The sequence below is a fragment of the Geotrypetes seraphini genome, chromosome 6 (genome assembly GCF_902459505.1).
Source record: "Geotrypetes seraphini chromosome 6, aGeoSer1.1, whole genome shotgun sequence".
NCBI classification, from domain to species: Eukaryota; Metazoa; Chordata; class Amphibia; order Gymnophiona; family Dermophiidae; genus Geotrypetes; species Geotrypetes seraphini.
The window spans coordinates 14,418,398-14,651,447 of NC_047089.1; the positions used below are offsets into that span (position 1 = coordinate 14,418,398).

Genomic DNA, 233,050 nt, shown 5'->3' on the forward strand with positions numbered 1-233,050 from the left:
GAAACTCGCTTTGATACGTTCCCCCCCCCCCCGAGGCGCTCCCCCCCCCCCCCCGCTCGCAAAGTCCCCCCCCCAGCGTGATCCGGCACCCCCCGTGAGAACAGGCACCCCCCGCTCAACTTTAACCAACTTTAACTCACCCCCCCCCCATCTGGCACCGGCACGAGAACCGCTCCCCCTGCTCGCAAAGGCCCCCCCCCCGCTCAAATCGGCACCCCCCCCCCCCGTGAGAACAGGAACCCCCCGCCCGACCAACTTTAACTCACCCCCCCTTTGGCACCGGCACGCAGCCCACAAGTGCCGGTGCCGCTTGAAGATCTTCTTCCCAGTCTCTGCCAGCTCTGAGCATGCATCTGTGCATGCTCAAGCCCTTCTAATTCTCCCTCTCGCCGAGATTCTCGGGGGTGCCGGATGCCGGTTATCCAGGGGGTGCCGGATGCCAGTTATCGGGGGGTGCTCGCAAATCGAGTCAACACTCGGTTTGCGAGACACGGTTTTGCGAGAATGTTTTGCTCGTCTTGCAAAACACTCGCAAACCGGGTTACTCGCAAACCGAGGTTTGACTGTAAATAAAAGTGTTTCATAAGGTGTTAGTCAATCTTCGTGGATTTCTTGAAAAACAGGGTTTTTTATTTCTTCTCTGAAAGTTTTGTAGTCTGGGGTCGCAATTAGTAGATTGGAGAGTTGGTGGTCTAGTTTTGCTGCCTGTGTGGCTAGAAGGCCATCGTACAGTTTTTTCCGTTTGACGTCTCTGATTGGAGGGTTTGTGAATGGTGTCTGGGTCCTGGTTGTGGTAGTTTGGGATTAGGCGGTTGTTCAAGTAGGCTGGGCTGTCGCCATTTATGGATTTAAATAGTAGACAGTAGAATTTAAATAGTATTCTTGCTTGAAGTCGGAGCCAGTGTGAGTCGAGGTGTGCCTCAGTGATGTGGCAAGATACTGCAAACACACGCACGACATATAAAAAAAACTTTTTATGGTGAAGAGAAAGGATGGTAACTCCTTTCTGAGTCTCTTACACTTGCATTCTGAATCTGGGCTTGAACTGTAAGGAATGCATGGAATTATGTCAGGTATTTATGGCTTGAGGCTAGATTTATTAAAGCATGCCAGTACTCGCTGAGAGCCATTAATACAGGACTTCAAAAATCTGGGTGTAAAAACTATCCCCCACCTCCTTTTTTAAATTTTATTTACAAAGGTGCGGTAGCCGCTCCAACACCCATTGAATCCCTATGGGCCGCTGTAATCGCCTTTGTAAAAAGGGGCCAAAGAGATGACAAAGCCTCCCTCATTAAGAGGGTGTCCCACTGTCACTCTTAAACCCTTTGACAACCCTTCTCTTGTTAGTCCTAGAGCACCGCTTCTAACCAATGCAAAAGGTAAGTGGTTCTACAATTAGAATAGTATTACCCTTGCAGCACTGCACATAAACACACGTGAGAGATGATGCCTGCTCAGACCTATAATCAGAGAATGACATGGGGACAAGCTTGGTCTCCATCCCTTTGAACTCGATCTCCATGAGCTCTCTGATCCCATCTGCACAAGCCTCCAATAGTTAAGTTTTTATGTTGAAATCATTTTATTAAAGTATAAAAATAAACAATATTCTGTACAATTGTCATATAAATCACAAATAACAGAGAACAAAGATCAACAAAACCCCTGTCTCCCCTCCCCTCCCCTCCCCTCCCCAATATCTCCTCGACAATGGAGAAAACTGAATAAGCCAAATTACTACAGAATGCTACATAGAAAAAATCACGCTAACAGAATACCTCAGTCACAAATGGCAGTAATAGTGTTAGTGGAGTGCAACCACAGCAACTGTCCCCTGGCTAGAGAAAGCTAAAGAAGCACGGCCTGGTAGTGGGCTTTGTGGTCCCCAATTATGTTTAACACCAGCTTTGTTAGGACACACGTTTCATATCTGATATATTCTAATCACAAAATAGAAAATAAAATTATTTTTCTACCTTTTGTTGTCTGGTCATTTTATTCATCAAATCACACTGGTCTCAGGCTCTGGTTTCTGTTTCCTGCTATCTTAATTCACTTGCCAGGGGTCTCCTGACCATTTGACTTTTCTTCTTTCCCCATGCTCACCATCCATCTTCCATCTCTGTGTATGCTTTTTTTCCCCCATATTCAGCATTTCCCTTCTCTGTCTTCTAAACTTCCCTTTCTAGTATTTCCTCTGTGCCCATCTCCCTGTCTTCATCATCATTTTATGTCCCTATTCCCTCACCCTGTGTCCACTCTCACTCCTCTGTGTCCCTATGTCCTCCCAAGTCCAGCATCTTCTTTCTGCATTCCTATTCTCCCCTATATATAGCCATCTTCCCTCTGTGTCTATATTCCCTCCCATGTCTGGCATTGCTCCACTGTCCATAGCCCCACTGTCCATATGCCACCCCATGCAGTGATCCCCTATGTGTCTTTGTCCCTATGATCCCATTGATGCCCACCATCTCCTGTCATTTTGTACATCTCCCTATGTCCAGCTTCTCCTCTCTCTTACTCCCTTACACCGTGTCCCTCTCCTTCCTTCCTCCGCCGTGTTCAATATTTCATCACCTCTCCCCTCAGTACCCCTCCCATGGATTGAACTCCTCTCTCCCATTCCCTTGGATTCAGTGAAGAAATATTTTCTCCGGTTTATTTTAAATCTACTACTTAGTAGTTTCATTGCATGCCCCCTAGTCCTAGTATTTTTGGGAAAGAGTAAATAAGTGATTCACATCTACCTTTTCTACTCCACTTAGTATTTTATAGAGCTCTAGCATATCTCCCCTGATCCGTCTCTTTGCCAGGCTGTACAGCCCTAGCTGCTTTAGACTTTCCTCATAGGGAAGTTGTCCCATCCCTATAGACCTCCTATAAAAAGAAATTTATATTGTATGTTCAAGATCTGTTATTTGGCCATCTGCATTCTGGGTGTCCCGATAGCCTCTGCTTTTGAAACTGGTTGCGCGAAAGATCTATAAATAGGGGCTGAGAAGGGGAAGAAATGCAGATTGTGTGGTATGTGTGGAGATGTTTGTATGGTAGGGAGGGACAAGGACTATTTCTTTTGAAAAAAACAAAACAAACAAAAGGTGCTACTGCCCTGGCAGGACTGAGAAATGGTACCAAATAAGACTTGAAAAAAACAAACAAAGTTTTTTCTGCCATTTATTGATTTTCATTCCGCTGCCATGGGGATACAGTGAAAAGAACATCATAGAATGAAGACTCCATATTTTTCAATGAAAGGGAAAGTTCATTTTTTTTTCCTTTTATGGGGTAGACTGGGTACAGTTTGGGGGGCAGGAAGGCTGGCCAGTTGGATTTACTTCTGAACTGCCAAGGGGAAGTGATATTTAAGAGGGAGATTTTCAGTGTAGCAGGCCTTCTATCTACCATCCCCCAGGACATTTGCCAAAGCATTCGATTATCCCTACAGGACGTCTTAAGTCTAAGCCTGCTCAGAGCCTGCCCAAACGCTGCCCATAACATTCCTCCCAATAGGCCCCTTTGAGCTTGGGACACACAGAGGCTTAGAGTCTTACTATAGGTCCAGAATGTTGGTTTCGAAAATTGACACTTGTACATCCTGTTGATTAGGACATCCAAGTGCCGACTTAGGCGGGTTTTTGGACGTCTTGATGTTTTGCTTATGAGCCTCATAGTTTTTACGTTTTGTGTCTCTTCTATTAGTGTAATAGGTATTTTTCCGCCCCTGGAGGGTTTACAATATATCAAATCTAGGGTTACCAGACGTCCGGATTTCCCCGAACATATCCTCCTTTTGAGGACACGTCCGGGAGTCCGGATGACTTTTCAAAACCTGGCACTTTGTCCGGGTTTTGAAAAGCTTCTCATGTTGGGACGGCATCTAAACTAAACCTTAAGTTTGTAAAGCGCATGATCTCCATAAAGATAGAGCTCGACACGGTTTACAGGTTATTCCAACAGGTTAAGGGGCTGGGGGCTGGATGACATGGGCAGGCCTGGGGGCGTGGCCATGGGTCCAGATTTTCCTTCAGGAAAATCGGGTAACCCTAAGATCTTGGCAGGTGAAATGAAAAGCAGCATCAGTTGGAGCCTGCTTTTATGCAACTGCTTCAGCTACTTCTCTCCCTTCTATTTCTATTATTGCCCCATTAGACTGTTGTCCTTTCCTTTTATCAGTCACTGCATATTTTTCCAAGCCCTTAAAAAAGATTTGTTTTTCCACCTACAAAATCAGTGGAATTTTGCACTCTGGGGTTTTTATGCAGCTGCAACCTGAACACTAACCGCGCGTGCAACATCTGACGCCAGAACGCCAATGGCATCGGGGGGGGGGGGGGGGGAGGAATGCGCTCTACGTAATCGGTCCTCCAGGGGTGCTACAGCAGACACAACGGACAGAAAAGCAACCGCACCGAGATTGTCCTCTCTCGGCTCCCATCCTGACGTCACCAGGGTCCCACCTGAGCCACAACAAAAACAACCCCCACCCCCACCCCTCTCCTGGTTCCGGAAATCGTCGCTTCCGCTTGATGTTACCACCTCGTCGCGTAGGCCCCTCGCGGCCTGCCTCGTTCTCACCCTCTCCTGTCCCCAGAAAGGAACTGGGGGGTAAGGGGGGAGGAGGAACTACAAGTCCCGGCAGCCCGGGCGCGCCTGCGCGCTGCGATTTGCGCCATCTTGAAACCGAGGCTGGACTCAAACGACTCGTCTCGGCTGGCTCGTCCGCCGCCGTGGATGGTGGGCTCTCGGCGGGGAGGTGGGTCGGGACGTCGGCGCGCTCTTGCCTTCCGGGTTCGTGTTGACAAGCCGGGGGGTGGCTTTGTTTCTCTTTGTTCCCCCGTTTCTGACTGGCTTCCTTGACCGCTACGGTCTTCAGTCTAACGGACTGCCCCCTCCCCCTTTATGTGTGTGTGTGGGGGGGAGGGAGGTGTGGTCGTTCTGTCCCGCTTGTCGTGAGCTGGGGGGAGGGACTGGAGCGCTTGAAGCTGCCGCCGCTTTCTTCCACCTTGGCTGACCGTGTCTTGGCTGCTCTTTTGCCTTGCAGGGAGGGCGAGCGCCGCGGGCGGACGGACAGGATGCCTGTTGTGTGGCCGACGCTCCTGGACCTCAGCAGGGATGAGTGCAAGAGGATTCTCCGCAAGCTGGGTACGGTGCTGAGCTTTGCCCCCCCCCCCCTCCTTCCCTCCACCCCCACACTGGTCTTCCCCAGGGCTGCCAAGACTGCGAGGGCCAGGCCCAGGGTAGCTCTTCCAGAACAAAGATGCCGCCTGGAAGCTGCACATTCGGGGGGGGGGGGGGTTTCACTAAATGGGGGGGGGATCTTCGCGCTTATTGGAGGAACCTCAGGGCTTATTTGATGATCTGGCAGCCTCACTGGTTGTGAGATCAAGAAAATGCTGTTGCCTGCATTGAGCTTTTCAGACCCCTCTCGGGCCTCTTCTGAGATGTGTGTGTGTGTCTGCTTTTCCGTTGTTTTTTGTTGTTTTTTTGGATGGAAGTGGGCTCCTGGGTTACGGATCTGGATTCCATTTGAGATTCTGCAGGAGCCAGAGGTCACGGTTATCTGGAAGGCTGGTGAAGGCCTGGCTGTTTTGCAGATTGCGGGAAATCGGTGCCTGCTGTTTGGGGAAACATTATGGGGTTTATGTTTGGCTTATGGTATGGGGCAGGTAGGTGGGGGTGGCTGGGATGGTGGGGTTTGAATTTGGTTTTCTAAACTGCTATGATGATGATGAATACTTATAGTCCGTTACTCTCCTTAAAAAGTAGGTTGAGCAGGTTTGCATCTAAGAAGAGGGTAGCGTCGGTCCTGAACTACATAAAACAATGTCTAAAAAAATAAATAAAATAACAAAACTTTGGAAAACAAATATGATTTCAGTAATTTACAAAAAAAATAAAAAAGTATATACAAAGGACAAGATCATAGTTCTACTAGTAACATTCCATAATTTAGCTCCTTGAAACCTAAAAGATATCTCCCATGATTTTTCAAAGTGACACCACACAAGATAGAAATTGTAACAAACAATAAATACGCATTCTTTGACTTTTTGAGCCATTCAGTAAAGGCAATCAACAAAGTTGTATTAGTTAAGCAACAACTTTCTAGAATTTTAAAAACAAAGCAGCAGACTTTAAAGTATACGTGGTTTCACAGGCAGCCAGTGCAAATTGATTAATAGCAGCACTACATGATCAAACTTAGACTTTTGAAATATAAGCCTAGCTGCTGTGTTTTGAACTGGCTTTATCCTGTGTAGCTTTTTTTTATTAATTCTCATATACATGATTATATGAGCTAACAAAATAGACACACAGGCAGCACAAGCTGTTTATTTTTTATTTTACTTTGATTTCTAATTTATTTTTATGCTTGCGTGTATTTTTTTGTACTCTGCCTAGGTATAGATGGAGTATAAATGTACCCCCTCCTTTACTAACGCGTAGCGTGGATTTTAGCGCTGGCAGCAGCGGTAACTTCTCCAACACTCATAGGAATCCTATGCGTTAGTAAAGGAGGGAGTTAATTAATAAATGTCACTATTTCAAACTCTGTAAATAAATCACAGTTTCACCAAGTGGGGTATTTTCATCAGTATCATTTGAATCTCTTGTCTTTCTAGACCAGTGTCCCGCAAACTTTTCCAGCCGGCGGAACACTAAATGCAGTGCCCCGGCTGGAAGTCATCCGGAAGTCGATGGGATGATGTCACGTGCCAACATCCGCACATGTACGGATGCCCGTCTTGCTGCGACCCCGCCGTTACGGGGATCCGGGAGGTGCAGTGAGAAGAGGAGAGACACTGACCAGGAGGAGAGTCATCTACGCTGGTTGATTTCCTACAGGACGTGCCTCTCGCCACGAGAAACACATCCTTTAGGCAGGCAGCTGGCATGGACGACTCTCCTCTTCACCTTCACCAGTGTGTTGCGGCACACCAGAAATCTCTGGAGGCACACAAATTGTGATACACTGTTCTAGATGGAGGTTTAGTAGTTCTACTGACTTGCCAATAAAGTCAGTACTAGAAATTCTAGGCTAATTATACTGCTTCTGTTCTCTTGGGATATTTCATTCGATAATCTTACCATCATAACCCCTGTGAAGTGAACATTCATCTGGACTGCTAGTCATGTTTCTGACACATGTATCCTCCAGAACTGGGTAGAATACTTCAGACTATTGCATATTGATAACTGATGAAGTATCATTATTGCTTCCCCCCTCCCCTTTTTGTTTATTTTTTGCTGGCTATTTCTTATGGGAGTGAGGCCACTAATGGGGAAAGGTAGCTAGGAAACAAATATAGTAAAGATTTAAAACGCAAACAGCTTTTTTTTTTTAAATTCCATAAGCTGTTTTCTACATTCTTCTGAATTTATTTATTCAATTTTCTATACCATTCTCCCAGGGGAGCTCAGAATGGTTTACATGAATTTCTTCAGGTATTCAAGCATTTTTCCCTGTCTGTCCCGGCAGGCTCACAATCTATCTAATGTACCTGGGGCAATGGGGGGATTAAATGACTTGCCCAGGGTCACAGGGAGCAGCAAGGGTTTGAACCCACAACCTCAGGGCTGAGGCTGTAGCTTTAACCTCTATGCCACACTTTGCAATAGTAATAATTACTTGTATTTAAAATGTATGGAACTATATTAAAAATATATATATATATTTTTTAATCTGGTGCAATGTGGCCTAGCATTGCTTTCCAAAATCATAATCTTCTAACTTCTATGCCCTGGGAGCAACCATTGTTTTGAGTAGGACCAGCAATGACCTCACCTGGGACAAATTCTGAAGTGACTAATGTTTTGCCATTTGCAAGGTTGTAGCTGATAATTTATCTGATTTTATGAATATTTATTTGTAAGTTTCATGGGGCAAAAATAGAATAAAATATAGAGTTTCTAATTTTAGATGTATATAAAGTTGTAAATTAAATGATTATTCTCTAGCTAGTTAGGGGGGGGGGTTCTTTGGTGAGTACAGGATATTAGTGTGTATAGGTGTATTATCTACGCAGGTACCTCTTTTCTAATCAAATCATAATTAGTGTAGCGAAGCTGCCATCAGTGTGGAATAAGCACAAAAACAGTGTGAAAGATCTAGGTCTAGGGTTGAGGGGGAAGTGGTGTTTATGCTGTATTTAACGTCATAAGGTTTGTTGTTGCATTATTGATGTGTAGGGCTTCTGATTTTAGGTTTTAACTGATAATTGTAGACGTCATTTAATAGGGATTCTTACATTTCTTTTGGTAAGTCCGCATCTAGTCTGTTTTCAGGATATTCACAATGTGCATTAAGCGTGCTGCTACATAGTCTTCATGTGTATAAACATCAAGCCTATTTACTATGGGTATTCTGAAACCCAGATGGCTATGAATTCACTATAGCAGTTCATGGAAGGCTCAGACAAGCTGCTCGTCACATAGTTTATTAGGTTGTTGGATAACTCAGAGACTTCTGCATCTGCCCATCTACTTGAACAACTGATGCCTCCTTGGCATACCCCTCCACCCCAGGGTTTACCTTTATAAGCCCTTGTGGTTCAGCGGTGAGTTCAAGGAACAAGTGATCCTATTCTTCAAAATGGCTGCTGTGAATTGTGAGGCTTATATAGTAGACCCTGTGTGTGTGTGTGTGTATGGGGGGTGGGGGTCAAAACTGGGGAGGTGGGTATAGCCCAGTTACTCAACCGTTGGTTAATCTGGGTGTCAGATAACCAAAGGTTGCTTAACTAGGTCTCTTACTTCCTACGTAGGCTTCCTAGAATTTCTGAACAGTTTCAAAAGATGGGTGGTAACGTATCTTGCATAAATACTAATTTTACACCAAACATGTGCTTTAAAATTGTTGCATAATGCACAGGCCCAGAATGGGAGAGAAAGAGAATAATATGCTGTGGATATTGAACATTTAGCATGTAAAATTTGACATTCTTAAGATAAGTTATAAATGACAATTATTTGGATTTAGCTCACACTTTTTCAGTAGTGGTTCAAGGTAAGTTAGTTATGTATTTGGAGGTATTTTGTCATTTATATACAGTGCAGGGGAAAATATCAATTATGGAATGTTTTTAAGGAATAGTGTTACATCTTGATAACATTCCATAAGCTGGATATTTCTCCCTACACTTAGAGATTAGAGAGATTTTCATACACTTGAAAATCTGTTTCTTGCATGTTTATTATGATAATCTTAAAAGCCCAATTGGCTAGGTTTGCCTCCAGGTGAGGGCTGAAAAGCACAGCATAAGGTGTCTACATTCTGATCTGCCTGTGATTTGCCCTATAACGGGACAGAAGGAAAACTGAGCAGTGTGACAAAAAAATTAAGCAGTATTTTAAGCTTTTGTTGGTTGTAGGAGGAAGGCCATATTCAAGAACTGTATTAACCTCCCCCCCCCCCCCAAGAATCACAAGACCAGAAACAAATTGAGCTGAATTAGGAAAGCTTAGAGTGGGTTCTAGAATACTCTAATATAGGCCATCTGAATGTATAGTTAGATCAGTTTGTACAGATTTAAAACATGAAAATATAGTTGGAAGTTGTAATATGGAAGGTAAAGTGTTTGAATAACTTTTGAAACCATAACATTACTAAAAATGTATTTGGATATGATATTTTAAAGATTGTCTAGCCAATTGGTTTGCAATGGAAAATATTAATAAAAGACTAGGTTTTTAAAAGCATTTGACACAGAGAAGGCCAGATTAAGCCAAATACTTTTTAAGAAGAATGATTTGCCCTACCCATGAAGCCACTCAGCAAACACAATCCCAGCTTCTTCTAGGGCAAATAAAGTCCTTGGTACATGAACAGAGTTCATGGCACTTCACTTATATTTGCACAGTTTTAAGTTCAATAAAAATACAATTGACATAGATCTTTGCAGTTTCATTTTCCTTAGAAACTGGGCATAGCATGGGAGTTGTATTGTAGTTACTGGATTATACAATATACATTACATTACATTAGGGATTTCTATTCCGCCATTACCTTGCGGTTCAAGGCGGCTTACAAAAGATTTATAAACAGGGTTACAATGGGATAACAATAGAATTGCTAGAGTGGTAGAGAGTAGATCTTTTGACATTTCTTTGGTAGTTAAGAACAGGGAGGCTTAACAGAAGATTTATAAACTACAATTGTCCTTGCTATGATAGTAAAGGGTAGATCCTTTGTCTATTATTAGTGTTGTTGAGAGAGTGTGAGGTTAGGGCTGTTTCAGGAATTTCTTGAAAAGTATGGTTTTTCGTTTTTTTCTGAATGTCCTGTAGTCTGGGGTGGACACCAGAAGGTTGGAGATCTGGCCATCCAGTCTTGCTGCTTGAGTGGCCAGGAGGCCGTCGTGTAGTTTTGATCGTGTTACTTCTTTGGTCGGGGGGGAGTTTTTCTATGTCTGGTTGTGGATGCTGGGATGAGGCGGTTGTTCAGGTAGGACGGGCTGTCTCCGTTAAGAGTTTTAAATAACATGCAGTAGAATTTGAATTGTATTCTTTCTTGAATTGGTAGCCAATGTGAGTTGATGTAGGCTTCTGTGATATGGTCATGTTTTCTCAATGAGTAGATGAGTCTTAAAGCTGTATTTTGGATTGTTTGTAGTTGTTTGGTCATAAAGGTTGGGCATGGGAGGTAGAGGATGTTGCAATAGTCTAGTACTAGGATTAGGGATTGTACTATAAGCTGGAATTGTGTTCTTTCAAAGAATTTCCGAATTTGTCTGAGGTTTCTCATGATAGCGAAGGATTTCTGTATTGTGTTGTTTATTTGCGGTTGCATGGTACAGCATCTGTCTATAGTTATTCCTAGTAGTTTTATGGTGGTGTGGATGGGGTAGTTGATTGAGTTGAGTTATACTTGAGTTGAGTTATATACTTATAAATGTCACTTATTCTTCCTTTTGGAGCCTAAGGAGATCTTAGTTTTTCTTCTGTAGAAATGCTATCCGCTATACTAACTGTTTAATCAGAGCTGGAAATTGGCTGGCCCAGTGTCTCAGGTGATAAGTGCTGTGCAGTGCTGGTTCACATTGCTGGGGATGCTGTGGAGATGACCAGTTGAACAGATTCAGGGCCCATGATTGTTGGGTTCGGAAAGAAGTCTTGACCTCTCTAGTTCAGGATTGTAATTGCCATAACTAATGTAGAAATGATTGGGGGAGGGGAAGGAATCCTGATAAAACTCATGGTGTAAATCCCATCTGTGATTCCAAAGGAGCTGGAGGAAAGTTCCAGGTCAAGTTCTCTTTCTTCCCCTTCCCCATGACAGCAGGTTGTATGGCTGGTTGTTAGGAGGACAGCTTGCTGTGGTCTTCCTTTCCTTAGTTTATCCCAGGTCTGAATTTATTGCCGCATTACCTTACTAGGGGCAAGACTGTCAGAACTGAATAAAGGGAATAGGGGGGACTTGCATATTGCCTTTTTATGGCTTTGGCATTCAAAGCGATGGGCACAGGATGATTAAGTGACTTGCCCGGGGTCGCAAGGAACAGCACTGGAATTAGTTGTGTTGAGGTAGATATATTAGTTGGTGGAGTGCATAGAGACATGCAGTATGATTTTTTAATTTAATTTTATTTTTTTTAAATCTTTATTCATTTTCAAATCTTACAACAAGTGTATAATAATCAATAAGAAAAATTTTTAACAAATCACTTGATAATCTTACTTATAATCCTTAAAATATATAAATATAAAAGAATCCCTTCACACCCACCCATTTATTAATAATAACACAATTAGCAATTATTATCTTTCCCAATCTCACCCCCCCTATATCTTATCTAATACCAAGGTGTTAATCTATGATTTTTTTTTTAATACAAATGCAGGCATGAATTTTGGATATTGCTGATTTAAAAAAAAAAAAGAAAAGAAAAAGCTAAGGCATGTTGACCAATGCACAAAATGCTCTCTAACAGTTAATTTCCCTGATTAGTAAATTTAAGTGATACCCCAAAACTGGTTTAAAGGAACTTTAATGTTGCCTAAGCCTAGTGAACATGTATAATGTTGAAAAAAAAATCTATGTAGCAGGATGCATAGATACCTAAAATTTGTTACCTGCTGCCATAAGAGGCACTAGGGTCACAAAGTGGAAGAGGATGCTCAGGGAGCAGAGATGTTTATTTTGGGTAGAGAGCGGAGCTTGTGGCAGCAGGAATTGGATACAGAAACAGCTGCCCAGGCTGGAAAGTGGAATGGTAGCAGTAAGGGCTGCAGTTGCTGAGCTGCAAAAAAGTGAGGAATAGAGGAAGGAAATTTTCTGTAGCTTTTAGAATTCTTTTTTCAATAAGGGATTTTTTTTTTTTTTTAAACGGCACCTAAATCGGCTGGCACCTAGAAAAATGGTGCTGGCCGCGTTTCAGTCACACTTAGGCACCATTTGCAGAATATTGTCTAGTGGTGCCTATATAAAAACTTAGGTGCCTGAAATGTAGACTAGGGTTTTAAGGGCCTACATATCGGATGCCTTAAGTTTTTGGAGAATTACGCTTAACGGCACCTAAATCACTCTCTGCCCATAGAAACGCCCATTTAGGCTTCAGGCATCGCTATCTTTTTTTATAGAATCATAGAGGCACCTATTGCCCAATTAATTTTTTTTTCCCTCCAATTATTGCCAAGTTAGGCACCCTTTATAGAATCGGCCCCTTATCACCTAAGCTGATTCAGCTAATCTTGTAATTTAAAGGTTAGTATTAAACTATTCTGATAGGCATCTTGTAGATTTCAAAAGCCAACGTTACCTGAAGATATGAAAATTCCCAGATGTCTCATTGCTTGCGTGATTACAATTTGATTTCTATTATTTGATAGCAGCCCACTAAGAGGAATCTCCCCTTCAGCGATTAGAATGTGAAATTAAATCTGGAGAGCAGAGTGTGTGTAGAGCAGCGGAAGCAAAGCTTATAAAAAGAAACAAACCACCACCTCCCAAAAAAATAATTCTTCCCTATCTCCTTTTTTCATGCACACACAAGAACAAAAAGCAAAAAAAGAGCAGGACATTGGAAAAAGGAAGCACATGAAAAGCGAGCAAAACAATAACAAGGTATATAGCTTTCTCTGGCTGCTGAAAGTTTTGGCTGGCATCCAAGATTTCAACATCTTTTTTTTTCCAGCCCTGTGTACAGTGATTAGGACTTGGGCAGCAGCCAGCAGAATTGCTTCCCACAGCAAGGTTTTTGTTCTCCATTCACAACTCTGCTTTCTCTATTAGGCAACCCCTGTACATTCAAAATATGCTATGGTATTAGATCTTTGGCAGTAAACCACATAATAGTAAATGTTGTGAATGTCAGGGAGGCCATGGAATTGTCAATATATTAGGGCAGATATTCTTAACCCAATCCTCAGGGTATACCCAGCCAGTCAGGTTGTCATGATATCCACAGTGAATTTGCACGCACTGTCTCTTTGGTATGCAAATCTTTCATGCATATTCATTATGGATTTCCTGAAAAATCGACCGACTAGGTTTGCCCTGAGGACTGGGTTGAGCAGTGCATTAATGTTGCCCATTAATAAAGAAGATATAAAGCTACTTAGCATTGCACGGCTTCTGGTGGATTTCAGATTTGGTTTTGCATACAGTTTAATGCCAAAACTTTGACTTGACATCTTGAAGTAGATGAAGATTGTGAAACCCATTTCATTTGTGGCATGTGTCCTTTAGACATCTGTATTACAAGTCAGCGTCCGACTGTGATTTTGTGCCTTTATCTTCTAATATGCAAAGCTGAATCTCCTGCAACTCTGATACTGCTTAGATTAACTTGGCACATTCTCAACAAGCTTGCTGGAGTTGTTCTTACATCAAGTTGGTGAGGAGATGGCACAATTACAGGAAACTGAAATTGTGCAGAGTCTACTATGTATGAAGTATCCAGCATATGCTATTACAGGTTTTGTTTGCATTTATCAGTGGTCCTGCAGTGCTGGAAGTTTCTCTGTTAAATAGGTTTTGCATATCTGGTTGTAGTGACCCCTCTGATTCCGTCTTCTTGATTTCTGCAGTAGTTGTGGTCACTGTTATTTTGCCCTGCAAGGCTTGCTGACCTCAGTAATTTTGCACTGTAACACACATACTAGAGAAATGTAGACTTCAGGGCTCTTGATGTTTTCTTTGGGAACCACTGTAGAGAAGTAGTGTAGTGGTTAGTGCAGCGTCCAGAGAGTATGTAAACCGCTTTGTTATAACCACAGAAAGGCTGTATATCAAGTTCTATTGGAGAAAATGATGGCAGATAAAGACCATGTGGCCCTTTTACCTTTTAAAGTTTCAGCCATAATTAAAATTCTGCCTTTATTTCACATTTAGCCGCTGATCAAAATTTTTGAAATCACTAAAAAATGTAATAAGTACTACAAATTTTGAAAGGGTGTGTTCCAGGAGCTGTTCAGACTGTGGTGCTGAATATTGATGAATAAAGCATACTCTTTTTTTTTTTTTTTTTTTTTTTTTTTTTTGATCATTTCATCATTTTTAAAATTTTATGACTTAGGAATACCTGATTAAGGGATGCACATTTTTTTTGCAGTGGACTCTGATATTTATTGAAAGCTTCTATACCGCTACTTGTGACTGGGGAGTCAATTCAGAGCGGTTTATATGAACTACAGTAATGGTGTTACAATACATATGATACATGGTAGCAGTGTGCTGTAGACACCTCCCCACCCCGTTTTCCTTCTTGGCTTGAGTCCTTTGTCTTTAGGACCCTGTGATATGTTGTGTACTGCACTGCATCACATTGCCCTCTTTTAGGCTGCCTAGTAGAAATCCTAGCGCTTAGCATGAGCATTTGGGTAGTTTCCAGCACTTTGGGGTACAGTAGTGCTGACCCAATCCTTCACCCACTTGTGAGACAGCTTTTTGTTAAGACTTCCTATTTGTAACATTTTCCTTTGTATATTTCTGGGCCCATTTAGTAAATGACTGGTGCTGTTTTTTAAACTTGTAGCACCTTTTGGAGAGTTGCTTTTTTATTATTATTATTTTTTTTTAATCTATCTTAATTATAGCTTGCTGAAAGATTGTACAGGTCAAATTTGTTCTTTTTGTTCATACATGAGGTAAATTTTGGTTTTGTCAGTGGAAGAACACAATGTGATCTTCACATGATAAGCTTTCAGGTTTTATTTTGGTTTTGATGAATTGCTTATTTAATTTACTAAGCGAAATACAACTTTAATACAAAATGTAGGCATATACCATTTAATTTTTAAATATAATAGGTTAGACTGACGGACTTACAGACTAATAGATACATAAGGTAAGAAAGGGCAGAACTACAATTCAATTTTTTAGAATATAGAAGAGAACATGAATGGAAAGAACATTAGGAAGGGGAGAGTGAAAACTGAGGAAAAGCTAAAATAAACTTTGAACATAATTAAAGATTAAAAGCATCTTTAAAGACTGCTTCTGACTCAGCAGAAATTAGAGATCAGTTAAGAGGTCAAGGAAGCACCTATTTTCCCAAAGGGAGTCCAGATTGAGAGTTGTGTGCTGGAGGCAGAAACCAAAATGATGTGAGCACTCTGAGAAAATGATGGCAGATAAAGATCATGTGGCCCATCCAATCTGCCCATTCATGTCACCCACTATCTGCTCCTCCCCTAAGAGATCCTACATACCTTTCCCATACTTTCTTAAACTCAGATACAGACCCTGTCTCCACTTAGTAAAATATGAAAAAAATTGCACTTCAATTATTCAGCTACAGTGATTTACAATGAAACCTATGACATCACAACTCTCAAAGAATGAACATCTAATATCCGTTTGCATCATATAAACAAGATCAAAACCAATTGACCTGCTGCCTTACCGCATCAGATTGACATCAAAGCCCAAATCACTTAAGAACCATCAGTTGTAATGTCTCTCCATCATATATCAGAATACACAGTATTTTTGTCCAAGCTTATACACACAAATGAAGTCAGTCGCCAAATTAGGTCCTACCCATCATTAAAAGATGATCAGGCCTGTAGACTATTCAGGGCCAAAACTATAAAATACCATTGTTGAAAGTGCATGTTTAGAAATACACTGAAAAAGATGTCCGTCGCTGAAATGCTAAAGAGGCATCTAAATAGAAAAGTTTTTACTTTCTTGCTTTGATCTTCTGGTTCATGCTGTATAAAAACCTGATTTTGTAGTTCCTTTCTCTTGCCAGAACTGGAGGCATATGCGGGTGTTATCACCGCCCTGCGTGCCCAAGGCGATCTCAACAAGGATAAGAAGGACCTTCTTGGAGAACTGTCAAAAGTCCTCAGGTACATTTTCATTTGTTTGTAGTAGCAGTAGGGGGTAGACATGTTTGACTAGCAATCTGCACTTCCTGGTTTTAAGATTCTGCTGTTTGTAGACTAGGCGGAGCACTGTGCTGCCTGACTGATTGCAGTGGCAGGTGTTGATGCACACTGGAAATATCTGTAATGACCTTTGTTTTTAGTATGCCCTTGTGAATGAGGCACCATAGAACATTTAGTTTTCAGTTGAAAAAAGTGGCTCATATTGCAAAGCTTAAACTCTGTGTGATGTCTGCTTAAGAGACTGACCTGATGAGAAGGAGGATATCACTTGCTGATAAAGAAGCTTTCCTTCAATCTTGCTCGTTGAGTAATATTGCATAAGATACCTATCGGGTGAGCACTCTTCTGTAAACTCAAATTGGTGGAGCTCATGACCATCTCATTGGACTCCTATTTGCTAAATACAACAGTCTTTCTAGGCTTTTAAATTCAGCAACAGAACAGTCTCGTGCCTGCTGCCAATTGTAGTTTTCATCTTAATTCAAGAAGACAGTCATATGAGCACTCATTTGTTTTGTTCTCTTAAGATTAATAAAAGAAGTTAGAGAGCAAACTATTTCTAGTGCAAGAGGCACACCAGTCTTGAACAAGTGGGTAGTCACCCTCAAACCATGAGTTTATCTTGCAGAAAGTGTCAATCTTTTTTTGGGCTCCATCTCTTACCTCAGTGGGCTGTACTATAGTCCCTCAGTTTTCCTTTCTGCAAATGAGTTGAGAAGGTAGTTTTCCTTTCTGCAAATGAGTTGAGAAGGTAGTTTTCCTTTCTGCAAATGAGTTGAGAAGGTAGTTTTCTGTTCTGCTCTGATTTCAAGTATTTTAGTACCAGATCTCAAGTTTTGTTTTTTTTTCCAGTGCTGCAGAGGTTCTCGGTGGGTACCAGGCAACTCTGACTGCAAGAGAAAGAAAGAAAAGTGCTGCAGGGGTCTATAGCTGACAGGCGTCTCTGTGGAGTACCTGCTTAATCAACCTGCACTAATAGTGGACACTCAGAGGCCATTCTCTTGAGAGTGAAACTCGCTCCTGATTTAGGCAGGAGCTTCAGCACAGGCAGTGGGGTCCTGAGGCAGTCCAGTGGGCCAGAGAAGGGTTGGCTGCATTTTTACTTCCCTGTTCATCATCGCGCAAAGAGCTGTAAGGTGGTTGAGATGGCAGGGAGAGATGATGCATGAGGAGAGAAAGAAATGTTGCACAAAATGGAGGGGAGGAAGGGAGAGATGCTGCATAGAGGGGAATAGAGAGGTTTGACCCAGAGCACAAGGCAGGGAAAGAGAGAGAGAGAGATGGTAGACAGTGGGAAAGAAACAGAAATATTAGATTTGGCAGTGGAAGAGAAAGCACAGAGATGGAAGATCGATGGTGAGCACAGAGAAAGAAGAAAACGCCAAATGGGCAGGAGACCCTGTTGAGCAACGGAAGATGAGCAGAAACCATGATTTGAATAATAAAATGACCAGAAGGTAGAAAGAATAATGTTATTTTATGTTTTCTGATTAAGGAATGTCAGATTTGAAATGTTTATCCTGCCTGGTGTTAGCGAGCTTGAGCTAGGACCTAACAGATAGAGGAAAAGTCTCTTTTTTGTCTTGTTTACACCACAGCACTGGCGTGGGGTTAGAGAGGGCAAAGGGGTGGGTGAAGAGGTTACAAAAATAAACCCACCAGGCTGTTTGAAAAAAAAACAAAAACACATGATTGGGTGGGAAAAGTTAATCAAATTGAAAAATCAATTCAATAGGCTAAATCGAATAAAAATAATTTTCCCTGAATCGGGCAGCACTAGACAGCGGAGTTGAGACAGCATACGCTAGTGTCTCCAGCTGGTGTCTTTCCTCTTCGTATCTCCTCCTGGGTGATACAACAGATGCCAGAGTCTATGGCTGGTGGGGGGTCATTGCGAGGGGTGTTCTATTCCAAACAGTAGTCATTCTCTCAGAGGATGCGGTCGATCAGCCAACTGGAACTAAGAGCAATCTGTCTGAAGCTCAAAAATCTGGGAACCTCCCTGGAAGGCAAAGTGGTCCATATCTTTTCAGACAGTGCCATGCCAGTGGTCTATGTCAACAGGCAGGGAGGTACTAAGAGCACTCACTTGAAATTGGAAACCCACTTGTTTCGGTGGGCCGAGGTCTGTCTTCAAACTCTCTCAGGTAGACAATGTTCAGGCTGACTACTTGAGTCAGCACACCCTGGATCCCAGAGAATGGGCTCTGTTGCAAAGAGCATTTGACACCATAATGTATTGATGGGGACATCCGACATTTGATCTGATGGTGATGGTGGCCAACAAGAAGCCTCTCAGGTTTTTCAGCCAAAAGATAGGAGACCGGAAGCGCTGGCATGGACGCATTAGTACAGAGGTGGTTGGACACAGGTCTGCTGTATGTGTTTCTACTTTGGCTGATGACAGAGCCAGGTCATCTGAAGGATAGCGTCTTGTCCAGGTCTGGTAATCCTGGCCACTCCAGATTGGCCATGGCAGCCGTGGTACACGGATCTAGTGCAGCTGAAAAGGGACAGGTTCCTCAAGCTTCCCTTTCATCCAAATCTTTTTTCATAGGGCCTGATTGCCCTGGAGAATCTGGAACAGTTTGGACTTGTGACCTGGCTCTTGAACGTGCAGCATTAGAGTGCAGGGGCTATTCTGAGGTGTGGTTATTGCGAGTCTTCTAAGGTCTAAGAAACGAGCAATGTTATCTCCTATGCAAAGGCATGGAAATTGTTTCACAATTGGTTTACCAATAGAAGTGTGGTGCTCTTCTGAGCACTGGTGGCAACAGTCTTGGACTTCCTTCAGGACGGCCTAGAAAAGGGACTAGCAGTCTCCTCTCTTAAAGGTTTAGCTTGTGGGTCTTGTATGCTTTTGAACACAAGTAGATAAGTCCTCTTTGCCATCTCATCTGGATATTTTCAGATTACTGAAAGGGCATTGTGGCTTCATCCACCGGTGGGATAGCCTTTCTCGACATGGAATCTTAATACGGTTTTCAAAGCCCTAAGTTTTTACATGGGATGTCGCTTATGGACCTCACAGTGAAGATGGTGTTTTTGGTGGCCATAGCTTCGGTAAGAAGGGTCTTGTAACTACAGGCCTTGTCCTATAGGGAGTTGTTCCTCCGATTTTCTGAAGCAGGAGTGTCATTGCAGACCGTGCCTTCCTTTTTGCTGAAAGTAGTTTCGGCCTTCCATGTTAATCAGGAGGTCCATTTGCCCACATTCAGGCCAATTGGTCTAAGAAAGAGGACAAGAGATTGAAGTTGCTGGATGTTCAGAGTTCTTTTTCGATATCTTGAAGTGATGAACAAATTTTGTCTGTCTGATCATCTTTTTGTCTTGACAAATCCTAGCTGGTGAGGGAGGCCAGCTTTGAAAGCTACCATTTCCAGATGGATTCACAAGTAAGTTTCTTCAGCTTATATCAGTTGTGGGAAACAATCCCTTGTATCCTTGAGGGCATTCTCCACCAGGGGTGTGACTGCTTCATGAGCAGAATCTAGGGCAGTACTGCACAGAGAAATTTGTAGGATGATAACATGGACCACCCTTCATACTTTTATGAAGTTCTACATGGTTGATGTAGCGGCTCGCCTGGACACAGCTTTTTCCTTGATGTTGGCAACAGGTGCATCTGTCTGACCCTGTATTTTGGGACTGCTTAGGTATGTCATAAGAACATAAGAATTGCCGCTGCTGGGTCAGACCAGTGGTCCATCATGCCCAGCAGTTCGCTTCCACGGCGGGCCCTAGATCAAAGACCAGTGCCCCAACTGAGACCAGCCCTACCTGCGTACGTTCCGGTTCAGCTGGAACTTGTCTTACTTTGTCTTGAATCCCTGGAGGGTGTTTACCCTATAACAGCCTCCGGAAGAGCGTTCCAGTTTTCCACCACTCTGGGTGAAGAAGAACTTCCTTACGTTTATACGGAATCTATCCCCTTTTAACTTCAGAGAGTGCCCTCTCGTTCTCCCTACCTTGGAGAGGGTGAATAACCTGTCTTTATCTACTAAGTCTATCCCCTTCAGTATCTTGAATGTTTCGATCATGCCCCTATCAGTCTTCCCTTTTCAAGGGAGAAGAGGTCCAGTTTCTCCAATCTCTCGCTGTATGGCAACTCCTCCAGCCACTTAACCATTTTAGTTGCTCTTCTCTGGACCCTTTCAAGTAGTACCGTGTCCTTCTTGATGTTCTCTGCATCCCTGTCCTCCTCCTCCACTGCTCAAAGTGCTTCCAGTTCCAGGAGTCTGACTTGTTTCTTCATGCTGTCCAGTTCCCTGCATCGAGTGCATACATAAGACCGCCTCCCAGAGGGGAGGTAGTCGTACATATGGCAAACGGTGCAGAAAACTGGGTAGCTCACCTTCCTGCTTCTGTCTGCTGCTTCATTCCTGCCTGCTTGCCGGTCTTCTTTGGCTGTCCTCTGCGTCTTCTGTGGTTGTTCTTTGTGTCTGCTGCGTTTGCCCTCCTTGCTTGTTTGTGAGTTCTCTATGTCTGCTGCGTTTGCCCTCTGCTCTCCTTGCTTGTTTTTGTGTCCTCTGTGTCTGCTGCAGTTGCCCTTTGTTCTTCTTTGCAGTGACTCGTCCCTTCTCAAGGCCCTCTTGCATTAGAAATAAAGATTAGGTTTTTATCTTGGTAATCTTTCTTGTAAAGAGGCACATCAGTCTTGAAGCCTGCCCTGTCAGTAGTCACTGTCACCTGCTGGATGTGGTCAAGAGTGTTTTGAGAAAAAGTGGACTAACTGCCTTAAACAGGTATGTCTTAACAGATGTTTGTATTCCGATATTGAGCAAGGTTGCAGAGTTAATCGGTTTCGGCCTTATCTGGGGGTTGTCTAAAGTCCTTACGGTAACCATAACTGTTGGTGCTGTTTGCACTTAGGTAGGTGGCTGCTTATTCAACCTAGGTTTTGTGGTTCAATTTTCAAATTTAGTAGTTGCAATTTTATACTGTGTTTTTCATGTTACTTAACAGTGCAGAAACAAAAAAATTGTGAGACTGATGATCTTGATCTGCTCTGCTGCCTTTTTGTGGAATCCCACTGGTGGACTTTTTCCTGTTACTTAACAGTGCAGAACAGAATATACTTTATTGATTGGGGAGTTCCCCCATGTTCTCCTCCCTTTCTGTGTATCCTTTATTATAGTTCTATTTGATTGCTTTGGTACAAACTGAGGGACTACAGGACAGCCCACTGAGGAGGTGGAGCTGAAGAAATTAATTGACACTTTCTGCAAGACAAGCTTACAGTTTGAGGGTGACTATGCACTAGTTCAAGACTGATGTGCCTCTTTACAGGAAAGGAGATTACCAAGCTAAGAAACTAATCTTTTTTTCTGTTTTTGCTATTGCTTTATTGGCATGAGTGCATCAAAACCAGACATGAATAAGAGAGAGTGTGTGTGCAAGCTCCTGTGCTTTCATTTTGTTCCAAAAACTGTATTTTTCAGACTTTACTAGTTAAAAAGGGAATTGAAATTCACTTGATGTGCTAAAAGATCAACTAACAGAAAACAAGAGCTCTGCTGTAGGTGGATTAAATAGCATTGGAGCAGGTGGCTAAGAAACCCTGCTGGACTGAATTAATCATAATTAAGCTTTGCTGGAATGTTGGAACAGCTACCTATCTGGATACTACTACTGGCTGTTAAGGTCTCCAGCTGCAGCAGTAACTCTCTTCCCCCCCCCCCCCCCACACACACACACACTTCTTCCTCCTGTAACTTATGGGATGAACACAGAACAATTAAAGTTTAAATTGTTTCCATATCTATGTAAATCAGTTAATATGCTCACAATAACCCTGTGTTTCCAGTTACCAGTACCATATTTAATCTCAAACCTGCCTCACCCCCTCCCTGTGTGTGTGACCAATGCAATCAAAAGAAAATAAGGTTAGCAGACAAGTCTCCATGACTATTAACTATCCATTTTTATGAATACATGCAATCTGTCTTAAATAATCTGAACACAGACTAATTAGAGAAGACTCGTAAACATGGTGGGTAAGACTTGGGAGTTTCTGTAACTTGCGATCATACTGTATATGAGCTTTTGAAAGATTGCACAACATCCTGACACCTGAGTTAAAAACTCAACAGATATTAAGGGGTCTCTTTTTTTTTTTTTTTTTTTTTTTTTAAATAAATAGGGGTTCTCAACCTCAGGATACACCTAGCACTCAGGTTTTGAGGATACCCATCATAAATATGGCCGAAGGAAAATTTGCATGCAGTACCTTCATTGTCTATATATGTTATGTTATATGTGATCTAATATGCCGCCAGATCCTCCAGAGTGGAGTTTGAGGTGGGTTACATCAACATTTTGTTAGATAAGATTAAATACAATGTAAAGTTAAAAATCAGATTAAACTTCTAACATTGTCTTCCAACATAGTGGTTTACACATAGCATTTTCATATCACAGAGGTAGTTATGCAGTGCAAAATCAGGGTTGTACTAAACTCCTAACTAGGATTTCCGAAATAGCCATGTTTTGGGGGGGGGGGGGTGTTTTTTTTTTAAAACTGAGCCAACATATAGTGTTAGTATAAATCTCTGTAGTTAAGTGCTCCTTTTACAAAGCCATGTTAGGATTTTTTATTGCCGGCTGTGGCGGTATCCGCTCCGATGCTCATAGAATTCACATGAGCATCGAAGCTAATACCGCCATGGCCAGTGATTTAAAAAAAAAAAAAAAAAGCGTCTAATGCGGCTTTGTGAAAAGGGGGGGATGAATTACAGTGAATTGTCTTATATTTTATCCATGGTGGGTAATCTGAAAACCTGATTGGCTAAGTGTGTTCCAAGGATTGGGTTGAGAACCACAAATCTAGGTGCTTGATTCTCATGGCTGCTGCTCCTTCCAACTCGCCAAAAGTTTTCATTCAGTTTGCAAGTTCTAGCTATGTGGACGGAATGTATCTTGGTTAAAAAATACCTACATGGTCGGAGCCAGTTTTGGCAGGTTGTACTTCTAATGTTGTAGCACACCACTCACAAGCTCTTTAACTCTTCTGTGTTCTGTTGTCAGCATTTCAACAGAGCGTCATCGTGCAGAAGTTCGAAGAGCAGTTAATGATGAACTGTTAACAACTATTGCACATAAGTGAGTCAACAAAACTGTGTTGGTTTGGGTGGACCTAGTGGTTTAGTAGTAGTTTTGAGCGCTGGGTTGAGTTAATTAGGCCTAGATAGCTGTCATTTGTGAATAGTGACACCTAGTGGCTGCTTTTAGGGTCCATGGTCATATGATTCCAGAATGAGCCCTGGCGCATGGCCTGTAGAAGTGGACAGAGTTAATGTCAGTTGAAAGAAAATAGGAAAAATCTAAGAATAATTGTAAATGATGTCCATAGCTCAGTGAAGTTGGTTCCAATTGATCTGAAAGTTCAGAAAAGTAGAGAAAAACTATTGATTTTCAATTAATTGTAGAAGCTGACTTGCAGAATGAAACTACAGTATACTCCTGCAACAGGTGGCTGAAACCACTAGAGAAAGGGAAATGGTTTATAAGAGTGACACGTAGTGGCTAGTTTGGATTCTTTAGAGTTAGAGTTCTTTAGAGAACTCTTTAGAGTTCTTTAGAGACACATTGTGTGTCTTCTGCACAGCTCCCTTTCCCTCTAGGTACCATGCTATTATATCAAGCTGCAAATTAATTGACAATCTTTGCTTTAGTAGAAGTCTGGTTTTCAGCGCCACACTTTGGGTCTCAGGAGATGCTTGTAAGTCACTAATCAATTCAAACTCCACTCTGTGAGCTTGGTACAATACAAAACAGTCTTGTATACCACAGTTCTCTGCAAGGAATCTGTGCGGTTTACAATAAGAATTATATCAGGTTTTGGAAGGTGTGTTATTAGAGTGGGAGTGATTGATCAGTTCTAGCTCAGTTTCTACTGAGCTGAAGAGGAATGGTAGCAGGTATATGATTTGAGTTTTATTTTATTTTTCCCTGTAAAACTGGCCATGCACAACAGACCCTAGAGTTGGTGGAGAGAGTTTCTAGCCAAGAGCTGACTGTGCTTCAAGAGTATTTATAAAACACTACAGGAAGAGAAACCGCATTAATTTTAAATGATCATGTACACAACTACCGTGTTTCCCCGAAAATATGACACTGTCTTATTTTGGGGGAGCAGTGAAATTGCTTGATTGAAAAAAAAATGCAAAATATAAAATACTGCTAGATTAGCCACATGAGATGCTGAATGTATTTCTAGTGGATAAAAAAAGTTTGGCTCGAAAAGGGAATAACATATTTTTTTGTTTAATAGTTCACTTGGAGTGAGGGGTTTCTTACTGTTTTATGAAGGAGCAACCACAGAATGATCTGGATTTTTCCCCCCTTTCTTCTCCCTCTACTCAACTCTCATCCAGTATGTCTGGTCCCAATAACTCCTCACGATGGTCCATAGAAGGTCGTCGGTTAGTGCCTTTAATGCCCCGACTGGTACCACAGACAGCTTTCACAGTAACAGCCAATGCCGTTGCAAATGCGGCTGTCCAGCACAATGCCACTCTGCCACTTCCTGCAGAAACAGCAAATAAAGAAGGTGAGCCCATGTACAATCTCCTGCACACACACCCACACACGGAATTGTAGAAGGGACAGCCATAGACTGGGCTTGGAAAAAGGTTTACCAAAGCTGCACAAAGTTTAATTTCCTTCTTTTTTTAAAAAAAAAAGGCAGGAGTAAGACCCAAAGAGGGTGCAGTAATGCCAAGAAATGAATGAAGTTTTTAAGGAAAATTTATTCTAACTTGTTGATAACGAGCATGCATTCTTAAATAAAATGTAGTGAAACATTGATTTATAGCAGTGGTCTCAAACTCGCGGCCCAAGGGCCTTATGCGGCCCGCCAGGTACTATTTTGAGGCCCTCGGTATGTTTATCATAGTCACAAAAGTAAAATAAAACAGTTTCTTGATCATATGTCTCTTTAGCTATAATTTACAATATTATTATTAAGACTTAGCCAAAAGGAAAGAGTTTTACCTCATGCAAAATTGTCATTTCTTTAATAAGACATTAACTATTTTTTCTGAGGCCCTCCAAGTACCTACAAATCCCAAATGTGGCCCTGCAAAGGGTTTGAGTTGGAGACCACTGATTTATAGTGATGCCGCATACAGCTTTTACTAAGTCAGCTAGTGCAGGCTGGTTGAGATTCAGCACCTTCCTCTCTTATGGTGGGTTTTCTCCATCTGAGAGTTCTCTACAGTCGTGGCTTCTTTTGCAATATTTTTGGCCTAATATTTCCTTTCAATTCAGTTTGAACTGGGGACCATTAACAACTTATTGTAATGAGTAGGCTTCATTTTTCCCTAAATAGTACAAATGAAAATATGGGAAGGGGGGTAGTTTTTTATTTTTTCACTATTTGTTTTGGAGAAATGAAAGAACTTGTTATTTATTGGATATGTGTTATGTGATATTTGAAAGGGGGATGGAGGTGAGGGGAATTCTGATTTTTTTTTTAGTAATACAATTCAGAATGTAATGTAATGTAATAGTTAGATTAATTGAGAAGGATATAATGTGATTTGATATGGTAGGGGGGAGAGGGAGGGGGTTACATTTGATTACTTTATATGCATTAAGATAGAAAATCAAGTGATGTTTTCAAGTTCAAAAAAGATTTAAAAAAAAAAAAAAGATGAACTGGTCTTAGTGGGGGCTGTGCTTCTATAAACTGGAATTCCCAATCTAGCCTTCATGGCCACAGGTTATGCCCTGCTACAGTATACAGTAACTATGGCTTCCCCCCCCCCCCCCCCCCCACCAGCTACTAGATGTAGCTAGAGTGCAATTACTGGGTCTCCCTCTTAAATCTGTGTTTTGGTTTTTTTCTGTTGCCAACTAAGAGAGGAAGCCTGCAAAAGCTGTGTGAAGAGTATTGCAGATGTACATTGATAATTTGACCCCCCCCCCCCAACAATTATACCTACTTGAGTTTGTGAGAAGCAGGATCTCGTTTTATAGAGATCATAGGGAGATGGAGAACTAACTATCCATTTAATCATGTGTGGTTAGCAACATTACAATAGCTTACTTACATTGTGTCTAACAGGGCAACATAAGATAGATAGATTAAGGCTAGTTTAATTAAAATTTAGTCAAAATATTTGTGTTTATTCTTAAATTTAAAAAATACAGCTAAAATTGGGCCTGAGCTTCTTGTTAATTCACATAGTATAGGTTAAATAGAGCAAATGATTGCTTGTTGATTTATGTAATCCCCTCTCTTCTCTCTCTCCCTCCGATATTAGTAGTGGTGTGTTATTCATATACCACCACCACATCCACCCCAACATCCACGCCAGTTCCAAGTGGCAGTGTGGCAGCAGTGAAATCCCCCAGGCCGGCCAGCCCTGCTTCCAATGTGGTGGTCCTGCCAGGTGGAAGCACAGTGTATGTGAAAAGTAAGTACTCGTGCCGACCTGAAAGTGTTCTCAATGATGGAGAATGTTTCATTGTCAACTTTTGAAAATAACAGCATTAAAATTTTAAAAGCAAAACATTTCTGTTGCTGACAAGTACTTAAGATGACCTGTGCTCAGTTATTTGACTTTGTTTTAAAAATAGATTCTGCTACTCCTCAAGAAGTAGCTCTTTCTGGCTGCCTCTGTTTGTAGTCTCAGTTGTCCACTTCTTCTACTACTGACAGAGGTGACAAATAGCATATGATGAGTTGTTCAGGAATTTCTAGCAAAGTAAAATTAAGAAACCATGTGACTTCAATTTGTAAATGGATTGTGATTGGAAGATGTACCACCTACGTATGTTTAATAATGAATTAATGATGTCAATAAAATGGTCAGTCACCTGTATTTGGGAAGCCGTTTTGACGTCCCATTATTTTGGTGGATGCAGAAAGGCTTCTCAAAGCTTTGACTATCTAGCTACACTTGAGTGTGGAATTTTCTCTGATCTCCCCAGAAATAGAATTAAGAACTGAGAAATATATGGAAGTATTAGGAGGCAGGTAGATAGGCTGTTCAACCAAACAGCTCCATAGCTAGAACTTGCAACTCACAATAACAGACATTTATATACTTCTATACTGCACAGTCCAAAGCGGTTCACAAGAGAACATACATAATAAATAAAGCCCGAAGTTATAATGCCGTTGTACAGATCCATGATGAGGCCTCATCTGGAATATTGTGTACAATTCTGAAGGCCACATTAACAAAAAGATGTGCTGAGAGTTGAGTCGGTTCAACGAATGGCCACCAGGATGATCTCGGGACTCAAAGATCTCCCATATGAGGAAAGGCTGAATAAATTGCAGCTATACTCACTCGAGGAACTTAGAGAGAGAGGAGACATGATAGAGACGTTTAAATATATCATGGGCCATATTGAGGTGGAGGATGATATTTTCTTTCTTAAAGGTCCCTCGGTCAGAAGAGGGCATCCGCTGAAAATCAGGGGTGGGAAATTTCATGGCGACATCAGGAAGTATTTCTTCACCGAACGGGTAGTTGATCATTGGAATGATCTTCCACGTCAGGTGATTGAGGCCAGCAATGTGCCGGATTTTAAGAGGAAATGGGATACATATGTGGGATCTCTAGGGGGTTAAAATCAAGGGAGGGTAGGTCATTGGAATGGGCAGACTTGATGGGCTATGGCCCTTTTCTGCCGTCATCTTCTATGTTTCTATGTTTGTTTGTTTTTTTTTAATTTCTTAAGTTTTGCATATCACAACAAGTGCATCAGAAAAAGTCATATGATATTATAAATACAAACTTGATTTTCCTTCATGTAACACTTTAAGTACAACATATCATTCTTATATTCATATTCTATAATATCTGAAATATTATGTAATACATTTAATATGTATAACAATTATAATTAAAATAGAAAACCCCCCAATCCCTCCCTACCCGTTTCAGAAAATCCAACCTAATACATCAAAAATATTAAATATTTAATGTTTCTATGTTTCTAACAAATCAACTGGAGACAAAACATAAACATGGGGGAAGCCACTGCTTACCCTGGATCGGTAGCATGGAATATTACTCCTTGGGTTTTAGCCAGGTACTAGTGACCTGGATTGGCCACTGGGCTTGATGGACTATTGGTCTGACCCAGTAAGGCTATTCTTATGTTCTAATACTTGTAGTAATCTGCTTGAAGTTTCTTCCTGTAGGTGTCTGATACCCCAAACTGGATAAGTTAATCTTTTTGGCTGTTCAAATCATGCTATCCTACCTTTAATGTGTGCTAAGTGCCATGTAGCCTATAGATATAAAATGCACAACTTCTATCCAGGAGATGCTGTACCCAATACAGGAGGCTCAATCTAGAGCCTTTGCATTTAGCTGCATGGAATGAGAAAAACTAAACTTATCAAACAGACTCAAATCTTTCTGCAGTAGATATTCCTGAATGCTGTGCTTTCCCAATTTATAGTTTTATATAAGACAATCCCAACCCCCCGCCACCACCACAAACCTTATGTTTTTCTTCACCAGGAAGATAATTATAAAACCCTTGGCCTTGGTCTCTTTAAAGCTGGAATTGAGTGTGTACTTGGTGAAGGGGGTGAGGTGGAAGAAACCTATGTACAATATAGGATCCTCCTGTAGATTAATACCTGTCATGGCCCATGCAAGATCAAGCCTTAGATAATAAAGATCACTAGCTTCTCTCTACCACAAACCTTCTCACTGAAGCATTTGGGCAGTGTGTGGCACAGTGGTTAGAGCTACAGCCTCACCACCCTGAGGTTGTGGGTTCAAATCCCATGCTGCTCCTTGTGACCCTGGACAAGTCACTTAATCCCCCCCTCCCCATTGCCCCATGTACATTAGGTAGCGTGTGAACCCACCAGGATAGATAGGGAAAAATGTTTGAGTACCTGAATAAATTCATGTAAACCGTTCTTAGCTCCCCTGGGAGAACGGTATAGAAAATTGAGTAAATAAATAGTGTGAAAAGTTTCAGCCTCTGATAACCAGAGCTGGTATTGTGATGTCATAATGCCTCATTCTTTAGCACTCTCCAGACCAGTAGAGGTTAACTTTACGATTGGGTATATATCTAATCATGACCAGCAGGTGGAGACTGAAAACAAAACTTTGGGACAGTATATCCTAGCCCCTCCTCTCTATTTCCCTCAGTCTTCTTTCAGTCTCCAGCAGGTGTTGAGTGATCTGTACCCATCTCCCTTGGTAGGGCTGTTGGAATTTGTTTAGAGGTTTATTGTCCCTGTTTTTAGCCGGACGGAGCTTGGACGGACTCTGTTTGGGGGTTCGTCCGACCTCGGGGGTGTCAAACCCGGCGGGTCACGAGCGGGGTCCCTCCCCCCACTTCCTCCACCTCCCCATATTTTTTTAGAGGAGCCTCAGCAGTAAGCCTTGCCCCCTAAATCAAGCAAGGCATATTGCTTCGAGAGCCTGTGGAGTCTGTTCTGTAAAAAAAAAAAAAAAAAAAAAAAAAAAAATCCTGAGGTAGTGCTGGTCTGGAGGGTTGTATCCCTTTAAGAAAACTGTATTTTACTGTATTTTTTCAACTAACCGGCACTTTTTTACAGCTAGGTCGCGTATGGAGCAATGAGCACTTCTAAAGGGAAAAAGTGCTCATTGTGCTCCAGACGCGAGGCACTCGCGGCCGGCCTGTGCAAGCGGTGTTCAGGCCGGTGCGGTGGAGGAGCTCCGTCGGCAGCGGCTGCAGGCGCCCAGAGCTCCCCGCCGATGGTGCTTCGCGAGTCGGCAGGGAACGGTGGAGAAGCCCGGTCTTCTCCGTCCGCCCACGGAGGGATTCCCCGAGCCGCCGACGGTCGGGTTTTAGAGGATTCCCTCTCAGCTGATATTTTGACAGCTGATGCCGGCTTGCCTGTTTTAGCGGCTGAGACTATTCAGGTCTCTCAGCCGCTTCAGGCTGTGGAGGGAGCTGTTTTGGCGGGAAAGACGCCATCTTCTCTGTCTGGCCCCTCCATTTTGTCTTCCACCTCAGGTGACCTTCCCCCTGTTTTGTCTAAGCAGGGGCAGGTTTCTGCTGGGTCCCCTGCTGTGGCAGGGAGTCCCTTGGGACCCTCGGGGGGTTTTTCCCCTGATTTTTTCTTTTCATTATGCAAAGCCTATTTTCAGGCGGCTGGGGGTCCCGGTTGCGCCCAGGGGGTCTCGGGGGGTGGGGTTTCCTCCGCGCTCCCTGCGGCTTTGCCTCTCTCGTCTGACGTGACGTCCCCTCCGCCGCCTCTCTTGTCCAAGCGTCCGCGGGTGTCGTGGGACGAGGATTTGTGGTCGGAGGAACGTGTCGGTATGGAGGAGGACCTGGACCCTTCTGAGGAATTCCAGGACCCTCTGGAGGGGACGGAAGCTGGCGGCGGGTTGTCGGGTTTCCCGTTCTCCAGTGACGAGGCGTCCGTGGTGCGCCTTTTTCAGAGAGATGAGCTGCCTGACCTTATTCAACAGGTTTCTTCGGCTTTGCGTTTTGAGGACGCGCCGCCGGAGACTCCGCGTGTGGGGGACCCTCTGTTACGAGGGATCCGTTCCGTTTCCCGCTCTTTTCCTATGCATCAGGATATTCGGGATATTATTCTTGAGCAGTGGAAAACGCCGGAGACGCCGTTTCGGCTGGCGCGCAGCATGGCTCGCCTGTATCCCATTCCTGAAGGGGATCGGGCTACGTTAGCTTCGCCAGTCGTGGATGCGGTGGTCTCGGCTATTTCCAAGCGGCATACCGTGCCTGTTGAGGGCGGTTCTGCCTTGCGGGACTCTGAGGAGCGCAAATTGGAGAACATCCTTAAGCAAAATTTTCAAGTCTCTGCTTTTGGGGTCCAGGCGGCTATTTGTGGGGGACTGGTCGCTCGCGCCGTGTTTCGGTGGGCGGAGCGGGTCTTGGATCGAGAGTCTGACGACTGGTCTCTGGTGGATCAGGAGGTAGCAAAGATTGAGATGGCTGCCTCATTCCTCTCGGATGCTCTGTATGACTTGGTGCGGATCTCGGCTAAGTCCATGGCTTTTGGCGTGGCCGCAAGGCGTGTGTTGTGGCTGCGCGCTTGGGCGGCGGATGCTGCGTCCAAAGCTAAGCTTACTAAATTTCCCTTTCGGGGGTCGTTTTTATTTGGAGAGGACTTGGATAAGTTAATTCAGACTCTGTCGGACTCGAAAGTTCCCCGTTTGCCGGAGGACCGTGCCCGCCCGGCGTCTCGGGGGGGGTGCGGCCCGGGGGCGTTTGCGGGAATTTCGCAAGTATCGCCCTGGGCGTGGGGCTGCTTCTTTCCAGTCTCCGGGGTTTTCCCGGGGTCGGTTCTTCCAGCGCATGCAGCCCTTTCGGGGGGCCCGTCGGGGGGCAGGGAACCCCTCCGCCGGTTCCCCCGCTTCCCGTCCTGCACAATGACGCCTTGCCGGCGCCCCCCTTGGTTCCGGTGGGGGCCCGGCTGCGCGACTTTTTTCCCAAATGGGCCGAGATCACGTCCGATCAGTGGGTCCTGGAGGTGGTGCGGGACGGTTATGCCCTGGAGTTCGCCCGCTCTCTGCCGGATTTTTTCCTCGCTTCTCCGTGTCAGACTCCGGGGAAGAAGCAGGCTTTTCGCCAGACCCTTCAGCGCTTGCTAGATCTCAGGGCAGTAGTTCCGGTGCCCCCCCCGGAGTGGGGCACGGGCAGGTACTCCATTTACTTTGTGGTGCCCAAGAAGGAGGGGACTTTTCGGCCCATCCTCGATTTGAAAGGGGTCAACAGGGCTCTCAAGGTTCCCTCTTTCCGTATGGAAACGCTGCGGTCGGTCATTCTGGCGGTTCAGCCGGGGGAGTTTCTCACTTCTCTCGATCTGACGGAGGCCTACTTGCATGTTCCTATTCGGACCTCTCATCAGCGTTTCCTGCGCTTTGCGATCTTGGGTCGGCACTATCAGTTCTGTGCGCTTCCCTTTGGGCTGGCCACGGCTCCCCGGACGTTCACCAAGGTGATGGTGGTCGTCGCGGCAGCCTTGCGGTCGGAGGGCATTCTGGTACACCCCTACCTGGACGACTGGTTAATTCGGGCCAAGTCGTTGCAGGAAAGCTACCGGGTTACGGCTCGGGTGGTGGAGTTTCTCCGGTCGCTGGGCTGGGTGGTCAACCTTTCCAAGAGTCGGTTGGTTCCGGCTCAGCGTCTGGAGTACCTCGGGGTGCTGTTCGACACCTCCTTGGGGAAGGTCTTCCTCCCAGAGGCCCGGGTGAGCAAATTGCAGTCTCAGATTCGCCTGCTTTTGGCGTCCCGGTGTCCTCGGGCGCGAGATTTCCTCCAGGTCCTGGGGTCGATGGCGGCGTCCCTGGACGTGGTGAGGTGGGCGCGGGCCCACATGCGTCCTCTTCAGTATGCTCTGCTCCGGAGGTGGTCTCCCCAGAGGCACGGGATGGATGTTCCGGTTCCCCTGCGAGGCTTGGCGCGCTGCAGTCTGCGTTGGTGGCTCCGGACCCCTCACCTAGTTCAGGGGGTGGGTCTGGATCTTCCGCAGTGGACGGTGCTCCTTACGGATGCGAGTCTCCTGGGTTGGGGGGCCCAGTGTCTGGGTCACTCTGCTCAGGGAACCTGGTCCACGGAGGAGGCCTCCTGGTCGATCAACGTGTTGGAGACCAGGGCGGTCCGGCTGGCGCTGTTGGCTTTCCACTCCCTTTTGTTGGGCAAGTCGGTCAGAGTCCTGTCGGACAATGCCACGGCAGTGGCTTATGTCAATCGTCAGGGGGGCACCAAGAGCACTCTGGTGGCGCAGGAGGCGGCTCGGCTCATGGTTTGGGCGGAGTCGCATCTTCTGGACCTCTCGGCCTCTCACATTGCCGGGGTAGAAAACGTTCAGGCGGACTTCCTCAGTCGTCACTTCTTGGATCCGGGAGAGTGGTGTCTCGGCGCCGAGGCGTTTCAGTTGCTAGTGCGTGCTTGGGGGCAGCCCCTGATGGATCTGATGGCTACAAGTGGCAACGCCAAAGTACCCCGCTTCTTCAGTCGTCGCAGGGACGGTCTGGCCGAGGGTCTGGATGCTCTGGTCCAACCGTGGCCAACGGAGGGGCTGTTGTATGTGTTCCCTCCTTGGCCATTAGTAGGCAGAGTACTGCTTCGCATTGTTCGCCATCCGGGGCTGGTGGTCTTGGTGGCTCCGGATTGGCCTCGTCGTCCGTGGTATGCGGATCTGGTGAGGCATCTGGTGGCGGATCCTCTTCCTCTGCCTCTCGAGTGCGATCTTCTGACGCAGGGTCCCATTCCCATGTTCGACCCGTCTCCCTTTTGTCTTACGGCTTGGCTCTTGAAAGGGGCCGCCTGAGTAAGAAGGGATATTCCGACAAGGTGATCTCTACACTTTTGGGGTCCCGGAGGCTTTCTACCTCTCGGGCTTATGTACGGGTTTGGCGTCTGTTTGAGGAATGGTGCCGAGCGCGGGGAGTGGTCTCCTTTCGCGCTTCTCTGCCTAACATTCTGGAGTTTTTGCAGGATGGCCTGGATAGGGGCCTGGCCTGGTCTTCTCTTCGGGTTCATCTGGCGGCCCTGTCGGCTTTTCGGGGGCTGGTGACAGGTCAGCGTTTGTCAGCCATTCCTGATGTGATTCGCTTTCTTAGGGCGGCCAAGTTGCTCAGGCCTCCCATAAGGCCCTCGATTCCCTCTTGGGATCTCAATCTGGTTCTCTCTGTTCTAGTGCGCCCTCCTTTCGAGCCGTTGGATGGCTGTTCGTTGAAGGACCTTACGCTGAAGTCGGTCTTTTTGGTGGCCATTACTTCCGCTAGACGGGTGTCGGAGCTACAGGCTTTCTCTTGTAGGGCTCCCTTCCTGGAGTTTTCAAAGGAGCGGGTTGTTTTGCGGCCTGTTCCTTCCTTTCTGCCGAAGGTAGTTTCTCCTTTTCATGTCAATCAATCGGTGGTCCTCCCGGTCTTGGGTAGTCGGGAGGGTTCTTCTGAGCAACGACAGCTGCGCAAGTTGGATGTCGGTCGGGTCCTCCATGCTTATGTGCAGCGGACCCGGGATTTTCGGAGCTCCGATCATCTCTTTGTGCTTCTGGCGGGTCCTCGTCGGGGGGCTGGCGCTTCTAAGGCTACTATTGCGCGCTGGATCAAGGAGACGATCGCTTCCGCTTATCTTCTGAGTCAGAAGCCGGTTCCGGAGTTTCTCAAGGCTCATTCCACTAGGGGTCAGGCGGCTTCTTGGGCTGAGTCGTCGCTCGTGCCTCCGGTGGATATTTGTAAGGCTGCGGTTTGGTCCTCCTTGCATTCATTTGTTCGGCATTATCGGGTAGATGTTCAGGCGCGTCGGGACGCGGTGTTCGGTGAGCGTGTTCTGGTATCGGCCCTTCGGGGGTCCCGCCCGTGAGAGGGACTGCTTTGGTACGTCCCAATCGTAAAGTTAACCTCTACTGGTCTGGAGAGTGCTAAAGAAGGAGAAATTAGGTTCTTACCTGCTAATTTACTTTCTTTTAGCTTCTCCAGACCAGTAGAGGTCCCCACCCTGTCTGTTGTTGTTGTTGTTGGGGCTGTTGCGCGGGCAGTTTTTGGTTTTTGCTGCGGGTTCTAGTATTTTTCTAGGGCCGGGGAGAATTGAAGAACAGCGGCTGTGGCTCGGCTGGCTTAGCTGGCGAGCTGTGGGGACCTTCTTCCTTCGGGAATTTCTCCTCTGCATTTTCCAACAGCATTTTTTGGGTATGTTATTGGTTACTCCTTTCGGAGTATTGTTTTTTCTCTCTGTTGTTTCCAGTTCTTGGTTCTGCTTGGCTATTCGGCAGACTGAGGGAAATAGAGAGGAGGGGCTAGGATATACTGTCCCAAAGTTTTGTTTTCAGTCTCCACCTGCTGGTCATGATTAGATATATACCCAATCGTAAAGTTAACCTCTACTGGTCTGGAGAAGCTAAAAGAAAGTAAATTAGCAGGTAAGAACCTAATTTCTCCTTCCACCAGTGCCTAAGAGCCAACCTCATCAGTAATATCACAATGGCTTCATTGTCCTTTACTTGACTCACTTTTACTACACTTTGATTTCTAGAGTGGCGCAGTGGTTAAAGCTACAGCCTCAGCACCCTGAGGTTGTGGGTTCAAACCCATGCTACTCCTTGTGCAAGTCACTTAATCCCCCCATATAGCTCACCAGGATTTTTTTGTTTAAGTATTCTCAGGTTGCTGAAATTTTTCATGTTTCTAATCTGGCCTCAAATGCACTCCATGAAGATTCACTTGTGAAGAGGGGTAGAGAGCTAGTATCTACCCACTATTGCTTCCCTAACCAGGAGGAAGTGGGGAGAAGAGAGGAATACTGACATGCATGCGACACCATCTGTTGACATATTAGCTCTTTAGAAAACTGGAACTGTGCAGGCTCTGCCATGACTGAGGGAAATATGTAGCCTTCATGGTCTTTCCCATTCTCTAACCCAGTAGGTTTTCAGGATAGCTGTAATGAATATGAATGAGAGAGATTCGCATAGAATGAAAGTGACAGGCCTGCAAATCTGCTCCATGCATATTCGTTAGGGCTATCCTGAAAACCCGATTGGCCTGGTGGTCCTCCAGGACAGGCTTGGAGACCACTGTTCTAACAGACAGAAAGAAAGGACCCAGCATGCTTGATGGACCATTGGTCTGACCCAGTGAGGCTATTAATGAGTTTAATGCTTCCAAGTCTTACTCCATGTGCATTGCACAGACCTCAGCTCAATCTGGGGAACCAATCCAGCTTTGTTTTTGGTTGGGTACTAAACCTCCACAGTTTGCATCTGCCCAGTTGGTTCCTGCTTGCCTGAAGAAAAAAAAAATAATCAGCTGGGAGGGGGTGTGTGGCATACAGACTCCTCAGAGTGTTCAGAATTACACACTGAAAATTACCTTAAGTATGTGGGCTTAGCTGGAAGGAACTTAGGATGGTGCTTTGTCCTAGTCTCTCGGCCACTATCACACAAGCTCCCTTGGGATTATCTGAAAAATAGGAAAATATCCCTCCGTGCAGTCTGGAAACTTCCACCTGTTTTTCCCTGACTGGTATTACAACCTGAATCGAACACTGCAGAGTTTGAGGCTCTCAGAGATGAGGAGACAGCATTCCATTCCATTATTCTGGGGAAAAGAAAATGGTGGGGAAGAAAAATCCAGGTGCTTTTGAATATCATCCCCGTTCCAGATCTTATATTTAATGGAGCTTAAAACCTCAGTTGATGTACCCCTCCATTCAGCTGATACCTAGTTCTCAAAAACATCCTGGTCCATCCATCCCATCTACTGGAGACAAAGAAATATAGGGCTCCTTTTATCAAGCCACGCTAGTGGTTTAACATGCGTAATACCGTGCGCTAAACCGCCAGCCACGCTAGCCGCTAACGCCTCCCTTGAGCAGGCGTTAGTTTTTAGGCCAGCGCGGGGGGGGTAACGCGTGATGAAAAGTAGCGTGCGTTAAACCCACTAGCACGGCTTAATAAAAGGAGCCCATAGTGTATTCTAAGGCTGCACGGTGCAGTTAAGGAGTGGATTGCACAGAGTTACTTTTGTTTTCCTGTTCCATCCGCTAGTTACAGACAAAACCCACAGTTTCTGGATTCATCTGGTATGGATGCTAAGGATGTGCCATTTGTCAATCATTGTGTGTGTATACATGTGCATACATGCTTTCTCTTTTGAACAATTTAAACTTGCATTTTACTGTATAGATATTTTTTATTTTTGCACTTTTTTCCATATGTAAGGCATGTTATTACACATGAAAAATGATAGTTGTGTTCTGGTAGATGCATTGGAAGATAGGTCATACTTTTATGCAGTTTTTGTGTAGGCATTCCAAGGGAAGTGGTTTGGATAGAGGTGGGATAGAATTTCTATGTACACATGTGAATGCGTTCTTTATAAAATACATAGTACATTCACACACTTGTCTCAGACCAGGTGTAAATGTGTGAGCGTTTGTGCATTATTGTGGATGTAGCAAAAAATGTTTGAGAGCTGTCTTTTGAGGGTCCAGCTCTTCTGCCAATTTTTTCATTCAGATCTTCCCAAGGAGAGCAGCCTCCCCATTCCCCAAAGGGAAAAGAAAAAGCAGTGCTGTGCCTGATTTTTGTATGCTTGGCAATGAACCTTCATGTCACTCAAATGTACACTTCTTAATCTTTTTTCCTTGCCTGGTTCTTACATATTAATTGTCTTCTTTGGCAGTGTTTCTCAACTCAGTCCCGGAGTACCCCCTTGCCAGTCAGGTTTTCAGGACATCCCCAATGAACATGCATAAACTTGATTTGCATACACTGCCTCCATTATATGCTAATTTCTTTCATTCATATTCATTTTGGATATCCTGAAATCCTGACTGGCAAAGGGGTACTCCAGGACCGAGTTGAGAAACACTGCTTAGGGTGATATGGAGGTGACCGTTCAAGTTTTCTGTTCTCATATTTTCTTCCTGCCAGGAAGAACCTGTCCAGCCAGCTATGGGCTCTTGAGCCCTTCAATATTGAGAAAACTCTTTTTTTTTTTTTTTTTAAATTTTATTTATTCATTTTTGCATTCTTACAACAAATGAATTATACATATTATAATCAATTATCACATGACATTTGTAATTACAAACAAATCATCTTATCATATATAATAAATTCCCCCTTTTTTCAAATTCCTATTTTCAAATAATATACATTCCCCATCCCACCCCTATATATCTACTGCCAATGTGCTATGAAATCTGATCATTAGAATATCTAGTCAATGGTTCCCAAATTTTTTTGAAATTAAGAAGATTCCCATGTTGTAACGCTAACACCTTTTCCATTTTATATATATGACAAACTGAGTTCCACCAAAATGTATAATTTAATTTCGTATAATCCTTCCAATTTTGAGTAATTTGTTGCATGGCGACCCCTGTCAATAGGGTAATTTTAATTGGGTTTAGCATCCCCAGTCACTTTGAAAAGTTGGCTCCTATGATGAGTAGCACCTTGTTTGTGAGCCCTAAAAACTAATTGACAAGCAAATGAGTTGGGAACTTTTTTTTTTTTTTTTAAGCAATTTGAGCCAGTTTCTGACTGAAGAATAGTGGAACTTCTTGGGTTTGGTTTACATTGAAATCCGGTGCTAGGCTTGAGATTTTTATGTTTTTTTAAGGTGTCAGCTGTTCTGATGAAGATGAGAAGCCCCGTAAGAGGCGGCGGACCAACTCCAACAGTTCTTCACCAGTGGTTTTGAAGGAGGTGCCCAAGGCCACCACGCCCGTCTCCAAGACCATCACTGTCCCCGTGAGCGGCAGCCCTAAGATGAGTAACATCATGCAAAGCATTGCCAACTCATTACCACCCCATATGTCTCCTGTGAAGATCACATTCACAAAGCCTTCCACCCAAACCACAAACACAACCACACAGAAGGTAGGTAGCCAAGCACTTTAGCACTAGTCATCTCTGTTTTAATTTTTGGTTTGTGTTACTTTATTTTGGCCTGGTATGGTTTTTTTTTCTTTTGCTCCTGTTTCCAGCTTAGACAGAATTTTGTTTTTATACCCTCTCTCAGCTTGCTAAGTCTGATCAATATTATGACGGCCCTTGTCTAAGAGTCACGCAGTGGCTCTCTCTCTGTCCAACCTTTTTCTATCGAGGGCCACATTTTACTTTAAAAAAAAAATACATATATTCAAAGGTCAAACAACGCACCTTCGTATTTTGGCATGTTTCAAGTCTTGTGAGAATTGAAACCATGACATCATTCCATTATCTTGCTTACAGAGAGATTATGAGTAATGGTGGGGAAGCAGGAATCTTGCTGTAAGCACCACAAGAATTGCCAAGCTTCCATGGGCCAGAAAAAAATCACTTGGTGGGCTGAGTTCTGACCTGTGGGCCATATGTTGGACAAGCCTGCTCTAGAGTATGCAACACTGAATCTTGAGTCTGGCCACTGTGGTTGCGATGTAATTAGTTATTCTCTAACCCCCTCCTCCACTGTAACAGCCAGCCTAGGCAACAGGATACTGCTAAACCAGTTCATAATTTGCTTCTAGACTGATTAGAATGCTGATCTGCCACATTGGTAGACTGGCTGGGTTTAGAACTTGATATGGCAGTAACTGAACATTTATTGTCCTTGTCTGCTTAGAATGTAATTGATTAGCCTAATAACCAGTATAGTATCCTGACATCATCAGGTGGTGATTATGGATTGATGGGAATACTTTGTTTTTCCTTGGCTTCTTTTAAGACTGCACTATCACTACATATTTGGCCCTTTTCAAGCTTTATATATGAATGTTAAAGGAAAAGGGCTTGCAAATTCTTAACCCATCTCTGCCTTGTGATTGACGATTGGCTACTGCAGTCCTTGAGCTGTGGGAATTATAGGTCCAGTGGTTTACGGTGTCTTGTATTCAAAATGTGGCATAAGGGGGGACAGTGTCTTGTTTTGCTCTTTCTGGCATGTTCTTTTACTGTCCTCCTTGGATGGGGTGGGAGGACTAAGGTGCTGGGTATTGTTTAATATAAAACATTTCCTGTACCTTATATTACATTACCTGTTTCTTTCTCTGTTCAATAAAAATTGTACCATAAAAAAGGTACGGGGAGGATTAAAAGAGGTATGGGAGGGGGGATGGGGGCAGGTTACAGGGCAGTGGGACAGGGTACAGAGCCTGGTAGGGAAAGGGGGCTGGGTGCAGAGCCTGGTATTTAGTAGAACACAATTTGGTTCAGAATGTTTGTTTTTCTTGTTTTCCTCCTCTAAATCTAGGATGTGCCTTATGGTCAGGTGCGTCTTATGGAGCAAAAAATACAGTAATTTACTGTCTATGAAAAAGGGAATTCTGCCATGTTTTTTCTTATTACAGGTGATAATAGTCACCACTTCTCCGAGCTCTACCTTTGTTCCCAACATCCTGTCCAAATCCCATAACTATGCTGCTGTCACCAAACTGGTGCCCACTTCCGTCATTACGTCCACTACCCAGAAGCAGCCAATGGTGATTACTGCCTCTCAGTCATCTCTGGTCAGCAGTAGCAGTTCCTCCCCTTCGCCGTCTCCCAATACAGTTGCCGTGACCACTGTGGTTTCCTCCACACCCTCAGTTGTGATGTCAACAGTAGCACAAGGTAAGAAAAGCACACTTGTATTTTAACACAGCTCATCACAGAGGAGGTGCCAGAATATACACCTTTGATAGATTCAGTCTTTTGTAATAATCAGGCCAGACTATCTTGCAAGTCTTACCGTACACAGCAAGCATTGACAGAGACAAGGTATTGATATGCATGTAGTACAGACCCTGTAGAGTGCCTCCTGGTGCCTGCTTGATGGCACTGCAGACCTGACGGAGACTACATCAGAAACTCAGCTATTTATCAGTTTCCTGTTTCTGGAAGGCTTAACAATCTGTTTGGACCTGAGGCAATGAAAAGTTAAAGGACTTGTTCAAGGTTACAGGATTTGTGTTCTGGCTCGCTGGTTCTCAGCCCAATTCTTTAACCATTAGGATCTGAGGGTAGGGTAGGCCTGACAGTTCCCTTTTAAGGAGGAGTGTGTGGCGCAGTGGTTGGATCTACAGCCTCAGCACCCTGGGGTTGTGGGTTCAAACCCCGCGCTGCTCCTTGTGACCCTGGGCAAGTCACTCAGTCCTCCATAGCCCCAGGTACGTTAGATAGATTGTGAGCCCACCGGGACAGATAGGGAAAATGCTTGAGTACCTGATTGTAAAAACCGCTTAGATAACCTTGATAGGCGGTATATAAAATCCTAATAAACTTGAGAGATGAGCAGTCAAAAGAGAAGAAAAAATAATGTTGATCTGTACGTGCAAGCTCATGGTAAAGCCTCTGACTCTTCAAGGAACTTGTGATCTGTTCACTGTCTTCTCAATACCATGCATATAATTTTCCTATTTTTATTTGTATTTGATAATGCAACCATTCAAGTAGTGGTTTACAGATCCCATAAAATCTTTTTTTTTTTTAAATAATCTTTATTCATTTTTATAACACTTTCAATAAGTGAAAACAGAATAAATTAAACATTTTACACTTTAGACATCACTTAAAATTTTACAAAATTCATACCGATCAATACCCTCCCCCCACCCAACCTAATCCTTATTAAAGTAACTATAAATTTTATCATAGTTTCAGAAATACACTATACTTATATTAAGCATAAATTACACATATATAACCATTCAGACTTATTTATCAAACCTCAAAAATACCACCCTTCCCCCTTATTACCATCCTTAAAAATAATCAATTAAAAACCTTATATTCTTCCCACCCCCCCCTCCCTGGATGTGCATTTTATCTAACAACAAAAATCATAATTATAATATTTCTACAAAAGACGTCAATGGGCCCAAATTAATTTAAAGTTTTTAATATTCCTTAACAAATCAGCACTCATTTTCTCATATTTATAGATTAGACATAAACTTGCCCACCAGAATGTAAAGTTGAGACGATCCCAATTTTTCCAGTTCCGTGTAATCAGTTGTATAGCTGTACTTGTCATAATTAAAAAGAGACGTCTTTTATATTTGTCTAGGGGATCTTTGATATGCAAAATAGTACCACAAATTACTACTTCATAAGTTAAAGGAATCTCAGATTCTAAAATATTATTAATATGTCCCCAAACTGATTTCCAATAAATCAGTATCTTAGGGCAATAAAACAGTAAATGATCTAGTGTTCCTGTGTCTAGATGACAGTGCCAGCATCTATTAGACCTAGATTTATCCAACTTATTCAATCTAACAGGGGTCCAAAAAGAACAATGCAACAAAAAAAAACAAGTTTGTTTCATAGATGCTGACGCTGTACATTTCATCCTCCAAGACCAAATACGTGGCCATCGAGATGCAGAAATATACTGTTTAATCTCAATGCTCCAAATATCTCCAAGAGCGTTTTGGGGTTTTTTTTATTCACAAGTTCAGATATTAATTTATACCACTTGGCGGCTTGATGTCCTAGCATGTCTGTCTGAAAACAGGAACTGCAAGCTATAGTAATTTTTCAAATTACGCCAATGAGGGAAAAAAAATCTTAACTAGCAACACAAGGCTGCAAGTAATGTCTGAAACAAGTGGGAAGATTCCCATGGAACTGGTTTAATAGGACATCAGAATTTAACACAATGGTAATATCTAGAACACTATAGCAGAGGGGGTTAGCGCAGTACTCTAACTGCCCAATTAATTAGGAAAAGAGGTGGAAAAGCCAGGTTTTAACATTTGAACTCCATGGCATGTGTGCTGTACCTTGCAATGGTTATTATATGGTATATGTCTTATTTCACTTATTTTTACTTTATTTTATGTTTTAACAGAGCTACCCTTCGAGTTTTGTGAGAGACCTATAACCCTCTTAGGTATCCAGATCATGCTGTATCCTTAATCATGTTTGGTTTTATTTTTTATACTAGCTGTGCACACAATGCTTTCTGATACACAGAGAGAAAATTGGGTATTCAGAATATATGAATTACATGTATTCTTGGCCCAGCAACAAAGGTCCAGCCCATTCTCATTGTAAGGATAACAGTAGGTTTCCTCAGTCTAAAGTAACAATGTTATAATCCAGTACAAGCCCACTTAAATATAAAATCCACCAACTGAGCCTCCCACAAATGCATATAAAAACATTCACTTTTGATTTTTATTATGTTGAGACATTATGTATAATAATATATTTTCCTTATTGTCTCACCGCACCAGTGCAGATACTTGTGTTGTGCTCCTGTCAGCAAGTAGAAACTAAGAAGTAACCATGTCACACCTTAAGGTCCCTGTACAGCCCTTTTACAATCTCTATTTCTCAGGCTCCAGCAGATAATAGATGTACAGCCTGGATTGGCCACAGTTGGAAACAGGGAACTGGACTAGATGGACTATCTGTCTGACCCAATATGGCTATTCTTGTTCTTATTTAAAAATATATATATATATACACAGTCGCGTTACATTATTAAGATCACCTGGTAATATCCAGAATAACTGAAGGTGGTACAGCATTAACAGATTCTCTTGATTTGTCATATGGAAGCTTTTTTGAAGCAGGCATTTCAGATGTCTTCCTTGGCTCTGCAGGAAGCAGTCTGTAGAGGATGTTTGGCTCATGCTTGTCTCATGTATTTGGTTGTCCTTCCTGGTGGTTTGGTTTCATCCGATTATTTCTCTGCTGTTGCAGCCTGGTGGAAATAAGAGCAGCCTATTTGGTGGACTCGTGTGATCTTCTGCTAAGATTATGGTTTTGCTTGTCACTGTTCAACGTTGTCTCTGGCTTAGGAATTGGTTGGCCAATGTTACTTTTAAAAACTCTGAGTAAGTTACCGTTTTGGAGACCTTGCTTAAATCCTTAGCAGAATTTAAGACCCCTCGTCCTGAAGGTTGCTCGAGGTCCTGTCTTAGGAGAGCTTTGAAAGGAGGACTTTTCAATAACGCCAGAAGGTATAAATTAAATGGATTGTATGCCTCAGAAAAAAGATTTTTCCTTTCATAGCTGGTTGTGTTTTTTTAATAGATGCACAAAGGGCAGGATATATTTTTAGATGTACAAAGGGCAGGATATGAGTTTTCAACAGCCTTTACTTCATCAGCAAAGGGACCTTATTGAGACTTTGTGGGTTCATTCTCTGATGATGCATGTGGGCTGAAAACTAAGGTTCTTTAGCACTCTCCAGACCAGTAGAGGTTAATCTTTACGAATGGTATATATCCAATCATGACCAGCAGGTGGAGACTGAAAACAAAACTGTGGGACAGTATATAATATACTCCCTTCTCTATTTACATCAGTCTTCTTTCAGTCTCCAGCAGGTGTTGAGTGATCTGTACCCATCTCCCTTGGTAGGGCTGTTGGAATTTGTTTAGGGGGTTTCTAGTCCCTGTTTTTGGCCGGACAGAGCTTGGGCGGGCCCTGTTTGGGGGTCCGTCCGACCTCGGGGGTGTCAAACCCGACGGGTCTCGAGCGGGATCCCTCCCCCCACTTCCTCCACCTCCCCACATTTTTTTAGAGGAGCCTCAGCAGTAAGCCTTGCCCCCTAAATCAAGCAAGGCATATTGCTTCGAGAGCCTGTGGAGTCTGTTCTGTTAAAAAAAAAAAAAATCCTGAGGTAGTGCTGGTCTGGAGGGTTGTTTCCCTTTAAGAAAACTGTATTTTACTGTATTTTTTCATCTAACCGGCACTTTTTTTTATAGCTAGGTCGCGTATGGAGCAATTGTGCCCTTCTCCGGGGGAGTGGGACACAATTAGGTCCAGCCGCGAGGCACTCGCGGCCGGACTGAAATCGGTAGTTTGGCCCGGTGAGGTGGTGGAGCTCCGTCGGCAGCGGCTGCAGGCACCCAGAGCTCCCCGCCGATGGTGCCTCGCGAGTCGGCTGGGAGCAGTGGGGAAGCCCGGTCTTCCCCAACCGCCCACGGAGGGATTCCACGAAGGATTCCCTCTCAACTGATTTTTTGACAGCTGATGCCGACTTGCCTGTTTTAGCGGCTGGGACTGTTCAGCCTTCTCAGCCGCTACAGGCCATGGAGGGAGCATTTTTGGCGGGAACTTCGCCATTTTCTCTGTCTGGCCCCTCCATTTTGTCTGCAACCTCAGGTGACCTTCCCCCTGTATTGCAAACACAGGGGCAGGTTTCAGCAGGGACCCCTGCTGGGGCAGGGAGTCCCTGGGGACCCCCAGGGGTTTTTTTGTCCCCAATTTAATTTCTTTCTTTGTGCAGGCAATTGGGGGTCCCACGTGCACCTGGGGGGTTTCGGGGGTGGTTTCCCTCCGCGCCCCCTATGGCTTTGCCTCCCTCTTTTCGTTTGGCGTCCCCTCTTCCTCCTCCCTCATCCAAGCGCCCGCGTGGGGGCTTGGATTGCGAATTGGTGGTCGGAGGAGCGTGTTGGCATGGTTGAGGACCTGGCTGCTTTGGCGGGCTTCCAGGATCCTCTAGAGGGGACGCCCGCTGGCAGCGGGGCGGCGGGTTTCCCGTCTTCCAGAGCAGATGCGTCCGTGGTGCGCTTTTTATTCAGAGGGATGAGCTTTTAGACCTGATGTAGCAGGTCTCCTTGGTGCTGCATTTTTGAAGTTGCGCCACCGGAGACCCCGCGTATGGGGGCCCCTCTGCTTCAGGGGGTCTGTCCTGTTTCCCGCTCTTTTCCTGTGCGTCAGGATTTTCGGGATTTTGTGTTGGCGCAGTGGCCTACGGGTGCCGTTTCGTTTGGTGTGCGCCTTGGCTCATGGGTATCCCATCCCGGAGGGGGATAGGGCTACCTTAATTTCGCCAATGGGGGACGCGGTGGTCTCGGCACTTCCTAAGTGGCATACCATGCCTGTTATGGACGGTTCTGCTCTTAGGGTCTCTGAGGAGCGTACGTTAGAGACACTTCTTAAGTATAATTTTGATGTCTCTGCCTTGGGGGTCCAGGCGGCTATTTGTGTGGGGCTGGTGGCTCGCACCGTGTTTCGGTGGTCTGAGCATGTCCTGGATCGCGAGTCTGATGACTGGTCCTTAGTGGATCAGGAGGTGGTGAAGTTTGAGATGACTGCCTCGTTCCTCTCGGTTGTTCTTTGTGACTTGGTGCTGCTAAGTCTGGGACTTTTGGTGACCGCACGCTGTACCTTGTGGCTTCGCGCTTGGTCGGCGGTTGCCGCGTCCAAAACTGAACTTCCCAAAATTTCCCTTTCGGGGGTTGTTTTTTGTTTAGAGAGGACTTAGATCCGGTGGTTCAGACTCTGACGGACTCTGAGGTGCCCCGTCTGCCTGAGGACCGTGCCCGCCCGGCATCTCGGGTTGGCATTGCCCGGGGGCGTCTGCGGGAATTTCGCAAGTTTCGCCTGGGGCATGGGACTGCTTCTTTCCAGGCTTCCGGTTTTTCCCCGGGGTTGGTTGGCTTAGCGCATGCAGTCTTTTCAGGGGGCCCGTCGGGGGGCTGGGAGTTTCCCCCCGGTTCCCCTGCTGCCCGTCCTGCGCGATGTCTCTTTGCCGGCGCCCCCTTTGGTTCCCGTGGGTGCCCGGCTTTGCAACTTGTTTCCCAAGTGGGCCAAGATCACGTCCGATCAGTGGGTCCTGGTGGTGGTGCGGGACGGTTATGTACTTGAATTTTGCCCGCTCTCTGCCGGATCATATCTAGCCTCTCCATGTCAAGTGGCATTGGAGACGCTAGCCTTTCGCCAGACCCTTCAGCGCTTGCTAGATCTCAAAGCAGTTGTCCAGTGTCCCCTCAGGAGTGCGGTATCGGCTGGTACGCCATTTCCTTTATGGGGCCCTAAAGGGAGGGGACCTTTCGGCCCATCCTTGGTTTAAACTGAGGTCAACAGGACTCTCAGAATTCCCTTTTATTCGCATGGACACACTGCAGTCTGTCCTTCTGGCGGTTCAGCCGGGGGAGTTCCTGACTTCTCTCGCTCTGGCGGAGGCCTACTTGCCTGTTTCCATTCGGGCCTCTCCTCAGCTCTTTCTTTGCGATATTGGGTCTGCACTATCGGTTCTGTGTGCTTCCCTTGGGCCTGGCCACGACTCCCCGGACGTTCGCCAAGTTGATGGTGGTCGTCACGGCGGCATTGCAGTCAGAGGGCATTCTGGTGCACCCCTTCTGGGATGACTGGTTGTTTCGGGCAAAGTCGTTGCAGGAGAGCGCCCGAGTTACGGCTCGGGTGGTTGAGTTTCTCCGGTCACTGGGCTGGGTGGTCAACCTTTCCAAGAGTCGGTTGGTCCCCGCTCAGCATCTGGAGTACCTTGGGGTTCTGTTCGACACCTCCTTGGGGAAGGTCTTCCTTCCAGAGGCCCGGGTAAGCAAATTGCAATCTCAGATTCGCCTTCTTTTGGCGTCCCGGTGTCCTCGGGCGCAGGATTTCCTCCAAGTCTTGGGGTCGATGACAGCGTTCCTGGATGTTGTGAGGTGGGCGCGGGCCCACATGTGTCTCTTCAGTATGCTCTGCTCCGTAGATGGTCACTCCAGAGGCTCAGTTTGGAGGTCCCTGTCCCTCTGCGAGGCTTGGCGCGCTGCAGTCTTCTTTGGTGGCTCCAGACCTCTCATCTGGTCCAGAGGATGAGTCTGGATCTATCACAGTGGACGGTGCTTCTCACGGATGCCAGTCTCCTCGGTTGGGGGGGCTCAGTGTCTAGGTCACTCAGCTCAGGGCACCTGGTCCATGGAGGAGGCGTCCTGGTCGATCAACATGTTGGAGACCAGAGCCGTCCCTCTGGCGCTGTTAGCCTTCTGCTCCCTCTTGATGGGCAAGTCGGTCAGAGTCCGGTCTGACAATGCCACAGCGGTGGCTTATGTCAATTGTTGAGGCACCAAGAGCGCTCAGGTGGCAGAGGAGGCGGCTCGGCTCATGCTTTGGGGCGGAGTAACGCCTTCTGGACCTCTCGGCCTCTCACATGGTCGGGGTGGAGAATGTTCAGGCGAACTTCCTCAGTCACATCTTAGATCACAGAGAGTGGTGTCTCAGCCCTGTGGCTTTTCAGTTGATAATGCAGGCTTGGGGTCAGTCCCTGATGGACCTGACGGCCACGAGTGGCAATGCCGAGGTGTTCCGCTTCTTCAGTCGTCGCAGGGATGGACTGGCTGAGGGTCTGGATGCTCTGGTTCAACCATGGCCAACAGAGGGGCTGTTGTGCATGTTCCCTCCGTGGCCATTAGTGGGCAGAGTTCTTCTCCGCATTGTTCGCCATCCGGTTCTGGTGGCTCCAGATTGGCCTCGGCATCCGTGATACGCAGATCTGGTGACACTCTGGTGGCGGATCCTCTTCCTCTGCCTCCCTTGGACGACCTTCTGATGCAGGGTCCCATTCCTATGTTCGACCCGTCTCCCTTCTGTCTTACGGCTTGGCTTTTGAAAGGGGTCGCCTTGGTAAGAAGGAGTATTCAGATAGGGTGATTTCTACACTCTTGGGGTCCTGGAGGCTTTCTACCTCTCAGGCTTCTGTGTGGATTTGGCACTTCTTTGAGGGGTGGTGCCAGGGCGGGGAGTGGTCTCTCTTCGCGTTTCTGTGCCTAACATCCTAGAGTTCTTGCAAGATGGCCTAGGGAGCAGGTTGTCTTGAGTCCTGTTCCTTCCTTTTCTGCCGAAAGTAGTTTTTCCTTTTCATGTCAATCAATCTGTGGTCCTCCCGGTCTTGGGTAGTTGGGAGGGCTCTTCTGAGCAGAGACAGCTGAGCAAGTTGGATGTTGGTCGGGTCCTTCACTCTTATGTGCAACGGACCCAGGAGATCAGGAAATAAAATCATCTCTTTGTCCTTCTGACTGGTCCTCTTAGGGGGGCTGGCGCTTCTAGGGCTACTATTGCATGCTAGATCAAGGAGACTATTGCTTCCGCTTCTCTTCTGGGGCAGCAGCCCGTTCCGGAGTTTCTCAAAGCTCATTCTACTCGGGGTCAGGCGGCTTCTTGGGCTGAGTCGTCGCTTGTGCCTCCAGTGGACATTTGTAAGGCTGCGGTTTGGTCTTCCTTGTATTCCTTTGTCAGACTCTTTCGGGTAGATGTTCTGGCGCGTCAGGACGCGGTGTTCGGTGTGTGTGTTCTGGTGTCAGCCCTTCGGGGGTCCCGCCCGTGTGAGGGACTGCTTTGGTACATCCCATTCGTAAAGATTAACCTCTACTGGTCTGGAGAGTGCTAAAGAAGGAGAAATTAGGTTCTTACCTGCTAATTTACTTCTTTTAGCTTCTCCAGACCAGTAGAGGTCCCCACCCTGTCTGTTGTTGTTGTTGTTGTTGGGGCTGTTTCGCGGGCAGTTTTTGTTTTTTGCTGCGGGTTCTAGTATTTTTCTATGGCCGGGGAGAATTAAAAAACAGCGGCTGTGGCTCGGCTGGCTTAGCTGGCGAGCTGTGGGGACATTTTTCCTTCTGGTATTTCTCCTCTGCATTTTCCAAACAGCATTTGGGTATGTTATTTGTTACTCCTGTTTGGAGTATTGTTTTCTTTCTGTTTTCCAGTTCTTAGTTCTGCTTGGCTATTTGGCAGACTGATGTAAATAGAGAAGGGAGTATATTATATACTGTCCCACAGTTTTGTTTTCAGTCTCCACCTGCTGGTCATGATTGGATATATACCATTCGTAAAGATTAACCTCTACTGGTCTGGAGAAGCTAAAAGAAAGTAAATTAGCAGGTAAGAACCTAATTTCTCCTTCTTTCACCAGAGCTGAGCCTACATCATAGAGGACTTTTGAACTGTAGATGATATTCAAGAGGGATATACCATAGAGTTTTGCTTGTCCTCTTCCCGACTCCTTTGTCGAATCTACATGTCACTCTCAGTTCAAGGCGGGAGCAGTCAGGCAAACTCTGGACAGCTTAGTTGAGTAGCATGCTGTAGTTCTGGTTTCTCCTGGAGAAAAGGGAACTTTACTTTATTTTGAGGATCCAAAGGAGGAGAACTCCTGGCATTCCATAGGGACATTCTATATGGAGAGGTTAAGGGCTCATTCAATGACAAACAGTTTCCTTGGTGGAACATATTATTCCGTTTGGTAACGCTTATGTTCTTTGCATGGTATTATACAGTATAGGCCAAACGTATGCATTTGGAATGTGGAGTTCAGACAATGGGACTTGCTTGGTCCTGCCCTATTTATACGCTGCTTTGGAGCATCCCAAACATCTGAACTGGTCTAGTGACATAAGAACATAAGGAAGGTGTTAAATTAGGCTTACCTGCTAATTTTTCTCTCTTGAGTTTTTTGCCAGATCAGTCCAGAACCCCCGCCCCTTCCCCCTTTCTCAATTTGTATATTCCATGGTAGTGTTGGTGGCTTTCTGCAGAAACAGTGTTAGATTATGAGTCACCTTAAAAAATAAAAAATGACAAGCAAAATCTGGAATTAAGTTTTTCTACTGGCACACTCCAGTCCATCGTATGAATTTGTTCTGTTTGTTGCTAAAGATTGTCTAGAGTTGTGGTTAGTTTAGATCTTACGGAGTTAAAGTTTATCTGGTTGAATAGAATAAATATTGAGCATTTGGTCAAACAAAGTACCATGGAAACCTATGGTACTTTTTGTGTTTAAGTGCTTTGAAAATAAACCCCTGAGTGTCCAGGGGCTGCACAGGGACCTAATAGTACGACATCAGTTCTCTTTTTCCACCTGCAAACCCAATCATCTTGACTGGTCAGGAGGGACTTGAGGAAATACAATTAACAGATGAGCCTCATAACTCTTATCGTGCACAGTCTCAGGCATTGTAATGGTTTATTTTATAATAAAATCATTATCCAGACTCAAAGCCCATTTCTTTGAAGATGCTTTCAGTTCCAAACTACAACCCACCTTCTAAGCACCAATATCTGTCTTATCATTCCCTCTGTAATTCTCCCACCTGAGCACAATGTATTGATGGCCATTCTTGTCCAGTTTGTCTTGACTAGATTGTATGCTCTTTTGAGCAGGGACTGTCTCTTCTGTGTCTTGATGTACAGCACTGCATATGTCTAATAGAGCTATAGGAATGATTAGTAGTAGTAAGGTATTTAAAAGCTATCTACATAATTGCAACACTATATATATTTGTAAGTATTTCTTATGGGCTGAGGTTACTTACCCAGAAAGCAAGTTTAGGTTTAATTGCTTTTTCTTATTCGAGCTTAAAGAAAATTACATTCATGTAAATTAGGTGACTGTGCTCAAGAGGGCTTCTTGCAAAGACAAGATTAATGTCTTAATGCAGTTTAATAGCCAATACTCTCAATCGTGCCTATTTACTAACTAAGTACAAAACGCATAAATGCAAGCTAATGTGGATTAGTAAAGTCTGTACTCAAGGCAGTAGAGAGTTGAGAACATAAGAAGAACCTTACTGGGTCAGACCACTGGTCCATCTAGCCCAGTACCCTGTTTCCACAGTAGCCAATCCAGGTCACAAATACCTGGCAAAACCCCAAATAGTAAATTTAATACATTTAGTGACTATAATAATCATAGAGTATCAAATCAAATTAAATAGATTAATTAATTTGTTGGTAGAGGGTGGTGGACATAAATGATTATAACAATATACAAGACAGGAACTTGGAATGGTATACATCATAAGAGGTTCCAAAGATTGAAGTCTGTATCATTTATGATATGTCCACCACAGTTTTCTTTAAATACTCAATAAGAATTATGACTCAATTTCAATTATAATTTGAACATTTATGAAGATATCTTTAGAATGTTTTGATTTAGATTTGATATATTAGATGCTATTATGGCCTTGAGCTCAGTTATGAATGTTGTTAGAATCGATGGTTTAATCATTCCATACATCTATTGAATTATCTTCCCTCTATCTATTGTTTGCATTTATAGGGTTGATGTTTAAGGCTTTTCTATATAATAAAACCCCAAATAGTAGCAACATTCCATGCTACCAATTTCAGGACAAGCATTGGCTTTCCCCATGTCCATCTCAATAGCAGACTATGGACTTTTCCTCCAGGAACTTGTCCAAACCTTTTTTTTTTTTTTTTTTAAACTATCCATGTCAACTGCTGACACCATATCCTTTAGCAACGTGTTCCAGAGCTTAACTATTCTATTGAAAAAAATACTTCCTCCCTGTAACTTCGTGTCCCCTAGTCTTTGTAATTTTTGATGGAGTAAAAAACGGATTCACTTGTACTTATTCTATGCCACTCAGGATTTTGTAGACTTCCATGATATCTCTCCTCATCCGTTTCTTTTCCAACCTGAAGAGCGCTAACCTCTTTAGTCTTTGCTCATACAAGAGGAATTCCATCCCCTTTATCATTTTGGTCACTCTTCTTTGAACCTTTTCTAATTATGCTATATCTTTATTTTTTATTTTTTAATATGTTGACCAGATTTGAACCTGCTCAGTTGACAAAAACTGTCAGTAGGAAAAGTGAACTTTCAGGTCTTTCGTTCCCTGGTTCACAATCGGGGAATAGCAGTAAATGTTCCGTTTGAATCTGGCTTTCTCTACCTTTAGTTCTCTGCAATCCTAGGTTACAGTAAGGATTTTTGTCTGTGTTACAGGAGTGTCCTCATCTGCCATCAAAGTTGCATCAAGACTTCCATCCCCTAAGAGTCTGGTGGGTTCCCCAACTCAGATTCTGGCCCAGTTTCCAAAGCAGCATCAGCAGCTACTTAAGCAGCAACTGCACCAAGTGCCTCAGCAAACGCAGCAGCTGACAGTGTCTTCTCCGGTGTCACAGCAGCAGCAAGTAGTACCCAGCATCAAGCCCACCATACAGATCAAGCAGGAATCCGGTAAGTAGAATTTAGAGAATGACACAGGGAAAAAATCTGTCCTCGTCCCCGCTGTCCCCTTCACAGCCCCGTCCCCGCAGTATCCACCCTTCCCTCTCGCCACCTCACCGCCCTTCAGCGGCTTGAGAATCTCCCTCCCTCCCCCTTACCTTCGCGGCGCTTTAGTAAAGAAATGTACTGAAGCCGGCGGAGACTGCCTGCCTGTGCCTGCAGTCGCGTGTGTGTGAGTTGAAGCTTCTCCTCTGACGCATCCGGAAGCTGCGTCAGAGGAGAAGCTTCCACCCACACACATGACTGCAGGCAGGCAGGCTTCGCCGGCTTCAGTAAGTTTCTTTACTAAAGCGCCGTGAAGGTAAAGGGGAGGGAGGGAGATAGATTAGGCCGGAGGGAGGGGGCAGCGCGTGATCGGTGGCCACGCGCCTTCCCTCCCTTAACTGCGGGGACAAGGCCATTCACCGCTCCACGGGGCGATGGATGGACTTGTCCCCGTGCCCGCAGTGAACACTTCCCTCCCACCCCCTCACCGTTTCGGCAGGTTACCGCGGCTAGCCACGGGTAACTGCCACTGTGTCATTCTCTAGTAGAATTAATTTGGTTTTATAGAAAATGTACTTTTGTTCACCACACTAATTGCATTGCATTAATTTCTTTTATTCCGCCAATACCTTGCGATTCTAGGTGGATTACAATCCGCGGATTTTTGGTAACTATTGTCTCCCCGCTAGAGTATAGATATTGTGGTAAGGAGCACTCGAATGCCTGCGCTCACCAATAAGAAAATTGATTCAGTTTCTTTCATCGAGCTTCGTTTAACCACCTACTCTAGTAAATCTTTTTTTTATAAACCATTAATTTAAAGCTTACATAAGAACATAAGAATTGCCGCTGTTGGGTCAGACCAATGGTCCATTGTGCCCAGCAGTCTGCTCACGCAGCGGCCCTTGGTGAAAGACCAGCGCCCTAACTGAGACTAGCCCTACCTGTGTACGTTCTGGTTCAGCAGGAATTTGTCTAACTTTGTCATGAATCCCTGGAGGGTGTTTTCCCCTACGACAGGCTCCAGAAGAGCATTCCAGTTTTCTACCACTCTGAGTGAAGAAGAACTTCCTTACGTTCGTATGGAATCTATCCCCTTTCAATTTTAGAGAGTGCCCTCTCGTTCTCTCTACCTTGGAGAGGGTGAACAACCTGTCCTTATCTACCAAGTCTATTCCCTTCAGTACCTTGAATGTCTCAATCTCCTCTGTTCGAGGGAGAAAAGGCTCAGTTTCTCTAATCTTTCACTGTACGGCAACTCCTCCAGCCCCTTAACCATCTTAGTTGCTCTTCTCTGGACCCTTTCGAGTAGTACTGTGTCCTCCTTCATGTACGGCGACCAGTGTTGGACGCAGTACTCCAGGTGAGGGCACACCATGGCCCAGTACAGCGGCATGATAACCTTCTCCAATCTGTTCGTGATCCCCTTCTTTATCATTCCTAGCATTCTGTTTGCCCTTTTCTTTTTTTAAAAAATTTTTATTTATTAATTTTCATCTTTACAATAATTGATTCACAAGTAATATAATTAATTACTATATATCATTGTATCTGTCATTAATAAAACTTAATTTATAAACAGTATATATTATAAATTATATATAATCAGAAGTTATAAATCCCTCCCCATTTTTATAAATATTATTTCCAAAAATTATACAATAACCCACCCCATTCTTATATAATTACTGTAATTGTGCTAAGAAGTCTAATCATTAGAATAATTAGTCAATGGTTGCCAAATTTTCTTGAAATTATGAAGATTTCCATTTTGTAATGCTAGTATTTTTTCCATTTTATATATATAACAGACAGAGTTCCACCAGAACGTATAATTTAATTTGGTATAGTCTTTCCAATTTTGAGTGATTTGTTGTATGGCGACTCCTGTCAATATTAATAGTAATTTGTTATTATTTGCTGAGATCGGACTCTGAGTTCTCATTGCAGTTCCAAATAATATGGTGTCATATGAGAGTCCTACATGATTCTCTAGTAATTTATTAATTTGGGGCCAAATTAGTTTCCAAAAGGCATTTATACAGGGACAAAAAAAAATTAAGTGGTCTAACGTCCCTATTTCTATTTTACAATGCCAGCATCTATTGGATCTAGTATTATCTATCTTTTGCAGGCGCGTAGGGGTCCATAACACTCTATGTAATAAAAACATCCATGTTTGACTCATAGATGCTGACTTTGTAGATTTTAATCTCCAGGACCAGAATCGTGGCCATTGAGACGCAGAAATTGTCTGTCCAATCTCAATACTCCAAATATCCCTAAGACCAGTTTTCTTTTTTTTATTTAAAAATCCATATATCAATTTGTACCATTTTGCGGCTTGGTGACCCAAGAAATCCGCTTGGAAACATAAAACCTGCAGACTATATTGAGTATTAAGATTTTTCCATTCAGGGAACCCTACCTGAATGGCCTGCTTCAATTGCATCCATTTAAAATATTGTGATTTATTTAAGCCAAATTTATTTTGCAATTGTGAAAAACTAAGCAGTGAACCTTCTGAAATAACATCATTTAATGTTCGTATACCTGCACTTATCCATTGTTTCCAGACGATCTTAAATCCACCAATTCTGATCCTGGAGTTTATCCAAATAGATTGATTTAGTGATTTACTAATTGGATCTGGTGATAGGTTACTTATATATCTTAATGTTTTCCAAGTGTCTAATAATATTCTGTTATCTTTGTATCTTCTAGGCATTGTTATACTAATTAATTGATCTAAATGTAATGGGAACAGGAGCCGCCATTCTAAATATAGCCAATCTGGTACATTCTCCATGAGATCTGGGAGGATCCAATACATACCCTGTCTTAGAATATAGGCTTGATGGTACCTATAAAAATTTGGAAAATTTACCCCTCCCTCCGTAATTGGTCTTTGTAAAGATACTAAAGCAATTCTGGGTCTTTTCCCAAACCAAACAAATTTTGTAATAATATTGTTTAATTTTTTATAAAAGGACCCCTGAAAAAATATTGGTATCATACTCATTTGATAACAAACCACAGGCAATATCATCATTTTAATTGTTTGAACTCTTCCCCACCATGAAAGATGTAAAGGATTCCATTGTTCACACATTTCTGTAATTTTTTTCAATAAAAGTTTTTCATTTTCTTTGACTGTATCTTCAATTGTATTTTTGATCATAATTCCTAAATATTTTAATCCTTCTTCTTTCCAGATAAATGAATATGAATCAAATAATCCTTTGGTGCAGTGAACATTAATTGGAAGAATTTCTGATTTACTCCAATTAATTTTATATCCAGAAAATTTTCCAAATTCCTCTAGAAGATTAAGTAAACTTGGAATAGTATTCCCCGGTTCTCTTAAATATAATAAGATATCGTCTGCATATGCAGAAAGTTTATATTCCCAGTAAGAAAATGGGATTCCCTTTATCTCCTTAGTTTGATTAATTGCAATTAACAAGGGTTCTAAAACAATATCAAAAAGTAAGGGGGACAAAGGACATCCTTGTCTAACTCCCCTTTGCAAGTTAAATCTATCTGATAAATTGTTATTTATATATAATCTTGCACCAGGAGAGCTATACAAAGTCTGAATCATTTTAATAAAATCGGGTCCTATTCCAAACCATTCTAGAGCTTGATACATAAATTTCCATTCTACTCTATCAAATGCTTTTTCTGCATCTAAAGATAGCATAAAAGTTGGATCATTCATATCTTTTGCTAAATTTAAAGAGTGAAATGCTAGTCTAGTGTTGTGTGATGAATGTCTTTTAGCAATGAATCCTGTTTGATGTACATCAATAATGAAAGGAAGAGCTTTTGCCAATCTTATTGCTAGTACTTTAGAAATTAATTTACCATCTACATTTAATAAGGAAATAGGCCTGTAATTTGAAACCAAGGTAGGATCTTTGTTTGGTTTTGGTAAGACAATGATTAGTGAATCAGCCATAGTACCTGATATATTTCCATTATTCATTTGATATTGATACAATTTTAATAGATATGGTAAAATAATGTTTTGAAATGATTTATAAAATTCAACCGTATAACCATCACCACCCGGAGCGGATCCAACTCTAAGAGACTTCAATGCTGATTCTATTTCTTTTAAAGATATAGGTTCTTCTAAACTTCTTTTTATATGATCTGGAACATTTGGTCCAATAAATGAATTTAAAAATTTTTGTCCATCTTGTTCTTTATTTTCATAAGATTCGGAAGAATATAAATCTTTATAAAAATCAAGAAACTGTCTTAAAATATCTTTATTGTTAGTGTGTGTATTACCTTGTATATCTTTTATTGCAATAATCTTGGATTTTCTTTTTTTTGCTTTAAGAAAGTTTGCTAATAATTTCCCAGCTTTATTTGAATTTCCATAAAATTGAATTTGTCTATTGAATAAATCTTTTCTCACAAATTGAGAAGAAATCTCATTATATTTAACTTTTAGTTTTAATAAATCTTGTAATGTATTATTTTCCCATTTTTCAATTAATTTATTTTCTAATATCTTAATTTGTTTTTCTAATTCAAGAAACTTTTTTATGTTGTTTATTAATATATGCTGCGTATGAAATAATATTTCCTCTCATTGTTGCTTTAAAAGCATCCCATAAAATTTCAACATTAATATTATCCGAATCATTAATTTGAAAAAATTCTTGTATTTTTAATTTAAATTCTTCGAGGAAATTTGAATCCGCTAAAAAAGTATTATTAAATCTCCAAATTGAGTTGAAATGTTCAATATCATAATTTTGAAGATTAATCCACACACCAGCATGATCCGAAATTATAATAGGATCTATAACTGCTTTTAACACACGCTGCGCTAAGTTATTAGAAACAAATATATAATCAATTCGTGAAAAGGATTTGTGGACCTGAGAACAAAAAGAAAATTCCTGATCATTAAAATGAAGGATACGCCATATATCTACTAAGTCGCAAGATTGAATCAAATTATCTAAACCTAATGATTTCATAATTCTACTTGGTTTTTTATCCAAAATTGGATCCATTACAGCATTGAAATCTCCTGCTACTATTAAATTAGATGTAGCCAGTGGTAAAAGTAATTGTTGAATTTGTTTGAAAAACTCCATTTGATTCGTATTAGGAGCATATAAATTGAATAAATCCATGGTAGTATTTCCCAGATCCATTTTGACATGCATCCATCTACCTAAGGGGTCATAATTTATTAATTTGAAATTCGCATTACATTTTTTGTTTATCAGAATAGCCACTCCAGCTTTTTTCTTTAAAGCCGGTGCAAATAAACATTTAGAAATCCAACCCCCAGATAGCTTTTTAGATTCAATTTCAGAAAGATGCGTCTCTTGAATGAAGTAGATGTCCGCATTTTGATTTTTTAGGAACGATAATATTTTCTTCTTCTTAATAGGATGATTTAAACCATTGACATTCATAGAATAAATTTTAATATCCATCTTATTTATAATTAAATTTTAACCAATATTCTATAATAATATACATGATTAGATCCTAGCACAATTAATATATATTGATCCCCATTCCCACCCTTTATTTTCCCACCCCACCCTCCCATTATCAATGTTTGACCTGGAACACACATTGGTCATGCAAAACCTAATTCCCTTCCCCCAGGCAACTAATCATTCATATATTATTTTAAATATAATCTTTGATTGGATATATTCGATATTTCTTACCCACCTTATTATTCATTTTCCCTTTTCTAATAATTCCATTGTATATTATAATTCATATCTTAGATATAATTAATATGTTACCCCTATAATAATTCAATATATATATATATATCTCTATTTCGCATAAATCAAATATTCGTTTATATAAATTAAATATATCAGTTCTTATTAAGATAGTGTTAAAAATTTCAATAAATTCATTCTTAACATTTTAAAATTTCATCATTCATTATAATATGAATAGATTATTAAATAAAATATATATTTATATCTATAAAATTCTATAATTAATGTTTAAATTATAATGATTTCCCACTCATTAAAACAATTCCCAAAAAAAAATTTTTTTTTTCCCCCAATTAATATTAGTAATAATAAATATGAAAGCAATAATTCTATAAATAATTTGATATATATTATAAAAATAATATATATCATAATAACGAATATATCAATAATAATTTAATTAAAAATTATAAAATTTTTTTTTTTTTTTTTAAATTTGGATTGAATAAAATCAAAGATTTTGAAACATTTAAAAATAATTCATTCTGTTAGTAATCATTGTCTTCTTCTTTCTTTTTAATCATGTTCTATTTTCTTGTTTTATCTTGCATTTTCTATCTTCTTTCTTCAGATGTGTATTCACATCCGCATTACTGGAAAGCTGCATTTTAGCATTCAACTGTATGTGCTTGTAGAAAGTGCAAAGTCTTGTATGTGTTTCTATCTTCAGATGATATTTTCCTTTTATTCTGATTTTAAATATACATTGGTTCCTCTTCTTTTCTTCTTTTTGTTTCCATCTACTTTTATTAGATAAAATTTCCTTTATATTGTATTATCAAGTAGACATTGGTTCTTCTTGTGTCAAAAATTATTTCAGTTTTGCAGGATCTTGAAAGTAGATAGATTTATTCCCAGTAGAAATTCTCATTGTGGACGGATAGTATAGACCATACATGTAGCCCTTTTCTTTTAATTGCTGTCTGAATGTAAGGAATTGTTTCCTTATGTTTGCAGTATATTTAGCAAAGTCAGGGACCATAATCAATTTAGATCCTTTATAGTTTAGGTTTTTATTTGCTTTTGCCAGTTTTAAGATCTCAAATGCTTGTTGGTATCTTAATACTTTGAAGATCAGAGGTCTAGGAGCTGTCTGGTTTGATGGTTTTCTTGTGGGGATTCTGTGGGCACGTTCTATCTCTAACGGCCATTTAGAATTTAGCTGCAGCAGTTTAGGCAAAAGATTTTCCAGAAACTGAATGGGGTCCCCACCTTCAAGATTTTCAGCTAAACCAAGGATTCTAATGTTCTTTCTTTTTCCTCTATTCTCCATATCAATTAGTTGATTTTTTAAGGTAGTAACATCTTTCTTTTCCTCTTCATATTTTTGTGTGGTAGTTTCCAACTGCCAGATTCTCTCCTCTATCACAGACATTCTCTGTCTCTCAGTTTGGATCTCCTGTTTTAGATTGATCAGCTCTTCCTTTACTTCTGATAGTTTGTTAGCATTATCAGTTAGCATTAGTTTAATATTAAATAATTCCGCCATGATATCAGATTTTTCACTAAATTCTTCAGCTTCAAGCGGAATTGGTACATTCGACGGTGACACGGGAGTGACCTTTGACCTTTTCGCCGAAACTCCCGATGTAGAAGGTTTTTCATTCTTTCCTTGCCGTATTGCTGCCATCTCCGACGTTGATTTTTGTTATTTTCAGGTCGGGTGAGCAAATTAAACAGTTTATTTTTTTCAGTTTGTTGCCTGGGACTAAGGAGCGCCGCGGTTAAGCTGCCATATCGTGCGCGCTCCAAGCCACGCCCCCTGTTTGCCCTTTTCGTTGCCACCACACATTGTATGGATGGCTTCATCGACTTGTTGATCATAACTCCCAAGTCTCTTTCCTGTGAGGTCTCTCCAAGTACCGCCCCGGACATCCTGTATTCGTGCATAAAATTTTTGTTACCTAATATTTCATGCGGCACTTATCTTATAACCGGTACATGAACAGCTGGCCCGACGGGACCCATTTCGCCAATTAATGGCTTCTTCCGGGGTCTAAGTGTTCAAGCTGCAATAAATACAGATAATGCTCATTATAACACTGTGTCATAAACTACTAGAAAACAATTATATCAAATTTTTTTTTATTTATTTTATAATTCTTTATTCATTTTTGTATGTTACAACAAGTGTATCAATTAAACTCATATAAAACTTAAAGATACACACTTGATTAACTCACATATTAGCATCAAATTTAACATTTCATTAGGAAATTAGTATTCTATAATGTTAAAATATTATGTAAGAAATCTAAATTTATATCATTCTTATTGAATATAATAATCCCCCATCCCTCCCTCCCTCCCAATTCAATAATACATAAAATCATCTTTATTGTGAATAAATTTCAGAAAGTCTGGGGACCGTTAACAGATTTTTGTAATGAATGATTAACTTTTCCCATGATAAGATATTTGATTAGAGGGGAAAAGGGGTGGGATTTTATTTCTGATTATTACATAATATATCAATATTTGAATGAATTCACAATAAAGATGATTTTATATATCAAATTTTTTTAAGAAGGTACTGTGCTGTATCAGTTATCTTATTGGTCAGTGCAGGCATCTGAGAGCTCCTTACCACAATATCTATACTCTAGTGGGGAGACAATTATTACTAAAAGTCCGCCAATTGGTTGGTTTACCTTTGGGACTTTTTCCATTGCTTGAAGAGTAGCATATCCAGAAGATTACAGGGAGGCTATTGGTTGGAACATTTGCTGCCTCTTTTCTAAAGCCCTTTTCTAAAGCACGGCAACAGCCCCGAAGCCCTTTAAATCTCTATGGGCTTCGGGGCCGTTAGCACAGGGCAGCTGCTAGCACGGCTTTGTAAAAGAGGCCGTTCAGAGTCTAATCCAGGATAAATTTATTTCTTGGGTTATATTAACCTCCTTTATGAAGAGATTCATCCATGGCAGTACACAGCAGGAACCGCTTAACACAAAACTTATGCCTTGGTTGACCTCGGAGTAGAACAGGTAAGTGCGAATTGCTTGTTTACTCTTTCCAAAAATTACTAGGACTTGGGGGCATGCGATGAACTACTGAATAGTAGATTTAAACCAGAGAAAATATTTTACTCAACGTGTTGTTTGTTGCCAGCGAATGTGGTAAAAGCAGTTGGCTTAACAAGGTTTTAAAAAAAAGTTTGGATTATTTCCTAAAAGATAAGTTTTAAGATGGACTTGGGGAAAATTCTATGCTGAATAAGCAGAATAAAAGAAAATCTGTTTTATTCTTTTGCCAGGGACTTGTGACCTGGATTGACCACATCTAGAAATGGGATACTGAGTTGATGGTCCCTTGAATTGGAGATTCTATCCCATCCACCTTTTCAAAAAGTTAACCCATGGAGGGGGATAATATTAATTGAAGAAAAGTAATAATGTTGAGAACTTGTGCTCTAATTGAAGCTATAATATTGTTCACTTTATAACAGAATGGTTTAGTTTGCTGATTGCTAGTAAAAATTATTACAAATAAAAAAAAAAGCCACCCATACATTTTTTAATCACAAACATCAACAAATTCAGGAGCTTAATAGGGCAACAGTTGGCTGGATTAACTTGTGTTGAACTTTTGCCTCTGACTTTTCCCCTTCCCAGGTGTTAAGATCATCACGCAGCAAGTACAGCCTAGTAAAATTCTCCCTAAGCCAATGACTGCCACCTTACCCAGCAGCAGCAACTCGCCCATCATGGTGGTCAGCAGTAATGGAGCTATCATGACAACGAAGCTGGTGACTACACCCAGTGGTAAGTAGGCCGAAGAACTAATTTAGATAAATAGGATTATTAGGAATTCAGCCTTTAAGAAGGAAAATAATCTGGTCTTTGGTCATTTCTATTCTCTATACATGTTTATGGGCTTGTTAAAGCACAGCATTTACTTAATAATAATAATAATAATAGCTTTATTTATATCCCGTCATACCTATTCAGTTCAAGACGGTATACAGTAAAGTCGAAATACAGTATGGATACTGTAGGTTTCGTGGCAAATGAAGATTACAGTATTGGTTTAGAGGGGGAAATAGGAGGGGAGGGGGTGCAGGTAGGAGGGTGTGTGTGTTGGGAATGTAAGTGGGATGGATGGGTTTCGAAGGATCAGATAAACTTATTGAATAAGTGGGATTTTAGAGATTTTCTGAAGGATTGGTATGAAGGAGAATTTAAGAGGAGGGCGCTTAATGTTTTGTTCCAGGTGCCTGCCTGGAAGGATAGTGTCCAATCAAGGAATTCTTTTGTATTTCAGTGATTAATATAAAGCCAAATGTAATTTGTTTTAGATATCCACAATATGAAGATAATTGAGATTTGCATATGTTTCAGGACTGGGGTTATTGAGTAGTTTTCTGGGCCATATCCTTGTGTAGTTAAGCAGATGTTTGAATCTAGAATGCGACTTCCCATTCTTTTGCTGTGTGCTTCACTTTGCCTAACCAGGAACCCAGACAACCTACACCCGACCCACAGTGAGCTCCACCCTTGGGGCTCGCATGGCCACTACCCCAGGAGGTGCAACGTATGTGAAAACAACCAGCGGAAGCATCATTACAGTGGTACCTAAATCCCTGGCCACATTGGGAGGGAAGATTATCAGCAGCAATATTGTATCTGGTAGGTTTTTACATTTATTTAATTGATGAGTTGTAGCATGAAGGTGCCATTGCCTTTGTTGAGCGTGTCGTTTTCGTGGGGATGTAACAGAAGAGGCAAAATGTGCACAGGAAAGATACGACAGCAAGAAATTAAGGAATTTGAGTTAATAATTTAATAATAATTTTATTGTTATATACTGCCAAAGCCATAATAGTTCGAGGTGGTTTACAACAAGAAGTGCTGGACATTCGGGGAATAAAACACAATATAAAATCATCAGTACGTACATACAATGTGAAAGTAAAAAGAACAGTAAAATCTTAACTTACAAATTGATTAAATAATTTTGTTTTTATTAATTTTCTAAAACTGAAGTAGGATGAGGAGTGCGTAATGATATTACCCAACCATTCATTCAGTTTACCCACCTGGAAAGCAAGAGTTCTATCTAAGAATCTTTTATATCGACAGGCCTTTATTGTAGGATAAGTGAACATGTGAATTCCACGAGTAGGCCTGTTACTGCAGTTCAGTCTAAAATGAGAGACCAGATACGTAGGGGCCAACCCAAGTATTGATTTAAAACAAGGGCAAGAGAATTAGTACTTATCATGTCTGTTCTATTTAATTTGTTTAGCCTATCTATCTAATCAGAGAAGAGCCTGGTCTTTTTGCTCTGTGGCATACTCTGACATTGCTGCTGACGTGAACCAGTATAATACTGGTGAATGTGACTTTTGATGGAATGGCAAATAGGGAGGTGAAGGGGTTCAGTTAAACAAATTCAGAATAGGTCCAGTGGTTCAGTAGGCATGCTTTGTGCTGCTTGGTAGGAGTCCTTAATTTGACTCCTGGGCCTGGTTCTGCTCTCCGAACCAGCTCTGGGAGTGAGGTGGAAAAGTCCCTGTGTGGAGAGTGTCCAGCTGTTGTGAAAGAGTGATAACTTTTTCCTCCACCATTCCAGTCCAGAATAACTTGTGCCTCTCGACCAGCAGATAGAAACAGAAAAAGCTGTAAACCGGGCCCTGTGGTGCTCCATTAAAGACCATTTTGAAAAAAACTGTTTTGATTGGCAGCAGTAATTGTGTGCCATAGAAAAATTTGGGTATAGCTCAGAACGCCATCTAATTTGTAGACTTCAAGAAAGAGGGCACCTGTTGTTCTCCCTAAAGGTGAAGCGGTAAATCTGGTGCTTCATATTCTATATTTCTGAATAGAAATATAACTGTTTTGGTGTGTCGAGGAGAAATTTTGAGCACCTTAGACCTCGGGGAAACATATCTTCATATTCTGCTTTGTACGGTCCATCAAAGATTTTTGGGGATTTGCTGTTCAGGGCACTGTTATCAATTCCAATTACCATTTGGTCTCTCTACAACCCACTGTACTTTTTCAAAGATAATAGTTATAATAGTGTTGAAATTGTGCAAGAGAGTAGTCAATCTTTTCTGGATGTTGGCTTATTAGGGCCAAGTCAGAGGCAGAAAGTTGGTAAGCCACTTCCTACATGATCAGTTGCAGCAGTGTCTTTCTTGGGTTGTCAAGTTGGAACCCTTCTCAGTGCCTTAAGAAAATATCATAAGAATAGCCTTTCTGAGTCAGACCAATAGTCCTTCTAGCCCAGTAGCCAATCCAGGTCCCTAGTACCTGGCAAAACCCAAGAAGTAGCAACATTCCATGTTACCGATCCAGGGCAAGCAGTGGCATCCCCCATTTCTTTCTCAATAGCAGACTGTTTGTTTATTTTAACTGGAATAGCAATACAACAAATAACATACAATTGGAAAAAATATGACAGGTTAAATTACAATTTCTGGTGGAATTCTGTATGTCATATGTACAAAATGGAACTCACCATTGCAACGCAAAAAGGTTATGTGAGTAAATTTCAGAAAGTCTGGGGACCGTTAACAGATTTTTGTAATGAATGATTAACTTTTCCCATGATAAGATATTTGATTAGAGGGGAAAAGGGGTGGGATTTTATTTCTGATTATTACATAATATATCAATATTTGAATGAATTCACAATAAAGATGATTTTATGTATTATTGAATTGGGAGGGAGGGAGGGATGGGGGATTATTATATTCAATAAGAATTATATAAATTTAGATTTCTTACATAATATTTTAACATTATAGAATACTAATTTCCTGATGAAATGTTAAATTTGATGCTAATATGTGAGTTAATCAAGTGTGTATCTTTAAGTTTTATATGAGTTTAATTGATACACTTGTTGTAACTTACAAAAATGAATAAAGAATTATAAAAAAAAAATAAAAATAGCAGACTATGGACTTTTCCTCCAGGAAATTGTGTAAACCTTTCTTTAAAACCAGCTATGTTACCCGCTCTTACCAAAACCTCTGGCAATTCATTCCAGAGCTTAACTATTCTCTGAGTGAAAAAATATTTATTTCCTTCTGTTGTTTTTAAAAGTATTTCCCTGTAACTCCATCAAGTGTCCCCCTAGTCTTTGTGAATTTTGATGGAGTAAAAAAAATCATCCACTTGTATCCATTCTACACCACTCAGAATTTTATAGACTTCAATCATATCTCCCCTCAACCGTCTCTCTTCCAAGCTGAAGAGCCCTAACCTCTTTAGTTTTTTGTCAGAGCATTATAAGCAAAGATTATTTTAAAGTAACCGTGCACTGTCATGTGCAATCCTAATTATTTAAAAATAAAACTTTTCCATGTACACTCCCCCCTCCGTATTTGCGGGGGTTAGGGGCAGAGCTGGCCCACGAATATTAAAAAAACGCAAATAATATTCGGGCCGGTTCTGCCCCTAACCCCCGCTTACCCCAGCTATTTTAAGTCCTGAAAGCCCCCCCTTAAGCCTTACCTGGTGGTCTAGCGAGTTTTCAGGCAGGAGCGATCTTCTCACGCTCCTGCCCTGTGCAGATTGCTCACAGGAAATGGCTGCCTTGAGCTCCTGTAGTCTCTCGAGCCATTTCCTGTGAGCAATCTGCACAGGGCAGGAGCGTGAGAAGATCGCTCCTGCCTGAAAACCCGCTAGACTACCAGGTAAGGTTTAAGGGGGGGGAGGCTTACAGGGCTTAATATAGCCTGAAAAATGAAAATGCATTTTTTTTAAAATTTAAAACCGCAAATAAGTGAATCCGTAAATACGGAGGGGAAAGTGTATTCCCTACAGTTATTTTTTTTATCACATAATGTTGATTTCCTCAAAATGTGTGAAGTTTGTCTGTATGTGCGCTTGCACTTAGTCTACAAATTTTTGTGAGGAAGCTAAATTTGCTCAACATAGTTCCAGCCTCTTCTTTTTTTTTTTTTTTAAAGTGTCTCTAGTAACCAGCTTTTTATCTTCTTTAAGGAACTACAACAAAGATAACTACCATCCCAATAACCTCCAAACCCAATGTCATTGTTGTGCAGAAGACAACAGGGAAAGGAACAACTATTCAGGGCCTCCCAGGCAAAAATGTTGTTACCACGTTGCTGAATGCTGGAGTAAGTAGTTTACCAAGGCAGTTTTTGCTTATGCCCATGATCCTATAGCAGTGTATTGTCAGTGAACGTAAAGTATGGGGACAGACTTAAAGATCTCAATCTGTATACTTTGGAGGAAAGGTGGGAGAGGGGAGATATGATAATCATTTAAATACCTACGTCATGTAAATGTGCATGAGTCGAGTCTTTCTTTTGAAAGGAAACTCTGCAATGAGAGGGCATAGAATGAAGTTAAGAGGTGATAGGCTCTTTTTTACAGAAAGGGAGGTAGATGCATGGAATAGTCTCCCAGAAGAGGTGGAGGAGACAGAGACTGAATTCCAGAGGGCCTGGGATAGGCACGTGGGATCTCTCAGAGAGAGCAAGAGATACTGTGGATGGGCAGATAAGATGGGTCATTTGGCCTTTTTCTGCCGTCATGTTTCTATGTAACAAACTACATTTGATTTCTTCCACATTCAGCCCATGGTCTCTAAAATGCTCTAAGCTTTCTTTTCAGAGCATTAATCCTATAAATGAATTCACTTTTTCTGTCTCTACCTGCATCCTGTCATATAAATTTTTCCATTAAGAAAATCATCTGTACCTTTTTCCTTCATAGACTCCTTGCTTTCCACCTTGTTGTGCCTTGCACATGAGCCATCATATGGCACCCAAGAAGGCAAATAAAATGCTTGGAATTATTAGAAAGGGAAGGAATGCCATAATGCCTCTGTATCACTTCATGATGGCACCCAAGAAGGCAAATAAAATGCTTGGAATTATTAGGAAATGGAAGGAATACCATAATGCCTCTGTATCACTACATGATGCAATCTCATCTTGAGTAGTATGTGCAATTCTGGTCTCTTTATCAAAAAAGTAGCATCAGAATTAGATAAGGTACAGAGAAGGGGGCAATAGTGAACAGAACAAGATGGAAACTTGGACTTTCTGGAGCTGTAACAAATATTCTTGCCCTCCCATCTGCACTATTAATTCACACTCAGTCAGATTGACAAATTTATCTATATAATAAAACCGTAGGCGGCGCATGCGCAGTCTTATCAGCGTGCTTCCATGATCCGTATGTCCGTGGCCGCCAAGACTGCAGCATGCCCCGCGCTTACTACGGCCCCACGCGCAGCTCAGTTCGGCACGGCGGTTTCCCCAGATAGGGGAAGCCGAAAAACTCAATCCCGCCTCATGGTCCTGCCGCCGCTCACGAATTCCCCCCCCCAATCCTCCTGCAACAGCCGCTACCGCTCCTGTTCAAAGCGGCCTGCTGAGGTTCGCGGCCGCTGTAACGAACCTCGAAGGCCGCTCTCCACATGGTAGCACGTTCCCTCTGACGCAATCGCGTCAGAGGGAACATGCTACCGAGTTGGAGAGCGGCCTGCGAGGTTCGTTACAGCGGCCGCGAACCTCAGCAGGCCGCTTTGAACAGGAGCGGTTGCGGGAGGGGGGGGGAGTTTTAACAGGAGGAGTCGCCGAAAAAAACCTTCAGCCGCAGCAGGCCAGCACACGGGAAGGGAAGGGGGAGGGGCCGAACGGAGCAGGGCAGCTCAAGGTAAGAAGGGAATGGGGGGTGGAGGAAAATGTTTCTAATACTCAGCAGGGACCTGGAGGGGAAGGGAAAACCGCTGCTGCTTCTGCAAAGGAAAGTGATGGTAGGGGAGAGAAGGGAATGGGGGGTGGGTGGGGGAAAATGCTGCTACTACTTCACAGGGATCTGGAGGGGAAGGGAAATATCACAGCTGCTTCTGCAAAATAAAGTGGGGGGGAGAGAAGGGAGTGGGGGAAAATGCTGCTACTACTTCACAGGGATCTGGAGGGGAAGGGAAATAGCACTGCTGCTTCTGCAAAGGAAAGTGGGGGGGAGAGAAGGGAATGGGGGGTGGGTGGGGGGAAATGCTGCTACTACTTCTCAGAGATCTGGAGGGGAAGGGAAATATCACAGCTGCTTCTGCAAAATAAAGTGGGGGGGAGAGAAGGGAATGGGGGGTGGGGGAAAATGCTGCTACTGCTTCAGCAAGGACCTGGAGGGAAAGAGAAATACCGCTGCTGCTTCTGCAAAGGAAAGTGGGGGGGGGGAGAGAAGGGAATGGGGGGTGGGTGGGGGGAAATGCTGCTACTACTTCACAGGGATCTGGAGGGGAAGGGAAATATCACAGCTGCTTCTGCAAAATAAAGTGGGGGGGGGAGAGAAGGGAGTGGGGGAAAATGCTGCTACTACTTCACAGGGATCTGGAGGGGAAGGGAAATAGCACTGCTGCTTCTGCAAAGGAAAGTGGGGGGGGAGAGAAGGGAATGGGGGGTGGGTGGGGGGAAATGCTGCTACTACTTCTCAGAGATCTGGAGGGGAAGGGAAATATCACAGCTGCTTCTGCAAAATAAAGTGGGGGGGAGAGAAGGGAATGGGGGGTGGGGGAAAATGCTGCTACTGCTTCAGCAAGGACCTGGAGGGAAAGAGAAATACCGCTGCTGCTTCTGCAAAGGAAAGTGGGGGGGGAGAGAAGGGAATGGGGGGTGGGTGGGGGGAAATGCTGCTACTACTTCACAGGGATCTGGAGGGGAAGGGAAATAGCACTGCTGCTTCTGCAAAGGAAAGTGGGGGGGGGGAGACACAGAAAGAAATACAGACAGACAAAGGAGGCTAGGGAGAGAGACAGACAGAAATAAAGACAGGCAGGGGACCAGAGAGACACAGAAATAAAGACAGACAGGCAAAGGGTGCCAGGGAGAGAGAGAAAAAAATTGCAGGAGGGAGAAAGACAGAAAGAAAGGAAGAAAGAAACAGGAGCAGGGCGAGAGACATAAAGAAAGAAAGACAGACAGCCATATATTCTAGCACCCGTTAATGTAACGGGCTTAAACACTAGTTATATATAATATGTCTGGAACTAAACCTACTAAATTGGATTTTGGAGTTCCTCCTGCAGGGGATTAAAAAACAAAGATAAGATCCAGTCTTCTTGAATAAAACTGCATCGGTTAAGGGAGGAGATGTCACACTGCAGACTCTTTGCAGAATTAATCCAACTCCAAAGATTTGACATGACAGTATAAAAAACACTCAAGGAGATGCATGAAGAAACTGCAGCAATGAAAGAGCATTTCTGCCCAGGTTAAGGGCAAATGGTGCATCTGGAATAGCGAGTAACAGCTCGTGCACACCAACTCCAATTGCTCTAATAAGAACAAAGGTGATTTGGGCCTTAGAGCACAGCTTTGAAGTTTTCCATTCACTTGCGCTGCAGGTAACCTCTGCATTCTCGGAGTTTGAAGGGAGTAGAGGGGATGGTCTTGTGATTTACATGAAAACTCTTTTGTCTCAACTCAAATGACTTAACTTTCTTACTTCCAATTGAGTTTGGAGCAGGCTTCTGATAAATATCAAAAGTCCATCATTGTAAAAGTGCTTCAATATGCCACAATGCTTCCTTCAATAAGGGCTGAAGATTCAATATAACTTATTGCAAGAAGCTAGATTTCAAGCAGCTGTAGAAATAACTATTACCGAATATTGCCAACACAATGACCTAGCAGATACCGCCATTGCAAATGGTGGGATGCTCTTATTGTCGCCTTCTCTGAAGGTCTCTAGAGTCAAGAATTCAAGATCTCTGGACTTTGGATGAAGTGTTAAAGCAACTGAAAGAATAACACATTTTCTATGGTATTTTACAAGTTTTATACCACTGAGTTGATTCCTTCTGCAGAAGATTTTGAAGCCGCCTTGGTTGGCCTTCCAAAACCTCAATTGACTCCAGTCCATATAGGAAGTTCTTGGATGCTGAGCTCACCCGAAGAAATTCAACAGGCTATAAGGTACTTCCTCTAACAAGACTGCAGAACCAGATGAATTTGGACTGGAGTCTTAAGCTTTTTGAAAGATTTTAGTGCCAAAGCTGAGAGCATTTTTTATATTTACTTATTTCAGAGACCAAAACTGGCTTCGTCCAAGGCAGAAAAGCATTTGCTCTTGCCATTTGACATTCAGCAGCAATACAAAGTGTCACAATCTGGACTTTGGAGTTTTAGCTCTTGAGTTATGCAAATGACATTGTTATTTTTGCATAGAGCCTCCATGCCAACTTGCTGATCTGATAAAAATATATATGTTCAGAATGTAAGGAAGGAGAAAATCTTACCTGCTAATTTTCTTTTCTTGAATTTTACCCAAACCATTCCAGATTCCCACCTTATTCTGATGACATGATTTTGTTAATAGTTTTCTATTCTTGTACTGTTTCAGTTTTTGCAACTATTAATGGTTTGGTTGTTTTTTTTTTTTTTGTAAATCTTTATTCATTTTACAACTTACAAGTGTAGCACATAGTAACATTTGCACTTGAAAACATCACTTGATTTTCTATCAAAATATACACAAAGTAATCAGATTTAACCCCCTCCCTCCCGCCAATCACCATATATCATATAAAAATTCTTCTCTATTAATCTAATCATTACTAAAAAATCAGAAATCCCCCCCCCTTTCAAATCTCACATAACCCATACATCAAATTACAATGTCCATCATTCTTTTCAAATCAAATAGTGAAAAATCAAAAACTAGCCCCCCTCCCCCTATTTTCATTTGTACTATTTTGGGAAAAATGATTCCTACTCATTACAATAAGTTGTCAATGGCCCCCACACATCTTGAAATTTATTAAAATTTCCTTTCTGAATCGATATTATTCTTTCCATCTTATAAATATGACACACTATTAATGCTTAATTTCTTAATTAACAAAAATGAAGAGATAATTTATGGCTCCAACTCATTGTAAGCTTTGCTTGCTTAGCAAAATACTGAAGGCTTTTACAAAGCCGCTTTAGCGCACGCACCTTTTTAGCGCGTGCTAACCCAAAAACTACTGCCCTCTCAAGAGAAGGCGGTAGCGGCTAGTGCGGCAGCAAATTAGTGTGCGTTAAACCGCTAACACGGCATCGTAAAAGGAGCCCTAAGGACTCCTTTTACTAAGGTGCGCTAGTGTTTTTAGCGTGTGCTACGCGCCAAGAACTAACGCCGGCTCACTGCTGCCGTTAGCATCTAGCGCGCTCGGCAATGCATCGTGCGCTAAGTGCACGCAAAAACCGTTAGCGCAGCTTAGTAAAAGGAGCCCTAAGGCTTCACAGTATTTTTATTTCTCTGTCTCCGTTTGCTGGTAGAAGAGTATACTCGCAGGCAGAACATTATTTCTCCATTCATTCTCTGATTTACTGAAACCAATAAGCAGTTATTAAAAAAAAAAAAATCTGGTCTTCAATAAGTGTTGTCTGTTTTTCCTGTATAACCTTTTATTCTGCCATGATAGTTCATGTTCAATACGCTTTTTTTTTTTTGCACCCCAGCCCCCTTGCAATGTACCAGGGGTAGGGAACTCCGGTCCTCGAGAGCCATATTCCAGTCGGGTTTTCAGGATTTTCTCAATGAATATGCATTGAAAGCAGTGCATGCAAATAGATCTCATGCATATTCATTGGGGGGAAATCCTGAAAATTCAACTGGAATACGGCTCTCGAAGACCGGAGTTCCCTACCCCTGCTATTTACAAAGAACTCCATTACGTTGACTCGTTTTGGACACTTTAGCTGCAGGCATGCTCAATCTAAACAAATGAAGGCCTTTATTTAAAGGGTTTTTGTCTTCACCATAGGGTGAGAAGACGCTTCAGGCCGTATCAGCAGGTGCCAAGCCAGCCATCATCACAGCAACAAGACCCATCACCAAGATGATTGTGACGCAACCAAAGGGGTTTGGATCTGCTGTTCAGCCAACCACCAAAATCATCCCTACAAAGATTGTGTATGGTCAGCAGGGCAAGACGCAGGTATGTGTGAGAAATTAGTTATCGTTCGCTTGGGGCATATGTTTAAGATTAGGCACTGGTGCACACCGCTTGTAATTTTTTTGGAAGCCGATTGCACCAGAGAAGAAGACGTAACAAAATGCTATATTTCTTTGTATTGGTTAAAATTAGAACATCGAATCCTTATAGTTGTGGTGCATCTTTGTATACATAATGAGGCTGCGAAAGATTTGATGGATAGCATTCTGCCATATGAACCACAGCGTATGTTGCGCTTGGTGACTTACGATGACCTACGTATTCCGACAGTGAAACGGCTATGGCTAGCCGTATCTAGAGCTAGCGTATTTTCATGTGTGGGTCCTCATGAGTGGAATAAACTTCCAGGATATTTAAGACAGCAATCTACAAGTTTGAGTAGTTTTAAGGAAATGTTGAAGAAACATCTCTTCTGTAAGTTGAAACATGAGACTTGATTTATAGTTTTTTTGATGGGAGGCACTGGTAGCCTCTTTGTAATTTTAGGAGGCTTTACATTATTATTATTATTATTATGTTATATTGATGTTTGATTTCTTGAATTGTATGTGATTCTGTTTGTGTATGTATTTTACTGTGACCCGTCTTTGGAAAGGCGGGGTATAAATAAAGAAATACAAATACATTGCTAAATAGATCACTCTTAAGATATTTCTTAGTTTACTGTGCATTTAATAGACTGTTAAGAAACAAAACAAAAAAAGTTGTATATTTTAACACTGAATGCTGATTTTAATTTTTAGAATTATATATAAATGTGTCTTGGTGCCAAAGAAGATATTCCTTTCCCTGACAGAATGCCAAGGCCATGCAGTTTTTCATATGTGTCCTATACTGGGGCCTTTTGTGCAAATCCTAACCAATCCTGCCCAGTTTTATTGTTTAGATATGCCATGACTTTATCATGTTTTTAGAACATTTTATGACTATATTCTGTGTAAGCATCCTACCACCAATATGGAAGCAGACGAAACAGTGCTTTGAAGTGAGTTTTTTTTTTTTTTTTTTAGCTGTAAACCTTTCTCACTCTTGCAACATTGTCTGCTTAAAACAGCAGCATCTCTTCTGCTTCTATCATAATGAGACTTCTGGGGTGGGAATATGGATGAAGACAGGAGGAAGAAGTGAATGTATCTCTGTAGGCTTCCAGTTAATGAACTGATGTGACTTGGAGAGGTCTGGGCAAATTATTGTAGCAGTGTCGCTCATTCCTTTCTAGATTCTCATCTGAGCCAATGTCACCAGTGAGGTGCTTTTCAGATGAGGCAGACAGTAGGGATGTTCAGGAAAACCATGCGAATTGGAAGCTTTTCCCATGAATATAATTGTGCTTGAGTATAAAATATATATATTTTTTAAAATTTAAAACCCATCCTAGGGTCCCTCAAAGTCACTTATTACACAAAGTCCTTTTTTTTCTTAGTTTGCTATTGTTGGTTTGTTTTTTTTTCCAAATCTTTATTCATTTTTACATCTCACAACAAGTGTACAATAATACATCAATTGATTCATATAGATCACTTGAAAATCTTTTCTATTATCATCATAAATACATAAATTTAAATCCCTCCCCACCTCCCTTTCCACCAATAATATGATTCACGCATATTATACATATATTATATTCAAAGATACTGAAAAAAGGTGCCTAATCATTACAATATGCTGTCAGTGGCCCCCAAACCTGCTATTGTTTTTGATTAATGGAGCAAATTTCTTGATGATATAGCTATAACTTTTATGCTTTCACACTTGGCAATTATACATTAATAAAGACATTTTATGTCAAGTCTGCTTTATTGAAAAAGAACAATAAATCAGTACAGAAATACTATGTTTCCCCGAAAATAAGACCTACCCCGAAAATAAGCCCTAGCATGATTTTCAGGGTAGGTCTTAATATAAGCCCTACCCCCAAAATAAGCTCTAGTTGAAGCACTTATTTTTGGGATGGGGAAAGCAAAATAAAAGTCCACTGCTGGTACCGGGATCTTCCTAAATGCCGCAGCAGACCCTTCCATCTCTCCCTCCCCATGCTGACCGCAAGACCGAAATACCTACTTCCAAAAGGCAGCATTGTGGCAGCAATCTAAACTGGCTACTTTGGCCTTCTCACGCGTTCCTCTGTCGCATCACTGATGATATCATCAGCAACTTGGCAGTGGAGCTCCCCGACGTGAGATAGCCCAAAGCAGCCTGTTTAGATTGCTGCTGCGACACTGCCTGGAAGTAGGTAATGGTATGTTGGTCTCATGGTTGGCATGGGGAGGGAGAGTTGGAAGGGTTGACGGGGGTTCGGCTAGTTGGCAGGGGGGAATAGAAAGATTCTGTGGATTTGTGATTGAGCAGTTTCCCCGAAAATAAGACCTAGTGCATTTTTGGGGTCCAATAATAATGTGACAGTGTCTTATTTTCGGGGAAACATGGTAATACTAGAGTCTCCAGTGTGCTTATTATAACAAGTGGGGTCAGATTCCTTAGAACCCCTCTAATAGTGCTTCTACCACAAAAGAATCGGAAAATATTCTCCAGTCATCAAATACAGTAATGATAAAAAGACATTTTATGTAAAAACTCTAGCAGTATTTTATTAAATGAACCTTCAATATCTGCTCTTTATTATGGAAAATAACACTTTGATGTACCGTATTTTCACACATATAACGCATGCGTTATACACGATTTTTACAAACCGTGCATAACCGTGCGCGTTATACGTGTGAGCGCGTTTTACAACTTTTTTTTTCAATCCGATCCGGGATCCCCCCTGCGAACCGGCATCCTCCCCCCCGCTCGCGTCACCCCCCCTCCCCCGCGATCCTACATCCCCCCCAGCACCGCAAAACATCTCTTACCCGATTGGGCACCAGCACCAATGCACAGGATGTGCCAGTGCCCGAAGATCCTCCCTCGTTGGGTTGGGCTGGGCTGGGCTGGGCGGTGCGGTGCGAGAGAGATCCTCCTTCCTGCGCCGGGCTGGACTAGGCTTTGAGCATTTGCGCATGCTCAAAGCCTAGTCCAGCCCGGCGCAGGAAGAAGGAGGATCTCTCTCGCACCGCACCACACCGCCCAGCTCAGCCCAACCCAACGAGGGAGGATCTTCGGGCACTGGCACATCCTGTGCATTGGTGCTGGTGCCGGTGCCCAATCGGGTAAGAGATGTTTTGCGGTGCTGGGGGGGATGTAGAATCGCGGGGGAGTGACGCGAGCGGGGGGGAGGATGCCGGTTCGCAGGGGGAATGCCGGATTCGAATGAAAAAAAAAATGCTCTCTCGGGTAAGCGAGCGGGGGGGGGGGGAGGATGCCAGTTCGGAGTAGGCGGGAGGAGGTTTTAGCATGCGCAGTATACGCGTGTGCGCGCTATATTAAATTTTTTAAAATATAAATTTGTGTTCCCCGCGCGCTATACCCGTGTGCGCGGTATATGGGTGAAAATACGGTAGTCCTCTACCAATGGCATTCCAAACACTCAAGCATTCAATGTCTTCTTGAGATTGTAAGGATAAAGTTCCTTTAAATTAAAATAAATTTGTCATCTGTCTTAGGTCCTGATAAAGCCAAAGCCAGTAACCTTTCAGGCAACGGTGGTGAGTGAGCAGACCAGGCAACTGGTGACAGAGACCCTGCAGCAAGCTTCCAGGGCAGTTGAGGCAACTAATGCCTCCATCCAAGAGGTGAAAGATGATCCACAGAGCTACACAGACAGCAGCTCTTCCTCCACCGAATCCTCGCAGAACTCGCAAGGTATTGCAGTAGGCATGGATGGTAGGTCCAAGTCTTAGTGCTGATAATGTCAGAGAAGTGAATATTGTTTTATAACTGCTATTTTGATCAATTGTTTTAATTGCAATTAATTGCCCAATTTTAAAATGTTGATCACAGTTAATGACATTTAGCATTCATCTACTTCCTGAAGACCCCCGCCATGTAGGGATCCTTGGGTCTATCCTAAGGATGCCCTACAGCAGGGGTGTCAAAGTCCCTCCTCGAGGGCCGCAATCAAGTTGGGTTTTCAGGATTTCCCCAGTGAATATGCATGAGATCTGTTAGCATACAATGAAAGCAGTGAATGCAAATAGATCTCATGCATATTCATTGGGGAAATCCTGAAAACCTGACTAGATTGTGGCCCTCGAGGAGGGACTTTGACTTCCCTGCCCTACAGGAACAGTCTCCAGTCGTTACCCTAAGGATGCTGGCTCCAGGTTTAAAATGGTACTACTGCTAGGGGTCATGTCCCTAGTGGTAGTATGGTGATATTACCAGTAGAAGATGTAACTGCCATTCTGAACCTGGAAATTGCTCATGCCCACCCTACCCTAGAGTGTGCCGCGAGATGTTGCCTGGTGTGCCGCAGGACCGCCATCAGGGCAGTACTACCAGTCCTGCATTCAGGGGCCCGGAGCTGACAGGGGGCCCGAGGCAGGGGCGCCAGTAGCTCGCCAAGGCAAAGTGAGTCGATCACCCAGGACTCACTTTGTCTTGGCGATCTAATCTATCGAGCCGATGAGTCTTTTTCTCCCCGACGTCAATTCTGCAGTCGGAGAGGAAGTTCGGGCCAGCCAATCGCTGCCTGGCTGGGCGGAACTTCCTCTCCGATTGCAGAATTGACGTCAGGGAGAGCATGTGTCGGCGTCGGCTTTGGGGCCTGTTATCCATTGGTGGGTCCTGTTCCCTGATGGCAGTGGCAGTGGCTTGGGGAACGGCAGGGAGAAAGAAAGAAAGGGGGCAGGCAGGGAAACAGAAGGAAAGAAGAGAAACAGAAAAAAAGAAAGAAAGGTCAGGGAGAGAGGAAGAAAAAGTTGGGGGAGGGAATGAGGTGTGGAGGAGAGAAAGCATACAGGCTGATAGAAGGGAAGAAAGATTGGATGCACAGTCAGAAGAAGAAAGTGCAACCAGAAATCACCAGACAAGGTAGGAAAAATGATTTTATTTTAAATTTAGCAAAGTGGAAGCAGTATTACCACAGTTTTCAAAGGAATTTGCCCAAATAACTTAATAGTTAACTGGGTAAATTCCCAGAGATGAAAACTTCCCTTCACTTACTATGCACAGTTCTGAATTTATATCTGCTGTCTATATTTTACAATATGGTCACCTTTTACTTAACCGCAATAGTGGTTTTTAGCGCAGGGAGCCTATGAGCGTCAAGAGCAGCGCTGGGCATTCAGCGCAGCTCCCTGCGCTAAAAACTGCTATTGTGGTTTAATAAAAAGGATGGAGGGTATATTTGTCTATTTTTGCTATAAAAACCAAATACAGAGAGAGACCGAGAGCTGTTGACGAAGAGCTACGTGTGTGTCTTTCTTCGATTCCAGCCAGAATATCAGCTTTGTGTTCAGCCAAACAGGCCCAGGTTTCGCACTGAATAAAGTATTTTATAATTTTTCACTATTCTGTTTACTTAATATTTCATAATAAAGTAATTATAAAATACTTTCTTTGTGTTTATTTGATTCCTATTCAAGAGAATTACTTTATATATAGTCAATATAGGCACAGAGTTAAATTTTTTAACATTTTCTAATGGTGGTGTGCCTCGTGATTTTTTTCATGAAACAAGTGTGCCTTTGCCCAAAAAAGGTTGAAAAACACTGCCCTAGACAATCAGGGCTTCTGTAAAGTAGGTTTGGGGAGGTCTACATGGAAATTGAAAAAGATGTTCTTGAAGAGGGAGGTCTTTGGGAAGAAATGTAGCAGTCGGGGGTTAGTGGTGGTTAATTTTAATAGCAATTGGGATTTGTGCTTTTAGTTATTTATTCATTCATTCAATTTTCTATACTGTTCTCCCAGTGAAGCTCAGAACGGTTTAAATGAATTTATTCAGGTACTCAAGCATTTTTCCCTGTCTGTCCCGGTGGGCTCACAATCTATCTAATGTACCTGGGCTAGTGGGTGGATTAAGACTTGCCCAGGATCACAAAGAGCAGCATGGGATTTGAACCCACAACCTCAGGATGCTGAGGCTGTAGCTTTAACCACTGTGCCACACTCCCCTCCTTTAATGATGCTCGATTAACAGTACTAATATATTTTGGATATTTTTTTGTTTTTGTTTTTTAATAGACGCTCAAAAAATGTTGCATTCAGGTACAGTAGGTAGTTTTCCTGTCCCCAGAGGACTTGAGTCTGTTCGTAGCTGAGACAGTGGAAAGTAAAGTGGTTTGCCCTAAATTACAAGGAACTTTAGAGGGACTGAACCATGGGTTCTCTGGTTCTTGGTCTTAAACCATCAGATAAGGAGATGTGAAAATCATTTTCTTCGCTCTGTAATACTCATTGCCAGGATTCAAAATATTCAAGTGGAATTTTGGTTTTGGCACGTATTATCTTGATCTGGGGGAATGGCACTTTCATCCTCCTGACTTCTTGTGGTTATATCATTTGGCATCAGGAGCCAACTTTAAAATACCACACTTGTTCACGTACTGGAAATAGACTAGTTCTGCTGCCCTGGCTCTCTTTCTCTCACACAGCAGTCTTATAGCTCCAGACTAGCTATGGAGGTTTTGATTAGTTAGCTTAATCTATCTAAGACATTTCCACATCTTCGGTTTTCCATTGGAACAGTTTGTCTCCATTTACTCTTGACCAGTCTCATTTTGAAGTACTGTAGTTTCAATAAGCATGTTTTGGCCTTGGACTTAACTCGAGTTCTCTTGGAGTTCTCTGTTCTTGCGCTAATCGAAGCTGCTGTATGATATACTTGACATTTTTACAAGTGTTTTGCAGAGGAGGCAGTTTCCCCGGGTCTTTCTCCTACATCTATCCTTCAGGGTATAGAAATAGCTTAGATGTCCATAAAACGTGAATCTTTCAAGGGCATACTTTCAAGGACATTTCATCCACATAACAGCAAGACTTCAATCAAAACGGGTAGTTCAGCCACCAAGAGTACCCAGGGGATGGCTATGGTCCGAGTACAGATGGAAGGGGAACCAGGACGGAGGGCAGAGGCCTCTGTACAGACCGAGGCCATCCCCTCAAAGATGGCTACAGTCTCAACGCAGACAGAAGTAATTGATCAGCCGGAGAAAAGCCTTTTGATGGAGCTGAGGAGCCTGAGAGAGGAGGTTCAGCGCTTAAGGAGCATCCGAGACGACGAGACCTTTATCGATGGAGTCATCCAGGAGCTGTCACAGATCACGGAACAGGAACCCGACAAGATCACCCTGGGAACACCCAAAGCATCCAAACCTGCTAACTTGAGACAAACCGTCGGAATGCAGGAAGTTACTGGAGACGCTGACTCCTGGCAGCTGGTGACTTCCTCCACAGGAAAACGCAGAGGACCTAACTCTGTCTCTTTTTCTCACATACAGGGCAGCTCTACATCGACACCTCAACTCGTCCTGAGGAACAGATATCAGCTGCTAAAGGAAGGTCCTGAGAACGAAGTACAAGAAGTTGTTCAAGAAGTTGTTCGGCAGACGGTTCCAGCTCCGGAATCAACAGTAAGGCCCACCCCAAAGAAGCGCAGAGTAGTGGTCATCGGAGATTCGCTGCTGAGGGGCACCGAGGGACCAATTTGCAGATCAGACCTACAATCAAGAGAGGTCTGCTGTTTGCCAGGGGCCAGGATCCGGGATGAAACCGCTTGCCTTGACAGACTCATCAAGCCCCGAGACCACTTCCCCATGATTCTAATCCACGTTGGAACCAACGACACCGCCAGGAGCACCCCGGACAGCATATCTGAAGACTTCAAAGCCCTGGGGGAGAAGCTGAGGAGGATGGATGCACAGGTAGTCTTCTCCTCGATTCTCCCAGTGAGGGGCAAGGGCAGAGCCAGAGAGGATCGAATACAGAAGGCGAACGACTGGCTGCGAGGATGGTGCAAGGAGATGAACTTCGGGTTTCTACACCATGGAGAAGCTTTGCAAGGACTACAGGGACACGACGGGCTACACCTGACCGGAAGAGGAAAGAATGTCCTTGGACACCGTCTAGCCCGCCTACTTCACAGGGCTTTAAACTAGGTAAGTCGGGGGAGGGTACAGGCACATACAACATACCTGGCGAACTAAACTGCCAATACTTTTTTGGGGCTGAGGAAAGTAGTCACCATAATTCTGAGTCAGGGGCGAGTACGAAAACTTTCGAATCGGGGGTATGTTCATATGACAATTATGGGTCACATTGTAATTTTGGGTCTAGAGGGAGCACACATTGGAATTCTGGGTCCAAGGGGAGTACACATTGTAGTTATGAGTCTAGGGAGAATACAAACAATGCTAAAGGTGTTCAAGTAGCTCAAGCAGGAACACCCCCACTGAGACGTAACAAAAATACAACATGGAGGGCTATGTACGTCAACGCACACAGTTTGGGAAACAAGATCCTGGAATTAGAAACGGAAATAAGGAATGCCGACCTGGATGTGGTGGCAATATCTGAGACCTGGCTCACAGACTCCCACGGGTGGGACATGGTCTTACCAGGTTACAACTTGCTTCGCCGGGACAGGGAGGGCAGAATAGGGGGAGGTGTAGCATTATATACTAAAGATGACATTATGGTCACAAGAATCTCAGATGTCCAGTACACTGGGGAATCCCTTTGGGTTAATTTGGCCAGAGGGAAGGACAAATGCTTGTATCTTGGCGTAATTTACAGACCCCCAAGACAACATGATGACCTGGATATGGAAATAATCAGTGATATAGAAAATATCACCTTGCGTGGGGACACAGTAGTGTTAGGTGACTTCAACATGCCTGATGTGGATTGGGATAAACTTACCTCTGCTTCCGGCAGCAGCAGGAGGCTATTAAATGCTATGAAGGGAGCTGGTCTCAAGCAACTGGTGTTGGACCCAACAAAGGATCAGGCAATACTGGACCTATTACTTACCAATGGAGAGAGTGTCACAGAGGTCTCGGTGGGCGACACATTGGCCTCCAGTGACCACAACATGGTATGGTTCAATCTTAGGAAAGGTTTCACTAAATCTACCACACTGACCAAGATCCTCAAATTCAAGGACACAAACTTCAAAGAAATGGGAGACTTCGTTCACCAGGCGCTACAAGAACAAGCAGAAACCGATAGCGTGGAAGAAATGTGGTCGACTTTGAAAACCACCATACAGGAAGCAACAAACTGCTATGTTAAATTAGTAAGTAAACAACGAAGGAACAATAAGCCGAAGTGGTTCACTACAGAGATCTCGGCCCTTATCAAGGAGAAGAAAAAAGCATTCATCTCTTACAAACAATCAGGGAAACAGGTCTCTAGAGCAGACTACTTGACCAAATCAAAAGCCGTCAAAACGGCAGTCAGGGAGGCTAAGTTTCACATGGAGGAGTCTCTGGCAAAAAACATCAAGAAGGGAGATAAATCCTTCTTTAGGTATATCAGTGACAGAAGTAAAAACTCAGGCGGGATTGTACGTCTTAGGAAACCAGACGGAGACTATGTGGAAAAGGATTCGGAAAAAGCCCAACTATTAAATGAATACTTCAGCTCAGTCTTCACCCGAGAAGCGCCGGGGCTTGGCCCTCATCTACAGACAAGGGTTGACTCAGTTGATCCGTTCAGTAACTTCGAGTTTACGCCCAGCAGTGTCTACAGTGAGCTATCAAGGCTCAAGGTTAACAAGGCAATGGGGCCTGACAACCTACACCCCAGGGTGCTAAGAGAGCTGTGTGATGTCCTGGCGGAGCCACTGTCCAAGCTCTTCAACCTCTCCCTTAGCAAAGGCAGCGTTCCGTCGGACTGGAGGACGGCTAACGTCATTCCACTCCACAAGAAAGGCTCCAAGATGGAGACAGCAAACTACAGACCAGTGAGTCTAACATCGATAGTAAGCAAACTAATGGAAACTCTAATAAAACACCAATTGGATAAGATCCTGGATGAGGAGAATCTACGGGATCCCCGTCAACATGGATTTACAAAAGGGAGATCGTGCCAATCCAACTTGATCAGCTTCTTTGACTGGGTGACGGGGAAGCTAGATATTGGGGAGTCCCTGGACATCGTGTACCTGGACTTTAGCAAAGCATTTGATAGCGTACCACACCGCAGGTTGCTGAGCAAGATGAGTTCTATAGGATTAGGTGACACATTGACGAAATGGGTTGGGAACTGGCTTGGAGGTAGGCTTCAGAGGGTGGTGGTGAACGGCACACCCTCTGAAATGACGGAGGTGATCAGTGGAGTGCCACAGGGCTCGGTCTTGGGCCCAATCCTATTCAATATCTTTATAAGGGACTTGGCAGAAGGGCTTAGGGGTAAAATAACATTATTCGCTGATGACGCCAAACTAAGTAATGTAGTGGGCAAATGCACAATAGATGATGTTTCAATGCCCGACAACATGATGCACGACCTACTCCTACTAGAGCGCTGGTCTAGGTCCTGGCAACTCAACTTCAATGCCAAAAAATGCAAAGTTATGCACCTGGGCAGCCAAAATCCATGCAAGACTTACACCCTAAATGGCGAGATCCTAACAAGAACTGAAGCAGAACGTGACCTAGGGGTGATCGTCAGTGAGGACATGAAGGCTGCCAATCAAGTGGAGCAAGCTTCATCCAAAGCAAGACAAGTCATAGGTTGCATACGCAGAGGCTTCGTCAGCCGAAAGCCGGAAGTCATTATGCCATTGTATAGATCCATGGTGAGGCCCCACCTGGAATACTGTGTGCAATTCTGGAGACCGCATTATCGCAAGGATATGCTGAGACTGGAGTCGGTTCAGAGAATGGCCACTCGGATGGTCTCAGGACTCAAGGATCTCCCATACGAGGAACGGTTAAACAAATTGCAGCTATACTCACTCGAGGAGCGCAGAGAGAGGGGGGACATGATTGAGACGTTCAAGTATCTCTCGGGCCGCATAGAGACGGAGGAAGATATCTTCCTCTTCAAGGGTCCCACGACAACAAGAGGGCATCTGTGGAAAATTAGGGGAGGGAAACTACGAGCTGACACCAGGAAATTCTTTTTCACAGAAAGGGTGGTTGATCGCTGGAATAGTCTTCCACTACATGTGATCGAGGCCAGCAGCGTGCCTGATTTTAAGGCCAGATGGGATCGTCACGTGGGATCTATTCACAGGGCAAAGGAAGAGGAGGGATCTATTCACAGGGCAATGGTAGGGGAGGGACATTAGGGTGGGCAGACTGGATGGGCCTTGGCCCTTATCTGCCGTCTATTTCTATGTTTCTATAACCTCCATTTATCAGCTGCAGATGGGTGATTTAGTTCCTCCTTTTTTGCAGTTTGCAAAGTGTTATCCAGTCCAGGTATATACTGTGTTTGGGGCCAATTTCTCAAAAAATGTAAGTCTCCCTCCAACTTAGGAATCAAAGAAACTCTTATATCTTGGCATCCCAAGTCCTCTAAATTTTCTTCACACCTCTACCTCTAACCCTCTGTTGTAGTTCTTTCCTATTTCTCCTACTGTAAACCACGTCGAGCTCTACGAACGTGGAGATGATGCGGTATACAAACCTAAGGATTAGATTAGATTTTGGAGTTCCACTCTTCTTGGGGAACTACATTAATACATCCCACAGGTCTTAGACTGGTCTGGTGTAGAAAGCTACATGGAAATTGAGATTCCCACAGAGGTGGAAGGTGTTGCAACAGAGTTCCCATGGGGATGGAAGAATTTGCTGCAAGATTCTCATGGGAGTCTAGTCCAAATCTGTGGCCATTTGACAGAATGAGGCTTGGAATATACTGAGCAAGGCAACTGGAGCACATTTTGAACCGCAAGGCAATGGTGGAATAGAAATCTCTAATGTGTAATGTAATAATGAGGCAGCTAGAGCAACAGACCTGAGGCTCATTGGTTGAATAGTGAATACCACCTAAAAAGCCACAGTGGGAGGCTGTTGGGAGCAAATGGAGGGCTGTGACCAAGTAAGTAATAGCATGAAATCCTGTGGGTATAAGGGGGGGGGGGGAGATAGAGAAGATAAATTGTGGGAAAGGAATGAATCTTAGCAGGTATGGGTAGGAATGGGTTACAATTCTCTAGTCTGGTAAGGATGCTAAGGAAGAAGAAATTAGATCTTCTCATTTTATATCCCTTTTAGTCCCACCAGATCAGTCCAGAGGCCCCCTCTTATATTTGTTAAACTACTTTTAATATCAGTAAAATTCTCTTTTTTTATTTTTTATAATTTCTTTATTCATTTTTAAACTTACATCAAGTGTACAGTAAATATCTACCAAATATAATACATCACTTGAAAAATTTTCAGTATCATACACCAAGAAGATTTAACCCCCACCCCCTCCCAAATTCATATACAACTAATATATACCACATAAAAATAATATCTTACAACAATCATCTATATATTCTTAATGGAAAAACAAGAAATCCCCCCCCCCCCCCCCCAAATCCACATGTGTATTTTTTTTTTTTTTTTTTCCATTATTTTTTATTTTCAAAATTTACATAAAGTGTACAAAATAGTAAAATACAATTGATAAATACATATTATCACTTTTATATCTAATACATTATATATCTAAATTTGATTTTCCCCCTCACCCTCCCCCCACCCTTTTATTACTTTAATATAATATTTTTAATTTTCAAATTTTACAGAAAGTGTATAACATGTTAGAATACAATTGATGAATATTCAATAACATTTTTATATCTAATACATTATGTTCTAAATAAATTTTATCCCCTCTCCCTCCCCCCACCCTTCTATTACTTTTCATTCATATATTACATATTGTATAATATATTATAACATATTATGTAGAAATTATTTTCCTTACCCCCCCTCTATGTGTGTCATAAAAAAGATCCTTAAAAAGAAGAAAAGAAGAAGAAAAATCCTACTTTTTATTCATTACAGTATTTTGTCAATGGCCCCCATATTTTTATAAATTTAGTATATGTCCCCCTTTGTATTGCTATTGTTCTTTCCATTTTAAATATATGACATATTGTATTCCACCAAAATGTATAATTTAGGTTGTTATAATTCTTCCAGTTGTTAGTTATATGCTGAATGGCAACCCCTGTCATAATTAATAAAAGCTTGTTATTTTCTGGTGAAATTTGACTTTTTTTTCTCATCATCATTCCAAATAATATTGTATCATATGATATTGCAATATGATTTTCCATCAATTTATTAATTTGTGGCCAAATTGAATTCCAAAAAGTTTTAATATAGGGACAATGATACAATAAATGATCTAATGTCCCTGGTTCTAGATTACAGTGCCAGCATTTATTGGACTTAGAACTGTCTAATTTTTGCAAACGTGTAGGGGTCCAAAAAGCTCTATGTAATAAAAAGAACCAAGTTTGTCTCATAGATGCTGACACTGTACATCCCATTCTCCAAGACCAAATTAGTGGCCATTGAGATGCATTAATCTGATGTCCAATCTCAATGCTCCAAATATCTCTTAGACCATTTTTTGGTTTTTTATTCAAATATCCAGATATTAATTTATACCACAATGCGGCTTGATGTCCTAGGAAGTCTGCTTGAAAACATAAGAACTTTAAACTATATTGATTATTTAATGTTTTCCATTCAGGGAACCAAACCTGAATGGCCTGCTTCAATTGCAACCATTTAAAACTTTGTGTTTTATTAAGACCAAATCTATGTTGCAATTGTGAAAAATCCAGCAGTTTACCTTCTGAAATAACATCGTCTAGAGATCTAATGCCTGCAATAATCCAGTTCTTCCAAAGGATTTGAGTTCCGCCAATTTTGATCTTGGAGTTTATCCATATAGATTGATTAGTTGATTTGTTTATTGGGATAGGTGTTAATTTATCAATAAATCTCAACGTTTTCCAAGTATCCATTAATATTTTATTTTCTCTGTATCTTCTAGGTATGTTAATACTTGGTAGATGAACTAAATTTAGGGGAAACATAAGGCGCCATTCCAAATATAACCAATCCGGTGCATTATCTATAAGTTCTGGGAGGATCCAATACATACCCTGACGTAGAATATAGGCTTGATGGTACCTATAGAAATTTGGAAAATTTACCCCTCCCTCCTTAATTGATTTTTGCAAAGTTACTAAAGCTATTCTAGGTGTTTTACCAAGCCAAAGAAATTTTGTTAAAATGCTATTGAGTTTTTTATAAAAGGACCCCTGAAAATAAATAGGTATCATACTCATTTGGTAGCAAACTACAGGCAAAATCATCATTTTAATAGTTTGAACTCTCCCCCACCAAGAAAGATGTAAAGGATTCCATTGCTCACACAACTCCGTAACTCTTTTTAATACAAATTTTTCATTTTCTTTTACTGTATCTTCAATTGTATTTTTAACTTGAATGCCAAGATATTTAAATCCTTCTTCTTTCCATATGAATGGAAAAGTGTCAAATAATCCTTTTACACAATGAACATTCAAGGGTATAATTTCAGATTTATTCCAATTAATTTTATAACCTGAAAATTTACCAAACTTATCAATTAATTCCAATAAAGAAGATAAGGTTGACTCTGGATTTCTCAAATAAAGCAAAATATCATCAGCATAAGCCGAAATTTTATATTCCATATCTGAATATGGAATACCTTGTATCTCCCTCTTTTGCTGTATTGCTAACAATAAGGGTTCTAATACAACATCAAATAACAAAGGAGATAAAGGACAGCCTTGTCTAACTCCCCTCTGCAATTGAAAACCATCAGATATCTTATTATTAATATTTAGTCTTGCAATCGGGAAGCTATACAATGTTTTTACCATTTGTATAAATCCGGAACCTATACCAAACCATTCTAAAGCCTGATACATAAAATTCCATTCTACCCTATCAAATGCTTTTTCAGCATCTAATGAAACTGTAAAAGCCGGTTCATCCATTTTTTTTGATAAGTTTAGCATGTGAAATAATAGTCTAGAGTTATTAGAAGAATGTCTTTTAGCAACGAAACCCGTTTGATGCATGTCTATAATATGTGGGAGAGCTTTGGCTAATCTCAAAGCCAAAATTTTCGCCAAAAGTTTATTATCAACATTTATCAAAGATATAGGCCTGTAGTCTGAAACCAAAGTAGGATCTTTATTTGGCTTAGGCAAAACAATTATTATTGATTCAGCCATAGTACCTTTAATATTACCTTTTATAAGTTGTGTCTGATATAAATTTAGTAAATGTGGGGAAAGGATATTTTGAAATGTTTTATAAAATTCTACTGTATAACCATCACCACCTGGAGCGGATCCAACTCTAAGAGATCTCAATGCTGTTTCTAATTCTTTTAAAGATATAGGTTCATCTAAACTCCGTTTTATATGATCAGGAATCTTAGGTCCATTAATTAAATCTAAAAAATTTTTTCCATCTTTTTGTCTCTCCAAATAAGGCTCGGAAGAATACAGGTCCTTATAAAATTTTAAAAATTGTTTTAATATTATATTTGTTTGATTTGTTATTATACCATTATCATCTTTTTTTCCATTAATAATTGTTCTTCTTTTTTTTGCTTTAAGATAATTTGCCAATAATCTCCCCGCCTTATTAGAATTTCCATAATACATTGTTTGCTTGGAAAACAAATCTCTTCTTATCATTTTTGAAGTTAATTCATTATATTTACCTTTTGCTTTCAAAAGAGCTTGCAAAACTTCATATTCCCATTTACTTACCAATTTAGCTTCTAATATTTTTATTTCTTTTTCTAATTCTATATATTGTATTTTAATCTGTTTCCTAATAAAAGCTGAATATGATATAATATTACCCCTCATAGTTGCTTTAAATGCATCCCATACATTCTCTATAGATGTATCCTCCATTAAATTTATTTGAAAGAAATCGTTAATTTGTGTTTTAAAATTTTCCAAAAATTTATCATCCACAAGCAATGCATTATCAAATCTCCAAAGAGGTCTACCATTCTCTAGTTTATCTAATTGTAATTCTATCCATACTCCCGCATGATCCGAAATAATAATAGGATCTATGGAAGCTTTAATCACCTGTTGCACTTTATTTGTTGAAACAAAAATATAATCTATTCTTGAAAATGATTTATGAACCTGTGAACAAAATGAAAATTCCTGATCATTAAAATGAAGAATACGCCATATATCTTTCAAATCACATGATTGAACCAAATTATCTAAACCTAAAGATTTAATACTTTTACCTGGTTTTTTATCCAATAATGGATCCATTACAGCATTAAAATCTCCAGCCACCACTAAATTAGAAGCAGCCAGTGGTAATAACATATTCTGTAACTTTTTAAAAAATTCTGATTGATTCGAATTAGGGGCATATATATTAAACAACGTCAGGGCATCATTTCCCATACCTATATCAATATGTATCCATCTTCCATGTGGATCTGAATTTTTTACCTTAATCTTGGCCATACATTTTTTGTTTATAAGAATTGCTACCCCTGCTTTTTTACCCTCTGCTGGAGCAAAAAAACATTCCTTTACCCACCCACCCGATAATTTCTGTGATTCCTTTATACTAAGATGGGTCTCCTGCAGACAATAAATATCCGCATTTTGCTTTTTTAAAAATGCTAATACTTTTTTCCTTTTGATTACGTGATTCAGGCCATTGACATTAATAGAATATATCTTAAAAGACATTATATATTTTAATACTTCTCATTATAATCTTCCTCTCCTCTTCTTTTATATTTAGAATACAAATTATGTTTTTCACGACACACATATTTACCCCTAAAATATCTAATCCCTTGTTTATTTTTCCCTTAATCATTTTAGTAAATACTCTCATTTTCCCTCCCTTTCCCACCCAATATAATGGCTGCTTAAGGATACACATTGGAACTGTAACCCGAACATTCTCCTCCCTCCTAGGCAATCAATATTCAATTTATTTCCCCTTCAAAGTCATCAAAACCCATCTAAATGTTTTATGTTAAAATATCATAGGTTCTGGTTTAGCAAGAAAAGCTCTTAATTTTTCTGGATCTTCGAAATACAAGGATTTATCTCCAGATGATACTCTCATTTTTGCCGGATAATATAGACCATATTTAAAACCTTTTTCTTTTAGTTGAGGTCTCATGTCTAATAGTCTCTTTCTTTTATTTGCTGTGTTTTTAGCAAAGTCCGGCAAAAACCATATTCTGGAACCTTTATAATTTAGATTTTTGTCTTTCTTTGCTGCATTTAATATTTCTAATGCTTGTTGGTATCTAAGCATTTTGAAAATTAGCGGTCTTGGCCTGCCTTTGTTTTCCACATTTTTAACTGGGATTCTATGCGCCCTTTCTATTTCAAGTGGTTGTTTCAAGTCCAGTTGTAATATTTTTGGAATTAAATTTTCTAGAAAAAGGATAGCATTTTTTCCTTCTAAGTTCTCTTGTATTCCAAAAAGTTTAATATTTTTCCTTCTTCCTCGATTCTCATAATCTTCTAGTTGATCTTTCAATTTATTCAATTCCAGGCTGTCATTTTTGCATCTATTTGCTTCACTTTCTATAACCTCCATTTTTGATTCTAATTCAGTTGTTCTTTTGTTATTAACTTCCATTTGTCTGTGGATGTTTAATATTTCTTCCTTCATTTCTGACATATTGGTTACAGTTTCCTTAAGCATTTGTTTGATTTGTCTTAGTTCTTCCATAACTTCTGCTTTACTCAATATGTCAGGTTCTTCAGCAGGAAGTGGGATCTTGCTTGGTGTTATTTGATCTTGTTTCTGTCTTTTTGCAGACGTACCAGCCTCATTTTTGTTTTGTCTGGTACTTGCCATGTTGTTGTTTTCTTTTTCTTTGGTTTTACTTTCTTTATATTTATTAAGAGACACAATAGTCTTTTTCAGTCAAATTCACTGTAATCTGTCTTGTTTCAGTTTTTACACAGTTATAGCTTTTAGAGCAATAGTTTTAGAATAGCATTGAAACTTTCTTTTTTCCTCCTTTGGTCAATTCAATTTTTTTTTTTTCAGCCTGCCCTCACTGTCTCTCTGTATCAGTCCAAAGAAAAGCCAATAAGAAAAAAACAATTATCTTCTCCTCAGACTTTTTTTTTTTTGTCAGCAGTTTTTTCATCCGTTTCCTCTGGTTTGTTCACATATTTCAAAATCTCTCCGTTTGTCTCTTTTCTTTCAAGTCTTCAATTGATATCAATATCGCTATCAAATTGTCTCCGTTGATGAATAAATCCTTTTTTCTGTTATCTGACTCAATGCCGATCCAACGCTGAGAGAAAGCAAACAAGAAGACTGACCTCAGGCAAAAATATCAGTTAATCACTCAGGGCTCCGTTTCAGCTCTAATCTGGAAATGGCTTCTTAAAACCGCCACACTTAGGAATTCAACTGACAGCATCCACGGTCTCTCTTTTACTTTTTTAACATTCGTTAGTATTTTCCCCTTTAAACAATTCTCCTCACAGTTGCAGCTTTGATAGCATTAATATTTAAACTGCCTTTAAACTTCTTTTTCTTCCGTTAGCCAATTCAATTCTTTATCAGCCTTTCCTCACTGTTTCCCCACATCAGCAGAGAGACAAGCCGTTAGAATCAGCAATTTATCTTTCTTTAGCCCCGCTCTCTTCCGTGTCAGATCCTCTCAATTCTTTTCCTCTGGTTTGTTCAAACTTCAATAATTTGCCGTTCTGAGAAAGCTGCAAGTCAAATCTTCAACAGCCTTCTCTCATTTTCTCATCATCTCTCAAATCGGCAAACAATATATTCTCACTGTCTTTTAACTTTTATGACCTCCTGTACCATCCGATTGTATTCGGTGACATTTCTTTTCCCTTTTTTATATGTTTTCTGCCTCAATGCTACGCCGATTCAGCGCCGAGGGAAAACAATCAAAGTATCAATCATTAATCTCTCAGGGCTCCGACTCAGCGCTTCAAACCGCCGCAGCCCAGGAATCCAACTGACAACGGTCTCACACTTTTTCAACGTTAGTCAGTTAATTTAATTTTTAACAGCTCTCCTCACTGTCTTGTCATATCACCACACAGAAAGACCGGTAAAAATTAATAGCCTTACTTATCTCCTTCGTTTCAGATCTTTTCTGCAATTTTTTTCAAATTATCTTCTTTTATATATTTTTAAGTTGTTATCTTCAGCAGTTGATTTCTTGAAAAATCACGTTGAAAGGGGAATTTTTATTAATTTGCTGCCTATTTGAGAGGAGCTCCGTGATCACACATCCATCTGTGTGTGCGGTAAGCCACGCCCCTCCTCCACATGTGTATTAAGATTGGGAAAAGTATAACTTATTCATTATTATAATTTAATAAAGGTCCCCACACATCCTTAAATTTATTATAATATCCTTTTTGAACTGCCAACGCTCTTTCCATTTTATACACATGACAAACTGAAGACCACCAAAAACAATAATTCAGTCTTTCCAATTATGTGTTATTTGTTGGATGGCAACTCCTGTTAATATCAATAAAAGCTTGTTATTATTAGCAGATATTTGACATTTAGCTCTCATAGACATGCCAAATAAAATTGTGTCATATGACAATGCTACATGGTTCTCTAACAAACAATTTATTTGATCCCAAATAGACTCCCAAAAAGCCTTAATGAATGGACAATAAATGATCTAAAGTTCCAGCTTCAAGATGACAATGCCAACATCTATTAGACTTAGAGCAATCCAATTTTTGTAAACGAACTTTCAATTTTCTGTAAATAGTTTCACTTTTTGAAGTGTTTTACATGCAAAATGTTATTTATATGGCAGTTCAAATGACATGGAAAGTGCATAGTAGAGTCAAAATACTGATGCACACAGAACTTTATTTTTCTGTCTCCATCTGCTGGTTATTGGGCACACCCCACAGGTTCTAGAGTGATCTGGTGTGACTAAAGGACAGAAAACGAGCAGATAAGACCTAATTTATCTTTTGTTTTATCCATATTACCAGACACAGCAGTATGAGATGCATTAAATAGCAGCACAAAATGGAGAAACCCCTTGGTGATGATTTGAGGTTTATCAAGAGAATAAATAATAAAAATGTTACTATTACTTAGTGTTTTTGCTTGACTGTATCTCATCAAGGCCCCCTATTATGGTTTTCTCCTTGGAATCTTTATTTTCCAGATTCCCCAAAATTCAGGCCAGTATTTATCCTGATTCTTCTTTTTATCCCAGGACAAGCAGGCAGCCCATTCTCACATATGGGTGACGTCATCGACGGAGCCTCGATGCGGAAACCTCGCAAGCAGACTTGCTTGTAGAAACAAGAAGTTTCAAGTCAGCCGCACCGCGCATGCGCAAGTGCCTTCCCGCCCAGCACAGGGCACGTCTCCTCAGTTCTCAGTTTTCCATGGAGCCGAGAAGTCCTTGTTTGACTCTCTGCGTTTAACTTACTTACGTCGTGCCTTCTCTCACTGCAATTTGTGTTCTTTTTCTTCACGAATTGCTGTATTTCTTTTATTTTTAGCTTTTTTTTTTATTTTTTTTATTATTTCTTCCGTTTGACTGCCGGAGCAGGCCACTCGGCCGCAGCCCAGGGGCTTCAACTTTGCGGCAGATGTTTTTCCTCCTATGTCCCGGCCAACAACAGGCTTCAAGAAGTGTAGCCAGTGTCAACGTGCGATTTCTCTCACGGACCCACACAGTAGGTGCCTCAAGTGCCTTGGGCCAAACCATCATCCGAAGTCATGCGAGTACTGTGCTATTCTTCAACCTCGAGCCCTTAAACGTCGTCTATTTTCAGTGGAGAAGCTCTTCGGGATGGATTCGACCACTTCCTCGACTCCAAAGCTGACCTCGGTCTCGCCTTCGACCGAGGTTTCTCCTGCCTTCACTGCTTTGACCTCGAGCCTCATCAGACCTTCTTAGTTTGCAGCGGCTCTTTCCTCGACAATGTCTGCTGTATCTTCCCCTGTATCCTCAGGTCAGATAGCTCAGCAGAAAGTTCCAGCGGTGGTGCTTAAGGTGCCTAAGACTTCCAAGTTGAAGCACATTTCCACTGCCTCTGTGGAACCTCCAGCCAAAACAGGTGGTCCGATTTCAGACGCGGATTCATCCTTGCCGGCTTCTTTCCAGACCATATTAGAGAAACAATTCATTCAGTTCCTCATTAATATGGGACCAAAGCTTGTTACTCTTATCCAGCCTGGGCATTCTGCAGACTCCCACGAGGTCGAGCCTCTTCCTATGCCTCAGTCTGAGCCTACACACTCTATGCAGGGAGCAGAGTCTCTGCGAGTGTCTGGTCTGGCATCTATTCACCTTAAGCAAGGAGCAGATTCTTTGCAATTGCCTCGACAGGAATCTTCACACTCCATACAAGGAGCAGAGTCTTTGGGAGTGCATTTAGATTCCTCCATCAAGCCTCTGGAGCTTCGATCCACAGCTTCCAGCCCTATCCATTCCTCAGTGGCATCGACTGCTTCCATCTCTGGGGGTGAAGTCTCCTCTATCTTCGAGACCTGCTTCCAAGCACCATTCTCACCGATGATCGAGGCCTTCCTTGAGGCATACATCCAGGCATGGCTCTTCTTTCAAAGAGCGTCCTTCTTCAACTAAGCCTCGATCTACACCTTCTAGTTCTACTAGACCATCGACTCCTCGATCGAAGTCTCCACTTCCACACCGTGAGGACTCAGCAGTTTCAATTGCTTCGTCCAAGTCTCTCTCTTCTTTTGATGCCTTTTTTCCTGCCAAAGCTTCATCTTCGACCCAGGCTGCCTCGACGACCTCGAGTCCTTGTTGAGGCAAGGCATTGGCGGATCAGCTATCTTTCTCTTCATTTCTTCTTCAGATGGCTATTGACTTGGACCTTCAATTGGATGCTGGTTCCAAATACTCTAAGGAGTATCTCGAAGTCATGCATTTTCCTCAACCTCCGTCAGAATCACTTAAGCTTCCTCTTCACAAGCTTTTGTCTCAGACTTTTACCAGATGCCTGAAGAATCCTTATGCACGAAGAGTCAGTGAGCTGCAAGCTTTAGTTGCTGATCCACCTTTCACTGTGTTCCATCATGACAAGGTGGTTCTCCATGCTAATCCTAAATTCCTGCCTAAGGTGGTTTTGGAATTTCATCTCAACCAATCTGTTATTCTTCCAGTGTTCTTTCCAAAACCTCATTCTCATCTTGGAGAATCAGTTCTTCATACTCTGGTCTGTAAACGTGCTTTGGCCTTCTATTTGGAACGTACCAAACCACACAGAACTGCTCCTCAACTTTTTGTCTCCTTCGATCCAAATAATTTGAGACATCCTATCTCTAAGCATACCATCTCCAACTGGATGGCTGCTTGTATCTCCTGCTATGCCCAGGCTGGATTACCCATTACAGAGCAATGGCAGCTTCAGTAGCTTTTCTCATATCTACACCTATTGAGGAAATTTGCAAGGCTGCTACTTGGTCCTCGGTTCATACTTTCACTTCTCACTATTGTCTGGATGTTTTCTCCAGATGGGATGGCCATTTTGGCCAGACTGTATTACAAAATTTATTCTCCTGAATTGCCAACACTCCCACCATCCCATTCTGGTTAGCTTGGAGGTCACCCAAATGTGAGAATGGGCTGCCTGCCTGCTTGTCCTGGGAAAAAACGCACAGTTACTTACTATAACAGGTGTTGTCCAGGGACAGCAGGCAACTATTCTCACAACCCACCCACCTCCCCTGGTTGGCGTCTCTGCTAGCTATCTGAACTGAGAAGACGCGCCCTGTGCTGGACAGGAAGGCATTTGCGCATGCGCGGTGCGGCTGACTCGAAACTTCTAGTTTCTACAAGCAAGTCTGCTTGCGAGGCTTCCACATCGGGGCTCCATCGATGACATCGCCCATATGTGAGAATAGCTGCCTGTGCTGTCTCTGGACAACACCTGTTACGGTAAGTAACTGTGCTTTTTTTTTCCTATAGACTTTACTGAATTCAGTAGCAGGGTAAAGATTGACATGAAACCAGCTAAATCAGATCCCTTTCATTAATATCATGTGCCTTCTAACATCACAGATTCCCATCCTGTTGTCCACGTGATCACCTCTAGGGGTCAGGATTGGTCAGAACACGAGATTGCCATGGAGACCAGCCCGGCAATCATTTACCAAGACATAACCAGTGAATCCCAGTCAGCAACATCTACAATCAAAGCCCTACTGGAACTCCAGCAGACAACAGGTGTGTATAGGGAAGATGTCCATAGATGCAGAATTACTGCTACCATGTGGGCAAAATTGAAATCTTTAACAAAATGATATCATGCTTTTTGTGCCTGTTTTGAAATTAGAGAATGACATGGTGACAAAATTCATCACCATTCCTGTCCCCACGGATAACTGCGGGAAATAATCCGATGTCATTTTTTAGTGTCTATTTCAGCCTCAGTCCTCCACCAGCATTCTTCAATGCAAGGCCTGAGGGTCAGTGGCTAGGCCCATTAATATACTGATTCTTATGTGAGCCAAGTATAGAATAATGAAGCCATTGTGACATCACTGCTGAGGTTGGCTCTTAGGCATTGGTGGAATGAGGCATTATGACATCACAATCCCTGCTCTGGAATGTTGCTACTCTTTGGGTTTCTATATTATATAGAAAGGCCTTAACCATATATCAACCCTATAAATGTAAACAAAATAGATAACGGAAGATAAATCTATTGAATATATGAAATAATCAAATCATCAAAACTAACACCATTGAATACTAAAATGAAAGCCACTATAGCATCTAATGTAAGGAGTCTGAATCAAAATATTATCATGAATATTCAAATTACGATTGAAATTAAGTCATAGTCCTAATTGAATATTTAAATATTTAAAGAAAATTGTGGTGGACATATCATAAATTATACAGACTTCAGTCTTTGGAACCTCTTATGATGTATACCATTTCAAGTTCCTGTCTTGTATATTGTTATAATCATTTATGTCCACCACCTCCTACCAATGAAAAATATTTGAATATATTAATTATATTTATTACATTTAATAATTATAATTACTTTTTTAGCACTCTCCAGACCAGTAGAGGTTAATCTTTACAAATGGGTATATATCCAATCATGACCAGCAGGTGGAGACTGAAAACAAAACTGTGGGACAGTATATAATATACTCCCTTCTCTATTTACCTCAGTCTTCTTTCAGTCTCCAGCAGGTGTTGATGTGATCTGTACCCATCTCCCTTGGTAGGGCTGTTGGAATTTGTTTAGGGGGATTATTGTCCCTGTTTTTGGCCGGACGGAGCTTGGGAGGGCCCTGTTTGGGGGTTCGTCCGACCTCGGGGGTGTCAAACCCGGCGGGTCTCGAGCGGGGTCCCTCCCCCCACTTCCTCCACCTCCCCACATTTTTCTAGAGGAGCCTCAGCGGTAAGCCTTGCCCCCTAAATCAAGCAAGGCATAGTGCTTCGAGAGCCTGTGGAGTCTGTTCTGTAAAAAAAAAAAAAATCCTGAGGTAGTGCTGGTCTGGAGGGTTGTTTCCCTTTAAGAAAACTGTATTTTACTGTATTTTTTCATCTAACCGGCACTTTTTTATAGCTAGGTCGCGTATGGAGCAATGAGCACTTCTAAAGGGAAAAAGTGCTCCAGGCGTGAGGCACTCGCGGCCGGCCTGTGCAAGCGGTGTTCAGGCCGGTGCGGTGGAGGAGCTCCGTCGGCAGCGGCTGCAGGCGCCCAGAGCTCCCCGCCGATGGTGCCTCGCGAGTCGGCTGGGAGCAGTGGGGAAGCCCGGTCTTCCCCAACTGCCCACGGAGGGATTCCCCGAGCCGCCGACGGTCGGGTTATTGGGGATTCCCTCTCAGCTGATGTTTTGACAGCTGATGCCGGCTTGCCTGTTTTAGCGGCTGGGACTGTTCAGGTTTCTCAGCCGCTACAGGCTATGGAGGGAGCATTTTTGGCGGGAAAGTCGCCATCTTCTCAGTCTGGCCCCTCCATTTTGTCTTCCACCTCAGGTGACCTTCCCCCTGTATTGGAAAAACAGGGGCAGGTTTCTGCTGGGTCCCCTGCTGTGGCAGGGAGTCCCTTGGGACCCTCAGGGGGTTTTTCTCCTGATTTCTTTTTTTCTTTGTGCAGAGCCTATTTTCAGGCGGCTGGGGGTCCCGGATGCGCTCAGGGGGTTTCGGGGAGTGGGGTTTCCTCCGCGCTCCCTGCGGCTTTGCCTCTCTTGTCTGTTGTGGCGTCCCCTCCTCCTCCTCCCTTGTCCAAGCGCCCGCGGGTGTCGTGGGACGAGGATTTATGGTCGGAGGAGCGTGTCGGTGTGGATGAGGACCTGGACCCTTCTGAGGATTTCCAGGACCCTCTCGAGGGGACGGCCGCTGGCGGCGGGTTGTCGGGTTTCCCATCCTCCGGCGAAGAGGCGTCCGTAGTGCGCCTTTTTCAGAGAGATGAGCTGCCGGACCTGATTCAACAGGTTTCTTCGGTGTTGCGTTTTGAGGATGCGCCGCCGGAGACTCCGCGTGTGGGGGACCCTCTGCTACGGGGATCCGTTCCGTTTCCCGCTCTTTTCCTATGCATCAGGATATTCGGGATATTATACTGGAACAGTGGAAAACGCCGGAGGCGCCGTTTCGTTTGGCGCGCAGCATGGCTCGTTTGTATCCCATCCCAGAGGGGGATCGGGCTACTTTAGCATCGCCAGTCGTAAACGCGGTGGTCTCGGCGATTTCTAAGCGGCATACCGTGACTGTTGAGGGCGGTTCTGCCTTGCGGGACTCTGAGGAGCGCAAGTTGGAGAACATCCTTAAGCAAGATTTTCAGGTCTCTGCCTTTGGGGTCCAGGCGGCTATTTGTGGGGGGCTGGTCGCTCGCGCCGTGTTTCGGTGGGCTGAGCGTGTCCTGGATCGGGAGTCTGATGACTGGTCTTTGGTGGATCAGGAGGTGGCGAAGATTGAGATGGCTGCCTCGTTCCTCTCAGATGATCTTTATGACTTGGTGCGGATCTCGGCTAAGTCTATGGCCTTTGGCGTGGCTGCGCGGCGTATTTTGTGGCTGCGCGCTTGGTCGGCGGATGCTGCATCCAAAGCTAAGCTTACTAAATTTCCCTTCCGGGGGTCTTTTTTGTTTGGGGAGGAATTGGATAAGTTGATTCAGACTCTGACGGACTCAAAGGTGCCCCGTCTGCCTGAGGACCGTGCCCGCCCTGCGTCTCGGGGTGGCGCTGCCCGGGGGCGTTTGCGGGAGTTTCGCAAGTATCGCCCTGGGCGTGGGACTGCTTCTTTCCCGGCTCCAGGGTTTTCCCGGGGTCGGTTCTTCCAACGCATGCAGCCCTTTCGGGGGGCCCGTCGGGGGGCAGGGAATCCCTCCGCCGGTTCCCCCGCTTCCCGTCCTGCACAATGACTCCTTGCCGGCGCCCCCTTTGGTTCCGGTGGGGGCCCGGCTGCGCGAATTTTTCCCCAAATGGGCCGAGATCACGTCCGACCAGTGGGTCCTGGAGGTGGTGCAGGACGGTTATGCCCTGGAGTTCGCCCGCTCTCTGCCGGACCTTTTCCTCGCCTCTCCATGTCAGACTCCTTGGAAGACGCAGGCTTTTCGCCAGACCCTTCAGCGCTTGATAGATCTCAAGGCAGTTGTTCCGGTGCCCCCTTCGGAATGGGGCACCGGCAGGTACTCCATTTACTTTGTGGTGCCCAAGAAGGAGGGGACCTTTCGGCCCATCCTGGATTTGAAAGGGGTCAACAGGGCTCTCAAGATTCCCTCTTTCCGCATGGAAACTCTGCTGTCGGTCATTCTGGCAGTTCAGCCGGGGGAGTTTCTCACTTCTCTCGATCTGACGGAGGCCTACTTGCATGTTCCCATTCGGGCCTCTCATCAGCGCTTCCTTCGCTTTGCGATCTTGGGTCGGCACTATCAGTTCTGTGCGATTCCCTTTGGTCTGGCCACGGCTCCCTGGACGTTCACCAAGGTGATGGTGGTCGTCGCGACAGCCTTGCGGTCGGAGGGCATTCTGGTACACCCCTACCTGGACAACTGGTTGATTCGGGCAAAGTCGTTGCAGGAGAGCTCCCGGGTTACGGCTCGGGTGGTGGAATTTCTCCGGTCGCTGGGCTGGGTGGTCAACCTTTCCAAGAGTCGGTTGGTCCCGGCTCAGCGTCTGGAGTACCTTGGGGTTCTGTTCGACACCTCCTTGGGGAAGGTCTTCCTTCCAGAGGCCCGGGTGAGCAAATTGCAATCTCAGATTCACCTGCTTTTGGCGTCCCGGTGTCATCGGGTGCGAGATTTCCTCCAAGTCTTGGGGTCGATGGCGGCGTCCCTGGACGTGGTGAGTTGGGCGCGTGCCCACATGCGTCCTCTCCTGTATGCTCTGCTCCGGAGGTGGTCTCCCCAGAGGCACGGGTTGGATGTTCCTGTTCCCCTGCGAGGCATGGTGCGCTGCAGTCTGCGTTGGTGGCTCCGGACCCCTCACCTGGTTCAGGGGGTGGGTCTGGATCTCCCGCAGTGGACGGTGCTCCTTACGGATGCGAGTCTACTCGGTTGGGGGGCTCAGTGTTTGGGTCACTCAGCTCAGGGCACCTGGTCCATGGAGGAGGCCTCCTGGTCGATCAACGTGTTGGAGACCAGAGCGGTCCGTCTGGCGCTGTTAGCTTTCCACTCCCTTTTGTTGGGCAAGTCGGTCAGAGTCCTGTCGGAGAATGCCACGGCGCTGGCTTATGTCAATCGTCAGGGGGGCACCAAGAGCACTCAGGTGGCGCAGGAGGCGGCTCGGCTCATGGTTTGGGCGGAGTCCCATCTTCTGGACCTCTCGGCCTCTCACATAGCCGGGGTAGAAAATGTTCAGGCGGACTTCCTCAGTCGTCACTTCCTGGATCCAGGAGAGTGGTGTCTCAGCGCCGTGGCGTTTCAGTTGATAGTGCAGGCTTGGGGGCAGCCCCTGATGGACCTGATGGCCACGAGTGGCAACGCCAAAGTGCCCCGCTTCTTCAGTCGTCGCAGGGACGGTCTGGCCGAGAGTCTGGATGCTCTGGTCCAACCGTGGCCAACGGAGGGGCTGTTGTATGTGTTCCCTCCTTAGCCATTAGTGGGCAGAGTACTACTTCGCAATGTTCACCATCCGGGTCTGGTGGTTCTGGTGGCTCCGGATTGGCCTCGACGTCCGTGGTATGCGGATTTGGTGAGGCATCTGGTGGCAGATCCTCTTCCTCTCCCTCTCTTGGACGATCTTCTGACACAGGGTCCCATTCCCATGTTCGACCCATCTCCCTTCTGTCTTACGGCTTGGCTCTTGAAAGGGGTCGCCTTAGTAAGAAGGGATATTCAGATAAGGTGATCTCTACACTCTTGGGGTCCCGGAGGCTTTCTACCTCTCGGGCTTATGTGCAGGTTTGGCGTCTTTTTGAGGGATGGTGCCGGGCGCGGGGAGTGGTCTCTTTTCGCGCTTCCCTGCCTAACATTCTAGAGTTCTTGCAGGATGGCCTGGATAGAGGCCTGGCTTGGTCTTCTCTCCGGGTTCAACTTGCGGCCCTGTCGGCTTTTCGTGGGTTGGTGACAGGTCAGCGTTTGTCGGCCATTCCTGATGTGATTCGCTTTTTGCGGGTGGCCAAGTTGCTCAGGCCTCCCCTACGGCCCTCTGTTCCCTCTTGGGATCTCAATCTGGTTCTCTCTGTGTTGGTGCGCCCGCCTTTCGAGCCGTTGGATGGCTGTTCTTTGAAGGACCTTACTCTGAAGACGGTCTTTTTGGTGGCCATTACTTCCGCTAGGCGAGTTTCTGAGCTACAGGCTTTCTCTTGTAGGGCTCCCTTCTTGGAATTTTTGAGGGAGCGGGTTGTCTTGCGGCCTGTTCCTTCCTTTCTGCCGAAAGTAGTTTCTCCTTTTCATGTCAATCAATCGGTGGTCCTCCCGGTCTTGGGTAGTCGGGAGGGCTCTTCTGAGCAACGGCAGCTGCGCAAGTTGGATGTCGGTCGGGTCCTCCACTCTTATGTGCAGCGGACCCGGGACTTCCGGAAATCCGATCATCTCTTTGTCGTTCTGGCGGGTCCTCGTCGGGGGGCTGGCGCTTCTAAGGCTACTATTGCGCGCTGGATCAAGGAGACGATTGCTTCCGCTTATCTTCTGAGACAGAAGCCTGTTCCGGAGTTTCTCAAGGCTCATTCCACTCGGGGTCAGGCAGCTTCTTGGGCTGAGTCGTCGCTCATGCCTCCAGTGGATATTTGTAAGGCTGCGGTTTGGTCCTCCTTGCATTCCTTTGTTAGACATTATCGGGTAGATGTTCAGGCGCGTCGGGACGCGGTGTTCGGTGAGCGTGTTCTGGTAGCGGCCCTTCGGGGGTCCCGCCCGTGAGAGGGACTGCTTTGGTACGTCCCATTTGTAAAGATTAACCTCTACTGGTCTGGAGAGTGCTAACGAAGGAGAAATTAGGTTCTTACCTGCTAATTTACTTTCTTTTAGCTTCTCCAGACCAGTAGAGGTCCCCACCCTGTCTGTTGTTGTTGTTGTTGTTGTTGGGGCTGTTTCGCGGGCAGTTTTTGTTTTTTGCTTCGGGTTCTAGTATTTTTCTAGGGCCGGGGAGAATTGAAGAACAGCGGCTGTGGCTCGGCTGGCTTAGCTGGCGAGTTGTGGGGACATTTTTCCTTCTGGTATTTTTCCTCTGCATTTTCCAACAGCATTTGGGTATGTTATTTGTTACTCCTGTTCGGAGTATTGTTTTCTTTCTGTTTTCCAGTTCTTGGTTCTGCTTGGCTATTCGGCAGACTGAGGTAAATAGAGAAGGGAGTATAGTATATACTGTCCCACAGTTTTGTTTTCAGTCTCCACCTGCTGGTCATGATTGGATATATACCATTCGTAAAGATTAACCTCTACTGGTCTGGAGAAGCTAAAAGAAAGTAAATTAGCAGGTAAGAACCTAATTTCTCCTTAGTTTATTGAATTTACTATTGTAATAAATACTAATTTTAAATACTTTTAAAATGTTAAATAATAACCGCATGTATGTGAAAAGACTAGATTATAATTTCATTTAAAATTTCTATTAAATTACACTACAATAAATATATGAACTTGAGTCTAAAGTGCATGAAGCGTATGTGCATAAAGCCTAATTAATTAATTGAATGATTGTGACATGGTCACTGTGTATAAATAAAATTAAAAATATATTCCTAAAACATGCATGTACTTAAATCCTTTTAGAAAATGTGATTGAATAAATTATGTGCAATATAACTAATCCTTATTGGAAAGGCAACACTTAGCTTGTTGTGTGGTCGAACCTGCCACCATCAACGTTGATATGATGAAAAAACTCCTGACGCCTTTATCTTATATGGGCGTTTCAACCCAACGCTGCCTTACTATATCAACCATACAAACAAAAACACAATTAGACAAGTTGATTCATGCAAAAATATGTTAAAAACAACTAAGAATAAATGAATAAACCGAAACATTGAACAGAACCAAAAGCTCCAACAAAAGTGATGTAATAAGATAGCTAAGTGAGTCACATGTGTAAAAGTAAAAATAGGAATAAGACTGAAGAACTCCCATAAAAAACTAAATATGCATTAGTGCCATAGTACATGTTAAAAAGGCCAAAAGAAACGCAAGAAGCAAGCACCACAGAAACCACACATACTTACCAAAAGAAAAAACTTGAGCTTAAACAAGCATACCTTACATTGGCCTAAATAGGCATTCTTAACGTGAAAATACTTGAACAGAAATAATGAGCTAGACAAATAAAATTGAATTAAATTAGAGCCCACAAATGCTAGAAACAATGCTGAACATTTAAATAAAACCGAAGGCACCTACCAAACTAAACTGGCTTGACGCCCAAATCATTTTGAAACAGTCTTCCGCGTACTCTTGTGCTGTGAACAGCTTTTAAATGTTCTTCATGACGCATAGGGGCGGTGACACCGGAAGTCAACATAACTCGTGTATCAGCGCCAGATTCGCAACTCACTCAAGATGAAACATGGGCCAAAAAGGCCACCGTAAGAGGCATTTGTTTGGTAATATAAAGAAACATAAAAGATATAAACTACGAATGAACTCTATATTGTGTAAACATTAGCAAAATTCAGTGTTTCAGACTGTCCAAATTTGCTAAAATACCACACCATACAAAACCGATGTAAACGCATTAACAACCATTATAAATGATAAAAAATAATAATATCAAAAATATCAAAAACTAAGTAACAAACCTGACAACACAAATCAAAACTGTGAAAAGAAGAAAACTAAAAAAGAAAAGAGAAGAAATAAAAATAAATGTAGGAGAAAAAACAAATCCTTATGTGAATATAATTAATTATGAATACAAATGAAAAAATAAAGAATGATAAAATAAAAAAGGGGAGGAACATAGATCATGACCAGAAAAGGTTACATTAGAAACAAAATGAATTAAGGACCAGGGTAAAAGTAAATTTTATAACTTATTATAAATCGAATTCTCTATAGGCCAACTGGCTAAACACAGTCTAAATAAAATATCCACCGTCGTTCTTTACGGAGCAAAATAGCAGTAATATCTCCACCTCTATGAGAAGGTACCACCACTTCAACAGTTGCAAATTTAAAATCTGTAAACGAGTGATGAGCTGCGATACAATGAGCTACCAGTGGGGCATCCATGTTTTGTTGACGTAAACGGGATCGATGTTCAATCAATCTCAACTTTAGAACTCTAGAGGTTTCACCTATGTAGACCAAACCACATGGGCACCATATAGCATGTACCACACAAGCAGTTAGACAGGTAGAATGATGTCTCAGCTTAATTTGCTTGTTATTTAAGTGTAAAATTTGGCCTGAAAATGAACAAATGCACAAACTGCATTGTCCACAAGGAAAATGGCCCATTGTTCGCACATCATTTTCTACTGGCTGTCTTAAAGGGAGAAAAGATGGAGAAAGATATTCCTTCAAATTTCTACCTCTGGTGAAGGCAAAGCGTGGGGGCTCCTGAAATCCTTCATGTAATTGCAATATGTGCCAATACTGCAATATATGTTGTTGGACTATGTGAACATCAGGTGTAAAAGGTAGAACACAAGTCACCCGGCTCGTGGTTTCCTTGGTTTGGGGGTATAGTAAGTATGTACGTTCAGCCCAACGAGCTCTTTTATAGGCTCTCTTGATAACAAAAGCAGGATAACCACGTTCAAGAAATCTTTTTTTCATTGTATCTGCTTGTGATTCAAAATCATTTAAAGATGAACAAATTCTACGGAGTCTCAAAAACTGGCCGACAGGTATGTTTTTCTTCAAATGTGAAGGATGACAACTTATAATGCAATAGAGTATTTCTATCAGTTGGCTTGCGAAAAATGGTATATGAGAAACCATCCTTGGTAAAATTCACTTGTAAGTCCAAAAAACATACTTGAGTTTTATGAAAGGTGTATGTAAACTTAAGATTATGATCGCAACCATTAAGCCATGCAAAAAAACTTGTTAGATCTTCAATGCTACCTTGCCATATCAAAAAAAAATCATCTATATATCGTTTCCAATATATAATATGAGACCTCCATGGTGAACTATCAAGAAATTGTTTTTCAAAATTAGTAACATAAAGGTTCACTACATCAGGAGCGACAGAGGCCCCCATCGCCGTGCCTTTTATCTGAAAATAATATTGATTTTGGAACAAAAAAAAGTTCTTTTGAAGAACATACCATAAAAGAGTGGACAAAAAGCTGGTAGGTGGTTTTGTAGCATCTGATCAGGCATCAAGGAGGGAACTAATAAGTACAATAGCTATTTTTTGTGGTATGTTAGTATAGAGTGCCTCTATATCAGCCGTGACTAGAAGGATATCATTGCTGTAGTTTACTTGACATGCATCGAACTGTATCATAAAATCCGTCGAGTCTCTGATATATGAAGGGGCCAACGGGACTAAAGGATGCAAAAATGTATCAATATAGATGGACAAAGATTCAAGTAATGACCCCTTTGATGAAATAATTGGTCGGCCAGGGGGATTATATAAATTCTTATGGATCTTAGGCAATAAATATAATACCGGCATAATAGGATGCTGAACTGTTAAAAAAGAGTATTCTTTAGTTGTTATAAATCCCTTAGTGTGGCCATCTAACAAAACTTCTATCTATCTCCATCTTAAGAGAACTAGTTGGATCTTGTTCAATTGGAGCATAAAAGGTAGAATCTGCCAGCTGTCGATGGGCCTCCGTTACATATGTGTCGTGATCCATAACCACTTTAGAACTCCCTTTATCAGCTGCTTTAATAATTAAAGAGTTATCCTGTTGGAGTGAGCATAAAACTTCTTTTTCAATCTTAGAAAGATTATGGTATTTCAGTGGTAATGGTGTGCATTGTGTGAGGTCTTTAAATGCTAATTGCTGAAATATATCTATAACGGAAACTACTGGTCCCGGAGGTACCCATCGGGAAACATTTTTGACACAGGAAGTATCTTCAAGAGGAGATTGATCTTTGAAATAAACTTTTAACTGTAAAGTACAGATGAATCTCTTAATATATTCCATAACTGAAAAAGTATCCATTGTTTTGGAAGGAACAAAAGACAAACCAAGTTGTAAAACTTGGGCATCGGAAAGTGATTTAGAAGAGATATTGAACACTACTCGTTCCATCTCTGTCGCGATCGTGTTACTGGACGTTGTTGAGGTGGCATTTGATATATGTCTCGGCGTGAGAATTGTTGTGGTCTGTTTTGCCCTCGTACATATTGGCCCTGTCCTTGTGTGAACTGAAAAAGTATCCATTGTTTTGGAAGGAACAAAAGACAAACCATTTAAATATTCAATTAGGACTATGACTTAATTTCAATCGTAATTTGAATATTCATGATAATATTTTGATTCAGACTCCTTACATTAGATGCTATAGTGGCTTTCATTTTAGTATTGAATAGTGTTACTTTTTGGGTTTCTGCCAGGTACAGAACTTGTGACCTGAATTGGCCACTGTTGGAAACAGGATACTGGGCTTGATGGACCTTTGGTCTGTCCCAGTATAGCAACGCTTATGTTCTAACCTTCCCATGTCATTCTTTAGTATCTGTCTCAATCTCAGTCCTTCGACACCAGCATTCTTCAAAGCAAAGCTTGCGGGTCAGTGGTTGTGGCCAATTATACTCTGATTCTTCCCTCTCTCCTTAAAGAATGTCGTGAAGATGGTTTTCCGTGGGGACGGGAACGGTGATGAATTTTGTCACCGTGTCATTCTCTAATTGAAATTTAGAATTTATGGAGGGAAATTGATACTTAAATCAATTGTTGGGAAAAATAGGGGAGCTAGGGTTTCAGGATAAGGGTCTTAAGTTATTTATTCAGAAAGTTACACTAGTGGGGAAAAATGTAAACCCCAACAATAGTTGCAAATGAGTAGTATACTCTGGCAGTGGAGGAATTGACTGCACATTCTTTATGATGTGGGAAGTGAGCGGCATTGAAAGCGGTATGGGATACCTATTAATTATTTTGAATAAGTTGCAAATGTAATAATTTTATAATTATAATTCATTCTGTTGAACTTTTTCAGTTTTGGTTAAGCATACATCTGAATTACGATGGATTAAGGGACACAGAAGCAATGGGGGAGAGGGGGCATGGAAAAGGGTTAAGAGTTGATTCTGTGGGAATTTGGGAAGTTTGTTTAGGAGGCTATAAGAAACAAGGCCTCCCATCTTCATTTTCATTCCAGGAGTTTTCTAAAGAAAATGGGAAATTGTTTTTATTTCTGAACATCATAATGAGTTGATTTGCACACTTGTTTTGCATGTGCTGTTTATGTTAAAACAGATTTCAGACTAAACAAAAATATTCAGTTAGCTGCTGGGGTACATTTTCATATTGCTGCTTTAAAAATTGTAAATAGTCAATTGCCTTCTGGTTGCGTCAGAGAAGAAGCTTCCGCCCACACACACACGATTGCAGGGCGGCAGAGGCAGGCTTTGCCGGCTTCAGTTTCTTTTCTAAAGCGCCGCAAAGGTAAGGGGGAGGGAGATAGATTTGGCTGGAGGGAGGGAAGGGGCCACGCACGCGATTGGTGACTGTGTGCCTTCCCTCCCTTGAGTTTCTTTACGCCACGAAGGTAAGGGGGAGGGAGGGAGATTCTCGGGCCGCTGAAAGGTGGTGAGGTGGCGAGAATGAAGGGTGGATGATACGGGGACGGGGGGACAGGGCAGTGAAGGGGACGGTGGTCCGGTGACAGGGCAGTGACGGGGACAGATTTTTTTCCCCATGTCATTCTCTAATGTGAAATATACCTCAGAAGGTGTAGGATTAGATACTGAGGCATGGTGGGATCTTTGTGCAGAGAGTTTGTCAGGGAGATGAACAGAGCAGGAAGACTGAAATGAGAGAAGGACAGGTATGGATGGTGGAGACTTCAAAGAACCAGTAGAGATGTTTTTATCGCATAAAGGTATTGAATGAATCCATTAAAGATATCATTTTATTTTATTTGTTTTTTATTATATTTAAAAATAGACTAATAAGGCTACCACACCATTTTATTCAAATATTAGCTATTCAAATGCAGTAAATGTCCCAGTAACCAGCATTCATGAGTTATAATCTGTGCTGGTTAATCAAATATGGTGGTTATTGGAGAGTTTTTTGTTTTTACTCTGGCCTCCCAAGTACTGGCTCTGATCCACTGCGCTGTACTTCAGATAAGCTTTTCTGCAGTGTTCAGTCTCATCCTTGTCACCCTCTCTTCCTCCCAAGACACCCCTCATGATCCTGGGTCGTATATGTTGCTTTTAGTCCTGCAATCTAGCCAACAGAAACTGATGGAAGAAGCTCTCAGTCTTGAATATGGATGTTGGGATGCTGACTCACCTTTTTTCATAAGAACATAAGAATTTCCACTGCTGGGTCAGACCAGTGGTCCATCTTGCCCAGCAGTCCGCTCACGCGGCGGTCCTTAGGTCAAAGACCAGTGCTCTAAATGAGTCCAGCCTCACCTGCGTACGTTCTAGTTCAGAAGGAACTTGTCTAACTTTATCTTGAATCCCTGGAGGGTGTTTCCCCTATAACAGCCTCCGGAAGAGCGTTCCAGTTTTCTACCACTATCTGAGTGAAGAAGAACTTCCTTACGTTTGTTTGAAATCTATCCCCTTTTAACAAAAGGCTCCCATGGGAGAGAGACACTAAAAAATGTGGCTTCCACTGGTCCAAATTTGGCCTGCCTTCAGTGTCTGGCATCCTGTTAATGTGTGCGTGTGTTTGTTTTTTTAAGTCATGCAGTGAAATGCCAGTTCATTACTCAGTTAATCGGACCACATAATGGGGCTTTTACTGAAAAGTATATAGTTGAAGTAAATTAACAATTTAAAAAGCACTAATAACCCTTTCTCAGTTTTAACACTCTCAAAATGGTTGTACCCTGGCAGCCATTTTTACAAATAGCCAGTATCCTCTGGAAGGAGGAATAATAAAATCCAAGCTGCTTTGTTAGTCGTCATGCCAGGGATCTCCCGAGCAACTCTTGCCTTTTTTTTCTGATTCTGTTTATTCACCTTCAGAAGTCTCTTTGACTTAGGTATGCTTTTTTGTTCCTTCTTTTTTTCTTTCTAATTAGTTAAAGAAAAATTGGAATCAAAACCTAGACAGCCCACTATAGACCTGAGCCAAATGGCAGTTCCCATCCAGATGGCCCAGGACAAGCGTCAGTCCCCTGAAAGCCCTTCCATTGCAGTGGTTGAATCAGAACTTGTTGCAGAGTATATTACAACAGGTAGGTTTTGGGCGAGTAGGCGCAAGGAGTGGGTTCTAGTAGCTGGAAGACATCTAGGATTTGGGTAACCTTGGCTGAGTAATTTAGTCTATCTAATCTAATAATCCACAACTTAATAATCGCACTATACCAAAAAGGTTCAAGGCAATTTACATTCAAAGAGGCCATAAAATCTACAGGAAAATACAAAAACAATCAATAATTAAATTATCATCATAACATGAATATTACAAGTCGTATAATAAAGTTTTCAAATTTTTACGAAACCTTAAGTAATTGCTATCTGTCCTAATGTAAACAGGTAGATTATTCCCAAATTGTAATGGCAGCGTAAGCAAAAGAGGAATTGAGATGTCATTTATACCATAATCCTCTAATCTGTGGAAAATGTAGTAATAAAGTACCACATAATCTGTTGGAAGAATAATGCAAATGAGAAAAAAGCCAAATCACATTATCTGAAGTCAGTCTGTAATATATGATGAACTATGCAAACTGATTTAAACTTAATTCGTCTCTCAACTGATAACCAGTGAAGATCTTTATACACTAATGCAACACTTTCATATCTTAAGACCAAAAATTAATCTAACTGCAGTATTCTGGAGCAACTAAACTGCAATTTTTTTTATCAGTTTTGATAAGTTCAAATATGAAGAATTACAGTAATCAAGTTGAGGTAACACTAACATCTGAACCAACAGTGCAAAATAATGTTCAGAAAAGCACGATGTCGCAAGCCTAAGTTTCCTCATAATATATGAAATCTTCCTCCATAATTTAGAAATCTGATCTTCAAATGCAAGAGAAGAGTCTAAAAGAATACCCAAAATTTTAGACGTTTTACCTGATTGTAGAGAAAGAAATGAAGGAACAGAAGATAGTGAATAGTGAACCCAAAGAACCTTCGTCTTACTTGCATTCAGTTTCAATTTATTAGTAGAATCTCAATCTCCAATTCTATTGTTTGAACTTAATGGAATTAATAAAAAAAAAATATCAGCATAGGATAACATACAAACTTTGGATGACAAACATACTTTTTGCAAAGTACTCATCTGAGAAACATGAACTAACTAGCTGGCTTACAATTGGGGTTCTGCTAACTTATTTTGGGGGGAAGGGAGAAATATGCTGTGGCAATCAAATTTGCCTCAGAGTTCATGGAAGTTTCAGTTTTGTATATGGAGGGGTTAAAATTGTAAATGCCAGAAAATTTGACAAAAAAGAAAAACAGGCCTGCTTCATTTCAGAACATGAATGGAAATTAAAGAACTCATAACCCCAAACTGGAAATTAAGGATCTCGTAACCCAAAACTAACACTTCAAACTCAATGTTGCAACAATACTGAACATAGGGGTTGCCATTCAACAGATTACAGGGAATTGGAAAGATTATACTAAATTGAATTATACTTTTTGGTGGAATTCAGTGTGTCATATTTATAAAATGGAAAGGGTATTTGCTCTGCAACAAGGCAATTATAATAAGTTTAAAAAGATTTGGGGGCCATTGACGATTTATTCTGATGATCAGACATCTTAAACACCTAAATATTGGACAAGATAAGAGAGGGTGGGACTATGAAGGATAATAATTGATAATTGTTATTTATTAGTATATGGGAGGGAGGGGTGGGTTTCTTATATAATTATTTATTTGGAATATTACAAATAAGAATGTCAAGTGATTAATTAAGTTATTTATGAATGATTGTTGTACACTTGTAATTTTTGAAAATGAATAAAGATTTAAAAAACAAACAAACAAGCAATGCTGAACAGAATATCAGTAAAGAAAGCTTACTTTAAGTTTTGGACAGAATGGCCTGTTTATTTTTATTAAAGGCCTTTTGCTTTAGCTGAGAAAAAGGGCTTTGGTATTTTGTTTTCTTTGTAATATAAATAAAGATCAGAAGGTATAAACTCCAGTGGCGGAGTCCCCCTGTAACGCTGTGTGTTTCTACTCCATTCTTTGCTTCCCTTTACAGGTAAAACAACAAGACAGATGGCTTCGACAACTACGGTCAGTTCTGGGGAAATGCCGTTGACATCTCTGCTGTCCGTGAGTCACCCAACACAAGCACAGACACATCAGCAGCATCAGCTGCAGTTGCAGACCACCCAGCCTCAACGCACTCTGCTGCAGCACGTGGCTCAGGCAGCGGCCCAGACATCTGTGGCAGTAAAGTCCATTCCTGTGACCACAGGCGCGATCACACACATCATGCAACAGGTTCTATTTTCAATTCTCATGCTTATGTAATTCCCTTTTTCCCCCAAACTGGAGCTCCAAACTGGTTTACATAAAAAAAGAGTAAACACTGTTTACAGGTTTGATAAAACACAGTATATCATAAATAGAACAATATAACAGTTCCTTATTTTGCTAGACCAGTCCAGTCATATGGGCTATTTACAGTGACGTCATTACTGCTGTAAGGAGTGATGCCGCCCTGGAACTTGGTAACTATTATCTGTCTCAAGAAGATGGTGGCATAGCTGGTACAGCAGGATGTTTGGATTAGCCTCTGAGGAGCAGTCTGTGGTCTCTGTTCTTAGATTGAGTTGGGCCTTTCTCCTTGTTCTCAGGACAGCAGTCTACAGACCTTGTTGTTCAGTTGGGAAAAGCTTTTGGAGAAGTAATCGGTGCTGCCAAGTTGTGGGTATACCCAGGGTTTTCCCGTTCCTTGAACTGATAGTTCCTTTGATAATCCGTCACCTCATCACTTCAGTAAGGAAGAATGGTCTTCCGTAATTCATAGAAAATACTTTGTACATTGGAAGTTGCAACTGATAAGGCAGCAGAGGGTTACCCATAATCACAAAATGAGAGGCTCCAGGGGAGAGTAATGGCCATCGGGATGACTAGCAGGACAAGTAAGGGCCTGTGGTGGCCATTCCTCTCCCTATGCCTGGGCGCACTGGAAGAGGACTGGCAAGCAGGAAAAAGTGGTGATGTACAGGTCTTTGGGGAGACCCCGTTTTAGAGGACAGTGTACAGTTTTGGAGTCTGCTCTTTCAAAAGGATATAAACAGGAGGCTGTTGGTCCAAAGAGCATCCATTAAAATGGTTAGTAGTTTTCATCATGAAGCGTTTTGAGGACATACGTATGCATTGGAAGAAAGGCAGGAGAGGAGAGTTATGATAGATATTTGTAATACCTTCATGGCTTAAATGCACAAGAGGCAAGTCTTTAAAATAAAAGGAAGTTCAGGAATGAGGGTATGTAAGATAAATGTGATTGGGGATAGACTCAAAAGTAGTCTAAGGAAATGCTCCTTTATGCAAAGGGTGGTGGATATGAGGAAGAGCCTTCAGTGGAAGTAGGGAGGAGACCAAGAATATACATATCTGAATTCAAGAAAACATGGCAAACATGTTGGATCAATAAGGGAGAGGAAGATATAGTGAATGGGATAGACAGACTATATGGTCTTTATCGGTTTTCATTTTCTCTGACATAGGAGTTCTCTACTCCATTCCCCAGGAAGAGTTGGAAAGTCTACACAGATAAAAAATTAGCTTTTCCAGGGTGGATGTTTTGGTGACCACAGTTATCTGGAAAACAACCATCTCAGTGGAGAGCGGCATAGCCCTCAGGGGGTAGAAGGGTTGAGGTCCTTCTCAAGCAAGCATTCAGTTTTATGCAGTGGGCATTGAAGCTTTCATTTTTGTAGATGCAGCAGCTGTCAGAGCCCTGAAGTTACTCCAGTTCTTGCTTTAAAGACTTGAGGAATTACAAGCCAGCAAAAAGTCCTGTAGTCCAATAGGTACTGAGGAAAGAATTGACCATTTCGTGGAACTAAGGAAATGAATGAGAGTGGGGTGGCCACCTTTGTCCCTATTAGCAGTGAGAACCTGAGAGTTCGCTTGGGGGTTGTTCCATTGGGAGAATGTTTTTGTTAGATGAAGTGGACCTAAATAACTTCACAGATAACATCAGGACCCCGATGGACTGAAGTTTTTCCCTAAAAATGCATCACTTTCATGTAACACCCATGTGTTTCCCTGCAGTTTCCAAGAAATTGATGTTTCCAGTTTTGCTTCAGTAACTGCTTCACCTGTCCCACCTGAAAGAGCAAGACCCATTCAATCTATTTCATTATTTCCATGAAGGATGACATCTTTTAACCCATTCTTGGTTTCAGAGGATCATCGTTAGTCTTTGGGTTTTCCACTCCTGCATGATGTCTGTGATCATGGCAGTCAGAAGAGGATTTTCTCACCATATTTTTTGATCACATCTTGTATATAATTTATTTTCTAATTAGAGATCTTAAAGGCCATACCTGGGAATAGCAGAGTCAACAATCGGCTTGCAAAGTTTTTGATCGCATCCAGCACTTGGAGTTTAGGACTACAACTTGTGGGGGTCTATGGTAGCAATGTAGATTTGGTACCCTGGCTGGTAGGGTCCCTCTTGTCCTGCTGGTCATCTCGGTCACAAAACCTCAAAGTTGGTTGCCTTTACCATGTGTTGTCAGGGAAAATCTGACTTGGTGGTGCTGTTCAGGAATCTTCAGAAGGTGATGGATTTGGAGCTTCTTAAATTATATTGTAATCACTTCAGATGAGTCTTAAGGGTTGGAGAGGCCCATTGTTGGGGTAAGATAGTGCAAGACTTCTATATGCAACGGGAAGCTTCTTTTTTTTTTTTATTTCTTTATTCATTTTAAATCTTACAACAAGTGTACAATAAATCTATTCAGTAATATACAATTTCACTTGAAATTCTGCAATTTTCACACAATAAGAATTTACCCTCCACCCACCCCTCTAAAACATATTTATAAATAATTATCACATAATATAATAACTATATCAATCATTTTTAATCATCTTGATACATCAGCAGGTTGGTAATCAGGACTATTATGTATGTATTTTTATTCCGCTTAAAAACCATTAGACTTGCTGTGGTTTATTTTTTACCTCTGTTGAAAGGGGCTATACCTATACTTGAGGGACATGATTTCTAAAAGAGTTGGCCTTTTTTAAAAATTGTATGACCCTTGGGCAGAGAGTTCTAGGGTCTTGGCAGGTATGGCTACACTAGGATGGCATGTGGAGGAGTCTGGGTTCCTCCCCATCTCAGGCAAGCTATTAGGGGGTTGTTCCCACCCCCCACACAAACACTTCCTGTATTCCCCCTGCCCCAAAACAGTCTTGCACCCTTTCACAGAGCTGGCTTAGGAAGGTATTTATTCTTTCGTGCTCTGGTTTAGAACATGCTAAAACTGTGTGTTCTCTTAGCATAAAAATAGCCAAGTTTACTGTTTTCATCTCTTTCTAGGCTTTGAGCAGCCACACAGCTTTTGCCAAACACAATGAAGATACAGGGACAGAGGAGGGAGAAGTGGAAGAAATGGACACTTTGGACCCTCAGACGGGCCTTTTTTACAGGTCTGTCCTGACGCAGGCACAGAAGCAGCAAAAGCACATCCATTTGCATCAGGAAGCCACGCATCTGCAGGTGAAGACTCTGCAAGCTCTACAGCACAGGATCCAGCAGACTGCCCAGTTTTCCATCCACCAGCACAAGCTCGGCCCATTCCAGCAGGAGCACCGCCTGCTGGTGAAGGAGAGGACGTCGCCGCTCTCTGGGACCACCCAGCCTCAGCAAACTTTGGTGCAGGTCCTGGCTGTGAGACCTCCCCAGCCACCACCACTAAAACTACACCAAGCTCAGAGCCAGCCCAGGATCTGTGTGCCACCACCTCAACCCCTACAGACTCCAGCACATCTCTCGTCTTCCTCGGAGAGAATACCAGTGAGCCAGGTAATATTTGATGGTGGAACACAACATGTTTTAATTCAGATTATTTTACAGTTGTGTTGCCAAAATAATAAGGGGGAGAGATTGGGACTTGTATACCACCTTTTTGTAGTTTTACAAACACATTTATAGCTGTCTACATACAGGTTCTTCAAGCATTTTCCCTCTCTATCCCACTGGGCTCACAATCTGTCTGATATACCCGGGGCAGTGGAGGATTACCGTATTTCTCGCATATAACGCGCGCGTTATACGTGGTTTTTACAAACCGCGCATACCCTTGCGCGTTATATGTGTGAGCGCGTTGTACAAATTTTTTTTTACATAGTTCCCCCCCCCCCGACGCCTGATTCATCACCCGGAAGGAGCGCTCGCACTCCCACCCCGAAGGACCGCTCGTACCCCCACCCGAAGGACCGCTCGCACCCCCACAGCCTCCCCCCCCTCCCCCATGGAGAAGCTGTCTACCTTGTTTCCGGATGCCAGCCCAGCTGCTTCCTCTGCCGGCGGTCCTGCCCCTTCTCAGAGCCCTGTGCTGCGCTGCTTCCTCTTCAGGCGGTCCCACCCTTTCTCTGATGTCAGAGGAAGGGCGGGACCGCCGGAAGAAAAAGCAGCACAGCAGGACTCAGAGAAGGGGCGGGACCGCCGGCAGAGGAAACAGCTGGGCTCGCTGGCATCCGGAAACAAGGTAGACAGCTTCTCCATGGGGGAGGGGGGTGAGGCTGTGGGGGTGCGAGCGGTCCTTCGGGTGGGGGTGCGAGCGGTCCTTCGGGGTGGGAGTGCGAGCGGTCCTGCAGGGGGGTGAATCGGACGTCGGGGGGGGGGCATCAGGCTTTCAGGGTAGGGACAGGACTTCAAGGAGGAAAGGAGAGTCGGGGCGGGCGAAAGGAGAGTCGGGCAGCATGCACGGTATACGGGTGTGCGCGGTATATAAAAATGTATGTACATAAATATGTGTTTTTTGCGCGCTATACACGGGTGCGCGTTATCTATGTGAAAATACGGTAAGTGACTTGCCCAAGGTCACAGGGAGCAGCATGGGGTTTGAACCCGTAACCTCGGGGTGCTGAGACTGTAGCTCTAACCACTATGCCACACTCTCCTAAGGTAATAACTAAAGGGTTAATTTTATAAGTGCATGGATACATAAGTATGTATTCTTTTCCCTATATAGACTTTGGCAGTTTTTCAAAGCAATTGTATGCTTGTATTATCCCAGGACAAGCAGGCAGCATATTCTTAACGCATGGGTGACGTCACCGACGGAGCCCCGGTACGGACCTTTTTAACTAGAAAGTTCTAGTTGGCCGCACCGCGCATGCACGAGTGCCTTCCCGCCCGACGGAGGAGAGCGTGGTCCCCAGTTTCTTCGTTTTCGCGGAGCAAAGAAGACGCATGTGCTTTCAACGGCCGTTGAAAAGCTAGTTTCTGCCTTCCCGCTCGCGTAATTTTTCGTTTTTCTTCTAATTTTTCCTTTCGGATTCCCTATTTTTACTTACAAAAAAAAAAAACTCGTCCAGTTTTCTTTATTTTTTCAGGCCGGCCCCGGCGGGGCCTGTTGCCACCATACAGGCCTCCGGATTCGATTTTGCGGAGGCCGTGTTTCCCTTCATGCCCCCTCAACCGGGCTTTAAGAAGTGCCAGCGGTGTGCACGCCCGATCTCTCTCACCGACCCGCACAATTGGTGCCTGCAGTGCCTGGGTCCAGAGCACCGGGCTGACTCTTGCACCCGCTGTGCTACGCTTAAAAAGCGCACATTAAAAAACAGGCAGATCCAGCAAAATCTTTTATTCGGTACCGGATCTGCCATGGAACCTGCTGCTATGTCGACGGCACCACAAAAGTCGGCACCCACGACGTCGACACCACCTGACCCTTCTTCGGGGTCGTTGGGCCCAGGTAAGCCGGCTAAGAAGCCTTCCACTTCCCTTGAGCGCCCTCCTGCCACGGTTGCGACACCGGCCCTCCCGGCACCGCACCGACCCCGCAAACGCTCCGCTCCGATATCGGTGAGTTCCTCATCATCGGCCTCCTCATCGCCGGAGCGTAGAGCGGCACCTATGGTACCGAAGAAGAAAAAAGCGGTACCGGTGCCCCCCCTGGATGACCGCATCGCGGCCATACTCCAAAACCAATTACTGGAGCAGCTCCAGCAACAACTCCAACAACTGTTGCCGGCGTTGCTGGCACCGCACCTTCCGGTACGGGACCGGTCCGAGCCTCGCACTGTCCCATCGGTGTCGACCCCCTCGGTACCGATTAATACCTCCATGCCGGTGCTCTTGGCTGAAACACCTACAGTGCATACCCGTACTGCTGCCGACCCTTCCCGGTCCCAGGAACGACATCGGTCTTCCTCTCCCGGTACCGCCTCGGTGCGCTCAGGCAAATCTCTCTCAAAGACCTGCCATGCCGAGCCTTCCACACCGATGTCCAAACGTGCACACCCTGACGTTAGAGACCCAGACTTGTGGGAAGACTCCCCGCACGGTACCGAAGAGGACGCTTCGTCAACCGACGAAGAACCCTCCATGACCGATACCGCCTCAAAACCAGAACAATCCTCTTTTTCTAAATTCCTTAGGGAGATGGCAGCAGCTCTTTCCATCCCCTTAGAGTCCGACTCTAAAAAGTCTCAGGCTTTCCTCGATGCCCTAGACTTTGAGCAACCTCCCAAGGAATTTCTAAAGTTGCCCGTCCACGACATCTTACGGGAAACTTTCTATAAAAACTGGGAGACTCCCCTCACTGTTCCCGGGGCCCCTCGCAAATTGGATAGCTTGTACCGGGTTATTCCAATCCCAGGGTTTGACAAACCTCAATTGCCCCACGAATACCTCCTGGTGGAATCTACTTTGAAAAAGTCTCAGGGTTCCAGTGTATATGCCTCCACCCCTCCTGGCAGAGAGGGAAAAACCATGGATAAATTTGGTAAGCGCCTTTTCCAAAATGCCATGCTAGCCAATAGAGCCAACAACTACACCTTCCACTTCTCCTTCTATATGAAGCATCTGGTGCAACAGCTCTCCTCCTTACAGAAATACCTTCCTGAACGTAAGGTCCCTCTTTTCCAGCAACATATTTCCAGCCTCCTCCAACTCAGGAAATTCATGGTTCGCTCCATCTACGACTCATTTGAGCTGACCTCTCGCGCATCTGCCATGGCGGTGGCCATGCGACGTTTGGCATGGCTGAGAGTCTCTGACCTGGACATTAACCACCAGGACCGCCTGGCTAACGCACCTTGTCTGGGTGATGAACTCTTCGGAGAGTCCCTGGACTCAACAACCCAGAAACTCTCAGCACATGAGACCAGTTGGGACACTCTGATTAAACCTAAAAAGAAGACTCCACCTGCTCGCACCTAAAGACAGCAGTCTTCATACCAGCGCAGGTTCTCGGCCAGACTTCTCAACCCGCCTCAACAGCAGCCTCGCCGACCTCGTCAACAGCATCAATCTCGGGCTCGCTCACAGTCTCACCAACCTGCCAAGCCTCTCCCTCCGTCAAAACCATCTCAGCCCTTTTGACTTTTTCCTCCAGGGCATAGCCAGTCTCCCACCATCATTGCCTCTTCCTCAGCCTATCGGAGGTCGCCTCCAAATCTTCCTCAGCCGTTGGGAGGTCATCACATCAGACCAATGGGTCCTCAACATCATTCGACACGGCTACTCTCTCAACTTCCAGACTCTTCCACCAGACAATCCTCCCGTAGAGTCTGCTTCTCACTCCTCCCAAACCCCCCTCCTCCTGAGGGAGGTCCACTCCCTCCTTCTTCTCAATGCCATCGAAGAGGTGCCTCCGGACCAAAGGGTTCAGGGATTCTACTCCCGCTACTTCCTGGTTCCCAAGAAGACAGGAGACCTTCATCCCATCCTCGATCTCAGGGACCTCAACAAGTGTCTGGTCAAGGAGAAGTTCAGAATGCTCTCCCTTGCCACGCTTTACCCTCTTCTCTCTCAACACGACTGGCTATATTCCCTGGACCTCAAAGAGGCCTACACTCACGTCCCAATCAATCCAACTTCACGTCGCTACCTACGGTTTCAGATACAGCACCGTCACTATCAGTACAAAGTGCTATCTTTTGGCCTCGCTTCATCGCCCAGGGTGTTCACCAAGTGCCTTATTGTGGTGGCGGCCTTCCTCATGTCTCACAACCTCCAGGTGTTCCCCTACTTGGACGATTGGTTGGTGAAAGCACCTACGTCTCCACTTGTGCTACAAGCCACTCATCACACCATCTCTTTCCTCCATCTCCTGGGGTTCGAGATCAACTACCCCAAGTCGCATCTGCTTCCCACACAGCGACTTCAGTTCATTGGAGCAGTTCTCGACACCACACTAATGAGGGCATTTCTCCCCTCCGACCATCAACGGACCCTGCTCCACCTCTGTCGTCAGGTGCTCCTTCATCACTCCATTCCTGCCCGACAGATGATGGTCCTCCTGGGCCACATGGCCTCGACGGTCCATGTGCTTCCTCTGGCGCGACTCCACCTCAGGACACCTCAATGGACTCTTGCCAACCAATGGTCACAGACCACGGATCTTCTTTCTAATCCCATCTCTGTGACATCGTCTCTTCAGCAATCTCTTCAATGGTGGTTGAACTCATCCAATCTTTCCAGGGGTCTACTCTTTCATCTACCCCCTCACTCCATGATCATAACCACGGATGCCTCCCCCTATGCGTGGGGAGCTCACCTGGGAGATCTACGCACCCAGGGACTCTGGACCCCTCAGGAGCGTCAACATCACATCAATTTCCTGGAACTCAGAGCCATGTTCTATGCTCTCAAGGCCTTCCAGCACCTTCTCTGCCCTCAGGTCCTTCTCCTGTGCACAGACAATCAAGTCGCCATGTACTACATAAACAAGCAAGGTGGCACCGGATCTCGCCTCCTTTGTCAGGAGGCTCTCAGCATCTGGACCTGGGCCACGGCCCGCAATCTCTTCCTCAAGGCTGTCTATATCCAGGGCGAACAGAACTCCCTGGCCGACAATCTCAGCCGCATCCTTCAACCTCACGAGTGGACTCTGGACCCTTCAACACTCCACTCCATCTTTGCTCGCTGGGGCACTCCGCAGGTGGACCTCTTTGCAGCGCCTCACAACCATCAGCTACCCCAGTTCTGTTCCAGACTCTTCTCTCCTCATCATCTGACCCCAGATGCATTCCTGCTCGACTGGACGGATCGGTTCCTCTATGCCTTTCCTCCACTACCTCTGATGTTGCGGACGTTATCCAAACTCCGCAGGGACAGGGCCACCATGATTCTCATCGCTCCTCGGTGGCCTCGCCAACACTGGTTCTCCCTCCTGCTTCAGCTCAGCTCCAGGGAGCCCATTCCTCTTCCTGTGTTTCCTACTCTACTTACGCAGCAACGTCAGTCTCTACTGCATCCCAATCTGTCTTCGCTCCACCTGACAGCTTGGTTTCTCTCGGGCTGACCTCTCCAGAGAATCTGTCTCAGCCTGTCCGTCGCATTTTGGATGCCTCCAGGAAACCGGCCACCCTCCAATGTTACCATCAGAAGTGGACCAGGTTCTCCTCTTGGTGTCTACTGCATCATCACGATCCCACCTCATTAGCGGTGGAGACTGTACTGGACTATTTGCTCTCTCTGTCCGACGCTGGCCTCAAGTCTACCTCAATCAGAGTCCACCTCAGTGCCATCACTGCGTTTCATGAGCCTATCCTCGGAAAACCTCTCACGGCTCATCCACTGGTTTCCCGGTTCATGAGAGGCCTCTTCAATGTCAAACCACCTCTGAAGCCTCCTCCTGTCGTCTGGGACCTGAATGTGGTTTTATCATCCCTCATGAAACCCCCTTTTGAGCCTCTTGCCACAACTTCGCTCAAACTTCTCACATGGAAGGTGCTTTTCCTCATTGCCATCACCTCTGCCAGGAGGGTTAGTGAGATGCATGCACTGGTCGCCGATCCACCGTTCACTGTTTTTCACCATGACAAGGTGGTTCTGCGTACCCATCCTAAATTCCTTCCCAAGGTGGTCTCGGCTTTTCACCTCAACCAGTCCATTGTGTTGCCTGTCTTTTTCCTTAAACCCCATTCTCATCCTGGGGAACAGGCATTGCACACGCTGGATTGTAAGCGTGCCCTTGCATACTACCTTGACCGTACCAGGGCTCACCACTCGTCCCCTCAGCTCTTTCTGACCTTCGATCCTAACCGTCTAGGTCGTCCTGTCTCTAAACGGACGCTTTCCAACTGGCTTGCTGCCTGTATTGCGTTCTGTTATGCTCGGGCCGGTCTCTCACTGGAAGGTGCTGTCACGGCCCACAGGGTCAGCGCTATGGCTGCTTCTGTGGCTTTCCTCCGTTCCACGCCCATCGAGGAAATCTGCAAGGCTGCCACTTGGTCCTCAGTTCACACGTTCACTACTCACTACTGTCTGGATGCCTTCTCCAGACGGGATGGACACTTCGGCATATCTGTGTTACAAAATTTATTTTCCTAATGGCCAACCATCCCTCCTCCCTCTCTGTTAGCTTGGAGGTCACCCATGCGTTAAGAATATGCTGCCTGCTTGTCCTGGGATAAAGCACAGTTACTTACCGTAACAGGTGTTATCCAGGGACAGCAGGCAGATATTCTTACGTCCCACCCTCCTCCCCGGGTTGGCTTCTTAGCTGGCTTATCTTAACTGGGGACCACGCTCTCCTCCGTCGGGCGGGAAGGCATTCGCGCATGCGCGGTGCGGCCAACTAGAACTTTCTAGTGAAAAATGTCTGTACCGGGGCTCCGTCGGTGACGTCACCCATGCGTTAAGAATATCTGCCTGCTGTCCCTGGATAACACCTGTTACGGTAAGTAACTGTGCTTTTCTGCTTTGAAAATTTCACTTTAGCACATACATTTGGGGGTTAATTCTCACACAGTGCAAATCCCTTTCCTACCCTGTCTCTTGGGATTTGCACTAAATCCCGATTTCAGGTAAATATATGAATATACCTATTGTATCTCATTAACTTTATCCCATATTGGGCATTGAATTTTATAAATTCCCATTTCTGCAAGTTAAGTAGGTTCTGAATATTGTTGGAAATAAAAAAAAAATATTGCAGTTATTTATAAACCTGAACCATTTGTCCCCTTAGATTAGATGGTGAAAGCAATACAAAGCTCCCTCACTATTATTTTTAATTCTTTGTATTGATGTGTTTTCTCATCTCCCCCCCCCGAAAAAAAAAAAAATCTTATTTGGGGATGCCAATGCTGTTTATCAGGTTGCTTTCTATACAAGCATATTTAAGACTGACCAATCAATTACTTGTTCACGAAAGCTTTGAAAGCGTTGCTATTTCTAGACTATTTGTCTTGAATCAGTTCCAGGCATATGTGTTGGTGCTGGTACCTATCTGGCAAATATAGGAAAACCATGACAGAATGGCACCAACCAACCCGAAGGATTCTGGTCTGTTGAGAAGAATTTGATGGCTAAGAGTGCAAAACATGAATTCATATCAAAATGTCTTCCAGTACATTTGAACTGGTTTTTGGCGCCTATATGTAAAAACAAAGAAATTTAGGAAAAAAAAGTTTGTTTGTTTTTTTTTCAAATTCTTTATTCATTTTTTCATCTTACAACAAGTACACAATATTACATCATTTAAAACTTTTACACATCACTTGAATTTCTTTCTAGTGTCATCGTAAATACATAAATTTATTCCCTCCCCACCCACCCTTCCTTCAAATATTTCAATCAAAAATATCATATAAATATTGTGTTCTTATCTATTGATTAACCTTTAAATAGAACTTTATACCATCCCCCCTCCCCCTATATATAAATATACTGTCAGTGGAAAATGATGTCTAATCATTACAATAATTTGCCAATGGCCCCCAGATCTTTTTAAAATTATTATAATTCCCTTTCGCAAAGCAATTATTCTTTCCATTTTGTAAATGTTGCACAACGAATTCCACCAGAATGTATAGCTAAGATTATTGTAATTTTTCCAATTACTGGTGATATGTTGCATGGCGACTCCTGCCATAATCAAAAGAAGCTTGTTATTGCTTGATGAAATTTGATTTTTGTTCTCATTGACATACCGAACAGAATTGTATCATATGATAATGCTACATGGTTTTCTAATAAACAATTTATTTGAGACCAAATTGATTTCCAAAAGGCCATGATACAGGGACAAGCTAAAATGAACTGCTGATTGAAACAGATAAGTAGAGCTCCTTTTCTCAGACTAGTTCAACTGAAACTGAGCCAACTGAGGGAGGAAGCAATAGAGGGGAAAATAGCAGGTTCCCCCTCCCACTAGGTGTATGATAGCAGGACAGGACATGATATGTATGCAAATAGTAGATTTTTCCAGAAATGTTTAAGATATGATGAAAACAGTGCTCCCCCGGTCATTCACAGTTGGAGATTCATGGTCCCAGTCATTTGCGGTATTTTCCAACTGCAAATGACCAGGCAGGAGAGAGCAGCCGGAGCGTCGGCGAGTGAAGGAAATCACTCGCTGTTGCTCCGACTGCCTCTTCCTGTACGAAAGTCGGGCCTTACCAATCAGGAGCTGCGTGTCAAAACAGCTCCTGATTGGTGAGGCCCGACTTTAGTATATATTGCTAGAGCTATTTAGGGTGCATGTAAATATAGATTAACGAATATACTCGAATATAAATGGAGAATTTTGGGCCCCAAAATATGGCTCAGAAATGGGGGGTCTCCGTTTATATTTGAGTCTACTACCGTAGTTTAAAAAAAAATATCCAAATTTAAGCCTACCGGGCTGTGGGGAGTGGAGTCATGGGACAGGCCCAACATGCGAGGCAAGCAACTGATTTCTCCCGGAAGCTGTGGCGGCAGACTTCCACGCTGTTTGGGAGGAAGAGGAGGAAGTGAGGAGTCAGTGACGCATCCAGATTGTGAGCAGCCCTGCCTTCAGTCCTATCCTGGTCCCGCTAAATCAGCTGGCAATATTGAAGTCAGATGCTGCAGGGGTCTTACCTCTTGTCAAATCGCTAGAGGTTTTGCCGGTCTCAATCTCGCCCCCCTCTAAAATTACTTCCTGTTTTTGAGGGGCGGGATCGAGACTGGCAGAGCCTATAGCGATTTAGCAAGAGGGAAGGCCCACTGCGATTTCTGGCTTTGTTATTGCCAGCTGGTTTAGTGGGACCAGGACAGGACTGAAGGCAGGGGTGCTCACAACCTGGATACGCCGCTGACCCTTCACTCTTCCCAGTGGTTGGCAAACAACATGGAGGGCTGCCACTGTGAGGAATCAGTTGCGGGCTTCACATATATATAAGAGCTGTTTATCCCAGGACAAGCAGGCAGCATATTCTTAACGCATGGGTGACGTCACCGACGGAGCCCCGGTACGGACATTTTTCACGAGAAAGTTCTAGTTGGCCGCACCGTGCATGCGCGAGTGCCTTCCCGCCCGACGGAGGAGTGCGTGGTCCCCAGTTTCTTCGTGTCCGCGGAGCGAAGAAGACGCATGTGGTTTCAACGGCCGTTGAAAACTTCCTTTTTGCCTTCCCGCTCACGTTATTTTCTTGTTTTTTCTCTTTTTCCCTTCGGGTTTCTTTTTCCGTTCTAAATAGTAAAAAAAAAAAACAACTTTGTTTTTTCTTTATTTTTCAGGCCGGCCCCGGCGGGGCCTGTTGCCATCATACAAGCCTCCGGCTTTGATTTTGCGAAGGCCGTGTTTCCCTTCATGTCCCCTCAACCGGGCTTTAAGAAGTGCCAGCGGTGTGCACGCCCGATCTCTCTCACCGACCCACATAATTGGTGCCTACAGTGTTTGGGTCCAGAGCATCGGGCTGACACCTGCACCCGCTGTGCCACTCTTAAGAAACGCACCTTAAAAAATCGGCAGATCCAGCAGAACATCCTTTTTGGTACCGGATCTGCTATGGAAACTGCCGCGACGTCGACGGTACCACAAAAGACGGCACTGACAACTTCGACGACGCCCGATCCTTCCTCGGGGTCGCTGGCACCAGGTAAGCCGGCTAAGAAGCCTTCCACCTCCCTTGAGCGCCCACCTGCCACAGTGGCGACGCCGGTCCTCCCGGCCTCACGCCGACCCCGCAAACGCTCCGCCCCGATCTCGGTGAGTGCCTCGTCATCGGCCTCCTCATCGCCGGGGCGTGGAGCAGCACCTATGGAACCGAAAAAGAAAAAAGCGGTACCGGTGCCACCCCTGGATGACCGCATCGCGGCCATACTCCAAGACAAATTGCAGGAACAGCTGCAGCAACAACTCCAGCACCTGCTACCGACCCTATTGGCACCACTTCTTTCGGTACCAGACCGGCCCGAGCCTTGCACCATCCCACTGGTGTCCACCCCCTCGGTGCCACTCAACACTTCCATGCCAATCCTCTCGGCTGAACCACTCCGTTCTCGTCCTGTGGTACAGACCCGCTCTGAGGTCGATCCTCCTCGGGACCAGGAAGGGCACCGGTCTCCCCGGGACCCAGAATGGCACCGCTCTTCCCGGGACCGGGGTCAACACCGGTCTTCTTCTCCCGGTACCGTCTCCATGCGCTCTGGCAAGTCTCTTTCTAAGACCCGCCACACCGAGCCTTCCACCCCGACATCTTGGCGTGGGCACACTGATATCAGGGACCCGGACTTATGGGAAGAATCCCCACCCGGTACCGAGGAGGACGCATCATCCACAGACGAGGAACCCTCAGTGCCCGATACCACTTCCAAGCTTGAGCAATCCTCTTTCACCAAATTCCTCAGGGAGATGTCTGCGGCTCTTTCTATTCCTTTAGAGTCCGACTCCAAAAAGTCCCAGGCCTTTCTGAATGCCTTAGACTTTGAACAACCACAACTTCGAGTGGAAGAAACTCTAGCAAACAACATTAAGAAAGGGGACAAATCCTTTTTCCGGTATATCAGTGACAGGAAAAAAAACACAAACGGGATAGTACGCCTGAAAAAAACGGACGGGAATTACGCAGAATCGGATCCCGAAAAGGCCGAACTACTAAACGAATACTTCTGCTCGGTCTTCACCTGCGAGGCGCCAGGGTCCGGCCCTCAATTGAAGCCACAGTCAAACACAAAAGATCCGTTTCGGAATTTTAAATTCACACCCAGCGGGGTTTACCTTGAGCTAACAAAACTCAAGGTGGACAAAGCCATGGGACCGGACAATCTGCACCCCAGAGTGCTCAGGGAGTTAGGTGATGTCCTGGCAGAACCGTTAGCCGTGCTCTTCAATCTCTCACTGAGTACAGGGACAGTCCCCTTGGACTGGAAAACAGCTAACGTCGTTCCTCTACACAAAAAGGGTTGCAGGACAGAGGCTGCAAATTACAGACCGGTGAGTCTGACATCGATAGTATGCAAACTCATGGAAACACTGATCAAACGCCAATTGGACACGGTCTTGGACGAAGGGAATCTACGGGACCCCAATCAACATGGATTCACCAAGGGTAGGTCCTGCCAATCAAACCTCATCAACTTCTTTGACTGGGTAACAAAAAGACTGGACGAAGGAGATTCACTAGACATAGTGTACCTGGACTTCAGTAAAGCTTTTGACAGCGTCCCACACCGCAGACTGTTAAACAAGATGAAATCGATGGGGTTAGGAGAGACTCTGACGGCATGGGTCAATGATTGGCTGAGTGGCAGACTTCAGAGGGTGATGGTTAACGGTACTTTCTCTGAGACATCGGAGGTGACCAGCGGGGTGCCGCAGGGCTCGGTCTTGGGTCCACTCCTCTTCAACATATTCATAGGAGATCTGACTCAAGGGCTTCAAGGTAAAGTAACATTATTCGCCGACGACGCCAAACTATGTAATATGGTAAGCGAGGACAATCTACAAGATATTATGGCGCAGGACCTGCGTACATTGGAATGCTGGTCCTCAACCTGGCAGCTGGGCTTCAATGCTGGAAAGTGTAAGGTCATGCACCTGGGTAGCAGAAACCCTTGCAGAACTTATACCTTGAACGGGGAGACCTTGACCAGCACTACAGCAGAACGAGATTTAGGAGTAATCATTAGTGCAGACATGAAATCTGCCAATCAGGTGGAGAAGGCTTCCTCAAGGGCAAGACAGATGCTGGGTTGCATCCGTAGAAGTTTCGTCGGCATGAAAGCCTGCAGTCATAATGCCATTATACAGGACCATGGTGAGACCTCATCTGGAATACTGCGTGCAATTCTGGAGGCCACATTATCGCAAAGACATGCAGAGGGTCGAGTCGGTCCAAAGGATGGCCACCAGAATGGTCTCAGGGCTTAAAGGTCTCTCGTACGAGGCAAGACTAAACAATTTGCAGCTCTACACTCTCGAGGAACGCAGGGAGAGGGGAGACATGATTGAGACGTTTAAATACGTCACCGGACGTATAGAAGTGGAAGATAACATTTTCCTTCTCAGAGGCCCCTCAACCACAAGGGGGCACCCGCTCAAACTCAAGGGCGGAAAATTTCACGGCGACACCAGAAAGTATTTCTTCACGGAGCGAGTGATTGATCAATGGAACAAGCTTCCAGTACAGGTGATCGAGGCCAGCAGCGTGCCAGATTTTAAGAATAAATGGGACGCCCATGTGGGATCCCTAAGTGGGTCAGGGTAAAACATTGTATAGTATTAAGGGGAGGGTCTATAGAGTGGGCAGACTTGATGGGCCTTGGCCCTTTTCTGCCGTCATCTTTCTATGTTTCTATGTTTCTAACCTCTCAAAGAGTTCCTCAAGTTACCCGTCCATGACATACTGCGGGAAACTTTTTATAAAAATTGGGAAAATCCACTCACTGTCCCCGGAGCTCCTCGTAAGCTTGACAGCCTATACAGGGTCATCCCAATTCCGGGTTTTGACAAACCTCAATTGCCCCATGAGTCTCTCCTAGTTGAGTCTATATTAAAGAAAACTCAGGGCTCCAGTGTTTATGCCTCCACCCCTCCTGGCAGAGAAGGCAAAACGATGGATAAGTTTGGCAAACGCCTTTATCAAAATGCCATGCTAGTCAACAGGGCGAATAATTACACATTTCACTTCTCATTTTATATGAAGTATCTCGTACAACAACTATCCGCCCTACAAAAATACATCCCTGAACGCAAAGTTCCACTCTTCCAACAACAAATTTCCAGCCTCCTTCAACTGCGGAAATTCATGGTGCGCTCTATTTATGATTTTTTTGAGCTGACCTCCCGAGCGTCTGCCATAGCTGTTGCCATGCGACGTCTGGCCTGGTTGAGGGTATCTGATCTTGACATCAACCACCAAGACAGCCTAGCTAACGCACCCTGTCTTGGGGACGAACTTTTTGGGGAGTCCCTGGATTCGACCACCCAGAAGCTCTCAGCACATGAGACCAGATGGGACACTCTGGTAAAACCTAAAAAGAAGGCTCCACCTGCTCGTCCTTATAGACCACAGTCCTCTTACCAGCGCAGGTTCTCGGCCAGGCCTCTCAACCCGCCCCAACAGCAGCCTCGCAGACCTCAACAACAACACACTCAGGCTCGCTCTCAATCTCACCAACCTGCCAAGCCTCTTCCTCCGTCAAAACCATCTCAGCCCTTTTGACTCCTTTCTCTAGGGCATAGCCAGTCTTCTACCATCATTACCTCTTCCTCAGCCAATCGGAGGACGTCTCCAACTCTTCCTCAACCGTTGGGAGGTCATCACATCAGACCTGTGGGTCCTCAACATCATCCGCCACGGCTACTCTCTCAACTTCCAGACTCTTCCACCAGACAACCCTCCTATAGAGTCTGCGTCCCACTCCTCCCAGTCCCTTCTCCTCCTAAGGGAGGTCCAATCCCTCCTTCTCCTCAATGCCATCGAAGAGATTCCCACAGACCAAAGGGGTCAGGGATTCTACTCCCGCTACTTCCTGGTTCCCAAGAAGACAGGAGACCTTCGTCCCATCCTCGATCTCCGAGACCTCAACAAGTGTCTGGTCAAGGAAAAGTTCAGAATGCTCTCCCTGGCCACGCTTTATCCTCTTCTCTCTCAACACGACTGGCTATGTTCCCTGGACCTCAAAGAGGCCTACACTCACATTCCAATCCATCTGAATTCACGTCGCTACCTCCGATTTCAGATACAGCACCGCCACTATCAGTACAAGGTGCTACCCTTTGGCCTCGCATCATCGCCCAGGGTGTTCACCAAGTGCCTTATTGTGGTGGCGGCCTTTCTCAGGTCTCACAACCTTCAGGTGTTCCCCTACTTGGACGATTGGTTGGTAAAAGCACCTACGTCTCCACTTGTGCTACAAGCCACTCAGTACACCATCTCCTTCCTCCATCTCCTGGGGTTCGAGATCAACTACCCCAAGTCGCATCTGCTTCCCACACAGCGACTTCAGTTCATTGGAGCCGTTCTCGACACCACTCTCATGAGGGCGTTTCTCCCCTCCAAACGCCAACGGACCCTGCTCCACCTCTGCCACCAGGTGCTCCTTCATCACTCCATTCCAGCTCGGCAGATGATGGTCCTCCTGGGCCGCATGGCCTCGACGGTCCATGTGCTTCCTCTGGCGCGACTCCACCTCAGGACACCTCAATGGACTCTAGCCAACCAATGGTCACAGACCACCGATCCTCTTTCTCATCCCATCTCTGTGACATCGTCTCTTCAGCAATCTCTTCAATGGTGGTTGAACTCATCCAATCTTTCCAGGGGTCTACTCTTTCATCTACCCCCTCACTCCATGATCATAATCACAGATGCCTCCCCCTATGCATGGGGAGCTCACCTGGGAGAACTTCGCACTCAGGGACTCTGGACCCCTCAGGAGCGTCAACATCACATCAATTTCCTGGAACTCAGGGCCATGTTCTATGCCCTCAAGGCCTTCCAGCACCTTCTCTACCCTCAGGTTCTTCTCCTGTGCACAGACAACCAAGTCGCCATGTACTACATAAACAAGCAAGGCGGCACCGGATCTCCCCTCCTCTGTCAGGAGGCCATCCGCATGTGGACCTGGGCCACGGCCCGCAGTCTCTACCTCAAGGCTGTCTATATCCAGGGCGAACAGAACTCCCTGGCCGAAAATCTCAGCCGCATCCTTCAACCTCACGAGTGGACTCTGGATCCCCCCACACTCCGCTCCATCTTTGCTCTGTGGGGCACCCCTCAGGTGGACCTCTTTGCAGCTCCTCACAACCATCAGCTGCCCCAGTTCTGTTCCAGACTCTTCTCTCCTCAACGTCTGGCCCCGGATGCATTCCTGCTCGACTGGACGGATCGGTTCCTCTATGCTTTTCCTCCACTGCCTCTGATGTTGCGGACGTTATTCAAACTCCGCAGGGACAAAGCCATCATGATTCTCATCGCCCCTCGGTGGCCTCGCCAACACTGGTTCTCCCTCCTACTCCAGCTCAGCTCCAGGGAGCCCATTCCTCTTCCTGTGTTTCCTACTCTACTTACACAGCAGCATCAGTCTCTACTGCATCCCAATCTGTCCTCGCTCCACCTGACAGCTTGGTTTCTCTCGGGCTGACCTCTCCAGAGAATCTATCTCAGCCTGTCTGTCGTATTCTGGATGCCTCAAGGAAACCGGCCACCCTCCAATGTTACCATCAGAAGTGGACCCGGTTCTCCTCTTGGTGTCTGCTTCATCATCACGATCCCACCTCATTGGCGGTGGAAACCGTACTGGACTATTTGCTTTCTCTCTCCGACGCTGGCCTCAAGTCGACCTCAGAGTCCACCTCAGTGCCATCACTGCGTTTCATGAGCCTATCCTCGGAAAACTTCTTACGGCTCATCCCCTGGTTTCCCGGTTCATGAGAGGCCTCTTCAATGTCAAACCACCTCTGAAGCCTCCTCCAGTTGTCTGGGACCTGAATGTGGTTTTATCAGCACTCATGAAACCTCCGTTTGAGCCTCTTGCCACAACTTCACTCAAATTTCTTACATGGAAGGTGCTTTTCCTCATTGCCATCACCTCTGCCAGGAGGGTTAGTGAGCTGCATGTACTGGTTGCCGACCCACCTTTCACTGTTTTTCACCATGACAAGGTGGTTCTGCGTACCCATCCTAAATTCCTTCCCAAGGTGGTCTCTGACTTTTATCTCAACCAGTCCATTGTGTTGCTTGTCTTTTTCCCTAAGCCCCATTCTCATCCTGGGGAACAGGCGTTGCACACGCTGGACTGTAAGCGTGCCCTTGCTTACTACCTTGACCGTACCAGGGCTCACCGCTCATCTCCTCAGCTCCTTTTGTCCTTCAACCCTAACCGTCTAGGTCGTCCTGTCTCCAAACGGACGCTTTCCAACTGGCTTGCTGCCTGCATTGCGTTCTGTTATGCTCGGGCCGGTCTCTCACTGTCACGGCCCACAGAGTCAGAGCTATGGCTGCTTCTGTGGCTTTCCTCCGTTCCACGCCCATCGAGGAAATCTGCAAGGCTGCCACTTGGTCCTCAGTTCACACATTCACTACTCACTACTGTTTGGATACCTTCTCCAGACGGGATGGGCACTTCGGCCAATCTGTATTACACAATTTATTTTCCTAATGGCCAACCATCCCTCCTCCCTCTCTGTTAGCTTGGAGGTCACCCATGCGTTAAGAATATGCTGCCTGCTTGTCCTGGGATAAAGCACAGTTACTTACCGTAACAGGTGTTATCCAGGGACAGCAGGCAGATATTCTTACGACCCACCCACCTCCCCGGGTTTGCTTCTTAGCTGGCTTATCTTAACTGGGAACCACGCACTCCTCCGTCGGGCGGGAAGGCACTCGTGCATGCGCGGTGCGGCCAACTAGAACTTTCTAGTAAAAAATGTCCGTACCGGGGCTCCGTCGGTGACGTCACCCATGCGTTAAGAATATCTGCCTGCTGTCCCTGGATAACACCTGTTACGGTAAGTAACTGTGCTTTTCTGAAAGGTATATGAGCTTTGTCTTTAAACTTTGGGTTTTCTATTCTGAGAAAAGGTGGATAAATCTTTGGGAAATATGCATCACAGATATTTGTATTATGTTTAGTGACTTACCAGATAGCTGTTTTTATAGATTGGCTCACCGTGATAACCCAAATTTCTAACCTCGGTTTATATTCATCAACCTTTTTCCCCCTTTATGGTGGGATAAAAGGATACCTTGGTTTATATTTGGATCGGTTCATATTCGAGTATATATGGTATGTAGTTGTAACAGTTAACCAAGAAGTGCCCAATACGTTGATTGCGATCGACCAGTAGATCGGGAAGGCAACATGAGTCGATCGCAGAGCCCATCCCGGGCTCCGTGATAGACTCGTGTTGCCATCCCGATCAGCCTTCCTCTCCCCGACATCCCCCATCGCCGCCCCAAGCTCTCCCTGCAGAAGCGTCAGACCTACCATCATTCCTCTCCCCAATGTCAATTCTGGGCCAGCCAATTGCTGCCTGGTTGGCCCGGAACTTCCTTTCTGACGTCAGAATTAATGTAGGGGAGTGGAATGATGGTCAGCGTGACGCTTCTGCAGGGAGAATATGGGGCAGCGGTGGCTTGGGGGCATGTTCCCCGTTGGTAGTGGCAGCAAACCTAGTGGCTTGAGGGAGGGCAGGGAGAAAGAAAGAAAGAGGGAACAGGGAGACAGAAAGAAAGAGGGCATGGAGAGAGAGAGAGAGAAAGAAAGGGAGGCAAGGAGACAGAAAGAAAGAAGGGGAAGTGAAAAAGAAAGAAAAAGGGCGAGAGAATGAGGTCTGGAGGAGAGGAAGCATACAGGAGGCTGAAAGAAGGGAAGAAATATTGGATGCACAGTCAGAAGAAAGTACAACCAGAGATTCATGAAATCACCGGACAACAAAGGTAGGAAAAATAATTTTATTTCCAATTTAGTGATCAAAATGTGTCCGTTTTGAGAATTTATATATGCTGTCTATATTTTGCACTGTGGCTCCCTTTTACTAAACTGCAATAGCAGTTTTTAGCGCAGGGAGCCTATGAGCATCGAGAGCAGCACAGGGCATTCAGCGCAGCTCCCTGTGCTAAAAACTGCTATCGCGGTTTAGTAAAAAGGGAGGGGGTATATTTGTCTATTTTTGCATGGTTGTTACTGAGGTGACATTGCATAGAGTCATCTGCCTTGACCTCGTTGAGAAAACCCCGGAATATGAATGATAATTAACATTTTCTCTGCCTTTCAGTGTGCTTTGTGTTTTTTTTTTTAAATTTTATTGTTGGTAGAGCATTTTGACTTGGTCATTTTAAAAGTAGCTCGCAAGCCCAAAAAGTATGGGCACCCCCGGGTTGACCTATTTAGGAAGGTGTAAATATAGCATACTTAGAATGGTTAACTGTAATCTTGTGTAAACATAGCATACTTATATAATAGTGTAATAATGCAAATGCAAACATGATACCCTGGCCAAGGAATTGGGAGGCCGACAACAATCAGAGTGGAATCCATCTGAATCTGTATTTAAAATCAATTACTGATGTCTTTAAAAACCGCTCTGAGGTATAGAAGCTTCCAATAAAGATTAGCATTGAAATTAGAAATTGTTGGTATCTAAGAGTACTATTGGAATGGAAGAATTTCGTGACCTGATAAGTCTTGGTTATTTTTCACAAAAAGCCATAACTGTTTGAAAAGTACCTCTGAAGGTCCATAGAGAAAATGTATTTATCCGGATAAATAAGTATACACTTCTCCCTCTGTATCCACAGGGATTAGGGGCAGAGCCGGCCCGCGAATATGAAAAAACTGCAAATAATATTTGGGCCGGCTCTGACCCACCCCCCGCTTCCCACAGCATCCCTTAAGCCTTACCTGGTGGTCTAGCGGGTTTTTGGGGCAGGAGCGATCTTCCTACACTCCTGCCCGTGCAGATCACTCATAGGAAATGGCTGCCGTGAGCTCCTGTCGTATGAGTGATCTGCACGGGGCAGGAGCCTAGGAAGATCGCTCCTGCCCAGAAAACCTGCTAGACCACCAGCTAAGGCTTAAGGGGGATCTAAGAAGGCTTAAAAATAGCCCAAAAAATGAAAATGGACCCCCCCCCAAAAAAAAATCACGAATAACTGAATCCGCGGATGCTGAAACCAGAGGGAGAAGTGTACAATTGTCCACAACAGAGCAGATATGTTCCTCGCATAACTTCTACCTTCTCCTGTACTTTATGCATGTTGGTACATATATCATAACTCTACCCTTGCTCTAGCGAAACTGCTCCCGTCCCCCAGAAATGCCAAAAAATTTGTTTATGGCTGTTAGTGTGAACGCATGGTCCAGGTTTATAATCTAATCTAATCCTTAGGTTTGTATACTGCATCATCTCGACGCGGTTTACAGTAGGAGAAATAGGAAGGAACTACAACAGAGGGTTAGAGGTAGAAGTGTGAAGAAAATTTAGAGGACTTGGGATGCCAAGATATAAGAGTTTCCTTGATTCCTAAGTTGGAGGGAGACTTACATTTTTTGAGAAAAGCCAGGTTTTCAGATGTTTGCGGAAAACTTGGAGAGAGCTCAAGTTCCGAAGAGGGGAGGTAAGGTTGTTCCAGAGCTCAGTGATTTTGAAATGGAGGGAGGTCCCTAGCTTTCCTGTGTGGGAAATGCCTTTTAGCGAGGGGAAGGATAGTTTTAATTTGTGGGAGGATCTGGTGGTATTAGGGTTTGAGGAATAGGATTTTGAAAGTTAAATAGGCGCATTTATAGTGGACCCTGGCGATTATTGGTGTGCCCTACTTATATCATTGCGTCTTTTAAATATCTGATTTTCTATGGGCCATTTTTTTTTTTTTTTTTGTAGTATTGCCAGGTTTATAAGAGACATGTTTCACATATATAATGTAATTTTCATGTAGAAAATGTGTGAAAAGCATTTGTAATTCAGGCCCTTAAAGTAGTCTTTCTTGGTAGTCCACTTGCCATTACACACTGTTGTGCTTAACCCAGGAGGTGTGACTGTTCTTTAACAAGCAGGGGCTGTATTGTCTGTGGAAAGGAAGTTGTACAGCGTGGAAAATAGATTCCAAAGAAACGACACTGTGGAAACTCAATGTTTTCAGACCCTGGTTGTGATTTATTCAAAATTTTCTTGATGACAGCAATAACAATGGTAGAAACGTAATCCACATATATCTCAAGAGGAATCCAAGGGAAAAAAAGCCTGAGGGATCTGTGTCTGCAAGAAAGTGAGGGCTCTAATAAGGTTTGCAGTATTAAAACAAGAAGAAAGATGGGTAGGCTGGAGGGGCTTCTTTCTGGGTTTATGCATGTATTAAAATTCTGTATTCCATCAGTCAGTTCTAGGTGGATTCCAATAAAACATAGACGTTAAGATAAACAATATTTGCTCATTCTTTTAAACACTCAACAAAAATGTTTTTTTTAGGTGCAGCAGCCAATTATAACACAAGGATCAGCTGTTACAAAGATCACATTTGAAGGGCACCAGCCACCCACCGTTTCCAAGGCAGCCACTGGCGTGTGCATACCAAAGCTCATAGTGCCGCTCACAAGTGGATTTCCAGCACAGGCACCTGAGAAGACTGCAGTAGCAGACATACTGAAAATGTCCATGATGGAAGCCCAAATTGATACAAATGTGGAACCAGTGACAGCAGATCCCCTGAATAAGGGCATTCCTACTGTTAAGCTCCGCCGGGAGCCTGAGCCCTCTATACCTTTGGTCCAGGTACCGAGAGTAACCGCAGTGGGGGTGACGACAACTCCTCCACTCCCGCAGCTGCAGAAATGTAAAGAGCCAGTTTCAAACCCCCCTCCACCTCTTGCTGCTCCTCCTCCTCCTCCACCACCTCTTACCAGGAAAGTCGATCCTCCTGCAGCACCTGCAAGTAGCCAGTTTATACATATTCAGAACATATCCCAGAAGAAAACAGATGAAATGCCTACTGAAATTATCATCCAGGTAAGACAGCGTGCGAAAAAGCCAAGACAAAATTCTCTGTGCAGAGATATTGATACTTAGTTACTAACAGTGCATGTTAATTGCAGCTAACATGTGATTAACCATTTTGGTCATGATTTTATAAAAATGAATCGTGGTTAATAAGTCTGTCCCCAGCATCCATCCCTCTTCTCCTCCCAGTCAAGGTATGCTGCTGGGTCAGACCAGTGGTCCATCGTGCCCAGCAGTCTGCTCATGCGGCGGCCCTTGGTCAAAGACCAGAGCCCTATTTGAGTATAGCCCTACCTGCGTACGTTCTGGTTCAGCTGGAACTTATCTAACCCTTTCTTGAATCCCTTGAAGTTGCTTTCCCATATAACAGCCTCTGGAAGAGCGTTCCAGATTTCTACCACTCTCTGGGTGAAGAAGAACTTCCTTACGTTTTACGGAATCTATCCTCTTTTAACTTTAGAGAGTGCCCTTTCATTCTCTTCACCTCGGAGAGGGTGAACAATCTGTCTGTCTCTACTAAGTCAATTCCCTTCAATATCTTGAATGTTTCAATCATGTCCCCTCTGTCTCCTCTTTTCAAGGGAGAAGAGGCCCAGTTTCTCTAGCCTCTCATTGTACGGCAACTCCTCCAGTCCCTTAACCATTTTTGTCACTCTTCTCTGGACCCTTTCGAGTAGTACTATGTCCTTTTTCATGTACGGCGACCAGTGTTGGGCGCAGTATCCCAGGTGGGGGCGCACCATGGCCCGTTACAGCGGCATGATAACCTTCTCAGATCCTCCTCTTAATCATTCCTAGCATTCTGTTCGCCCTTTTCACCGGCACCGCACATTGCACAGACGGCTTCATTGACTTGTCTATAAGCACGCCCAAGTCTCTTTCCTGGGGGCTCTTTCTGAGTACAGCACTGGATGCCTTACCTTTGGTTCAATAGCTCCCCCCTCTCTTGAGTCCCTCTCCCTTCTTCTTGGGTGTACCTTAAATCAGGTTGGCTCAATTATGGCAGTGCCAGCAGTACACGCTGCCGGCAGCCTGTTCAGAGATTTCCCTCTGACCTGTCCCACTCTTGTGGAAACAAGAAGTTGTGCCAGCAGGGGGCGAGGTGGATCAAAGGAAAAGCTCTGAAGCATGCTGCAGTAGGGTTGTCCAGAAAAACCTAAAGTTGGAAAACCTGAATTGAAGTTTTTCCCATGAATTTGATTGTGCTTGATCAGAAAATAATCTTTTAAAAAAAATGTTAAAGTCCATTCTGGGGTCACTCAAAGCCACTGATTACAGAAAGTTCTGTTTTCTTAAAGTTTGCTTTTAGTTTTGCTTAATGGAGCAAATTTCTTGGTATTATAGCTATAAATTTTGTCTTCACACTTGGCTGTGATACATTGATAAAAAGTCATTTTATGCAAAAAAAAAAAAATCTAGTAGTATTTTATTAAATGAACCTTCAATATCTACACTTTATTGTGGAAAACAGAAATTTAACATACTTCGCTAATAGCTAAACACGTACACTTTAAGCAAAAAAATAGCAAATTTTAAGAAAAATGGGGCTTTATGTAATCAGTGGCTTTGAGGGACCCCAGAATGGGCTTTAAAAAATAATTTAAAAAAAATATATTTTCAAATCAAATTCATGGGAAAAATTTCAATTCATACAGTTTTTCTAACTTTAGGTTTTTCTGGAGAACCCTAATGTTGTGGGCAGAGTGAATATTGTTGCTAGGACCAAGAAGAACTTGATTTAAGTTACATCCGGATGGGAGGAGGGTTTCAATTGAAAAGAGGGGGAGCTGTTGAACTGTGGGCAAGGTAAGGAGGAAGAGATGCTGGACTGGGAATTAGGATGGGGGGAGGGAAGGAAAAATGGGGAAATGCTGGCCAATGGGAAGGAGAAAATGTTCCTTTGGAGTAGAGGGGGGAGAGAGATTTTGGCCTCGGATGGAGGAAGGGACAGATAATTGACTTGAGGGTGGAAGGGAGAGAAGAAAGAGATTGGATCCTGGTTGGTGGAGGGGGAGAGGATGGAAAGAAAGGAAGATTTTGGTAGGTGGGGGAGAGGATGGAAAGAAAGGAAGATCTTGGTAGGTGGGGGAGAGGATGGAAAGAAAGGCAGATCCTGGTAGGGGGGGAAGAGGATGGAAAGAAAGGAAGATCCTGGTAGGGGGGAAGAGGATGAAAAGAAAGGAAGATCCTGGTAGGGAGGGAGAGGATGGAAAGAAAGGCAGATCCTGGTAGGGGGAAGAAAGGAAGCCAGAGATAAAGGACCTGGGGAGGGGGACATTCTGGACAATGGGAGGAAGGAAAGAAGGGAAGGGAAGAGATATTAGATCTGAGTGTAGGAGAGAGGGAGGTGTTGGTCATGTGATTAAAAATTGTAATCAAAATTGAGCCCTATTGGTTACACAAGATTAAACAAAGATACAGTAGGAAGATTGAGGGATACGGTAATTTCAGGTTTTCATAATAGAGTGAGCGGAGCGCCGGACTTGATGGACCTCGGTCTGATCCGGTGAAGGCATTTCTTATGTTCTTATTGTAACTTGGCCAAGATCATATAGAGTCTGTGTAAGTGTGATTTGAACTTTGTCTCAAGAACTTGCCCAACTTGTGTTGCATCTGCTCAAATGTATAGTCTATTGCTTTCCATTAATGATTTCTGATTTTTTTTTTTTTTTGTTCAATACAGGCTAAATACAGGTTTTCAAGAAATAACTGAATTGCCCCCCCCCCCCTCTTTGTCATTTGGCTTGCATTGAGTGCTGTTGCATATTGGGAAATGAGAGAGGAGAATTAACTTCCTACCTCTCAGCTCCACTGGGGGACACAAAGCAGCAACTGTTGGCAAAAACAGAAAGATCAAACAATCTGAAAAAAATTGTAATGGCCTTTCCCATTAATAATCCTGTCTGTAGTCTGCTATTGAGACCGACATGGGGGAAGCCACTGCATGAAATGTTGCTACTGTTTGGGCTTCTGCCAGGCTCTTGTGACCTGGATTGGCCATTGTTGGAAACAGGACACTGGGCTAGATGGACCATTGGTCTGATGCAGTATGGCGGCTCTTATGTCCTTCCCCAGCAGCGATCCCAGTATTTGACTGCAGGCCATCTCCTGACCCCGCAGAGTCCTTCCTTAGTTTTGGGAGTTTTCGTTTCGTTCCTCTCCTCAAAAATCAGTCTTTTATTGAGAAAGGCATGGAGGAAGCTACTCTTTGGGTTTTGGCCAGGTACTAGGGACCTGGATTGGCCACCATGAGAATGGGTACTGGGCTTGATGGACCATTGGTCTGACCCAGTATGGCAGTTCTCATGTTCTTATGTGAGCCAAGTATAGGATAATCAAGCTATTGTGACATCATTGCTGAGGTTGGCTCTGAGGCACTGTGGAATGAGGCATTATGACATCACAATCTCAGCTCTGGAATGTTGCTCTCATTGAGGTTCCGGAATCTTGCTAGTCTTTGAGATGCTGGAATGTTGCTACTCTTTGGGTTTTGGCCAGGTACTAGGAACCTGGATTGGCCACCTTGAGAACGGACTACTGGGCTTCATGGACCATTGGTCTGACCCAGTAAGACTATTATGTTCTTAATTCTACAGCTGAGAGCATATTCACAGATCACAACACACAAATAGAAATCAGCTGAGTTTGTTGAGCAGTGGTTCTCAACTAGTAACATAGTAGATGACAGCAGATAAAGACCCGAATGGTCCATCCAGTCTGCCCAACCTGATTTAATTTTAATTTTTTAATTTTTTCTTCTTTGCTATTTCTGGGCAAAAATCCAATTTACCCTGTACTGTGCTTGGGTTCCTACTGCCGAAATCTCCGTTAAAACTTACTCCATCCCATCTACACCCTCCCAGCCATTGAAGCCCTCCCCAGTCCATCCTCCACCAAATGGCCATATACAGACTCGTGGCCATATACGTGTCTGCCCAGTACTGGCCTTAGTTCAATTTTTAATATTATTTTCTGATTCTAGATCCTCTGTGTTCATCCCACGCTTCTTTGAACTCAGTCACAGTTTTACTCTCCACCACCTCTCTCAGGAGCGCATTCCAGGCATCCACCACCCTCTCCGTAAAGTAGAATTTCCTAACATTGCCTTTGAATCTACCACCCCTCAACCTCAAATTATGTCCTCTGGTTTTACCATTTTCCTTTCTCTGGAAAAGATTATGTTCTACGTTAATACCCTTCAAGTATTTGAACTTCTGAATGTCAGGACGCAGTGGTGTGTCACAAAAAAACATTTGTTGTAGATCACAAGTCTATGTTTCCTTTACAGCCATCAGTGCCTGCAAGTTGGAAAGACCAGCAATCTTGAAATCCCCTTAACTGGTCCCTATTTCTGCTTCCCCACTACCCCTAATAATTACTGCCTCTAGCCCCAACTGAAAATATTGCAGATCTGCTGTCCATAGATTCTGTGTATGTTCTATATAGTTTCTGAGTAGCATATTTGCAGGTTTTTGTGTTGCTTCAAAGTATTTGTCAGTGGAAGGATTATTTTTGCTTAATAGAGAAAATCTCTTGGTACTATAGCTGTAAATTTTATGTTTTCACACTCAATGTTACATTGATAAAAAGGGCTTCAAAAAACCAAAATATCCACCGAAAATGAAAAACTATACCAAAAACAAATTGGTGAGAGCTTTAAACTCCCTTTGAAATTACCCCAGCGTCTGAGTAATACTAATAATGTTATTAAAGTTATTAAATGGACTTTCAGTACGGGCTCGGGCAACCCTGTGATTCAAGTTTAGCCCCGGGTGGATGTTCATTGGTGACTAGCACCAGATCGAGCTTGATGGGACTCAGCTAAGTTGAAAATTTCTTAGCATTTTTTGTTCAAGTTTATGTTTTGATTTTTTTTTTTTTTTTTCATTATTGATTATTTTGGAAGTTTGTTGTTCTGGAGGGTTTGATGCACTTCTCAGTCTTTTTTTTCTCCTCGCTTGGAATTATTCTCAGTGTTTCTGGGTTTATTGGTATGAGTATTTCCCCAAAATGATTTTGTAAAGATGTTATGATGTACACGGGGTAGACTTTATTTAGATTTCGATCTGGTGTTAGTCACCAATGAACATTCACCTGGGGCTAAATTTGAACCGCATCTGGAAGTTGGGACGTTGGATCATTTACTATACTATTGTCCCTTGATACTAAAATGCTGGAGATCAATTTGAGATCAAGTTAATAATTTATTAGAAAATCCAGTGGTATTATCATATGATACCATTTTATTTGGAACATCTATGAGGGCAAAAAGTCAAATTTCGTCAAAAAATAACAAACTTTTGTTTATAATGACGGGGTTGCCATGCAGCTTATCTTAAACAATTGGAAAAATTGGGATAGATTAAATTATTCATTCTGGTGGGAATCCCTATGTTCTATCTTTAAAAATGGAAAAGTTTATGGCCATTCAGAAGGAATATTATAAAACATTTATGGAAGTTTGGGAACCATTAACTATTTGTTTTTAAGTTTTTTATTCATTTTTCATATAACAACAAATGTATCACATAAATTTATACAATTTCATTTGAGTACACACTTGATATTCCTTCATGCATCACTGTAAATACAACGTATCATTATATAATCCTTTACTATAATATTGAAAAAGTATATAGTATTTAATAAGTATACCAACTATTACTCAAATTATAAACCCATCCCCTCCCCTTCCTTTGAAAATTGCATACAATACAACAAGATAGAATGATAAATTATTTATATTATGAGATGAATAAAATAAACCCACCCACATCCCCTCTTATCAAATATCTTATTATGGGAAAATTGTATCATTCATTGCAAAAGTCTGTTAATGGTCCCCAAATCTTCTTAAACTTATCAATATAACCTCTCTGTGTTGCTAATGCACTCTCCATTTTATATATATATGGCATACTGAATTCCACCAGAAGTTATAATTTAACCTGTCATAATTTTTCCAATTGTATGTTATTTGTTGAACTGCTACTCCAGTTAATATAAATAAAAGTTTGTTATTATTTGAAGAAATTTGACTCTGTGCTCTCATTGCTGTGCCAAATAAAATCGTATCATATGTCAAAGCTACCGGATTCTCCAACATCCTATTTATTTGAGAACAAATTGATTTCCAAAATAATAATAATATGAATGGACAATAGAATAAAAGATGATCTAATGTCCCCGTCTCAAGATGACAGTGCCAACATCTATTAGACTTAGAGCTGTCAAGTTTTTGTAAATGGACAGGGGTCCAAAAAGCTCTATGTAAAAGAAAAAACCATGTTTGTCTCATAGATGCTGAAACTGTACATCTTATCCTCCAAGACCAAAGTTGGGAACCATTAACTAAATATTGTAAAGAATGATTTATTTGTATAATTTGGGCAAAACATGGACATCAAGGGAGGGGGGGGGATATGTTTTGTCACTGTTTAAGAGGTATAGATAGGTTGTTTATAGGTATTTTTATGAGGTGTTGGTCAATTGGAAAATGGGTGGGGGAAAATAAGTCTTGTCATTATTTCTATGATTGTGCTATAATGTTAATATTTTATGTAAATGCATCATTTCTTGTACACAATTGTAGTTTTAAAAATGAATAAAGAATTAATAAATAAATAAATTTGAACCACAGGGTTGCCTGAGCCCGAACTGAATGTCCTTTTAATAACTTTAATAACTATTACTATTACTCAGACGCTGGGGTAATTTCAAAGGGAGTTTAAAGCTTTCACCAATTTGTTTTTGGTAATGACATTGATAAAAAAGGCATGTTGCTGTTAACTGAAGTGACACTAGAATTTGAATATATATTTGTTTTATATGGGACTGATGTGTTGCCTACTGCTTTTGATATTTGATAGGCAAATTCATACTCAATTTACAGTTCAACAGTGAGATTTAGGTGTGATTTGTTCAGCTGTTCACTGTGTCACATGCATGAATGTTGTCAGGTTTGTCATATCGGAAGAAAGGCTAAGAAACCACTGTTGCAGATTATAGATCATCCAGAACACTGCTATAAAAATCATTTTTAACGCTAAAAGCTCACTGGCTACCCATTTCACATAGGATTACTTTCAAAATACTACTTCTTACTTTTAAAGTTCAATCTAATCACATTCCATCCTTTATAGACAGGATGTTAATCCCATATGATCCACATAGGACTCTGCGTTCTTGCCAACAATAGCTTTTAGCGGTCCCTTCAGTCCGCCAACTGTTTTGGGATACAATGTGGAAAACAATCTTTTCTGTAACTCCTCCCACACTGTGGAATACTTTCCCTTTGACCTTGAGACAAGAAAAGAATCTCAATAATTTTAAATCTAATCTTAAAAAATTTCTTTTCAGAGATGCTTTTGAGATTTATACTTAATTTTTTTATCCAAAATCTCAGACATTAATGATTCCCTTTGTACCTTTTGTTTTTTTACCTCCCCTTTCTTTTATTTTATGCATTATATCCTCCCCATTTGCCCATTGTGTATCATGTTATGTCTGTATGGTAATTGTGAAATTGTTCCCTTTATTTTATTTTTAAACTTTTTAAAACTTTGTATTAATTGGAAACCACTTTGACTATAAAAGCAGTATATCAAGACTTAAATAAACTTGAAATTTGCTTCAAAATCAAAATGCCAGTCTAAAGCAGCCTCTCAAGCTTTTATTCATCCTGAATCTATTTTAACGCTTAAAAATTCTCATAACTCCTAAATAACAATAAAAACAAAATGGCAGACCTCCACTCCCCTTTCCTTTATCACTTAGTTGCCCACCCCGTGTATATGCTTAGCAGTAGGAGCAGCAGTCAGTGTGTGTGCGCGGAGACCCCAGAACTATGCATGGGTCCCCAACCTAATAGGAAGCCCGCGCTGGAGGAAGGGGCGGGGCACAGGAACATTCATTGACTCACAGTGACGTGTCAAAATTGCGTGCAGACAAAGCCGGGCCAACAATCGTGTGCAGGACATCAGTGTGCCAGATTTAAACTGAATTTTAAAGATCAACGAGGGAAGGGTATGTGGGGAGGGGGGGGAACCACCACACTTAACTTAGTAGTGTTGGGGTGGGAAACCCCCCCCCCCCCCACACACACACACACACACACATTACAGAGGAAACTGAACTTTTTCCCTAAAAAATAGGGAAAAGTCCATTTTTTCTATAATAGGGAGTCCCCCTCCCAACGGCAGCACCAACACACCCCTCGGCCCGGCTTTGTCTGCGTGCGATTCTCGCGTGGTTTAGTCTGTGAACTCCAAATCACAGATACTAATCTAATTACAGCCACTGCTGGGCATATGTCACTTTAGAGGCCCAAAGCGAGGGACAGGAGATTTGTTTGTTTCTGTGAAGCCTCCCAATTTGTGAGATCACCATCCGCAGCTTCAAAACCAGTGATCTGAAGAGATGTGAATGAAGCTATAAAAATTGTCTTTGTTCTTGTTTCCATTGCCACCGTCTGAGATGCCCTGAAACTTTCCTGTGTTTTTTTTTCAGACAATCCCTCAGTATTCCATTCCCTGCCACTCCAGTACAAATGTTGTGGTAGAGCCTAGTGGACTCCTGGAGCTCAATAACTTCACCAGTCAGCGGCTGGCAGATGAAGAAACAGCCATGGAGCAGGATGTGGACAGCAGTGCTGAGGAGGGCACGGAGCCCAGCCCCTCACAGAGTTCTCTGGAACAGTCCTAGCAGAGCAGATATTGGAGAAGCTCCATAATAAACCCTTGCACAACTCTGTAATTATGACAGGGCTGTGCTTTGCACTTTGGATAGCAGGGTGGTTCTGTGAGCCCTAAGCACCTGCATCGAGCTGGGCTGGCTGTAATTGGACTATTCTGCTGAAGCAGAGACTTTTTGGCCTGCTGTGAAGTACTGAGCACAAACATGAGACCAGCTTGCATGATGGTCCAAACCGTAGACCGAAGATGGAGTGTTCATAATTTTTCCGACATGTCGGGATGGTGTTCAACACTGCCAGAAACGCAGCCTTGGAACAGGGTGCTGAAACTTTCCCCAAATTGAAAGGGAAGGACTTTTTAAACTTCGTCCTGTGGTTGATGCCCTAAGAAAGGCATTGTCAACAGGTATAGATTGCCCAAGTCCCTAATAGGGCTTTACCATGTTCTCTTGACCCGACAGTCAGATTTTCAGAATATCTACAGTGAATGTACATGTACTGAAAGCCTAGTGTATGCAATTTTATCTCGTGCATATGAATTGTAGGTATCCTGATAATTTGTCTACAGGATCAGTAGGACGGGTTTTGGTACCGCTGTCATAGAGAATCATCAGTTTGTTCCATCTAAGTCTCTTAGGAACTATGATTACAGCAAATCCACTAAGTTTGTGGATCAATTATCCATGCAATCCTGTATTTTATTTTTGTATGGACCTTCTGACTGCAACTGGGCACCACACCACCTCAGTTGTTAAACTCTTCGTCAGTCCAGTCTTTATTAATCTTTATTTATTCTTTTTAACTTTTCATTCAATATATAAAATCATCATTTCTTTTTAATACTAATTCAATTAGAAAGAGGAACCTCACTTATCTTAATAGTGATCAGTTCATCCTAATACCTCTCCCGACATGCATGTTTCAATGTTAGAAACTTTTCTTCAGGGTCGAGGTCACTAGAAAAACACATAAACGTTAAGCTGTGATTTTAACTTACTAATCCTTATAGACTCCTACCAACAGTGCCTCAATTAAATTTCATTTCAAATGAGCATAGAAAAATAAGCCAATCCGGCATAGCTTACCGTATGAGGGAGCAATTCAGACAAAATCTTAAGCCACGAATGGAACAAGAGTCCTTTAAAGCCGCTGGCCCTCATCATTCGCGTCATGCGGGGCTCAATTTCAAAAGAAAAGCGGGCACACTGTTTATTTCAAAGTAAAAGCCCGAGGAATGGTAAAGGAGGTGATAACCTCACAATATAGATAACCATTCTATTTCTTCATTTAACCCCCCAGGCACCAAAGATTTACGTCTAAAAATCCTTTGTTATTCTTTAATGGCTAAAGCTTTCTGTGTATTACCTCCCTCCCACCCTACAGTGACTGCATCCATAATCCTCTATTTAATATCAGACCATTTGTTTTACCAAAGGGGCCGTGTCCCTTTCTGTGCGGATACGTGATTTATGTTCATTTAAATGGGTTTTTATTGATCTTATAGTACGTCCAATATATATCTTATCACATGGACATTGGATCAGGTAGATCACCCCCGTAGATTCACAAGTAGTGGTTGCCTGAGTATGATAGATAGTTCCTGTATCTGGATGGACCCAAGATTCCCCTGTCAGGGCTAAAACACACCACTGACATCTGCCACATCCGGTGTGCATGCCCCTAACAGTATTATCTCTGTGGGATTTGTGTTTCACCATTTCACCTATGTTTTTAGTACGCTTGTAAGAAAATACCGGTCTATCTGGAGCTTCAGGTACTGCTAACCTAGCCACATGCCAATGTTTCAAAATTAGTTTATTAGTACTCCCAGTCAGAGGGGTGAATTTTTGAACGAAGATAAGACCTATCTCTTCTTTCGTCTCCTGAGAGGTTAACAATAGTTCTCTCTGTGCATATATGCTTGTTGAATAATCTTCACTGGATATCCTCGCTGTCGGAATCTTTCTTTCATTGATTTAGCTTGAATTTTGAAATCCACTAGGGTTGAGCATATACGTCTTAGCCGAAGAAACTGGCTGATGGGAAGACTATTCCTCAGACGAACCGGATGAAAACTATGGTATCTTAATAAGCTATTTCTATCCGTGTGTTTTCTATATAGGGTAGTCCTGAATCTATTCACATCTTTTTGTATGATAATGTCTAAAAAAGCGATCTCAATGGTATTTATGGTGGCAGTAAATTTAATATTCGGCCAAATATTATTCAGCCATTCCAGAAATTGTTCAAGTTCCTGCATAGAAGCTGTCTAAATGAAAAATATATCGTCCAAAAACCTTTTCCAGATGTAAACATTTTTAAACCCCTCCGATTTATATATATGATTCTCCTCCATATCTGCCATGTACAGATTGGCAAACGATGGGGCTAATGACGCCCCCCATGGCGATTCCATGAATTTGTTGGAAAAACTCCCCATTGAACCAGAAGTAACTTCTGGTTAACACAAGTTCAGCTAACTCCATAAGGAATTTAGGGGTAATTCTGGGAATCATATTCCTCTGAATCCAAATCTCCCTCACCATCTTCAAGGCCTCCTCTGCCGGGATCATGGTATATAGTGAAGTAACATCCAGGGTGACTAGAATCCAATTGTCCCCAATGGTATTTATATCGGCTAAGGTAGAAAGCATATGAGTGGTGTCTTTTTAAATAGGAGCGGATCTTTTTCACTTCTTCTTGTAAGAATATATCAATGAATTTAGACAGAGGCTCCAAGACAGAGTTCTTCATAGAAACTATTGGACGTCCCGGGGGGTGGGGGGGTGTCAAGGTTCTTATGGATTTTGGGCAAGAAATAAATCCTGGGAATTATGGGATGATTTTCTTTCAAAAAGTCAAATTCCTTCCTCGTCAGCATGTTTTTCTTATAAGCTGGGGTTAGGATGTGGTCACAGAAAGGTTTAGTCATTAAAGAACAACAAAGGATTTTTAGACTTAAATCTTTGGTGCCTGGGGGGTTAAATGAAGAAATAGAATGGTTATCTATATTGTGAGGTTATTCCCTCCTTTACCATTCCTCAGGCTTTTTCTTTGAAATAAACAGTGTGCCCGCTTTTCTTTTGAAATTGAGCCCCGCACGGCACGATTGATGATGTCATACACGCGGCTACGTGCTTCGGGCCAGCGGCTTTAAAGGACTCTTGTTCCATTCGCGGCTTAAGATTTTGTCTGAATTGCTCCCTCATACGGTAAGCTATGCCGGATTGGCTTATTTTTCTATGCTCATTTGAAATGAAATTTAATTGAGGCACTGTTGGTAGGAGTCTATAAGGATTAGTAAGTTAAAATCACAGCTTAACGTTTATGTGTTTTTCTAGTGACCTCGACCCTGAAGAAAAGTTTCTAACATTGAAACATGCATGTCGGGAGAGGTATTAGGATGAACTGATTACTATTAAGATAAGTGAGGTTCCTCTTTCTAATTGAATTAGTATTAAAAAGAAATGATGATTTTATATATTGAATGAAAAGTTAAAAAGAATAAATAAAGATTAATAAAGACTGGACTGACGAAGAGTTTAGCAACTGAGGTGGTGTGGTGCCCAGTTGCAGTCAGAAGGGCCATACAAAAATAAAATACAGGATTGCATGGATAATTGATCCACAAACTTAGTGGATTTGCTGTAATCATAGTTCCTAAGAGACTTAGATGGAACAAACTATTTTAATTTACAACAGGTGACACTCTTTAGTGGAATAGAGAATCATTAGTCACTGTACAGAAAACGGTTAATGGTGCACTTTCAAACTGCATTACTGAGAACTTATTTTTTAACCTGTGATCTTTGCATCATTTTCAAAGTAAAAGTATACATGTTTGCTTTTACTTTGAGAGAGTTTGTACCTGCGGATTTTGGTGCTTGTTTGTTATTTTTTTCTGTGGGTACATTAGCAACAGAAAATGAGCATTGGATTGTGTTTTTCCAATCTGTTGCTTGTTTCCCTCCTAATGTGGCTGAAAGTTCATCCGTGGAACCTGATTTGATCATTTTAGCTGCCAGAGGTTGAGCAATTTTCAGAGGCCATTTACTCGGACAAATCTCTACTTGGGGTAACTGGCATTTGAAAATGACCTTCTGAGTGGGACATCATCCATGCCTTTGAGGTGCCTTTGCAGACTAGCCTGCTGCACGTGTATTTAAAATATCTCGTGTGAGAAAAGTGTTCTGGACTGTTGATTGTTTTTAATTTTATTTTTGTGAGGTCCTATGGATTTCATGAACCATCCAGATTTCTTAGCACTTGTTGTGGGGGAAGGGAGGGAGGGCGGGCAGTGTCAAAGATTTTTCATTCTCCAGTTGATGTACAGATAATAAATTGAGGGTGTAGTGTTTGTGCTTCACGAGCCGTGACATTTGCCAAATGTATTAAAAAAAAAAAAAAAAAAAAAGCAAAAGGTGGTGCAAGCAGATGTAAACATGTAACCCGACATCTTTTTCTAGCTCTGTATGTTTTTGCCGTGCAGTCTGAAGCAGGGCTGAGTGGTAACTTACTGCAGGATCACTCGCATATGAAGTAACAGTAAGCCTCATCCAGGAATACTGACTACTTCTCCTGATGTGATGTATGATTCTCTCATTTCAGGGGCAATTGACAGTATCTGTACTTACATTTTAGCTATCAACAGCCTCATTTATTGAGATTTATTTATTTTTTACTTGTATATTTCCAGGAAATGAACTTATTTAAAGATAAAAAAAAAATTATCTTCTTTTTGAGTCAGGTTATTCTTTTTGTGGCTATCATTCCTGAATCTGATCTTGCTGATTTCGTTTTAAAGAAGGTACTTTTTTTTTCCTGAATCAGGTTGCCTAGATCTTTCAGAGGGGGCACAGTTTGGCAGATAATTTTAAAGCAATGAAGAGTTGCATATTAAGAAAGAAGAAGTTGCCTCCGCTGGGGCAGACCAGAGGTCCATCCTGCCCTGCGATCCGCACCCGCGGCGGCCCATCAGGCCTAATTGCATGAAATAAGAACTCAAGAATTCTGAAACGGTCCTAGAAGTTGGACCCTGGGGTGTTTCATATGGTTCCATACACTTCAAAACTCATTGAAATAATAAATGATAAGGGAAGAGCCTCAGATCCCCGTGCGTAACTGTTAGTCACTGCCGCACTGGAAAGGGAAAAAAGTCTTCACCGGCTCTTAATCCCCCTTCCTACCCACAGTAAGACACTTCGGATTTTTCAAAAAATGTGTCAAAATCTATCAAACCTACTTAGCTGTGGGTGGAGTAATTAATATGATGTTTAAATGTCATTATATCCCTGCCAGTCCTCACCGACGGACATTAGGCTAGCTGCCGTTTCGCTAACAAGCTGCGTCAGGGCTCCGGACAGCATTGCAGCGTTCTGATTCACTCTTGCTAAGACAGAGTTTTGAAGTGTATGAAACTTTCAATGAAATTGTGGTGTAATTTAATTCACTTTTGAGCATAGCAGTGAGAAATTTATAGGACGTAGATTTTGATTTTCTTTCTCATTCCTTTATATAGGATTTTTTTGGTGTTCCATATGGTCCCTTCTTAAAACAAAGCTCGAATGTATCCTCACCTGACCTTTTTTAATATTAGAAGGCTTTTAATTGAACTAACAGCATCTGCACAGCTTAGCAAAGCAGCTTGCAATTGACAAATTTCAACACACTTGGACATGAAAAACAAAACTTGCTTACTGTTATCCCCAACAGGTGATCCACTATGGAACTAGGAAACCTCCCTAATTGTACCACTCCAACCAAAAAGAAAAGGGAGGAGGAAACAGCTAACAAGGGATAGTAAAAGCTAAAATTAGACTACCAGCCAACATCAGTGGAGCATAAATTTGTCAAAAAGCTCCAAATTTTCCACTATTTACAGATAATTTTTATTATGTTTTGTTCAATTGATGTTGAGCCCTTCTAATTCTATCGTGTTCACTTTTAAATCCAGAAACTGCACATTAGGTAAACTAGTAAGGCTTGCTGAAATCTAAGTAAATTACATCTAACACATAATCTCGATACAGTTCTCTGGGTGCCCATTCAAAAAATTCAATCAGGTTTGTTTGACTTGATTTATCTTTAGTAAAGCCATGTTTGTTGCCTTGGATCTTGTAACCCATTGGATTGTAGGAAATTCACTATCCTCTCCTTTAGCAACCCTTCCATTATTTTTCCAACAACTGAAGTGAGGCTTACTGGCCTGTAGTTTCCCTCTTCATCTTTGTGACCACTTTTGTGAAGAGGGACCACATCCGCTCTGTTCCGATCAGAACATAAGAATTGCCGCTGCTGGGTCAGACTAGTGGTCCATCGTGCCCAGCAGTCCACTCACGCGGCGACCCCCCCCCCCCCCCCCCCTCTCCCATCTCTCTAAGGAGTTATTGAACAAATTTTTTAGAGGACCCACTAGAACCTCTCTGACCTCCCTCAGTATCCTGGGATGGATGACGTCCAGTCCCATGGCTTTGTCCACCTTCAATTTTTCAAGTTGTTCATAAACATTTTCTTGCTTAAATGTTGCAGTATCTCCTCCATTCTCATGTGTAACTTTGCCAGCCAATTGTCCTTCTCCAGGATTTTCTTTTGTGAACAAAGAGCAGAAGTATTTGTTTAGCATGTTAAGTTTTTTCCTCAGCAAAGTGTCTCTTCTTTAAGCAGGTAGTTGTTTTTCATCACTGACCATTGATTTTTTTTCTTCCTCTATAATCCTTTATTTGGCATTGTTACTCAGAAGCAACATGTGTTTTCTAAGGCTCTTATGGGAGATCTGCATCTCCAAACGCCTGTTACTTGGCACTGTTGCTCTCGTTCAACATCAATCTGCGTAGAGCAGCCATTTCACCATCTGCCAATTAAAGGGTTAATAATTACCCAGCAAGGAGCTTGATCTGCAAAGGTAGTAATAACAGTCTAGGACACATACCTTTTACTGTGAAACCTTCCATCCAAAAACCACTATATTCAGGGATAAATCCCATGTAGGGCTGAAGAAAAGGTATGATCACAGCCCCTGGAATTACACTCCATGGGCTATACAAGCCCAGATGTCTTACAGGATCCCACAGTACCCTACAGCTGCTAAAGTCTGGAATGGAGCCCAGTGCAAGCTACTAGGTGCATTTGCGCATTAAAATCCCCACCTAAAATCATGGAATTTACAGTAAAAGGTGCTTGAGCTCTATCTAGCCAGTTGAAGACTGCTTGACTGTTAGGTACAAATATACTTGCAAGATATGATCACAATAGTCCAAGTAAATACCTACTTTCTCTTAATCTAGACACACTGATGTATTCTTATTAAAAGGGAAATCTGCCTCTTGGAACTGGAGATGTTGGAATAAAGCCACTGGAAATCCCTTAATCTGGAGTAATCTCTCATGTTCTTGCTTAAAATGTCTTCTACAGTATAACAATATGCATTTCAAATTACTACTACTACTTCTATTTATTGTTTCTATAGCGCTACCAGACACGCACAGTGTTGTACATTAAACGCACAAGATGGTTCAGCAAAGAGGAGGTTTGGACAAGTTCCTGGAGGAAAAGTCCATAGTCTGTTATTGAGAAAGACATGGGGGAAGCCACTGCTTGCCCTGGAATGGTAGCGAAACCTCCCCAACCCCAAGAAAAAACAACCGACAAGGGGGAGAGACAAGAGAACTCTAACCTTGACCTGAATTAACCTACAAATGGTATAATGTGAAACAGGAGAACCCTCAGTAACACAGCCGCCCGCTTGGGGAAAGGCTGTCACCGGCTGACACTCAGAAAGAGTGTAAACTGTGAAACATCCCCGGGTTTTTCCTGTTAATGAGAATCAATCAAGTGCACCCCCAAAAAGTGCTACGTGTGAAAAAAGATTAATAAATCAAAAAAACACACAATATTAATGGTCAAGGAAACTCTTGTCTCTACTCCTTGTCAGGGGGGCCAAACAAGGAAGGAAAGTGTCCAAATCTGTCCAAATCTGAACCAAGCCAGTCAATGAATGGAAGTACTTAGCTTCTCTAAACAATAGAACAGCCAGCCGATGTGAGACATCATCCGTCCAACGGGACTCCGTTTCGGGGGTGTACACCCCCTTCTTCAGGAACAACTGGACTGTATTAAGACTGGTGATTCCTCCGACGTAGCTTGGAAAGTGAGGCAGAAAATGGCCATTTTCTGCCTCACTTTCCAAGCTACGTCGGAGGAATCACCAGTCTTAATACAGTCCAGTTGTTCCTGAAGAAGGGGGTGTACACCCCCGAAACGGAGTCCCGTTGGACGGATGATGTCTCACATCGGCTGGCTGTTCTATTGTTTAGAGAAGCTAAGTACTTCCATTCATTGACTGGCTTGGTTCAGATTTGGACAGATTTGGACACTTTCCTTCCTTGTTTGGCCCCCCTGACAAGGAGTAGAGACAAGAGTTTCCTTGACCATTAATATTGTGTGTTTTTTTGATTTATTAATCTTTTTTCACACGTAGCACTTTTTGGGGGTGCACTTGATTGATTCTCATTAACAGGAAAAACCCGGGGATGTTTCACAGTTTACACTCTTTCTGAGTGTCAGCCGGTGACAGCCTTTCCCCAAGCGGGCGGCTGTGTTACTGAGGGTTCTCCTGTTTCACATTATACCATTTGTAGGTTAATTCAGGTCAAGGTTAGAGTTCTCTTGTCTCTCCCCCTTGTCGGTTGTTTTTTCTTGGGGTTGGGGAGGTTTCGCTATAGTTATATATTTTTTCCTCCCTTTACATTTTTTGGGTTTGTGTTTTGTATGCCCTGGAATGGTAGCATGGAATGATGCTACTCCTTGGGTTTTGGCCAGGTACTAGTGACCTGGATTGGACATTGTGAGAACGGGCTACTGGGCTTGATGGACCATTGGTCTGACCCAGTAGGGCTATTCTTACGTTCTTATGATCAAATTTTTTTCTCTTTATATCTACTGTAGCTGCACAACTTTCATTCTGTAAGCTTTTAACAAGCTGCCCCTTCCCCTCCTTTCTTGTCAGATTATTCTTGAAGACTAGATCTTTCTAAATCTGGTGAAAACCATGCTCAATAACCCTCTTGCCCTCTCCAGGTTATGGTGTGACTTTAGAGCAATTTGTGAAAAGGCTATTTGAAAATCTGCCTCTGCCTGTGGCATTGTAATGTGATATCCAATAGGTGGCGCTGTTGGATATAGATAAAACCAATGATACTTTATTGGTCACTATATCCTTTAATTTTTTTTGACTTGGTAAAATATGGATTTTAGGACTACAGAATAAAATAGTAGTTTTCACTGCAAGATTTGGGGGGGCCAGTGATAGCCCCCATTGATCCTGTCTGGCTCCCTAGCTCTCTTCTCTCACTAAGTCAGACCAATGGTCCATCTAGCCCAGTATCCTGCTTCTAACCATGACCAATCCAGGTCACAAGTACCTAGTAGAAACCTAGGTACGTATTCCCCCTACCTTGTCCAGAAGCTTTCTGCTAGCACTCTTTCCAGAACTGCTCTGTTTTTCCTTAGTACTTCAGCTTTCAGTGTGTTTATTCTACAGCACACAAACTTCCATGCTGTTCTCGCATCACTGTGAAGTTTGAGTTTAAAGACCATAGGATCAAGCTCACAGTCGGGGGCCATTAACAAACCAGGGGAAGATGCATCAATGCTCCGAATATGCCTGAGCATCTGGATTGGCTACATTACTGAAGAGGGATTAGTCGTTCGTCCGTCCGTTACCCCCACCCCTCCCCCCAAACCTAGAGCACTGATCTCAGCTCTCACATTGAAGTCTTTTTGCCAGCAATAGCCCCTATTGACAAGTAATGGTTGTCACAATAAAGAGTTGTTTGGGGTTTTTTTTTCTTCTTTCACATAGGTCTCTCAAAAAAGACATTTGTTGTATCTTGGGGTAATAAGGCTTTATTGATAAGGCCCTAAATATATAGGTAGTATATAGTGAAGGACAATGATGATGATTTTTTTGGTTGTGGCCTTTTTACACTGCCCTGCAATTTCTTGCGAGTATGGAATATGCCACCTGCACTTAGAGCCAGATGCACTAAAGTCCGCGATCGTCTAACGATGGTCGCTAAACCAGTTTTGACTGATTTAGTGACTATCGCATTTACCGACCCAGTGCAGAAAACGGCTCACCATGTGCTTTTCTGCAAGATCGCTCGTTCTTCGATCCTGACTATGCAAATAAGCTCATTAATATTGAAATGCCAAGAAAGCTAGCAGAGCGATTGATGCTCTAACATGGCTTCCCGATGCACCAAGAAAAAGTGATCACTTTTAGCGATCCGAAAAACAGCGACTGGTCAGACCAGTCACTTGTCTTACCGATAGTTCAGCCTGAAATTAATATATTTATAACATTTATACCATAAGCACAGTTTTTACAATAGCAAGGACGTAAGCATGTGTGTTGAAGGCACATCTTATGCATGCCTGTTAACAGCATACAATATATGGGAGGGCAGTGAAAAGATGGGGCAATTTCTGATGATTAAAAATATGTACAGGCTGGGCCAGAACTTATGCCCCGCATTTGTGCCCCGCATTTGCGTAGTCTGCTGCTACCTCTCCTTCCCAAAAACTGCTTCCAACAGCACCAAAAGAAGAAAAATCTCTAACAGCCATGTTATAAAGCGCTTTGTGACAACAGTGCTTTATGGCCGATGCCTTCAATGCATGCCAATGCTATACGCATATGACGTGCTACAATAATCCACACCTATGATTGACATAACAAACCTGGTGCTTGCGTACATGGTCACTATATCAACTGGGCTATTCTGTGCATGTATGAGTGTCACTCTCACAGAGATCAATCAGATGGGAGAGACGGGGATTACGATGAACCACCACACAAATCATTTGTGTGCAAACTTGTTAGTGCATCAATAGCTCTTTTGGTAGTGGCCCAAGAGCGGATCGCTGCGCACTCACACGGTATTACTGACTCAGTTTAGTGCATCTGGCCCTTAGTCCTCAAATTTTGGTGTGTAGATTTTGCAAAAAAAAGCCCTGAATTGGCCAAGTGGATTGATGTTCGGGTAGCGTGGCGTTGGGTTTTAGCAGAAGGAAAGGAGCGATTCCATTTTTTTTTTTAGCTCTCTAGTTCTTCATAGAAGTACTGCTGTATTGCACCATCCCAACTCTCTGACTGCATTTAATTAAAAGCCCTTCGTAAAAGAAATTGTTTGAAGTGGTAGGAGGAGGAGCGGAATTTAAGCGAGTTCTTCACTATTAAGTTTGAATAGTACTAAAGCAGGGAGGAGGGGAGCATAGAGGGTATGTTTTTGATCATCGTGTTTCATTTTAACCCAAAATCCAGGCTTTGTCTCTCGGTGAAACAAAAGTCCTTTTCTCACGCAACTTTCTTCTTAAAAGGTTGCCCATTTTCAGAACAGGTCGAGATTGCTGAAGGAGCCAATGTGCCCTTGATTGTAGAGTTAATTCCTGATGTGAGAATGTGTTTTGAATCTAATCCTCGGTTACTGTCGTTTAAGCCTGCAGTAGTGAGCCAGTTTTATGAAAACACGAGCAGATTACCCGGCGTTGCCTGGATATTTATTTATCCCAAAATGCCCCACCCCCACACGTCCCACAGGAATGTCCCTCTCGATGGGGATGAACTTGGACTTAAACAGCATCGGGAGTGTCAGTATTCATCTCAGTGAGCCCAAAAACCATGGGTTAGACACTAATATCTGTCGTTTTTGATAATTTTTACATGTCACCCCCTTTCCTCCCCCCCCCCCCCCCGTCTTTCTGCCCAGTTAGTAAGTCTTATGTATATCAAGTTTGGTTGAAATCTGTCCATGAGTTTATGGATTAGACAATAATATCTGTTGTTTTTTTTTTATGTCACCCCCTTCCCACCCCCTGCCCCCCACCCACATGTCACCCCCTTCCTCCCCCCCACATTATTTGTCCCCCAGATAGTAAGTGATATGTATACCAAGTTTGGTTGAAATCTGTCCATGCATTTCAGAGTTATGCTGGAACATACATACAAAAACAAGTCTCCCCCTATATATCTAGATTTGCTTGTTTCATGCCTGTACTGCCTCTTTTAAAAAAAACAACAAAAAAAACGCTTTTGTTTCACTTTTTTTTTTTTTTTGGTCACTTATTTATAGCTGTACCAATGGGGTGATAGTGTCCGAAGATCTAAAGGCGAAAAAACAGTGTGACAAGGCAGTGGCTGCTGCCAGAAGGATTCTGGGTTGTATAAAGAGAGGCGTAGTCAGTAGAAGAAAGAAGGTGTTGATGCCCCTGTACAGGTCATTGGTGAGGCCCCACTTGGAGTATTGTGTTCAGTTTTGGAGACCGTATCTGGCGAAAGACGTAAGAAGACTTGAGGCGGTCCAGAGGAGGGCGACGAAAATGATAGGAGGCTTGCACCAGAAGACATATGAGGAGAGACTGGAAGCCCTGAATATGTATACCCTAGAGGAAAGGAGAGACAGGGGAGATATGATTCAGACGTTCAAATACTTAAAGGGTATTAACGTAGAACAAAATCTTTTCCAGAGAAAGGAAAATGGTAAAACCAGAGGACATAATTTGAGGTTGAGGGGTGGTAGATTCAGGGGCAATGTTAGGAAATTCTACTTTACGGAGAGGGTGGTGGATGCCTGGAATGCGCTCCCGAGAGAGGTGGTGGAGAGTAAAACTGTGACTGAGTTCAAAGAAGCGTGGGATGAACACAGAAGATTTAGAATCAGAAAATAATATTAAAGATTGAACTAGGCCAGTTACTGGGCAGACTTGTACGGTCTGTGTCTGTGTATGGCCGTTTGGAGGAGGATGGGCAGGGGAGGGCTTCAATGGCTGGGAGGGTGTAGATGGGCTGGATTAAGTCTTAACAGAGATTTCGGCAGTTGGAACCCAAGCACAGTACCGGGTAAAGCTTTGGATTCTCGCCCAGAAATAGCTAAGAAGGAAAAAAAAAAAAAAATTTTAAATTGAATCAGGTTGGGCAGACTGGATGGACCATTCGGGTCTTTATCTGCCGTCATTTACTATGTTACTATGTTACTATATATCCATATCATGTTTAGGGTAAAATTACAATGGGGATTCCTTCTTCTGCCAGGACTTCTTAAACCGGTCCTTGGACACACAACGCAGTCAGGTGTTCAGGATCCTCACAATGACTATGAACCAACGTGATTTACGTAGAATGGAGGCAGTTATTTCAAATTTATCTCATACATCCTCATTGTGGATATCTTTCAAAACCTGACAAGCTTAATGGGACCCAGGAGTGCGTTGAGAACTCCGTTTCTCAGGACCGGCATTTGGAGGGGGGATGGCAAGCAGGACAACTGTGTTGCATTTTAAAAGGTGGGGGGGGCTTTGGTATAGGGTGGGGTGAAGGGAAAGACATCCCATCTCACGGTGGCCCTTAGGAGCTGTAGGGCCCAGAACATGCAGCGCAAGCCAGCTGCAGTAGCGGCTTAAGGCCTGCCTGGACAGAACCTCACGGGCATTAAAAAAAAAAAAAAAAAACCCTCCTTTTTGTCACATTAAAAATGACACTGTGCAATGCAGTGAAAAGAGGACAAAAATTCCAGGTAATTCCACCGTGTGATGCAGGGAGAAGCGCTTGTTTAGTGCTCCCTGAGTAGGATCGACGAGTGGTTACACCCCGAGGCAGCATGAATTTGTGAAACACTGGCCACCCTTGTGCCGATCCTTCAATTTGAGATAAGTAGGTTCTTTTTATTATTACACTTCGCCCTCTGTATTTGTGGTTTCAGCACTCGCAGTTTCGCTTATTTGCGATTTCTCGTATGCTGACTCCTCCCCCCAAAATTACATCATGAGTACCGATAAAGTTTAACGCCTACCAACATTCACTCAGAAAATCGCTCCTTCTTTGCTTTCACCCACAAAATCGCAGCTTCCCAGCCTGAAAATCGCTGCTTGACTGCTATCAGCGCCCAGAAGAGCAGCAGGAGGGAAGCATGGGCCACTCAGGGTAAGTGACAACGGGATCAGGTCTCACAAGAGGAGCGCCAGCACCAAGAGCAGCGGGAGGGAAGCGCGGGCCACTCGGGGGTAAGTGACAGCAGCTTCAGGCTTGGTTCGGATCTCCAATCCTTGTGCGGGAAAGGGCGGGCTGAGGTCCCGGCTCCCTGCGTTGAGTGACTGAAGCTCAGGTGGAGGCACGCTTGTAGGAGATGATGGATCCGGGGAGCAGCTGAACCTCGCTTCTTCATTCATTAGCAGGGACTGGGGCGCCCTCAGCCAAACTTTGCATTGGGGAGTGGGTGGACTGGAGAGGGAGAGATGGGGAAAAGTTATTTGCAGTTTCAATATTAAAAATGCTGGCTGTTACCAAAAACCGCGAATAACATGCAAAAAGTTATTTGCAGCTTTTCCATATTCACAGCTATGTTCTGCCCGTAACCACAGCGAATACGGAGGAAGAAGAGTATCTGGAATTTTTGTCCTCTTTTCATTGCATTGCAGAGTCATTTTTAATGTGACAAAAAGGAGGTTTTTTAATGCCTGTCAGGTTCTGCCCAGGCAGGCATTAAGCCGCTACTGCGGCTGGCTTACGCTGCATTTTCTGAGGCTGTTTCCTCCTTTTCACATTTGAATTAACTCGTGCATTTCTTTCCCTAAACATATTTTAGGTTCTTGTGTGGTTTCTCTCACTGCATTCAGCCCACCTTTTTGCTGATAGTATGAGTCTGTAACTAATTACAGTAGTTCAAACAATCCTTTTCTGAAACCAAAAAAGAGGGTTTAGAAATGGCAGTGCAAAGTGATTAAAATACTCCAGTTATCTGTAATTATCACAGTAGAATACTGGAGGGAGAGTCTGTGAGGGTATGTTGTACAAGAAATTCTCAGATATAAAAAGGATCTAGGTGTCATTGTTGAGCAATAAGAACATAAGAATAGCTTAACTGGGTCAGACCAATAGTCCATCAAGCCCAGTAGCCTGTTCTCACGGTGGCCAATCCAGGTCACTAGTACCTGGCCAAAACCCAAGGAGTAGCAACATTCCAGCATCTCAAAGAATAGCAAGATTCTGGAACCCCAATGAGAGCAACATTCCAGAGCTGAGATTGTGATGTCATAATGCCTCATTCCACCAGTGCCTCAGAGCCAACCTCAGCAGTGATGTCACAATGGCTTCATTGTCTTATACTTGGCTCATGTAAGAACATAAGATTAGCCTTACCGGGTCAGATCAATGATCCATCAAGTCCAGTAGCCCATTCTCACGGTGGCCAATCCAGGTCCCTAGTACCTGGCCAAAACCCAAGGAGTAGCAACATTCCAGCATCTCAAAGAATAGCAAGATTCCGGAACTCCAATGAGAGCCACATTCCAGAGCTGAGATTGTGATGTCATAATGCCTCATTCCACAGTGCCTCAGAGCCAACCTCAGCAGTGATGTTACAATGGCTTGATTGTCCTATACTTGGCTCACGTAAGAACATAATAGCCATACTGGGTAAGACCAATGGTCCCTCAAGCCCAGTAGCCCGTTCTCACGGTGGCCAATCCAGGTCACTAGTACCTGGCCAAAACCCAAGGTGTAGCAACATTCCATGCTACCAATACAGGGCAAGCAGTGGCTTCCCCCATGTCTTTCTCAATAACAGACTATGGACTTTTCCTCCAGGAAATTGTCCAAACCTTTCTTAAAACCAGCTACGCTATCCGCTCTCACCACAACCTCTGGCATTGCATTGCAGAGCTTAACTATTCTCTGAGTGAAAAAAAAAATTTCCTCCTATTGGTTTTAAGAGTATTTCCCTGTAACTTCGAGTGTCCCCTAGTCTTTGTAATTTTTGACGGAGTGAAAAATCGATACACTTGTACCTGTTCTACTCTACTCAGGATTTTGTAGACTTCAATCGTATCGCCTCTCAGCCGTCCCTTTTCCAAGCTGAACCTCTTTAGTCTTTTCTCATACGAGAGGAGTTCCATCCCCTTCACCATCATGGTTGCCCTTCTTTGAACCTTTTCTAGCGCCACTATATCTTTCTTGAGATAAGGAGACCAGAATTGAACGCAATACTCCAAATGAGGTTGCACCATGGAGCGATACAGGGGCATTATGGCATTCTTAGTCTTGTTAACCATCCCTTTTTTAAAATATTTCCCAGTATCCTGTTTGCTTTTTTGGCCGCCACCACACATTGGGCGGAAGGTTTTATTGTATTGTCTACAATGATACTCAGATCCTTTTCTTGGGCGCTAACCCCCAAGGTGGACCCTAGCATCTGGTAACTGTGATTCAGGTTATTCTTCCCAATGTGCATCACCTTGCATTTGTCCACATTAAATTTCATCTGCCACTTGGACGCCCAGTCTTCCAATTTACTAAGGTCCGCTAAGAAAGTGAATGTTAGGAATTATCAGGAAAGGAATGGAAAATAAAGATGAAAATGTTATAATGTCCTTGTATCGCTCTATGGTACGGCTGCAACTTGAAAACTGTGTGTAGTTCTGGTCACCGTATCTCAAAAAAGATATAGCAGAATTAGAAAAGGTACAGAGAAGGGCAATGAAAATGATAAAAGGGATGGGACGACTTCCCTATGAGTTATGGCTAAAGAAGCTATAAACTAATGAGTGGAGTGGAAAGGGTCGATGTGAATCACTTGTTCACTTTTTCCCAAAATGCTAGGACTAGGGGACATGTGATGAAGCTACAAATTAGTAGATTTAAAACAAACCAGAGAAAATATTTCTTCACACAACGTGTAATTAAACTCTGGAATTCATTGCTGGAGAATGTGATGAAAATCAGTTAGCTTAGCGGGGTTTAAAAATGGTTCGGATACTTTTCTAAAAGAGAAGTCCACAAGTCATTATTGAGATGGTCTAGGGCAGGGGTGACCAATGTCGGTCCTCGAGGGCCGCAATCCAGTCGGGTTTTCAGGATTTCCCCAATGAATATGCATGAGATCTATTTGCATGCACTGCTTTCAATGCATATTCATTGGGGAAATCCTGAAAACCCGACTGGACTGCGGCCCTCGAGGACCGACATTGGACATCCCTGGTCTAGGGAAATCCACTGCTTATTCCTAGGATAAGCAGCATAAAATCTGTTTTACTACTTGGAATCTAGCGAGGCACTTGGGACTTGGGTTGGCCACTGTTGGAAACGGGATACTGGGCTTGATGGACCTTCGCTCTGTCCCAGTATGTCAAGTCTTATGTTCTTATATGAGCCAAGTATAGGACAATCAAGCCATTATGACATCACTAATGAGGTTGGAATGAGGCATTATGACATCACAATCTCAGCTCTGGAATGTTGCCACTCTTTGGGTTTCTGCCAGGTACTTGGGACCTGGGATGGAAACAATACTGGGCTTGATGGACCTTTTGGTCTGTCCCAGTATGGCAATTTTTATGTTCTAATGTTGTGGGGGTGGGGACCCCTCACTCAGTTGCGTTTTTAAGGAATTCACATGAGAGCCTCCATTGCATGAAACCTATGCCATGAATATTCATTATGAGCATTGGCAGGAGATCCCTAGGTTTGGAAATCTCTAGACTAAGGGGCTCTGGATACCTATAAAAATCAAACTACGAGACTTGTCGTCTCGCAAACCTTTAAACTAGCTGATACCTGCTGAAATTCTGTATCTCTGCGCTTATAAAGGGATTAGGACTTGTATTCCACCTTCTTGAAGATACACATTCAAAGTGGCTTTTATAGGAGGTACATACAGGAGCAGCCCTGGGATTTGAACCCACAATCTCTACCACTTGGCCACTTATCACCCACACCCCTGTCCTCACTCGCATGCTTCCTCCCCAGCCCTGCCTGACCGGTGCTTGTCTTTTTGGTGACCTGACGACATTGATGCTTAATAATATGATCACGGGGTGGTGTACATATGGGCCACACCGAGGTTTGCTGACAGATGTCATCTTTCCCAAAGATATAGATATATATATATATAGATGCACAATGCGTTGCTTCCCATTCTATAAAAATCCTCTTCTAATCTTCTTCCTTTGATCTCAAAGATTAGACTTGATAAGTGCAATAGTATATTTATTGTATTGAGCTATTCGTGTATGGGTGGCTCAGCCGTGGATTTTGTGCAGCTGTGATGGGCTTATGTCCTTGGCAGTCGATTCTAACAACTACATTTCTCAGCCAACATGAGTTTTGTGTTGCAGGTCAAGTTTCATAGGGCAAACCAAGAACGGAAGAAGAGAGTCTCACAATGAACCAGAACAACAGAAGAGGCAAGTAAGAGGTCTAATTCCAATCTACAGTTACGTGTATTGAAATCTAACAATTGTCCAACAAATAGATCAAGCAAAGTCCCAAAGGACTTGTGTGTATGAATCCAAGGAAAGTCCTGACTAGGATCCAGGTTTTGGTGATACAGTCGCCTTCTTCAGGGGGACAACAAGCGACTTTAGGTGTGGATTTCCCCGGACCTGTCCGGGTGTCTGGACGGCTTTTCAAAACCTGGCACTTTGGATGGGTTTTGAAAAGCTTCCATGCAAAATCGCATCAGGAAGGGGCATGCGTGGATGCAATGCGGTGACATGCGCACCTGTGACATCATTGCGTTGCATCCAGGCATGTGTGGCAGCCATCTGGGGGCGGAGCTGGGGGGTGTGTGGCAGAGGCGGGCCTGGGGGCGTGGCCATGGGTCCTGATTTTCCTTTGGCAAAATCTGGTAACCCTAGGTATGGGACATACTGCATAGGATCGTGTTGGCGTTTCCGTCAATACGAGCGTACTGAAAAGGTTGTTAGATTTCAATAAATGTCACTGTCGGTTGGAATTAGGCGTCTCGCTTGCTTCTTCTGTTCAAGTTTCATAGTGAATAGATGTGAATGATCTACCTAAAACACCTTATAAGGATGTAAAGTTTAAATGCCAGTCAAATTTTAAAAAACTTCATATATTCACCATATATAAAAAAAAGTACTCGAATAAGGTCACAGGTCGTGTCGAGGTGGAAAATGACATATTCTTTCCCAAGGGACCCTCGGTCACAAGGGGGCACCCGCTCAAACTCAGAGGAGGGAAATTTAGTGGCGACACCAGGAAGTATTTCTTCACAGAAAGGGTGGTGGATCATTGGAACAAACTTCCAGTGCAGGTGATCAAGGCCACCAGCGTGCTCGACTTTAAGAATAAATGGGACATCCACGTGGGATCCCTACGAGGGTCGAGTTAAGGAACTAGGTCATTAGCACTCAGACTTAATGAGGTGGGTCAGTAGAGTGGGCAGACTTGATGGGCTGTAGCCCTTTTCTGCCGTCATCTTTCTATGTTTCTAAGGCGGGGGGGGGGGGGGGGGGGGGGGGGAAAAGCTTCAAAGCGCTAAAGTATATATTCTCTTCACCTCTTCTATATGATATAGGGGCTAATTTCTGAAACAGAAAGATGTCAGAAAAGCAGCATAAAGTGGAGGATGGGCTTTCCCCTCCCCAAAAAAACCCCCCAAAAACCCATCCAAATCTCTATTTTTGAGACTAATTTTTAAGACGTTTTGCTCCAAGGTTCATCCACAGCTCGTCTAAATCTCAAGGGGGGGTGTTGGGGGCATGTTTTGGGCAGGCTTAAGGGTGGGCTTAAGATGTGGACATTTTTTGTGCACTAATGGAACATTGTAATGTCCAGGGCCAAAAATGTTGTAGGCTAGACCTGTTTTAGGAACGACTAAGTGCCAGAAAGGTGCCCAAACTGGCCAGATGTTCGAGTCTTAGCGACTTGATGATATCAACAAGTTTTCGTGGCAGACTACGCTGCGCCTTTAAAACCTTGGTCCTAGCCTTCAAGGTCTTCCACAAGCTGACACTGAACTTGGTTTGCGAGCATAATTCGTTCCGGAAGCACGCTTGTAATCCAAAGCACTTGTGTATCAAAGTGAATTTCCCCATAGGAAATAATGGAAACTCAGACGATTCGTTCTACAACCCAAAAACTTTAATACAAAATACTATAGGTACTCGTATTGCAAGACCTCGGTCAATTAGAACACTCACTACATTTGGAGAGCGAAGAACCATCGGCTCAGTTGTGATCATGTGATGCGTGTATACCATATGTACTCGTAGTGCAAGACTTTGCTCGTTTAGATCAGTCGCTACACTCTTGCAGCATCAGAGAGAGAAGAACCATCGGCTCAGTTGTGATCATGTGATGCGTGTATACCATATGTACTCGTAGTGCAAGACTTTGCTCATTTAGATCAGTCGCTACACTCTTGCAGCATCAGAGAGAGAAGAACCATCGGCTCAGTTGTGATCATGTGATGCGTGTATACCATATGTACTCGTAGTGCAAGACTTTGCTCGTTTAGATCAGTCGCTACACTCTTGCAGCATCAGAGAGAGAAGAACCATCGGCTCAGTTGTGATCATGTGATGCGTGTATACCATATGTACTCGTAGTGCAAGACTTTGCTCGTTTAGATCAGTCGCTACACTCTTGCAGCATCAGAGAGAGAAGAACCATCGGCTCAGTTGTGATCATGTGATGCTTGTATACCATATGTACTCGTAGTGCAAGACTTTGCTTGTTTAGATCAGTCGCTACACTCTTGCAGCATCAGAGAGAGAAGAACCATCGGCTCAGTTGTGATCATGTGATGCGTGTATACCATATGTACTCGTAGTGCAAGACTTTGCTCGTTTAGATCAGTCGCTACACTCTTGCAGCATCAGAGAGAGACGAACCATCGGCTCAGTTGTGATCATGTGATGCGTGTATACCATATGTACTCGTAGTGCAAGACTTTGCTCGTTTAGATCAGTCGCTACACTCTTGCAGCATCAGAGAGAGAAGAACCATTGGCTCAGTTGTGATCATGTGATGCGTGTATACCATATGTACTCGTAGTGCAAGACTTTGCTCGTTTAGATCAGTCGCTACACTCTTGCAGCATCAGAGAGAGAAGAACCATCGGCTCAGTTGTGATCATGTGATGCGTGTATACCATATGTACTCGTAGTGCAAGACTTTGCTCGTTTAGATCAGTCGCTACACTCTTGCAGCATCAGAGAGAGAAGAACCATCGGCTCAGTTGTGATGTGTGTATACTGTATGTACTTGTATTGCAAGACATTGCTTGTATATCAAGTTAAAATTTAATAAAATGTTTTGCCCTTGCAAACCAAGTGACTTGCAATCCAAGGTTTTACTGTACATGGCATCAAAACTACAAATTTACGTCCCAAACAGATCACTGAGATCTCAGACTGAGAGACAGCTCACACTACCACCTGGTCGTTCACTCAAAATTGAAACAAACTCTCTTATTCACAGTTTATACCTAGATTCTGGCACATCATCCCCCACATCCATTAGATCGGTAGACATGAAAACCTTCCTCTTCACAATTCCAGCTCCTTAATGTCCAACGCTACTGACGAGTTCCATAATGACCGACGCTACTTACGGGACCTAAACTGCCAGCCACCAATCATGCACTCGCTTACATGATTGGTGACTCACTATAATGACTTGCTATCGTGACTCGCTATAAATAAATAAGATTGCTGGGCCTTTCTTCTGCGCAGTATAAATTTGATGTCGCCATCTGCTGCCCAGACGGGTGGTACAGTGTTAGGCTGACATGTCCGCTGAAACCTGTCCACCTTGGGAGGCCCTGCGGCTAGTGACACTACCGAAGGCAGAGCTTTCAACTTCTCAGTGGCACGACAATCCCAGGTACCATGACTGGAAGTACAGTACAGGCATGACCCCCTCCTTAAATCCCCCAATAGTCACTGACCCCCTCCAACCCTTAAGAGGCGAAAGTGACAGTACATCGCAGGTTCTGTGACAGCAGCAGATATAATGGCCATCCTCTTACAGCAGCCAGCAGGTCCCTGGAGTAACGTCGGTGCAGTGGATTGTAGAGAAGGGGACTCAGGCCCATTTCCTACTCCAACTAGTACACTTGGGGTGGAAAGTGGAAGTATCCCAAACCCCAGAATATACCTCCGAAACCCACATCTAGGTAACACCTGCAGGCATAAGGGCTATCGTAGGGGTGTACAGTTTGCTGTTCCTGGAGGGCACAGTGGTTAGAGCTACAGCCTCAGCACCCTGAGGTTGTGGGTTCAAATCCCATGCTGCTCCTTGTGACCCTGGGCAAGTCACTTAATCCTCCTGTTGTCCCAGGTACATTAGGTAGATTGTGAGCCCACCAGGACAGACAGGGAAAAATGCTTGAGTTCCTGAATAAATTCATGTAAACTGTTCTGAGCTCCGCTGGGAGAATGGTATAGAAAATTGAATGAATAAATAGTGTGAAAGATTTCAGCCTCTGATGACCAGAGCTGGTATTGTGACATCATAATGCCTCATTCCACCAATAAGAGCCAGCCTCATCAGTGAAGTCACAATGGCTTGATTGTCCTTTACTTGGCTCACTTTTATTACACTTTGATTTCTAGAGTGGTGCAGTGGCTAAAGCTACAGCCTCAGCACCCTGAGGTTGTGGGTTCAAATCCCACACTGCTCCTTGTGACCCTGGGCAAGTCACTTAATCCCCCCATTGCCCCAGGTACATTAGATAGAGTGTGAGCCTGCTGGGACAGTCAGGGAAAAATGCTTGAGTACCTTAGGTTATAAGTGGTATATAAATGCTAAATATAGTAACTACTAATGCAACCATTTCCATGCCAGTGATGTCTGCAGCCATCGCAAGACAATGAAAGGTTAAGTGACTTGTCTAAGGTCACAAGGAGCTGCTGTGGAATTTGTACCCGAGCCATTCTTAGCTTTCTGTTCTTGTACCCCTCTCATGTATTAACAGATGGGATTATTTTACCTGTAAATTCCGAGGCTAGAATTTTGGCTATTTTTCTAGAAAGTAATCTAAGCATCCAAACAGGATTTTGAGTGTGGTTAGGGCCCCTCTTTGGCAGCTCATGCACATTGAGAACTTATGGCTGTACTTATCACACAAAGCTTTGGCAGCTATAATCCATGCTATAAAACGAGAATCTCTTCATTTGATGCATATGAACCTTGCAAAAACGCCGACTACAATTTAGACAGGGTTAAGGGCAGGAGAATCTTTTTTCCTTCCTCCCCCCCCAGTCCCCCAGTCCTGGAAGCGTTACACTGGCGTCTAGTGGTACCTGGGCTAAATTTAAGATTGTCTTTGCTTTTCAAGATTGTCTTTAAAACCCTCACGCTGCTTTTTACAAAGCTGAGGTAGAGGTTTCTACCGTGGGCCAGTGAGGTTAACGATCTGACGCTCATGGAATTCCTGTGAGTGTCAGAAGATTTATCTTGACGGCCTGTGGTGGAAACCTCTACCGCAGCCTTGTTGAAAGGAGTCCTCAGAGACTAGAGGCAGAATTCTTTGATCCTTCCTAGATGCTTTTTATGTTCCCATCATTAAAAATGTTATTTATTTCTAGACCGCTTGAACCAAAGCGGTTTCCATATAAGGGGCCTCTTCTATCAAACTGCGCTAGCAGTTTTTAGCGCAGAGAGCCACGATGAATGGCCCGCGCTGCTCCTGAACTCTATGAGCGTCGGGAGCAGCGCGGGTCATTCAGCACGGCTCATCACGCTACAAACTGCTAGCGCAGTTTTTGATAGAAGAGGCCCAAAACATGTATAATGTTTCATCAGACACTACATTGCACATGTTATGGGAAAAACAAACAAAAAAAACATAGAAACATAGAAGATGACGGCAAAAAAGGGCTACAGCCCATCAAGTCTGCCCACTCTGCTTACCCACCCCCTGTCTATGCCCTAATGACCCAATTTCCTTATCTTGACCCTCGTAGGGATCCCACATGGGTATCCCATTTCTTCTTAAAGTCTGGCACGCTGTCTGCCTTGATCACCTGCACTGGAAGCTTGTTCCAATGATCAACCACTCTCTCTGTGAAGAAATACTTTCTGGTGTCGCCATGAAATTTTCCGCCCCTGAGTTTGAGCGGGTGCCCTCTTGTGGCCGAGGGTCCATTGAGAAAGAAAATATCATCTTCCACTTCGACACGTCCCGTGAGGTACTTAAATGTTTCGATCATGTCTCCCCTCCCTACGTTCCTCGAGAGTGTAGAGCTGCAATTTGTTCAGTCTCTCTTCGTACGAGAGACCCTTGAGCCCCGAGATCATCCTGGTGGCCGTCCGTTGAACCGATTCAATTCTGCGCACATCTTTACTGTAACGTGGCCTCCAGAATTGCACACAGTACTCCAGATGAGGTCTCACCATGGCCCTGTACAACGGCATTATGACTTCAGGCTTTCGGCTGACGAAACTTCTATTGATACAACCCAATATCTGCCTTGCCTTAGATGAAGCCTTCTCCACTTGATTGGCAGTTTTCATGTCTGCACTGATGATTACTCCTAAATCTCGTTCTGCTGAAGTCCTAGTTAAAGTTTCTCCGTTCAAGAAGTACGTCCTGCATGGATTTCCGCTTCCGAGGTGCATGACCTTACATTTCTTAGCATTGAAGCCTAGCTGCCAGGTTGAGGACCCGTCACAATCTAACATAATGTATTCCACTTAAAATCAAAACTAAAAGTTAAACAATTAACCCAATAATTAAACATAAGAACATAAGAGATGCCGCTGCTGGGTCAGACCAGTGGTCCATTGTGCCCAGCAGTCTGCTCACGCGGCGGCCCTTAGGTAAAAGACCAGCGCCCTAACTGAGACTAGCCCTACCTGCGTATGTTCTGGTTCAGCAAGAACTTGTCTAACTTTATCTTGAATCCCTGGAGGGTGTTTTCCCCTATTTGAATCCCTGGAGGGTGTTTTCCCCTACGACAGACTCCGGAAGAGCGTTCCAGTTTTCCACCAGTCTCTGGGTGAAGAAGAACTCTCTAGATAAGATCCTTAAAAATCTCTTCAATATATACTGATGCTAAATCGTTCTTCAGGGCAACTTCATAAAAAAAGCACCAACAAATAATCGTGAGGGCCTTTTACTAAAGCCGATAGAGCATGAGCTAAATATTAGCATGTGCTAAATGCTAATGCGCCCATTAGATTCTACGGACGCGTTAGCATTTAGCGCACGCTAAATCGGCTAGCTTGCTTTAGTAAAAGACCCCCTTTGTTTTTAGCATTTTTTAAAATTGCAGACGATCGGTACAAATCCTCAGCATTCCAGGGAGGGCGTTCCAGAGTTTCACCCCAGCAATGTTATGTTGGAAGAAATTAAAAAGACAACATTCTCCTGTATTGGGTCGGCGCTATTAAGTCAAATTAAGAGAGCTGGGATTAATGGGGAATTGCTTCCTGGCCGAGCAACTGATGCACAACCGAGTTGACATGCAAATGATTGGAGCGGAGGCTCGCCCTGATTGGCCATCAAGCTCCAGCTCTTTCTTCCAGATTGGTGGATGTGCAGAGCTCTCCTGGGACTGAGCCTTGGCGTGAGACCTCCCCTCAAGAATCTCGTTGGCTCAAGCCAGCCGCCACTCACTGCGGCTGTGCTGAGGAGCGCGGGAAAGACTGAGCAGCATAACTATGCTGTTCCGGAGCCAGACTACCCTGCATTAAACTGCCTCAGCCCAGCAGGTACAGTGGTGCCTCACACAACGAACTTAATTCGTTCCAGGAGCAAGTTTGTTATGTGAAAAGTTCGTTTATGTGAAACGCGTTTTCCCATAACAATACATGTTAAAAAAAATAATTCGTTCTGAGGCATAAAATATGCTAAGATGACATAAAAAAAGATAAATTTGTCAAAATGGTGAAAATGGTGGTCTTGCTGAGGCCAAACTCTTTGACGAGGTCACACTGTTTTACCCCACATTCACTCCTTCTAATTATTTCCCGTTTCATTTCAACAGAAATCACCTTCCTGCTTTTTTTAGAAGCCATGATATATAAAAAATATTGAGTTTATCTTAAAAAGGACGACTGTATACAGTGAGAGAGGGCAGTTAAGGGCAGTGACTAACGACTGCCTGCAGTGCCTGCGCGGAAGGATGCAATACATCGGCAGCTCGGGCGACTTCGTTGTGTGAAACGAAGTTCGTTGTGTGAAACGAAGTTCGTTGTGTGAAGTTCGTTGTGTGAAACGAAGTTCGTTGTGTGAATCAAGACATGAAGTTCGTTGTGTGCAGCGTTCGTTGTGCGAGGCGTTCGTTATGCGAGGCACCACTGTACTAACATTAAATATGAAACTTTACAAAAAAAAGAGCTTAGGGGGAGAGAATTGCTGCGTTTTCTTTCTCTTCATCAAATTCTTCCTTAAATCTACTTCTTTGGGATAGCATTTTGTTGATATGCCAACCCTACATGCCTGGGGAGAGGGAGGGAAAAGGGGTATTGGTTTTATGCCTGTTCAGGTAGATGTCTGACTTTGTTTTGAGTTTTCTATAAAACTCAAACTCAAACTGTCAGAAGTAATTGTTGCTTTTTATGGGAACAGGTAATTTTTTTTTGGGGGGGCAGGCACGGAGGGGATTCCTTGTGCAGACGGAGGAGATTCTAAGCCAGGGGTGTCAAAGTCCCTCCTCGAGGGCCGCAATCCAGTCGGGTTTTCAGGATGTCCCCAATGAATATGCTTGAGATCTATTAGCATACAATGAAAGCAGTACATAGAAATAGATCTCATGCATATTCATTGGGGACATCCTGAAAACCCGACTGGATTGCGGCCCTCGAGGAGGGACTTTGACACCCCTGATCTAAGCTCATAGGATTGAAGGTATAATGCACAGGTGTCAAAGTCGGTCCTCGAGGGCCAGAATCCAGTCGGGTTTTCAGGATTTCCCCAATGAATCTGCATGAGATCTATTTGCATGCACTGCTTTCAATGCATATTCATTGGGGAAATCCTGAAAACCCGACTGGATTCCGGCCCTCGAGGAGGGACTTTGACACCCCTGGTATAATGAATAATTATCAGGTCATAAGTATGCTGGGTGTGTTCTAAGAAGTGACTCCATCTCATGCTAGTAATTTGCTGCTTTCAAACGTTTAATGTCCTCCCCAGCCTTGAATAATCCAATCCAGTTGGGCTCTGCAAACAGCGTGTGAGGAATAATAAACAGAAACCCACGGGCAGCAGTTTTAGTCACACACAGTGTTGTAAGCAAATGATTCAGTGACTTTTAAAAAGCGGATGTTGAGTGCGTGGTGGTAAGTTGTGCCGCTGGGTGACTGGCTAATTTAGTTAAAAATGAAAGAAGCAAGGCAGGAGTAAGACGGTTATCATCAGAGGTGCCAGGCTTCGCAGATGAATAATGTAGGAGTTGATGCTCAGACGGACAGTTCTGTTTAAGTTTTCCTGTATTTGTGGGATGTTACCAGACTAGCTTGCTTCCCATTTCTCTTTGAATTATCTCAGCAAGAGTACACGTAATATAAATCCTTCCAATATAATAAGTTTTTCGACAGAATGTTTGCCTTCCAGGCCGCCAAACTGAATAAGTGGCTAGGAAAACCTATACTAGAGGCCACTTCTTATTTTGATTTTAGGAAAACATTAAAGACCCGTCTGTTTCACAGGTCTATATCCTAGTACTACAAATGTTCAGCTCATTTTTTGTTTCTTAGCTGATGCATTTCAATTGTAACTGATTCTTAATTGATGTATTTCAATTAATTGATTGTTTTATTATGGTATTTCAATTTTATTGATTGTTTGTATTTTTATCTTGCTGTGAACCTTGAATCTTTTTTGGTCTAGCGGTATACAACGGATGGCCACCAGGATGGTCTCGGGGCTCAAGGATCTATCGTACGAGGAAAGGCTGAAAAATTTGCGGCTGTACTCACTCGAGGAACGTAGGGAGAGAGGAGACATGATCGAGATGTTTAAGTATATTACCGGCCGTATCGAGATGGAAGAAGAGATTCTCTTTCTGAAAGGACCCTCAGCCACAAGAGGGCATCCGCTCAAACTCAGGGGCGGGAAATTTCATGGCAACACCAGGAAATATTTCTTCACCGAGAGAGTGGTTGATCCTTGGAACGAGCTCCCGGTGCAGGTGATCGAGGCAAACAGCGTGCAAGAATTTAAGAGCAAATGGGATGCCCAGTGGGATCCCTTAGAGGGTTAAGCCAAGGGAACCTGTCCCCAGGAGTAGGATCCCAAGGATAGTAGACTTGGGGGTGGGTCAGTAGAGTGGGCAGACCTGATGGGCTATGGTCTGCCGTCATCTTCTATGTTTCTATTATTATTATATGAGGCTAGAAGTACGTGTTAGCAGCATAAATTGTTTCGTTTTTAAAATTTGGAGCTATCTGGCTGGACAACTTGATGGCAGAGGGTAAGCTGGGCAAGTGCCAAAAAGCTATCCAAATTGCATTGATATTCAGCCGATCCATGCCCTTAGTGAACACAGGGCTAGATTCACTAAGGGCACGGATCGGATCCAATCCGTGAGTGATCCGATCCTTGTCCGGGGGGCTGATTCACGAATCGCCCTCGTGCAAATGAGGGCAATCGGAATCATGCCCCCAACCGACTGCACGGATCGCTCTCAAGCGATCCTGACGCAGGCGCAGACCATCTGTAGGGAATTGGGGAATTTATTGACAGAGGATGTGGTAACAGACGGCAAAAAAGGTTTGAATAAATTCCTGAAGACAAAGGGGGCATTCCTCAATGCGTGCTACTATTAAGATTTACAAGTCGTGCTATTTTAGCACAAAGGTCTCAATGATAAAGTAAGACAGTATGTAAGTAGAATAAATTAAATCAAATATTTTTGTAAGTGCCAAAAAGGTGTCCAAACTGATCAGATGACCACTGCAACAGGGTCAGCAACATTTTTACAGCAAAGAGCCAATTTATCCAAAATGTTTGACCCAAGATTTACAAAGAGCCACAAGGGGTAGCTTCTCTCCCCTCCAAGGCCTCGCAGGTCTCTGCACCTCCCTCCCCTCCCAACCCATAGCCGAGGTTCCCTCCCCTCTCCAGGCCCCGACCCTTTAATCTCCCTCCCAACCCCATGACTCCCCCCCCCCATCCCCGGACCTACCAAGATACCTGGTGGTCCAGCAGGAGTCTTTGTGGCAGGAGCGTGGCCCTCTCGCTTCCGCCTCCTTGTGCCAGCTTTCTAAAATGGCTGCCGCGACCTCTTCAGGCAGCTCACAGTACTGCAGGAAATGCCGCAAACAGCTGCAAGAGGTCACGGCAGCTATTTGAAAAGACAGCCGCAAGGAGGGAGGCCTGAGAAGGCCGTGCTCCTGCAACAAAGACTCCCGCTGGACCACCAGGTACCTCAGTAGGCCCGGGGGAGTGTGGGGGAGGGATAATGGGGTTGGGAGGGAAATTAAAGAGGTGGGGCCTGAAGAGCCGCAGGTTGCCAACCCCTGCACTAGAGAGATGAAGGCATGACCCCCCTCCCCCATAATTCCCCAGTGGTCACTGACCCCCTCTTACCTTCCCCCCCAAAAGATATGAATGAAACAGTACATATCTGCCTGTTTGATAGCTTCAGATGTTATGGCCAATCCTAGTGGAGCAGCAGGCAGGTCTCGGTCACCTAATGGGCAGTGTAGTCAACCATAGAGATGGGGACTCAGGCCCATATCTCAATCTAACTATTACACTTATAGTGGAATATGTGAGCCTTCCAAAACCCACCTAAATCCCACTGTACAGTCGACTCCGCTTGGACCGGGTCGCCACATGCGCTTAAATGGAGTATGCGCTTAATAGGCATGGGGGAGGAGTTTAAATATGGTGTGTGGAGCCTAAAGTACAGGAAAGCTAGAGTGGAAACAGAGCACTTCCTTTCCCAGCTGTCCCAGCGCTTAAGCTGCTGTGTGAAGCCTAGCCATTCCCAGTCAGAACGTGATTGCATCTAACCGCAGTGAACGTAACGTGAAAGAATAGAGGTGGGACCTATGACATCAGCGCACATGAGCGGATGGCATGCTTATCCGAATTGCAAATTAACATGAGTTTACGTCCATTGACCTTAATGTACGGGACTGTGGTGGTAGGCTGCGGGTAACCGAAGCGTGCGCTTAACCGACGTGCACTTAGGTGGAGTCGACTCTACCTACATATAGGTGGCACCTGCAGGCATAAGGGCTATTGGTGTGGTGTACAGTTGGATCCGTTTTGGGTGGCTCACCATACACTATAAGGAGGTTATGGTGAGATGTGTGTACCTGGGACCTAGTACGTGAAGTTCACTGCAGAGCCCCCTAGGGGGCCCCACTGCTCTGCTGGAATATCTGTACGGCCAGTCTACTAAAACTGCTGGCCCCTCCTACATCCCAATGACTTGTTTTGTGTGTTTAGCTTTTGGAAAAAAAATTTTTTCCCCAAAAATAGTTCATAAAGATAGATCACTATTTTCAAAACCAAAAAGGGAGATGTGTTTCTGTTTCATAAATGTTCGCTTCTGGATATTTGTGTGTCTTCTGCAAAGCATCCAAATGCAGATTCGGAATGGATGCCATATTGAAAATGCCTCTTCATATCATCTGCTTATCTTTATATTACCCTCCCTTCCAATTATATCGTAACCAATACAGACAGGAAGTCCTCTTCCTCCTTGTCTCTCTCAAGTTTCAAGTTTAATAAATTCTTTGATTTGATCGCAAAATCATATTTCGATGCAATTTACAGCAAATAACAAATCAAATAAAAATAATAAAATCCACATACATCACATAAAATACTACTAGACATTAATACATTAGGGAAGAGGGGAGTATATAAAATACAATATTAAAAAAATAAAACAGTAAATAAAATCAGGTATAGGTTTAATATACACAGGATGGGAAACAAGTACCCCCATATTTCAAAGAACAGATTCCACCTATTTCAGTGAACCTCCACATCCTGCCCTCAAGTATAATAAAGCCGGTTTATTGAAAAGCATCTTTAAAAAGCCAGCCCTTTAGATGGCTTTTAAATTTATTCAGTAATTTTTCCTCTCTTAGGTTAATTGGAAGTAAGTTCCAGATTTGTGGGGCCGCGACAGAAAAAATCATGTCTCTCCGGGAGTAGATCACTTTTAAAGAGGGAACTATTAATAGGGCTTTCTCCTCTGATCTTAACAATTTAAATGGGGGGAGTAAGGTATTAAATATCTTTCCAGAAATGTCGGGGCTTGCAGTGACTTTTGCATGCCTTACAATTGTAGCTGTCTTTGTCAGTTTTTGGACACAGCCACATGAGTTCTTTTCACTGTGGGCTTCACAGATCTCACAGGGCCAAAGTCAGTAAATGATGCCCAAAGTCAGGTGCCATTATGATCTATACAAGTGGTTCCTAACCCTGTCCTGGGGGACTCCCAGCTAGTCGGTTTTCAAGATATACCTAATGAATTTGTATTGTGTACTAGTATTTTAGCCCGTTACATTAACGGGTGCTAGAATATATGTCTGTCTGTCTTTATTTCCGTGTCTCTCTCTCTCTGTCCTGCTGTCTTTCTTTTTGTCTGTCTCTGTCCCTGGCCCCCTTTGTCTGTCTGTCTTTCTGTGTCTCTCCCTGTCCCTGTAGAATATGTGTCTGTCTTTCTTTCTGTTTCTCTCCATACCCTGTCTTTTTCTTTCTGTCTCTCTTCCTCCCGCTGTCTTTCTTTCTGTCTCTCTCCCTCCCTGACCCCCTTTGCTGTCTGTCTTTCTGTCTCTCTCCCTGCCCCTGTGTCTTTCTTCCTATCTCCTTCCCTACTTCCCTGTCCAGCAGCCGCAGCATTCCCTCTCCCTCTATTTACCGTGAGAGGAGCCTGCACAGAACTAACAGCCCGAGCCCCCAGCAGTGTAACTTCCCGGCGCCTCCTCTCACGATCGCCGCCTTCTCCGAAGCAGGAGCGGCTCGTGAGAGGAGCCGCTGCAGCGTTTTTGAGAAGTTGAAAAAAACTTCGGCCCGTCTCCGTGCTCGGCCACGGTGGGCTACAGCTGCCGCGGCCTGCAGCCGCCGAAAGCCGCCACGGCCGACATCCGCCTTGCAGTATTTTTTTTTTTAGTTGAAAGACGCGGCGGTGGCTCCTCTCATGATCCCCACCTGCGTCGAAAGTCCGACGCAGGCGGGGATCGTGAGAGTAGCCACCGCTGCGCCTTTCAAAGAACTGTAAGCCGCGCATGCGCACTTCCTATGGGTCGCTACAGCTCGTGGAAAATGGACCCACGCGATGGGAGTGGGCATGCGCGGCCTAGCATTTTATTATATTAGATGTTTGAGAACGAGTTGCAATTGATAGCTCTTTGTGGTGTATATAATGAATATGCATGAGAGAGATTTGCATCTAGTGACAGGTATGCAAATCTCTCTCATGCATATTCATTAGGGATATCGTGAAAACCCGACTGGCTGAGGGGTCCCCCAGGACAGGGTTGGGAACCGCTGATCTACACTAAGATAGTACACTCCTCCCTCCATATTCGTGGGGGGTTCAGGGCAAAGCTGGCCCGCGAATAAAAACAATTTGTGAATAACATTGGGGCTGACTCTGATCCGCCTGCCTCCCGGACCACTCCACAGCTTACTTCTTAAAGCCTGGTGGGATAACTTTTTAAAGCAGGGCTAGTCTCACGGGAACTCACGGCAGCTGTTTATGTTCGTGGCTCTGCACAGGGCAGGCGCGTAGGAAGATTGCTTCTGCCCCGCTTCACCGCTAGAACACCAGGCTTTAAAAAGTAAGTTTTGGAGAGGTTTGGGAGGCGGAAGGGAGGCAGGGATGGGTCAGAGTCAACCCTAGGTAAGTTGTGGAGGCTTTAAAAAGTAAGTTGTAATGAGATTTGGTGGGGGGATAAAAACTGTGAATAATAATGGGTACCAAACCTGTGAATATGGAAGAGGGAGTGTATTGTGTACAGGGTACTATGTGCAGTATATCCTTTACAAAATACTAGCTTGGCATACTTCTCACACTTCACCTTGGGCGCAAGGATTTACGCCTGCCAGAAAGGGATTGGGACTTACATACCACCTTTTTTTTTGTAGTTTTAAAAACACATTGAAAGCTGTTTACATACATGTACTTCAAGCATTTTCCCTATCTGTCCTTGCGGGCTCACAGTCTATCTAAAGTACCTGGATTAAATGACTTGCCCAGGGTTACAAGGAGCATTGGGGGTTTGAACCCACAACCTCAGGGTGCTGAGGCTGTAGTGCTAACCATTACACCACACTCTCCTCCAATACAATATCAGAAGTGAGCCAAGTATAGAACAATCAAGCCATTGTGACATCACCGCTGAGATTGGCTCTTAGGCATTGGTGGAATGAGACATTATGACATCATAATATGAGCTCTGGAATGTTGCTACTCTTTGGGTTTCTGCCAGGCATTATGACATCAGGGAAAGGGATCATATACCTCCTTTTGAAATTATACAACCACACTCAAAGCGATTTACATACAGGTACTTCAAGCATTTTCCCTCTCTGTCCCAGTGGGCTCATAATCTGTCTAATGCAGGGGTGTCCAACCTGCGGCCTCATGAAGTATTTTGTGTGGCTCCGGTCGAGGCCAATGCAGTGTTTTCCTCTGCTGCCCCCTGGTGTTTACCGTCTTACCAGCTCCCTTCTCTGTCTTGCTGTAGCGTTTGCGCATATGTGCAGCCCCAGAAACATTTTTTTGGGGCGAATGCGGCCCAGGGAAGCGAAAAGGTTGGACACCCCTGATGTACCTGGGGCAGTGGAGGATTAAGTGACTTGCCCAAGGTCACAGGGAGCAGTGCGGGGTTTAAACCCACAATCTCAGGGTGCTGAGGCTATAGCTTTAACCACTGCGCCATTCTAGAAATCAGAATGAGATTGTGGGTTTAAACCCCGCACTGCTCCCTGTGACCTTGGGCAAGTCACTTAATCCTCCACTGCTTGAAGTACCTGTATGTAAATCGCTTTGAGTGTGGTTGTATAATTTCAAAAGGAGGTATATGATCCTTTCCCTGATGTCATAATTCCTGTCAAAAACCCAAATAGCAGCAACATTCCAGAGCTCATATTGTGATATCATAATGCCTCATTCCACCAATGCCTAAGAGCCAATCTCAGCGGTGATGTCACAATGGCTTGATTGTTCTATACTTGGCCTTCATTCTACTTCCAGGGGCAGGCCTGCTTGTTGATGCTGCGTGGCGGATGCCCTGAAGATCTAAAGTACAACGCCTGGAGGAGGGAGGAGGTGGAGTTGGAAGCTGGTGATGGGCCGTGCCGCAGGATTCCGCTGGGGCTAGGATGGAGCTCCTCGGCCCACCCCAAACCAAACAGTGTTCTGCTGCCTATGCTCTGTAGGCCAGTCCTCATCATGCTTTCCTGTTTTCCAGGGCTTATATCTATCTGTCTATGTGCAGCGACAGTGAAAAGGGCGAACAGAATGCTAGGAATGATAAAGAAGGGGATCACGAACAGATCAGAGAAGGTTATCATGCCATTGTACCTACTCCTGCTGGAGCATTGGTCAAAAACTTGGCAACTAAGTTTCAATGCCAAAAATGCAAGGTCATGCACCTTGGCGGCAAAAATCCATGCAGGATTTACACCCTAAATGGTGAGATCCTAGCAAGGACTGTAGCAGAACGTGACTTGGGGGTGAACATTAGCGAAGACATGAAGACTGCCAATCAAGTGGAGAAAGCTTCATCCAGGGCTAGACAAATCATGGGCTGTATCCTTAGAAGTTTCGTCAGCCGTAAGCCCGAGGTCATAATGCCGTTGTACAGATCCATGGTGAGACCCCATCTGGAATACTGTGTACAATTCTGGAGGCCGCATTATCAAAAAGATGTGCGGAGAGTTGAATTGGTTCAGCGAATGGCCACCAGGATGGTCTCAGGTCTCAAGGATCTCCCGTATGAGGAACGACTGGGTAAGTTGCAGCTGTACTCACTCGAGGAACGCAGAGAGATGGGAGACATGATCGAGACGTTCAAATATGTCACAGGCCGTAACAAGGTGGAAGAGGATCTCTTTTTCCTTAAAGGACCCTCAGCAACAAGAGGGCATCCGTTGAAAATCAGTGGTGGGAAATTTCATGGCGACACCAGAAAATATTTCTTCACCGAAAGGGTGGTTGATCGCTGGAATAATCTTCCACAACAAATAATTGAGGCTAGCAGCGTGCCAGATTTTAAGAAAAGATGGGATTAGCATGTGGGATCTCTTCATGGAGGTAGTTAGGGGGTGGGCCATTAGTGTGAGCAGACTAGATGGGCCGTGGCCCTTTTCTGCCGTCATGTTCTATGTTTCTATGTACCGGGCTATGGTGCACCCTCACCTGGAATACTGCGTCCAGCACTGGTCGCCGTACATGAAGAAGGACACAGTACTACTTGAAAGGATCCAGAGAAGAGCGACTAAGATGGTTAAGGGGTAGGAGGAGCTGCCGTACAGTGAAAGATTAGAGAAATTGGGCCTCTTCTTCCTCGAACAGAGGAGATTGAGAGGGGCCATGATCGAAATGTTCAAGGTACTGAAGGGAATAGACTTGGTAGATAAGGACAGGTTGTTCATCCTTTCCAAGATAGGGAGAACGAGAGGGCACTCTCTAAAGTTGAAAGGGGATAGATTCTGTACAAACGTAAGGAAGTTTTTCTTCACCCAGAGAGTGGTAGAAAACTGGAACGCTCTTCCAGAGTCTGTCATAGGGGAAAACACCCTCTAGGGATTCAAGACAAAGTTAGACAAGTTCCTGCTGAACCGGAAAGTACGCAGGTAGGGCTAGTCTTAGTTAGGGCACTGGTCTTTGACCAGAGGGCAGCCACGTGAGCGGACTGCTGGGCACGATGGACCACTGGTCTGACCCAGCAGCGGCATTTCTTATGTTCTTATGTTCTATCTATCTGTCGTTAAGTGATTTGGATGTTGTATGATTTAGACATATTTTTTACTCATTAAACTTTTCTCCACTTAAAGACCACCAGCACTGCTCTCCACCCTTCTGCACCCAAGATGAAAGCCGCCACCGTCTACCTCCTCCCCCTGACCGGCACCTTACCATATGTGCGCCAGTGCTGAAAGAGGCTGATGTCACTGTTCTACGCTGGGCCAACGCGGGGCCTTGAGCATCTCAGAATCTCAGAGAGGGCGGGAGCCAGAAGGACTTGAGCATGCACGGATGCTCATTGTCCCGCAACGGCCCAGTGTAGAACACCGGCGTCAGCCTCTTTGGGCACCAGCGTGTGGTAAGTTATGTGGCAGTTTACGGGATGAGGTAGACAACCGTGCTGTTCATCTTGGGTGCGGAAGGAATGGACGTTATCCGGAACGACATATTGCGGTGCATACCTGTATATGTATGTATATACTGTAACTAGTTTTTGAAGGAGATCTTTCATGGATGTATTGAGTAAGTTCAATAGAAAGTCTTTCCTACAACTTATTTCTACATTTTTAGTTAGTCTGATATGGCAAGCATAATACTTTGCTTGAAACATAAAGACCTTTTCATTGATATATTTAATACCTCACGTGCAAGTATGTTTTCCTGCAGGGGCCCTCGGGAATGGAATCGGCTCCCGTTGTACATTAGAAAGCAATCGTAATTTTGATGCTTTTAAGAAGTTACCGAAGAGACATCTATTCTGTAACATGAAATATGGGCATTAAGACATTTGTGATGGTGTAGTGTAAGCGCTTGTCGCTTATATGTGTTTTTTAATATGCATTTTCTGTTCTTTTTTATTGTGTATGTTTAAATTGTGAGCCACCTTGGGGAAGGCAGGTTATAAATAAAGTAAAACCAACCAACCGGGAAGACGTGTCGGGATGAGAAAATCCATTCGTACAATTGAAAATTGTTCTACGTTGCTGTCCGGATTTCTAGGGGAATTCCAGCTGTGTTTCACCTGGTTTGAGTTTCTGAAAAGGTTTCGATGCTAATTTTAGATGAAAGCCAACCGGGCATGGGTTTTCTACATACTTCTAATAACCAGACTATTTTTGGCGAGCTTCCTTTTTCTGCTTTAGATGTCATTTGCATGAATATATAGAATGCTGATACTGCTCATGTAGTCTTGAATTGTTAATGACTTTTAGCTCTCTGTGTGAGCATTAAATTGATTTCAGAAGCCTGCCTGGTCACACAGAAATGTCTGAAAAATGTTGAGGCAGCGTGTAGCCACCATTAAGCGAGCCCGGGTAGACTCCACTTGCCAATTGTAACAAACTTGGGGAGAGTGGAGGGATGCGCAGAAGAGATCAGGGGTTCATAGCTCCAACAGTTCTGCCATGGGGCCTCCAATCCCATATTTCAGTCATCCCATGTAGAGAATGACAGGGTGACAAAATTCATCACCGTTCTCGTCCCCGCGGATAACCACGGGAAACCATCTTCATGTCATTCTTTAAGGAGAGAGGGAAGAATCAGAGTATGAATGGCCACAACCTCTGACCCACAAGCTTTACTTTGAAGAATGCTGGTGTAGAAGGACTGAGGTTGAAACAGACACTACAGAATGACAGTCTCTGGTATCCAGAGTAGATATTGTGATGTCATAATGCCTCATTCCACCAGTGCCTAAGAGCCAATCACATCAGTGATGTCACAATGGCTTCATTATCCTTGGCTCCCATAAGAATCAGAGTATGAATGGCCACAACCACTGACCCACAAGCTTTGCTGTGAAGAATGCTGGTGTAGAAGGACCGAGGTTGAACTAGACACTACAGAATGACAGTCTCTGGTATCCAGAGCAGATATTGTGATGTCATAATGCCTCATTCCACCAGTGCCTAAGAGCCAATCACATCAGTGATGTCACAATGACTTCATTATCCTTGGCTCCCATAAGAATCAGAGTATGAATGGCCACAACCACTGACCCACAAGCTTTGCTTTGAAGAAGGACTGAGGTTGAAATAGACACTAGAAAATGACATGGGATTATTTCCCGCGGTTATCCGTGGGGACGGGAACGGTGGTGAATTTTGTCACCGTGTCATTCTCTAATCCCATGTAGCCAGATAGGAGGAGTATGTATTTATTAGAATTATTTTACTTCCTTTTTGAAGAAATTAAGCCAAGGTAGTGACAAGATTAAGTCAAATATAGGCAATAGACAATTACAGCAGTAAAAATATTCAGATAGCTTACTATGGTTGTCCTTTTATGAAGGTTAGCTAATTGATTTAGCGTTCATTAAATGCTAAATCGATGTCATAGCACCTGTAGAAATACCTTCTGAAAATACTCTCCCTGTTCAATAAGGAACTTTTTATTAACTTTCTGCTGCTGACCATCATTTTTCTGAGCTGAGCTAATAATGCATGCAACCCGGGAGGTTTCTGGCCAGTGACATATTGCAAACATTTTCCCTTTTATCTCACAGGGGCGTGCGTGTGTGTCTTTTATTTGCTGCAGGGTCGCTCTGATTCAGGCTTTTGCCAGATGGATCCAGTTAAATGCGGACTGGGCCTTGCCTGTCTGACGGCTTGATTTGTCAGCTTCCCAAAGTAGCTGACTAGAGGTCCGAATGAGTAAGACTTTAGGTACACATTTTCCCCTAAAAATTAAATAACATACTTAGCTGAAATGTGCCCAGTGCATTCTCTTCCCGTGCAACAAAAACACTATTATGGAGGTTAAAGAGGGTAGGACTGTTGCACTTGAAGAAGAGATGGCAGAGGGGAGATATGATAAAAGCCTATAAAATACTGAGTGTGGTTGAACAGGTAAACGTGGACCGATTGTTTATTTTATCAAATAATACAAAGACCACGTGACACATCATAAAATTATCGAGTAATACTTTTATGTATAACAATTTTTGTTGAAAGAATCAAATAATCAGTACAATAGGATAATACAAAAAATACATTCAATACAATAAGAATCACAATAATATTTCATACAAATTTAAATCATTCTTTCAAATTTAATTTCCATATGAATTAATTCAATCTTATCTACACCCCCCTTAATTCCATCCCCTACCCACCATCTTCCCCTAAACGAAATCCCTCACCCTGGATGAAAGTTGACAAAAATAAAGAATTAAAATAAATAACTGGAATGTAATTATTAAACCTAATTTTCATAATAAATCATTGATAACCAAACTTCGTATTTTTGGTGAAAGATTCTGAATCTAAGGATCCCAAACCTCCATAAAAAGACGAGTTTTTTTAGGCGAACCTCCCAACTCTCAAATAAAAATAAGCGATGTAATTGATTCCTCCAATGCCAAAAACTTGGAGATTCTTTCTGCAACCCAAATTGCATAATACATTTATGCCCAATCATACAGGCTTTCTGAAATAAGACATTTTAGTTGGCCAAAAACCCCACAAGCTGATGCTTTACCAAAAATTATTCCCCTAGGACAACCCACTATCGAATTACCCCATAAAGAACCCCAAAATAATAGGATGGCAGACCAAAATGAGTAATACTTTTAAAACAAAAATGGGAAACTAGTTTTTTCACTCAGTGCGTAAAGTTCTGGAATTTATTGACAGAGGATGTGGTTTGAATAAATTCCTGAAGATAAAGGTTTGAATAAATTCCTATTAAGATTTACAAGTCGTGCTATTTTAGCACAAAGGTCTCAATGTTAAAGTAAGACAGTATGTAAGTAGAATAAATTAAATCAAATATTTTTCTAAGTGCCAACAAGGTGTCCAAACTGATCAGATGACCACTGCAACAGGGTCAGCAACATTTTTACAGCAAAGAGCCAATTTATCCAAAATGTTTGACCCAAGACTTACAAAGAGCCACAAGGGGTAGCTTCTCTCCCCTCTAAGCCCTCGCAGGTCTCTTTCCCTCCCTCCCCTGCCCCTCCCCCAACCTATAGCCAAGGTTCTCTCCCCTTTCCAGGCCCCGACCATTTAATCTAATCTAATCTAATCCTTAGGTTTGTATACCGCATCATCTCCACGTTCGTAGAGCTCGACGCGGTTTACAGTAGGAGAAATAGGAAGGAACTACAACAGAGGGTTAGAGGTAGAAGTGTGAAGAAAATTTAGAGGACTTGGGATGCCAAGATATAAGAGTTTCCTTGATTCCTAAGTTGGAGGGAGAATTACATTTTTTGAGAAAAGCCAGGTTTTCAGATGTTTGCGGAAAACTTGGAGAGAGCTCAAGTTCCGAAGAGGGGAGGTAAGGTTGTTCCAGAGCTCAGTGATTTTGAAGTGGAGGGAGGTCCCTAGCTTTCCTGTGTGGGAAATGCCTTTTAGCGAGGGGAAGGATAGTTAACCCCATGACTCCCCCCCCCCCCCCCCGGACCTACCGAGGCACCTGGTGGTCCAGCAAGAGTCTTTGTGGCAGGAGTGTGGCCCTCTCGCTTCCGCCTCTTCGTGTCAGCTTTCTAAAATGGCTGCCGCAACCTCTCGAGGCAGCTCGCGGTACTACAGGAAATGCTGCGAACAGCTGCAAGAGGTCACGGCAGCTATTTTAGAAGACAAATATGCAAAGGTTGAAGATGTGTTATATTCTAATTCTGAAAAACAAACAGCACAGGAAGGCTCTGGGGCTCGTATTTTATTGATATATCGTGACTCGACACGATCGTGTTTCAGCCCCAAAATGGGCCTGCATCAGAAATGATGTAAAGCTTACTATCTTTCTAAGAATGTCACAAATCACTCTTTTAAAACGTTAATAAATGGCTTTGAGAGCCAGTGTAGCGATTCTTAATGGAAAAGCTTGGCCCCGTATCTGAATTTCCGCCAAAGGAGCGAAAATTGGAAAGGTTTCTGGATCTGTTCAAGTTATTTTTCTTTTCAGCTTATCGTTGAGTCATCATAGCCATAGAATGTCTTTTTTTCTTGTTCGCGCTGCCTTGAGTGACACTGAAGAATTTCTTAGTCACATATATTGTACGAGTACATATAGGCTGCAGAAGGGAAATTCCTAGGCCACAGTCTAAGCCCTATCATTGTTAAAATTAAAAAAAATTCAGAGATATTTCCTATGTGGTTTTCTTTCTTTGATCCTTTGCTGTCATGCACAGGAAGTTAAAGGAAAAGAGTATGAAAAATATAGAAATCTAAAAATACAGTAGTTGGGTGTGTCTGGGCCCTTTTAATTAAAAATACTTTCTTGGTGTTGGAGTTGAAAGAAAGCAGAGTTGTAAGATTGCTAATAATTACAGTATATATATACATACACAAACACAGATTGATATAAATATAGATATACAGTAAAACCTTGGATTGCAAGTAACTTGGTTTGCAAGTGTTTTACAAGACAAGCAAAACATTTTATTAAATTTTAACTTGATATACAAGCAATGTCTTGCAATAAAAATACAGAAAGTATACACACATCACAACCGAGCCAATGGTTCTTCTTTCTCTGATGCTGAAGGAGTATAGCGAGATCTTGCAATACAAGTACATAAACTATTTTGTATTAAATTTTTTGGGCTGTGGAACAAATCGTCTGAGTTTCCATTTATTTATTATGGGGAAATTCGCTTTGATATACGAGTGTTTTGGATCACAAGCATGTTTTCGGAACAAATTATGCTCGTAAACCAAGGTTTTACTGTATTTTGTATTAATGTTTTGGGGTTGTGGAACGAATCATCTGAGTTTCCATTATTTCTTATGGGGAAATTTGCTTTGATATACGAGTGCTTTGGATTACAAGCATGCTTCTGGAACGAATTATGCTCGTAAACCAAGGTTTGACTGTACTGTACAATTATTATTAATAATCTTACAAGACTGCTTTCTTTTAACTCCAGTCCCAAGAAAAAAGTATTTTTAGTTAAAAGGACACAGTCACCCAACTACTGGACTTTTAGACTTATAATTCTCAAATTTCTTTTTCCTTCAGCTTTCTTTACAACAGTGGATCCCAACCCTGTCCTAGAAGACCACCAGGCCAGTCGGGTTTTCAGGATAGCTCTAATGAATATGCATGGAGCAGATTTGCATGCCTGGCACCTCCATTATATGCAGATCTCTCTCATTAGGGCTATTCTGACAACCCAACTGGCCTGGTGAACTACCGCCTTTGCCTTTCCTCCATCCTCAAAGTGCACCAGTGCTAACCGCATAGTGCCATGCTGGTCTGTGCAGCTATTCTACGTGTTAGGAGCTGTTCGTAGCCAGTTAATTCCTGCCGAATGCTACCCTGATAATTTTTTAAGAGATCTTGTGGTGAGTGTGTTTCCCAAGTTGGTCCTGGAGCACCTCTTTGCCAGTCAACGTTTTCAGGATGTCCACAAGAATATGCATGAGACTGATTTGCATTCACTGCCCACATTGTATGCAAATCTCTTTCATGCATATTCATTGTAGATATCCTGAAAACCAGACAGGCAAAGAGGTGCTCCAGGACCAATTTGGGAAACATTGGGCTTTGCTAAAGCGTTGGTGAAAGACGATTGCGACAGTGGTTCTCGCCACATCCAACTCTCTCCCAAATGAGTAGATATCATGTTTCTTTTGGAAAGGACCCCCTGAAGGAAGCATTTAGGGCCAGCACCTAACTTGGCAGTCACCTAGCAAAGCGGCAGAGGCTACGAAACCCTGCCCCCCTTCCTTGGGTTAGTTCAGCTCCTGAGACAGAAGGTTTCCTACAGGAACCTCCAGCGCTCCCCCTACTGGCCAGCTGGAAGAAAGGGAAATACAGCTCAGAAAGGGAAACAAACCAAGAAGTAGAGGAGGAGAGTTTAAAAGGAAGAGCCAGGATCAGAACCAGGGGTTCCAGAGTGAAGGAAGGATGTGGAGGACCAGGAGAGAATTGTAACTTATTCCCAACTGAGTTAGAGACCCACTGAAGTAAAGTTTTTGTATACACAGGAACAAGTAAAAAAGGCTGTATCTTAAAACTCTCTCACTGAGGCTAGGCTGCATGAACTGTGCTCCTGGCTGGATACGAAGGACTGTCAGCCAGAACTCTGAACTGACTAAACTAAACAGAGAGGGGCAGTGTATTTTGGGAAAGCAGCGGGTTTCTGTGAGGAAAACAGACCCCTAATTCTGTGTAAATAAAAGCTTATTCTCCTACCTCCCCCCAGACTGCTTGTTAGCATTTGTCTGACTCTTGTGTGGCTAACCGGGCAACAGCTGTTACAGGCACCTTTTGCATCTCAATCAAAGTTAGGCACCATTTGTAGAACTGATTGCACCTATCCCTCTGGGGCAATGTTCTATCATCTCTTGGTCAGAAAGTAAGCGACACTGCTGCTTTCCATCAGGTTGGGCAGACTGGATGGACCATTTGGGTCGTTATCTGCCGTCATCTACTATGTTACTCTTAATGCCCTCATACACATCATAGAAGCATACATAGTAACATAGTAAATGACGGCAGATAAAGACCCGAGTGGTCCATCCAGTCTGCCCAACCATACATGCTCCATAAATTAATCATTTAATTTAAATGGTCCTTTTTTTCAGATATTTCTGGGCCAGGAATCCAGAGCCCTGCCCGGTAGTGTGCTTAGGTTCCATCTCCTGGAGTCTCCATCAAAGCTCACTCCAGCCCATCTTAACCATCCCAGCCATCGAAGCCCTCCCCAGCCCGTCCTCAACTGAATGTCCACAGTACTGGCCTTAGTTTGCTCAATGTATACCCATTATTTTCTGATTAGAGATCCTCTGTGTTCATCCCATGCTTGTTTGAACTCTGTTACCGTTTTCCTCTCCACCACCTCCCTCGGGAACGCATTCCAGGCATCTACATTACTCTTAAGTCTACCACCCCTCAACCTCAAATTATGCCCTCTGGTTTTACCATTTTCTTTTCTCTGGAAAATACTTTGTACTTGGAACATCTGAATCATATCTCTCCTGTCCCGCCTTTCCTCTGGGGCAGGGGTAAGGAACTCCAGTCCTCGAGAGCCGTAGTCCAGTCGGGTTTTCAGGATTTCCCCAATGAATATGTATGAGATCTATTTGCATGCACTGCTTTCAATGCATATTCATTGTGGAAATCCTGAAAACCCGACTGGACTACGGCTTTTGAGGACCGGAGTTCCCTACCCCTGCTCTAGGGTGTACATATTCAGGACTTCCAATCTCTCCTCATACGTTTTTTGGCGCAAACCTACCATTTTTGTTGACCTCCTCTGGACCGCTTCAAGTCTTCTTATGTCCTTTGCCAGATACGGTCTCCAAAATTGAACACAATACTTCATGTGAGGCCTCACCATTGACCTCATTAGAAATTATCTTTACATTTTACAATTTCATATTCATCACGATTTAAATGCAAATTTAAAGAACACACAAGAATACAGACAAAGGAATAAAACAGTCATGAAGACAAAAAACAAACAAACCCTTCAACTCACATCATTGAAAATATGGGGTGGAGGGATTATCCATATTTTTTTAAAAGAGAAGGAAAAGCCTTCAAACTAGTAATAGTCCTTATCTAACTTAAGACTCCACTCATGGTTGTAACAGAAAGATTTTAAAAAATGGAATCAAGTAACCTTATCTTGCAAAACTTTTTCAAGTTGTAAAGCAGGGGTAGGAACTCCGGTCCTCGAGAGCCGTATTCCAGTGGGGTTTTCAGGATTTCCCCAATGAATATGCATTGAAAGCAGTGCATGCAAATAGATCTCATGCATATTCATTGGGGAAATCCTGAACACCCGACTGGAATACGGCTCTCGAGGACCGGAGTTCCCCACCCCTGTTGTAAAGGGTCAAAGAAAACAAACTGATTTCCCTAAAATTCAACAAAACACTTACACAGGAATCTTAAATAAAACTTTGCCCCGATTGATAACATCTGGACTTTCCTCTGCAAAATTAAAAAAAAAAAAGGTCTTTTATGCAACTGAATCACACGAGCCACATCTGGAAACATTAAATATTTTTGCCCACATAATAAAAGATCTTTAACTACGTTTTACTGACCATCAGTTTATCTTGCTCCCTGAGAAAAGTAACAATCAACGTAGCTCTTTCCGTAATACCATCTTGGGAGGTCTCAAAAAAAAAAGAAAAAAGATCAAGACTGCACCATCATAGCAGGCTCACTTTTGGTATGATTATTAAGGCAAACATTTTTAGACGCTTAATCACAAAATTCTTCAGACTAAGCTCACACTTCCACACTTTCTCTGTGCTTATATAAAAGAGCATACCAAAAGAGCTGATGGATTGGTTATAAACATACCCCTATAATAGATAGATAAATTGAAAGGGGACAGGTTTAGAACAAATGCTAGGAAGTTCTTTTTTACCCAGAGGGTGGTGGACACATGGAACGCACTTCCGGAGGATGTGATAGGCCAGAGCACATTACAGGGGTTCAAGGAAGGTTTGGATAGGTTCCTGGAGGATAAGGGGATTGAGGGGTACAGATAGAACTAGAGGTAGGTTATGGAAGTGGTCAGAAACCACTTCACAGATCACAGACCTGATGGGCCGCCGCGGGAGCGGACCGCTGGGCGCGATGGACCTCTGGTCTGACCCAGTGGAGGCAACTTCTTATGTTCTTATAACCTACAAGGGTGTTCATGCCGCAGCCTCTCAGTATCTCTCCTCTCTTATCTCTCCTTATATACCTCCCCGAGAACTCCGTTCCTCAGATAAGCTGCTACTCCACTGCCAAGTCCAGACTTCGTTCCTTTCATCTAGCTGCCTGGAATAAACTACTTGAGTTTATATGTCACGCGCCCACCATTTGATATAGCCTTCAATTCATAACCCTACTCCCCACTGCTTACCACCCTAGCCAGCAAATTAACCATCCCCCCCTAACTGTATCCCCCACATTTGCATTCTGTTTGTTTAGATTGTAAGCTCTTTCGAGCAGGGCCCGTCTCCTGCGTGACTCTGTACAGTGCTGTGTACGTCTGGTAGCGCTATAGAAATAATTAATAGGAGGAGGAGGAGTTATATTCAGCCAGCAGCAGTCATCAGGGTGTCATCCTAGAACAGGGGCGTCAAAGTCCCTCCTCGAGGGCCGCAATCCAGTCGGGTTTTCAGGATTTCCCCAACGAATATGCATGAGATCTATTAGCATACAATGAAAGCAGTGCATGCAAATACATCTCATGCATATTCATTGGGGAAATCCTGAAAACCCGACTGGATTGCGGCCCTCGAGGACCGACTTTGACACCCCTGGAATAGAATAACGTTTATATCAGTGGTTCCCAACCCTGTCCTGGAGGAACACCAGGCCAATTGGGTTTTCAGGCTAGCCCTAATGAATATGCATGAAACAAATTTGCATGCCTATCACTTCCATCATATGCAAATCTCTCTCATGCATATTCATTAGGGCTAGCCTGAAAACCCGATTGGCCTGGTGTTCCTCCAGGACAGGGTTGGGAATCACTGGTTTATATCATGATTATGGGAACCCTAATCATGATGTAAACCTTACCCTAACACGAAGGCCCTGATTTGCACGCAGGACGGAGCCTGAGGAGTCATCCCTGCGTGCACTTTTCCCTGCACACAATTGTCGGGGCGCTTTAGTCAGAGCGCAATTGTCCTGCACTCATTTGTCGATGTACCTACCGATTTGGGCAGCATTTATAGAATCAGGGCTTACCGCAAAAGCTTTGTGTGTATGTTTCTGGCAATCTCACTTTGCATGCGAGTTCCATGCGCATAAAATTTGCAGAGTCTGCTTTCTGCATGTCACTATATTCTGCTCGTTACAGAAGCCGACATCCGAGTATCAAGTTTCAAGTTTATTATAAATTTGATTAATCGCTTATTCAAAGTTCTAAGCGATGTACAAATCAATCAAATTACAAAAATTTTAGGGGGAAACTGAACGAACACTTAGAACAAGGATCTCAAAGTCCTTCCTTGAGGGCCGCAATCCAGTCGGGTTTTCAGGATTTCCCCAATGAATATGCATTGAAAGCAGTGCATGCACATAGAACTCATGCAGTCATTGGGGAAATCCTGAAAACCCGACTGGGTTGCGGCCCTCGAGGAGGGACTTTGACACCCCCGTCCTAGAAGCATTGTCCTCTGCAAAAGATATTCTTTTTTTTTGATGGATGTTAATCCCGATTCCCACTTTAAAAACACATACACACATCAGACTCACTATATTGACTCTAATAACAGGGGAAAGTGTCGCAGGAAATGCTGAAGATGGAGTGTGCAAATGGATTTAGATGGAAAGTCGGGATGCTGAAGAGAAGCCTGCCAGACTTATTTCGAGAGCCTGAATGAAGCTAAGAGGGGTAGAGCTGAGGCCATGAGAATTTACTTCCACACATGGAAACTCTGTGGGCCTTGGTATTTTTCGCAGATCCCAGTTTCTATATTTGCAGAAAGAGCAAAGGGGTGACAGTGAGAGAACTATAAAAATAATTCTTCTGTGAAGAGAAGATTTTTGTTTTCTAAGTTGCTATGTTACTTGATTCTAGAGGGTTCAACTGGCTGGGAACTGACCTGGATCCTGTGGCTGACGCTACTGGACCCTTCTCAGAGCCAGCTAAAATCCAATGCAGAGCAAATGTGAGCCAGCACTGACCAGACCCTGTGATCAGGGGAGAGTGTGGCGCAGTGGTTAAAGTTACAGCCTCAGTACCCTCAGGTTGTGGGTTCAAACCCACGCTGCTCCTTGTGACCCTGGGCAAGTCACTTAATCCCCCCATTGCTACATTAGATAGATTGTGAACCCAACAGAACAGACAGGGAAAAATGCTTGAGTACCTGAATAAACTCATGTAAACCGTTCTGAGCTCCCCTGGGAGAATAGTATAGAAAATTGAGTAAATAGTGTGAAAGGTTTCAGCCTCTGAAAACCAGAGCTGGTATTGTGATGTCATAATGCCTCATTCCACCAATGCCTCATCAGTGATGTCACAATGGCTTCACTGTACTATAATCAACTCACTTTTGCTACATTTTGATTTCTAGAGTGACACAATGGTTAAAGCTACCTAGTGGTTGTGGGTTCAAACCCACGCTGCTCCTTGTGACCCTGGGCAAGTCACTTAATCCCCCCATTGCCCCAGGTACATTAGAGAGATTGTGAGCCCACTGAGACAGATAGGGAAAAGTGCTTGAGTATCTGAATAAACTCATGTAAACCATTCTGATCTCCCCTGGGAGAACAGTATAGAAAATTGAATGAATCAACCAATAAATATAAGATCACGGTTTGATCATTGAGGTTTGGAAAAATGGAAATAAATCCGACCTGATCTTTGTTCTCAACTCAGTTCTAATTTATTAAAATCAAGATCAAGTCAGTGCTAGTTAAGACATTTTGGGGGTTCTGATTAGAAGTAAACCGAGTCTGGGTTTAATTTCTGTACATCCCTCTGGTTAACCCTCTAACTCAGGTCCTTGAGAGTCACAAATGGGTTGGATTTTCAGTTAATGACTATGGATTGGAATGGAATGGGTAGATGCTAATTGCTTGTTTACTCTTTCCAAAAATACTAGGGAGAATGCAACGAAACTTAGGGCTCCTTTTACAAAGGTACGCTAGCGTTTTTAGCGCACGCTACCTGAAAAACTACCGCCTGCTCATGAGGAGGCGGTAGCGGCTAGCGTGTGGGGCATTTTAGCGTACGCTATTCCGCGTGTTAAGGCCCTAACGCACCTTTGTAAAAGGAGCCCTTAGTATTCTAATGAGCCTGTAGTAGGATATGATTAATTTTTGCTGCATCTAACAATTCTAAAAATGTTGCCTGAACTAAAGTGTATGTCCTAACCTTTGAAAACTCTAGCCATCTGTCTGAAAGACTGAAATAAGTCAAGTACCGCCTTTCAGTGGGATTTAGTATCAGTGTTAAAGTTTCAAGTTTCAAGTTTATTGATTTTTAATATACCGACCATCAACGGGTATCTAGCCAGTTTACAATAATATGCTAAAATAGAAATAAAAGCAATACTTGTTAAAAGTAATGTTTATACAAAGGGAGGGAAGTGTACATTGAGGATATAGACAAGACGGACATGTGAGTGAGGATTAAAAAGGAGGAAAGGGGTAAAGTTACATTATTAGAGATAAAAATAAAGAAAAAAGAAAAAAAAAATTGAAAGGAAATAGAGGGAAAAAAGGATAAAACATTGGGAATGGGATCGTTTCTTTAAAGCGGTTGGTGGATTTGAAGATGAGAAGGTTCAAGAGCAGTTAAATGCATCTTGGAATAAGAACGTTTTTAAATTTGTCTTAAATTTATCAATTAGTTTTTCAGGACAAAGTTGAGATAGCAGAGCGTTCCATAAAGTTGGGGCTACTACTTAGAAATTGGATTTCCTGGTATAGAAGAATTCCTTTATGGAGGGGATAGAAAGTAAGTTCTGGTCAGCTGATCTGAGAGTCCATGAAGGGCGAAATGGGAGGAGGAGCTTATCGAGAAAAGAGGGTTGATGGGAAAGTTTAATTCTGAAGACCAACATAACGGTTTTGTAGGTAATACGATGTGTAATGGGGAGCCAATGAGCTCTGCAAGATATGTATCATAAAAGAAGGCGTAGCATCGTTAAACTGAACTCTGTTCTCCAAGCTTTGAAGAGCAAACAGAGGGTGGAGTAGAACAAAATGGCACAGGGTCTGGGGCAGAAATGTTAAAACTACCTCAGTCTACCTGAAACTCCAAGACAATGACTCTCTTTCAACCTTATCTAGACTTAGCAGAGGTTGGGATAAGACAAAAAAGGCACTGGACATTTCCAGACAATGATCCTATTAAAATCCAATCGGGACACTGCCCCAGTTAGGGAGCCAAACCAGATGACATCACCCACCCCCGAAAAGAAACAAGTTTGAACCGAATTCCTGACTTGTGATTGGACACTAATCCTGCCATGGGATTAGACCTGACTTCAAGCTCCCTAAGAAGTACATTTAAAGAAAAAATTGAGAAAATATTTCTTTACTCAAATTGTAATTCAGCTCTGGAATTTGTTGCTAGAGAATGTGATGGAAGAGGTTAGCTTATCAGGATTTAAAAAAGGATTGCATAATTTCCTAAAATAAAACTTTATAAGCCATTATTATAATGGATTTGGGAAAATCCACTGTTTATTTCTAGGATAAGCGGCATAAAATCTGTTTTACTCTTCTGGGATCTTTCCAGGTACTTGGTTCCTGGATTGGTCACTGCTGGAACCAGGATACTGGGGCTGATTGGACCTTCAGTCTGTCCCTGAATGGCAAATCTTCTGTTCTTAAGAGTGCACAATGTTTGTGAGAGCGTGCACCTTCTTAGAAAAGTTTGTACTGCTAACAAAATGGTTCCCATAACAACAAAATTAGAAACAAAGAACAGCAGAACAAAATGAAAGAACACAGGAAACAATATGAAACAAGAATTTTGGGGATATACGTCCCTAATTCAAATACTTTTGCCTCCATCAGGACTTTTTCTGCTATTGTGTCGACACAGGCAGTTTTATGCTGCTCTCATGGTGCAGAATTGTTGGCCGCAATAATTTTGACCATACTGGAATTTTGGAAATGGCGCTCCCATTCTTCTGCTGGTGCAGACCCAGCAACCATCCTCAGCGGGGGAGGGAAAGGTTTTAACTCCCGCCTGCCCCCTCCCCCCAGCTTCAGATGCCAGTTCTATGGTGCAGGACTCTTGCCTGCTTATTGCTGTGCAGCCAGGAGGTTCTTGGGAGCAGCTGGGGGGTCCTTGAGCAGAAGGGAAATGTGGGCTGCCCCAGGCATTGCCTGAGGGCTGAGGACACAACAGGCTTCGTGTAGAGCAGTGTCCAGCAAACTTTCTCGAGCCACGGCACACTAAAGGTAGTGGCCGTGGCTCGAGGCGCCTGGAAGTGCGCAGATATCGTCGTGATGACATCACACGCATGCGTGACATCATCGTGTCGATGTCCGCATGTGTGTGAAGGCCCTCCATGCGGGCCCTGAGACGCCAGTGAGGGGTGCCAGAAGGGAAGAGGGTCAGAGAGAAGGACAGGTACTGGCGCCCATTGAGTGCCTTCAGGACGTACCTCCCGCCATAAGAGGCAAGTCCTGTAGGCAGTCAGCTGGTGCCAGCACCTCTCCTCCTCCCCAGTGTACCACGGCACACCTGAAATCTCAGGAGGCACACTGTTTGAGATACACTGGTTTAGAGCCATCCTTCTTCACAAGCACTGCCTGGTGCAGTCCAAATTTTCCTTTTGCATAAGGACCCCCAGCTGCTTCCAAGAACTGCCATGATTGCACAGCGGTGAGCAAACAATGGCACAAACAAAGTTTGTATGTATATGTGTGTGTGTGTGTAACACCGAGAGCTCACGGTCTCACTTTTGCCTGAGAATCAAACTGTTTTGGTATAGGAAGTGAATTTGAAGCAAAGGTCTAAACTAGCTGAACACATAGCGGCAGATGGAATTCTGGGATAAAGTTAAGTTTACAGATTAGACCGCAGGGGTCTCAAAGTCCCTCCTTGAGGGCCGCAATCCAGTCGGGTTTTCAGGATTTCCCCATGCATGAGATCTATGTACATGCATTGCTTTCAATGCATATGAAGAACATAAGAACATAAGAATTTGCCTCCGCTGGGTCAGACCAAGGGTCCATCGAGCCCAGCAGTCCGCTCCCGCGGCGGCCCATCAGGTCCATGACCTGTAGAGTGATCTTTTGTCTAACCTGTTGATTCCTACTCCCTTATATCCTGAAAAAAACCTTTTTTCCCTTTTATCTATGCCCCTTTTTGCTCCTGTGTCCTCCTTTATCTGTAGCCTTCAATCCCCTTATCCTTCAGGAATTTATCTAGTCCCTCTTTGGGAAATCCTGAAAACCCAACTGGATTGAGGCCCTCAAGGAGGGACTTTGAGATCCCTGGATTAGAGAAAGGCCATTGTGTTTAGTTATCTCTTGGGCAATCGTCAAGAAACAAAAAACACTGGCTTGATCAGGTCACCCCTCCGTACGCCAGAAGCCATTTTTTAATGCACCTTCTGAAGAAAGTCATTTTGAGGTCTAAGATTACTTCAAAAGAACTACAGAGGTCTCTGGCTGAGACTACGAGAAAATGTTGACTGGTCATCAATTTCAAGACTATTGCACAAACATGATGATCTGTAGGGTAGGATGAAAAGATAGAAGCCACCACTGAAAATAAGCCACAAGGCCTAGTCAAAATCCAGCTCTGAATCTAATAGAAAATCTGTGGCAATACCAGGCCTGGTTTTATAATTACATCCCAAAGCAGTGTAGTATTTGTAGTTCATGATTCTATCCATTGAAATCAATGCTGCAGGTCCCATAATGCACCTGGATGAGGTTGGCAGAAATCCAGGACGGACCAAAAAGTCTCCTTTTTGGAATGGGTAACCTGGCCACCCTACTTCAACATAACTTGTCTTGAACTGCTACTAAAACATATATACTCAAAGGCTCACTACAACAGCTGGAATCAGTTACTGAGCAATTCTTCAATATGCTGTTGCTGAATTAATCTTTCCTTTGACAGCGCTGGGAGCATTTGTGCTTTCCACCCTCTCCCCAATCCAATAAACAAACTGAGACACATCACATAATGCATATTTATAGCAAATTGGAAGTCTTTTTTTTTTTTTTTCTGGGTAACGGAGGCCATTTAAATACTTAGAACATAAGAATAGCCTTACCGGGTCAGAGCAAAGGTCCATCAAGCCCGGTAGCCCGTCCTCATGGTAGCCAATCCAGGTCACCAGTACCTGGCCAAAACCCAAGGAGTAGCATGATTCCGGAATCCTAAAGAGTAACAAGATTCTAGAATTCCAAGGAGTAGCAACATTCCATACAGAATCTCAAAGAATAGCAAGATTCCGGAATTCCAGAGAGTAACAAGGTTCTAGAACCCCAAAGAGTAGCAACATTCCATACAGAATCTCAAAGAATAGCAAGATTCCGGAATTCCAGAGGGTAACAAGGTTCTAGATCCCCAAAGAGTAGCAACATTCCATGCTACCGATCCAGGGCAAGCAGTGGCTTCCCCCATGTCTTTCTCAATAACAGACTATGGACTTTTCCTCCATGAATTTGTCCAAACCTTTCTCAAAACCAGCTACACTATCCGCTCTTACCACAACCTCTGGCAACGCGTTCCAGAGCTTAACTATTCTCTGAATGAAAAAAAAAAATCTCCTATTGATTTTCAAAGTATTTCCCTATAACTTCATCGAGTGTCCCCCTAGTCTTTGTCACAAAATTACATTACATTAGTGATTTCTATTCCGCCTGTGCCTTGCGGTTCTAAGCGGATTACAAATTAGAAGATATCTGGACATTTCCGAGAGAATTACATAACAAAGATTCAAGTATGTTACAGGATACGGTAGAGAATAACAATACATTCGGTTCTAAGCGGATTACAATTTAGAAGATATCTGGACTTTTCCGAGAGAATTACATAACCAAGATTCAAGTAATCACAGAATACAGTGGAGAATAACAATACATTCGGGTAACAGAAGATAATTACATAACATTGAAGGAAGAAGTTTACTGGATACAGATGGTGGTTGCTTATTTAGGTATCTGAATATATATTGGAGGTATGGTTTGAGGAGTTGACTAATGTGGTATTCACGAGGGAGTATGCATGTGCGACTAGGGTGGAGGTTAGTATGTAGGGAAGTGTTTTTTGAATAGAAATGTTTTGATTTCTTTTCGAAACACTTTAATGTCTGTTGTTTTGATCATCGGTTTGGTGATGGTAGGGTCAATTTTCGCTGCCTGTGTCGCTAGAAATGCAGCACTCAATAGGAAACTAAAGGAACCATCCATGAAGAAGTGAAACTGGGGGTGCCAGAAGTCCATTTTTTCAGAGGTCTCAAAAGTGGATTGAGTAGGCCCAGTATCCTGTTCCCCTTCCCTCCCCTCCTCTCCCCGCTGCCACTGCCACATTAAAATATTTCCTTTGTTGGCGGAAATGCCAAGTTCCGCCAGCCAAAGACGTCGCCTGCATGAATCCCACTTGTTCTGGCAGAGCAGTAGTCAAGTCGGCAGTGCACTTTAGCCTTTGAAGCTGGCCGTCCCATTCATGCATATATGCGTATGAATACTTATACGAGGGATCTTCAAAAAGTTTCCCCACTATTATTTTTATTAAACACGTGTTATTAACCCCTCTTTTTACAAAACTGTAGTGCGTTTTTTTTAGCGCTGGCCTCAGTGGTAACAGCTCCGATGCTCATGGAATTCCTGTTACTGCCACGACTGGTGCTAAAAACCATGCTACCCTTTTGAAAAAAAAAAAAAAAAAGAGGGGAGGAGGTTTAAATATTCGGAAAGCAAATTACATCACTTTTCCACGTTACCAACCTATTTTGTGATACATTTTTTCAAGCATCCTACAAGCTTCTTAATGGCATCACAAAAGGATGTTTTTGGTTGAGTGCGAAAATATGAAAATATGGAAACTTTTTGAAGAACCCTCGTATATTCACTAGTACCAGATATATATATATATATATATATATATATATATATAATAGTATTGCTGAATACTGGAATTTTCCAATTATTCTGAAGCGTAAACAAAAGGTTGACTCTTAATGCTCCACAGAAATAAAAATCTGATAAAAACAAAAACACTATACACTTCTCCCTCCATATTTGCTGTGATAGGGGATTGACAAAACCGGTGTCAGGTCAAAAGCGCGCCGGGACAAAGGCGCGCCCAGACAATTGAGCGCAGTGCGCGCCACCGCGCTGCTCTAAATTACTGTTTTTAGTGCTCCGATGGGGGGGCATGGGGGGGGGGAACCCCCGCACTTTACTTAATAGACATCGCGCCGCGTTGTGGGGGTGTTGTGGGGGGTGTGTGGGGTTGTAACCCCCCACATTTTCCTGAAAACTTCACTTTTTCCCTGTTTTTAGGGAAAAAGTTCAGTTTACAGTAAAATGTGGAGGGTTACAACCCCCCAAACCCCCCATAACGCCGGCGCGATGTCTATTAAGTAAACTGGGGGGGTTCCCCAACAAAAACGCCCGTCGGAGCACCTAAAAACTGTAATTTAGAGCGGCACGGCGGCGCGCGCTGCGCTCAATTGTCGGCGCGCGCTTTTGTCTTTCGCGCCGTTGTCTATGAACCACAAAACCGCAAATACTGAAAAACAGTGAATAACTTTTTCATATGTTATTCGCTGTTTTCTATTAAAAACCATCGTGAATATGGTGAATCCGCAAATGGTGGGAGACCTGGCCTGTTCCTGAAGGAGAGGCAAAACACGGTGAAGAAAGCGCCGGGAATCAGCGATTTTCTCTGCAAACGCTTGGAATCAGCGATTTCTCTATGCAAGCTGATGTAATTTGGGGGGAGGAGCCAGCAAGCTAAAAACCGTGAATAATCGAAACCGTGAATGCTGAAACCGCGAATATGGAGGGAGAAGTGTAGAGAAGATGATGATCAAGATGCAGGCTTTATTAAAAGTTCAATCCAATAATCCACAAAAAGAAATACCTAGGACCCAAATTGTTGAGGACTATGGACCCAACACGGTCTGTGTTTCGACAAAACTGTCTTCCTCAGGGGTCCCTGAAGGTCCTGATACAGAAACTCATGGATCAGAGGCTAAAAACATAGAAACACAGAAAACATAGAAAAGTGACGGCAGAAAAGTGCCAAGGCCCAACAAGTCTGTCCACTCTATTCACCCTCCCTCCTAGCTACCCTTTGAGATATCGTGCTCTGATGACCCATCCCCTTAACTCTACCCTCCTAGAGATCCGACCTGGGCAAAACTCTGCACGGTTGAGAAGTTCTCAATAGCCCCTCCCCCTTGCCCCCCTCTTACCACACCACTGTTACCAGTGCAACAGTGCAGAAATTGGTGGTGATGGTGGGGGTAGTGGAGTAGTAAGGGTGAGAGGTGTCTGGGGAAATGGTGACCCTCCTATCCTCTTCTTCACCTCTATTCCCAGCTACTCCTCCCCCACCCCTTCCTGTTGCATGTTTCCCTTCCCTTCAGCTGTACCTCTAACCTGCTGCTTGCGCCATCGTAGAAATGGAAAGAGATCCAGTGGATTCAATAATGCCGGCAAGGGGACTCAAGAAGAGATTAAACAGAAGAGGGGACAGTACAGACCCTTGGGGAGCTCCACAAGTTGGAGGTTGAAGAGAAAGCAGTGGCAACTTCATAGGGTGCTCAGAAAGAAAGCAAGCCAGTCAGGCAAGAACTCTACTGGATAATCGAAGCAATGAAAGATGGGAGAGAAGCCAGTGATTGTCCAAGTCAAGCTGATTGCCGGTGATTGTCCAAGGCAGCTGATAGGTCAAGAGAAGCAGCTAAGATGACGTTGCGTTTGTCCAGATGAGAATAGATTTCACTAAGTAGGGCAGTCAGGATTGTCTCTGTACTGAAATGAGAACGAAACCCTGTCGAGGATGTAAGGCAAATGATTTTGAGTAGTGATTAGAGAAGCAGGCTAACAACCAGAAAAGCCAGGGCTGAAATCGTGCTGTTCTTATCCTCGTGATCATGGCCATGCCTCTTAACTCTCCCATTGCCTGAAATGTAAAATTTGATTGTAAGACACCAGGGTGGACCTGAAGAGAAGCTACACTAAATTCTAACAATTGTATTATATCTATTCTTGTGTAATATGTTGTACTCTTATACTCTTACAATCTTATAATTTGTACATTGTAATTCGCTGATTTCCAGCTCTCTTCGGTGTGAACCGCCTAGAAGTCGTCTGACTATGGCGGTATAGAAGAATAAAGTTAAAATTACTATTATTGAACTGGTACTGAAAAGATATAAGCTAAAGCCAAACAAATAAGCATATTTCTAATAACAAAAGCAAACTCCCACAAACTGTTCTGGACTCCAGACTTGTAGACAATTCTTGGTGTCCACCCCCGGATGCTAAAGAGTATGCTAGGAAATTATCTGAAGCTAGAAAAAGGCCAGCCAGCCCATGGTCCTCTGAGGTTTTCCTGTAACTAAACACAGATGGGAAGTCTGGAAGAAAGCAACAGACTTAGTTTAGATTAACCTGTTAATACAAAGATTTCATTTTTCCCTGTTTATGGAAACCGCACATCAAAGATGGCTTCCTCTGAAAATGTCAGGGGGTGACCAAGGATGTTTTGGCTTTCTCTTTTCTGTCCAATTGTAACTCTGTCAAATGGATTCCTTCCTTGAAAATAACAAACACTAAAAGGGGAGCCTAGGCGAACGCCTCCTTCACACTTTTCCTGGTATGTCATCTTGGCCGGAGGGTTGGTGTGCGTAACAGCCACATGACCTCCGTCAGTGTGGAGTGAGGGAGAGAGAAGAGGTGTCGGCCAATGAAGCTGCTACACACAGAGGGATTCAAATCATTTGCGAAGGCCGAGATGTAAAACAGATGTACTCTGTCTGACCTCAAGTCGGCTGAAAATTCGTAATCATTACAAGCGACATACAGAGAAGAGAGCATGATGGAAGATGAAGAGCACAGGGCCCATGTAATCTGTCCAAATCACTTACTCCCGTATGCTGTAGACATGCAATCAATTGTTCTTTAATTCTTAGTAGAATCATTTCCTAAATGGTGGAATTGGTTTTAACTTTACCTTTTCCAACTTATCATATAAATTAAATATGTATACATTTTTTGCATAGGACTTTTCATAAGAATAGGAGCAATAGGTGGCAGTATAACCGTAAAAAGGGTGAGTCTATAAAGGGTGTTCACACATATGTGTAACCCCCTTGTTGAGTATGTGTGCCTAGGCGACTGCCTAGCATGAGCCCAGTATGGTGGGAAAGGAAAGTAGTTGTGCTAGTCCGGTAAGGTCCTCCAGTGTCATCCCTACGCTTGTTTTCAGTGTGTCCAGCCATCTGGTTGCAGGTAGCCCTCTTTGCCCATAGAGCCACAGCCCTTCCCTCTTCCAGAATCAATTTGTTAGTTCTTCTGGAGGTCCATGGTATGCATAAAATCCTTCTCTAGCACCCAAGCTCAAATAAGTCAATCTTCTTTCTCTCTTGTTTCTGTAGTGTCCGGCTTTCGCATCTGTAATTGACCACTGAGATAATGAGCGTGTGGACAAGTCTGATCTTTATTTGGAGTGTTATTTCTTTGCTTTTGAATACTTTTGTCAAGAGCCTTCATTGAAGAGCAACCAAGTACTATTCTGCGGAGTACGGTATTTCTTCCCTGTTAGTTCCTTTTTTGTTTACGAAAGAGTCCAGGAGATTGCAATCCTTTACAACTTCTATTCCATCGCCTTCAAGCTCAAAATCTTCATCATTTTCCATGTTCATGATCTTCATCTTGTTGATGTTCAGTTCTAATCCCATGTTATGACTTTTGGTTTTGACAGTAGATACAGTATGTCTTCTTTGCTGCTGGTGATGAGCATTGTATCATCTGCATAGCGTAGGTTGTTTATATTTTGGCCACCATATTTGTTTTTCTGAAGATGGCTTCCCCATAAAGGCTGAACAGATAAGGTGACAAGATGCATCCTTGCCTGATGCCACTTTTTATTGGAAACCAATCAGTGTTGCCATATCCAGTTCTCACTGCAGCTTCTTGATTTTCATAGAGGCTTTTTATCAGCTGAGTTTTGTGTTTGGGTATTCCCATTTGTGCTACAGTTCTCCATAGTTTGTTGTGATCTACACCATCAAAAACTTTGCTATAGTCAATGAAGCTAAAGCATAGGGGCTTTTGGTATTCTTTGCTTCCATCTAACATTGGCAATAATGTCTCTTGTTCCTTGACCTTTTCTGAAACCAGCCTGAACTTTGGGAAGTTCTTCCTCAACGTATGATTGGAGCCTTCATTGTATTTTTTTAATCAACATTTTACTTGTGTATGGAATTAATGCAATTGTTCTGTAGTTGTTACAGTCCTTGGCATCACCTTTCTTCGGCATAGGCATGAACAGGGATCTCCAATCAGTTGGCCATGTGATTTCCTTACAAATCTGTTGACAGAGTCAAGTGAGGGTCATGGAACCTTTGATTAATTCAATCAGAATACTGTTCATAACAGGTGACTTATTTTTTAATAAATCTTTAATTGCTGCTAAGACTTTTTCTTTTAAAACATCTGGTTCTTCTTTAGCATCAGTTTCCAGTTCAATTTCCCCGATGTTATCCTCACTGCCCTTTTTGTACAAATTTTCTGTCTATTCTTTCCATCTCTTTTTAATGCTTTCAGGATCATTCAATATCATTCCATTGGCATCTTTAAGCATCCCCAATCGAGGCTAGAATTTCTGCCGCAATCTCTTAACTTCTTGAATCTCGGCGAGAGGGAGAATTAGAAGTCCTTGAGCATGTGCAGATGCATGCTCAAGGCCGGCAGAAGCAGGAAGATCTTCTAGCAGCACCGGCACGTCCTGTGGGCTGCGTGCCGGTGCCAGACGGGGAGTAAGTTTAAGTTGTTCGGGTGGGGGGTGCCGGTTTGAGCGGGAGGGGGGGGGCTTTGCGAGCGGGGGGGGGGGTAGCGATGCCGGTTATTGGGGGGGGGTGCTCGCAAATCGAGTCAACACTGGTTTGCGAGACACGTTTTGCAAGAATGTTTTGCTCGTCTTGCAAAACACTCGCAAACCGGGTTACTCACAAACCGAGGTTTGACTGTACTTGTATGTCAACCGCTTTGAGTGTGGTTATAAAACTACAAAAAGGCAGTATACAAGTCCCAGTCCCTTTCCCTGATGTCATAAAGCCTGGCAGAAACCCAAAGCGTAACAAATTCCAGAGCTCATATTGTGATGTCATAATGCCTCATTCCACCAATGCCTAAGAGCCAACCTCAGTGGTGATGTCACAATGGCTTCACTGTTCTATATTTGGCTCACTTCTGCTATTGTATTGGAGGAGAGAGTGGCACAGTGGTTACAGCTACAGCCTCAGCACCACAAGGTTGTGAGTTCAAGCCCCACACTGCTCCCTGAATGAGTCACTTAATCCACCACTACCCCAGGTACATTAGATAGATTGTGTAAAATATGTTTGAGGGTTGAGTCGGTTCAGCGAATGGCCACCAGGATGGTCTCGAGGCTCAAGGATCTATCGTACGAAGAAAGGCTAAACAAATTGCGGCTCTACTCTCTCGAAGAACGTAGGGAGAGGGGAGACATGATTGAGACGTTTAAGTATATCACTGGTCGTATTGAGGTAGAAGATGATATTTTCTTTCTTAGAGGACCCTCGGCCACAAGAGGGCACCCGCTGAAAATAAAAGGCGGGAAGTTTCATGGCGACACCAGGAAGTACTTCTTCACCGAAAGAGTGGTTGACAATTGGAATGAGCTTCCAGCACAGGTGATCGAGGCCAGTAGCGTGCCAGATTTTAAGAACAGATGGGATGTTTATGTCAGATCTCTAAGAGGGAATGGGACATCAGAGTGCGATCTCTCAAAGGGTAGCTAGGAGGGTGGGTGGGTCAATAGAGTGGGCAGACTTGATGGGCCTGGGCCCTATTCTGCCGTCACTTTTCTATGTTTCTATGTTTCTATGGAAAATGACTATTATAAGCCTCAACTGATACATCAATAAGACTAATACTCAAACTGAAAAAATATGATTCCATTTCACCTTACTACAGCAGATTACACTGGCTACCTATTAACACTCGCATCCCCTTCAAATGATCATGTGTAATGTTCCTCATCCTATAGGCGAACTCCGCAAAGCCACTTATAAACCTTTTTGTCAACTCCTGGTCAATATCAGCCAGAAAACGTAAAACATTTTAATTGATCCTTCCCTCTCCCAGAGCTGTAAATTACTCACTAATCACCTGGCACCAAGACCTGGAACAATCTTCCAACAGTTATCGAGACAGAACCTAACTACCCCGGATTTGGAAAGAAACTGAAGACTTTCCTTTTTGAGAACATATACTCCTTCGATACTTAACCATTATGCTCTTCCACAGCAACCTACACAGCATTTCACCCTTCCAGAAACCACAAGAGCTCCCTGTATAACATAACAAGAGCAAATTCTGCATAATATAACTTTAGTTTTGTATACCGCCACAATCAAAAGAATTCTAGGCGATTTACACTAGAGAGAAAAACTGGAGAATCAGCAAAGTACAATATTAAAATAAGAATACAGCATATTAGCTAAAAAGACAATAAAAATATAAGTAAAAGTGGTAAAATTATTATATAAAGAATAAAAATGTCGAATTAAGAAGTAAATTTATCAAATAATGCTGTCTCCAATTCTTTTCAGAAGGCGCCATAAGATAACATGGCTCCGCTAATATAGTTACCCAACCAGGACTCTTGTTTACTTGCTTGAAATGCAAGCATCCTGTCTAAAAAAGACCTAACTTTGCAGCCTAAAATCTTTGGGTATGCAAATAAGTTATAATTCATGGTTACCCTCAAGGGGTTACATAGCACGAAATGAAATAACAGGTAGGTAGGGGCCAATCCCCAAACCTACTTAAAACAGAGACATGCCAATTTGAACATTACTCGTGCTTCCACTGGCAACCAATGTAATAATCGATAATAGGGGCTGATATGTCCACTTTTCTTCAGCCTAAATATCAGGTGAACAGCCGTATTCTGTATTATTTTCAATTTTTTCACAACTTTCTTCGGTGCGCCCAAGGAAACAGTATTACAGTAGTCCAATATAGATAGTACCAATGCCCGCACCAGCAATCTAAAAGATAAAGGGTCAAAATATTTTAGGATGGTCTTTCATTTCCATAGAGCGAAAAAGCACTTTTTAACCACCAAATTCGTATGTTCTACCAAAGTTAGATGGGAGCCTAGAATGACTCCTAATATTTTTATAGATTTTAAAATTGGGCAGTCATGACCATTACCCATAATCGCACTAATCTACTTGTATCTAACGCATTTCAAACTGCTCTACTGTAATTCAAATGACAGCTCAATGTTCCCCTCTATTCAATGATTACTACATCTTCTCTCTCTGGTAACTATCTCATAGTACACTGCTAACGTTATATTTCATTGTTGTAACTCCTAAACGTAACATAAACTTCTTGATTTCTAAGTCGCCTTGAGCCTAGACAGGCATAGAATGACCCAGAAACTGAAGATTAGATTAGACTGTGCAATTGCTGACATTAAACATCAAACACATCAAGAGCAATTTATAGGTTGTTATATGTATGAGCTGGATAAACATACAATTCAATAAAGATATATAATAAAAATAGAAACATGACGGCAGATAAAGGCCAAATGGCCCATCCAGTCTGCCCATCCGCATTAACCATTATCTCTTCCTCTCTCTAAGAGATCCCACATGCCTATCCCACGCAAGCTGCCAGGAACACACTTACTTCACGTGGTTTGCGTCTAGATATTCCCAGGGGTGAAGGTTGGGAAGAGAAGGGGTGAAGTTGTATGTACACATTTGATAGAATGCACAAAAGGGAGAAAGAAAATCCAACGTAGTCTGCAGTAAACAACAGCAACCAGAAAACGAACAGACTGCAGATAATGTACAAGATGCAGGTGTTGTTTATTAGTAAATGCAGTAACATATACAACCTTATAGCCAACCAAGGGACCCGACACGGTCCGTGTTTCGGATGACACGCCTTCCTCAGGGGTCCATGGTGGGTAAGGTATAAAGCAAACTGCGTAAAAGATAACAAACACACGCCAATCACGATCAAATGGGGTCAAGCAAGTCTTACACAATGATTACACAATGATTGTCCCTTACTACCCTTCTTGCTCTTTAAGATCATCTTCGTCAAATCTGCTTTCAGTCCCATCGTTAAGAATAATCGGCACTAGACGAAATGATATGTTCTCAGTGGTGGCCCCTTCATTGTGGAATTCCCTTCCAAATTTTATTAAAAATGAAAAAGATCTTATTTCTTTTAAAAAATTTCTAAAAACTTATTTATTTCAAGATGCATTTGATTTATGATATGACCTATTCTAGATTTTTTATATCCTTCTAATAATCAACAATATTTTTTTCTCACCTCACCCCATTCATACCTAATGTATTTTCCGTTTTATGTAAAATTTTAACAAACAATGTAATTGTAACTTTCCCCCTCCTTCCTACTTATTCATGTTTGTCCAAATTGTTTTGTCAATTGTCTAACTCATATAAATTATATGTATTACCACAATCTGTTGGTTTTTAAATTGTACATCGCTTAGATATTGTAATAAGCGATACATCAAATGTAAATAAACTTGAAACTTGAACTTGAAACTTGATTTGATCGTGATTGGCGTGTGTTTGTTATCTTTTACGCAGTTTGCTTTATACCTTAACCACCATGGACCCCTGAGGAAGGCGTGTCATCCGAAACACGGGCCGTGTCGGGTCCCTTGGTTGGCTATAAGGTTGTATATGTTACTGCATTTACTAATAAACAACGCCTGCATCTTGTACATTGTCTGCAGTCTGTTTGTCACATTTGATAGAAAGCATGTGTGCATCCAATTGGTTACATCTTGGAGCAGATGTAAATTTGTGAGAGAGCATTTGTGTGCTGCCGGGAATACTTCTGTGAGTTTATTTTATAAAGATAGGGAAAAGATGTTGGATTTATATCAAATAGGCTTCAAAACCCCCCAAATATTACCAATATAGGGCTCCTTTTACTAAGGTGCGCTAGCGTTTTTAGCACGCGCTAGCCCAAAAATTGCCACCTGCTTAAAAGGAGGCGGAAGCGGCTAGCTCGCGGGGCATTATAGCGCGCGCTATTCCGCGCGTTAGGGCCCTAACGCACCTTTGCACAAGGAGCCCATAGTAGAGAACTAAGAACATAAGAACATAAGCAGTGCCTCCGCCGGGTCAGACCATAGGTCCATCCTGCCCGGCAGTCTGCTCCCGCGGCGGCCCAATCAGGTCACGACCCGTCTGAATCACCAGAAGGGGCTCCCTTGCCACCTTGGTTCCTCACTGAAGTCATGTCTTCGTATCGAAGTCCTAACCCTCCGGTCTTGCACATGCACGACCTGGTTGGCTTTCTATACTCATTACCTGGTTAGCTTTCTATACTTGTGTTACATCCCAGCACCTCCCTCAGTATCCCACGATCCCTTTATCCCTCAGGAATCCGTCCAATCCCTGTACCGTACTCTGCCTGATCACTTCCTCCGGTAGCGCATTCCAAGTGTCCACGACCCTTTGGGTGAAAAAAAACTTCCTTGCATTTGTTCTGAACTTATCTCCCTTCAGTTTCTCCGAATGCCCCCTCGTACTTGTTGTCCCCTTCAGTCTGAAGAATCTGTCCCTATCCACCCTCTCTATGCCCCTCATGATCTTGAAGGTCTCTATCATATCTCCCCTGAGCCTCTCTTTTCCAGAGAGAAGAGCCCCAGCCTATCCAACCTCTCGGCGTATGGGCAGTGTTCCAGCCCTCTTACCAGTTTCGTTGCTCTCCTTTGGACTCTCTCAAGTACCGCCATGTCCTTCTTGAGGTGCGGCGACCAATACTGAACGCAGTATTCCAGATGTGGACGCACCATCGCTCGATACAATTGGTAAAGAACCCCGTAAGCTCCCAATGAGAATGACCTCTGCAGTTTAAATTTGACAAAATTTAGAGCATACAAATAAAGGGATTTCAGTACGGGCTCAATCAAGCCATTTTCAGTTGGAGCTCAAGCTGAGTTACATTCACGCTCAGTAGGTATTTTCCTGTTCCCAGGTTCTATAATTCTACGATTATAATTAGGCCAGGGGGGGGGGGGGGAACGAGGGCCGCAATCCAGTCAGGTTTTCAGGATTTCCCCAATGAGTCTGCATGAGATCTATCTGCCCACAGTGGAGGCAGTGCATGCAAACTGATCTCGTGCGTATTCATTGCAATTCAAAACAAAAAGAGCTAGACCTTTAAAACAATTACATATTATTATGAATACAGTACTCCCCCAATATTCGCGGGGGTTCCGTTCTAGGAACCCCCGCAAATCTTGAAAAACCGCAAATACGGTTTTCAGCGGGGGAGGCAGGAGAGGGCAGCCGGAGCGGCAGGAGAGATCAGCCGGAGCGCCGGCGAGTGAAGGAAACCACTCGCGGTATGCTCCAACCGCCTCTTCCTGCACTAAAGTCGGGTGTCACCAATCGGGCAGTAGTTTGTAGGAGAGCGCAGGGGTTAACGCGTGATAAAAAGTTGCGTGCGTTAACCCTGCTAGCGTGGCTTAATAAAAGGAGCCTTTTGTGTTCTCTCACTGAAGGCTTTTTCCCCCCACATATTGTTTTTTGTTTTTTTTTAAAAAAAAACAACATAGTAGATGATGGCAGATAAAGACCTGACTGGTCCATCCAACATTACAGATCTCTTCTCATTCCCAACCAACAGACACGAAAGAAAAACACACCTGAAATTTGTCTCCCCACCGGCTAGAGGGTGCAAATATAAGAGACACCATCAACAACTGCTATCATATCAAGCAGCCATATGGGGTAAAGACCTAGAAAAACTCATTGCGCACACAAACAATTATGAAGAATTCAGGAAACACCTAAAAACTTACCTATTCTTGAAACACCTAGGCAACGAACCGGAACATCAACCCCCCTCGTAACATCATCACATACCTGATCTTGCAAACTTTCACCTTCCCAGGCTCTAACCGTACACGCAATGCACACCTGTTTGCCTACCCCTCCCCAAAAGGATGCATCCACAAAAGATTCTTCGATAAAACCCTCTCATTCCAAGCTGGCAAATGGAATGACTGCCTGTCCACTCTCATCTCTCTTGCCCCAACGTATCAATCCTTCAGGAAATCTCTAAAAACATACCTCTTTGATAAATTCCTCTAACCCCCGTCCCCCCGACCAAACTAATAATCCCTTGCCTCCCTCCCTACCCTTCCCCTCTCCCCATGCAACAATTATTGGATCTTTTTGTAATTGTCACTGGTTTATGCCATATAATTGTTAACCAATTCTCCGCACCTACATTGTTTAATTCGCTCTGAACTGTTTTTCGATATGCTGTAACCTCGATGTAACTTTGCTATAACTAAGCTGTAACTTCGCTGTAAATGTACAGTCTCTTATCCTGTAAACCGCTCTGAACTGTTTTGTGGTATTGCGGTATAAAAAAAAATAAAGTTAAAGTTAAAGTTAACCCCAACCCCTAACCATTAACTATGAACACCCTATTCAATTTACGGAACATTTCTACTTCTGTGCAAACAGCTTGGCACTTCCTGGCCTTGCAACACACAAACTGTTGCTAACATTATTAATATTATCAGATGTAGACTGCTATACTCTTTAATTCATTGTACGTAAAGTTTCCCTTTATTGTATTGAGATGTACACTGCTATACTCTTTAATTCATTGTACGTAAAGTTTCTCTTTATTGTATTTACATTTCCTTCATTGTATTCACAGTTTCTTTTATTGTAAACCGCCTAGAAGTCGCAAGATAGCTGGCGGTATATAAAAATAAAGTTATTATTATTATTATTATTATCCAACCTGCCCAACCCTACCAACTCTTTAAATTACTGACTAAATTGAAATTTTCCTTCTTCCTAGGTCTTTCTGGGCAAGAACCTATAGCTCTGCCCGGTACTATGCTTAGGTTCCATCTACTGAAGTCAAAAACTGTATTTATTATGGCGTATGGTTTATTTATCTTAATGTGTCATCTTTTGCTAAATATGGCAAGGCAGTGTACAGTAAAAAAAAAAAATTGCATTCATAAGTGGACAGTTTTCTTTATAAAGAATTTTTAGTATAATCCTTTCTTTCCTATCTCCTTTGTGCTAAGATTATGAAATATAAACACATAAATTTATTTATTTATTTTTTTTAAACAAACCATAAAAAATATAAATCTACCACTGGGATAAGGTTGGAGGATCAAATCTTGCTTTTCAAGATGCATCAGGAAGGAAGTAGGAGGGGGAGCTGGGCAGAGAAATAACATTTTAGGAAGGGGACGATGACAGGTAAAAGGACTGCGAGTGACCTCTCTCCCACCACCCTCTCTTCTCTTTCCCTCCTCATGCTGGCATTGCGATGTCGCAGCTGTTCCCACTCCCCTACTCCCAGCCAAAGAAAACGCTGAAAGTCAGCGTGGGGTATAAGGACGATGGCAACAGGGGACAGGATATGGAGGTTGAGGAGATAAAGGCTGATAAGCCTTAGGGAAAACACACAAGCGCGCATATCTCAAATTCCTACCCAAAAGGCAGGTCAGCCCTCTTGCTGAGCATCATTTCATATCGTCTGGTTTCCAGCATCCATTATAACTCTCCCTTCCCACTAGAAACCCTTCAATTCACTGCATGAACCTTCAGGAACTTAAGACACTACAATATCTGAAAATATTTTGGGTAGGTGCATGGAATGCCCTCCCTTTAGAGCAGGGGTGTCAAAGACCCTCCTCGAGGGTCGCAATCCAGTCGGGTTTTCAGGATTTCCCCAATGAATATGCATGAGATCTATTTGCATGCACTGCTTTCGATGCATATTCATTGGGGAAATCCTGAAAACCCGACTGGATTGCGGCCCTCAAGGAGGGACTTTGAGATCCCTGATGTAGAAGGTAAACTGAGAGAAAAAAGAGAGTTGGGGTGGGGAGACCGAATCTCCATCTTGTCACCTGTGGTCACACTTGGGAATCAACAATATTTTTTTCATAAGTTATTTATATTCCACCTATCAATGGAGGTTGTCTATGTCAGTGGTTCTCGACCCTGGAGGACCACCAGGCCAGTCGGGTTTCAGGATAGCGCTAATGAATATGTATGAGACAGATCTGCATATAACGGAGGTGCCAGACATGCATGGAGAAGATTTGCATGCCTGGCACCTCCATTATATGCAGATTGGGAGGACGTGCTAAAAAAATTGAGGAAATAAATAAATTAAATCAATCAATCTCTCTTATGCATATTCATTAGGGCTATCCTGAAAACCTGACTGGCCTGGTGGTCCTCCAGGACAGGATTGGGAACCACTGGTCTATGTGATTTACATTCAGGAACTCAAGTATTTTTCTTTGTCTGTCCTAGCAGGCTCACATCTATCTAATGCAGTGGTTCCCAATCCTGTCCTGGATGACAGTCGGATTTTCAGGTTAGCCTTAATGAATATGCATGAGAAAGATTTGCATGCACTGCTTTCATTGTATGCTAATAGATCTCATGCATATTCATTGGGGAAATCCTGGAAACCCGACTGGATTGCGGCCCTCGAGGAGGGTCTTTGACACCCCTGCTTTAGAGGCTGTGATGCTCTTAAGGTGGCCAAACAGGTTGAAAAGGTGACGCTCCTTCCCACCCTCCCCACTTCCACACGTGCGCACTGCTTCCCTTCCCCCCCCCATAGCTCTTCCTCTGATGTCAGTTCCTGGACCCGCACCTAGGAAGTTACGTCGGAGAAAGAGCCGACGCTGGCGCCACAGCAGCTTGGGGGTTGCTGCTCATGCCGTGAATGTTACAGAGGTGCGGGGGGAGGGAAGCGGCATCAGGAGGGTACGGGGAAGGAGCGTCTGGCGATAAGGGGGCGGAGAACAGGGTGGGGTAGGGGCACCACCGCTCCTGGCACCTCTCTACGCCACTGCCCCTTACGACACATACCGGCGCCACCGGAAATGGAGCAGACAGCAAACCCTTTCTTTCCTGATCGGCTCTACATATCTGCTGGCTGGAGAACTAGTTCTTTCTGCTTCACCGTTACACACAATACCCCAACTGGAAATGCTGCACGACTGCTCTTCCCCACCCAGCAGACTCCACTTTTCTTTGCATCATTTTCAGGGATTTTTTTTTGTTTGTTACCTCTTGAACGTAAATGTTCCGGATGTGAATAGAGTACTCCCCCGATATTCGCTGGGGTTCCGTTCCAGGAACCCCCGCGAATCTCAAAGAACCGCGAATACGTTTTTTCATGGGGGATCCTGAAGAGGGCAGCAGGAGAGCAGCCGGAGTGCCACGAGTGCAGGAAATCACTTGCGGTACGCTCCGACCGCCTCTTCCTGCACTGTCAGGCCTTATCCAATCAGGAGCTGCGTGTCAAAGCAGCTTCTGATTGGATAAGGCCCGACTTAGTGCAGGAAGAGGCGGTCGGAGCGTACTGCGAGTGATTTCCTGCACTCGCGGCGCTCCGGCTGCTCTCTCCTGCCTCTCCCGCTGCCCTCTCCTTGTCAGCGGTTCGCGGTTGGAAAATACCGCGAATGACTGGGACCGCGAATGACCGGGCGAACACTGTATCGTCTGTCGACTTTGTCCCAATGGAAAACAGGTTGAGAAACCACTAATATAGGGGAAAATTCTACAAACGGTGCTTAAAATTTGGCCTTGAAAGATATTCTATAACCGGGATCAGGCTCGAGGAATGGGTATCAACACGACAGATGAGGTTCAACGTGGATGAGTGTAAAGTGATGCATGTAGGTAACAAAAATCTCATGCATGAATGCAGGATGTCCGGGGCGGTACTTGGAGAGACCCCCCAGGAAAGAGACTTGGGAGTTATGATTGACAAGTCGATGAAGCCGTCCGCGCAATGTGCGGCGGCGGCAAAAAGGGCGAACAAAATGCTAGGAATGATAAAGAAGGGGATCACGAACAGATCAAAGAGGGTTATCATGCCGCTATACAGGGCCATGGTGCGCCCTCACCTGGAGTACTGCGTCCAGCACTGGTTGCCGTACATGAAGAAGGACACGGTACTACTCGAAAGGGTCCAGAGAAGAGTGACTACGATGGTTAAGGGGCTGGAGGAGCTGCCGTACAGCGAGAGATTAGAGAAATTGGGCCTCTTCTCTCTCGAACAGAGGAAATTGAGAGGGGACATGATCGAAACATTCAAGATAATGAAGGGGACAGACTTAGTAGAGAAAGACAGACTGTTCACCCTCTCCAAGGTAGAGAGAATGAGAGGGCACTCTCTCAAGTTAAAAGGGGATAGATTCCGTATGAACGTAAGGAAGTTCTTCTTCACCCAGAGAGTGGTGGAAAACTGGAACGCTCTTCCGGAGTCTGTTGTAGGGGAAAACACGCTCCAGGGATTCAAGACAAAGTTAGACAAGTTCCTGCTGAACCCGAACGTACGCAGGTAGGGCTAGTCTCAGTTAGGGTGCTGGTCTTTGACCAGAGGGCTGCCACGTGAGCAGACTGCTGGGCACGATGGACCACTGGTCTGACCCAGCAGCGGCTATTCTTATGTTATGTTCTTAAGCGCTCAACTTTGGGCATGAAAAGTTACACTAACTAAAACCATGTATAAATCCCCTTGGACAAGTTGGGCTCAGATCCTGCAAATTCTATTACACGGTATGCATTTTAAGGGAATGCCCCTGGCCATCCTATGCTCCTCACTCGCCTATGCCCCCTTTGCAGATCCTCACAGAAACACTTAGGACCGGTCTGCTCTTTGGCTCCATTGTGGCACCTTGCATTGGTTACGCTACTACGACTATGAATTATTTCTATAGCGCTACCAGACATATGCAGAGCTGTACAGAGTCACAAAGGAGACAGTCCCTTCTCTAAAGCGCTTACAATCTAACAGACAAGACAGCCAAACAGGATGCCAAGTTGGGGAATACAGTTAGGGGGGATGGTCAATCTGCTGTCTGGGTTGGTATGCATTGGGGAGTAGGGTTATGGATTGAAAGCTAAATCAAAAAAAGGTGGGTCTGCTTTTAAACAAGGGAAGGGGGCTTGATGAACGAGCTCAGGTAGTTTATTCCAGGCAGCTAGATGAAAGTAACGAAGTCTGGACTAGAGGTCTGCACGGGAACGGGGATCGCGGGATTCCCGCGGGTCCCGCGGGAGTCCCTCGAGAATCCCCCCCTAGCCCACGGGACTCCCATGGGGACCCCCCTCTGGCCCACGGGACTCCCATGGGGACCCCCCTCTAGCCCACGGGACTCCCACAGGGACCCCCCTCTAGCCAACGAGACTCCCACGGGGATGGAAGGCTTTGGAAGCAGGGTTCGTCCATATAATATAATGGACACGTCAGCCTTAGTAAAAGAGGGGGTTTATAAGTTAATTACCTGAACAGAAAACAAAAAAAAAAGGGTTCCACCAAAGAGATTCCACAAGGAAAACGGCAGCACAAACACAAAAGAAACTGTGGAATTTTTGATCCTGTCAGAAGTAATTGCTGCTTTTATGGGGACGGGCGGGGATGGAGGTAATTCCTTGCGGGGATGGGTGGGGACGGAGAAGATAACGATAGATAAGAGAGGAGAGATACTGAGCGGCTGCAGCATGAACACCCTTGTAGGTTAATAATAGGAGTTTGAACTGTATGTGGAAGTGGATAGGGAGTCCTAAGGTAGTAGATACATGGAATAAACAGTCCAAAAGTGCAAATGCATGGAACGAAACTAAAACTAAACTAAACTAAACCTTAAGCTTATATACCACATCTTCTCTATAAAAATAGAGCTCGACATGGTTTACATAAAAATTTTTTAAAAATACAATAGGGAAAGGGGTAATACAGAAGGAAGTGAAGATCACAATTTTGAAAAGAGCCAAGTTTTCAGATGTTTACGGAATAATTGGGGAGAGACCAGATCACGCAACTGGACAGGAGAATTATTCCAGAGCTCCAGTAATTTTGGAAAAGAAGAGACTTCCCTAGTTTTCCAGTATAGACAACGCTTATCAGCGTAGGAAAGGATAATTTAAGTTTTTGAGTGGGTCTGGTAGTCTCAGATCTTGTAGAATTCCAAAATAGAGGACGGAAGGAAGGTAGAGAAGGTGCAAAGGCGAGCCACGAAACTAGTCAAAGGAATGAAAAATTTGAGCTACGAAGAACCCCTCAGGAAACTGGGACTGTTCACACTCGAGAGGAGAAGACTGAGAGGCGATTTGATAGAGACTTTTAAAATATTAAAAGGATTTGCTAAAATAGACCAAGAAGCAGCATTACTAACATTTTCAGATGTGACACGGACAAGAGGTCACAGCCTGAAACTGGTGGTAGCAGGTTCAGGTTAAATGCCAGGAAGTTCTGTTTCTCACAACGAGTGGTGGGCGCTTGGAATTCTCTTCCTGAGGATGTTGTGGCGGAGACTACTCTTCGGGGTTTCAAGCGCAAGTTGGATATACACCTTCTTGCAAATCATATTGAGGGATACGGTAATATCAGGTTTTCATAATAGAGAACCTAAATGGGCCGCCGCGTGAGCGGATCGCCGGACTTGATGGACCTCGGTCTGATCCGGTGAAGGCATTTCTTATGTTCTTATGAAAGATGCCATGCGAGGTCTTAAATGTAAAGCAGGCACACTTGAAATAGACTCTAGAAATAATGGGAAGCCAGTGAAGTTTTAGCAAAAGCGGAGAAACACGATCAAATGTCCCTTTTGCAAAGATCAGCCTAGCCGCAGGATTCTGGAACGTGCTGCATAAATCAAAAGCAATGTTTATTTAGCCACAGTTTATAGAATCAAGCCTAGCGGTGCCTAAAATGGACTTAAGCGCTGGTAGGCGCTGAACCTCAGGCACCCCCTATTTAGGCCAGAGTTTTCTTGGTCTAAATACTGGCGCCTAAGTCCATTTTGGGCATCTACGCAGGAAACACCCAAGATTTGCCCTTAACCACGCCCATTTTCTGGTGGGTTCCGTTCCTTGGGCTAGGTATCTACCCGAAATCAGTAGGTGCCTATTGAGGAAATAAATAAATTAAATCAATCAATCTCTCTTATGCATATTCATTAGTGCTATCCTGAAAATCTGACTGGCCTGGTGGTCCTCCAGGACAGGATTGGGAACCACTGGTCTATGTGGTTTACATTCAGGAACTCAAGTATTTTTCTTTGTCTGTCCTAGCAGGCTCACATCTATCTAATGCAGTGGTTCCCAATCCTGTCCTGGATGACAGTCGGGTTTTCAGGTTAGGGGCCTACCACTCAATTTTGATTTAAGATAATTATCAAGGCAATTAAGCTTGTTATTGGTGTCAATTAAGCCTATTGAACAATTAACGCCCCCCCCTTTACAAATCCATAACACGGTGTTTAGCGCCATCCACAGCGGTAACAGCTCCGACTCTCAAAGGAATTCTATGAGCATTGGAGCTGTTCCTGCTACGGCCAGCGCTAAAAACTGTGGTACGGTTTTGTAAAAGGGGGTATAAGTCAGGCACTTAGATCGGCTAGGCACAGAAATCTAGGCGCCTACCTTTGGGCGTCTTTTATAGTATCTGGGTTTAAATGCCCATCCCTCGTTGGCATGCTTCTCCTGTCTGAAGACCTTCAGCTCTGCTATAGCCAGGGCAGGATTAACCAATAGTCCAAGTAGGCACGTGCCTAGGGCCCGAAATTGTCAGGGGGGCCCGATGAAGGAGGGCATCAACATTGTTTATTCCAAACAGCGATGGGCCCTTCCAGCATCGATCGGCAATGCGGGCTCCACCCTGATCGACCGGAAAGTAAGACAAGCAAGCAACGAGGGTAAGAAAGGCAACGGGAACTGTAATTGTGCAAGCGGTGCTGCTTGCCCAAAGCTTCCCTCTGACGCAGCTTCCTGTTTCCGCCTGGGCGCATGGTGGGGTGGGGGAGGGGGCCAAGTGTACTTGTGTGCCCTGGCTACAGCTCAACTACCAATTACCAGACGTTTGTGAGACATGGCTTACGAGTTCACCAGTCAGTAGGAAATGAAGAGTGTGTCATGCAACGTCATGGGGCATTTCACCCAGACGGCTCCTGTCATATTTTCCATGCTTCCAACTTCAAGCAAAGACGGTTACTTACATCGCTGAAAAGCAAAACAGTACAGAGCATCTTACACTTTCCGAGTCAGGCATCTGGTTCCTTTGGGTAGTGATAAGGATGGGGGAAGCATTAAGTTTTATAAATATGTGAATAAATAGCCTACAAAGTCAAGCCCACCGTTTCATTGCCAGGATTATGCGAAGATAAAAATCTCAGCTGTTGATGCAGAAATTAGAGGGAGTAGTTGTGAGCTGGAATTTTTCACATGGGCTTAGACCAGCGGTATCAAACTCAAACCCTTTGCAGGGCCACATGTTGGATTTTTAAGTACTTGGAGGGCTGCAGAAAAAATAATTAATGTCTTATTAAAGAAACTAGTCTTTAAGCCCGTTAACATTAACGGGTGCTAGAATAGATGTCTGTCTGTCTTTCTTTCTTTCTCTCTCTCTACCTCCTGCTGTATTTCTCTCTCCCTGACCCCCTTTCTCTGTCTGTCTTTCTGTCCCTCTTCCTGCCCCTGTGTCTTTCTTCCTTTCTTTCTTTCTGTCTCCCTCCCTCCCGCTGTCTGTCTGTCTTTATTTCTATCTGTCTCTCTCCCTGCTCCATATGTAACATTCCCTCCCCTTTCATTTCCCTGTGCAGCAGCATTTCCCTCCCCCAACCTCACTTCCCTGTGCAGCAACAGCAGCAGTATTTCCCACTTCTCTGAGCAGCAGCAGCAGCGGTATTTACCTTCCCCTACAGATCCCTGTGCAGCAGCATTTCCCCCAACCCCCCCCCCCCTTTGCTTCCCACGGTCTGGCCTACCATCGCACATTCATGTGGTTAAGGAGATCGAGAGGGCACAGCGGGAAAAACGGCAGTACCGGAAGAAGTTTATTTTTAAGTTTAAAGTTGCCGCCGCGGTTCCTCTCAAGATCGCTGCCTGCATTGGAAGCCTTCTCCGACGCAGGTGCGGCTCGTGAGAGGAGCCGCAGCAGCACCTTTAATCTTAAAAATAAACTTATACCGGTAGTGCCGTTTTCCCTGGATTTAGGTTTGCGCGAGGTGGAGAGCAGGGAGAGAGAGAGAGAGCTTCGGGCGGCCAGCAGCCGCCGTAGCCGACATCCGCCTGGGAGGGGAGGGAGAGAGAGAGAGAGAGAGAGAGAGAGCTAGCTTCGCATGCATGCGCACTCCTACCTGCAATGCCCTACATCTCATGGAAAATGGACGCACGCAAATGGGAGTGCGCATGCGCGAGTAGCCTTTTATTATATTAGATGACAACTTTGCATAACGTAAAACTCATTATAGTTTATAAATCTTTCCTTAATTGCTTCTGATAATTTCAGCTATACACAGCTGAAATCATTGCAACATGCAGAAAGACAAGATTTTGGACCAACTATTTTGAGGCCCTCGGTATTATAAAGAATGATTCTGAACACTTGTCTTTTTGGTTTTTTTCGTAAAAATGACCCTAGCATAGGAGAAAGACTTGCGCAGGCAGTGGCAGTGGCAGAAAGACTTGCGCAGGCAGTTTTCCGAAGGGTGTGGCACCCCCTCCTCTCCGCCCCCCTGCTCCTCTCCTTGCCGTGCATGCGCGCCCCTTGCCTTCCCCGCGTCGGCATCGGCGCGCTCTCTGATGTCACTTCAGGGACCCGAGCCTAGGAAATGATGTCGGCGGGCGAGCCGGCACCGATGCAGGCGTGCTGCACACGCCGGAGAAGCTAAAAGATACGGGGAAGTGGGTGTGTGGCGGGGAAGAGGCGCCACCACCCCCGGGCACCGCTTACCCTTAGCTCGCCACTGTGCGCAAGGGAATTCCATGGCCTAAATTGACTGCAGCTTAGTAAAAGGACCCCTCAGTCTATATTGGCTGCCAATGGAGGCGCGCGTAAAGTTTAAATTTGCCTGCTTCTGCTTCAAAGCACTACACGGACTTGCCCCTAAATATATAACTGACCTTTACGTCTTCTCAGCCAACAGACACAAGAGAAGCTCACGTTCCAACTTCGTTTCCCCCCCCAGTGAGAGGTTGTAAACTGAAAAAACACCATGAACATCTTCTCTCGCACCAAGCAGCATCATGGGGTAAAGACCTAGAACAATTGCTTTCGCCCACTACTTATGAGGAATTTAGGAAACGTCTGAAAACACACCTGTTCGTAAAGTATCTAGACAATTGATCCTCTCTTCTCGGTGTCAGGTCAAAAGCGCGCCGGGACAAAGGCGCGCCCAGACAATTGAGCGCAGCGAGCGCCGCCACACCGCTCTAAATTACTGTTTTTAGTGCTCTGACGGGGGGGGGGGGCGTGGGGGGGAACCCCCCCCCAATTTACTTAATAGACATTGCGCCACGTTGTGGGGGCGTTGTGAGGTGTGGGGGGGGTTGTAACCCCCCACATTTTACTGAAAACTTCACTTTTTCCCTGTTTTTAGGGGAAAAGTTCAGTTTACAGTAAAATGTGGAAGGTTACAACTCCCCAAACCCCCCCATAACGCCGGTGCGATGTCTATTAAGTAAACTGGGAGGGTTCCCCAACAAAACCCCCCGTCGGAGCCCCTAAAAACTGTAATTTAGAGTGGCACGGTGGCGCACGCTGCGCTCAATTGTCGGCGCGCGCTTTTGTCTTTCGCGCCGTTGTCTATGAACCCTCTTCTCTCTCCCCTCTATAGCGATTAACTTGTTCTATTGATCACTCTCTCCTCAAAAATGGATTTCCTGTCCTATTAACCCTCTTTCTTCCTCCCCTCTTAAAGTCAATCAATTTGTACCTTTGCTTAATCTTTGTAAACCGCATAGAAACTTCACGGTATTGCGGTATATAAGCTGTTATTATTATTATTATTTGGTGTGAAATTCTGTGATTTCTGTGTTAATTCACTAGATTACGTAGAAATAAGGGTCGAGGTTTAAGTGAAACCTCTATCTGTGGTTTGCTTTTGAGGGTTAGGAAGTTTCTCTCCTAAATTCACTAACCTCAGACTGACACAGGCTTACATGCATTTCCTTGTGACATCAGCGAGACTCCTTTCCTTTTCTCTTAAAGACGTAAGCCTTTCAGTTTCTATACCATGTGTCCGCACTCCGCATATGGTTTACATGACTCATTAAGAGAGGTCAGCTGTCTGTTTAATGTCCTGCCAGGTCTTTTGACTCATGAGATGTACAGTATGAGCGAAAAGCACCACCTTATCATGTGCAGAAACTGTGACCGATATTAAAAAAAAAAAAAACCTCCTCTCAGTTTTCAGATCTTAATCTAATGAAATGCTGTATTGATTTCCCAGGTTTTCTGGATTTAAGATCTCCGTGAAAACTTTCCATTAGCATAAACTTAAAAAAGTGAGGGTTTTGGAAAAATATATATATAAAAACTAAAAAATATATAAATAAAAATATTTAAAAATTATACACTGACATGAAATAGGAGCGAAAACTATTCTAATGCCTGGCTTCTTTATAGCTTCAAATGCGCAAATGGTCTGGATTCTTCATTTATTATATCTTTTATCCATTGAAAAGACGCCTCAGCCCCACCACTCCTCCGCTGTAAAAGTTTTTTATACTGCGGGAAGCATAGTGTGGTGCTTCATCATTGGCTGTCTACTTCAACCCTTATTTTATTATTTTTAATCTTTTGTTTATTATTAATTCTTAAATTCTGAAATAATTTTATAAAATTCTTGCATGTGTCTTCATTTCAAACGTTTAAATTATGTTGATACTTATCTCAGCCAAACCTGGGAGTCAGACCCGACATGTTTCGCACAAAATCAGTGCTTTATCAAGGGTCTCCCAAGGTCGCCGCCGTCATTCGACTCCAATCTTTTCTAAGATGCAAGACACATGCAAGACACATGCAAGAATTTTATAAAATTATTTCAGAATTTAAGAATTAAAAATAAACAAAAGATTAAAAATAATAAAATAAGGGTTGAAGTAGACAGCCAATGATGAAGCACTACACTATGCTTCCCGCAGTATAAAAAACTTTTACAGCGGAGGAGTGGTGGGGCTGAGGCGTCTTTTCAATGGACAAAAGATATAATAAATGAAGAATCCAGACCATTTGCGCATTTGAAGCTATATTGGAGATTTAAAGGCTGGATTGAAATTTTACTATTAAAATTGGCCACTTGGTTATTTGGCTTCTTTATAGAGCAGGGGTCTCAAAGTCCCTCCTCGAGATTTCCCCCATGAATATGCATTGAAAGCAGTGCATGTACATAGATCTCATGCATATTCATGGGGGAAATCCTGAAAACCTGACTGGATTGCGGCCCTTGAAGAGGGACTTTGAGATCCCTGTTATAGAGGGAATTGAAAATTGCTCGCCAAGGCCTCCAGGTGAATCGTAGAATTAATCCAGATAGAGCATGCAGCATATGAGGTTTCCTTAAAAAAAGTTCCTTTATTTGTTGAAAGTGAGAAGAACAGTTGTGTCATGCTTCCTCTGATTTATTCGACCTACTTAATACAAAGTCAGCTAACCATATAAGCAATCTAAGGGGTTTGTACTAAGCTGTGCTAAGCACTGACAAATGTTTACCGTAGTAAAAAAGGGCTTAGCGTGGGGCATATTCAGGCATTCCACAGCAATTTTTGCTTGTCCTGTGAACAGGAAGTTATGTCAGAGGGAGGGCTTGGGGCCAGCGGGAACAGCAGGTAGAAGTCCCTCAAAAAAGATAGAAGAATAGCCTTAATGGGTCAGACCATCAAGCCCAGTAGCCCGCTCTCACGGTGGCCAATCCAGGTCCCTAGTACCTGGCCAAAACCCAAAGAGTAGCAACATTCCAGCATCTCAAAGAATAGCAAGATTCTGGAACCCCAATGAGAGCAACATTCCAGAGCTGAGATTGTGATGTCATAGTGCCTCAGAGGCAACCTCAGCAGTGAGGTCACAATGGCTTGATTCTCCTAAACCCAAGGAGTAGGAACATTCACCTTGCTACCGATCCAGGGCAAGCAGTGGCTTCCCCCATGTCTTTCTCAATAACAGACTATGGACTTTTCCTCCAGGAACTTGTCCAAACCTTTCTTACAACCAGCTATAGAGAGTGCATCTAAGTCTGACTTTGGACATGTCCCGATTTCTAGATTGCAATTGTAAGAAGCATTTGTGCTGGAAAATGGGTTCGTTAGCCAGCGTACAACTTGCCAATGCATTCATTACATTTTCTTAGGTAATGCTTTATTTACTTTAGGGCTTCAGTGAGTAAAATGGGTAACCACAGGGATAGATTTTTCATTAGATCATGGTAAAAGGAAATCAGATGAATCGCACAGAACTTTGTCATAATTTTTCTCTGGAGGGTATTAGAAGTCATGGAATTCTATTCCAGGTTATTATGAAGCAAAGGATTCAGAATGTGTGGTGGACACGCTGGCTCTTCCCCCCCTCATGCACCCCAGTCTTGGCAATGCTCTGCCTATCATTTAAATCAACAGTAATATCTAGAAAAGTCAATTCGTCTTTTCCTTGAATGTATTTTATTCCCAGTTCCTTAATGTTTTCATTTTGAATGGAAGATGCATGTCACAAGAACATAAGAATTGCCACTGTGGTCTGTCGTGCCCAGCAGTCTGCTCATGCGGCAGCCCTTAGGTCAAAGACCAGTGCCCTAACTAGCCCTACCTGCGTACGTTCTGATTCAGCAGGAACTTGTCTAACTTTGTCTTGAATCCCTGGAGGGTGTTTCCCCCTATTTGAATCCCTGGAGGGTGTTTTCCCCTATAACAGCCTCCGGAAGAGCGTTCCAGTTTTCTACCACTCTCTGGGTGAAGAAGAACTTCCTTACATTTGTACAGAATCTATCCTCTTTCAACTTTAGAGAGTGCCCTCTCGTTCTCCCTACCATGAAGAGGGTGAACAACCTGTCTTTATCTACTTTGTCTTGAATCCCTGGAGGGTGTTTTCCCCTATAACAGACTCCGGAAGAGCGTTCCAGTTTTCTACCACTCTCTGGGTGAAGAAGAACTTCCTTACGTTCGTACGGAATCTATTCCCTTTTAACTTTAGAGAGTGCCCTCTTGTTCTCTCTACCTTGGAGAGGGTGAACAACCTGTCTTTATCTACTTTGTCTTGAATCCCTGGAGGGTGTTTTCCCCTATAACAGCCTCCGGAAGAGCGTTCCAGTTTTCCACCACTCTCTGGGTGAAGAACTTCCTTACGCTTGTACGGAATCCATCCCCTTTTAACTTTAGAGAGTGCCCTCTCATTCTCTCTACCTTGGAAAGGGTGAACAACCTGTCTTTATCTACTTTGTCTTGAATCCCTGGAGGGTGTTTTCCCCTATAACAGCCTCCGGAAGAGCGTTCCAGTTTTCTACCACTCTCTGGGTGAAGAAGAACTTCCTTACGTTTGTACGGAATCTATCCCCTTTTAACTTTAGAGAGTGCCCTCTTGTTCTCTCTACCTTGGAGAGGGTGAACAACCTGTCTTTATCTACTTTGTCTTGAATCCCTGGAGGGTGTTTTCCCCTACGACAGACTCCAGAAGAGCGTTCCAGTTTTCTACCACTCTCTGAGTGAAGAAGAACTTCCTTACATTCGTATGGAATCTATCCCCTTGTAACTTTAGAGAGTGCCCTCTCGTTCTCTCTACCTTGGAGAGGGTGAACAACCTGTCCTTATCTACTAAGTCTATTCCCTTCATTATCTTGAATGTTTCGATCATGTCCCCTCTCAGTCTCCTCTTTTCAAGGGAGAAGAGGCCCAGTTTCTCTAATCTCTGACTGTACGACAATTCCTCCAGCCCCTTAACCATTTTAGTCGCTCTTCTCTGGACCCTTTTGAGTGGTACCGTGCCCTTCTTTATGTACGGCGACCATTGCAGGACGCAGTATTCCAGGTGAGGGCGCACCATGGCCCGGGACAGCGGCATGATAACGTTCTCCGATCTGTTCGTTATCCCCTTCTTAATCATTCCTAGCATTCTGTTCGCCCTTTTCGCCGCCGCCGCACATTGTCCTATAATATTATTATCAATCAGTTTAATGTTCCACCACATGATTATCCCATTTATTCCCAGGAGAGGAAGGTCCTGATTCTATAAAGTCTGCCTAACATTAGATGCTGATATTGGCAAGTCACACCTCGCAATCAACTAATTTGACTTAATTAAAAGGCGCCTAGCTCCAAAAAACTCAATTCTATGAAAAGCAGGCACCTAGCCCAGAGCGCCTGCAAGAAAAGTGGGCGTGGTTAGAGGTGGACCATCGGCATATTTTTGAGTTAGGCGCTTCTTTGTGAATTAGGCTCTGGCCTAACTTTAGGCGAAGAAAGCCTTGGCATAAATTGGGGATGCTTACATGTTAGGGCGCTGAGTCCTGCCTAAGTATGCTTAGGTGATGACGCTAAGCGTGATACTATCATGGGTGCCTACGTTTTATAGAATTGGTGCCGATATCAGCGCCTAACTTAAAGCAGACTTTACAGAATCAGGGCCGAAGTGTGTAAGTTAATGTAGAAATAGTTACTTTGCATAGTTGTCACTTTTCCACCTTAGTTCGGCCAATTATTTTATCTCATAGAAACATAGAAAAAAGCAGCAGAAAAGGTCTATAGCCCACCAAGTCTAACCATTCCAAGTATCCCCTCCCCTGAATTTACTCCCTTAAAGATCCCACGTGAGTATCCCATTTTCTCTTAAAATCCGTCACGCTGCTGGCCTTTATCACCTGGAGTGGGAGTCTGTTTCTATAACCATAAAGCCCTATGACCTCACAATGCAGATGTAAAGAGCTTTAGCCAATAGGAAGAGGAGGAGATAGTGGATGCTCTGGATGGGCCATTTGGCCTTTATCTGCCATCATGCTACTATGTTTCTATAACCATAAAGCTCTATGACATCACAATGCAGGTGTAAAGAGCCTTAGCCTATAGGAAGAGGAGATGCAAATGTTAAGAGCCTTAGCCAATAGGGAGAGGAGGAGATAGTGGATGCTGTGGCCATTTGGCCTTTATCTACCATCATAGAAACATAGAAAAAAGCAGCAGAAAAGGTCTATAGCCCACCAAGTCTGCCCATTCCAAGTATCCCTTCCCCTGAATTTACTCCCTTAAAGATCCCACGTGAGTATCCCATTTTCTCTTAAAATCCGTCACGCTGCTGGCCTTTATCACCTGGAGTGGGAGTCTGTTTCTATAACCATAAAGCCCTATGACCTCACAATGCAGATGTAAAGAGCTTTAGCCAATAGGAAGAGGAGGAGATAGTGGATGCTCTGGATGGGCCATTTGGCCTTTATCTGCCATCATGCTACTATGTTTCTATAACCATAAAGCTCTATGACATCACAATGCAGGTGTAAAGAGCCTTAGCCTATAGGAAGAGGAGATGCAAATGTTAAGAGCCTTAGCCAATAGGGAGAGGAGGAGATAGTGGATGCTGTGGCCATTTGGCCTTTATCTACCATCATAGAAACATAGAAAAAAGCAGCAGAAAAGGTCTATAGCCCACCAAGTCTGCCCATTCCAAGTATCCCTTCCCCTGAATTTACTCCCTTAAAGATCCCACGTGAGTATCCCATTTTCTCTTAAAATCCGTCACGCTGCTGGCCTTTATCACCTGGAGTGGGAGTCTGTTTCTATAACCATAAAGCCCTATGACCTCACAATGCAGATGTAAAGAGCTTTAGCCAATAGGAAGAGGAGATGCAAATGTTAAGAGCCTTAGCCAATAGGGAGAGGAGGAGATAGTGGATGCTGTGGCCATTTGGCCTTTATCTGCCATCATAGAAACATAGAAAAAAGCGGCAGAAAAGGGCTATAGCCCACCAAGTCTGCCCATTCCAAGTATCCCCTCCCCTGAATTTACTCCCTTAAAGATCCCACGTGAGTATCCCATTTTCTCTTAAAATCCGTCACGCTGCTGGCCTTTATCACCTGGAGTGGGAGTCTGTTTCTATAATCATAAAGCCCTATGACCTCACAATGCAGATGTAAAGAGCTTTAGCCAATAGGAAGAGGAGATGCAAATGTTAAGAGCCTTAGCCAATAGGGAGAGGAGGAGATAGTGGATGCTGTGGCCATTTGGCCTTTATCTGCCATCATAGAAACATAGAAACATAGAAAAAAGCAGCAGGAAAGGGCTATAGCCCACCAAGTCTGCCCATTCCAAGTATCCCCTCCCCTGAATTTACTCCCTTAAAGATCCCACGTGAGTATCCCATTTTCTCTTAAAATCCGTCACGCTGCTGGCCTTTATCACCTGGAGTGGGAGTCTGTTTCTATAACCATAAAGCCCTATGACCTCACAATGCAGATGTAAAGAGCTTTAGCCAATAGGAAGAGCAGATGCAAATGTTAAGAGCCTTAGCCAATAGGGAGAGGAGGAGATAGTGGATGCTCTGGATGGGCCATTTGGCCTTTATCTGCCATCATGTTTCTATGTTTCTATAACCATAAAGTTCTAGGACATCACAATGCAGGTGTAAAGAGCCTTAGCCTATAGGAAGAGGAGATGCAAATGTTAAGAGCCTTAGCCAATAGGGAGAGGAGGAGATAGTGGATGCTGTGGCCATTTGGCCTTTATCTGCCATCATAGAAACATAGAAACATAGAAAAAAGCAGCAGAAAAGGGCTATAGCCCACCAAGTCTGCCCATTCCAAGTATCCCCTCCCCTGAATTTACTCCCTTAAAGATCCCACGTGAGTATCCCATTTCCTCTTAAAATCCGTCACGCTGCTGGCCTTTATCACCTGGAGTGGGAGTCTGTTCCAATGATCCACTACTCTTTCGGTGAAGAAGTACTTCCTGGAGTCGCCATGAAACTTCCCTCCCCTGATTTTCAGCGGATGCCCTCTGGTGGTCGAGGGTCCCATGAGCCAGAAGATATCATCTTCTGACTCGTTGCGTCCCGTGATGTACTTATATGTTTCAATCATATATCGTCTCGACTACGGGGTTTTAAAGAAGGATTGGATAAATTCCTGAAGGACGCGGGGATTGAGGGATACAGATAGAGGTAGAGATGGGATTATGAAAGGGTATAGATAGAAGCATAAAGGGGAATAAAGGCTTTTAGACAAGGATCACCTTACAGGTCATGGACCTGAAGGGCCGCCGCGGGAGTGGACTGCTGGGCGCGATAGACCTCCGGTCTGACCCAGCGGAGGCAACTTCTTATGTTCTTATTGCAATGTTATTTACCTTGGTGTTACAAAAACTTGCTTCTACAGATTGCAATTCATTCAAAATTCTGCTGCAAAATTGATTTTTGGGAAATGTGAATTTGATCACGTGACCTGATCAGGAGACCTGAAGTTATGATGCCGTTGTACAGAGCCATGGTGAGGCCTCATTTGGAGTACTGTGTTCAGTTTTGGAGACCACACTACCGAAAGGACGTGCTGAGGATCGAGTCGGTTCAGCGAACGGCCACCAGGATGGTCTTGGGGCTCAAGGATCTCACGTATGAAGAAAGATTTAAAAAATTGCGGCTGTACTCACTTGAGGAAAGAAGAGAACGGGGAGATATGATTGAAACATATAAGTACATCACGGGACGCATCGAGTCAGAAGATGATATCTTCTGGCTCATGGGACCCTCGACCACCAGAGGGCATCCGCTGAAAATCAGGGGAGGGAAGTTTCATGGCGACTCCAGGAAGTACTTCTTCACCGAAAGAGTAGTGGATCATTGGAACAGACTCCCACTCCAGGTGATAAAGGCCAGCAGCGTGACGGATTTTAAGAGAAAATGGGATACTCACGTGGGATCTTTAAGGGAGTAAATTCAGGGGAGGGGATACTTGGAATGGGCAGACTTGGTGGGCTATAGCCCTTTTCTGCCGCTTTTTTCTATGTTTCTATGTTTCTATGATGGCAGATAAAGGCCAAATGGCCACAGCATCCACTTATCTCCTCCTCTCCCTATTGGCTAAGGCTCTTAACATTTGCATCTCCTCTTCCTATTGGCTAAAGCTCTTTACATCTGCATTGTGAGGTCATAGGGCTTTATGGTTATAGAAACAGACTCCCACTCCAGGTGATAAAGGCCAGCAGCGTGACGGATTTTAAGAGAAAATGGGATACTCACGTGGGATCTTTAAGGGAGTAAATTCAGGGGAGGGGATACTTGGAATGGGCAGACTTGGTGGGCTATAGACCTTTTCTGCTGCTTTTTTTCTATGTTTCTATGTGACGCTGTTGCTTCAGAGTCTTCATTGGCTCCCAGTTTGTTTTAAAATTTTACACGGTATTTTTACTCCTCTCCTTCCTCTATCCTGGAACGTTTATAGATTTTCTTTCGCAAGAGGCGATCGACAATTCAAATTCTCTTTTCCTTCCAAAAAAAAAAAAAGGGATTAAGGGAGTTAAGTTTTTCAGTCACTCTGATTTTGAAGCTATCTCAACTGTGGAATGACCTTCCACGTCTTTTAAAGAGTTCCGGCTCACGTCAACCTTTTCGCAAATTCTTAAAAACGACTTTATTTGCTCAACACTTTGAAAATTAACTTTACTAAACTTAGGGCTCCTCTTACAAAGTTGAGCTAGCGTTTTAAGCGTGCGCTAGCCGAAAAACTACCGCCTGCTCAAGAGCTAGCGCGCATGGCATTTTAGCTCGCTATACCGTGCGTTAAGGCTCTAACGCCCCTTTGTAAAAGGAGCCCTTACTCTTATTCTTTTCTGGTTTTTTATTCGATAACTTAACTATTGTAAACCGAGTCGAGCTTTTCTTGAATGATGACTCGGTATATAAAGTCAAGCATTAGATTAGATTAACATGGTAGATAATCTGACGCAGTTTATACCACCTTGAGGGGTAGCTAATTACATTACCTGTCATGAGTTACGTAGCGAGGCACCACTCCCCCGACCTCTTCTCTGCTCCCCCCACCTCCACACGCTCCTTCCCCGCCCCCCCCTCCTGACGTGCGCACGCTGCTTCCCTTCCCTTGTACCTCTGTAACGTTCCCGGCGCAAGCAGCAACCTCCAAGCTGCTGTCATGCCAGCGTCGGCTCTTCCTCTGACTTCAGTTCCTAGGTGCGGGTCCAGTTAACTTATAGAATTGCGCTTAAGCGCCATTCTACACGGCGCCCACGTTTTAGCTGCCATGTATAAAATCAGGCCCTGGTGTCTACTATATGGGAGGTGGTAAGCATTCCCCTTTAATATTTTTACAAGTCCCACATGCTAATGGAAAAAGTCGCACAAAACGTAAAAATAAAATTGGAAAAAAACCCTCCTTTTTATTGGACATATGAAAGTGGGCTTAATGTGTGAGAAAGTTTTGCATTAGGACGCGTTTTGCCATGGCTTAGTAAAAAGCACCCTATACTTAGGTAGTTATTTGATTTTGATTTAAACATAGCTATACAAGAAGTTTTTAACACGGACGAGCTGAGATGTCCAAACCACCCACATACTTATAGGCATCTATCAAGTTTCAAGTTTTATTAATGCTTGATAAATCGCCTATTTAATTTCCTAAGCGATGTACAATACAAATTAAAATATAACAACTAATACAATAATAAATAAAAGACAAACTAAAAAAGACAATACACGAATAGGGAAGGTAAAAAAGGGAGAAGTTACAATTTCTTTTCAGGAGTTGAAGAACATATAAAGGAAAATAGCATAAGGGGAATAGGACTTTAAAATAGCAAGTTAAAAAGAAATTTTGGTTGAGAAAATCATAGATTAAAAGCATCTTTGAAGAGATAAGTTTTTAAGGATTTTTTAAAGGAGACAAGGTCTTTTTCGTTTCTAATAAATTGAGGAATGGAGTTCCATAGAAGAGGTGCTGCGACCAAAAACATCTCCTGTCTTCTGGTTCCGATTATTTTCAAAGATGGAACTGTTAATAAATTATTGGAGGATGATCGAAGAGTCCTAGCTGCGTTGTATGGAATAAGCATCCGAGTAATGAACTGCGGTTCCTTGTAAGTTAGGGCTTAAAGGTCTGCCTGTCCCCCCTTAAAGTCCTGTCCCCACCCTGAAAGCCTGATGCCCTGCTTCTTGCAGGCTGCGCACTTTTGCGCAGTTTGTAAATTCCCCCTTAACATATTCTGTCAAGATGAACCTATACTCCAAAGAATATTGCATATGAAATTCTGCAAAGAATGCGCACAAGAAAGACAGCAGTCAAATGAAAATCATTTTATTAAAAAACTATAAATAGATGTCTTTCAGCAGTAGGAATAGACTATACATTGCATTACATTTTCAAAAGAGTGCAAGGTTGTAATCCTATACAAAATCATTGGTGGTTTTTTTTTTACACATAAGATACCTGGTTTTGGTGTATGTGTGTTCGGTGGCAGAGTTTGGATGGACTTAGCTGGAAACATGATTTACTCATATCTTTATAAAATAGCGCAGGATTTCGCGTATTACGTCTGCTCCTATGCAACTGTCAATGTCCGTGGGTGTGCTTCACTTGTGCCTCTGCACACTGCCAGATTCTGTATCAGTTGTCCAAAGTTGGGTTTGCAAATCTGGGCACGGATCACAGATCTGCGAGTAACCAAATCCATTCATCAGACATTAACAATCAATCATTTTGCCAGTTCTCGAGGGGGATAGAGCAGTGCTGCTGGCCTCGGGGGGGGGGGGGGGGGGGAACGAATCAAGCGAGTTTCCCTTACTTTCTATGGGGAAACTCGCTTTGATATACGAGTAATTTGGTTTATGAGCATGCTTCCGGAACGAATTACGCTCGTAAACCAAGGTTCCACTGTATGTGGCTAAATGCTAAGTGGCAATAATCAGTGGATGATAAACCAGCTATCTCCTTTGGAATATAGTATTCCCCTGCAAATTCATGGTTAGCGAATCGCGGACTCGCTCATTCTTGGTCTACTCCAACCGCCTCTTCCAGTAGTAACATCGGGCTACACCAATCAGGAGTCGCGTGTCAAAGCAGCTCCTGATTGGTGCAGCCCGACTTTACTACAGGAAGAGGCGGTCGGAGCAGACCGCGTGTGATTTTCTTCACCCGCCGGCGCTCCAGCTGCCCTCTCCTGCCTCCCCTGCCTTATGACAGGCAAAGAACCCCATTTGCGGTTTTTCAAAATTCGCGGGAGTTCCTGAAACGGGAGAGTACTGTAGTGCCAGATAGACAGTTTTAAATGTTTTTAAATATCGGGCGGTATGTGTTTTTGGATCCTTTGCATTTTGAGACCTTCGTAGCCGGGAAGCCAGCCAGGGAGGTCTCAGACTGAAATTGATTTTCCTTTGGTTCTGAAGCAGTTGGGAGGGGGGGAAATTTGTTCTACAACTTACCCCCTCTTTTACGAAACTGCGCTAGCAGTTTCTAGCGCGGGGAGCTGCGCTGAATGGCCCGCGCTGCTCCCAACGCTCATAGGAACTCAGTGAGCGTCATGAACAGCGCGGGCCATTCAGCGCGGCTCCCCGCGCTAGAAACTGGTCGCACAGTTTCGTAAAAGGAGGCCTTAATTTGCCTGTACCATGAATTATTTGCTCTTATTTATTTCTGGTTAGATTTGTCAGGTATTTCCTTGATAAGGAGTACAAAATTGTAATCTAGTTGGCAATTGTATTCTTGGGGGGGGGGAGGTGAGGGTTGCCTTAATTTTACCTTGTATCGATGATGATAAAATTTAAATAAAAAAATATATTACATTACATTACATTAGTGATTTCTATTCCGCCATTACCTTGCAGTTCAAGGCGGATTACATCCAAACTAAAACTTATATATAGTGCAGAACTCCAAGGGGAGGGGCATGGATGGACCAGGGGCATTCCCAGGATTTAGGTGCGATGTCACATGCCTAAATACCAGCTTTTGGCAGGGGTAAATGTTCACACCCAAAGTTAGGCGTGAGATGCGCACTCAGCTGGCGTTCTGCAAAGGCTGATCTGCGCACAGGGCTCTCTCTAGAATGCGTCTACCACTATTAATCATTTACATGGCGCTATTAGCCACACTCACTGCTAAGCTTTTTCGCGCTCGCTAAACGCTAACGTGTGCATGTTATCCTAGGGATGCGTTAGTGGTTAGCGCATGCCAAATCCACGCTAAAACGCTTAGCGCGCCCTTGGAAAAGAGGGCCTCAGGGTTGTACACATTACACGCAGATCCTTTCTCTGTCCCTAGTGGTCTCGCAACCTACGGAGGGTTAAACGACTTGCCCAAGGTCACAAGGAGCTGCAGGTCACTTGCTAGCTTACCCCCTCTTTTACAAAGGTGCGCTAAGCTTTTTCGCGCTCGCTAAACGCTAACATGTGCATGTTATCCTAGGGATGCGTTAGCGGTTAGCGCACGCCAAATCCACGCTAAAACGCTTAGCACGCCCTTGGAAAAGAGGGCCTCAGGGTTGTACACATTACACGCAGATCCTTTCTCTGTCCCTAGTGGTCTCGCAACCTACGGAGGGTTAAACGACTTGCCCAAGGTCACAAGGAGCTGCAGGTCACTTGCTAGCTTACCCCCTCTTTTACAAAGGTGCGCTAAGCTTTTTCGCGTGCGCTAAACATTAGCGCGCGCTAAACACGCGCTAAATGCTAATGCATGCATGGTATCCCATGGGCGCGTTAGTGGTTAGCGCACGCGTTGATTTAGTGTGCACTAAATCCGCGCTAAAACGCTTTGCACGCCTTTGTAAAAGAGGGCCTTAATGTGGATCGTTCCAGCGCTTAATTTT

General features: G+C 43.6%; 1 protein-coding gene across 10 annotated transcripts; it reads left to right on the plus strand.

The window, feature by feature from the left end:
* Nucleotides 1-4,478: 4,478 nt before the first annotated feature.
* On the plus strand, nucleotides 4,479-144,826 carry EMSY (EMSY transcriptional repressor, BRCA2 interacting). 10 transcript variants are annotated; one of them, XM_033949278.1, is made up of 21 exons: nucleotides 4,479-4,608; nucleotides 5,045-5,145; nucleotides 16,200-16,299; nucleotides 23,365-23,439; nucleotides 24,714-24,889; nucleotides 26,607-26,759; nucleotides 38,397-38,656; nucleotides 40,105-40,366; nucleotides 42,588-42,629; nucleotides 52,227-52,460; nucleotides 61,885-62,034; nucleotides 62,725-62,898; nucleotides 66,229-66,365; nucleotides 72,011-72,184; nucleotides 75,748-75,967; nucleotides 95,123-95,287; nucleotides 108,642-108,797; nucleotides 110,790-111,034; nucleotides 114,096-114,581; nucleotides 134,899-135,435; nucleotides 143,935-144,826. In XM_033949278.1, the coding sequence occupies exons 2-21, from the start codon at nucleotides 5,076-5,078 to the stop codon at nucleotides 144,127-144,129; spliced, it is 4,011 nt and encodes a 1,336-aa protein (XP_033805169.1). In that variant the 5' UTR covers nucleotides 4,479-4,608; nucleotides 5,045-5,075; the 3' UTR covers nucleotides 144,130-144,826. The 10 variants fall into 10 exon arrangements, with proteins under 10 accessions (XP_033805169.1, XP_033805175.1, XP_033805174.1 ...); XM_033949284.1 differs by having other exon boundaries at nucleotides 75,748-75,946; XM_033949283.1 differs by having other exon boundaries at nucleotides 26,610-26,759.
* The last annotated feature ends 88,224 nt before the right edge of the window (nucleotides 144,827-233,050 follow it).

Bases quoted from the DNA above. Each gene is read 5' to 3' on its own strand.
- EMSY (XM_033949278.1), top strand. From the start codon at position 5,076: ATGCCTGTTGTGTGGCCGACGCTCCTGGACCTCAGCAGGGATGAGTGC. The intron at 16,300-23,364 runs GTACATTTTCAT...TTCTGTTGTCAG, and splicing joins GAACTGTCAAAAGTCCTCAG to CATTTCAACAGAGCGTCATC. The intron at 66,366-72,010 runs GTAAGTAGTTTA...TCTTCACCATAG, and splicing joins CCACGTTGCTGAATGCTGGA to GGTGAGAAGACGCTTCAGGC.